General features: G+C 40.2%; 9 protein-coding genes across 15 annotated transcripts; 5 read left to right on the top strand and 4 right to left on the bottom strand.

Annotated features, from left to right (window-relative positions):
- The first annotated feature begins 1,080 nt into the window (after positions 1-1,080).
- Positions 1,081-15,939, top strand: zdhhc1 (zinc finger DHHC-type containing 1). Of its 4 annotated transcripts, none has more exons than XM_067492536.1 (11): positions 1,081-1,661; positions 2,442-2,712; positions 2,929-3,104; positions 8,756-8,857; positions 9,147-9,271; positions 9,535-9,690; positions 9,969-10,087; positions 10,459-10,547; positions 12,026-12,146; positions 12,552-12,636; positions 13,588-15,939. In XM_067492536.1, the coding sequence occupies exons 2-11, from the start codon at positions 2,497-2,499 to the stop codon at positions 14,085-14,087; spliced, it is 1,689 nt and encodes a 562-aa protein (XP_067348637.1). In that variant the 5' UTR covers positions 1,081-1,661; positions 2,442-2,496; the 3' UTR covers positions 14,088-15,939. The 4 variants fall into 4 exon arrangements, with proteins under 4 accessions (XP_067348637.1, XP_067348661.1, XP_067348653.1 ...); XM_067492560.1 differs by having other exon boundaries at positions 8,759-8,857; XM_067492552.1 differs by having other exon boundaries at positions 2,445-2,712.
- A 4,108-nt stretch (positions 15,940-20,047) lies between these two features.
- tppp3 (tubulin polymerization-promoting protein family member 3) lies at positions 20,048-31,504 on the top strand. Its single transcript, XM_067492571.1, has 4 exons — positions 20,048-20,192; positions 25,560-25,760; positions 27,599-27,752; positions 30,237-31,504. Exons 2-4 carry the CDS (start codon positions 25,573-25,575, stop codon positions 30,429-30,431), a joined length of 537 nt encoding a protein of 178 aa, XP_067348672.1. The 5' UTR covers positions 20,048-20,192; positions 25,560-25,572; the 3' UTR covers positions 30,432-31,504.
- Positions 31,505-47,147: 15,643 nt separating this feature from the next.
- LOC137108504 (transient receptor potential cation channel subfamily M member 1-like) lies at positions 47,148-74,414 on the bottom strand. The gene is made up of 30 exons (XM_067493183.1): positions 74,244-74,414; positions 73,034-73,096; positions 68,372-68,377; positions 66,266-66,342; positions 65,877-66,069; positions 63,747-63,960; positions 63,403-63,527; positions 62,254-62,425; positions 61,087-61,261; positions 58,603-58,726; positions 56,993-57,065; positions 56,740-56,840; positions 56,048-56,206; positions 55,805-55,939; positions 55,038-55,088; positions 54,181-54,321; positions 53,985-54,014; positions 53,617-53,909; positions 52,749-52,977; positions 52,413-52,541; positions 52,195-52,332; positions 51,323-51,451; positions 50,953-51,204; positions 50,695-50,869; positions 50,430-50,450; positions 49,583-49,727; positions 49,223-49,425; positions 49,016-49,148; positions 48,506-48,867; positions 47,148-48,391 (listed from the first exon to the last, which is right to left on the bottom strand). Exons 1-30 carry the CDS (start codon positions 74,412-74,414, stop codon positions 47,934-47,936), a joined length of 4,677 nt encoding a protein of 1,558 aa, XP_067349284.1. The 3' UTR covers positions 47,148-47,933.
- A 1,633-nt stretch (positions 74,415-76,047) lies between these two features.
- On the bottom strand, positions 76,048-90,423 carry galr1b (galanin receptor 1b). The gene is made up of 3 exons (XM_067492582.1): positions 89,546-90,423; positions 84,093-84,158; positions 76,048-76,962 (listed from the first exon to the last, which is right to left on the bottom strand). Exons 1-3 carry the CDS (start codon positions 90,248-90,250, stop codon positions 76,645-76,647), a joined length of 1,089 nt encoding a protein of 362 aa, XP_067348683.1. The 5' UTR covers positions 90,251-90,423; the 3' UTR covers positions 76,048-76,644.
- A 16,994-nt stretch (positions 90,424-107,417) lies between these two features.
- On the top strand, positions 107,418-110,414 carry LOC137108227 (chymotrypsin B-like). Its single transcript, XM_067492592.1, has 7 exons — positions 107,418-107,575; positions 108,340-108,443; positions 108,528-108,607; positions 108,807-108,888; positions 108,983-109,163; positions 109,858-109,991; positions 110,158-110,414. The coding sequence occupies exons 1-7, from the start codon at positions 107,524-107,526 to the stop codon at positions 110,317-110,319; spliced, it is 795 nt and encodes a 264-aa protein (XP_067348693.1). The 5' UTR covers positions 107,418-107,523; the 3' UTR covers positions 110,320-110,414.
- A 4,740-nt stretch (positions 110,415-115,154) lies between these two features.
- Positions 115,155-119,105, bottom strand: LOC137108238 (chymotrypsin A-like). Its single transcript, XM_067492602.1, has 7 exons — positions 118,953-119,105; positions 117,712-117,815; positions 117,561-117,640; positions 116,205-116,283; positions 115,942-116,122; positions 115,451-115,584; positions 115,155-115,355 (listed from the first exon to the last, which is right to left on the bottom strand). The coding sequence occupies exons 1-7, from the start codon at positions 119,002-119,004 to the stop codon at positions 115,194-115,196; spliced, it is 792 nt and encodes a 263-aa protein (XP_067348703.1). The 5' UTR covers positions 119,005-119,105; the 3' UTR covers positions 115,155-115,193.
- Positions 119,106-124,946: 5,841 nt separating this feature from the next.
- agrp (agouti related neuropeptide) lies at positions 124,947-127,351 on the bottom strand. Its single transcript, XM_067493357.1, has 4 exons — positions 127,274-127,351; positions 126,535-126,746; positions 125,309-125,406; positions 124,947-125,225 (listed from the first exon to the last, which is right to left on the bottom strand). The coding sequence occupies exons 2-4, from the start codon at positions 126,671-126,673 to the stop codon at positions 125,034-125,036; spliced, it is 429 nt and encodes a 142-aa protein (XP_067349458.1). The 5' UTR covers positions 126,674-126,746; positions 127,274-127,351; the 3' UTR covers positions 124,947-125,033.
- A 4,217-nt stretch (positions 127,352-131,568) lies between these two features.
- On the top strand, positions 131,569-205,574 carry vps13c (vacuolar protein sorting 13 homolog C). 2 transcript variants are annotated; one of them, XM_067492615.1, is made up of 87 exons: positions 131,569-131,917; positions 133,233-133,276; positions 135,013-135,055; positions 135,600-135,695; positions 137,279-137,380; positions 139,660-139,722; positions 141,927-141,998; positions 142,510-142,619; positions 142,855-142,914; positions 142,986-143,045; positions 143,131-143,211; positions 144,517-144,574; positions 144,995-145,122; positions 145,213-145,319; positions 146,058-146,232; positions 146,743-146,805; positions 146,884-147,022; positions 147,106-147,206; positions 147,307-147,449; positions 147,634-147,826; positions 147,957-148,071; positions 149,062-149,198; positions 149,480-149,612; positions 149,718-149,835; positions 150,013-150,148; positions 150,256-150,316; positions 150,436-150,536; positions 150,606-150,759; positions 151,055-151,134; positions 151,354-151,413; positions 157,294-157,444; positions 157,520-157,636; positions 157,725-157,828; positions 157,997-158,164; positions 159,289-159,324; positions 160,926-161,230; positions 162,246-162,390; positions 162,471-162,579; positions 162,718-162,839; positions 162,929-163,082; positions 167,560-167,639; positions 167,743-167,802; positions 168,315-168,477; positions 168,595-168,714; positions 168,796-168,899; positions 169,224-169,391; positions 169,672-169,976; positions 170,260-170,407; positions 171,479-171,617; positions 171,955-172,076; positions 172,192-172,358; positions 172,569-172,822; positions 172,946-173,172; positions 173,561-173,653; positions 173,833-174,066; positions 174,147-174,278; positions 174,562-174,651; positions 179,327-179,482; positions 179,743-180,007; positions 180,112-180,272; positions 180,371-180,492; positions 180,746-181,043; positions 181,217-181,606; positions 182,040-182,144; positions 182,356-182,511; positions 184,168-184,293; positions 184,393-184,526; positions 187,409-187,535; positions 190,020-190,255; positions 190,835-190,979; positions 191,089-191,229; positions 191,311-191,392; positions 191,655-191,724; positions 192,257-192,368; positions 192,447-192,560; positions 192,826-192,956; positions 193,144-193,225; positions 193,759-193,872; positions 194,336-194,411; positions 194,596-194,759; positions 194,844-194,925; positions 195,173-195,296; positions 198,051-198,165; positions 200,034-200,122; positions 200,194-200,317; positions 203,442-203,519; positions 203,630-205,574. In XM_067492615.1, exons 1-87 carry the CDS (start codon positions 131,818-131,820, stop codon positions 203,729-203,731), a joined length of 11,271 nt encoding a protein of 3,756 aa, XP_067348716.1. In that variant the 5' UTR covers positions 131,569-131,817; the 3' UTR covers positions 203,732-205,574. The 2 variants fall into 2 exon arrangements, with proteins under 2 accessions (XP_067348716.1, XP_067348723.1); XM_067492622.1 differs by having other exon boundaries at positions 131,571-131,917; positions 194,844-194,889.
- Positions 205,575-213,118: 7,544 nt separating this feature from the next.
- On the top strand, positions 213,119-243,004 carry LOC137108253 (EMILIN-1-A-like). 3 transcript variants are annotated; one of them, XM_067492633.1, is made up of 14 exons: positions 213,120-213,555; positions 221,743-221,868; positions 222,812-223,038; positions 224,184-224,434; positions 227,032-227,205; positions 228,634-229,362; positions 230,947-231,280; positions 231,605-231,838; positions 231,929-232,177; positions 233,332-233,523; positions 235,503-235,619; positions 239,924-239,941; positions 240,373-240,507; positions 240,647-243,004. In XM_067492633.1, the coding sequence occupies exons 1-14, from the start codon at positions 213,425-213,427 to the stop codon at positions 240,967-240,969; spliced, it is 3,240 nt and encodes a 1,079-aa protein (XP_067348734.1). In that variant the 5' UTR covers positions 213,120-213,424; the 3' UTR covers positions 240,970-243,004. The 3 variants fall into 3 exon arrangements, with proteins under 3 accessions (XP_067348743.1, XP_067348752.1, XP_067348734.1); XM_067492642.1 differs by lacking the exon at positions 239,924-239,941 and having other exon boundaries at positions 213,119-213,555; XM_067492651.1 differs by lacking the exon at positions 227,032-227,205 and having other exon boundaries at positions 213,119-213,555.
- The last annotated feature ends 15,854 nt before the right edge of the window (positions 243,005-258,858 follow it).

The raw sequence follows: 258,858 nt of genomic DNA on the forward strand, positions 1-258,858 counted from the left end.
TTTAGTCACAGGTGGATAATAATAACCTTGATACCTTGAACCTTGAAATAATTAATTCATTTTTTATTAAGGTACAGTACATGTTTAAAGTTTCCACTTTAGCATCCATCATCCACAAAGCATGCATGCCCAGTGCTCTGTTTTTCTGCTACTGTTGAAGGAATTTCTTAGATAGTAATTACAAAATCTAAGGGGCACCCATTCAAAATAACAGCTGATCCAGGTACCAAGTCAGCAAGGATTTTTATTGTTGACACAATAGAAGATTGTTTAGAATAACCACCTTTGAGGAACACCTTCAGTGGGAAGGAACCACAATACACCATGGGTATTTGTACCTTGGTGGATGTAGCTCAGGTGGTAAGGCAGTTGTCCACAGACCACAGGGTCAGTGGTTCAGTCTCCATGGTTATGTGAGCACCTTGCATGTCAGCCACCGCCATTGGTGTGTGTAAGTGTGTGTGTGAATGGGCAAATGAGAAGCTACATAGTAAAGTGCTTTCAAAAAAGCACTATATAAGCCATTTACCATACCTGCACAGTATGAGCGGTGCAGGTGAAGCCTATTACATTGAAGCCACTGAAACAAAATAAAGACATAAAAGGGGACCATATTGGTGTGTGGAGAATAAATGTGACATTGTTAAGACGATGAAAGCACTATATAAACTCCTTTCATTTATACTGTTTGAGAATAAACTGTAAATATTAACTTGAAGCAGTGTATCACTTATTTAAATTTCTGTAGATTACTGTGAGGAGTGTTGTACTAGAATGAAAGATGAGAACTACCAAATGCTTCTGGTCCATGACATGTATTAGTTTCCGCTTAGAGCTGTGGGTCTGCCACCCCTTGCTGGACATTGCAAAAATAACACAGCACCACAGTGTAATGACTGCTCTCAGTTCAGTTTTTAATGTTACTTATCAAGCTGACCGTGGGTCTCCCGCCCCCTGCTGGACATTACTTTGTAACACACCACTACAGTCGGAAAACTGCTCTCAGATCTGTTAAAATGACAACAGACTGGAGGAGGGGCTACGCTCCCTCTAACCAATAAGAACAGATTTGGAGCGTTACCAAGGAAACAGCGTACGGCGCTTTAATGGTGGTAGGCGGCAGCGGTAGTAGCCGCAGCAGCAGCAATGTAAATAAGAATAATAATGCTTATAGACTAACATCCTACGTTTGTTAAGCACCGATGAATCATCGGTGTCCGTTAATTATTTAAAATGATTTTCCAGGATAAAATTTAAACGCTACGGCTGCCGTCTAATTCACGGCCGCGGGCACCGCCTCACCGTCACCAACGAGTGTAGTTGTGGTTAGCACATTAGCACGGTAGCAGTCAATAGTTAATTCACCGCGTTGATCTAAATATTATCCCGGTAAGGTGTTAAACCGCGGGGGCTCAGCGCGGCTATGTAGACGGCTATCAGGAAGCTAGCTTCCCAGTCTGTAGCCGGCATGGATGTGAGTTAACTGCTGGACTGGGACGCTCTGACATTGGTCTGTGGTGTCTGGCCGAGTCGAGCGGTTCTCTCCAGCGGTAGCCTGGTCCCTCCGTCCGAGAACACGCTGGCCTGCACGCCTTCAGTCAGGCCCGGACCGTGGAATGAAATGAAGCGTACCGGAGGGCCCGTTAACCAGCGCTAACCAAGTGAGCTCCTCTCTTATTGTTTTTTCACCCCAGTTGTCTTTGTCGTATTTACATTTGTAGATATGAACATTGTCACTGGATTTCTAGAGATACGACAGAGCTGCAGCTCACACTGATTTAGTTTACATTAAAGACATAAGCAGACGCAACCGTAATGGTTTCTGTGGGGGAGCGAAGGTGTTACAACAAAAATAACCAGAATGTAAATTAGACTACAAAAATTATGTTAAAGGATATGTAAAATAAATTATAACCAGATCTCTGGGCTCTGCCTAGTTGTTAGTTGGTTTATTTATAAATTCATTATCTGTTCATTATTCAATGAGGAAAAAAAAAATCTATTTTCATTTATGTTCTCCTGAGAAATGCTATGAATAAGATAATCCGGGCTGTGGGCTGATTGTGGACAGTAAATTTATTTTGGAAAATGATCTTTTCTCTAACTGGTAAATGTCTGACAGTTGCTGTTGATACAGATAATCTCTTAAATCATGATAAATAAAACTTGATAATGTGTTGCTAAGTGTCAGTGTTCTCCAGTGTATCCTTATATTTTCAGTTTTTTCTGCGTTTTTTCATGCTTTGATACTGAAAATCTTTAAATTTGGATTAATCCAGAAAACAAGCAGCAAATAAAGTGATAATGAAAGTAATCGTAATATGAGATATTTCACTAATTGATAGAAGTATCGGTTCTTCACTGAATCTGCACCTACGGAGCTGTGCAATAATTAAACTGTGACACAGTTCGACAACCGTTTCGTTTCTTTACTCTTGCAGCAGCTCTGGCGAGGAAGACCATGCTCTCTAACTGAAAGCTCTGACTCTGTGCAGGATGGATTTATGCGGTAGAAACCCGAACCGCACGGCACCGGTTGGTGATAGCCCACATCAAGCGGATGTGCCACTCTGCTCTCGAAACAATGGTTGGAGTTGGCCTCCCCACCCCTTTCAGCTGCTGGCCTGGCTGCTCTACATTTACTTTGCTATCACTGGCTTTGGTGTATTCATTCCCCTGCTGCCAGCTCACTGGATCCCTGCAGGATATATCGTATCCTTACGTCACTACTGACAGTTTTACAATGATTATATTATGAATCTTTATGTTATCAGGTATATAAAGTAGTATTGCAAGATTTACCAGTAAACAGCTGAGAGCAGACCTGAAGGTTCTGGAGAATTAGAATTATGTAATTTCTGCTGTAAGTCCATTTGATTTGGTCGTTGGCTCACATGATCCAGTCCAGAGTCCTGATCTGTGTGTCAGTGCACTGGCATCATGTTCTTGTGTCACTTGTGTGTCCACGTGATGGCTGTGTCCATCGACCCAGGCGACTACAACGTCAGAACTAAGAGCAACAAGGGTCCAGTCCCCGTGTTCGACCGCTCTAAACATGCACATGTGATAGAGAACTGCCACTGCTACCTGTGCCAGGTGGATGTGTGAGTATCACAAGAGATAAAGCTCTGAATGTGTCACATGTTCTACATGTCTGCTGCTGTTTGAGTCAGACTTTCTTACAGAGGAACCAGAACCCTAAAAAAATATGTCTGATTCCCGTTAAAATATGAGCGGATGGCAGAGTAGTGACCATCCAATTGTGTTCTTGTACCTGAGTGTACCTGTGACGTCATGTTTCTCAGTGGACAGAGTCTTTGCAGGCTTCAGTTCCTCATGGTTTACATCTTCCCAGTCACTGTGTTAACCTGCTCAGCAGTTAAAGTTTCAACAATATTTATTTGATCACCTGCTGATTTTGTAAGTTTGCCAACTGCCAAAGAAATGAAGGGTCTCTAATTTTTTTATAGGTTACATCGAAAGTATAGAGACTGAGTATCACCCAAAAATACATGATACAAATGTTAGAAACTGAGATGCATTTCAGTGAGTAAAATAAGTATTTGATCCCCTACCAGCCAACAAAAAGTCTGGCTCCCACAGACTAGGTATGTCCTTATGTGGTACACTGATTAGTGCTGTCAATTTAAGAAGATGCTCCTAACAACTAGTTATTTATAAATGAGCGTATGTGTATAAAAGACACCTGCCCATAGAATCTCTATCTTCCATTCAAACATCAACACTATGGGCAAGACCAAAGAGCTGTCAAAGGAAGTCAGGAACAAGATTGTAGACCTACACCTGGCTGGAATACCATCAGCAAGAAGTTTGGTGAGAAGGAGACAACTGTTGGAGCGACGTACAGGCCAACTTCGCCACATTGAGGGGCCAATGGATGGGGCCATGTATTGTAAAATCTTGGATGAGAAACTCCCTCCCTCTGCCAGGACACTGAAGATGGGTCGTGCATGGCTTTTCCAGCATGATAATGACACAAAACATACCGCCAAGGCAACAAAGGGGCTGCTCGAGAAGAAGCACATTAAGATAATGGAGGGGTCTAGCAAGTCTCCAGACCTTAATCCTATACAAAATCTATGGAGGGAACTGAAACTTCAAGTTGCCAAGTGACAGCCCAAAAACCTTAAGTTTTTAGAGTAGATCTGTAGAGAAGAGTGGACCAAAATCCCTCCTGAGATGTGTGCAACCCTGGTAACAAAGTACAAGAAACATCTTCCCTCTGCGCTTGCTAACAAGGGTTTTTCCTACCAGTACTCATGTGTCAAGTAGTGTTTTGCTTCGGGATCAAATACTTATTTTACTTGCTGAAATGGATCTGAATTCTGTCTTTATACTTCAAAATAAAGCTATAGTTAAAAATTATAGACCCTTTATTTCTTGGGTCTATAACTCACCCTGATTGTGGAGTTATATTGCTACTTTCAATCTTCTTCTTCTTTTCCTTTCGGCTGCTCCCTTTCAGGGGTCGCCACAGCGAATCATGTGCCTCCATCTAACTCTATCCTCTGCATCCTCTTCACTCACACCAACTAACTTCATGTCCTCCCTCACTACATCCATAAATCTCCTCTTTGGTCTTTCTCTAGACCTCCTGCCTGGCAGCTCCAACCTCAGCATCCTTCTACCGATATATTCACAGTTTCTCCTCTGAACATGTCCAAACCACCTCAATCTGGCCTCTCTGACTTTATCTCCAAAACATCTAACATGAGCTGTCCCTCTGATGTACTCATTCCTGATCCTGTCCATCCTCGTCACTCCCAAAGAAAACCTCAACATCTTAAGCTCTGCTACCTCCAGCTCTGCCTCCTGTCTTTTCTTCAGTGCCACTGTCTCTAAGCCGAACAACATTGCTGGTCTCACCACCGTCTTGAACATCTTTCCTTTCATTCTCGCTGATACTCTTTTATCACACAACACACCTGACACTTTTCTCCACCCGTTCCAACCTGCCTGCACTCGCCTCTTCACCTCTTTTCCACACTCACCGTTGCTCTGAACCGTTGACCCTAAGTACTTAAAGTCCTGCACCTTCTTCACCTCTGCTCCCTGTAACCTCACCATTCCACCTGGGTCCCTCTCATTGACACACATGTATTCTGTCTTGCTGCGGCTAAGCTTCATTCCTCTGTTTTCCAGAGCAGACCTCCACCTCTCTAGATTTTCCTCCACCTGCTCCCTGCTCTCACTACAAATAACAATGTCATCTGCAAACATCATAGTCCAGGGAGATTCTTGTCTAACCTCATCTGTCAGTCTGTCCATCACCAGAGCAAACAAGAAGGGGCTCAAAGCCGATCCTTGATGCAGACCCACCTCCACCTTAAACTCCTCTGTCACACCTACAGCACACCTCACCACTGTCTTACAGCTCTCATACATGTCCTGCACCACTCTAACATACTTCTCTGCCACTCCAGACGTCCTCATACAATACCACAGCTCCTCTCTCGGCACCCTGTCATACGCTTTTTCTAAATCTACGAAGACACAATGCAACTCCCTATGACCCTCTCTGTACTTCTCCATCAGCGTCCTCAAAGCAAATACTGCATCTGTTGTACTCTTTCTAGGCATGAAACCATATTGCTGCTCACAAATGCTCACCTCTGCCCTTAGCCGAGCTTCCACTACTCTTTCCCACAACTTCATTGTGTGACTCTTCAGCTTTATTCCTCTGTAGTTGCCACAGCTCTGCACATCTCCCTTGTTCTTAAAAATTGGTACCAGTACACTTTTCCTCCAGTCCTCTGGCATCCTCTCACTCTCCAAGATCTTGTTAAACAAACTAGTCAAAAACTCTACTGCCACCTCTCCTAGACACTTCCATACCTCCACAGGTATGTCATCAGGACCAACTGCTTTTCCGCTCTTCATCATCTTTAATGTCCTCCTCACTTCACTCTTACTAATCTTTGCTACTTCCTGCTCCACACCAGTCACCTCTTCTACTCTTCGTTCCCTTTCATTTTCTTCGTTCATCAACTCTTCAAAGTACTCCTTCCATCTTCCCATCACACTCCTGGCACCTGTCAATACATTTCCATCCTTATCTTTAATCACCCTAACCTGCTGCACATCCTTTCTATCTCTTTGTCTGGCCAACCTGTACAAATCCACCTCTCCCTCTTTAGTGTCCAACCTAGCATACAAGTCCTCATATGCTCTTTGTTTGGCCTTTGCCACCTCTATCTTCACCTTACGCTGTATCTCCCTGTACTCCTGTCTACTCTCTTCAGTCCTCTGTGTCCCACTTCTTCTTAGCTAACCTCTTTCTCTGTATACACTCCTGAACTTCCTCGTTCCACCACCAAGTCTCCTTGTCCGCTTTCCTCTTTCCAGATGACACACCGAGTACCCTCCTACCTGTCTCCCTGATCAAATTAGCTGTAGTAGTCCAGTCATCTGGAAGCACCTCCAAACCACCCAGAGTCTGTCTCAGCAAATCCCTGAAAACTAAACGACATTCTTCCTTTTTCAACTTCCACCACTTCGTCCTCTGCTCTGCCTTAGTCCTCCTTATCTTCCTCACCACCAGCATCATTTTACACACCACCATCCTGTGTTGTCTGGCTACACTCTCCCCTACCAATGCTTTACAGTCACTGATCTCTTTCAGATTACAACGTCTACACAAGATGTAGTCTACCTGAGTGCTTCTCCCTCCGCTCTTGTACGTCACCCTATGTTCCTGCCTCTTCTGAAAGAAAGTGTTTACTACAGCCATTTCCATCCTCTTTGCAAAGTCAACCACCATCTGACCTTCTGCGTTCCTGTCCTGAACACCAAACCTGCCCATAACAGTCTCATCACCTCTGTTCCCTTCACCTACATGCCCATTGAAATCTGCACCAATGACAACTCTCTCACCTCTGGAGATGCTCTGCATCACTTCATCTAACTCACTCCAGAATTTCTCCTTCTCTTCTAACTCACATCCTACCTGTGGGGCATAACCACTCACAACATTGAACATCACGCCTTCAACTTCCAGCTTCAGACTCATCAACCTGTCTGATACTCTTTTCACCTCTAGAACATTCCTCACAAAATCCTCTTTCAATATAACTCCTACTCCATTTCTCTTTCTATCTGACCCATGGTAAAACAACTTAAACCCTGCTCCTAAGCTTCTAGCCTTGCTGCCTTTCCACCTGGTCTCCTGGACACACAGTATGTCCACCTTCCTTCTCTGAATGTTGGTACTATGACAGGGAAGGCTAGGGAGTTGATCGACATGATGCAAAGTCCCTACTGTCAGTCCTACATTCTTAGCTTTCCTCTTCTCTCTCTGCCTACGAACACACCTTCCTCCTCTTCTTCTTCGTCTTCGACCAACAGTAGTCCAATTTCCACCGGTACCCTGTAGGTCAACAGCACCGGTGGCGGTCGTTGTTAACCCGGGCCCCGACCGATCCGGTATGGAAGTCTTTGTCACGATTCGCATGTTTGATTTGGCATGTGTTTTACGTCGGATGCCCTTCCTGCCACAACCCTCTGCATTTATCCAGACTTGGAACTGGCACAAGAAGACACTGGCTTGTGCCCCCTTGCGGTTGCATTATATATTGCTACTTTCAATAAAACGTGTTTTAAGTCCCAAGACTCATCTCTCCATGTGATGTATAGGCAGAGAAATCCATGTTCTACAGAAAAACTCTACCTCATCCCCTATGTGGATTTCAGTAACTCAGTGAAGTTATTGGCCCTTTTTAAAAAGTTAATTTAATTTTTCTATTAATAATTACATTTTTCAATTATTAAATTTTTAGGGGCATAGTGGTGGTAACACTAAACTTACTACTACTGCTACTTCCAATTTATATATATATATATATATATACACACACACATATACATATATACATTGTACATATACAATTTTTTTTTATGCCGGATGCCCGTCCTGACAACCCTCCCCAATTTCTACCGGGCTTGGACCGGCACTGCACAGCTGGGGTGGGGAATGCTGTTAGGGGCTCAGTGTCTTGCCCAGAGACACGACATATAGCCAGGGTTCGGGATCGAACCACTGACCCTGTGGTCCGTGGACGACTGCCTTTACCAACTGATCTACAGCCGCCCCCTGCTACTTCTAATTACAATAACGAATAATAATGTAAAAAACAATTTTGCTTTTTTCAAATAAATAAATGTAAAAAGAAATCTTGATTTATCATGAAATTGCTGTTAATTTTAAAAATGTTCTCTGTGAGCATTTGACATGTTTAATGCAGCCTCGCCTAAATTAAAAAATGTGCTCAGTGAAGCAGGAGCTCTAATGTAAATCACTGTGATTCTATGTAAACCAGGTCAGTGGGCTGGTTTCTCTCAGGATTCCTCAGAGGAGCAGCCACTCGAACCCAACAGCGTGGTTTCTTCACAGTACAACGAGTTTCGGCAGAGTTATTGAATAAAATAAATCCATGAATAAATTATCAGCTTCGATTTTATCTTCAGCTCCAAAGATGTGTGAAGTTCTCTGGAAACTGCTTTTTAAACAACATCTCTGGTTCTGATTCTGTGTTTAACTCCTGTTGCTTTTTAAACGTCCTCACATAGAGGTTATTCTATACGCTAGGGAATCAGAGTAGTTTGTGATTTTCTCTGTAATTTTATGTGATCATCAAATAATATTTTATTAAATAATGTTAAATGTAAATACTAAAGTGCAACTATCTATTTCAACCACAAGTATATTTGTGGTACAGTGTGTGTTGTCTTGTTCCAGGAGCCCGGAATCGAAGCACTGCAAGGCCTGTAACAAGTGTGTGGAGAACTTTGACCATCATTGTCGCTGGCTCAACAACTGTGTGGGCAGGAGGAACTACAAGTCAGTTTCTGCAAATACTTTACTGTACATGCTGTGGTACACATTATTTGGCGTATGAAAATTATATAATTATTATATGATAAAACATTTAATGTGTTGGTTCAGTCTAGTTTGTTCAGTCTGTTCTCACGGCAAGCAGGAGATGACTCTCAGAAATCTGTTCCTCCAACTGAATGTTTTCCATCATATAGAACGCATACACTAACCCCCAACACCCCCCACTTAAACTGTGTAAAAGACTAAAAACTGATTCTCTTGTGTACTCAGCAGTATTTTGTGTACCCCCCAGGTTATTTCTGCAAAGCGTAGTCTCAGCTCTGTTGGGGGTCTGTCTGGTTCTGGTTGTGTCCTCCTACATCTTCATCGAGTTTTTTCTGGACCCATCCCAACTGCGTACTGATAAACACTTTCTGGGTAAAATATGACCCTGCAACATGTATGTTTTTGTGTTTGTGTTGCTAGGTTACAGCAGGAGATGGTTCTGAGATTAAAATGTATTGAACATGAAATTTTCTGAGAAACATCCTAATGATGAGAGAATGTCTGATTGATCCTCAGTCCACCTGAAACCACAGTTAACGTGTGTGTGTGTGTGTGTGTGTGTGTGTGTGTGTGTGTGTGTGTGTGTGTGTGTGTGTGTGTGTGTGTGTGTGTGTGTGTGTTTGTTTGTTTTGCAGTGAGGAACGACACAGCTGTGTGGTTTGTGTTCCTGCCTGTGGCTCCTCTCAGGTCAGCAGCAGCAGTGATTCCTGCTCTGGCTGCTATCACCATTGCTCTGGCTCTGTTGTCATCTGTGCTACTCTGTCACCTGCTCTGCTTCCACATCTACCTTAGTAAGACATGCACATCTGTTTGTGTATTTATCTGTCTGCCTGCTCAATGGTCTCCCTGTTTTATTCTCACATCTAACAATAAAAAAGATTAAATATAAATGCAATGTAAAACACATGATGTTCAGGAATCTGAATATGTAAAACAAGATTTAGTGTTTTCACATCAAGGGAGATGACAGATTATTTTGAGATTGTGGACCCTAAACAGGTCTAACTCTTGTACTTAATACAGTACTTTTTATACTAGTACTAATATACAATATCTAAATGTGTTGCAGTGTGGAACAGACTAAGTACGTACGAATATATTGTGCGGCAGCGTCATCGTCATGACAGAGACCCCAGGAAACCAGGACCAGGATCAGGGAAGGAGACAGCAGCTCCTTCCATTATCAAGGTAACCACACACCTCAGGTCAGGGGGTTTGGGGGGTCTAGTGATCAATATAGGTGATTGACTAATGGATTGGTTGACTGATCACTTGGGCCAATCTCTAAAATACCGTTGTCTTTGCTAAAAATGTCTGCAGACACATCTGCAGCCCACACTGCCATAATTTCACTTATGTATGTCACTCAAAATTAGAGCACACTTGTGTCTAAAGTTATTTGGGAATTGCATGTGTGGCGGTGTTGTGGCTGCAGAAAATACATTAGGGATACAGTCACTTGATCGGCTCAATCCAACACTAAGGGCTGGGAGCCACGCTGGCTCTGATTCAGGAAGGGATATTAAATAATTTTTCTGTCCTGCGTTGTCCCCGCTCAGGATGTGAACTACTCAGGGAAACTGGGTTACACCAACCCCCAGCTGGACGTGCAGGAACCCCCAACTGTGTCTGTTAGAAGGGAGGCAGAGTAAGTCCTGGTTCTGTTAACACCTCATCAGAACTAAACCAAGGTCCCTGCAGAGGTCCAGGTCAGGCTCCCAATCTGACTAGATCCTGACACATCTCTGTAAACATTTCCTAACACAATGAGGCTGGACCTGTTGCCATGGAGACAGCTTTCGTTGGAGAAAACAATGTGTGCAGAAAGAGATTCTTTGGCTGTGACTTCTAGGAAGCAAACAGGGAGAGTACTCTGTGTATAAATAACTTTTGCTGTACACAGATTCAGACTCTCAGTTGAGTTTTCTTCATTAAAGCAACAGATTTTACTCAAAAAACACTAGAAAAGTGTGGGACAAGTGCTTGATTAAAACAATAACAAAACAAAACATTTAATTCTGAAATATTCTAGTATTGATATATGAACCAAAACTAAAATAATGTTTGTAATGGTCAACGTGAAACTGCAGACCAACAAATTCATATCATTCTGGTATATGACTAAATGTAAATGTAAATGTAAATTCTGGGCTCAGCAGGATTTCAATGTAGATCATCTCTCTGCTGTGATAATTCAGCTATAGAAATGGTTTGTTAATGAAGTTTCTGTTGCTGAGCCACCTGTTCCTCACACTCCTCACACAAGGACAAATTCATGGAACCTGTTGTTGTGTGATGACCACAGTGATTTATGATGTAAAATAACAGCAGCTACAGTCTACACGTGTTTAGTCAGAGTGAGACAGTCTCAAGGCTGTAATGGTCATTACAAATGGAGACACGTGATCCCCTATGGCTGGTATTGTGTGTTGGTGGGGCTGGGGTCAGTTCAGGTGAATTGAATTTGTTATAACGATTTGGATAAAAAGGTAATTCTGAGTTAATTATGAAGCTGCTATTTTGACAGTTTAGTCCATATTCTGCACTTTACTAAGTTTTCTATTCAGAAACAACAGTTATTCCCTTTGCTGAATGAAAAAAAAACAACGTTTCAGTTCACAAGATTTTGAGTATAGCTTTAAGCTGCATTTCTCTCATGGAGCTGGATGATAATAATGGGATCTAACATCATGTTCCCAGAGTGAGTTATCAGTCATCAGTAACTGTTCTGAAAATGAGACCCAAATCCACAGTCTCATTTTACACCCTCCCTCTACCAATAATCTGCTGCCACCCTGTTACAAAAGCCCCACCTCTCAATAGCAGCTCCCTGATACCTGCAAGTTTAATACACTCTGCAACTGCTTTATGTGCTGACTTTGTGTTAAGAAAGTAACACTGTTTATTTAGACGACAAAGCTACAACTCAGCTGTGCTGCAGGGTCAGGGTCAAAAACCTAAAAGACAAATATGGGGGTATGAACAGAACCATGAATTGGGTAAATTTTCATCAGTCAGTGTGTACCTGTGAAGTGTTAACATGTACAGCCTGAGTCTGTTGGAGCATCACAGGTTAGACAACAGCTGGAAAACACAAGAACTTGTCTATATGTGTCTGTGTGTCAGGTTCTTGGCCAATGGCAAAGTGAGGAGTGTGTCCAGTGCTGATATTGAGGAAGAAACCGTGGCTACTTTGTCTACAGCGCTGAAAGCAGCAGCAGCAGCACATACACAGCGACACACACAGGTAAAATACACACACATGAATCTCACACACTGACCTGTTAAAGCGTCGATACCATTGACCGATTCTGCAGAGGTCAGACTCAGGAACTGATGAGTCGGGCTGATGTGCTCATGTAAACTACTACTACAACTACTAATGAAATAAACAGTGACCTAAATCAATCTGTAAATTTGTTTGTACATTATTGATATTGACTTGTTAAGTCATTTGAATGTTTAAGCACAGGATTATATTACGAGTAAATAAAGCTTTGCAGAAACCCCCTGAGCTTGACACCAACACTGAGTGGGTGGTGCAGGTGGAGCTTTAGACACATAGCAGAGCTCACACTTCATTCCACTAGAGTTTACAGTAAATGTAAGGTGTTCATTGAGACTAAAGCTGTTTCTGTTTGTGTTTTCACAGAAGAAAAAGAAAAAAAAGAAGAAGGTCTGTAAAGTTCCAGCAGAAGTGGAGAGAGAGCACTGCCCAAGTACAGGCCCAGGCCCCGGTACACACTCCAGCACACACTAAAACACAGTAACGCACAGTAAGCAGGTGTTTACCTGACGACTTTCTTATTGCAGATGTCTGAAAACAAGACATACCGCAATGAGTCAGCTTCTTTTCTGTGAAAGTTTAAAGTGAAAATTTCACGAAGCATAGTCTTTATCACATGAAGCAGCTGTGGTGATTTAACCATATAGTTTTAAAGACTTGAGAGAGTTAATCAGTTATTGTGGTGAGAGAGAGAGAGAGACAAATGTGAAAAGATTCTGATTGTTTTCTCGTCTCCCGTCTGTTGCTCTGTTATCACTCAAAGTTCTACATTTCTCTGGTGATGTGTTGCTGTTTTTACCTCAGTTTTTAGGATGTTTAGTCAGATTCAGGATAAAGAATACATTTTACATTTACAATTAGTTATTTTGTTCAGAACAAGGTACAAAGCAGGGAGAAAGTCAGGGAGAGCACAATAAAATACAGTGCTATTCGAAGAAATGTTTCAGCTTCATCAATGGAACAGATCCTGCAGCCTGGCGGATCAGTGGATAGAGCATCAGCATGGGATGCAGAAGTCTCTCTTTAAATCCCAGCCCATGCACCATGTGTCCTTGAGCGAGACAATCTCGCTGGATGTTGCCTGTGGCTGCCCACTGCCCCCGCCAGCAGGATTGTTTAAATAGAGAGAAGGAATTTCTTTGTAATATGTATGTTCAACATGCATATGTACTTAATAACAAACCTTAAATATGTTAATTGGCTGCAGCTGAAACCATTAAACTAATTTGTGTGTAATAAAATCAGTTTTCAGATGTGACATGGCTTTGGTTCAGACTCGTAGAAGCTGAAACACACAAAACTTTATGAACAGCTGGGACTTGATTCTCTGCTTCCTCTGAAATGATCTGATCTGCCGTTACTTTACTGTTAACTAAACAAACCTTTGTGTCTCAACCTGCAGCGGAGCCCACAAATGGGTCCCTGAGTCAGCAACTCCCTTTCCCAGCATTCCCCCTAAGGGCCTCCCTGCCCCCCCTGGTCCCCACCCCGGGCCAAGTCCAGGCTGCCGGACCTCCCGCTGAGTACCACTCGGACTCTGCAGAGTCCCTGGAGGAGATCCCGGTGGCACTAGCCAAACTGTGCTCTTTGTCCTCAGCTGCTGGGGATGTGTCATCCCACAGAGCCACCCCTGTGTTCCCCCAACCCTCCCCCCAGCCCAGGACTAACAGGAAGTCCTCCTCCCTTACAAATAAGAGTGCAGTGGAGCTGAGGTTTGAGATGGCCTCCACCCAACCTCCCACTGTGTTTGTCAGCCGGGCAAGCGGGGAGGCCGCGAAACCAAGAGAGGAGGCCCTCAGTCTGGGCAGGAGGACCATCTCCAGACCCTGCTCCAGGTCCGGGTCCAGACCAGCGTCTCGTGCATCACTGGGTTCAAATACAGCCTCCTGGATGGAGTGGTGACCTGAGACCCTAGGAACTTTCAGACACATTGTGCTGCATCTCTGCAGCTGCACAACTATTTTCGGTCTCTATTTTAGTTTTTCTATCAGATTTTATTGGTTTAGTTTTTTCATTTTATGCAAATGGGTGAAATCCTCCCTGTCACAGTTGTTACACTTGAAAGAATTCAGTTTGTCACCGAGCCTATAAACCTGGACCCCCCTCTATGATAAACTCTTCCTGTTGTCTCCCAGTTAGCAGCTGGACAGACACTAGAAGGGATTATTTCAATCATGCTAATGCTAATGCTAACAGCAGCTTGTGGAGCTCAACCAGTATAAATTAAATTACTACAACATGAAAAACTTTATACAGAAACAGAAAACATAATAATTAAAACTCACTACATTTAATTTTATTTTTTACACTTTGACCTGCATTCATAGCTTTAATTCCTCTTTCATCTTGTAGGCATTTATGTAGCCCCCACACCCATCTGGACCCATTTCTTTGTACGTGGCTTAACAGATCCAAGATCAACATAACGCTGGACGTTCTAATCCTGGATCAGGTTAGCTGGTTATGTCAGAGTAGAAAAGCTGGAATTTATCATCTGAGAAGTTCTTGTGGTACATCGACTCTAGAAACCTTAATGAGCAGGTTTCCCATTGGCTACATATTAATGATGAAAGAGAGAGGGGAAAAAAAGCAAGTTGACAGCACATTTTTAAGAGTGGCTATGAAGAATTTAAAGATGCTGCAAAAATACACAAAGACAGGGAAAAATTAATCTAATGGCACCACAATAGCATGTCCACTGATCTGATGATGAATCTTTATAGAACCTGAGTACAGGTGAAAGTAAAGTTACAAGAATATTCTTCAAACTGGTGCCTGTGTTTGACTCCTGTACTAACATTAATGTAGGAGACTTTACTGCAGATAAATCCGTTTAAAAATTGACACTTTTATTATCTGATCACCTTTCTAATGCACACGTACAAAAAGTGGTGAATGGCAGACTTCTGTTGGTGACAGATTAACCTGTTTAATTAGACCCACATACTGTTGAATGGCACAGAACAGTTTTTAAATTTTAACGCATAACTTTTTATCATCGTCCTGATTTCCGTGGTTTGCTCATAGGGAAACAGCACATCCATAGTCGGACAATCTACTGCTCCAACCCTGTTGAAATCTAAGAGTTAATCATGTTTCCACTGACTAAGCCTGAGAACAAACCAGCTCCTTAGTAGTTCTGAGATTGTTGATCTGTTGCTGGGACAATTAGCTTGACATGAAGAACCAAACAGATCCAGGATCAACAAAATTTCTGACTAACCTGTTAATCCACGTATGAAGAATAGGGCTTTAAACAACATAAACACAGGTAAATGTTTAATTTTTTGTCTCTATATAATACATACATATAATACATATAATACTGTGGGTTCAGACATGACAACATTTAACCTAAAATTGTCCCCCAGCTCAGTGCTTCACTATGCTTTGTTTCCTTCTGCTCCTTGTTGAACACAGATCAGTCAAAAACACAAGTTTAGGAGCGTGAACGTACTGAGACAAATCATCCTGTCGCTAATGTCTCAGCGTTTTTCTACAGGAAAACTGTTGTTTATACGCTTTGTTTTCAGTTCTGATGAAACAAACCAGAATTATCAAGCTCATCATTGACGTTTAGAAGAGCTTCCCATTTCTTTAAGCTAACTGCTTCAGTCTGCAGCTACAGGTTTAGTTTCAGTTATAGAAATATAGGATTTATCAAAATGTTACACTGAGGTGCTGCAGATGTTTCCTCTGAGAAGTTTTTTCTCTGCTGATATTTGCCTGTTTAACAATAAATGGTGAAATCTCATCGGATCGGTATCGTCTGTTTTTGTCCAAATGTCAATGCTGAGCCTTACTGTCAGTAACCTCTGCAGTGTAAGAATCGTGTTATTGCTCTTCTGAAAAATTAGTCCTAAAAGTGCTGCTTCAGGACCTGGAATGTGAGACCTGCTTCGGCCTGAAACATGCTTTATACAGCAGCTTTGAGATGCAGAAAGTCTTACCTCACCTGTGGCTGTGGTTCCATGTGTGAAAAGGAAAAAAAAACTGCAGTTGCAGTTTGAAACAAGGTTTAGTTTGAGTCGCATCTTCCTGAACTGTGTTGACTCTTCATTCAGACAGAAACTGTTCTGTTCCAGCTGCAGCAGGTTCCTCCACAGAGGCCATGGTTGCTTTTTGCTGCCTTTCTGGGACTATCTGCTCATTGACACTGGTCGTATCTCAGGCAGCACACTGGATTTTGATAGATGGTCTCATGAAGCTGGTTCACTGAACTCTTTTCTTCTGACTTCAGAGTTTGTACATGTAACAAAATAACATTGCCGATTTTCAGCTTCTCCCTTCAGGTCTTTGTTCTTTTTATCCGGGCCCCCGGCTTCCTACCGCAACCCCTCCATTTTATACTTCTCCATTTTATCCAGGCTTGGGACTGGCACCAAGGTGGATCATGGTGGTTATGCTGGGCCACACCTGGTGGAGTGGGATTCAAACCCACGACCTTCTGCTTCTCAACCCAATGCTCTACCACTGAGTCACAAGGCCCCTTTTAGTTTGTACATGTGATAGACAAATTGTTAATTAGAAGCAACAAAACAACAGATGGTATTTTTAATGTAATGAACAATAAAGCTGAGTTTCTTTGTCCTGCAGGTAAAGTCAGCAGGATGGTGAACATGGGTCACATAATAATCGAGCTCTGTGGTTCAGACGATCAGAGATAATAATTGTTAGGAGCTGTTCAGTGTTGGACTCTGCAGATTTAATGAGGAAAAGGCAGCAGGTCACACAAGGTCCACATGAAGATAAAACTCAAACAGAAATGGTTGCAGGGTGAATTTGGTTTTTCCAAACTGTATTTGTGATTGGGCCGCAGCAGTCGACAGTCTCAGTGATGAGGAGTTTGTTTTCTCTGCTGCTGAATTAAATCCAGCTGCCGCTGATTCATGAATTCAGGAAACCATCTCCTCTCTGTCCACAGTGATGACAGCAGCTGGTTTTCACTGGTTTCTACATAAAACACCACCTCATTGTACCGGGATGAGCCCTGAAGTGACAGTAAACATTAATCAGGTTTTTCATCAGTGATCAGGAGCAGCTCAGGCTTTTATTTTGACAGGCTGATAACATCTGTATGTGTGTGTGTGACATACCTCCGCTCCTTGCCACTCCTTTTTGATTGATGCTGTTATGGTGTTGTCGTTGTTTGTTTCCAGGGCAACCCCTCTTCACATCGTGGAGCGATGAGGACACACACACATACAGGGATGTTCGTGTGAGCTACCACAGCTTTATATTGGTTTCCACTGAGCAGCCAAATTGGGGGAGAAAAAAATGATGATCCATGTTTTTACTGTTCGGCTTCATAAACTAAACTATAAAACCAAAAAATGTCTCCGCCTATGCAACAAGATCAGCCACAACATTAATACCACCCTGTGTGTAAATGTGTGAATGTAGTGGTGAACAGAACAGAACATCTCTGCAGCTGAGATGTTCTGTTCTGATTCCTGTTCACTATTAGCATTCAGTTTTAATGTGTCTTCTGTTTAACAAGCTACAGGCATTGAAGTGAAATTCACATTTACTACATTTCCTGTGACTATGGTGGTTGTGGGTTTTGTCTGTTATGTTATTCTCTTACTGTAAAAGATTGCGGCCTTTAAAAGTCAGTTTGTGATTGGATGCTGACAGGAGATGCACCACACACATGCATTGCCACACACAGAAACTGGAGCAACAAAGGTTTTTGTTGACTGTGGTTAGCCTGCAGTCGTATCTTTATCGTCAGCGTTTTATGGCAGACTGATGCCATTATGATGCTGAGACCAGGACTCTGTGGAGGCTAACAGACTCCTTTTCATTCTGGCCTCTAAATGTAGTTCTTTTTTATTCTGGCTTGGACGTCTGGGCTCATTGTCAAGGTGCAGAGTAAGCGCTCATTATGTTGCTTTGCTCAGAGCCACAGGTTCATGAACTGTGCAGGGATAATATTCAGCAGTAACATGCTAATAGCACGTTCAGCTCATCAATCACCTGTTCATACATCTGTGTGTAGCTGTGATTTCTGTAGCTGTCATAATTGTGTGTGCTGCATCCCCATGTTCACACTGTGTGATCCTCTCCGTCTGTCTGCAGTTGAAAAGCAGGTAAACAAGAACAGTGGAACTATGCAGGGTGAAGGTCAAAGGTTGAGGCTTTCAGGCTATTTCCAGAGTGAAAATAACAACAAATTGGTTGAAGAGCCTCTGAAGCTACTGTCAGTGATGTGACCTGCTGCCTGCAGGCCGTCATGGTCCCTGGAAACTCCCCCACCCTAAACAACGTGATGTCATCCTGAAGTCTTCCCACCATGACAGCTGCTTCCTGCTGACATCACTGTGACATGAGGTAATTTCCTGCTGCACACAGACTAATGCAGACAATTCTCTTACTGTAGTTGTCAAGACTCCTAATGATATAATGCATTCTCTACCCCCAAATGAGATAAAAATATGCAACAACTATATATAGTTGTTTATATAATATATACAGTAACACAAAACACCCAAACACCCTCTGGAACACAATATTAGGCACTAAACTCAGAGACAGGGGCCACTGTGTCCACTTGTGCCATCATCTTCAAAGAGGGATTAAACATGTAAACTACTGTGAACAGTCAAGTGGTTTGCAATTTAATTTAACTTTTGCTGATTGTATCTGTGTTCACTTTTAGTGCAGAACTATTATAAGTGTATTTATTTATTGTACATGTGCTTTTACTGTAGTATTTGTCGTATTTGAAACATGTCCCTTCCACTGGCTAAAGCTAAGATCAAACTCATTTTCTTCCCATGAAGAAAAGTTTCCTGTTTCTGCATCAAAGTATGAATTTGTTTGGTCCCTGACACCTACTGACCTTGTCTGACAGGATTCCACCTGGCAAACTGAGTGCTGTTGTCATGACAACGGAAACACAAAACACCACAACATGTGAAACAGCTGAAATAAGTTGAGGAGAGTCATGAAGATGCCAGTTAACCACTTAATTCCCTGAGCACATATCTGTCCTTTGACCCTAAAGTAAATTTTGATCCTGAGTTTGATTTAGTTTTAGGATGAAAATGTTCGTGAGTTTTGAATCAACAAAAAAGTGTCTGCTTTTCCTAAATGCTTCATCTGTACAGTTTTCTATATTCTTTGTTCACTTAGTCATGAAAAAAAATTGTGTTTATTACTTACTTTTACTAAGTAGCTTTTTTTTTTAGAGTAAGTCCTGTTGTTACAGTTTTTGTCCAAAAATAAAAACCTGTTGGTTGTATTTGCTGCAGCTTCCTCAAACTAAACTCTGAACACCTCCATGGTCGACACATGAAGCAACAGAGCTGCTCAAATATTAAAGCAGTCCATGTAGTAACTTAAAGCTGATCCGCAGCTGAACTATTGATAGCAGCCCCCCCCCCCCCCCCACACACACACACACACACACACAGCAGCTCATTGACTCATTTCAACAACAAATACTGTAAATATATATCAACTTGTTGGCACATTCAGAGTATCAGAGCTGATTAAGTTACAAATACAAACAGATGGCGGCCCCCAGTGAAGCAGTGATCTCTGCTGCTTTTTTTTATTCCATAGTTTTTTTATTGCGTATTCTGTTGTGTTTCCTACCTCGTCCATAAGAAACTTTGGATCCAGCCTATATCAGACCCCGACCCCCTGTTACTGTTTCACTTCATCTGGAAACACTTTTATATCTGGTTAAACTGATTAAACTGGTTAAACTGGATAGTTAGTTTCAGAATCTGTTTTGCAAAAGAACCATTAAAGTTCGGACACTTTGACCTCTGACCTCTGAGAGTTGAGGACCGTGAACACCCCAGTGGAGGACCAACACTCCCTCACTCCCCCCTCCCTCTCTCTTTGTTTAACTGCCCTCCTCTGATGTGGGACAGGATGTCACCATGACGACCGGGTAAACAGATGATAACAACCCGCAGCAGTTTAGAGCTGGTTTGAATCCTGTGAGCGGCAGAACAGAGAGGAGAAACGAAGGAGAAGACTGAGGACAGACAGGTAGGACACTGATAAAGACTGATGTAAGCTCAGTGTTGCAGCAGGCGATCCGCTATACCAACTGATTCTGGGGTTTTAAGTGAAAGGATTTTTGTTAAAACCTGTTTGGTTTGGCTGCAGTAAGACAGATTTACAGGAGGACGAGTGAAGACATTCTGTTCAGATTATAAGAATGAAACTACGTTTATATAACACTTTACTGCAGCAGTGGTCTTTTTTACCAAAGCATCTATATAGATTCATGATTAAGAATATTTACTTCATGCATTAAACTTAGAAGCTGCACACGGTTCATCTGATAATTTATAACTGTAGTTTAAAATCTCAGATAATGAAGATTCCTGAGGTTATGACAAATGTCTTGTCTGTTGACCTAAAATTACATATTTGTTAAATTGATGAACCCAGTGGATCATTATTTCAGTTGTGGACTAAATAATAATCATTTCTCATAAGTTACTGTACAGAGTTGGTTTATAGGCATCAGGGGACAAAGTGTATAAATCAAAAATATAACTGATTAAATGCTTAACAGTATGTTTTCTGTGTTCTGTTTGTTTGTTTGGCTGTAAATGAGCTCAGTGAGACACACACACACACACACACACACAGGCAAGAGGAAAAGGATAGAGATGGTTTTATTAATCAGGTTTTTCTGGATAAAATTGGACTGTATTGATCTCAGTGGGTGAAGTTCAGGTGTCAGCAGTTAAGCAGAATTGACGGTAAAATACCAAGAAAACAAGAGATTCAGAATAAAGTGAAGTGTGGAGGAGCATTCAGACAGCTGTAAGGTGACAGTAAAGTTACAGGTGAATCAATCTGTGTTTAGTTTGCAATCAGTTTTTTTTTGTAAGCATTCACAGTAGGTGTTATCTAATCTTTATTATTATTATTATTATTATTATTATTATTATTATTATGACTTCCGGGTTCATGTATGTGGCTTTTTAAATATCCTTTATATCTTTTAAGATATTTATACTTTTGCAAACAAACCCACCTCCCCCCTCTCCTTCTTCGTCCAACGGTAGCCCAATTTCCACTGGCACACTGGGTCAACAGCACCGGTGGCGGCCGTTGTTAACCAGGGCCTTGCTTTGATTACATCATCACTGTCGTTTCATAAGTTCCTTTGAGATTTATTCTTTTGAAGTTTTTTAAGTCTAACTGGCTTTGAAGTTTGCCTAACAGTATATAATGAAGCGAAATTACGTTTCAGCTATTTCAGCAAAAACAGCTATATTAGCTTAGGTCTGATACTTGGACCTACTGAGATTTCAACTTTAACATGATGTTTTGGTCATAGTAGTTTATAAATTCTACTTTTTTTCAAGTGTTTGACTTTAACTTTGCACTCAGCTATTAAATTTCCATAGGTTCCAGGATTTTTTTGCTACTTTGTCATATTAAATCTAGTGGAGGTGAAACACCTTCAATTCTGCTTTTTTCCTACTTTTTTCAAATAGTTTTACATTTTTATAGTACACTTTTCAGCTGTTTTAGCAAAAGCAAAACTTTCAGCTATTTTTAAATAGTTCAGCTTCAATTCAGCTTTCAGCAAAAGCAAATATTTCAGCTCTTTCAGCTTTTTCTGGAAAAGCTTTTTCTTGTTATTCTAATGGTCATTAATGATGTTTGTAGATGGACGAGATGATGGATGTCGTTTATTCATGTGTGACTGACTCAAGTCATTTGGTCACAGGATCAGTTTTTCTCTGACAACGACTAGTTCACAGAAACTAGGATCTTGTATAAAATCTGCTGCAGTTCAGGGTTAGAACATCATGTGAACCACACAGTCAAAATAAGTCTTGTTGCTGCACCTGCAGACATGTCCCTTATGTTGTGCATTTGGCTTTCTTCTTCACTTTGTCTTTGGTGTCAAGACTACAGTCCACTTTAGACACAGAGACTTCAAACTTTACTAACACAAAAGTACTGTCCTGTTTTTAGAGTTCTTGTATCAGCTCCTAAATTCTCTAGTAGAACCTGTGGCCAGTTGAATGTCACATTATTTGTTGTCCAGATCCAGAGAGGAGGAGGAAGGCTGTTTGTGTATTTTCTTCAATTCAACTTTAATTATATAGCTACAATTCACAACAAAGTAATCTCAAGGCACGTTACAGAATAAGTCAAGACTTGGGTGTGGGGGGGTTGCATATTCAGAAACGGTCTGATCTTTCTGATGCTTTAGAAGGAAAATGTGCTGTTTAAGAGATAGGGGAGATGTGGTCAGCAAAGCTCATTTGGTCGTCAGACTTGATCTCTGAAGATCTTAATTCGATTCTGTGTTGTACAAAAGGTTTTGGTGGAAAGAGCAGAACACAATACTAGAACTTAAGAAATTAAAGTGAGTTAAAGATATTTTTTTCTCATAAAAGGAGAGAAAAATGTATGATGAGACAGTGGATTCAACTGTAGGAAAGGACAGGAAGAGCTGTGTGTCATCAGCATAGCAATGAGTGTGTGATGATAGAACCATGTGATTAACATGTGAAGAGGTAATTTTGAGGAAGTAGATAAAAACCGTTTAGGGACTGTCACATTTCCCAGTAAAACATCAAGCAGACAAACAGCCAACACAGGCTGGCAACTGTTTTGTAAGTTTATTATGCACAAAGCAGGCTTATTTTATACACAGATAAATTGAATATGATGGTAAAACTAAAGGTGTGGTCAGGATTTATTCAGGGTGAAAACATCCAGGAAAATCAGTTCAATAAGCAAACAGAACTAAGTAGTAGGCAAGAAAAAGCTGAAGACTGTCCAACAAAAGTAAGCGGCTTATAACACAGGACAAATACCCAGGACCTGTGGGAGAAAATGTCTGGACCTCAGAGGCCAGAATCATAGCAAAATCCTGGAAACTGTAGAAAAGTGATAGCTGAGTGCAAAGTTAAAGCCAAACAACTGAAGAAAAGTAGAATTTCTAAAATACTATGACTAAAACATGTTACAGTTAAAATCTCAGTAGGTCGAAGTATCAGATATAAGCTGATATAAACTGATTTTCCTGAATTAGCTGAAAAGAAATTATGCTTCCTTAGAATAGTGGTTGTGCAAACGTCAAAGCCAGTTACACTTTAAAACCTCAAAGGCAGTAATTTTGAAAACAAGTATAATAATATATTATTATACTTGTTTTCAAAATTACTGCAAATATACAAATATATAAAATTACTGCCTATATATCTATAGATCTATCTATATATCTATAGATCTATCTATATATCTATAGATCTATCTATCTATATATATATATATATATATATATATATATAATAACAAAGATTAGAATAACATATATTGTGAAGCATTCACAGTAGACTAGCAAAGAGAAGTGAAAGTGAGTGGCTTTTGATACAGGGGAGACTAATCACAAACAGAACTCAGGTGTGTGTGGATACGAGCACAGGCAGCAGGTGGCTGGGTGTGTGTGCAGAGAACCACAAAGAAAACAGTCCAAATAAAAGATCTTAACAGGGATCAAGCCTGTGTTAGCATGTGTAATTATCTTGGATATCATTCTGTAACTTCTCAGTCATCAGGGGAAACTGACAGTTGGATGTCTTATGCAGGAACACTGAAATGTGGTCAGGAGGAACCAGGAATTAAACCACTAGCCCTGTGGTTCATGGACAACTGGTCCAGCATCTGACCCACACCTGCTTTCGATCAAGTTGTTGGCTGTGACACCGGAGTGTTTGCATCATAGTTAATTTAAAGAAAGTTGGAAATGAGAAGCACAAGAACAAAGTCTGACATGTAAACAACAGAATACTGAGATACTGTTTAACAGAGCAGTCTGATGGGGTTCTTCTGGAGTCATTTACATGTGATTGATTCATTAAGGGGGATACAGTCCTTGTAGCTTAATCAACATGGGTCCTGCTGCCTCGAGATGCGGTAGGGATTTGATAATCTCCACAGACACAACGTCTGAAGTTACTTTTCAGTATTTCACTTTGTTACTCTAACCTTAACCAAGTGCTTGTGAAGGATTAAACACCACAAACTGAACAACCATAAACAGTTTAATGTCTCTACAGTCAGACAAACTATTCTTTAGGATCAGATAGCATAGTAGAAAAGAAATTCCTTACAAACGCAGATTATCCTGTTTGCAGTTTGCGTGTATAGCGATATATATATATATATATATATATATATATATATATATATATATATATATATATTTATATATATATATAAATATCAGTTTATTTCTGGAAAAAAAACTCTTAACCCTAAAATTCAATAATTCGTGTTGTTGTTACAGCTCCTCCTGTTCCTCCAACCAGCATTTTCAGTAGCTAGTGATAGAGTTGGACACCCTCACATCTTTATCAAGTCTCACTGTTTGTTTTCTAACTTGTTCATTCATGTTGCGTATATAAAACCAAGACCAAAACCGAGAGCTGTGGTGAATATAACCTGCACAACTATCTCTTTCAGTACATCACAAAGTTTAGACCCTTCAGAGTCATTCACTCTCCACATGTTGGTGAGAAGTTTTAAGTTTTAAGCATCGAGAAGAAAACAGCAGCCACTGAAGAAAGACACTTTTACAATTCTGTCATCATGCCTGTGCTTGGGCAGAAACCCAGAGACTCTGTAACCATGACAACCAGTGTTAGGATCACATCAGCGCTTGTGTAAACACGTGTGAAACCAGAGTGAGGTCATGTCTCACACACCGACACACTCAGCACTCAATGTTTCGACCATTTTTGCTGCTGCCTGACAAAATCTGCGTTGATCCAAACTTTTATTCATATGAAGACAAAGCCAGAAAACAGAGGACTTCAGGAGCCTGGTCAAACTACAGCATCTAGACAGTAACAGATATTCAGCAGGCCAAAGACAAAAGTTCCTCACTGAATTCTACCACAGCACATGTTGATATGATTAGTGACTTCCACTTCCTGAGGATATCATTATCTCTGAAGTCCATCCAACATAAACCTCCATAAATCCACCAAGAAACCAGAGGAAACAGCGGCTACAGAACTTCAATCACAATCCTGATTTGTTTTCCAGAATTACACTAATCCAGTGACAGTTGCTTGTACTGCAAACAGCAGCTGATCAATGAGGATTCAAATACTTTAATGGAGACCTGGATCTAAAACAGGATAAAAGAAACAGCAGAACCCACCAGTGGCTCACATCACAACAGCGGCACAATGAATCACCTTTTACAGGGTCTGGCTCTGTGGATCATATATGACGGGTCTGAAAGATAACAAAACTGCTGATTTGAGTGGTTTTCACCAGCACCAGCTTGTTTTATATGATTTGTTTTCCTTCCTGCTTTTCTTGAGGTCACAATTAATTTCAATTCTGAATCTTTTTGTGTTGCAGAGATTTTCCCATCATGGCAGAGAGTACAGACATGGATCAGCTCCTAATAGCCTTTAAGAAGTTTGCTGTTCATGGAGACACGAAGGCAACTGGGAAGGAGCTGAATGGGAAGAACTGGGCCAAACTGTGCAAAGACTGCAAGATTATCGATGGCAAGAACATCAGTGGCACCGATGTGGACATCGTCTTCTCCAAAGTCAAGTGAGTCTGCAGACTGTTTTTGTGGCCTGTAGAGCTGCTGATGTAACACCACATGTTTATTGCTTATGATTGTAGTCTATATTCACTCTTCTATGTCTTTGTGGATCAGCGTAGCCTGTGGTGGTGATCACAATGAATACTGGAGCTGCAATTTGACACCTTACAGAAGCGTGGTTATGGGGAAACAGGTGTTTCTTGTTAAGGCGTCCATACAAGTTCTTGGAGAAATTAATATAAACTTGAACTACTTTTCGATTTCCATAGGGAAATTGTTTTTGGACAATTGCCCACAGATTATAGTGCTACTATGGGGGTTTCATCATCCTGTACAAAGACACTTTGACATGTATCTAGGGGGCATCAACAATTGACAACTGCCCTGCCACAGAGCAAGACACCTTCATCAGGATTACTGCTGTTTAAAATGTGCAAATATACTTAATCATAACCGAGAGTCCTCTGGAGCGTTATGCGTCATAATTCCAAACTCATTTCTAGATGGCACAAATCTGGCCTCCAGTACTACTGCAAGGAACCTTGGAGTTATTTTTGACCAGGATTTGTCCCTTACCTCACATATAAAACAAATCTCTAGAACAGCCTTCAATCACCTACGGAACATTGCCAAAATTAGGGGCATCCTGTCTCAAAGTGATGCCGAAAAACTAGTCCATGCATTTGTTACTTCAAGTTTGGACTACTATAATTCACTACTTTCAGGATGTCCTAATAACTCATTAAAAAGCCTGCAATTAATCCACGGTCAGGTTCCATCATATATAGAAGACCTCATAGCACCATATCATCTGAGTAGACCACTTCGATCTCAGAATGGAGACCTACTTGTGGTTCCCAGAATTACCAAAGGTAGAATGGGAGGCAGAGCCTTTAACTATCACGCTCCTCTCCTTTGGAACCAGCTCCCAGTTCAGATTCAGAAAGCAGACACCCTCTCTACTTTTAACTCTAGGCTTAAAATTTTCCTCTTTAATAAAGCTTATAGTTAGCTATAGTTATGCTGCTATAGGCTTAGACTGCTGGGGGGACCCACCCCCCAGTTATACTGAACTGCTTTCCTCCTCTTGTCCCTCTCCTCTCACCCCACAATTGTTAGCACTTTGACATTAAATTTGTTTCTTCTTTCTCCTGTAGTTGTCTTTCTCCTTCTCTGTCTCCCTCTCTCTGTCCCTTTCTGCAGGTGTCCTTGGCTTTGAAGCTTTGTGTTTTCTAGTGTGCGGCTACTGGTCCTACCAACCTGCCCGATTTTTGGTGTTGCTTTTGTTGCTCTTTTCTTTTCTCTCCACTTTGCACTCACCCCAACCGGTCAAGGCAGATGGTCGCCCACCCTTAACTCGGTTCTGCTGGTGGTTTCTTCTGTTAAAGGGAGATTTTCCTCTCTACTGTTGCCTATGGCTTGCTCAAGGGGGAATTGTTGGGTTCCCTCTATACATCTTTATAGTCTTGACTATATTCTGTAAAGTGCCTTGAGATGACTTTGTTGTGAATTGGCGCTTTATAAATGAAGTTGCATTAAATTTAATTTTATAAACTTAATTTACATAATAACAGTTGCAAATAGTCCTTTGGCAGAAGCTTTTGTTCAAAGCAACTTACACCAGGGGTTCAGTATCTTCCCCAATTAATGAGGATGCTGTAATTAGAGAATGAATACTCCAAGAAACTGAGCCACAGCTCCATAATAAGACAATTAATCTTTATTTTATAAAACTGATAATAATAAAATATTTATCAGTTGCAGCTGCTTCCTAGGGTTGTAGAGTAAGCATTAATCACACTTTGGTATTCTGAACTCTCTATCTCTTGTTGTTTTTGTATAGACAGAAGACATCCAGGGTCATCATGTATGAAGAGTTTCAGAAGGCCCTGGAGGAGTTGGCTCCAAAGAGGTTCAAAGATCAACGTAAAGAGGAGGCACTGCAGTCCATCTACAGACTGGTGGAAGGCAAAGAGCCTACCAACATCGGAGTGACAGTGAGATGAAAAACTTTGTATTGTATATAAATGTATTGTGTTTATTGTACAGCCATGATGTGGATTGATCAACTGACATGGATGAGTTTTCCTGCTCAGCACTGTTATAGCTCACACTCAACACATTACCACACACAGCTGCCACTAAATTGATGCTGTTACTTACCAACGCAGTTCACTGTGAGCCAGTGTCGGGCCTTCGAGGAGTACGACATATGTAATGTAATGTAACCTTTATTTATATAGAGCTTGACAACAATCAGGCGTTAACCTATGCACTTTATGAAACATTTTCTTTTTTTTGTTTTCAGCTTATCCTGTGAGTTCATTCGCCATAGCAGATCATTTGTCCACATGTTGATATGGCACAGTTTTGAAGCAACCATCCCCAATTTTATACCGGGCTTGGGATCGGCACTGCGGGGCTGGGGATGGGAATGGGCTGTTGGGGGTCAGTGTCTTGCCTGGGAACACTTCGTCGTGTGGTCGGGAAGAGTAAAAACATGAAACGTTACAAACAGAACAATAACATAGAACAAAAACAGCAACAGTCTAAGATCACTTACTAAGAATCAAATGCCTGCTTGAACAAGGGAATCTTTAGTTTGGCTTACGTCCACAGCAAAGGCCCTGTCATTCTTTGACCTAGATCTGGGCACAGCTAGAAAGTACTGATGAGTTGATCTGAGATTGCCATATGAATAGTAACCAGATCAGCCAAGTAAGAAGGTGCCAGACCATTTAGGGCTTTAAAAGTTAGTAATAATATATTTACATTGATCCTGAAGTGAATAGTAAGCCAATAATGAGAACGCAACACGGGGGTTATGTGGTCACGCTTAGAGTGCATATGCCGCGGCATTCTGCTGCAACTGTAGCTGCTGCAGAATTGACTGGTTAACACCAAAATATAGCGCATTACAATAGTCAAACTTCTAAGAGCAATATTACAGGGTTTCCATTTTTTCAAAGCAATGAAAAGAGAGATTTGAAAAGAGAGATTGTGTTTGCTTACAATAGACCTTGTAGGTAGCATGTACAAAAAAAACAAGATAGGACCCAAAGTGGAACCCTGAAGGACCCCACAAGACAAATTAAAAGTAGCAATTGACACCTCACCAGATTTTTATCAAAAAGGTTTGACCCGACAGGTAAGATTTAAACCAAATTGCTGTACCACAGATCCCCAACAAATTATCAAGATGAGAGATAGGTATCTCATTGACCACAGAGTAAAATGTAGCTGTCCGACCAAACAGAATGATGACAAATCAATAATAGGTATCCAATTCCAGCAAAATGTCATTGAGTATCCTCACCAAAGCAGTTTCTGTACTCTTTCTGTAGATCTAAAACCAGTCTGAAATTTTTCATAAATACCATTAAAATAAAAAGAAAAACACATTTGTAACTGATTAAAAAAATGTTCTCTAAAACTTTGGATGAAATGTCCTGAATTTGAAATTTATTTTTTCTTTTGGCTTTGTGGTGCATTCAAATGTCACTTGTCAGCCAAGATAAAGCTGATGCCAGCAAAGCAGCTGGCCTTCGTTACTGTGATGTGGTGTAATGGGTCATCTGCAGCTCAAACAGCAGCTCAGTGGCACATCACCCTTAACTCTTTTTTATGTATCATTGTTCAGCTGCAGAAAAGTCCAGACGTGCTCCACAGACAAACCTCTCACTTTTTCTTTCACGTTTCAGGTGTAAGACAATCATAGCCCATGCATTAGCGCTCATCAGATCCCTGCTGCACATTAGAACAGTTTAATATTAATTCTTGAAGTCATCAGAGTCTTACCCTAGAGCCAAGGCAGTTTGGATCCTTTGCAGTTCATTAAATACATCTCAGTCAACAGATTGGATCCAATAATTACAAATGTGACTGATTTTAAAAATGATAATCACTCATCAAAAAAGAGAAACTGCACCCACAGAATGGAAGAAAACAGTGTCAGTCTGTAGTCTTGTCTGTACTTGTGTAAATGACCAGGGAAGTTTCCCAATAACAGTTCATAAGACAGTTTAGAGCATTTCTATGGTCAAAGCAGTGAGTTCACATTAAAATCTTGACATATCCTTTACTTAAGTCATGCTTTATTAAAATATACTATGCATTACAAAGTGTGGTTAACAACAAAAAAGTTTTAGTCTTTTAGCTGTTTACTGAGAAAAAGATCAAGTACAGTAAACTGTCTCCATCTTTATAAGTTAGGTTGCTTAGACTTTGACATCAACATGTTCGTGCTGAGAACTGAGAATGGAGGATACATGAGCTGGGCCCATACATGAGCTGGGCCCATACATGAGCTGGACCCATACATGAGCTGGGCCCATACATGAGCGCAGTTATTTGTAAAACATTCAACCCTTTCTTTTTTTAACTTCATTGTTTCTGCAGTTACTTCTCTACCTTGTAGGGGGCACCCATGTACTTACTTACTTAACTTAACCTTAATTTCTTGCCTTCTGTGTTTCCATCAGAAAGTGTCAAAGACGGCAACAGTGGACCGACTCACAGACACGTCCCGTTACACTGGAACTCACAAGGAGCGTTTTGACGATAGTGGGAAGGGCAAAGGTCGGGAGGGTCGCGAGGAGATTGTGGAAAACACGGGCTATGTGGGGGGGTACAAGGATGCTGGAACATATGACACCAAGGTGAAGGGAGAGAAATAACTAAATGGAAACCATTGCCCTCTGTTGGGAGCTCACAGAAAGTACAGCTCCATAAGCACTTAGTCTGGACCAGACCTTTGACCCCTTAAGAAGTGGTGGGGTAATTAAGCATATAGAGCTCAGCTGTTTTTCTGATTTGTCTGTGGTAAAAAAAAATAAAGGAAGTCACAAGTGTTTCTCATTAATCTGGAAGTTGTAAACTTGTTAACACCAAAATAAACACCTGGTTATAACCCATTATAATAGGAGAAAAAAATAAACCCACCTGGACAGAAAAAATCCGTAAAAACTTGTTAAAGTACTGCTGTAATCTCAGTTACAGGTAGGTCCTGCTCTTTTCTCTTTTGTCCTATTATTTGTCCATTAACAGTAAGTTCCTATTTCCAGTGTGGCAATAAATGTACAGACAACTGTCACTGGATTAGTGGTATACTGAAGAAAAATATTGGATGATATTCTGTTTCCTCACTGACAGATAAACAATGTCCTCAGGAAGAGGAAATCACGCTGAATCATATCAACTTATGTTTCTGTCTTCACGCTTGTCTTGATGATGAGAAACCACATTCTACTCACAGAATATTTGATGCATTTGTGTCTGTCTTTTGTCTTTGTCCTGCTGAATGTCAAGTGTAATAACCCTATCACTTCTCCACAGTTAAAATGGACATAAAAGGTTAAACACAACAAAGACTTCATGCCCACCTCTGCCCTGTGATTTTCTTACTGTCTGAACGGAGCTTTAATTTGCTAAGTTCCTTTTAAAAGGATTTAACTGCTAAGGAATGTCTTCTCTTCTTAATGTATTAGTAGAATGAAATTTTAATCCAAAACTTTCTCATAGCTCAGTCTCTGCTCTGAAGACATTTTGGGGTTTATCTCTAATTGCACCATCTTTTCGATCCATGTTGACGTAACTGAAACTGAGTCCAGCATTCTGACACCTGAGGCCACAATGAAATGTTTTTCTTTGTAATATATACATTTTGCAGCTTTCTGCAATATAACCAACATAAACGTGTCAATCCTAAACTCTGCTTGAAGTTGATTTTAATAAATAAAGTCTAAAGAAATGTTTTTTGTTCTGGTCTGTTTCCATAGTTCGATCTTTTGTTGGATCTCAAGAACTGAGTTGCAGTTTCTGTTTGAAATGGGTATAGATACAATGTTCTTGTTTCTCTGCTTTTGAGCTGTTGGGGAATAATAGTGGTGATATAAAGTAATGCATCAGTATCTCCATGGTGATATATTTGAACACCCAGAGACTCCAATAAGGCCAGATATTCTGAGTAATCTCAAAAACAATGCTGGGTATTATGAAAAAACGGGCCAGTTGGTACATACCACAATTCACTTATAGTGAGGTCACATTTGTAAACTTCTCCCTGTGTGATACGGCAGGTTTGTGCTATTGAACATGTTCTACAGTAAAAACTCTAGATGACACTGTTCACCTTTTTATGACACTTTCCAGCTCTGTCACTGGAAATACAAAAAAACTGTCAGGTTAAACCATTTTGTCTCCACGTCAATAAAGGCAGAAAAACATTAGTACTTTTATTCCATATTGAATATTGTATAACTTTTTTCATTCCATTATTAAATTTTATTATGATTCAATGATGTAGTTGAGTTTTTTTGTTACACCATGAAGCTTAAGTCTCCACTGTATGTTTGTATTTTAAGCCTAAAGTAAGTACACAGCACACCTGTATCAGATCAGGGGCTGTCTGTCCTCCACTGAGGGCATATTGAAGTGGTCAGTTTGAGGAGAGAGATGACATAAACCATTCAGGTGTTTTAGCCAATTACAGACCAATATCTAATCCCTTTATTTCTAAAATAATTGAAAAAGTAGTTGCAAACAGTAGTTGCATTTGATACCATTGATCACAAAATTTTATAACAGAGTGTAACATGAAATTGGGATTGAAGGAACTGCACTACGTTGGTTTAAATCTTAACTGATAGTAATGTTTTCATTTTAATGATGAATTCTCCATGCACACTAAGGTTAGCTATGGATTTCCACAAGGCTCTGTGTTAGGACCAATACTTTTTACTTTATAAAAGTCTCCTTTAGGCAACATTATTAGAAAACACTCCATAAATTTCCACTGCTAATCTGATGATACCCAGCTATATTTATCTATGGAACCAGATGAAATCAATCAATTAATAAAGTTTCAAGCCTACAAGACATAAAGCCCTGGTTGTCCCACAATTTTTTACTGTTAAACTCAGACAAAATTGAAGTCATAGTATTTGGGCCCAAAAATCTCAAATATGATGTCGAACAATATTATTATTCTAGATGGCGTAAGTCTGGCCTCCAGTACTACCGCAAGAAACCTTGGAGTTATTTTTGACCAGGATTTGTCCTTTACCTCACATATAAAACAAATCTCTAGAACAGCCTTCATCCACCTACAGAACATTGCCAAAATTAGGAGCCTCCTGTCTCAAAGTGATGCCGAAAAACTGGTCCATGCATTTGTTACCTCTAGGCTGGACTTCTGTAATTCCCTACTTTCAGGATGCCCCAGTAATTCCCTAAAGAGCCTGCAATTAATCCAAAATGCTGACCGGAACTAGCAAGAGAGATCATATTTCACCTTCAATAGCTTCTCTCCATTGCCTTCCCATTAAATCTAGAATAGAATTTAAAACCCTGCTTCTTACATATAAAGCTCTGAATGGTCAAGCTCCATCTTATATAGAAGACCTTAAAGCACCATATCATCCCAGTAGACCACTTCGATCTCAGAATGCAGGCCTACTTGTGGTTCCCAGAATTTCCAAAGGTAGAATGGGAGGTAGAGCCTTTAGCTATCAAGCTCCTCTCCTGTCAAACCAGCTCCCAGTTTAGATTCGGGAAGCAGACACCCTCTCTACTTTTAAGTCTATGCTTAAAACCTTCCTCTTTAATAAAGCATATAGTTAGTTATAGTTATGTTGCTATAGGCTTAGACTGCTGGGGGACCCACCTCCGCAATGCACTGAGCTCCTTTCCTCCTCTTGACCCTCTCTCCTCTCCTCTCCTCTCACCCCACAATTGTCACCACTGTATGTCATTAACTGTGTTCTCTCCCGTAGTTGTCTTTGTCCTTCTCTGTCCTCCTCTCTCTGTCCCTTTATGCAGGTATCCATGGCTTTGAAGCTGTGTGTTTTCTAGTGTATGGCTACTGGTCCTACCAACCTGCCCGATTTTTTGTTGTTGCTTTTGTTGCTCTTTTTCTTTTCTCTCTTAACTTTCCACTCACCCCGACCGGTCAAGGCAGATGGCCGTCCACCATGGCCTGGTTCTGCTGGAGGTTTCTTCCGTTAAAGGGAGTTTTTCTTCTCCACTGTTGCCTATGGCTTGCTCCAAGGGGAATTGTTGGGTTCTCTCTAATCATCTTTATAATCTTGACTTTATTCTGTAAACTGCCCTGAGATGACTTTATTGTAATTTGGCGCTATATAAATAAAGTTGAATTGAATTGAATTGGTTGTATGTCTGTGTATGTCTGAGTATCTCTGTTATGGCCCTGAGATCGACTGGAAACCCGACCTGGGTGGACCCTGCCTCTTGCCCTATAACAGCTGGCATAAGGGCTTCAGCCCCACACGTCCCTAAACAGGATAAGCGGTTACAGATAATGGATGGATTTGTGTTGAATGCTCTGTATTAAGTATGCTCCCCATAACTAGTGATGCTGGTAGAAGTAGTAAAACTCAAACTGCTCGACCCCCTTGTCTGTGGGCATATAAAATCATTTAAAAATTACAATGGACAAGTTTTGAAGATCTTGTAACCATGACGAGCACTGTGTTGTGAGCTCTTTTGGTAGTGGCTTGCACTAACCCATCTTGTTCTACCAAAATTATTTTAATATCTGCTTTTCATAGCTTTTCATTAAGAGTGACAAAACCCCATTGCATTTTATGCCATGACCTCAGACCTTGCAGTCTGCTGACTTCTGGTTTGCCTTATTCACCCTGTGTGTGAATGTGGAGGTCCTGTGTCTCTCTTCCTACTGCTTTTCTCCAACTACATCCACCGTCTTCATTACTCACCTGTTGCACAAGACCCTTCTTCCCCTTCTTCTGAGTTTTCTATTGTGTTAGGTATATCAGGTTTATGTTTCAAGATACTTTGTCCATCTTTGTTCACAGCCACCATTCAATCCCAGTTTTGATCAGCCCTAGTTTTTTTCTGTCCAGTTTTAGGTTTTTTCTCTGCTGTTAGTTTTACCCTCAGCTTGAAAGGGTTTTTGGTTACTTCTTTGCTACTTCAGTCAGTTACGTTGGTCCTTAGATCATTATGCTAAACCTCTGTCCTATATCACCTTTGATTATGTTGTAAGTCTGCTAGGTTATTACCCTCTGAAGTTGTGTTATTGCATTATTCTAGGCCCTTTCTAGAAAAAGCTTTGGCATTCTTCTATTCTCTGTAGGCACTTCTGGACGCATTTGTTTATTTACAATAAAGCCTTTCTGTTCACTTTAAACTCAGTTGTTTGTGTATTCACCCTAAAAATCTGAGCGACCAGAGAAACCTGTGGAACAGGGATCGGGAAACTATTGTCAGGATCTCTCTGCACTTCCTGTCTGTGGACTTTTGTGGTCCTTCTCCCTACTTCCTTGGTTGCCTTGGTTCTTTTCCCCAGCTTTGCTTTCGTTTGTCCCCTGATGGTTTGCACCTGTTCCCTCCTCTATTTAAGTTCAGTCTTCCCCTCACTCCCCTGCCAGATCCTCGTCGTCGTCAACGTGGTCACTGCTATCGTGGTTCCTGTGTGTTTCATGAACTTTTTCATTCGGGACTCTTGTTGCTCTTGCACTTTTGTTTTCTGGACCCTGTGCAGCTTTTCCCTTTGGTCTGAGGTTTGGGGTTTGATTTGTTTCTTAGTGTTTTTCCCGTTGGTTCATTGTTTTAGTAGCTTATTTACATTCCCGTGTCCTGTTTAGTTTGACATGTTCCTTTTTTATTAGTTTTCTTGTGGTGTCCCATGTGTTCATTCTAGTCCTGTAGTCATTGTTATTCATGTCTCATTGGTTAATTCTGTCTCTCCTGTTTAGTAGTTATTGTTCTCCGTGCCTAGTTGTTTAGTTTCTCTCCTGTTTTAATAGCTTTTGTTATCTGAGGTTGATGTGCTTAGTTTTCTCTGTTTACCAGTTTTCTTAGACTTCCCCGTATGGTTATTTAAGTTATTAGATTTTCTGGTCTTGTTTATTTTCGAGTCTTGTGTTTATTTTGGCCAATTAAGTTCTTCTCTTGCTGTAGATGTTTGTTTCTGTTGTCTTTTACTTTCCCTTAAGTTAACTCCCCTGGTGTACTGGTCCGGTGGTTAGTCGTCTTAGTCTGTATTCTGTTCTGACTCTAGTTTCTAATATCCTTCTGTTAGGAGCAAGTGCTGTTCACCATTTAAGTTTCTGTCAATAAAAGCCCTTTTGGTACAGCATCCCTTGCACTGTCTCCTCTCTTGGGTCCGTCCTCTAACCAAAACCCTGACAACTATGGCTTGCGAGCCAGATGTGGCTCTTGATTTAAATCTTAGCTGACATTTCTTCAGGACAAGCACCAAACTAGGACAGGAGATATACTCAACAAGTAAGTACTGTTTGTTGGTTTCAGTCGTCCTACTAGAAGACAACATGTTTTTCACCCGCGCACACTCACCCAGACCACTTCGTAAACAGCCTCTTTTTCACTTGCCCTGTGGAACTGCCGGTCTACAGTGAACAAGGCCGACTTCATTCCAGCTTTCGCTACATAGTCAGCTGTTCACCTGCTTGCACTTACAGAAACCTGGATCATGCCACAGAACACGGCCACCCCAGCTGTACTCTCCGCTGATATTTTATTCTCCCACACTCCTCGCTCATCAGGTCGGGGGGTGGGACTGGTCTTCTCATTAATGATACGTGGAAGTTTTCCTCGATCTCATCCTCACCCGGAACTGCGCCACAGACAACATCTTGGTCACTCCTCTCCATGTATCGGATCATTTCTTCATTCAACTCAGTCTTTATCCCTAGAACTTTGCAATCTCCCACCACACTTGTAACATTGCGGTCTCTAAACCTGGATCGATTCTCCTCGCTCGTCTCCACAGCTCTGCCCCCAACACAGGACCTCTCCATCCTCGATGCAGATGCAGCCACAGACAGCCTCTGCAGTACACTTTCATCGTGTCTGGATTGCCTCTGTCCCATGTCTTCGAGACCCGCTCGTCTATCACCTTCTAATCTGTGGCTCACTGACTGGATCCGTGAACAACGCACCATGCTAAGGAGTGCTGAGAGGAAGTGGTGGAAATCCAAGACTCCATCTGCCCTTGTTGAGTATCAGGATCTGCTTGGACCTTTTTCTCACAGTGTCACCAGGGCAAAGATCGATTACTACCAGGATAAGTTCAGCAACACCTCGGACACCAGAAAGCTGTTCTCCACTTTTAAATCACTCATCTACCCACCTTCACCTCCGCCATCTACCTCTCTCACTGCTGACGACTTTGCCAACTTCTTTACCAACAAGGTGGCAGCCATCACCTCATAATTTTCTCCTCCAGATGATGATATCTGTCTAACTTCTTCCAACACCACATTGCTTTCATCATTTGCAATTCTGACTGAGGATGACTTATCCACCCTCCTCCTCTCTAACCATCCGACCACCTGCAATCCCTTCCACTCTTCTTCAAGCAGTTGCACCCGCAGATTTACTCTCTACAACATCAGGAAGATCAGACCCTACATCACGGAATATACAATCCAACCCATTGTACAGGCGCTGGTCATATCAAGTCAAGTCAAGTGGCTTTTATTGTCATTTTTACTATACACAGTGGTACACAGTACACAGTAGAAACGAGATAACGTTCCTCCAAGAACCAAGGTGCTACAAACAACACAAGCTATGTAAAGTGCATCGAGTGCAACCAAGTGCAAACAGTGCAGACGAAAAACAGTACAGACAGATAGTGTAGACAGACAACACAAGTAACACAGGACAGGACACAAAACCCAAGACATTGCTGACCAGTAAACCTACTGTATACTATTTTACAATACAGTACAGTACAGTCAAGTGTGCTAAGGGTGTAAAAAAGAGCAGCATGTAAACAGTATAGTGCATTTAAATGTCCAGCATGTAAACAGTGCAATTGCATTGGAATGTGCAAAAACACCGCAGGTAAACAGTGTAGTGCGGTAAATGTAGAATGATAAAAGTAAATAAATAATAAATAAGTGGTAGTGGAATGAGATGAGTAGTGATTGATGAGAATGTGCTGAGTTCGGTTTGTAGTGTGTTTAAGTTCCATTTCAGTTCTGTGTGTTGAGGAGCCTGATGGCTTGCGGGAAAAAAACTGTTGCATAGTCTGGATGTGGTGGCCCGAATGCTTTGGAACCTCTTTCCTGATGGCAGGAGTGTGAAGAGTGTGTGTGATGGGTGTGTGTGGTCGTCCACAATGCTGTTGGCTTTGCGGATGCATCGTGTTGTGTAAATGTGCATAATAGAGGGCAGAGAGACTCCGATGATCTTCTCAGCTGTCCTCACTATCCTCTGTAGGGTCTTGCGATCCGCGACGGTGCAGTTCCCAAACCAGGCAGTGATGCAGCTGCTCAGGATGCTCTCAATGGCCCCTCTGTAGAAGATGGTAAGGATGGGGGGAGGGAGATGGGCTTTCCTCAGCCTTCTCAGGAAGTAAAGACGCTGCTGGGCTTTCTTGGTGATGGAGCTGGTGTTGACTGACCAGGTGAGGTTGTTCGCCAGATGAACACCAAGGAATTTGGTGCTCTTGACTATCTCCACTGAGGATCCATCGATGATCAATGGAGAATGGTCGCTCTATGCTCTCCTGAAGTCCACAACCATCAATTTAGTTTTGTCAACGTTCAGAGACATCTTGGAATCATATTTTGTCTTGATTACTGCAACACTTTGTTGATGGGGTTATCGGTATCCACAATCAAACCCTTGCAGATGATCCAAAACGCAGCAGCACACCTCATTTTTAATCAGCCAAAAAAGAACCATGTCACACCACTCTTTAGATCTCTACACTGGCTTCCTGTAGCTGCTTGTATCAGGTTCAAAGCTCTGTCTCTTGCTCACAGGGTGGTTAACTCAACAGCTACTGCTTACCTCAACTCACTCATTCAAGTCTACAATCCTTCCTGCCTGCTGAGGTCTGCCAACGAACCCCGTCTGGTGGTCCCAGCACTGCACAGAAGACTCCAAACAAAACTTTTTAGCGCAATGATCCCACGATGGTGGAATGAGCTACCAAACTCTGCGCGCTCAACACTCTCCCAATATTCAAAAAACTGCTGAAAACAGAACTCTTCCGCATCTTCTTATGCACTTAAATCTCTTTAAAAAAAAAAAAAAATCCTTTCTGCACTTTCACGCACTTGCATCTCATGAACTGTGAACACTTTTCTGAAAGGACTTTGCTTTGACGTTTTCTCCTTAACTTAGATTTTTGCTGCCTTCTACCTCACTTGTAAGTCGCTTTGGATAAAAGCGTCTGCTAAATGACTAAATGTAAATGTAAAATGTAACATGGTAAGTAATGAATAATTCCACTGTGTTGGGCGGTTGTAGCTCAGTTTGTAAAGGCAGTCATCCATGGACCACAGGGTCAGTGGTTCGATCCCTGCTCCCGGGCTACATGTAAAAGTGTCCTTGGGCAAGACAATGAACCTCCAAGTTGCTCCCGGTGGGTCAGGTGAGCACCCTACATGGCAGCCACTGCCATGGGTGAATGGGAATCAACATTATAAAGCGCTTTGGATAAAAGCGCTATATAAGTGACCATTTACCGCTGACATTTTAAAGTAAAAGAGTACAGAAATTGTAGTGTTAAAAATAACTTTCAAAATTACAAAACAAAATTCCAATGAATTTCAATCCATATATTCATTTTCTACAGCACCTGTTCAGGGTTATGGTTGCCTGGAGCCAATCCCAGCTCTCCTTCGGGGTACGGGAGGGTCCTACACCAAAGCTGTATTTTTATTGGCTAGTGCGGTAGCCTGCATGGGTCGTTGTGAAGTCAAGAAGTAACTTCCCTATTTTTAATCAAATAGTCAGCTAGCTATTTTATGCAGAGCAAACCCTTTAGACGAAGAAGATGGGAAAAAGAAAAAATGATGACGAGTACCGTACATTTAAGCATGAATGGACAGAGGAATTCACCTTTGTGGAGAGAGCATGTTCTGAGCTGTGTCTAATATGCACTGATAAAACTTCATCGATGAAACGGTCAATTGCCATATGTATGGCTCTATGTATGCATATGAGCAGTCGTTCTCACGTCTAAAAAACATGAAGGCCAACTTACGATCACGTTAAATGGCTAAAAGCCTAAGTGCCTGCATGAAGCCTTACCTCACCACGTATCAACCAGACTACAAAGCCATCAGCAAAACCATGCAGCACCATAAGTTGCATTAATGGTAAGAAGTATTTTATTTATTACTGATTAGCTTCACTATAACAATGCTATTAAAAAGAATAAATTCAAACTTATTATACTCTAAAATTGTTGATATTACTTAAAAATGTATAGATTTAGTTGTATTCAGTGTTAAAAAAAATATTGTATGGCTCTCACGGAAATACATTTTAAAATATGTGGCTTTCATGGCTCTCTCAGCCAAAAAGTTTCCCGACACCTGCTGTAGAATAAATGAAACCTTTACTGGAGTTTCCATTTTATCAAGTAAATGTAATTCCCTTTTATCCCTGTCAGTGTTTCTGTGAGCTACCAAAACGAGACATCAAACTCTGCACGCTCAGCAACCTCACTCATAATATTCAACAAACTACTGAAAACAGAACTTTCTGCTCTTTCTTGTACTTGCCTCTCATGAAATGTAAACACTTTTCTGATAGGGCTTTGCTTTGATGTTCTCTCCATGACTTAGATTTTTGCTGTCTTGTACCTCACTTCTAACTCGCTTTGGATAAAAGCATCTGCTAAATGACTAAATGTAACTGTAAATGTTTTGTTGTTTCTTTTTGTTGCTCTGTTCTTTTCTCTCTCTCCTTTCCACTCACCCCAACCGGTCGAGGCAGATGGCCGTCCACCCTGAGCCTGGTTCTGCTGGAGGTTTCTTCCGTTAAAGGGAGTTTTTCCTCTCCACTGTTGCCTATGGCTTGCTCCAGGGGGAATTGTTGGGTTCTTTTTATACATCTTTATAATCTTGACTTTATTCTGTAAAGTGCCCTGAGATGACTTTGTTGTGAATTGGCGCTATATAAATAAAGTTGAATTGAATTGAATTGAATTAAATGTAAATCTGATTAAAACAGTTTGCAATCCCGTCCTCTGCCGGGACTCGGATTCTTTTGTTGTTGGACTACTGTTGCTTATCATCTTTCTCTCTGAAATATTCCTCTACACACTGCTTCTCAAACTCATGCAGACTCTTCCGCTCGTCTGGACTCCAGTTCTGAGGAAACAAACATAGTGTTGAACTGATGCAGACTGAGAGCACAAGCATGTCGGACTATCTGTGATTCTTACGTCCTCTCTCACGCTCGTCCTGCTCTCCTTCCTGTCTCCATCTACAGTGGCAGGACACCCTCTTCAAGATGATGTAGATGTGGGACAAGATGATGAGCTGGGGTGGGGGGATGGGACGGTCGTGGAAGGTCATGATCAGCTGATAACGCTGGAACTTCCACACGTGGTTGGAGATAGACTTCACCTCAAATAAGGTATTACTCCCATCCAGTTAATCACGGACACAAGGCGATCTCTTGTCACAGGCATTTATTTCCAAAGATGTTCATTATGCCGTGAGAACTAAATAAAGTTCAAATATAAATAAAACACAAATATATATTACAATCTTTTCTTTGACATAAACAGAAAATAAAATACAACACAAATAGCTTAATAAACTTATTTCAAACTGTACAATATCACTGTATAAGGATTATTCTTAAATAAAATATAGGTAAATAACAGTTGTTATGTTACTTTACATGTCGTATCGCTAATTAAACCAAGTTGGTAACAGTCTGTACAATATAAACAATCACAAGCTTCACATACCTCATTGGCCGCATTAACATACGGGGAGAATATAACTTCAGCTTAACAAGTCTTGCTCTGTCTCAGACCTTGGAAACATTTTACAGCAACGTAACTCCAAACATTATCTTCGGCTGAACACGACAACTCGGCATCACACGTGTAGCATAATGATGTCGACTCAATAATAACCTGTCTTTACCTGGACTGGCGAACATTGGTTCCGCTTGGGAAACACTTTACAAATGACTTAAGAACAAAAACAAATATATTCTTAATCATATAAATTCCTCTTTTTAGGTACAAATTATATGTAATCCTAACTAAAACAATTACATAAACTTAAACATTATACCTGCTTCTAACAGCAGTTACATAAGGTGTTTCTGTAGTGAGTAGGAGGAGGCAGGTTTGAGATTGTCTCACTAAAAGACTTTTAAATATAATTAATTTATGACTCTCTAAAGAAGAAATGTGAAGAGTCTCTTAACTTTAAACTAAAATGAAGGTGTTTGACAGTTCTGAGCACTGACTTGAAGACAGCAATGAGCAGGGTGACAAGCAGGATATTGGCTACCAACAGGTAACAGGCGATGATGGCCGGAGGAAGCCAAGCTCTAGGGATTCAGGGAGGAAGTTTCTTTCCATAACATACATGTTGGCTCCACACGGAGCTGAGACACACATACAAACATGCTCTGAATAACTTCAAACCCAAATGTTAAAAACTGAAAAAAACTATCTCACTGAGCTAACTTCAGGGGGCGGCTGTAGCTCAGTTGGTAAATTCAATTCAATTCAATTCAACTTTATTTATATAGCGCCAATTCACAACAAAGTCATCTCAGGGCACTTTACAAAATAAAGTAAACATTATAAAGAGAACCCAACAATTCCTCCTGGAGCAAGCAATAGGCAACAGTGGAGAGGAAAAACTCCCTTTAACAGAAGAAACCTCCAGCAGAACCAGGCTCAGGGTGGACAGCCATCTGCCTCAACCGGTTGGGGTGAGTGGAAAGGGGAGAGAGAAAAGAACAGAGCAACTAAAAGCAACAACAAAATATCGGGCAGATTGGTAGGACCACTGGCTGCATGCTGGAAAGCCAGGGACACCTGCAGAAAGGGACAGAGAGAGGGGGACAGAGAAGGACAAAGACAACTACGGGAGACAACACACAGAGTTAATGACATACAGTGGTGACATTTGCGGGGTGAGAGGAGAGGAGCTCAGTGCATTGGGGGGTGGGTCCCCCAGCAGTCTAAGCCTATGGCAGCATAACTATAACTAACTATATGCTTTATTAAAGAGGAAGGTTTTAAGCCTAGACTTAAAAGTAGAGAGGGTGTCTGCTTCCCGAATCTGAACTGGGAGCTGGTTCCACAAGAGGAGCTTGATAGCTAAAGGCTCTACCTCCCATTCTACTTTTGGAAATTCTGGGAACCAAAAGTAGGCCTGCATTCTGAGATCGAAGTGGTCTACTGGGATGATATGGTGCTATGAGATCTTCTATATATGATGGAGCCTGACCATTCAGAGCTTAATATGTAAGAAGCAGGGTTTTAAATTCTATTCTAGATTTAATGGGAAGCCAATGGAGAGAAGCTAGTGAAATATGATCTCTCTTGCTAGTTCCAGTCAGCACTCTTGCTGCAGCATTTTGGATTAATTGCAGGCTCTTTAGGGAGTTACTGGGGCATCCTGAAAGTAGGGAATTACAGTAGTCCAACCTAGAGGTAACAAATGCATGGACCAGTTTTTTGGCATCACTTTGTGACAGGATGCTCCTAATTTTGCCAATGTTCCGTAGGTGGAAGAAGGCTGTTCTAGATATTTGTTTTATATGTGAGTTAAAGGACAAATCCTGATCAAAAATAACTCTAAGGTTCCTTGCAGTAGTACTGGGGGCCAGACTTATGCCATCTAGAGTAACAATATGGTTGGACATCATATCTCTGAGATTTTTGGGCCCAAATACTGTGACTTCAGTTTTTTCTGAGTTTAAAAGTAAAAAATTGTGGGACATCCAGACCTTTATGTCTTGTAAGTGGTCATTCACAGACCACAGGGTCAGTGATTAGATCCCCGGTCCCAGTTATATGTCAAATTGTCTCTCAGCTAGACACTGAACCCCTAACAGCCCATTCACATCTCCAGCTCTGCAGTGCCGGTCCAGAAGAAATTGAGGAGGGTTACGTCAGGAAGGGCAGCCAGTGTAAAAACTGTGCCAAATCAACATGACAATGATTCCCTGATCCACTCTCTGTGTTTTTGGAGTGATTTTTAGTTTTTATACCCCGCATTCTCTAATGTAGTTTATTTCTCATGCCTATTATTTCTAATTTCTTTTGTTTTGTTCCCCTTGTCTACCCCATCTCAGTTTCTGTATAATTGTGCACATGGGTGAGCTGTCTCAGTTTCATCAGCCCCGATTCTCTGTTATATTTTAGATTTTGGTATTTTAGTTTCTTCTTAAATTCCCTGGTTTATATGCTTAGTTTGTGTTTTTACATTCACTATTATTCGGCCTAGCCTCTGTTTAGATTTGTTATTTTAGCGTGTCCAAAATAGATGAAGAGGACTACGACTTTATTCTCAAAAGGAGATTTTATTATTTTAGTTCAATCCTGGTTACAAATAATCTAAATAAGAATAATATGAACACATGCCAAAATATAATCGTAGAAACACAGAGTGTCAGGGCACAAAGTCTGACATCTGACTCTCCCTAGACCCCACATTCTATAGTCAGTCTGTTTTACTGTGCTGCAGCTTCCTCTGCTAGTGTCTCTTTCAACGTTTTCTTCCTAATGTGGAGATTTACACGTTGAGGCTGGTTCCTGTTCTTCAGCTACCCCCTGCTCTTCCGACTGCAAAATAACTCACATACATTCTTCACCCATGTCTCACACACACACACTCACTATGCTCAGTTTTACCATTGCTTGTAAAATTTTCTAGTCATGCTATGTTCTTTGCACTTGTCTTACATATAATAACACGTTTCAAAACTCTGACAATAATGTGCAAAAATACTCATACTCAATCATTATTAAAAGTCTGCAGAAGCATTATGTTTCATATTTCCAAACTGTTTTATAAACTTAATTTACATAACAGTTGCAAATACTTTAGCAGATGCTTCTGTCCAAAAAACTTACACCAGGGGTTCAGTGTCTTCCCCAAGTACTGAGGACTCTTTAATTATGAGAATGGCTGCTCCACCAACTGAGCCACAGCTCCATAATATTAAGACAATTTATCTACCTTCTTTAATTTGTAAATCTGATCATAATCAAATATTCATCAGTTGCAGCTGCTTCCTAGGGTTGTAGAGTAAGCATTAATCACAGTTTGGTATTCTGAACTCTCTATGTCTTTTGTTTGTGTATAGACCAAAGACATTTAAGGTCTTCATGTATGAAGAGTTTCAGAAGGCCCTGGAGGAGTGGGTTTCAAAGAGGTTAAAAGATCAAAGTAAAGAGGAGGCACTGCAGTCAATCTACAGACTGGTGGAAGGCAAAGAGCCCACCAAGGTCAGAGTGACAGTCAGATGAGAAGCTTTTATCTCAAAAATGTATTGTGTTTGTTGTACAGCCATGATGTGAGTTGATCAACTGACGTGGATGAGTTTTCCTGCACAGCACTGTTTTAGCTCACACCTCAACACGTTACCACACACAGCTGACATTAAATTGGGGCCCTGAATTACCAGTGCAGTTCACTGTAAGCCAATGTCGGGCCTTCGAGGAGTCAGACATTTGTAATGTAATGTAAGCTTTATTTGTATAGAGCTTGACAACAATCAGGGATTAACCTAAGCACTTTACAAAAACATAAAATGTTAAAATAAAAAAAATAGAACAATTACATAAAACAAAAACAACAGTCTAACATCACTTATTAAGTATCAAATGCCTGCTTAAACAAGTGAGTCTTCAGTTTGGCTTACACCCACAGCAAAGGCCCTGTCATGGTTTGACCTAGATCTGGGCACAGCTACAAAGTACTGATGAGTTGATCTGAGATTGCGATTTCTCACATAATTAGTAACCAGATCAGCAAAGTAAAAAGGTGGTCACGCTTAGACGTGTTAGTCAGTGCACATGCCGCAGCATTTTGCACCAACTGTACCTGCTGCAGAATTGACTGGTTAACACCAAAATATAGCGCATTACAATAGTCAAGCCTAGAGGGAATAGAGCCGTACAGAGCACAGTCGGAGAAAACTGTTTTTACAGGTCACAGAGCTAATTTGTTTATTGAATCGAAGCTCACTGTCAAAAAGAACACCTATGTTTCTGACCACAGTGTTAACACTGGAAGATAAATTTGCAAGATCAATATTACAGGGGTTCCATTTTTTCATAGAATTGAAAAGAGAGATTTGAAAAGAAAGATTGTGTTTGCTAACAATAGACCCTGTTGGTAACATGTACAAAAAAACAAAAAACAAAACGGGATAGGACCCAAAGTGGAACCATGGACCCCACAAGACAAATTAGCAGTAGCAGATGACACCTCACCACATTTTATCAAAAAGATTTGACGTGACAGGTAAGATTTAAACCAAAGTGCTGTACCACAGATACACACCCAATTATCAAGACATTAAAATGTCACTTCTCAACCAAGATAAAGCTGATGCCAGCAAAGCAGCTAGTCTTTGTTGCTGTGATGAGGTGTGATGGATGATCTGCAGCTCAAACAGCAGCTCAGTGGCACATTACCCTTGGCTCTTTTTTATGTATTTACATTTCATTTACATTTACATTTAGTCATTTAGCAGACGCTTCTATCCAAAGTGATTTACAAGTGAGGTACAAGGTGGCAAAAATCTAAGTCATGGAGAAAACATTAAACCAAAGTCCTATCAGAAAATTGTTTTACATTTCATACAATGCAAGGGCAAGAATGAGCAGAAAGGATATTCTTTTTTTTAGATAGAATAGATTTAAGTGCATCTGTAGATCCGTAAAAGTTCTGTTTTTAGCAGTTTTTTTATATTCAGAGTGAGCATGCAGACTTTGGTAGCTCGTTCCACCTTCGTGGGATCATTGCACTGAAGAGTTTTGCTTGGTGTCTTCTGTGCGGTACTGGAACCACCAGACGTCGTTTGTTGGCAGACCGTAGCGGATGGGAAGGATTGTAGACCTGAATGAAGGAGTTGAGGTAAGCAGGAGCTGTTGAGGTGATCACCCTGTAGACAAGAGACTTTGAACCTGATGAGCTTTGAACCTGATGAGAGCAGCTACAGGAAGCCAGTGTAGAGATCTGAAGAGTGGTGTGACATGAGTCCTTTTTGGCTGATTAAAAATGAGGCGTGCTGCTGCATTTTGTATCATGTATCATAGTTCAAATGCAGAAAACAACTCCAGAGCTGCTCCACAGTCAAACATCTTACTTATTCTCTCATGTTTTAGGTGCTGACACTAGGTGCTGCACACATTAGAACAGTTATTAAACTGCTGTAATGTGTGCAGGGTCTGAATAAAATCATAAGGTCATCACAGTCTGAGCCAAGAGCCAAGGCGGTTTGGACCCTTTCCAGTTCATTAAATACACCTCAGTCAACAGATTGGATCCAATAAATACAAATGGGACTGATTTTAAAAATTATAATTACTGCACCTACAGAATGGAAAAGGAGTATTCATGTTTACATGGAGAACCCTTCTCTCCACAGGCTTCAGGCACAACCTGCCTCTTTGTATACATAGTTTATATTTGTTGTTTGTCACACCTTTGCATTCTAACTCTATATTCTAGATTATGTGTTTGCACCTGACATCAAGATATATTCCTAGTACTGTTAAGTGTTCCTAACTGTGGCAATAAACAGTTTTCTGATTTTGATTCTTATTCTGATCAAGATCATTTCACCCATCATCGAATAGGGCCATACTTAACGACTCCCATCTTAAGGGTTAAGGGGATTAGGATCGTAATCGTTACATCTTGACAACTCTACCGTGTTCCCACCGCCCACCATAACTAGCCTATTCAGGCCGGGGCAAAACAGAGGCTACTCTGGAGGATATAACCAGGTTACCCAGCCACTTTATTCAGACTGAGGAAGCTGCTTGGATAATAACCAAACATTTTTAACCAAGGAAAAGAAATCCAGTTGACGTGATTCAAACTTCGGATATACTGCATCTGTTCTCACTGTTTTATGACATTTTAAAGACAAATTTAAGTCACCAGTTAATCAAGACAACCTGAGATTAATTATTAATGAGGTATTACGTCCATTCGTTTTATAAATATCTTTGACATTTTTCTTTCCACACTGAATCAAATTTCAGCAGATTCCTTTAGTTGAGGGTCATTATTTGTGGTGCAGACACCAAACAATGAGAAAAAACTCTATAACTTCTGTGAAAATTTATGTGGACATTCTTCACTTTTCAGTTTTTTTGTTTCATATACAGTTTTAATAAAAGAAACTTTGTTCTCAGTTCTTCAGGATCAGTAGTCATAGGACTGGACATCTTGATCCATATCCTCCCCCAGCTCCCTGCTAAATGCAGACACCAAGTCTCTGACGCTGCCAGACAAGCGAGGCGGACACTCCTTGCTCTGCTTTGTCCTCATTTTCCTCGGGTTGGTGTTAACACTCTTGGAGCGCAGCGTTGGGTACATCCTATCTTCCCCCACCAGCGGTGGCTCTGAGGCCTCCACCCATTTGTCAATAATTTGGTTATTTTCAGCCGTCCCACTTCCCTGCTCCTGTGTGACCTTTGACAGCTCTACTTGATTTTCACCAGCTTCGACTAAGTCAGCGTCCATCTGGTCAGCCTGAGGTAGGGGTCGCAGGGGGTGTGAGGGTCTCAGGTAGGGGTCACAGGGGGAGATCAGGATGTCAACATTGGACAGAGACGGAGTTGTGTCCTTTAGTCCTCTCAACTCCAGAGTGGAGCCAATCTCTGAAACCCGAAAGATAAAACTGTGACTTAACATTGTTTCACATGTAAAAGGGAAGTTCTGTTCCTGCCCCTGCTGCAGACTGGTCACATGTTGTGTCATGTGAGTGATCCTACCTGTGGTGTTTCCTCCCTGTTTTTCTGGACTCAGCTGGACCCTCCTGTAAATTCCCTCCGTGTCTCCAGACACAGAGTTTCTATCTTCATGGTCAATCCGGTACTGGTACACACTGTACCCTTCAGCGCTGTTGATGCTGCTGCGTCGCATCAGAGCAGCCGACTCGCAGACTGATGATCCTCTCGAGTACGTTCTGACGAGCTCGGCCCGGTCGACACCTGCCAACTTCTCCAGGGCATTCATCATCCGAGTGGAGTACTCCTCTAACTGAGCTAGGCGGAGGTCCACCGTTTGCAGTGATGCCTTCATTGAGTGCTCCCTCTCATTCACCTCCTCCAGACGCATGGACATGTTCTCGACCCTGACCACACAGAGAAAAAGGGCTCACTTTATTAGGTACACCTGTCCAAACAACAGTCCTGCAGCAAACCCTCATCCAAGATCTGATTAATATTGTTGCAGTGTTTTCACTGTGTTTAACATTGACACAGATCGAGCCTGGTCCTGACCTTTGTGCCGTGACTCGGATTCTTTCGTTGTTGGACGACTGTTGCTCATCATTTTTCTCTCTGAAATATTCCTCCACACACTGCTCCTCGAACTCATGCAGATTCTTCAGCTCGTCTGGACTCAGCACCAGCTCTGAGGAAATAAACATTTTGTCAAACTGATGCAGACTGAGAGCACGAACATGTCTGAATATCTGTGATTCTTACGGAGTCCTCTCTCACGCTCGTCCTGTTCTCCTTCCTGTCTCCGTCTACAGTAACAGCACAGCCTCTTCAAGATGATGTAGATGTGGGGGAAGATGATAAGGGGGGGTGGCAGGATGGGACGGTCGTGGAAGGTCATGATCAGCTGATAACGCTGGAACTTCCACACTTGGTTGGAGATAGACTTCACCTCAAAGAAGGTGTTGCTGTGTTGAGCAGAAGGAGGTAGGTTTGAGATTGTCTCACTAAAAGACTTTTAAATATAATTAATTTAACGTCTGACTCTCTACAGAAGAATCTTTCTTTCACATCCTTTAATTTTAGAAACCAAAATGAAGGTGTTTGACAGTTCTGATCACTGACTTGAAAACAGCGATGAGCAGGTTGACCAGCAAGATGTTGGCGACCAGCAGGTAACAGGCCATGATGGCCGGAGTGAGCCAAGCTCCAGGGATACAGGGAGGAAGTTTCTTTCCATCTTCATCATACATGTTGTCTCCACACGGAGCTGAGACACACACACACATGATCTGAATAACTTCACACCCAAATGTTAAAAACTGAAATTGGTAAGGGAGGTATTCAAATTAAATTAATATAAAAATTATTGGTGTAATTTTCTCAAACAGCTCCTTGTTTTAATTTCTTCATCTTCATTCTTCTTACCTTGCTTTTATTATACACATTTTAAAAAACTGAACTGTTTGCAAAGCAGTGCCACGTTAGTCTCAAAGGTCTTGTTTTTATTGTTTTTACTGTTTTAATGTGTTTATATTTTGAGTTTCTACCAAAACATTATTTTGGGAGAGTACAGATCTGAATTAAATTAAATGGACAAAGAGGATGGTGTTGCTCAAATTTGTAGTTACACTTTTGTTTGACAACCTTTCTTATTGGTGTATTTCTTATTTTAAAAATTGCAAACAGAATAGATAGCAGCTAATTTAACTTTAGTCCCATACAAGTTGATTATCTTGTTGATAATTCTGCAACCTCACTGAGTACGATACTTGATACTGTTACCTCTTTAAAAAAGAAACCAGTGAATAAGAGGAGACGACCTCTGTGATACAATTCACAAACCTTCAGCTTAAAGCAGGTTCACAAAAGTTAGAGTTATTTTTGACCAGCCTCAAATTATGTCTTATGACTGACTCCATTTACAACCCACAGTTGAGTATAGAAATGTTGATGTGTCTGAAATACTTACGATTGATTTCCATCGCATAAACTGTCCGTTAACAGTCAAAGAGACAGAAAATGAAAAATAACAACAAAAAAAAACATGATTGTCATTAGTAAGTGAAGAGAAAAAAGATGTATTCACTCCAAAAGTACAGTTTGCAAGAAAATATTTAAATCTAAAAAGGAGATGACAAAAGGGGAAATTCTCTACTGGGTTAGGGTAGTGGGTGAGGATAGAGGATGAGAACAACAGGTGACTGATTGAGTCTTACTATGAATTTGAGTCTTACGGTCTATGGAGTCAGCAAACACCTCTCCGTATATCATCCAATATGGCATGTAGAAGATATTACGAGCCAAACGCCATGTCGGCTCCTCATCTGGATGGAGGATTGCCTGACGAGCGACGCCAAAGCTCATTAGCACCACTAGCATGATGACCACGAAGTACAGCATGTCGATCATCTGGAGACACATGGGGGATGATCTGAGCTATAATTCACATTTAACTTTAAAATGTTCCGTGATTTCACCACAGGACATCGTACCATCTTCCCAATCATCATGACATAGGGTCCCAGGTACTTGTTGACTCCGAAGATGTCGAGGACTCGGATGTACCAGAAGATGATATCAACACAATAGATGACACGTCCATAGCCCATGTAGGGCTCATTCTCCAGGCGCAGCAGTAAACCAAAAAGAAAGACAGAGATGGCTGCCACATCTGTGATGTTCCAGTAATCCTCTAACCACACAATAATCTTCTGCTTCAGCTTCCCTGGCTCTGACATAAGAATCTGACAAAAACATAGAGGCAGGTCCTGGTCAAGACACTAAAACACAAACATAATTTAGAGCAGTTGTCTCAAAATGGCGACTCACACTAACTAGTTAAGACACCTCAGGTGTCTTTACCTGTCTGACTTTCTCCACTCCAAGAGTGATGATGTAAGAGATAACAATCCACTCCTGCAGAGATGGCCATCGCTCCATCTTTACCAGGATGATGTAGTTATACAACATCAAGTACACCAGGTACAAGATCTTACAGTTAGAGAGACAGAAGGTTACCAGCTGCTTTAACCAAAAAATAAACATTTTATAGTCATGTAGTCAGTCCGAAATCAAAGACTGACAGGAGGACAGAGTTACATTAAGATGTGAAAGTGGACATAAATGGACTAATGTTGATGTTTTTTACTGCCACAGACAAAAAGACTAGGAACACTGTGGTGATACTGCAGCAAATGTGTCTCTACCCCATTCATCTTCAGCTCACCATTAGGACAAAATTAATACATGGAACTATGACAAATTCATAATTTTGGAAATTAAAATTTTAATAATAATTAAGTTTAATAATTTTGTTTATAATGACAAATAATGAACCTCCATTCAAACTACCAGGGAACCAGCCTGTAGATCACTGTGGACTGATGTCACTGTGGTTCAAATGTCAGGAAAGTGGTTAAGTGATGGTATAAGAGTGGAGATCTAATATAAGTTAAGGTAAGATAAAGTAATTCATTTGTCATTATACATAGAAGGTTTACAATGAAATTACATTGATCAGATGGAGGTGAGGTGCTGCAACAATTGGCCAACCTTACCTGGTCCATAACATGTCCCTTACCATTAGTGGTAAGGGACACCTACACAAACACGGGGAGAACATGCAAACTCCACACAGAAAGGCCCTGTTCGGTCCAGGGATTAAACCTGGGACCTTCTTGCTGTGAGGCAAGAGTGCTAACCACTCTTCCACCGTGCTATGAAAGCTGACTTGCCGTGTTGAACCAGAACTTGGTGAAGGGAGCAGTATAGAACTCGTAGATCTTCCTCCGGATTGGAATCTTCCAGTGTTTCTTCTGGGTGTCTTCTTCATCTCCTTTCTTAGACGTAGTTTCTACATTAGAGGCAGCATCCTGAAACACACTGATAATGACTCAAACTACTTCCAGACAACAAACTCTGTGATACAGGGGCTGCTCCATTCATTTTGTACCTTGCCGGATTTATCTTCATCTTTAGTTTTGCTTTCATTATTCTCTTTGCATGATTGATGTGAAGCTTCATCTCTGAGACGAAAATCCAAGAGAAGGATGGCAGGAGGAAGAATGATTCCCAAAATCACCTGGAGACAGGACAAAAAACGATAGACAAGGACCAAGCAGCAGTATTAATGAATACATCACTCTGTAACTGTGTGGCCAATACCTGAATATTTGTGGTCTGATTCTTTGTCTCATTATATATTTTTTATATTTATTTTAAATGTAGGTCAAATTATTATTATTATTATATTATTATTATATTTCTTTAAATGTTTTCATGTCTCCACCTTAAGGCTATTGCTCTTGCCCATCCTCAGACAGCCCATCCACATGTCAGTCAGCAGCATCTGGCTACAGGTGTGGGCAATGAAGTCTCTGTGTTTGGCAGCTACAGCCAGTTTGAGACAGGTGGAGTTACTCCAGTTCTCCAGTTCGTAGGTCAGCAGCTTCATTGCCACCTGCTCATCGTGTTTGTATGACTGATCCAACAGCTCGTAGGCCAGCTGACCAAACTCCCTGCACAGAAACACCACAGTGAGCCCCCCCACATTGAACAGTGTAAACAATTTCATAGCTATTAAGGTTTTGTTCTGATTGTTTTTGACACAAAACTTTCTAGAAGATCCTGTGGTTTGTCTTGTAGTATCCTGATACATTTGCTGCCTAATTTGTCTTGGACAAGGATGGGATTAGCCTGAAAGTTGTAGCTTTAAACCTTGTGAGCTGGTGTAATTATCTCAACCTTCTCTTTAGAACAGATAAACAGAGCACTGCAGACATTTGGAAATCAGAGAACACCTGAACTGTACAAACTGACTATCTACAGTCCAGTAAGTCACCAGTAAGTCACCAGTCTAAAAGGCTGCGATCCAGTTTTTCTTCTGACAGTTCAGTCGATTCTCCTGAAATAAATGTGAATTGCACCACAAGGGAACCACTCTACTGTCTCAGTTCAACTTCAACAAATTCTTATCAACTTTGGTCTGAATCTGAGAGGAAGCTGACAACTTTAAAACCTGAAGTAGATTAACCTTTGGGTATTTATCTCTTCATCAAAACCTGATAAAAGAGATCAGATTCCAGTCTGAATTTTCCACAGATCTAATGTGATTTCTGCTTTAAACAGAACCTGGTCTCTGGTTCTGCTGAACTTACTTGGAGTTGTTCTCAAGGTCCTGATAGATGTCGTCCACCAGCTCGTTCTGGGATGATTCGTGGGCCATGGCTTTGTAAAGTTTACAGGCCACCAGAGCTTTGGCCATGGCCTCCTCCCCCCGCTGCCACAGGAAAAGTGCCATCTTCTGGCGCTTCATCAGCACCGCCCACACCATCAGCTCATGGAAAGGGTACCGGAACCTCCTGACCTCTGGGTCATCCACATCAATGTCCACCTCCTCCTCCTTCTTCTTGACTCTCTTTCCTTTTCCTTTTGTATGTGGCTCTTCGTCCTGCAGGATCGAGTCAGAAACACATCAGGAAACGTTCTTCTTAGAACTGACAGGAAAAAGTCTAAACAAACTTACCTCCATGCCAAGGAGTTTCAAAGCTTTAGGCTGTAGGAGAGAAGACAACAATGCCAGTTTATATTTTTAGATATATTTAAAGTGTACACAGAACATTTGCAAGGATTAAGAAACAGACCTTCTGATTGTGAAGTTTCTGTTGGCATTAATTCATTTGGCAGTGTGTAGGTCTTTAGGAAGATAGAGGTTCACTCACTCTTTTGAGGCCATACAGGTTGTTGTACAGTGTCCTAAAGCTCTTCCTGGTGTATTTGCAGCGATATGCTCCACCCATTAGGAACTCAACAACTAGTCCAATATCGATAAGAGTGATCTGGTAATCCGGGGGGAGGTTCCCCTGAAACACAAACCCAATTCATTTAATGAGTCTGTTCAGTTTAACAGCAAACATTCAAAATATTTAGTTGGTATTTGTTTTCTTTAACATTTCTTTAACTGAGAGGAAGTACGGATATCATCAACAGTTGGAATGTTTATTTTTACACTTTAACTCTGTTTTTTTCTTGATCATAAAATAATCTTAACTCCATCCAAGTCAAAAGTGCAGTCCGACACAATGTGTTTAAGCTCTTAAAAAACTGCAGTGTGGCTGAACTTAGTCAATGTGCGACTCTTCACAACCCCCCTGTGAAATAGTTAGTGGACTGATAATTTGTAATTGTACACAGCACATATTCACTTATTTTTTCCACCAGCACTGAAAATGTTAAATGGCTGATTCAATAAAGACATCAAGTATTATTACAGTTGGTGTTATTAGCTTCAGCACATTGTGTGCCTGTACTTGGGACTTCATGATGAAGAGCAGATCACAATCTATGATCAATTGATGTAGTAATGATTTTGTCCTGCCATCCTGCACAACCAACTGACTTTTAGGCGCAGAAAATGACTAATTGATTAAATGATTGATTGATTCCAGAGGCAGATGAATATCAGTAAAACTGTCCAGTAGTGTTGATCATGTGTTTACAGCTGTGCAGAGGCATACATCTGCACTGAAGGAATTTCTAAAAAATTTCTATATGACCTGATCAAAGCCACAGCACTCACCTTTTTCACATCTCTGACCATAAAGTGCAGCGTGTTGGCTGGTCCCAACTTCTGCAGGTCAATAGGATGAAAAACAGGAAATAAATCACTAATTGCCTAATGAACAGTGTTGTGTTCAAAGTGTGGAGCTGTCAGCAGAGCAACAACAGATTCAGAGGACAGCTTTTACTTCAACTTGTGTCCCTTCATGAATTCAGTATGTGCACAGTGAAAATAGAATTAGATGGAGCTGGTGACACAGATGACAGCAGAGAGCTTCACTTTAATCTGACAATAATGTGACTCCATGGCTTTTGATTTTAGTGCAGCAGATTAAGATTAGAGACAGCAGCAAGGAAAAGTGGGCCACTGATGGATGTTAAGCTGCAGATCAACATGTCCATGAGAAGACTAGATTAAAGAAAAAGTTTTTGTTTATTTCACCTATTCCATTTTTAATTTTGTTCATTAACGTGACAAAGTGGACAAACACAGCTGTGTGTTAGTGTTCATGTTCCATTTTAAAGGGTGAGGATGGGGTCATCAGAGAGACATGAAATCGCTCAGTACATTTAAAAAACAGTAACATGATTTCAGATCTGACTTGTGAATGGTTCAGGATTCATTGTGTAGATACTATGACTGATTCAGTAAATAAAAAAACAACAACATTTTCTTAGGTTTCTTTCTCAGTAATGGTTTAAACCTTTGAGAAACGGTCTGAGAACCCTGTGATAAAATCAGCAGTATTACTTAAAAAAATATTACAGCTCATAAACTGTTCTCACCGTGTTGTAAAGCTCCTCCAGACGAGGAATTGTAAGGAAGTGATGGATGTTGACGCCATTCTCGATCAGCAGCTTCACAAAGTTAACTCTGTCCAACACCAGAGCGTCCATCATGGCCTGCTCCAGAGAGTTCACCTGTCAACCCCACCATCACATCACATCATCAGCATCATCATCTCCGCTATCTAACTGTCTATCTAACTAACATTTCAGTTAAAATAAAGAGGTGTTTCAGTCTCTTACCCAGCTCAACAACTCCAGTTTCCTGGGGTCCGTCTCCTCAGGCAGTTCAAGTTTAGTTTTGCCTCCTTTTCCTTTCTTCCCTCGGGCTTTTCCTTTTCCTGCTGCTGAGTGTTGGGCTGCTGGGCTTTTAGGACGGTCGGCTGGTAAAGCACTGACAGGCTGCAGAAACATGACGCAACAATGAGCTTGATGAAATGTGATAGCTGACATTAATTTTTTTGTATTGGCTCATTTATCTTCCACTGATGTCGCTCAGAGAAATTCTTCCTGGATCAGTTTATCTACCATGTGTTCACTTACAAAACCTCTCATTAGTTTTCCTACAGTCTCTACTGGTAGAAACGAAACTGTGGTTGTGTTTGGATAATTTCTGCCATGCTTTTAGGTTGAAAATCAGTTTTAACAAAGTGGGCTTCCATTGTATTTAATTAGCCCAATAAAAAATGTTTTCCACCACGGTAGTACAGTTGTAAAGTGGTAAATGTTTGGAAAATGCTCCTCTCCAAACTGGATCTTTATCGCAGTATTTCAAAATCCTCTAAACTGGATGTTGCACAAATATACACAAAGTATTACTACACACATCTTCAATTTCTACTATGAGATAATTTCTCAAACTCTTAGCGGGTCAGAACCATAATGAACCTTAGTGATTCTCCCCAGCAGAATGATCCAATAGACTCTAAACTCACGGGCCAGTGTTGTCCATACACAAAGATCTGACTGTGAGCAATATCCACTCTATTCCAGGCCAGAGCCAGACTCAGCTGATCTGATGCTGATGCATTGGTACCTGTAATTATCCACAAAAACATCAGGTCACACACTCACTTATACAAAGTCTGAAGTACTTGACAATAAACCAGATGCAGAAAAACACATTTAAACATTAAATATGCAAAGTTTGTGTGCAAAACTCGAGGGAAATTAATGTGTGCATGTTACCTTTGAGCAAAGCTGTCAGGATGGACATCTCAATGTCCTGCTGTCCTTCTGAGCCTAACCGGAACACTGTGATCTACACACAACATTTACATTTACATTAAGTCATTTAGCAGACGCTTTTATCCAAAGCGACTTACAAGTGAGGTACAAGGCAAGCAAAAATCTAAGTCAAGGAGAAAACATCAAAGCAAAGTCCTATCAGAAAAGTGTTCACAGTTCACGAGATGCAAGTGCGAGAAAGAGCAGAAAGGATTTTTATTTATTTATTTATTTTTTTTAAAGAAATTCAAGTGCATAGGAAGATGCGGAAGAGTTTTTTTAATTTTGAGATAGAGTCAGCTAAGCGTGCAGAGTTTGGTAGCTCGTTCCACCATCGTGGGATCATTGCGCACACAACAGTGAATCTGTCCCATTAACAGTATCTGATCTCAGCACAGTGAGGACGTCACTGTCCATCATCATCCTCCTGTCCTGTACAGTTTCATCTGGCTGCTCTGAGACACTGCAGTGCTTTGAGCTAAATGATCCTTTTAAAGTCAAGGTAAATATTTTTTGGGATATTTCAGTTTAGATCAGTGACTTAGGGTTACTATCCATGGAGCAGCACTGCTAATGAAGCTTATACAGTAAAAGACAATTTAAGACTCAGTGACAGACAATTTTCTGAGCTCGACGTTTTCACAAATTGTGGTGAATGAACCAGATTCATTTGACATAAATGTTTTAACCTATTTTGGTTTGTGAGCCTTTTCCTGTTCAGTCTGTTCCCGTGATTCCAGCTCAGCCTGTAGAGAATAGTTAAGTCTGACAACAAATTTTGTGATTTTTAAAAACATGTATGACCAGACTGTTGCTGTAGTTGCTGTCAGGAATAACCAGAGGATTGTGGGATTAAGTAAATGTGTGTGTGTGTGTGTGTGTGTGTGTTTGTGTGTGTGTGTGTGTGTGTGTGTGTGTGTGTGTGTGGGGGGGGGGGTAACAGAACAATCTCGGTTAAGTGCTGCAGTTTGAAGTCAAAGGTAAAACCTCCATCATCATGTTAATGTCACGATCAGCTGCTTCTGTTCTGTTGTTATGATCCATGCAAGTTATCCACAGAGAGGTGCAGCAGGACCAGAGGACAGTCCAAATGTCCCCACCAACCCCTCTTCTGAAGCTTAAGATTTGAGTTTTCAAACTAAAATGATGTTGTCTCTTTTTGATAATATTAGACCTCTCATATTTAGTTTGTATATGACATTCAAGCTGATGACATTTTGTCATCAATAATTTAGATTCATAATAATAATCATAATAATGTGTTCAACTGTATAATCAGAGTTTGTCCTAGTGTCTTTGAGTGCGTTGTAACTGGCCCTAATATTTGACAACACAAACGTGTCAGCGATCCACCTGTACACCACAGTAGTCTGGTATCAGCTGGTTAGTGATGATGAGGATGATGATGAGGATGAGGATGTTGATGATGAATAACCGCACATAACAGAACAAGTTGTGAATGATGAGATGTTTTTATTTTTGTACTGATGAAAATTGGATCTGAATGAACACAAAAAAATTAGACAAAACTCCACTTCAATGCCTCCATCATGTCCCACTATCCAGCCTACCAGAGCTTTTTTCTTCATGCACTCCATCACCATGAGGAAGAGCTGCTGCGCATGGCTGCGGCTATAGTTGAAAGTTTTCTGGATGGTGACCAGCAGCTGATCTCTGATGTTCTCATTCACTGACCTGTGCAGAAAAATATACGAAACACTGAAGGTTTTATTTTAATGAGACAGATGTGTCACTCAGAAAAGAGACACAATGATCTGTCCCAAATAGACCTATGGGTCTGATTATTATTATCCAGGTCTGACAAAGGTCACATGTTAGCACCAGGTAGAGGGACCAACACCACCAAACAGATCTGTGCTGCCTCCTCACACCTCCATCCTTCTTGACAGTCACAACCTACCACACATCTGTCTCTGTCTGACTGACCTCAAAGGTCAAAGGTAAGAATCAGGATTTTGTGTTCTGATGGAACAGTTTGAATCCAGGTCTGTCAGATCCTCCAACATCTGTAACATCTGCTCAATTGTTTTAATTGAGGGATACATTCCATGTAAATTTAGCTGTAATCCTGCTGGGTCTGAATGTCTGAAAGTTTAGTTTTCCAGCCTCATGATCATATATCAGTCTACATCAGCTTTGTGGTAACACTGTTCAAACGGCAGTTAAAAAGATAATACAATTATTTGAATAAAACTAGAATAAACAGCAGAAACAGGAAAGTCAAATAATTCTTTACATAAGTATATTGTTTGCTGGATGTCCTAAAAGTGACATATACAGAGTGACTAAGACAGTAACCACAATAAACCCTCAAGCTCCATACATAATAGGAGCTAAATAAGAGCCTTTACCAGTAAAATAAAAATATTTAGAATTAAAATATTTCAAATGCTATAATAGACCCCAACCCATTTCCAAAAAAAATAAATAAAATATGACCTGTGGTTCAGTTTGTACCATTCCAGCTGGACTTCATTCCAGCTTTTGTTACACAGTCACCTGTTCACCTGCTTGCACTTACAGAAACCTTGATCACGCCACAGAACATGGCCACCCCAGCTGCACTCTCCATCAATCTTTCATTCTCTCAAACTCCTTCCTCATCAGGTCGTGGGGGTGAGACTGGACTTCTCATTAATGACACCTGGAAGTTTTCCCAGACAACATCCCTCATCTTACCTGGAACTGCACCACAGACAACATCTTGGTCACTCCTCAGCATTTATTAGATCATTTCTTTATTCAACTCACAGTCTTCATCCCTAGACCTTCGATGCAAATGCAGCCACGGAGAGCCTTCGCAATACACTTTCATCATGTCTGGATAGTCTCTGCCCCATGTCTTCAAGACCCGCTAGTCCCTTAGCTTGTACAGGCGCTAGTCTTATCTTGTCTTGATTACTACAACGGTTTGTTAATGGGGTTATCGAGATCCACAATCAAACCCTTGAAGATTTTCCAAAACGCGGCAGCACATCTCATTTTTAAAAGGACTCATGTCACAACACTCTTCAGATTTCTACACTGGCATGTCGCCTAAGATCCTCAGCAACTTCTACAGCTGCATCATCGAGAGTGTCCTGATCAACTGCATCACTGTGTGGTACAGCAGCACTACTGCCATGGACTGCAAATGGTGAAGACTGCGCAGAAGATCACCAGGACTCCACTGCCCTCTCTGCAGAGCATCTACCACCGCAGAGTCCACAGGAGAGCTGCTTCCATCCTCAAAGACCCCTCCCACCCCCAGCACAGACTGTTCACACTTCTACCCTCAGGACGGAGGTATAGAAGTGTGAAATGCAGGACTTCAAGATTGAAAAACTTTTTCTTCCCCTCTGCCATCACACTCCTAAACAGCTGATAGGAGTTTGCAATCATGGACATAGCTACTTACATGGAAATAACTGTTTACATTGATTTACATTTTTGCTTTTGCACATTCATTATTTCAGAACTGCACTACCTCACTGAGAACTGCACTACCTCATTTTTTATTGCCTTTATTCAGAACTGCACTACCTCACCTTTATTGCCTTTATTGGTCTTGTTTTTTTTGCTCTTATTTTTTTTTATTTGTTTCTATTCTTATTTTACTTTACTGTATGGCATTTATTGTGGATGGCAGAGTAAGAATTTAATTGTACAGGGAAACATGCTTTCCATTTGTGCAGATGACAATAAACACTTTGAATCTTGAATCTTGAATCTGGCTTCCTGTACCTGCTCGCATCAGATTCAAAGCTCTCTCTATCGCCTACAGGGTGATCCCTTTAACAGCTCCTGCTTACCTCAACTCCCTCATTCTCGTCTACAATTTTTCCCGTCTGCTGCGCTCTGCCAATGAACGACGTCTCAGCTAACTGACTAAATGTAAATGTACCAGACTGCAACAAGATACGTTTGGTGACACTGAGATATGTTACCTAATATGAAATTTAATAATAATATATAATATGAAGGTCCTGTTCCTAAGGACCTTCATATTAACCATGAGGACCTGGAGTTAATTTAAGTGTGAGTGAAATCCTCACCCATCCTCCTCACAGTATCTGTGAGCAAAGGAAAGGATGTCAGATGCTCGACCGCTGCCATCACAGACCACCACAGGGACGGGAGGCTCCTCCTTCAGACTTTCCATCACGATAGAGATGACATTAGGGCCCCCCTCCAGGATCAAACACACCACTGGGACCCCCTGACCCAGACCTAACACACATTGAAAAAGAGACATGACCACAGCAACATTAAATGGTCTGGACTTATATAGCGCTCTTCTACCTATTGGCACTCAAAAAACTTAACACTGCTTCTTATTCACCCATTCACACTCACATGTTGGTGTTCAGTGTCTTGCTCAAGGACACTTTGACATGTGACTGTAGGAGCCAGCGATTGAACCAACAACTATGAAACTGGTCTATCTTCCTTCGCCACAGTTGCCCCTAATACCAATACCCCACAAGGATTTAATATCTGACAGAAACTACAGGATCTTTTGCCTTGGGTTATTGCTGTGCAGTGAGAGGTGACAGCTGAGCCTCCCTTTGCTGTCCCTGCCTTACAGACAGCTCCAGGCATAGGATGACAAAGGGAAACCCACAGGCCACATGATTGTCCACATGATTACAGCAGTTAGGACTAGCAGGCTTTGGAAAAGAAGAAGGTCTCTTAAACAAAGTCAGCAGTTCAATCTCAGAGTGCCTTCTGAGAAAAAAGAAGCAGTATTTTCTCTTAACTGATCGGAAAAAGACTGGACAAAAGGGAGACCACATTTTTAGCTAAAAATAGGTTTATTCAATTAATTTATAATATTTTTGAATGTATTTAAAAAAGAGGTTCTCCCTCAGCAATGAGCGTTGTAACTGTATATTGATTGATCAGAAACTTAGTCAGTGCAGGGTTAAATCACTATACCAACTGTCAGCTGGCTTACAGCACTTCAGAGTTTTTCCTGGAGAATGTGAAGTGTCAAAATTAAATTAATACTTCACCTACTGTAACTAGATATAGGAATGACAAATTAGCTCTAGCTGGACACTTTTGTTAAATCTGCTTCCCTACTTATCTGTGAACTAACAAGGATCATGAGTAATGTATCATTATCTCTGGTGGCAAATGTTTTTCTATTTGTCTGTACCTAATAAATCATTAAAAAAGAATAGCATTGATTGGTTGTTGCAGTAGGTCACGTGACTCACGAGTGTTGATTTTCTGCAAAGCGATGTGTTTCTCCAGCTGTCGGCGGAGTCGGACCTCTGCTCCGTACTTCCCAGTGGTGCCGTTATCAGCCAGGATGAAGTGGGAGTGGCTGCTGTTCAGAAGTGACAGCTTACTGAGAGGGTTGGACATGATTTGGTAGGACCGGGTCACCTAAAACACCCATGTAATTAATTCAATCACAAGGGTGTTTTACACACATAAAAATGAGCAAGTCACATGAGTAAAAAAAGGGTTTTTTAAGTTAACACAAAATCCTCACGTCATAGTCAGTAAATGATCTGTTCAGTGAATTTAATGTTTAGTGGTGACACAGGACTTTTCCACGGGAGACTGGGCTTTGACTCCAGTATGCCCTTTATTGATGATTGCTTCACTACATGGTGCACGTAGTTACTATAGTAAGGAAGTATTTGTTTGCTGTTGTCACTGTTTGTACCATTTTTTAAATTGTAATATTTCTTCTAACTGAATTTTACCCTGAGGTTTTTGTGCCTAACCCTAACCATTGTTGTTTTTTAACTTAATGTTACCCTGAAATAGTTTTCCCTGACCCTAATGTAGTTTTCTGTGTATATAAAGCTGTTCTTGTGGTGTCATAAGTTGACACTCCTGCAGCGTCAATACTGGACTCAATTGTTCCCAGGGCATCAAATAGTGGCACTCCTGAAGTACAGTTACTATTAATAGTTACTATTAATAGTACAACTAATAGTAAATAATCTATACTATATGCCAAAGAACACACAATTTGACACCTTAGGAAGCCTTAATATCTGATATTGTGGGATGAAAAACGTGTTGGTCAAAAGAACCTCTCAGAATCGGTGGGAATCACAAGTGCCTACACATGTTACACATTAACAATACTATTAATCAAAACTCTAATGTTAACTTCTATGCAGATGATGCAGTCCTGTGCATCTTAAAGGTAAATGTCTTTAATCTTAAATTTCTTTTAAACTATGCTGTTGAATATGGTTTAATCTGATTAATCTGACTGCTATTTTCTGGTTTTCATTTAATCTGGTTTGGTTTGGTTTAGTCTATTTCAGTTGGGTTTGGTTTGTTTTTTTGGGTTCAGTTTGTCTTTTGACATTTATTGTGTGGTTTAGTCTTGTTTGCCTTACGTCTCTCCCAATCAGATCTTCTTTGTTCTCAATGATCCCCCATGGTGCAATGCCAATAGCGCAGACTTTTCCTCTTGACTTGGACGAATGATCTTTCAGAGCGTCCCCAACGTGACGGATCACTCCTGAAACAACAACAGTAGAAGGTCAGGATCCACTTTATGAAAGTAATATCTTATATAACCTGGCGGTTTTTCTGGTTTGCTATGTTACGTTTAAATTCATCCTCTCATGACAGAAAAAAAATGTATGGAAACACAATTTTCCTTTCAGTCAACAAATAAAAGGTTTGAACTCAGACAGTTTCATGTAACTGATGCTGATGTAAGTCTGAAGTGTTGTACCTGTACTGACTCCTCCAGTGAAGATCCAGGCTCCGGTGGTCACTGCTGCTTTGATCAATCCTTTCCCAAAGACCTGCTTCAGTTTGGGTGGCAGGTCGAAATTCTGCAGGCCTCCATGGACAGAGATAAGCAGTGTGGGGAGCTCCAACTGCCAGTCCTTTACCATCAGGTGGAGCAAGGAGTCTGGTTTGGAGTCATACGAGACCCTAATGTACTGAGGGAGGATGGGATGATGTCAGCGAGAAAAATCTACATGAATTTACTCTTTAAGGCAGCTGTTCCACAGGCCTATAAGGTAGCTGTAATTGAACTGCTACTTAAAAAAAATGTCTTGACCGAGGTGTTTTAGCCAATTACAGACCAATATCTAATCTTCCCTTTATTTCTAAAATCCTTGAAAAGGTAGTTGCAAAACAATTATGTGACCACCTTTTACAGGAATAATTACTCTAAACTCTAAATCCTAACTTTCAGTCAGGATTTAGAGTTCATCATAGTACAGAAACAGCACTATTAAAAGTCTCCAACAATCTTCTCATGGCATCAGATAATGGGCTAGTCATTATTAGAAAAGACTCCATAAATTTTCATTGCTATGCTGATGATACCCAGCTATATCTTCTATGGAACCAGATGAAAAAAATCAGTTAATCAAGCTTCAAGCATGCCTATAAGACATAAAGGCCTGGATGTCCCACAATTTTTTACTTCTAAACTCAGACAAAACTGAAGGGATAGTATTTGGGCCTAAAAATCTAAGAAATATGATGTGCAACTATATCGTTACGCTAGATGGCATAAGTCTGGCCTTCAGTACACCTGCAAGGAACCTTGGAGTTACTTTTGACCAGGATTTGTCCTTTACTTCGTATATAAAATAAATCTCTAGCCTTCTTCCACCTATGGAACATTGCCAAAATTTGGAGCATCCTGTCTCCATGCATTTGTTACTTCTACATTGGACTACTGTAATTCCCTACTTTCAGGATGCCCCAGTAACTCCCTAAAGAACCTGAAATTAATCAAAAATGCTGCAGCAAGAGTGCTGACTGGACTTAGCAAGAAAGACTGTATTTTCTTTCACTAGCTTCTCTCCACTGGCTTCCTATTAAATTTAGAACATAATAAGCCTTTAAAACCCTGCTCCTTACATATAAAGCTCTGAACAGTCAGGTTCCATCATATATAGAAGACCTCATAGCACCATATCATCCCAGTACACCACTTCAATCTCAGAATGCAGGCCTACTTGTGGTTCCCAGAAATTCCAAAGGTAGAATGGGAGGCAGAGCCTTTAGCTATCAAGCTCCTCTCCTGTGGAACCAGTTCCCAGTTCTGATTCGGGAGGCAGACACCCTCTCTACCTTAAGTCTAGGCTCAAAACTTTCCTCTTTGATAAAGCTTATACTTAGTTATAGTCATGCTGCTATAGGCTTAGACTGCTGGGGGACCCACCCCCCAATGCACTGAGCTCTTTTCCTCCCCTTGTCCCTCTCTCCTCTCCTCTCATTTCACATTTCTCATGTCACAACTGTATGACATTATGCATTTTCTCCCGTAGTTGTCTTTGTCCTTCTCTGTCTCCCTTGCTCTGTCCCTTTCTGCAGGTGTCCCCTGGGTTTTGAAGCTGTGTGTCTTCCAGCGTGCGGATACTGGTCCTACCAACCTGCCAGATGTTTTGTTGTAGCATTTGTTGCTCTTTTTCTTGACTCTCCTCACTTTCCATTCACCCCACCCTGTCAAGGCAGATGGCTGCCCACCCTGAGCCTGGTTCTGCTGGAGATTTCTTCCGTTAAAGGGAGTTTTTCCTTTCAACTGTTGCCTAGGGCTTGCTGAAAGGGGAATTTTTGGGTTCTCTCTATACATCTTTATAGTCTTGACTTTATTCTGTAACGTGCCTTGAGATGACTTTGTTGTGAATTGGCGCCATATAAATAATTGAATTGAATTGAATTGAATAAATATAGATTGATCCTGTCTGAAACTGGCTGCAGCTGTAGCTATATTTGAATTTAGTAATTTTTATCCAAAGTGACTACATTTCTTGTCTGACATGTGTTGTGAATTGGTGCTATATAAATAAAGTTTAATTGAATTGAATTCAATTGTTCTCCTCCAGTTTTCTGTTACCACGGCCTTGTTGACGTGTCCTCCTCCCTGGAACTCAATGACTCCATAAGCATCGGTGGGGGAGGTCTGGGTGTGTTTGAAGGCACTCCATCTGTCAGCAGGTTGGACTTCCAGCTGGACCAGTGATACCTCCTCATCTTTGGCCCCTGGAGTGATAGCGATGTGCTGTGTCACCAGCTGACCACAGCTGCACCTGAACAGCAAATATATGTATACAGATATACCATGTCAGTAGAACAGGAAGAAAGAAGATACATAGTTACAGTAATTGAATAAAGATGAAGTTAGTTCAGTAAATTACCAGAGTTACTCTGTACTTCTGTATCATCCAAAACTCCATTCAGAAGCAATTTAAAGTTGACAATATATTTGTGTTGGTGTGTCAGTACCTGCTCGGGTCTTTGGTAGAAATAATCTGGATACAGTCTCTCTTCTGGAAAGTTTTCTCTATCCAAGCTCTCTGAATCTGAGGACAAACCAGTTGTTAACACTAGTGTTTTCAAACCTTTTATATTGGTAAACTAAAGACAAATACACAAAATCTTCACGGACTAATCAGAGAAAGATTTACCTTAAATGTTTTCGTGTGATCATGTCTGAAGATCCTCTATTTTCAGTCATTACTAACAAATGTTCAGTCATGTTTCTATCATTATAAACTTCCCAGTGTGTCAGATTGAATTGTGAAAGAATGTGATGCTGCTAGAGACTATTACTGGTGGAGAACAAACTAATAAATCCTGTTTAACATTAATCTACAAATATCTGAAACTTGTTTAAACTCAGAGAAAGTCTGATGATTAAAATAAGCTGAAGACATGAAAAAATGTTCTTGGTGAGGACACTCTTGCAAAATGGTAAAATAAATTTAAATCAATTCAGGAGCCAATTTTTCAGCCTCAGTATGTACCATACTTGATAGTTTTGCCCCTTTAAGAAAAGAAGCCAGTAAACCAGAGGCGATCTCCATGTTATTGTTTGCAAACAAGCAGCTGAAAACAGGCAACATGAAAGTTAGAAAGTAGGCATTACAGAAATTTAGAAGAATCGCATTTAGCCTGCAGTTTATAAATAAAGTTGAATTGAAATTAAAAAAAATAACTTTGAATGTGTTTGCTTTTACTGTTTATAGTGTTTATTGTTAATCACATGTTCAAATTTGATTCAGTTTCACTTTAATTTGGAACTAAACATGAACATATCCTAATTTTAACACTTAATAGACTAGATAATATATTTTTATACAAATAAGGATGTTCAGCTGTAGCTCAGTTGGTAAGGCAGTTGTCCATCAACCACAGGGTTAGTGGTTTCATCCTGAGTCTCAGCTATATGTGAAAGTGTCTCTGGGCAAGACCCCTAACAGCCCATTCTTATCCCTAGCGGTGCAGTGCCAGTCCAAGCCTGATAGAAATTGGGGAGGGTTGCGTCAGTAAGGGCATCCGATGCAACATCTGTGCCAAATCAAAATGCGGACAATGATCCACTGTGGCGACCCTGAAATTACGGGATAAGCCAAGAGGACAAAAAAAATGTTCAGCTGCAAAAAACAACCACTGAGCTAAAACAATAACCTGTCTGAATGCATCTGGCTAATTACAGGGAGAGGAGAGCTTTCCATTTCTTTATTCATTCAATCCTCTTAATGTCTGTCCTAATCCTGCTGCTGCACAAAGCCATACAGAACCAGCCCTAAAACCTGTCTTTCCTGTGTGCGTTTAAACCCACACACTGCTCATGACTCTGTGTTCTTACTGTATGAACATGAATGTGTGTGTGATTCACTAAAGCACTTTGTCAAATTCCTGCACTCTGGATGATAGAGGATTAATGTTTGAACGTGACATGAGCCTCGTTTTATTGTTTTTCACATGAGTGTAAACCATCACCATCACAAAAGAAAGAAGGCATATCTGGTGTTTCACGCCACCCTACTAACAGCCATAAAAATAAAAGATCACTTTGAAAATATTGTAAATTTTATTTTATAACTTTAGTCTCTACTATGTCCAAATGACAGTAGACAAATTTTGGATTTCTGTGACAGAGCTTAAACATTGAGAGAGCTGATTGTGTAGTTTGTCTTCTTGTTTCTTGTTTGAATGAGCTCAGTTAAAAGACACATAATCACAACAATCAGAAATCAAAAATGATCAAAAGATCAAATACTATGAAGAATTAAACTATGCATGAATAATGACGGAAACAACTACACAGCCACAACAAAACAACAGACAGTAAAATTACCCCATACTCTTAGATTTCTTCATGAACATATGGACCATCCCACTAAAGTTCATTCAGAAGTTCATTTAAAAAGAGAATATCTGAGGTATGTGTCAGATTTTTCATAGATTTCACTTAAACATGGGTCAGGATTGAACAGTGTGGGCTTCATTCTTTCCGCTAGTTCTGTGATCACATGATGTTTTTAAATCCTGAAAACAAGGAAATACTGTCCAGTTTTCTGTCAGACAAATCACTGAGAAACAAACCTTTAAGACGCGTCATCATCATCACTAAAGAAGAATCTCAGTCATCCTTTATACCTGAACACTAAAACGCTTCACCCACTCCTGGAGTGATCTGGACAGAAGACCCAGCACTTCTCTGTGGACTCAGCACCTGAGTTACCTGAAGACTGGATGTCTCACTGTGGAGTCTTGGTGCAGTTCAGCAGATGAGGAGTTGAAGTGATGTAGCTGAGTAGGTTCATATGATGAGCATGTGAGGCAGCAGGACTCTTTGTTGGAGCTGGTCTCATGACTCTGGTCCTGGTTAATCCTTCTAGGAGTCTTATGACCACACAAGCTTTAATGCTAGAGAACTTTCCTCCACAGTGGAGTTGGACTCATCAAATCTGCTCCAAACCTCTATCCTTGTGTCCATAACTGCTGGAAACGGTGTCCTCGTCAGTGTTTTGTTTTAACAGAAAAGTGATCCTCTTTAGTGCCGGTCACATCTTCAGCTTGTTTCCATCTTATTATTAAGATGTAATTTAAAAATTTAACTTTGTATTTGCACAGCTGAATCAGGCATATCTTCAGGAAACTGATTCTTCACATTTGGATCTAGAAAATCAATCTGTCTGAAATATGGAGTAAAAATTTACAATTTCAAAAGGACGTCAGGTGTATGAATTGTTTTTGTCCTTCCTCCTGTTAAATTCAACTGCAGCAACAAAACATATGTTCTAATAAACATTTTTATAAATGACTTGTCCACTTTTGGACCTTAGTTTTCTTTAGTTTTACTTCCTGCTCCATGCTTTTATTTTGTTATCCCTCAGCACCATTTCCCAGTTAGTTTCTTTAGCTTCTTGTTTTTCATTAACCCTGATTGTTTTCACCTGTGCCCCCTTGTACTTATACCCAGCTCTCCCCACTGTTTACTCCTAGATCAGCTCTCCTTCCTCCTCTGTGAACATTCCTGTGTATATTCTATGCTTTTGGACAGGCCCCTTCCATGCCCTACCTGATCCTTGTGTTTGGACTCTCCCACTTACTTTTGGTTTTAGTATTTTGGTTTTGTCTTCAGTTATCTCTGCTAGTTTCTCTGCTAGTTGGTTTTATGTTTGAATATTTGTCTTCTTCTGTCTGTCTGTATTTTATATTCAGTTTGTTCGTGTCTGCCTCCCCTTAGTTACTAAGTTAGTTCCCTTGCACTGTTATTTAGTTTATCTTCCCCCCCCCCCTAGTGTGTTTAAGTTTATATTCTGTTTTTCTTTACTTGGTTATTCCTGCCCTCCTCATGGAGCGATTTTGAGTTATTTGGCCTTTGCTAATAAACCCCCCTTTTACATTTCAAACCTCCCGTTGCTGTCTCCTCTTTTCGAGTCCTATTTAAATTAAATATACACTTAGAAAGTGTGACAGAGCAGCTGAATGTGAGATCAACAATGAATAGAGCGTGACTGAGGCTGAGGGGGGTATATTGATAAGGTTTTAAATGAGATTAACATTGTTCAGGTGAATGGGTGGTTTGCATAATAAGCTGTTTTATCATAGTCTTTTATTTTGGTCACAGACTGGAAATGGGAAGTTTCATTCAGTTTTGATGGAAACGACAAAGACACTGTTTAGGGTTAATTTAACAAAGGTCAAACCTGTTCATATTAATTTAACTTTAAGAAAGATGTTTTGTTTTATTTCTCAACAGAAATGTTAAAATGACAACCTCAGGATTCATTGTGCTCAGATTGTATAAGAGTGGTTCAGGGAATATTTTACTCCAGAGTCCACACCTTAACCCCATTTAGAATCATTGGAGTGGGATGGAGTGGTCCGACTCTCACATCCTCAATATGACATCGTAATAAAAAACGAAAGTAGCTCTGGATAGAAATAAATGTTGTATGAGCTCATCCAAATGTGTAGTGTAACTTGATTGTTTCAATAAAGTTATTTTAAAAATTACTGATGTGTAGTAATTGCTGGTCAGTTTATTAGGATTAGTTTGAGTTTTGTACACTGTTATGACTGTGTTACAAGCTACAGGTGAGCTGATTACTTGAGTTTCTCCACGTACAGTGTTTTTTGTTGTCTTCTGCATGTTAGACCTAGTCAGCAGCCATGGGAGGGAGGTCAGTTGTTATTATTTCACTTATTTCAAGTTGAGGGTTAAACATAGACTGAGTCAAACTATGTCAGTGTATGAATACAAATGTTGGGCTGACGACTGTAGCTCCCTTTGCTTCTTCTTTCATTTGTCTTTCCTCTGGTCCAAGATTTTTCCTGGTCGGATCATTATATAGAAGAGATTTCTGTCTCATCATTTCTGAGTAGAGCAGTAGTTTGTTCAGGGTTTGCAAAAGTACAGCTACCACCACATATTTGTCTGAATAAATAAACAGCTGATTGTGCTTGTGAAGCAAAATCACACGAAGTCAATTAAACAGAACTGGGTCACAAGATCTGAAGAGGAGGAGTTTAAAGCTAAAGGGCAGGGAACTCACACAATGGATTTTTTTTTTTTACTTTTCCCATGCCTTGATATTTTGTTCATATCAAGTTAAATTTTGTATGTAAAAGTTTCACTATAGTGACAGGATACACTTTATAATTCCCTTAAGTTTCAGAGCACTTCATTAATGTCACAATAACATGCAATGCATGCTGTGTTTGCAACTGCTGCCACTACTACTACAAGCTCCTAGCTACGAACTTGATGACTGGCCATTTATCAAAATGCAGTGAACACCAGGAAAACATTACAGTGATGCTGCAGGGATTCTTGTTACATCCACACACTATGATCCACATCAGTATAAATTAGAATGTGGATGTCAATCAACTGGACAGACGGACAGTCAGTAGATTTAACTGAAAAAAACCCAGAACGATGAACAATTAATCTGCTCATAAATACATGATGTCAGGAGGCAGCAAATCCAGCTCTTTTTAAAGGTTGCGGCTATAAATGAAGATATTTGCTACTGGAATAAAAAAAAAAATTTGCCCGCTGACATCCACACTCTTGGTGTGGGCCTAAAGTGTGCACGGAAAATTTTATAAGTGAATTCAAATAAGTATTGCATTGTAAACATTCTGAACAGATATAAGTGAAAAGGTTTAGTTACAGTAGGTTTTTTTTTTTTCTGTTGCTTTTAAGAAAAAAGTGGATCTGCATCATCCTTGAGTCATGTGACCTGCACCTATTTATGACCCCTCGTTGTCGTGACTTTGCTGCATTTATAGCTACAAGTCAACATCTTATCTTTCTGTCCTTTGTCCTCCACACATCCATTTCTCCCTGTCACTCTTTACATCTTACATTTGAAAAACGTGTTGCAAATATTTTGTGATTTGCTGATGGTGTTTACTTAGAAAAGTAATTGGAAGATGTGGTTACTGAATGCCTTTTGTGAAAAAGCAATGGAAAAATATTTACTTTAGTCCATAAATGTTTGTTTCACTGATTGTGTGTAGTACTTGACCAATGCATGTTTGCAATTAAACAAAAAACTGGGTGGAGTGCATTATGTTAAGAAGGGATTCTAATACTTTAGTACTGGTCTGCCTATTCCAAACACCTGATAATATAATGCACTCCAGCATGATTGGAAAAAAGGAAAGAGATGGTAGTCATAACTGAAGGGACTGTACCAGATGGCAACACATCAGATTTTAAAGACTATTAAAAGAACCCTGGGCAAATTATGAAGAGGAAAACTGCAACTGTCAAACAGGTAAAGAGAGTAAGTCCGGAGAAGTCAGCTGAATGGAGAGAACAAAGTCCAGGTGACGAACACCTACAGCCTCCCAGTCATCAGGTACCCCACTCACATAATAAGCTGGACAAAAGAGGAGACAGAGGCCACTGATATCAAGACACGGAGGTTCCTTTCAGACCCTTTGCTCAGTACTTAAAGCAGTTAAAGCACCTTTGGCAGCAGTCACAGCTTTGAATCTTTTTTGGGTGTGACTCAACAAGCTGGACAGATTGATGGGGCCTTTGGATCTAATCCTATTCTCTGATATGAATCTAATGTTTCACATCCTGTATGTGACCACTCACACAAACAGCTGATCAGCATGAGGCGCTCAGTCCTATCTGATCAATGATAGAAACTGTTCAGTTTTTGAAAGATATACTGACCTTTGAGGTCAGGTTGTGGGTTTAATATTAGAGATGTCTCCCCCTACTGTGTCTCAAGAGACTGCAGAGACTCCTGCTGGACACAGTTACTCAATGCTAAGGTCAAGCATGAGAATTTTGTGCAATAAATAATTTGAACAGGTGCTCATTTTAATGGTCAATTTGTCAGTAATTTAAGTGTGTGTGTGAAGGCAGCAATGTCTCTCACACAGTGAAATGAACCACTGACAAGCCCAACAAGTAACTCCAACCTAAACCCCCATTAAGTTGTTTGGCTATTTCCTCTAATATTACACAAACAAGCATCTGTTGAAGTGGAGCCTCTATGGCAACTGAGTTTGTTAATAAAACCCCTCTAACTGGGCCTGGTCCACTGTACCTGTCTTATCCTGGACATTAAATAAACTTTATACACAATAAAACCCTTGCAGATGATCCAAAATGCGGCAGCATGCCTAATTTTTAAACAGCCAAAAAGGACTCATGTCACACCAGATCTCCACACTGGCTTACTGTAGCTGCTTGCCTATACGGTGATCACCTCAACAGCTCCTGCTTACCTCAGCTCCCTCATTAAGGTCTGCAATCCCTCCCGCCCCCTGTGGTCTATCAATGAACAACATCTGGTGGTCCCAGCACAACACAGAAGACATCAAGCAAAACTCTTCATCTAAAGGATCCCACAATGGTGGAATGAGCTACCAAACTCTGCACGCTCAGCAAACTCACTCCCAAAATTTAAAGAACTGCTAAAAACAGAACTCTTCCACATCTTCTTATGCACTTAAATCTATTTTTTTTTTTAAACTAACTTTCTGCTCTTTCTGGCACTTGCATCTCATGAAACATAAACACTTTTCTGATAGGACTTTGCTTGGATGTTTTTCTCCTTGACTTAGATTTTTGCTGTCTCACTTTTAAGTCGCTTTGGATAAAAGCGTAACCGATTGTCTGCTAAATAACTAAATGTAATAAACACTTGTTTATGAAACCATGATGAAAACAATTTGATTAAGTTGAAGGACACAGACAATCAGTTAGGCTTTGAATGAAAACTACAGGGTTAGTAAAAAGATTGTGATTTGAACACTTCACACTGCATATGAAATGCAGGGAAGTCCTGAGTTTTAAATCCTGACCCTCTGCCCCGAATATGGAATTTCTGTGAAGAATTTACTTTGAAATAGTCAAAAACTACTAAATACAGTCCACACTAAACCCAAACGATGGTTCCTGCTGTAGTCTATTTTTCAACATTCAACATTCTTTCAACATTCAGCATAAAACTAAAGTGAATTTTTTAAACCAACATGGACCAGGAAGCTGATACAGGAGCAGATGATCCACACACTATTTTACTTATTGGGTCCTGTGCTGATAATTCTGAAATTAAATAAAAGTATTAAACTTTTTGTATCTGTTTTCCAGTGTGAAAATATGAAACTGCTCCTCTGCTTCACTCATTCAACCCAAAGTTTCTTCTTCTGACTAAACCTGAGACTTTATTTACTAATTTACTGAAGGAATTGGACACACATTGGATGGCCTCTGAATGTCCAATGAGAAGACAGAACAGTGAAATTATAAAGTACCACAGTGCTATTGTCAAGACAGTTTGAGTTAATTTGTTTCAGAATCACCTATAAAAGGGTTTCCTTAAAGTTTCCACTGAAAAATGTTCCAACCACAGAGATGAAGTTTTTATAGCTGCTCTGAGAGTTTGTAGTCCTCAGAGGTCTTAGGTCAGTCTCAACAGAGTCTCTGTCTTACCTTCTGTGATACAGATGACGCGCTGCGCTTGATGGACGAGCGTTTCACTGAACCATTAGTCCCTCGCCTTCCGCTGCTGTCCATGGTGATAAGTTTCAGCTTTTCCCCACCTTCATCATACTGTCTCCTCTTCTGTCCTTCGCTCCTGTTCTCCCACGGTGCTGCATTCATGCATTTATGGCTGCAATGTGGCCAGCAGAGACCACTTTTCCCCTGTAATCAGGATTAGTGGATGCCGCTGAGGACAGAGGGCGGTGCTCGTTAATGGTTGGAGATTTAATAAATGGAGATTGGGGGTAAATCTGCTTCTAAACCACTTTATACACACAGATATTGTTAGTTAGTCCTGATTCACTGATAATGTGCTGATGATGTTGAGGTGAACACACACAAACCTTCCTGTTTTTATTGTTGTGAAGCTTTAAACAAATGGAGCCTGCTTCAGTAGAATCATATTTCAGTTTCAGTTGTAGTTGGAAACCACAACTCACAGCTCCACCTGCTGGTTAGTGGCTCTGAGAACTTCAAATCATTATGGATGAATTAATCACATAATATCCTAGGAACAATCATCACATACCACTCCCCCTCTAACCAGTTAACAGACTGGCTTTGTAAACCTGTGCACTAAACAGGATTAATGCAAAGAATTAGTCAATATTACCCCTAGTACTGTGTTTTTTAGTATTATTTTATTCTATTTGTATAATTTTGTTGATCTGTATGTATGATATTTTATCACACATTAGATTTTAGCCTTGTGTTAATGAACTCTGTGACTCTATTCAACTGTTGTTATTGAGATTATGTCATTTTTATACTATGTGTATGTGTACATACATGTGCACAATAATAATATTGATAGAAATCAGCTTTTTGACTAATAAAATAAATGTAATTACTGTGAAATTATATTGATATTGGTTATTCTGTGATTTATTCTCAGTGTCTCATTTTTAAGTAACTGCCGAAGTTTGGATGTGGAGACAGACTTATACTTTTGTCAAATGCTCATCATGTCCAATAGTCCGATGGTAGGTGACACTGACTACCTGTACCTGTAGTTCTTTCTCCTTCTCTGTCTCCCTCTCTCTGTCCTTTTCTGCAGATGTCCTGTGCTGTGTGTTTTACAGTGTGCAGCTACTGGTCCTACCAGCTTGCCCGATGTTTTGTTGCTTTTTGTTACCCTTTTATTTCTCTCTTCAATTTCCACTCACCCCAACCGATCAAGGCAGATGGGTGCCTGCCCTGAGTCTGGTTCTGCTGGAGGTTTCTTACATTAAATTGAATTTTTTCCTCGCCACTGTTGCCTAGGGCTTTCTCAAGGGGGATTTGTTGGGTTTTCTCTATACAAGTCCATTTTATCCAGTGCTTTGTTTATTTAGAAAATACTTAGTGCTAATTAGGTAGTGTTAATAACATGCTAAGATAATGCTGTAATCTTAGAAAGTACAGTACAGCCTGACAGAGCACTATGTATTACGGTACAGACTGGACCCTGGAGAAAACAAACAACCAGCTCCTTGAGCCCAGACTCAGTCTTCATCTGCATCTAAAAAACAGCTGCTTTATCAGACTGTAAGGAAGACTCTGCCCAGAGGAGTCTCTAACAGAGTATGTGGACTGTCCTGCTGTCTTACTACAGTCTCCTGTAATAAAAGTGGGAGGTGGGTGGTGCAGAGGTGGAGTTCAGTCACATAACTTGGACTAAATTCAGAATCAAGTCATGAAACTTTTGACAGTAATAAGATATAAATAGAAAGTCTCACTTGAGTAGTTTCTGGACAATAACTAATATACAGTGTATAGTTAAAAATAAATTTTTAATGGTAAATAAAATCAACAAGGCCACACTTTTGTTTTCAATAAAATACAAACTGAGCAACTGGAAAAAAAATTTCAAAACTCAACTAAACATGTACATTTGTATTAAAATATATACTTGATTAAAAATGTACACTTTCAAACACCTGAGTATTTTATTACTCTCCAGTAAAAACTGCCAACTCAGGACATATCACAGATTAAAGACATGTCACATTTGTACATGTTTGTAGCGTGAAAGAGAATGAAAGTCTAAAATAAGTTTTAATAATCACAGTGAAATAATCCAGACAGCAGAGAAGGAGACATGCTTCTTGTCTGTAGTGAGTGTGAGGTTTTAATTTCAGCTTGGTTGGCTGTTGTTAACCCACTACCTGATGCAGGTGATGTTTACAACCCAGCTGCAACACAGGACCTGACAACAGGAGTGATTTTTTTAGCTCTGTTGTTATTGAACACAGTTAAACTCAGGCCGAGAAAAGATAGCATCAGCAGCCAATCACATGCTGTCCTGTTGTCATGTGACCTCTGGTCTATTCATATCTCCCTCCTCTTTCCAATAAAGTAATCCCATCCTTTAAATGTTGGTGGTGGAGTGGGTGGTGGAGAAGTTCTCTATACGGAAACGAACTACCTTGCTCTTGGGTGGAGGTGGGTACAGGAAGCTGCAGGTGAAGACCTGCTGACAGGCCTTACGAAAGTTCTCAGACAGGAATGCATAGAGGATGGGGTTAATGCAGGAGTTTCCATAAGACAGGCAGTGGGAGACGATACGAAAGGCAAAAGTGGCATCATTCAGGGGGAAGGTGCCAAACTCCACCCACATGGCGATGATGTGATGGGGCATCCAGCAGATGGTGAAGGCAGTGACAACCAGGAGAACCGTCTGAGCCGTCTGCAGGAAAACAGAGAAAGCTCAGCGTAGAACTAAACCCGCAATGTGTACACACTGCCCAGATACTCCAAAAGTACCCACCACAATTCAAACCTTGACTCATGACCGATGACAGATAATGGTTTACCTCAACAAGCATCAAGGAGTAAAACTCGATTCCTGCAGTGGGTGGTGCTAATCTCTGTTTATAGTGACCGTTTACATGCACCACCAGACTAAACAGATTTCTCCTCCACGTTGAACTTATTTTGAAGCCTGGCTAATAGATTTTAAGTGTATAGTGACAGGAAACGCTGCTTTGGGACTTTTATTTGCATGTTTGTGTTGGAGCAGAGGGACAGGACTGTGGGAGAGAAAAGAGAGACGCACACAGCTGATCCACAACAGTATGGATCTTAAAAATCCACTTGGGAAAGTAACTTATTTAGACTTTTACAAGGGACTTATGTCCATGTAAATGCACTCAGTGATTGTTAGCAATGGTCAAACTCTTTGTGTTCTTTATTTTATGTGGAATGGTATTTATTTCAGATTAGCTCAGATTACTGTGATCACTTCAGTCTGTTATGGAAAGAATGCTCAAAGTTTTAAACTGACCTTTATAACAAATATCCTCCGCATTAAACCAAACATCTGTAAACATCACGTTTCACTGCAGGTTCACAGGTTTGTTGTTAAAATAGCGGACATGTCTGAGTGACATCTATTACAACCCAGTGTGTTGATGGGAGTGGGTTTTCAGAGGCAACTTAAAACATAACTACAGAGTTAACATTTGGCATCAACATGAGTCCAACAGGTCGGGATAAATATCTGGACTGACTTTACAAGTTAAAGAAGCTACATTAATAAACCTACATTGAGGAAAACTATATACACTTTACTACATTGAGGTCTATAAGACCCCAAACATCGCAGGTGAGTCCAGTTTTGACTCTCTGAGGGAGAAAATGTCATCTCCTCTCTGTGACTCAGTTTTTACCTCCTACATTTTTGGAACCATATTCTTTATACGTCAGACTTCAACTTTTAATGTAACAGGATTAAAAGGAGACTCTTCAAACACTCTTTGGATTAAACTCCTACTTAGCAGCAGAACTAAAAGTTCTCACCACTTCAAACTTCTAAAATTCTTCAACCATTGTGTTTATGTCTCTTTATAAAAATATCTCCACACTTTTCAGACGGTAAGTTTGATGTCACCACTTCACAACAAGATCATTTCTTCAGATAAAAGTCCTCCAGCTCCCAGCCACTTTTGACAAACCCTGACCAGGTACTTTTTAGCTTCTACATAAATAAAGTGTGACTGTTCATGTTTCTGACTGTTTCCATGACGACAAATGTCCAGCAAACCAGCCTCCACATGCGCAGGATTTCTAGAGAAGATCCTATGATTTGTACCAGAGGGTAAAGACAAATGAACTATGCAGTTCGGGTTTACCAGTGCATAACAGAGAGAAGAGACACTGGCTGACCTTACACCGCTGAAGAAGCTGTTCCCAGACATGAAAATATCTAAAACATATCAGTAACTCTTTGAAGTAATCGTCATTATTTCTTAAAGGAAAAGTGTTTAAAAATAATATAAGGTCATTCATTTATTCAACAGCCCATTTATGAACATATTAAATCCATCACTCATTATTGTAGTGTGACTATAATCTTTATACAACAAAATATATATAAATATCTGGTCTAATGTCATATGCAAAAGTGTTGGGACAGCAAGGCCATCAGAAGATCAAAAGACGGATATGAGATAAAATCTAAACTCTCACTTTTATTGATGATATTTACATCTAGATATTTTAAACAACAGAAAACATTGCAACTTTTATATCAGATCACCCAAAGTGAGCAATGTGCAAACATGGACTGACAGGTGTTTCACGTTAACCTGTACTGTATGTGTTGTTAAAAGGGATACATCAACATGATTTACATGTTTTCTCATCGTCAGAGAGCTGCATACAGGAGAAAACCAAGTTATTTTGAATCTCATTTTGTGAGAGCTGTGAAAAAACCCAAAAAACAATATATTGTGACATCAGCAACAACGTATCAAGTCCACCATCTAAAGACTTAATGAGCACAAATACAGAGGCTGAACCACATACTATACTGATGGACACCCCTCAGCAGCAGGAAGAATCAGAAACTCAGGTTGGAATTTGTCTAGAGATGAACCACAAAAGATTTATGGGTCAAAACAAACACCTACAAAAGTGATGAGAGGAGCAAAGTGTGGAGGAAAAAGGAATCTGCTTTGATTTACTTTAAAACTGTTTATTTATGAACAATCTGATCCCAAAACTGGTTTGTTCTGTATAAATATATCAAGGAAATAAATGTCCTTTGTTATCTTTTTTTATCTTGATCTCAAATGTCAAATGACATGGACATGGAGTGTAAATACAGTACTTACAGAGGCTGTATGTGTATAGCAATCACTACTATGACTGTGATTAAATGGGTTAATCCCAGACTCAGAATAAAACTCTATACGTGTGTAAAACAAATTGTAAGCTGGATGGAGCACAACTTTAATTACAAAAGGTTTTGTCTGTTGTCACATTGAGCTACTGAGCAAACACTTTAATCCAAAGTGACTATGAGCACCCACAACAACTGGAATTCAGTGTTTTCCCCATGAACACTTGTGGACTGGAAAAGCTCAGGATATAGTAACCTACAAAAAACAGTTTTGGGATCAAGATTCAGTTCTCTGCTGGACTCAAATCACTCCATCCTCCAAAGAAATAAGCAAATTCTTCCCTAAGGAACAGTTCATCGGTCAACACAGAGACCTGAGATTCTGTCTGAAAAAATTTTAAAAATAAATTTTCTGACTAAAATCCAGCCTTAGTGATAACACCAGTTTGTCCATGTGGAAATACAGATGGCACCCAGCCTTTCCCTGATTCCACTGGTATTAGAGTATTCACAGTGAAGATGGTAGCTACTTAGTTATTTTCATTAAATGTGCAGCTTCTCTAACCCTTTGCGGTGAAGTCAGAGACACAGCAAGTTACTGAAGAAGTAAAACACACCACGGCAGAATAATGAAGGTCCACCATGTTTGTCTGCAGTCCCTCCAAAGTAGGGGAGCTGATGGTGACTCCACTGTTCTGTTAAACACTCTCTTGTTTCTGTTGTTCTACCTAATCTTTTGTGTTGTTTCAGGGCTGATCACATTGAGTCAGACAGTCAAACAGAAGTTCAATGTTATAAACTGTGAGGTGTTGTTCCTACAGAGGATGGAGTTGTTCTGTCTGCTGTGACTGAAGCCTTAAACTCAGACTCAGACTGTGAATCTAAATATTTACCCAGCAGACTTTATTCTGCTGCACTGACCCAGGAGCAGCGGTAAACTCATCAGTAATCTGCTGCTGCAGGACGTCTGCTCACTGTCAGTTGCCAGCAAGGGTGGGGCTCGCCTCCACCTCCACCCTCTAACAAACAACAAAACCAGATCCATCAGTCATTTGTGCTAGAACAGAACAGAATTTTATTCACATTAGAATATAAACAGCATATCAAATGTTGAAACTAAGACATTTGACCATTTCATAGAAAATATTAGCTCATTTTGAATTTGATGCCAGCAACACAAAGGGTTGGAACAGAAGGAACAAAAGGCTGGAAAAGTAATTGCCACAAATAGAAGAACATTTGAGAACTAATTATGTTAACTGGCAACAGGGCAGTGACTATACTAGACAACTAGACTGCTCAAGGACGCTTTACCCTTAGTAGATACGTTCGTATTATATATCATTATTCGAGCTTTAGAAACAGGCTATGTACCACAGGCCTATAAGGTAGCTGTAATTAAACCCCTACTTAAAAAAACATCTTAAAAACATCTTAACCCAGATGTTTTAGCCAATTACAGACCAATATCTAATCTTCCCTTTATTTCTAAAATACTTAAAAAAGTAGTTGCAAAACAATTATGTGACCACCTTTACAGGAATAATTTGTATGAAGACTTTCAGTCACGATTTAGAGTTCATCATAGTCGAGAAACAGCACTGGTAAAAGTCACCATCGATCTTCTCTTGGCCTCAGATAATGGGCTAGTCTCTATACTTGTTCTGTTAGATCTTAGTGCTGCATTCGATACCATTGATCACACAATTTTTTTACAGAGACTGGAACATGAAATTGGGATTAAAGGAACTGGACTGGGTTGGTTTAAATATTATCTATCTGATAGATTTCAATTTTTTCATGTTAATGATGAATCCTCCACGCTCTTCCAATATTCAAAAAACTGCTGAAAACATAACTCTTCCGCATCTTCCAATGCAATTAAATATATATTTAAAAAAAAAATCCTTTCTGCTCTTTCTCGCACTTGCATGTCGTGAACTGTGAACACTTTTTTGATAGGACTTTGCTTAGATGTTTTCTCCTTTACTTAGATTTTTACTTGCCTTGTACCTCACTTGAAGTTGCTTTGGATAAAAGGGTCTGCTAAATGACTAAATGTAAATGTATCGTCTATGCACACAAAGTTAGCTATGGAGTTCCACAAGGCTCTGTGTTAGGACCAATACTTTTTACTTTATATATATCTGTTAATGTTTATGCAACATTATGCATTAGGCAACATTATTAGAAAACACTCTAATTTTACTTTGCTATGCTGATGATACCAAGCTACATCTATCTATGGAACCAGATGAAAAAAAAATCAGTTTATCAAGCTTCAAGCATGCCTACAAGACATAAAGGCCTGGACGTCCTACAATTTTTTACCTTGGAGTTATTTTTGACCAGAATTTGTCCTTTACTTCACAAACAAATCAGAACAAATCGCTTGAACAGCCATCTTCCACCTATGGAACATTGCCAAGATTAGGAGCATCCTGTCTCGAAGTAATGCTGAAAAACTAGTCCATGCATTTGTTACTTCTAGGTTGGACTACTGTAATTCCCTACTTTTGGGATGCTTCATTCACTCTCTAAAAAGCCGGCAATGAATCCACAATGCAAGCAAGAGTGCTAACTGGAATTAGTAAGAGAGATTCTATTTCACCTTGACAAGCTTTTCTCCATTGGCTTCCCATAAAATCTAGAATAGAATTTAAAACCCTGCTTCTTACATATAAAGCTCTAAACGGTCAGGCTCCATCATATATAGAAGACATATAGTACCATATCATCCTAGTAGACCACTTCGATCTCAGAATGCAGGCCTACTTGTGGTTCCCAGAATTTCAAAATGTAGAATGGGAGGCAGGGCCTTTAGCTATCAAGATCCTCTCCTGTGGAACCAGCTCCCAGTTCAGATTCAGGAAACAAGCATCCTTTCTACTTTTAAGTCTAGGCTCAAAACCCTCCTCTTTGATAAAGCTTATAGTCAGTTATAGTCATGCTGCTATAGGCTTAGATTGCTGGGCGACCCTGGCTTTGGATTTGTGTGTTTTCCAGTGTGCAGCTTATGGTCCTACCAACTTTCCCATTTATTGTTGTTGCTTTTGTTGCTCTTTTTCTTTTCTCTTTTTCACTTTCCAGTCATCCTCACTGGTCAAGGCAGATGGCTGCCCACCCTGAGCCTGGTTCTGCTGGAGGTTTCCCATGTTAAAGGGAGTTTTTCCTCTCCACTGTTGCCTAGGGCTTGATCAAGAGGGAATTATAGTCTTATAGTCTTATAGTCTTGACACTTGTCTCTTTCAGGGAAGGCCTTGCTTATTTTAGCAAGACAATGCTAAAGCAGAGTCAAAAAATAAGCCCACAGGGATGAGTGATTGGCTGTGCTGCTTGGGTGGCTTACACATCTGGAAAGTCTGTTACTGAGACTCTAGTTTACATTTCTTTTATCTGTTCATTTTCATAAAGAGAGAAGAACATAATTTCATAAGGAACAAAGATACATTCAGCTTCACCAACTCGTAATGGTCTAACTGCAGCACTTTGTCTATTTAATGTGAAAGCAGCATCATCAGCATCAGAGTCAAAGAAGAGGCCCACAGGGATGAGTGATTGGCTGTGCTGGATGTGGGTGTTTCCTGTCATCACCAGATCAATAAAAACACTTCTGATAAATGTTTCAGTCACAGTTGGGACTGGTGGATTTCTTTTTACCCTTATTTCTGTAACTTTCAGTTTTTTTCAGGATGTGATAGTTGGTAATAAAAGTGTGTGACCAAATGTCCAATACGTGAAAGCAGTAAAAACTGCTGTGGATTATACTGTCAACATTGTGCTGCTCTCTTTGTAGATTTTTTTTGTTTTTTGATATGTTCACTCACAATGTCTGTGAATGCCATTTTGGGTCATACTGCATATCTGTGCTCATCCTCCAGTGTTTCTCGGATTCTTTCTGATGGACAATAACACAATGCAGGTTAAAGTGTGTTCTTATAGTCAGTGTGTGAGGAAACAGCTGCTGCTGCTCATTAGTCTGATTACAGCTCATCCCCACAGTCGAACAGCGAACTCCACTGTACATTAGACATTCATTATCAACCACAACACACAAAAATCACAGCTCCACCCAGAAAACAAACCCTCCTGCAGTTTAAACCCTCTCTGTGAATGACACTTGGATGGTACCAGACTCAGGGTCTGTTTGTGATTTAATACTTGCTGAACCAAAACCTGCTCACAGTCCATGTCTCCTGTTGAATATTTGCCTACACTGTGTTGGACTGTTCACCTTGGTTGGCTTTAAAATCTTGCTCTATGCATCATCCTCAATGTTTAAATAAAGAAGAATTCATCAGTTTTCAACATGGACAGAAAATGTAAAGACAAGGACAGCAGACACTTCTCTGAAAATAAAGTTATTTTGTGGCTGCAGCTGCAAGAAAAAAAATTTTAACGATGAAGGGAAAGTGATGAGTGTGAGGTCAGGTCTCGTCGGTCCATGAATCACTCACATGTTCATGAGCATCATATGAACAAGATACTATTAATGATTACAATCGAGACAAAATGACTTTGACTGGCAGCTAATACAGTCGCTAGGATTTATGTTTAGATGTTTTTAGGATGATGTCAAAGCTATGTAACACTATCCAATCGAATAATCCAACTGTTCTAATCTCCATCAGTGAAGCTAAATGACAGAAACAACTGTTGGTGTGAATAAGCAGGACAAACCAGGACAACTGTACCTTTCTTTTGGAGCGCTCAGACTTCTTGGACATGTTCTTCATCTTTTTATGAAGATGAAACAAAACCTGGAGAAACACAAACACAAACAGGATTCCTCATTTTGTCCATGTGACTAAACCAACCATGTTCAAATAGGTGCACCTAAGAAAGAGTTTAAATAACCTGAAATGATATTTGGCAGTTTTAGCTAAAACCAGCAGGAGCTCACAGCGGTGTACCCAATAAGAGCACTGTCACACACAAATTTATTCTGATATTCCCAGTCAGCTGTCAGAAAAACAAACTAAACAAATTAATTTTAAACTGTGAAACTCGTGGCTGGAAAGCTGAGGTCCAGTATGTGGAGGTTGGCTATAGGTTCTTCTGTTGAGTGGGTTCCCTAAAACAGTGTGTAAGGTGAGTGACCAGGGAGAGGACAGGTAAGTGCAGAAAGCGCTCCGTACACTACAACATCTGTTATAATGAATTGGGTTAGTACAGGAGGATTGTTCCCAAATGTCGGAAGCTTCAGGCAGGCTTAAGGCCTGCTGACATGTGGCAGCACAAACTAACTAACATGAGTTATAGAAGAGGTTTGACTGGTTTGTTTGAGTGATTACAAAGTCAAGGTGGATGCCGTTTCCTCACAGTAGTTAGCAGAAGTTTGGCTGAGTCAAACTGAGGACAGTAGAAAAAAGGGTAGAAAGCAGTTTAGTCTGATATGTTGTTTTTAATATTCATGCCCCCATTACAGCCAGTGTGGCTGAACAGAGTTAATAATGACAGATATTTTAGTTACTTTGGGTGCACTAATTGTTTTGTATGTGCTGTCCCTCACATCCATTTAGGAAGGGTTGGGGTTAGAAAATGGCTTGTTTTACACCCTGAAAGGATGTGCCAAAGTAAAGCTACACTTGAACACAGACAGGTCAGCCATCGGTTTAAATAGGAAAGCATCCTAAGTTGTTTCTAACATGAATCTAATCCTACCTGCCTCCGTGTCCATGCTTGTCTTCTGAACTCTACCATTTCTCTATCATTGGTCCTGCTGTGCCTGAAAAACTGCCTTTGTACATTAATAGTGTCTTCTTTGCTCTGAATTTTCTTCATGACCAGCTTCCTCCTGTCAGCAAATGATGCTTTAATCAAACCCATCATGTCCATGCTTCACCTGCACTACACTGTCCCTGTGGCAAGTGCTGCCTGAGCCTGAAAAACTGCTCCTCTCTGGTTCTACTTTCTGCCTACTGATAGAGTCATGTCCAATCTAATGTTAGTACACTTAGACTCCTATGTTAGATTGGTTATATGGAGCTCTGAAATCCTTATTCTATAAACAGGGCTCTTTATTTCATCCACTGCCTGTTGTCTCAGGCCCTGGATCTGTCACGATATGGCCCTCAGTTACACTTCTTTCCTTTGGACTTTTATTTTGTAGCCCTGTCTTCCTGATCCTAGACCTTTCCTTTAACTTTAACGTTCATTATCCCTCATTGTTTGCACCTGTTCCCCTCATTATTAAGGTCCAGCTTTCCCCACAGTTCCCAGCCAGATCCTTGTCTGTCTCCTTGCCAACACACTAAACGTTTGCTTTACCTGACTCAAGTAATCCTGGCTCCCCTTGAATTGGACTCTACCAACTTTTAAGTCCAATTCAATTTGTTAGTGTTTTCTGTGTGTTCATTTTGGTTTAGTAGTTTATGTTCCACTTCCGTGTCTTATTTTGTTTGGTGTGCTTTCAGTTCATTTGTCCCCTTAGTTTTTAGTGTTTGTTGTGTTTCCTGTTTGATAATTTAGGTTTAGTGGGTTGCATTTTGGTGTTTTATAATTTGTCTTATTTTCATTCGGGTTTGTGTTCTAGGTTACTTCACTGAAATCCTTGTTGTATAGTGTTTTCTGTTACCTGTCGATGAAATGAAAAAACAAAAAACAAAAAATCACTCCTAACAGGAGGGTTAGGAGTGATTTTTGTTTTTTCATTGAATTACCTGTGTCTTCTTGTGCCAGTCCCAAGTCTGGATAAATGCAGAGGGTTGTCAGGAAGGGCATCTGACGTAAAACACACGCCAAATTAAACATGCGAATTATGACAATGACTTTCAAGCCAGATCAGTCGGGGCCCGGGGTAACAACGACCGCCACCAGTCCTGTTGACCTACAGGGTACCGGTGGAAACTGGACTACTGTTGGTCGAAGACGAAGAAGAAGAGGAGGGAGGTGTGTTCGTAGGCAGAGTGAGAAGAGGAAAGTTAAGAATGTAGGACTGACAGTAGGGACTATGACAGGGAAGGCTAGAGAGTTGATTGACATGATGCAGAGAAGGAAGGTAGACATACTGTGTGTCCAGGTGAAAAGGTAGCAAGGCTAGAAGCTTAGGAGCAGGGTTCAAGTTGTTCTACCATGGGTCAGATAAGATGAGAAATGGAGTAGGAGTTATCTGGAAAGAGGAGTTTGTGAGGAATGTTCTAGAGGTGAATAGAGTATCAGACAGGTGGATGAGTCTGAAGCTGGAAATTGAAGGGGTGAAGTTCAATGTTGTTAGTGATTATGCCCCACAGGTAGGATGTGAGTTAGAAGAGAAGGAGAAATTCTGGAGTGAGTTAGATGAAGTGATGCAGAGCATCCCCAGAGGTGAGAGAGTGGTAATTAGGGCAGATTTCAATGGACATGTAGGTGAAGGGAATAGAGGTGATGAGAATGTGATGGGTAGGTTTGGTCTTCAGGACAGGAACGCAGAAGGAGAGATGGTGGTAGACTTTGCAAAGAGGATGGAAATAGCTGTAGTGAACAGTTTCTTCCAGAAGAAGAAAAAACATAAGGTGACATATAAGAGCGAAGGTAGAAGCACTTAGGTGGACCACATCTTGTGTAGACGTTGTAATCTGAAAGAGATCAGTGACTGTAAAGTATTGGTAGGGGAGAGTGTAGCCAGACAACACAGATGGTGGTGTGTAAAATTATGCTAGAGGTGAGGAAGATGAAGAGGACAAAGGCAGAGTCGAGAACAAAGTGGTGGAAGTTAAAAAAGGAAGAATGTCGTGTAGTTTTCAGGGAGGAGCTGAGACAGACTCTTGTTGGTTTGGAGGTGCTTCCAGATGACCTGACCACTACAACTAATTTGATCAGGTCATCTGGAAAGAGGAGTGGACAAGGAGACTTGGTGGTGAAACGAGGAAGTTCAGAAGTGTATAAAGGGAAAGAGGTTAGCTAAGAAGTGGGACACTGGGAGAACTGAAGAGAGTAGACAGGAGTACAGGGAGATGCTGCGTAAGGTAAAGGTAGAGGTGGCAAAGGCCAAACAAAGAGCATATGAGGACTTGTATGCTAGGTTGGACACTAAAGAGGAAGAGGTGGATTTGTAAAGGTTGGCCAGACAAAGAGATAGAGATGAGAAGGATGTGCAGCAGATTAGGGCGATTAAAGATATGGCCACACAATTAAGTTTTGGGAAAGAGTAGTGGAAGCTAGGCTAAGGACGGAGGTGAAAATTTGTGAGAAGCAATATGGGTAATGCCTAGAAAGAGTACAACTGATGCAGTATTTGCTTTGAGGATGCTGATGGAGAAGTACAGAGAGGGTCATAGGGAGTTGCATTGTGTCTTTGTAGATTTAGAGAAAGCGTATGACAGTGTGCTGAGAGAGGAGCTGTGGTATTGTATGAGGAAGTCTGGAGTGGCACAGAAGTATGTTAGAGTGGTGCAGGACATGTATGAGAGCTGAAAGACCATGGTGAGGTGTGCTGTAGGTGTGAAAGAGGACTTCAAGGTGGAGGTGGGTCTCCATCAAGGATCGGCTCTGAGCCCCTTCTTGTTTGCTCTGGTGATGGGCAGGACTATGATGTGTGCAGATGACATTGTGATTTGTAGTAAAAGCAGGGAGCAGGTGGAGGAAAATATTGAGAGTTGGAGGTCTCCTCGAAAACAGAGGAATGAAGCTTAGCCGCAGTAAGACAGAACACATGTGTGTCAATCAGAGGGACCCAGGTGGAATGGTGAGGTTACAGGGAGCCATGGTGAAGAAGGTGCATGGCTTTAAGTACTTAGAGTCAACGGTTCAGAACAACGGAAAGTGTGGAAAAGAGGTGAAGAGGCGAGTGCAGGCAGGTTGGAACGAGTCGAGAAATGTTTCAGGTGTATTGTGTGATAAGAGTATCAGCGAGAATGAAAGGTGTTCAAGAGGGTGGTGAGACTGAGGATGTTGTTCGGCTTAGAGACAGTGACACTGAAGAAAGGGAGGCAGGAGCTGAAGGTAGCAGAGCTTAAGATGTTGAGGTTCTCTTTGGGAGAGACGAAGATGGACAGGATCAGGAATTAATACATTGGAGGGAGAGCTCACGTTAGATGTTTTGGTGTTTGCTTGAGTCTGAATTATGTGTTCATGCAGTTTCTCCTCCAGTGTAGGATGGAGAAGCTGCATCCACAGCAAAATATCAACTTTAAAATCCTTTTCCCTAAAGCTTGATCAAATGGAATGTTTACCCAGAACAGGAAGTGATGCCTTTTTACCAAACAATAAATAAATAATTGACAGATAGCACTGATGATGAAACAACAAACAAATAACAATAAACGTTTAGTTTATTTGCAGTAATAATTGTTTTCTACACTAGAAAGTGTTTAGAAAGACAATACATGGAGAATTTTTATTTTTATGTCAAAAAAAAGTTTAAATATGCAGCACGGTTAGTGCTCACCAGACCCATCACAGCTAGAAGATCCCCAGTTTGAATCCAACTGCTGGTTGTGACCTTGTATGTGCAGTTTACATGTTCTCCCCGTGTTTGTGTGGGTTTCCTTCATTTTTCTTCCACAGTCCAAAGACATGCATGCGAACTTCCTTGGTGACTCTAAATTACGTGTGAATGTAAGTGTGAATGGTTGTATCTCTGTGTTGGCCCTGAGACAGACTGGAGACCTGTCCAAGGTGGACTCCACCTCTCAGCCAATGACAGCTGGGATGGACCCTGAACATGACAAGTTGTCGAGATAATAGAAAGATGTATAAAAACTGGTTCAGAACTGTTGCCATGGAGACTGAGCTGAGCAGCTGAGTGTGAAAAAATATATTTGATGATATACTAATGCTAAATATACTAAAATTCTAATACTAATGACTTGTTTATTAAAATTGTACAAAGAAAAAACAGTTTATTGTGTAAACAGAACCTAAAACTAAGATAATGACACACTGTGGCGCAACGTTTTATAATTGAGAAAACCACCAGAAGCAGAAAAACAGGCAAAACTATTCACCAGCTGTTCTGCAGTGACCCACTTTTATCTGAACCTCTACAACCGCCGGATGAGTTTGTCGCAGTTTTATTTTGAAACTTCTCCGCTGGTTTTTACGCACGAGTTTTATGAGCAGCAGGACTTTGAGCGCGCCCTTTGGTCTCTCTGCTCTTGTTATTAATAGGGTTTTTACAGCAGCTGGGAGTCAAACATTATCCCGTTAAACGCTTTTTTGAACTGACCTTGGTGTAGCAGCAGCTAATGAGGAGCAGCGGAAGCAGGTATCCGATCAGCAGGATTGTCACCTTGTAGGTGCACTTAGAAGCTCCTGACCAGTTCTCCCAGCAGAAGGTGCTGTTCGGAGCGTTGGGATGATTGGTGAGGACCTGATGCTGGGCCACCGGTACCGAGCAGACCAAAGACAGAGTCCAAATGACGCAAACCCCGGTCAGTGCGTTTCTGCGGCTCCGAACGCACGGAGACTTCTTAGAGCGCACCACGGCGATGTACCGGTCCACGGACATGGCGACGAGAGTGAAGATGCTGACGAGCATGCTGACGGTGGAGAAGTAGTGTCCGAACCTGCAGAGGAAGGCTCCGAACACCCACTCCGGAAGCGAGTAGATGGTGGCCTGAAACGGGACGCAGAACAGGAGGAAGCTGAGGTCCGCCACGCTCAGGTTCAGGATGAAGATGTTTGTCGTGCTGCCAGAGCGCTTGCCCCCTCCTCCCGCTGCTCCCCCACCGCCTCCTCCTACTCTGTACCTCACCTTACCGATGACCACCATCACCAGAGAGTTCCCCACCACCCCTAGCAGGAAGATCAGCCCGAAGACCGCCGGTACTACCACAGCCTCCGGCCCCGACCCGCCTGCCTCTGCCAGCTCAGAGCGGTTAATGTCCAGTAATCCAGCCCAGCCAGAGGAGTCGTTCCGACCCAGGAGCATGTTGATGCTCCGTGAGGGGAGCTGGGGAGAATAAACCTAAGACACTGACTGAGGGACCAGCTCCATGTGGTGGTGTCCTGCAGAATTAGGCCACCTCCCTAATGTAAAGTGAACGGAGAGTCCAATCCCACCCCCCACCCCTAACTCAAACCTCACAGGCAAACGCAGCGCAAATCGACAGGTAGAAAAACGCAATAGAACAGCGAATCACTTGTGTCCAGCAGCGGATCGAGTCCGGGATCCACACAATGTTGGAAACACGACAAGTTAACACATGCATGGAAAACTGCTTCCTCTCAGAGAATTTCAAATTAAAACCACTTTAACAATGAAACAGGTTTCATCGGGTTTGGAGACTACGCAGGAACCTGTCAGGGGACAGATGATTACCTGTTGTTGACAGGACACATTCAGACTCAGTAAGCAGAAAACTTCAGGATTTGTATTTAGAAAGCTAAAGAACTGATAAACAGCTCAAAGTGCTGAAGCTGATGTTCGCGCACAGACCCCCAGACCTTTTGGATACAAGTTAAAACACATACTGTGGTTGTGGTAAAGAGCAGGTTAAAATCAGTGACTTATGTTGAGGTGTGTGTATCAGGTTGTGTATGTGATAAGACGCAGAGTTGCTCCGTGTTTTATTAAGTTTGTTGCAACTGAAAGGTGAATCACATGCTGGAGATAAAATGAATAATTGACGTTTTTTTCTGTGGTTTAAAAATAAATATGAAAACTGAGCTTAGAGAGGAAGTTCCAGCTTTAGATTTTAGATCCTGGACTTGTGAATGTGTCTAAAGCTAGCAAACACATCAGTGTTGGCTTCTTAATGCAGCTGAAGCATCTCTAGCAGCGATTGTATTCACAGCCTGTATTAGTAACCTGTTATTGCCATGTTCATGCTTTAACATCAATTACAGGGCATAATAAAAAAAATATTACAGGAAGTTCTGTGTGGAAAGGCAGAGCTGCTTCAGTAATTAAACCAAATAAATGTAAGGTCACAGGAATAAGGTGAGAACTCACAGCCTGGATCTGTAGCCAAGTTGAATCAGAAGTGGACCAGTTGGCACCTGTCAGTGAAAACCTCACCACTGATCAGATCCTCACACATGGCTCTGATTGTTCATCAGCTTCGGTTTTCTTCAGTCCAGGTGGCCATTTGACTGCTGAAAGCTGGAGGAAAAAAGAAGTGATGATTGATTTTATGTGTTGACACTGACACTGTCAGGATGTTGACTTGGATAAAACAGTGTCAAAACAGAAGGGGCCGACAGAGTTAATTTCCTGTCTGATGATTTATAATTTCTGAGAAATGACAACAGGTCTCTGCCAGGTGAATTTTGCTGCGAATGTGTTGGTGTGTCTGCACTGTTATCAGCAGGTTCACATCAGGTCAAGCCAACAGCAGAGCTGTAGGTTTTTCTGTTAAATGGTCCAGTTCCAGTCCCAGGATAAAGATCTCAGAAAGGACAATAGAACACTAAAACTGTGATAAACAGGAAAGAAGTTTTCGATTATATTTTGGTTGTTGCTTCCTGTTGCTCTTCTTTTCTTTTATCTCTTCACTCCCCCCAACTGGTCAAAACAGACATCTGCCATCCCTGTGCCTGGTTTTGCTGGAGGTTTCTTTAGTTGAAGGGGGTTTTTCCTCTCTGCTGAAGGGGGATTTGTTGGATTACACTATGTGGATGTGGAACTGATTTTTGTTGCGAATTTGTCCACAAAGGAGGGTAAATGTTGCTGTTGAAGGAAGTTTATTTTCTTTAGGTGTAAAAATGTAAACAACAAAAGTTGAGTCAAGATTTTATTTAGTTTTTCTTTTTTATCAACAGACTTTATCCAGTAAAGACAAGAATGGTGTGTGTCAATCAGGGCCACTATTCACTAAGGAGTCTCAGAGCCATTTCCCACATCCAGCCCCCCCACCTTACAGAAGTATTGACATTGAAACCACAGTGACACACACATATACACACTCACACATACAATCATACACACATACACAGACTATATTAAAGGCAATACTCCTCCCCCCACCAGCTATATGTTGCACTGTAAAACCATGCATCCATTTGTACAGTTTTTATTGTTTTTTATTTTTATTTTTTTGATGACACTGTTTTTTACTGTTAATTTTGCTGCCATGTGTATAAAGGTGCTAAACGAATTTTGGCTGTCTAATGTTGGCTGAGATCTTGTTGGGACAGCAGGAAGTGTAGATTCTGTATGAAGAAAGATGTTTATAACTTTTAATAACATAGAGTTAATTTTAAACAATTTTTTGGACAGAATCAGATTTTTTTTTCTTGTGCAGGGCGCACTTTCTATTTATTTTTTTATTTTTATTTTATTTAACCTTTAACCAGATAAAACCCTCTCATTTACAAGGGTGACCGCGCCAAGAGGTCAGCAGCACACATCATAATAAAGTTAATACAGTTTTAAATACATATTATAAACAGTAAGTTACAACAAACAATAGCAGCTCTGTTTGAAGATTATTCGAAGCAGGTAGGAGGCAAAACTGAATGCTCGCTTCCCTATTTCAGTCCCTATAAATGTCACACAAACGTAAAGCATAAGCTTTTTAAAAGAGAGCATAAATATAACGGAACCAAGCCAAGAAGCGCCTTTATAAATAAGCATCATCCAGTGAGTATACCTTTGTAAGCTCAAAGAAGGTCACTCAACTTTGGCATACAGTTCACAGTAATGTGTTAGGTGTTACACTTTATTACCAGGGAAGATGTGGCTGGTTTAGGTGATTACAATCCCAGATGACACTGGGTGAGACGTGGAGTGCACATGGACAGACACATGGACAGACAGCGACAAACTCTCACTACCTTAAGCTGCACATCTGAATCAAAGAGTTACACGGAACTGACAAAAGAAACATGATGATACGTCTATCTGTCTTTATGATGGAACAAACTCTGCCTACCTGAATTTTCTCTCTATTTAGGACATATTTTCATATCTATTTTTGGGGTGATGGCAGTAACCCTTGTGTGCTTCACCCTAGGGGGGCAGCTTCACCTGGTAAAATTAGGTCATGTTTACATTTGCTACTATTTTTGTAATTTATTCATGGCTCTTTGTTCTGTGAAAATGTTCCTGTTGTGGATTAAACTTCAGTTTCTTTTATTAAAGCAAAAGTCCATAACCTCTTGATGTGCTGTAAAGTCTGTCTGGTAGACAGGTGACCTGTTGTCTCTCAGGTTCAGTAATAACAGGATCAGGAGATGCAGACTAACTGGTTACCATGGAGATGGACCAGAGTGATGCTCTCTGGTCCCAGATGACCTGGAGGGTTAGAACTGAAGAGATTATAAACGTGTTTGTTGTATTCAGAGATTGAAACAGCCATTATTTAAACCAAGAAGCAGAACAAATATCCTGCTCAGGAAAAACATTTGACATCAGCCTAGTATGGAAATAATCACTGTGAAACAAACAGACAAGTTCACACGCTGAAGTGTAACCTTTCTTTAAAAAGACAAAATTTTCATTCATGTTGTTAATAAATGTCAGTTGTGCTTTCTGGAAGTATAAATGTTCTATAGATTGTGACAAGCTAATAAGGAGAAAGAAGAAATGTGGAAAAAAAAACAATGCACATTTCAAACACTAATATTTGGGTTCATTTTACTGGGTTTTGTTTTCCTTAATGTGGATAAAACAAATAAGACCATTATATAAAAGTAGTTTTAAAAAATAAACACATAAAAAAGATGAAGGTTCAATACATATAAATAAATCTGTAACCTTAACCGGTTCAAATACATCAACACAAAAAGTAAAAATAATACATAAACTGACTGGAGGTCGGTGAGTTAGCATCAGTCTATAAATATTTCTTTCTAAAACTCTGTCAACTTATGTAATGGCAATCAAAGCAGTTTGGTTCCTCTTCTGTGTTCTGACAACCATCATATAACCACCAATAGTACCCTGACTGGTGATATTTAAGTTTTCTTTATTTTGTGCTTCTCCCCCCAGCTCTGACATCTGAACGCCTACAAATGACTGACCCATCACATCCTCCACACTAAACATTAGCCGTGAGCATTGTGACTAAGATACAGAGAGCTTCACTGCTGCAGTCTGACAGATATCTGATTCACCCTAGTACAGCTGTGTTTTACCAATTGAATATTATTTTAAATAAATGATTCGACAGTGTGTCACTTCTCATCCATGATGTATGGGGTGTGATATAGACATTGGGACTCATCAGTCATACTGTAGTGCCTTTTCTTAAGAGGTGAGGTCTAATGACACAAAACATTAATACAATCTACTCCAGTATGACTGCACCAAAGCGCCTGTGTTGGAGTAGATTAGACTGTGCAGGTATACCTAATGAACTGACCATTGAACATAGCTGGCCTCACCTCTGTTTGTGGGGATCGGATGAAAGTAGGTTTATCTAATCTCCTACCCTGTTTTCAAAAAACAGCTTTCCCAAATATATGACAATTAAGAAATTGGCTTCCTCGAGACTGTAACCCAGTTTCTTATAACTATGTAAATGCGGTCACATACAGAGCCTCGGTTTGCCTCTTTCTGACAAACACACAAACATAAACACACACACACCTCGCTTCTCTCTCTGTCTCCTCACATGCAACAGATTTTAGTTGTAATCAAGTCTCCCCCTCACATTGTCCACCCCTCCATCCACTCTTTGTCAGGTCCTTGTCAGAAACTCCAGTTCTTCGCTCTGTTCTGGTTTTTTATATCTTGTATAGGTTTCATTCTGTGGTTAATTTGTTAATCTTTCTTCTTCGTTAACTCTTTTTCATGTTCATGTTATCTTTGTTTAGCTCCTGTTTAGATTCTTTAGTTCATGCTCAAGATTACTTCTAGTTTCTTTTGTCTGTCTGAGTGTTAGTTTCTCTGCTTGTTTTTTGTTTTGTTCCTCATTCTCCCATTTTGATCCTCAATGCCTTACATTCATGGATGTGTTGCTTATACCTCACAAATCTCACCAACTGTGAAGAACTTCCTGAAACAGTAGGTCCAAATAAAGCTTCACTAATCATCAATGATGTAAAATCTTCCAACCAATACAAGCCTCAACATGAAGGTTCACTTTACGCTGCCCCAATAATTAAACAGGCTTCGAAGCTGTGTTTTTTTGTACGTATTGCAAATGGTGAAAATACATTTGTGCTGCTTAAATAGTACTGAAACTGTAAGGGTGAACTGCCATTCTGTTTTCTCTTGTTTTGTTGTTTAGTAAATGGTTTAGTTTAGTTTAGTTTATTTCACCTCATGAAAAAAAGCTGGTGCCAAACACCATTTTGTCTTTTTGATCCACTTGTTTTTCGGGTATTAACGTGAGTGTTTTGAGAGCTGCTCTCCACAGTTTTGACCATTTTTAGTTACTTCTGATGATGAATGTTTATTATGTTGGGTTTAGCTTGCGTCCCCTGACATAGCATTTTAAAATGTCTCACTAGGTTTTTTTAGGCCTTTACAAATAAGCCTCCTCCTGCCTCTAATGAAAATAAGGTTTAAACCTTCCCTGTAAGTAAAGGACCTGCTCTGTGCACAATAAGTACTCAGCTGCAAGGAATTTCCCGTGAGACTGTGTGTGCATTTTGTCCACCATAACTTTGACAAGCTGGATTTGTAGCATTACAGTTTACGTTTACATTTACATTTAAATTTAGTCATTTAGCAAAGGCTTTTATCGAAAGCGACTTACAAGTGAGGTACAAAGCAGCAAAAATCTAAGTCAAAGAGAAAACATCAAAGCAAAGCAAAAAACAGTTTAGTGACACATCAACTACAGACCCTTTTTAAGTCTTCTTTTCCTTTCAGTGCTCTCTTTTAGGGGTCGCCACAGCTAATCATGTGCCTCTAACCCTATCCTCTCCATCTTCTTCTCTCGCACCAACTAACTTCATGTCCTCTCTCACTACATACATAAATCTTATCTTTGGTCTTCCTCTAGACCTCCTGGCTGGCAGCTCCAACCTCAGCATCCTTCTAACCAATAAATTTTCGCCTCTTCACCTCTTTTCTTTACTCCGTTTCTCTAAACTCTTGACCCTAAGTACTTAAAGTCCTGTACCATCTTCACCTCTGCTCCCTGTAACCTCACTGTTCCACTTTGGTCCCTCTCATTCACACACATGTATTCTATCTTGCTGCCGCTAAGCTTCATTCCTCTGTTTTCCAGACCCACCTCCACCTTGGACTCCTCTGTTACACCTACAGCACACCTCACGACGGTCTTACAGCTCTCATACATGTCCTGCACCACTCTAACATACTTCTCCACCACTCCAGACTTCCTCATACATTACCAAAGCTCCTCTCTTAGCATCCAGTCATACGCTTTCTTTAAATCTACGAAGACAAAATGCAACTCCCTATGACCTTCCTTGTACTTTTCCATCAGCATCCTCAAAGCAAATACTGCATCTGTTTTTCTCTTTCTAGGAAACCATATTGCTCCTCACAAATGCTCATCTCTGAACTTAGCCTAGCTTCCACTACTCTTTCCCACAACTTTATTGTTTGGCTCATCAGCTTTATTCCCCTGTAGTTGCCACAGCTCTGCACATCTCCCTTGTTCTTAAAAATCGGCACCAGCACACTGCTCCTCCATTCCACGGGCATCCTCTTACTCTCCAAGGTCTTGTGAAAAAAACTAGTCAGAAACTCTACTGTCACCTCTCCTAGACACTTCCATACCTCCACGGTATGTCATCAGGAGCAACTGCCTGTGGTGTGGACTGTATGTCCACAGCACTGTTGGCAGTGGTTGCTTGTTGGGCCATGAACGATCTGGAATGGAAGTCTGATTCGGTGTGTGAGTCATGATTCGTTTACTTTGGCATTTGTTTTACATTGGACGCCGTTCCTGACACAACCCTCTGCATTTATCCAGACTTGGTACTGGCACAAGAAGACACCGGTTTGTCAGACTGTAGCAGACTGTTACTATTTAACTGTGTAAAGACCGGTGAGTCCTGCAGTCCTACCTGCAGTCCACGGAGCGAGGACATTAAAACGCACTCTATTTCTAACTTCCTTTACATCTTCTGTTTCTTTGCTTTGCTTTACATTAACCCTTTCTAATCCGGAAAGCCTTTTTCTTTTTTTTACCATGTGTTTTCAGCAGATCCCTGTTCTTCTCCGCAGACGCCAGACATGGCGCCCTACTAGTAGACAACCTGTGTCCCACCTGCACAATCTCACACTGACCACTTTGTCACCAGCCTCTTTTTCTCTTGCCCTGTGGAACTGCCAGTCAGCAGTGAACAAAGCTGACCTCATTCCAGCTTTTACTGCACAATCATCTGTTCACCTGCTTGTATTTACAGAAACCTGGATAAGACCACAGAACAACGCCACCCCAGCTGCACTCTTCACCAATTTTTCCATCTCTCACACTTCTTGCTCATCTGGTCGGAGGGGGTGGAAGTGGACATCTTGTCGATGACACCTGGAAGTTTTCCAGACAGCACGCTTTAGCAATCTATCATCTCTGGAATATCATGCCATTAGGATTACTGCTCCGATTACAGTCCATGTGATTTTGATATATCGACCACCGGACCAATTCTCTTCGCTGGTCTCAGCAACTCTGCTGCCAACACAGGGTCTCTCCATCCTTGATACAGATGCAGCCAAAGAAAGCCTCTGCAATACACTTTCATCGTGTCTGCATAGTCTCTGCCCCACGTCTTCTAGACCTGCTCGTCTCTCAACTTCTAATCCTTTACTTATCGTCAGGATCTTGAGCAACGCACCACGCTCAGGAGTGCTGAGGTGCTGAAGGGGCGCAAATCCAAGCCTCCATCCACTCTTAGTGATTATTATGATCTACTTAGATCTTTTTCTTACAAAGAACTCATGTCACACCACTCTTCAGATCTACCTGTAGCTGCTCGCAAAAGGTTCTAAGCTCTGTCTCTCACCTACAGGGTGATCACCTCAACAGCTCCTGCTTACCTCAACTCCCTCATCTGATGTTGATGTTTTCTCCTTGACTTAGATTTTTGCTGCCTTGTACCTCACTAATAAGCTGCTTAGGATAAAAGCGTCAGCTAAATGACTAAATGTAAAGGTAACTTTAACTAACCCTCGTGTCTAAACTGACCTACTGTCATGATCTGGACCTTGTTTCCACTTCCTGCCCAGGACTTTTATTTTGTAGCCCCTTTTACCTGCTTCCTGCTATCTTTCCTTGATCATTCTGATAGTTTTCCCCTGTTCCCGGGTTTATTTATACCTAGCCCTCCCCACAGTCCCCTGCCAGATCCTCCGTCTTTTTCCCAGACAGTGCAGCTTGCGCCCTGTTTTACTTGACGTGTGTTTTTGGATTCCTGATTCTTGTTTTTTGAACTCTGTTTTCTGTTCCCGGCCTGAGGTTTGGTTTTGTTCTGATTTTGTTATCTTAGTCACATATCCTAGTGTTCATTTAGTTTTAGTAGTTTATGTTTCACATTCGTGTCCTCCTCTCAGGAGGGATCTTTTGTTATTGAATTTTATTGCCTTAAATAAACCGGGTTATTAGTTTACTCCCACTCATCGTCTCTTCACTTGGGTCTGTCCTGATACACAATTGTGACAGAGGGATCTGGCCAAAAATTTCAGACCCTGAGATATGTGGGGGAAAGACACCATGAGACCGCCTGTTTCTTATCCTGGCCTGGTGGAGCCTCAGAACTGGACTACTCCTCTTACAAAACAAAACCCCAAAACTATTAAATGTGGATTATTAAATATCAGATCTCCCATTTACTAATCTCTGTTAGTAAATGGCTTAATAAGCGATGGCTTAGTGCTTAGTACAAATAAACTGACAGTACTGATTCAGTGCTTAATACAGATAAAGTCATTATAGTGGGTGACTTTAACATTCATGTAGATGCTGACAGTAACTGCCTCAGCACTGCGTTGAATTAATTATTAAATTCAATAGTTTTTTCCCAAAATATAAATAAACCCGCTCACTATTTTAGTCACACTTAGACCTTGTCCTTACATATGGAATTGAACCTGGATAATTTAACAATATTTCCTCACAACTCTCTTCTGCCTGACCATTTTCTAATAACATTTGAATTTACAATAATGGACTATACAGCCGTTAGGGAAAAATTCCGCTATACTAAGTGCTTGAGTATAAAAGCTGTGAACAAATTTAAAGAAAATAATCTTTCATCATTTGCTTCACCATATTTCAATATAATGGAAAGTAGCCACCTTAATGCGCAAGTTTATTACAAGTTTATTGCACAACTTTATTATCTTGTTGATAATTCTGCAGCCTCACTACAAAAAAATACTCGATAGGGTAGCCCGTCTAAAACAGGCGACACAGGCAACACAAAAGTTAGAAAGGAAGTGGTGTTCCAGAAATTTTGAAGAATATCATTTAGCTAGGAAAAACAGTATAAAAATGGACAAAAATCTGATGGCAGAACAGCATATGATTCATCATTAATAGAGGAAAACAAGAACAATTCACCAGATCCTCCCCCCAAATATTACAGATAGATCTTCACGTACAAAATTGCTAGAATCATCAATAGGGCCCCTATCCCTCTTAGACTGCTTTTTACCCATAGATCTCGCTGAGCTAACTTCAATTATTACCTCATCTAAACCAAAAACATAACCTGTCTACTGGACCCTATTCCAACTAGACTGCTAGAGGAAGCTTTGCCCCTAATAGACACGCTCCTATTAGATATCATTAATCTACCTTTAGAAACAGGTTATGTACCACAGACCTATAAGGTAGCTGTAATTAAACCACTACCTAAAAAGCCTTGTCTTGATCCAGGTGTTTTAGCTAATTACAGACCAATATCTAATCTCTATTTTATTTCTAAACTCCTTGAAATAGTATTTGCAAACCAATTAAGTGACCACCTTTACAGGAATAATTTGTATGAAGACTTTCAGTCAGGATTTAGAGTTCATCATAGTACAGAAACAGCACTGGTAAAAGTCACCAACGATCTTCCCATGGCATCAGATAATGGACTAGTCTCTATACTTGTTCTGTTAGATCTTAGTGCTGCATTCGATACCATTGATCGCAACATTTTATTACACAGACTGGAACATGAAATTGGGGCTAAAGGAACTGCACTGGGTTGGTTTAAATCTTATCTTTCTGATAGATTTAAATTTGTTCATGTTAATGATGAATTCTCCATGTACACAAAGGTTAGATATGGAGTTCCACAAGGCTCTGTGTTAGGATCAATACTTTTTATTTTATAAATTTCTCCTTTAGCCAACATTTTCAGAAAACACACCATAAATTTATATTGCTATGCTGACGATACCCTGCTATATTTATCTATGGAACCGGATGAAAGAAATCAGTTAATCAAGCTTCAAAGACATTTTTTACATCTAAACCCAGACAAAACTGAAGTTATAGTATTTGGGCCCAAAAATCTCAGTGTAAAACATTCTTCTTTGATAAAGCTTATAGTTAGTTATAGTTATTCTGCTATATGCTTACCCCACCCCCCAATACACTGAGCTCCTTCCTCCTCTTGTCCCTCTCTCCTCACCCCACAGGTGTCTGCAGGTGTCCCCGGGTTTGAAGCTGTGTGTTGTCCAGTGTACAGTTACTGGGCCTACCAACCTTCCAATGTTTTGTTGTTGCTTTTGTTGCTATGACGTGCCTTGAGATGACTTTGTTGTGAATTGGCGCTATATAAGTAAAGTTAAATTAAATTTAATTGAATTGGTTCCAGCCGTGCTGCCTGGCCCTTAGAGGGCTTATGCCACAGACGCTGGTCTCCTGGCAGACCTCCTGCCCGGCCCCCAAAGGGCTTCAGCCGTCGTCGCCAGCCACCAGCCCGGCCTCCGCGCCGGCCCCCGAAGGTCCCCCACCACAGACGCCAGCATCCACTCTGACCCGCTGATACAAAATTGTGACACCTACCCCATTTTTTTCGTACTGAACTGTAATCAAAGGGCTATCTTTGCATGGGTTAAGAGCAGTTTATGAGTGACTGGCCACCATGTAGTAGTGTAAAAATATATAAAAAACCCCTATAAAAGGGGTGCAAATCTTAACAAACATCTGCCTTTGTACATGGCGGCACTATTTACTGGGTCATCGGAGAGGGTAGGGACAAACGACTTGGGTTGGATGACTTGTTGGCCTAAGTACTGTCACAAACTAGCTAAGGGACTGTGACATGAAGTAAAACGTCACAAAGGTCAGAGGTTTATAAGAAACCAATTCATTCCACCATCACTTATTTATTTATTTATTTATTTTTATTATTCTACACTTACCGCACTACACTGTTTACCTGCCGTTTTTTGCACATTCCACTACAATTACACTGTTTACATGCTGCTTTTTTTGCACCTTTAGCACACTTGTACTGTAAAATACTATACAATAGGTTTACTGGTCGGCACTGTCTTAGGGTCTGTGTCCTGTCCTGTGTGTCCTGCTTGACTTGACTTGAACCAAGCTGAATTCATTGCAGGTAAAGTCAACAGAAGGCCCAAAATTAAAGAAGGGTGTTTTTCAGCTGTTGGATGAGAAACATCAAGTCAGCACAGACCAACAATTCTAGTCTGGAGTTTGAACTCCATCAAAAAAGGTAAGTTTGGTTAGATGGTGGGAAGACTGTGTGTCCTTGTTTGTGCTATTCTGTATGACATTTATCTATCTCCTCCTCAGTTCTGTCCTCTCTCTTACATCTATTTTAAACATTTTAAACACCAAATTTGAGAATTGTCATATGTCGAAATATGCAGATAAAAGTCAGCCTGGTAAACACTGATAAAACGTCATGTTTTTGTGGCAGACAAATGTTTACTTCAGTGCCATGAATCCTTTTAAGGACATGTACTGATTTTAGGTGGGACGTTCCAGGTTTGGTTAGCACTGTAATAACTGGCCAGGCTGTAGAAACAGTGGAGTCTTTGAAATACTTGAACACTGTTATTAACAACAAACTGACATTTGTGCTAGAGTCAAGAGCATATGTTTGGTCTGCGAAAAGCCTTACCGCTGAACACAGCTTTACACATTTCAGGTTGTTAGAACTTTGATGGCATTTTTCTACAGATAATTTATTGAAAGTGTCCTCACATTTTCCTTGATCTGTTGGTTCGATACCCCTCCACCTGTTGTTATACCTGAAGCATATACAGAATAATCATTAACACCCACCTGCCAAAGTCAACATGGTTACTCCTCAGCTGCTGATAATTCAGACTTTCCCAGAAGATTTCACAGTGACATGAGAGATGGAAAATGGATATAATTTAGGTAATTTGATATGAAAGTGATCACCAACGAATTATCACTTTCTTCTAAAGATTCTGTTGCTGTTAAGTGGACTGGTGGCTGAATGTGTAGAGAATCAGGTTGGGATACAGAACTCCCCCAGCTGAATCCCAGTCTCTAAACCTGGTTTGTCCTTGAGGGAGACACTCAGCGGTAGCTCCGTGAGTGCCACCTGTGGTCTCCCACTGTTTCCCTCATGGGTGTACATTAAATGCAGAGAGAGAATTTCATTGTAACATGTTTGTTTAAAAGTATATGTGCTCAATGACGACCATTAAAGGCTTTTAATAAAAAACAAAACTTTTTGTGGAGAAGGGCAGAATTATAATTTGTTTGAGGTGGCTTTTACTGTGCTGTTTGTCCTAATAATGTTGAGAGTCAGTTAATTTGTGTTTTTTATTTTTATTTTGTGTCATTAATGTGTGTTATTTGGCATTTAACATCTTGCTCAGGGGCACTTATGACATCTAATTAATAACTGTAACTGTAATCTGCTGTTTTTCTTGCACATTTTTTAGAACATTTAAAATGCTGTTTTCAATTATCTAAGCACAGCTGAAAATTTATAATTTTATAGAAAACAAAACATTTTTAGTGTTACTAGAAGATGCTAGATTTATTAACCAAAACCAAGTTCCATAAAAAATATGACAGGCAGAGGCCCAAGTTTGACCTTAACTACAGCACTTGGTTAAGGTTTGACAAACATTTAGATTTAATCAATTAACAAATGCTTTTATCCAAAGCTATTTACAAGTAAGTAGCAGACACTAGGGGCAACTTGAGGGTTCAGTGTCCTGCAGGAGGACCAGGATTCAAACCACTGAACCTGTGGTTCGTGGACAACTAACTACCAAATGAGCTACAGCCGCCCCGACTAGACCACAGTCTTTCTCTAACCTTAAATAAATGGTGTAGGAACCTGTAGTAACACTATAACTGGATGTTGTGCTGTAAGATCTAACTTCATTAAAAATTGCATCTTATTCATTATTTTAATAGAAAACATAATTTGGTAGCAATTGTATAACTTCCAAAATTTATTTGCATATTTTAGTTATACAGAAGTAACATTTTTAGGAAAAAGATATATATATATATATATATATATATATATATGTTTGTTTCCTAAAAATGTTACTATGTTATATGTGTATAAAGTCTGTTTACAACACAAACAGCACATTTAAAAAAAAGAGTTGTGTATATGGTACCCAAACTCAAGTTGATCAGAATGTGATCAGAACTTCTGCACATTATTGTGTTGTACATCATCTGTATGTTACCAAAATGGAAGTAAATCTTCTAAAAGTCTTAACACTGTAATTTATTTGACTTTGTATACATATTGATATTACTGAATAGTAGTAGTAGTAGTTATAGTAGTAATTAGTAGTAATATTTGAATTGTTTTTAATTTCTAATAGTGATTAACAATTATTAATTTTTATTTCACTATGACTTGTTTTGTACCTCTAGGACTCCATCTAGATTTTTTGTCAAAGAGCTTCTTGTCAAGCTGCTGCTTAAACTAACAACTAAACCCTGAGTTTTTGCACAAAATACTCAACATTTATATAGAAATGGGTTTTTTTTAGTTTCTGCCATGTGATTGCTGACTGTACACTTTGCTATTATCAGTGTGGTCATGTTACACATTAACACAGCTTGTGACTATTTGTAATGCCTAAATTTTCAATTCAACTTTATTTATATAGCGCCAATTCACAACAAAGTCATCTCAAGGCACTTTAAAGAATAAAGTCAAGACTATAAAGATGTATAGAGAGAACCCACCAATTCCCCGTTGAGCAAGCCCTTGGCAATAGTGGAGAGGAAAAACTCCTTTTAATGGAAGAAACCTCCAGCAGAACCAGGCTCAGGGTGGGCAGCCATCTGCCTTGACCAGTTAGGGTGAATAGAAAGTGACGAGAGAAAAAACAAAACAAAACCAACAACAAAACATTGGCAGGTTGGTAGGACCAGTAGCTGCACACTGGAAAACATGGCTTCAAAGCCTGGGGACATTGGCAGAGAGGGACAGAGAGAGGGAGACAGAGAAGGAGAAAGACAACACACAGAATTAATGTCATACAGTAGTGACAATTGTGGGGTGAGAGGAGAGGAGAGAGGGACAAGAGGACGAAAGGAGCTCAGGTGCATCGGGGGTGGGTGCCCCAGAAGTCTAAGCCTATAGCAGCATAACTATAACTAACTATGTGCTCTATTAAAGATAAAGGTTGTAAGCCTAGACTTAAAAGTAGAGGGGGTGTCTGCTTCCTGGATCTGAACTGGGAGCTGGTTCCACAGGAGAGGAGCTTGATAGTTAAAAGCTCTGCCTCCCATTCTACCTTTGGAAATTCTGGGAACCACAAGTAGGCCTGCATTCTGAGATCGAAGTGGTCTACTGGGATGATATGGTGCTATCTTCTATATAGATCTTAGAGATCTTCTATATATGATGGAGCCTGACCATTCAGAGCTTTATATGTAAGAACCAGGGTTTTAAATTCTATTCTAGATTTAATGATGAGCCAATGGAGAGAAACTAGTGAAGGTGAAATATGATCTCTCTTTTTAGTTCCAGTCAGCACTCTTGCTGCAGCATTTTGGATTAATTGCAGGCTCTTTAGGGAGTTACTGGGGCATCCTGAATGTAGGGAATTACAGTAGTCCAACCTAGTAGTAACAAATGCTTGGACTAGTTTTTCAGCATCACTTTGAGACAGGATGCTCCTAATTTTGGCAATGTTCCGTAGATGGAAGAAGGCTGTTCTAGAGATTTGTTTTATATGTAAGGTAAGTAAAAATCCTGGTCAAAAATAACTCCAAGGTTCCTTGCAGTAGTACTGGAGGCCAGACTTATGACATCTAGAGTAACGATATGGTTGGTCATCCTATTTCTGAGATTTTGGGGCCCAAATACTATGACTTCATTTTGTTTGGGTTTAGATGTCAAAAATTGTGTGACATCCAGGCCTTTATGTCTTGCAGGCATGCTTGAAGCTTGGTTAATTGATTGTTTTCATCTGGTTCATAGATAGATATAGCTGGGTATCATCAGCATAGCAATGGAAATTTATAGGGTGTTTTCTAATAATGTTGTCTTAAGGAGACATATATGAAGTAAACAGTATTGGTCCTACCACAGAGCCTTTTGGAACTCTATAGCTAACCTTCGTGTACATGGAGGATTCATCATTAATTGAAATTGAAGTCTACCAGATAGATAAGATTTAAACCAACCTAATACAGTTCCTTTAATCCCAATTTCATGTTCCAGTCTCTGTAATAAAATGTTGTGATCAATGGTATCGAATGCAGCACTAAGATCTAACAGAAAAAGTATAGAGACTAGCCCATTATCTGATTTTAGAAATAAAGGGGAGATTAGATATTGGTCTGTAATTGCCTAAAACACTGAGTAAGACTGAGTTTTTTAAGTAGTGGTTTAATTACAGCTACCTTGTAGGTCTGTGGTACATAGACTGTTTCTAAAGGTCGATTAATGATATCTAATAGGAGCGTGTCTATTAGGGGCAAAGCTTCCTCCAGCAGTCTAGTTGGAATAGGGTCCACTAGACAGGTTATGTTGTTGGTTTAGATGATAGGAACGTATCTATTAAGATAGATACATTTAGACTGACATATTCTTCCTGCTGCAACCAAGTTTCATTAAGACAAAATAAATCGAATTGTTGATCGCTTATTAAATAAATTACTAACATAGATATAGAAGAGAGAGATCTGATATTTAATAATCTATATTTATTTGTTTTGGGGTTTTGTTCTGTAAGAGGAGTAGTCTTAAGTTTTATTAGTTTATCATGATTAACTCCTTATGCTCGTTTTTAGTTTATGTAATTTAATTAGTTGGGGAATAGAGTCTAGGTATTTACATTTATCTTTAGCCAGGATTTTTAAATATGATTCAACGTTGTCCACTCTTCCCCCAGGAAGACATTTGACTTATTGTGTAAAGTGCCCTGAGATGACTTTGTTGTGAATTGGCGCTATATAAATAAAGTTGAATTGAATTGAATTTGACTTTGGTCACTGGAGTCTCTAACTGCACGTTTATAACTATAGAGCTGCCCATGACCAGAGTTGGTTTCTCAGCAGGTGTGTCGCTGAGTGGGGAACATCGATTTGAAACATGAACCAACTGGTGGTGAACCTCGGGCGTCTATTTAGCATTAGATCTCTTACGAACCATCACCCAGCTGGCCTGGCTTCCTGGCTGTTCAGGAAATGCCGGGGGACAGCTAACGGGGTACGCTAGGTTGGCCCGCACCAGCTACCGGAGCCTGACTAGTTGAATTGTTTTCCACGGTGCGTATTATTCTCCATGGTGCGGAGCTGCACTTCCAATAACGTGAGCCTCACCACCAAAACTGCAAAAATCTTACAAATGTTACAGATCCCATTATCATTAAAGGAGGCAGAAGAAAAACTGAACACGAGACACACCGAGCAAGTGAGAGAAGGAGAGACGGAGGGTGACAGACACACACACACAAAAAACAACTGGACAAGGTTGCAAAAGAGCCACAAATGTCACATGAGTGAGTTACAGGTTTGAAGTTGCTGCAAACAAGAAATTTGTAAAAATGTTTTATTTTATTTTTTTTATGTTAACTACATTTAATTCGTTTGGTCAGTTTTTTTCAGAAGTTTTTTTTTTTCAGAACTTTCTGAATGTCTTTAGTGTAAAGCAAAATCTAATTGGACTTTTTTAGTGTAATGGAAGTTGAGTTTGGGGTGCTGCTGTCATCAACATGTTAGTGTTACCACCAATCAGAGAGCTTCAGGTTGGGGCGTGGGACTCGTGAGAACAGTGATGTCGCTGCAGCTCTCATAACCAGCTGACAGCTGAGCTGGACAAACCACAAGCTGCTCTGATTGGCTGAGCTCCAGCAGGGCTCAGGGATAAAAGAGCAGCTCAGACTCTCAACACGGCATCATCACCATGGACTTCCTGTTGATTGTCTCCTGCTTCACTTTCATCAGCGCCACCTATGGTGAGACACATACACACACACACACACACTCACACTCACACTCACACACACACACACACACACACACACACACACACACACACACTGAGGTGGAAGACTGATTCAGAATCTGGCCAGGGTTAAAACTTATTCAGATTAAGTTTTAGTTCACTCGTTAATTTTGTGTGGATGATAATAAGGTAGCAGAAAAGACAACTTTGGATTCACACTTGGTTCACCAGTAACTTTATCAATCTCTAATTAAATAACAAGAAATAAAACAGTAGCCATAGGAGGACAAACTGCACTTGCTATTGCAAAATGTTTCACATGGATTTGGGAGTTTTCTAATAAATCAGCCTGCAACAGACTATCCTCAAAAATTATTCCAATACTCATTCAGTCAGACAGATTATCATGGCTTTAATTGTGAATTATATGAACATGAATGATTTGAATGTTTAAGTGTCTTTGGGCAAAATGGTGCTATTTACTTGTCAGTCACTTTGGATAAAAGTATCTGTTAAATGTAATTTAAGATCTAACAAAGACTGAAAAATCAGCTGCTGTTCTGTGTCAAACATTCTTATTCACTTTTGATGTATCAAATGTTTACTTAATAAATGACTTAATGACTCAATTTTCAGGTCACAAATGTTACTTGTGCCATGTTGTCAATTACCCAAATGTTTCAGTTCATTTTTCTCAGAAATAAAATCAACACAAAGTTTGAAGTAAAAGCTACTTAGAGCAGCAGTCAGTGACGTTTCCTGTTGTCCTTTCAGGTTGTGGCATCCCCGCTATCCCTCCCCGTGTGACTGGCTACGCCCGTATTGTCAATGGAGAGGAGGCAGTGCCTCACTCCTGGCCCTGGCAGGTGTCTCTGCAGGTAAGACACCTTCTTCTTATTCTTCTTCTCTTTTCCCTTCTCTTCTTCCTGTGTTTTTCAGTGACTGTTTTTTTTTTCTCACAGCAATCCAATGGTTTCCACTTCTGTGGAGGATCTCTGATCAACGAGAACTGGGTGGTGACTGCTGCTCATTGCAATGTCATGTCAGTACAGCACAGCAACACAACCATCACAATTCCTAACACAACACTGTGTGTAGCTCTCTGTAGCATTTGTGGACAGGGAAATAAAATGTCCCCACAGATCTTTTTATTAACGGTTTCAGATATTCCATGTGGAAAATTCACATCTGTGATTTGTGTCAAGTGAACCTTTAAAGCCACGTTTCTTGTTTCCTGTTAGGACCTACCACCGTGTAATTGCAGGCGAACATGATAAGGGGTTTGGCTCCAACGAGGACACCCAGTTGCTGAAGCCTGCTAAGGTGAGAAACAACCATCAAACCATCAGTTTTCAGAATACTTCAACCTTCTACAAGTATCCTCCCTTCATAATCCTCCATCATCCTCCACCTGCAGGTGTTCACCCACCCCAAGTGGAACCCAAGCACCATCAACAACGATATTGCCCTCATCAAGCTGGCCACCCCTGCCCGCCTGAGCACCAACGTGTCCCCAGTCTGCCTCGCTGAGACCACCGACAACTTCCCTGCTGGCATGACCTGTGTCACATCCGGATGGGGTCTGACCCGGTACAATGGTGAGTTCCCCACCACCACCACCATCATGTACCTTCAGGGATGTCACACAGCAGGTGGCTGACCAACTTTAAACCTTAATGCAGTCCTGCGTACAACAGGTTCTAAAACCAAAACCTGCAAAAGTTTAAAGTCATATAAGCAGATTTAGTAACTGATTCAGTACACAACAAAGTAGACACAAAATAATGGAGCCTCCATCAGAAACATAAAACCCATGATCATTTTGTCTTTGATGAATTACTGGTAGAACCATCACGATGTTCCGTGGTTTAAACACTAACTTGTCTGAACTGGATCATCATATGGACGTTACTAATCAGGTGCTGCATCTTGGTAGTTTGTGAACTATAGTACTTTAAGTTATATCCATCAAACACACTGTCCAAACCTTTCACTTGATTAAATCTGAGTTAACTTTCAAACATGGTTATTAAAATGCTTTTTTTTTTAAATTTGATCTCTCGTCTCAATTCATGACATTTCTCAGTGTATTGCAAAGTTAATCAAATACTACATGTCAGAGATGTAGTAACCGAATAAAACTTCATCTCCATAACTGACGTGTGATTTGTTCCTGTTTTTTTTAGTGGTTTAGTTTTTTTTTTTCTCTCCAAATCCATAGTTAGAGGCGGACCTTTACTTTTAAATGTGTAGAGGAAGTCCTGAATGTTGTGAGTTGCATGTCTCCCACAGCTCCCAGTACTCCCAACAAGCTGCAGCAGGCTGCCCTGCCCCTGCTGTCCAACGAGCAGTGTAAGACCCACTGGGGCAGCAACATCTCCGATGTGATGATCTGTGCTGGAGGAGCCGGGGCCACTTCCTGCATGGTGAATCCCTTGTTTACACCTAGCACTTGACTTGGTCTCACTTCTTTAAGTAGTCCCACCTGTCCCACCTGTCCCAACTGTCTAAGTCATACACCAGTAGATAATATTCACATATATATGTGTTTTATAGATTTTACCCCAATATACTTTTATTTGTTGTTTACAGGGAGACTCTGGTGGTCCCCTGGTCTGCGAAAAAGACAATGCCTGGACTCTGGTTGGCATTGTGTCCTGGGGAAGCAGCCGTTGCTCCACGTCCACTCCTGCCGTTTACTCCCGTGTCACTGAGCTCCGCAGCTGGGTTGACCAGATCCTCGCCTCTAATTAAACACTCAGAGACTGAACGACGACTCTGGCCCCCAACCCCCCTGGCTGTTCAAGAACACAGTGTAGACAATGACATGTAATAAAATGTTAACATTAGTGACTGTGCATTGTTGTAGCTTGAATTAGTGTTTTTTAGTGCTCAGCCTTCTCTGTGCACAATTTCAAATGATCCACTGCAGTAAGGAAAGGTTTTATGGGTACACATAGTACTGTTAATGGAGCAACAATACTGTAAATCTTATCTTTTTGGACAAGTGATCGCAGCAACCCTGTCCATCAGGGTTTATGTGAATCCTTGCACAAACTGTACATTTTTGTTGCCACATTTTAGGTTTATAAATATTAATTATTCATTAATAATCGTTTGAGTCAAAGTTTTACATTTCAATTAGTCAATTAGTTTTCCTTTATATTTTTTCATTCACCAAAAAAATAATAAGCCAGGTTCTGAGACAAAACAAGAGCAACAAAAAGCAACAACAAAACGTCGGAGAGGTTGGTAGAACCAGTAGCTACACATTGGAAAACACAAAGCTCCAAACCTGGGGACCCCTGCAGTGAGGGACGGTGAGAGGGAGAGAGAGAGGGAGAAAGACAACTATGGGAGAGAACACAAAGAGTTGTCATGCAGTGTTGACAATTTTGGAGTGAGAGGAGAGAGGGACAAGAGGAGGAAAGGAGTTCAGTGCACTGCGGGGTGGGTCCCCCAGCAGTCTAAGCCCATAGCAGCATGATTATAACTAACTATAAGCTTTATCAAAGAGGAAGGTTTTAAGCCAAGACTTAAAAGTAGAGAGGGTGTCTTAACTGGGAGTTGGTTCCACAGGAGAGGAGCTCGATAGCTAAAGGCTCTGCCTCCCATTCTACCTTTGGAAATTCTGGGAACCACAAGTAAGCCTGCATTCGGAGATCAAAGTGGTCAACTGGGATGATATGGTCCTATGAGGTCTTTTAGATATGATAGAGCTTGACTGTTTACAGCTCTATATGCAAGAAGGGGGGTTCTAAATTCTCTTCTAGATTTACATTTACATTACATTTACATTTAGTCATTTAGCAGATGCTTTTATCCAAAGCTACTGTGTTCACAGTTCACGAGATGCAAGCAAGATTTAATGGGATTTAATGGGAAGCCAATGGAGAGAAGCTAGTGAAAGTAAAATAGGATCTCTCTTGCAATTAGCAAGAGAGATCCTATTTCACTTTCCAGTCAGCACTCTTGCTGCAGCATGTTGGATTATTTGCATTTAGATTAAATGCATGGACTAGTTTTTCCGCATCACTTTGAGACACGATGCTTCTATTTGTTCTGTATTTGGAAGAAGGCTCTTCTAGAGATTTGTTTTATATATGACGTATGGGACAAATCCTGGTCAAAAATAACTCAGAGGTTCTTTGCAGTAGAACTAGATGACAATCTAGATCTAGAGTAATGATATGGTTATGACAGCATATTTCTAAAATTCTTATGCCCAAATACTATGACTTTTTTACTATGACTATTTTGTAAGAATTTAGAAGTAGGAAACTGTGGGACAGCCAATTCAATTCAATTCAATTCAACTTTATTTATATAGCGCCAATTCACAACAAAGTCATCTCAGGGCACTTTACAGAATAAAGTCAAGATTATAAAGATATATAAAGAGAACCCAACAATTCCCCCTGGAGCAAGCCATAGGCAACAGTGGAGAGGAAAAACTCCCTTTAACGGAAGAAACCTCCAGCAGAACCAGGCTCAGGGTGGACGGCCATCTGCCTCGACCGGTTGGGGTGAGTGGAAAGGGGAGAGAGAAAAGAACAGAGCAACAAAAGCAACAACAAAACATCTGGCAGATTGGTAGGATCAGTAGCTTCACGCTGGAAGACACACAGCTTCAAAGCCGGGGGACACCTGCAGAAAGGGACAGAGAGAAGGGGACAGAGGAGGACAAAGACAACTACGGGAGAGAACACACAGAGTTAATGACATACAGTGGTGACAATTGCGGGATGAGAGGAGAGGAGAGATGGTCAAGAGGAGGAAAGGAGTTCAGTGCATTGGGGGGTGGGTCCCCCAGCAGTCTAAGCCTATGGCAGCATAACTATAACTAACTATATGCTTTATTAAAAAGGAAGGTTTTAAGCCTAGACTTAAAAGTAGAGAGAGTGTCTGCTTCCCGAATCTGAACTGGGAGCTGGTTCCACAGGAGAGGAGCTTGATAGCTAAAGGCTCTACCTCCCATTCTACTTTTGGAAATTCTGGGAACCACAAGTAGGCCTGCATTCTGAGAGCAAAGTGGTCTACTGGGATGATATGGTGCTATGAGGTCTTCTAAATATGATGGAGCCTGACCATTCAGAACTTTATATGTAAGAAGCAGGGTTTTAAATTCTATTCTACATTTAATGGGAAGCCAATGGAGAGAAGCTAGTGAAGGTGAAATATGATCTCTCTTGCTAGTTCCAGTCAGCACTCTTGCTGCAGCATTTTGGATTAATTGCAGGCTCTTTAGGGAGTTACTGGGGCATCCTGAAAGTAGGGAATTACAGTAGTCCAACCTAGAGGTAACAAATGCATGGACCAGTTTTTCGGCATCACTTTGAGACAGGATGCTCCTAATTTTGGCAATGTTCCGTAGGTGGAAGAAGGCTGTTCTAGAGATTTGTTTTATATGTGAGTTAAAGGATAGATCCTGATCAAAAATAACTCCAAGGTTCCTTGCAGTAGTACTGGAGGCCAGACTTATGCCATCTAGTGTGACAATATGGTTGGACATCATATCTCTGAGATTTTTGGGCCCAAATACTATGACTTCAGTTTTAGCCAGGCTTTTATGTCTTAGGCACAGGGTTTGAAGCTTGATTAATTGATTTGTTTCATCTGGTTCCATAGATAGACATATATCTGGGTGTCATCGCATAGCAATGGAAATTTATGGAATGTTTTCTAATACTGTTACGTAAATGAGACATATATAAAGTAAAATTAGTGGTCCTAACACAGGACCTTGTGGAACTCCATAGCTAACCTTTGTGTGCGTGGAGGATTCATCATTCACATAAACAAATTGGAATCTATCTGATAGATAAGATTCAAACCAATTTAGTGCAGTTCCTTTAATCCCTATTTCATCTTCCAGTCTCTGCAATAAAATGTTGTGTAAATACTGAAAATCTCACTTGTGTTTCTCCATCAGATAAAATGGCCCAACTAGCCCTAGAATAACTTACCAGAAACAAGAAGCATATAGCATTAGCAGATCTTTGGTCTTGGCTTTGGTGGAGAATTGAAATAAAATGAATAAATGATACATCATGAAATCCAATAGTAATACTAACTTAGATTTTTCAGTTTTCAACAAATGCAGTTCTTACTAGTTTTCTTCAAATTAGAGGTACTTGCAAAGAAAAAAAAAAAACGACTCTGTTTTTGTTTGAGTGAAGCTAAATTAACAATCAAATATAGTAGATATATTTAACCAGTGGGAGGCAGCATATCACACTTTTAGCCGGGTATTAAGAGCAGTGTAAATGTAAAGTAAAGGTCATTAATGGGATCAAAGCATATTTGTGTGATTCATAAACTCAATGCAACTGACCATTGACCTTTTTCTGCTATTATAAAATCCTCTGCTGACATTTGCTAATGACTAAGGGTGTCACAGTCCTGGCTTTTGGACAGTCCTCTTCCATGCCCTACCTGATCCTCATGTTTGGACTCTCTCCCCTTACGTTTTGGTCTGAGGTTTGCTTTCCTGTTTATTTAAGTTTTTTGGTTTTGTCTTTTGTTATTCCTGCTTGTTTGGCTCTGGTTTTATGTTCGAGTATTTATTTGTCTTCTTCAGTCTGTCTGTGCTTTATGTTCAGTTTGTTCGTGTCTGCCTCCACTTAATACTAAGTTAGTTCCCTTGTTTCCCCAGCACTGTTATTTAGTTTATCTTTTCCCCTCAGTGTGTTTAAGTTCATGTTCTATTTTGCTTTGTTTATTACTACGTGTGCTATTCCTGCCCTCCTCACGGAGTCATTTTTGTTTACCCCTTTTCACATTTCAAACCTCCCCTTGTTGTCTACTGTACTAAAATTAAACATATACTCAGAGTGTGACAAAGGGAGGATTACATTTTTGCATTGTTGCACTGTGTACAGTTTACATGAACATTGCACTATGATGGGACTTATGTCAGCACCAGAAATTTACAGCTAATTGACAAAAGAAGCATTCTTAGATAGAGTAGGTGGGAGGGTGGAGGTTTATCTACCTTAGTAGTATAGTATTTAATTGCCTGATATTGTTATATAGTGTAGTACTGTCACAATAGTAATGCGCATTCATTAATGGACATGGTTAACAAATCATGACTAAAGACAATGTAACCACAGTAGAAAGTCTTGTATGACAGAAGTTTGAAATACCAAGTTATACAAGTAACCGTTACTTGAATTTTGGAAGGCAATGAGTTTGCATGGTTTAATCACTAAATCAAGTAAATCAGATTGCTGATAAAATGAATTCAACTCAGATTTTCAATGTTGTAAGAATGTCATGTTAATTGGCCCATCTTAAATACGTGTAAATTAAAAGACGCCAAACGGTACACTCAGGCTTTGTTTAAAATAATTACATTTTTAACTACTATACATTTTACATGTTTTTGTTGGGTTTAAAAATGTAAGTGTACTGCCCTTAATAAGCATTTGTATTTATTAATACAATTGCTATTCCAGTTTACTTTTCTTTCCAAGACAATTGGTTTGCATGTCTTTTTTTAAGTAAGGCTTTCAGAGTTTACAGTGTATCAAAAATTTGGACTTGTCAGGCTGTGCAAATAAATATGACAAGATTAAGACAACAGATCAGAGTTTTGTGTTTTATTGATGATCAGGGCAAGATGCTCAGTTGGCAGCAATGGTCTTGTCTATCCAGGCCCGGAGCTCAGTGACGCGGGCGTACACACCAGGCATTGTGGGAGTACAGGTTCCACTTCCCCAGGACACGATGCCGACCAGAGTCCAGGCTCCAGACTTCTGACAGACCAGAGGGCCACCAGAATCACCCTGAAAACATAACACATTCAGTTAAAGAAGAAACAATATGATGAGGAGAATAACACTTTACATTAGCACAATTTTTTGACGTTGGTAGAACCCACCATGCAGGAGGAGGCTCCAGCAGCTCCGGCACAGATCATCAAACTGGTGATCTTGCTGCCCCAATAAGAACGGCACTGTTCATTGGTAAGCAGGGGGAGGGTGGCCTGCTGCAGCAGTGCAGGGGTGTCAGGAGCTGCAACGCAAGAGTACATCACACATCAAACACATTCATAGTAACACACAGTGTGAGTTTTCTACATCATGTAAACTTACAATAGTCCAAAGACATTTGGCCCATAAAAATATAAAGTGAAATGCAATGAAAACATAAATGTGAACAATTTGAGGTTTGATGAAAACTACACTACACTTTACTTCAAGGTTCAAAACTTTGACACTGACCAGCCAAAGCACCTTCCTACCTGAACTCCCTCATCCCAGTCTACAGTCCATTGCACCGACATCTGGTTGTCCCTTAACCACACAGCAAATAATTTAGGCTAAGAAACTGCACATTCAGCAGCCTCACTCACAAAACTTCTGCTCTCACCATTGTAGCGGGTCAGACCCCAGCCGGAGGTCACACACTTCATTCCTCCAGGGAAGTTGTCTCCAGTCTCAGCCATACACACAGGGGAAACACGCATGTTCATCTGGGCGGGGGTGGCCAGCTTGATGAGCAGGACATCGTTGTTGATGGTGAAGCCGTTGTAGTTGGGGTGTTTGAACACCTGACATGAAATGGCATCATTATCATCAGAGAACATCCAGGAAAACACCACGATGAGACAAAATGCTTTTATTGTTACCCACCTTTCCGACCTGGATGATCTGGATGTCCTCAGCATTGGAGGAGCGGTCGTGTTCCCCAATAATAACACGGTGTGAAGTCCTACAAGAAAAGGATTGAAAACAATCCATCATTTCTAAGCTGAAAGAGCTTTTATCATCTAAATATCATGTGTTCACTGACGAGGTTAACTAGCACATTAAATCTGCTCTTTGGTGTTTGTCAGTTCCCTACATTCCCTAAAGAGCCTGCAATCAATCCAAAATGCTAGAGCATGAGTTCTAACTGGAACTAGCTTGAGAGATCATATTTCACCTTCACTAGCTTCTCTCCATTGGTTTCCCATAAAATCTAGAATAGAATTTAAAACCCTGTTTCTTACATACAAAGCTCAGAATGGTCAGGCTCCATCATATATAGAAGACCTCATAGTACCATATCATCCCAGTAGACCACTTCGATCTCAGTATTCAGGCCTACTTGTGGTTCCCAGAATTTCCAAAGGTAGAATGGGAGGCAGAGCCTTTAGCTATCAAGCTCCTCTCCTGTGGAACCAACTCCCAGTTCAGATTCGGGAAGCAGACACCCTCTCTACTTTTAAGTCTAGGATTAAAACCTTCCTCTTTGATAAAGCTTATACTTAGTTATAGTCATGCGCTGCTATAGGCTTAGACTGCTGGGGGATCCACCCCCCCATGCACTGAGCTCCTTTCCTCCTTTCACCTCACAATTGTCACCACTGTATGATATTAACTGTGTGTTTTCTCCCGTAGTTGTCTTTGTCCTTCTCTGTCTCCCTCGCTCTGTCTCGTTCTGCAGGTGTCCCCGGCTTTGAAGCTGTTTTTTTTCCAGTGTGCAGCTACTGGTCCTACCAACCTGCCCGTTGTTTTGTTGTTGCTTTTCTTGGTCTTTTCCTTTCTCTCTTAACCTTCCACTCTCCACAACCGGTCAAGGCAGATGGCTGTCCACCACGAGCCTGGTTCTGCTGGAGGTTTTATTCATTAAAGGGAGTTTTTCCTCTCCACTGTTTCCTAGGACTGACTCCAGGGGAATTGTTGGGTTCTCTCTATACATCTTTAGAGTCTTGACTTATTCTGTAAAGTGCCTTGAGATAACTTTTTTGTGAATTGGTACTATATATATAAAATTGAACTGAATTGAATTTATCAAGTTTGTGTTACATAAAACTTCAATGACACCATCATACTGCACAATCTCACACTGAAAACGATCTGATATTAAAAAGCCTAAAATCAAATGCTTAGTGAACTTTTTGCTTAAAGACTTTAAACCACTGTGAAATTAAAAATTCACATTAGTCTTTGATAAGCAAAGCTGCTTCAGTTTGAAGAGAAGAAATAAAGATTGAAAACATTTACTTGACATTGCAGTGAGCAGCTGTCACTACCCAGTTCTCATTGACGAGAGAGCCGCCGCAGAAGTGGAAACCAGTGTAATCCTGCAACAAGGAGGACAGTTAGACTGAATACCATCATCTGTGTGTGTGTGTGTTTTTGAGTGTTTATTTACCTGGAGGGACACCTGCCAGGGCCAGGAGTGAGGCACGGCCTCCTCACCGTTCACAATACGAGAGTATCCGGTGATCACAGGAGGGATGGCGGGAGAACCGCAGCCTGGAGACATTATGATAAAAACACAATTTTAACACAGCAGCAGTATTGTTTATTAATTCATTAGTGTAAAGTAATCCAGAAGATTCAATTACAGGAAGGTAAAAGGGAAGAAATATTTAACTTTTAATTTGGATACAAAAAATGTATCTTAAATTTTATTTATCTTATACTTAGATTTTTAAAACTGCAATGTGGTTCAGACCTGATATGAAAATATGTTCACTGACCTTATCACGAATTTGACTACAGGCTGTGTAGTGAAACAGATCTGTGTCCGATTTAGTTAGGTATGTAAATCAGGCCATTATACTGTGTGTTTATTGCATGTTTTAATCACTTCAACATAGGTGAAAAGTTTTGTGTTTCACTTGTTAGAGTTAATATTTATCATACAGAAGGAGGTTTCTATTATTTTATAGATATTCTAAAAGAAATACTGTTTATTTACTGTACATTTTGCTTCAACTCTGCTTTGAATGATGAACTGACAAAGTTATTTAAAAGTCACTTATTTCAATTCTTTCTTATGTGAAGTTCTTGCATATCTGTAAATATAAATAATAAACACCACAGCCCTGTTTACAGAGTTATGCATGATCTTGGATCTGTTGGTTCTTTATATCGAGCTAATTGTCCCAGCAACAGATCCACAATTTCAGAGCTACTAAGGAGCAGGTTTGATCTAAGATGGGCTCTCAGATTTGACCAGAGTTGTAGCAGAAGTTTTCTTCAGACTATGTATGTGCAGTTCCCATATGAGCAAGCCACTGAAACCAGGACAATGATAACAAGTTATGTGTGTTAAAGTATAAAAACTGTTCTGTGCCATTCAACATTATCGTGTTTAATTAAAGCCACATAATCTGTCACCGGCAGAAGTCTGACATTCACCACTTTTTGTGTGTGTGCATTACAAAGTGGTGAACAACAGTACAGATAGTAAAAGTGACACTTTTTAAACTGATTTATCTGCAGTAAAGGCTCCTCCATTAATGTTAGAAAAGAATCTGAAAGTTACAATCCTGCACATTACATTTCTTTAAGATGATTATTAGACTTGGATTAGCTTTCGCATCATGTTAATATTGATTGATATTGATAATATTGTCTGCTTTGATGTTAAAGGGTTTGTCTTACCGTAGGCGGCCCCAGCAAATGCAAGGCAGGAGAGGATCCACAGGAAGGCCATGGCTCAATCATATTGGGTCTAACTAAGCGTGGAGCTTTTATACAGCCTGGGAAAGATTAGATTGGATGGAACTGGAAGGACATGAGTCTGAGGGGACACCTTATCAGAGGGCCATGGAAATGTGGACAGGTGGAGCTGACAGAGAGGAGAGGGGATTATGAACTTCATTTTACATTCATTTTAAATTTGAGATGTTTGTACAGTACCAATCGCTTAGGTGATTTTGTTTTCTTCAATAATTTTACAGCAATATGAACCAAATTAACTTTTAAATTATTAGTTACTCAGAATATTGTTGTTGTTATTCAACAAATGAATGACCTGAATAAGTATTTGAAGCTTCTTTTCAAACACCAGAGACATGTCAGGCTGAGTTGTGGGGAGATGTGTCAAACCACAGATTTCATAGATTCATACTCTTAAAATGGGACTACACCTAAAATATTAAAATAAAATATAACAAAATAAAATCATACTTTTTCAAAACAGATTTTCCAAATTTTCTAAAGACACTAAGCACAACAAGTGGCTAAATTTCTTCTAAAACCTTAGCAAACTTCACTCGGTAATAAATCGTGTTCCTTCATGTTACATACATAGTAAAAGCTAATGTAAACTTAGATTAAACTATATGTTGTAAGATGTGGCTTTTTCAAAACTTGAACTCAGTTTAATATATAAACAGGCCTCTGACTTATCATTCACTGCACTTTGATATTTTGTCCACAGTGTTTCTGGGACCAGTGTGTGTTGAAGGTCATTTGGTTGAAATGTGTGTGTTTCCCAGCAGCACGGTGTTTATTGGCAGCACCAGACGTGGAAATCTGACCTTCACCTGCAGAAAAATCAATAAAACACAGTTAGCACAAGACCTAAAACCTTTAGTCATTTGTCATATTGACAATATGCAATAATGCAGTGTTATGTATCTATTGTTGCTTAATTGTTTAGCAATACATTGCTGAATTTTAATTGATTAAAAATAAATGGCCTTACAGTGCATAATTTACATAATTGTCAGAAAATGTAATTTCTCTATTTTTTATATCGCAGCACAAGATGGTGCCTCATTCTGTTTGACAAGATTCACAATATGTGTTTGTCAAAAAAAAAACTGTCTGTGTGTGCACCCCAATGAATACTGCAGTTTGAGACTGTCCTGTAAAATACACACATAACACAGTCACAAAGGATTTAGACCCAGAAAAGGGTGGATGATGGTTCAACAAACAGAGGAATTTGACTCAGGAAACCACAGTTCCAGTCTAGTGTGAAACAACGGTTTGTTGTAACAAGTGCTGTAAGTCATGTGAAAAACGTTATATGATGACATGTTAACATTAAACCGTGTTTAACTGGTCCCAAAATCTGACCAAATGACGTATTTTTTGGTTTACCACAAAAAATGGCATGAAACCAGCTGCCATTTTAGTGCCACTGTAGGAGATGGCAGTCGCCATTTTGTTGCCTTCCACTAAAAGGAGTTTAGGTTTAACAGACTCCCACCTCTCTGATAGAGGTTTTTTCTACAGTTTTGTGGATCAAATGAGAGGGTAGAGACAAACCACCTGTATGGGCATTAAGGTCGTAGGCCTTGTTGCAGCATTGTCCTTCTGTGTTTGTCCTTTTATCAGAGGCCCGTGTTAAAGAGTTACAACAGCTGCAGTGAGCTGCATGTCCCAGTGTGTTCAACACACACATACACAGAGTTTGTCTGAAGCTGGTCTCTGGTGAAGCTGCAGTTCTTGGGCTGCGACTGGGTAGTTGTTTTCTGATGATTCCAACAGCGTCTGACTGTGTAAATAAGCCCAAACCCTTTTAAGGTATTTTTGAGGTTAGACTTTTGTGTACTGCAGTGCCCCTTCAGCTGGCAGCAGTAGTGACAGAGAAGGGTATTCCCTTCAGAGTTACTAAAGCAAATAAACTTCCCTCATTGCATATACACTGATCGGGCATTACATTATGATGACCTGTACAATCTAATATAATCCAATACCGCAGCTCTACCATGACTTATATTTTACAAGGTTATAATTGCTTCATTTTTAGGTTGAAACTGGCAGAATTCTTCTATATCTTTATTATTGAGGTCAAAGTGGATAGTGGAGTCGTACTGACTGCATTATAAGAAGAGGTGGTTTGAATATTGTGGCGATCTTTTTTCTTTTGTTCTTTCGGCTTATCCTTTGAGTTAAGGGTTGCCACAGTGGATTACTGTCCGCATGTTAATTTAGCACAGTTTTTATACCGCTTGACCTTCCTAACACAACCCTCCCCAATTTCTACTGTGCTTGGACCAGCTCTGAGCAGCTGGGGAGAGGAATGGGCTGTTCAGTAGGGGTTCAGTGTCCTAATGTTTCCAGAGACAATTTGACATATAGCCAGGACAGCATCCCCCCCGTGTGTCATCAGCACTGTGAGGAGGTGAGTTGGTGATTCAGATTCTGCAGAATCTGACACTAATTTAGGCAACAACAAACTCAGTTACTTAAATTTTTTTTTGTAATTTATGGTTTACACTGTGTTGTGTGACTCCCAAACTGAAATCAGAAACTCTTGTTGTGGCTTACAGCATGTTCTCACTTACGTCCTTCACTGGGTCTTTGGCATGTTTGTTTACATGTTATGCTGTCAAAGTTGTAGCGACCACCTATAGACACACCAATGAAGTTTGAAAGTTTGCCAGTTCCTTTTTCTCTGTACTAGTAAATTAGGCTAGAGAATAACTTATGATGATTAGCTTTCTTCTACTTCATGTCTAAAACTGCCAGGTGTAGTGAGAGATTACAACTGTGAGTGTTTAGTTGGCAGCAAGGATCTGGTTGACCCAGCCTCTGAACATAGTAACACTGGCTAAGACATCAGGAATGGATGTGGAGCAACAGCAGCTTCCCCAGGACACCAAGCAGAGTCCAGGCCTTGTCCTTCTGACAGATCAGAGGACCACCAGAGTCAGTCTGAAACACCAAATAAATTAGTAACATTAATAGTAAAAAAAATATATAACGCAACAGCAAAGGGACTGTCAGGGCAAAAATGACAATATCTTGTCTTGGACACCTCAAGTGTAATCAGTAAAGAAGCTTCAACATCCAGGATGTCTTTTAGTGTTTTATTATTTTGAAGAGAGAAATACATTGACAGAGTTTCAATTCTCCATCCTATACAGTTATAAACCTCATACATTAGTTTTACAACCATCTGTTGCTGGGCAGACCATCTTCTACCCTCAGGACTCTGCCCCCGGCCATTTCTCCTTTTATGGAAACCATTTCCCTTTCCAGCACTTTGATAAGCACCTGTGCGCATGGAGTGACTCTGGATCAGAGTCAGTGTGGGATTGTCTGCTGTTAGACAATAACTGACCTTGGAGCAGTTCTGCAAACACTTCAAGACAAAACATATATATGAGACAAAGTTTGAACAACATACAATCTTTTAAACATTCTTCAAAAGTACACTGAGTACAAGTTGCCATTATAACTAGGTAAAATGCTAAGGATTAAATTTTATCATCATTTAATAATACTTGATTTTCCATCGTAAAACACATATGAAATTAAAGATGCGAATCATGACTTTCACACCGAAAATGACTCCCATACCAGATCGGTTGGGGCCCGGGTTAACAACAACCGTCACCGGTGCTGTTGACCTACAGGGTACCGGTGGAAATTGGACTACTGTTGGTCGAAGAAGGAAAGGAGGAAGGTGTATTTGTTGGCAGAGATGAAAGAGGAACTATGTGACTATGGGACTATGACAGGGAAAGCTAGAGAGTTGGTTGACATGATGCAGAGAAGGAAGGTGGATATACTGTGTGTCCAAGAGTCCAGGTGGAAAGGTAGTAAAGATAGAAGCTTAGGAGCAGGGTTCAAGTTGTTCTACCATGGGTCAGATAGGAAGAGAAATCGAAGTCTCTATACCTGTTCTGTTAGATCCTAGTGCTGCATTTGATACCATTGATCACAACATTTTATTACAGAGACTGGAACATGAAATTGGGATTAAAGAAACTGAACTAGGTTGGTTTAAATCTTATCTGTCTGATGGACTTCAATTAGTTCATGTTAATGATGAATCCTCCATGCGCACACAAAGGTTAGCTAAGCAAGTCAAGCACAAAGCTTTGTCTTAGGACCAATACTTTTTACTTTATATATGTCTCCTTTAGTCAGATTTATTAGAAAATGCTTGATAAATTTCCATTGCTATGCTGATGATACCCAGCTATTTCTATCTATGGAACCAGATGAAAAAAATCAGTTAATTAAGCTTCAAGCACGCCTACAAGACATAAAGAAAAACTAGTCCATGGATTTGTTACTTCTAGGCTGGACTAGTCTAATTCCCTACTTTCAGGATGCCCCAGTAACTCCCTAAAGAGCCTACAAGTAATCCAAAATGCTGCAGCAAGAGTGCTGACCGGAACTAGCAAGAGAGACCACATTTCACCTTCACTAGCTTCTCTCCATTGGCTTCCCATAAAATCTAAAATAGAATGTAAAACCCTTCTTACATAGAAAACTTTAAACTGCTCCATCATTTATTGAAGACCTCACAGTCCCATATCATCCCAGTAGACCACTTCGATCTCAGAATGCAGGTCTACTTGTGGTCCCCAGGGTTTCCAAAGTTAGTATGGGAGGCAGAAACTTTAGCTATCAACCTCCTCTCCTGTGGAACCAGCTCCCAATTCAGATTTGAGAAACAGACACCCTCTCTACTTTTAAGTGTGGGCTGAAAACATTCCTTTTTGATAAAGCTTATAGTTAGTTATAGTCATGCGCTGCTATAGACTTAGACTGCTGGGGGAACCATTCCTGATGACTGAGCCCCTTTCCTCCTCTTGTCCCTCTCTCCTCTCCTCTAACCCCACAATTCTCACCACTGAATGACATTAACTCTGTGTGTTCTTCGTCCCATAGTTGTCTGTCTCCTTCTCACTGTCCATTTCTGCAATTGTCCCCGGCTTTGTGCAGCTACTTGTCCTACCAACCTGCCTACCTGTTTTCTTGCTTTTTGTTGCTCTTTTCTTTTCTCTCCACTTTCCAATTACCCCAACTAGTCAAGGCAGATGGCCGCCCACCATGATCCAAGGCTTGCTCAAGGGGCAGTTGTTGGGTTTTCTCCATACATCTCTTTAGCCTTGACTTTATTCTGTAAAGTGCCTTGAGATGACTTTGTTGTGAATTGGCCCTTTATGAATAGAGTTGAATTGAAATGAATTGGAGTCCCATTTAGTTTTACAAAATTTCATAACTTAGCATTCGTAGCTTGACAGTTAGCTTACTCTGACGCAGCTTTCATCAGTTTATTTCATAAAGTATTAGGCTCCTCTTCTAACTTAGTTAGCTAAGTTAACTTTTTAAATGTTAAATGTCAAAGGAAATAAAAGAAAAAACATAATACCACTGGAAGTTCTGTTATACAACTGTCTCTTTACAACAATTACAGCTACACTAGCAGTATTTAGCTAAAACAGTTTATTAATATATTTAATGGTTACTATCTGCTCCACTTACCATTACCTTGCTTTTTTCTTCTCTTCCTCTTTTTCTTCTTTGTTTACACTGAATCACTGGGTTGGGGTCCTCTTAGGGAAGTCTGAGGGAGGTTGTGACATTGCAAACTTTGCAAACAGCCAGTGCTGTACATAGTTTATCTTTTGTCACTCCTGAGGGACACTTGGGCTGAAAAATGTTCAGAGCTTGCAAAGCACTGTTAGGAAACAAGCAGTGGAATCAAACTGTTGCTATCGTGCTCTTCTCACTACTCCACATCTGGGTTAATCAGATAGATGTCAATGTGTGTGTATATTTGTGTCTTTCACTGTTTCAGCTCTGTAATTGAGATTAGATCTGTCCAGGATGTACAACATCTGTCACCTCATGAGACAGTCTTCATAAATAAATGGACATCTTCACATAGATTTTATTACACACAAAGGAAATTTATTACAACATAAAATGCAAAGTCAGTAGCATTTATATTTATGTCTGCACACCTGCTAAAACTGTTCGGTGTTGTCAGGTGCGTCTGAGTGGGCAGGCATGGCCGACACGGCGGCAGTAGCAGATGGCATTGAAGAAGCGACAGTAGCAGGTGTCACAAGGGTCACAGCAGGGCAGAGGGTAACCCAGACACGACTGTTGGTGTGGGATACAGCGACGAGGGGAACGCATGGCCCGACTCTGCAGTTGCACAGCTGCTGATGAGTCCTGGAAAGCAAGGTATGATAAGAAACGTAAGATAACTTCTAACCTGCTAACAGTGATCGGGTTTTGAAATAAACCACAGCCACCTCGTCATAGGATCCAGTGTCCATTAGGAAGTGATCTTCCACTGAGTCAATAGGTAACAGGCTAGGGTCGTGGATGGGGTCAGGAACGTGGCTCCTCTCTGCAGGACACAAGACAGAAAAAAGTTGTCATTCCCTGTCATAGACCAACATCTTTTGGCTCACCTCTACAGCTGAACATGTTCTGCACATTGATTTGGCATGCGTTTTTATGTCAGATGGCCTTCCCGATGCAACTCTCCCATTTTATACAGGCCCGGAGCCCTTTGTGGCTGGGCGGGGCTGGACCTGGTGGGATAGGATTCAGACCCTTGACCTTCTACATCCCAACACGATGCTCTACCACTGACCCACCAGGCCCCCAGTTGTCATTCCCTTTCCTCACCTTATACACTGTTGATATTAGAGACAGGAATATTTAGCTTTATTACTCTGTGGAAATGACAGAGGAATGTCAGAATGCTCTGAGAGGGGAAGCAGAAGGAGCTGCTTTTGTGTTTTGACTTAATAAAATGGTGATAAACTATGAAAAACTTTATCTGTGCTCTTTTTTTGCAAAGCTACATGCACCATAAGCACGTGATGAGGTTTATATCTACTACCTGGCTTTACTGTTGAGTTGCAACCCTGTTTCCTAAAAAATACGTTCATTTGTCACCAAATCTGTTTTTAATCATCTTTAAAAAGTTTGCTGATAACACATTTCGGTCAAAACTGATAGATGATCTAAAAAAACTGACCTGGGCCAGGAGAGAACTATAATTACATTTTTTTTTCCTTTTGTTTGTTTCTTTCAATTGGGTTGTTGGTTCTTAATTTATATTATTAGATGTTTGTTTACGTAAGTTTCAAAAGTTTACTGAATTATTTAAAAGTCAAAACACACATATAAACTCTTCTTGATCCCCAAAAGGTCACCACCTGGATTTAACTAGGCAAAAAGGTCAGAGCCTCCATTGGCTAATTACTGCAGAGACTAATATGTCTCACCTGGCAACAAGTTATTCAGTTCTTACTGATGCAGTAATTAGCTGACGACCTGAATAAACTCAATGACCAGGTTTTTCCTTCAGGCACATTTTAAGATGACATTGGCAGGATTTATCAGGCTCAAATAGTAAAAAAAAGTTGTTCAGGGAGTAGCTTCTGTCACAGAGTTAAATACAAGTCCTGCTGTGGTTTGTCAGTTGACTATGTCTCTGAGCTGAGATTGGAAAGGTGTTACTGACCTATGTCAGACAGGTAGGAGGTGTCAGTGCGGCGTCCATTGGGCAGAGTATCATCAAGCTGGATGTTTCCATGAACCAGTGAAGAAGAGAGATGCAGTAGACTGAAGGAGCAGCAGCATAGCAGCGCAGAGCAAAACATCCTGCAGCTCTCAGAGAAACAACAAGAAGAAGAAGAATCTGTACCTCAACTTCCACAATGCTCAGCTTCTCCACTGAAGAGGAAACAGAAACAAGTTTTGTTTTAATGGGAATCAACCTGAGAGTTCAGTATCTAATTGTCAGTAACAACAAAATTAACTATTTACTAAAGATTGATGTATGTGAAATCTGAATTCTTCTAATTCAGTCTTTTACTCCTTTACATCTACAAAGAAAATGAAAATACTAAACGGAATTAAATAATTGATTCAGATATAGAGACTTTTAGTTAGTTACTTAAACAAGGGTTTATTAAACATGCATTCTATTTCTACATTATCTGTGTATTCCTGGATCAGTCAAAGGAAGATCAGCAGTTCTTTATCTCAACACTTAACTTTTCTACTCTAACAACATTAAATATTATCTTTGCTTCAATTAATCAAACCACTGGTGTTCACACAACACAGATTAAAATTATAAAACGTATATAATGTATATTTGGATTAAACGTTTTTTTCTTTAAATGACTATGACAACAATATATTTTTTTTGTATCTAAGTATAATAAAAGTTAATTCCAGATAAAGGGGGGACTCACCTGTTGCTGTAACGTTTTGCTCTCTCTCTCTCTCTCTGAGGGGACGATGGACATTTAAAGATCCCCGGAGAGGAAGGATGTCACATGACCGCCTGTGGGGTGGGGGTTTATTCACTTTATGAAACATCTGATGGATCCTAAAATTAAAGGGAATTAAAAAGTGTATATGGGGGGGCTGTCGGTGATTATTTTGCCTCTAAGAGCTTCATCACATACAAAACCCAAATAAACTTCAACAGGGAAAAATTAACAACTGAGTGTGCCTTTTTGATTAAATGGGAATCAGTAAAGTTCTTTTTGATATATTGAATTCATAACGTTTTATCGAGGTATTCCTCCTGGTGTTTCCCTTCTGCTTTTCCAATCTCCACAAACAACAGGGTCTGTTGCTTGATGATATCCATGTTGGTTGAAATGTCAGTAATAAAAGGTTTATTCTTTTTTCTCTTCGTCTTTTACAGCAACTCTGGATGTTCACACTTGGACCCACTTCAGACCAGCAGGATACCGTGTTTTTTAAAATTCATGCTGAATTAGCAACAGGAAATACAAACTGAAAGATGAAGAGTATTATGTCGTAAAGTATTTTTAAAATAATTAAAATCATTTTATGAATATTTATGTTATGTTTCTCTGTCAGAGTTATTTAACGTTTGAACCAGGAAATATCCTGTTTCTATTTCTCTTTTTTGATAGGTTTATAATCCATACTCAGTAGAAATTCCTTTCCTCTGTGTGTTTGGTAGAGCTGGGTTTAGTCTCACTAATGATCCTCTCTCTGTGTTTGATTGGGGAACATTAAATCAGCCGCTTCAGCTGCTTAATTCATGTTTGATTCTATTATTCTTGATGTGGAGCTTCATTAAACCCGTCATCTTCCTCATTCTCCTTCTGCAAACATGGCGCAGATTCTCAGAACGTTGAATCTTTGCTGACGTTACTTCTGCAGTCTGCACAAATCAGACATTAGGGGCTGCTGCTGTTTTAATAAGACTGATTATCAGCATCCTATCAGCATCCTGCATCCTGATCAGACCCAACAACAACAACAACCTTAACGCACTTCCTGTTCCATATTGAGGTGTGTTGTAGTGTTTACCAGGTGAGCAGTTGTGCAGGTCACTGTGGAACAGGATCATTGTTAGTGTGTTTTATTATACATTCACCAGCCACTTTATTAGGTCCACCTTGCTATTACTTTGTGGGACCCACTTTTTGGGACCTTAAGTTTTCAGCAAAAATGTGCTGGAAACATTCCTGAGAGATTTTAGTCCATATTGACAACATAACATTGCACAGTTGCTGCAGATTTTTGACCTGCACATTCATGATGGGAATATCCTGTTACACCACATTCTAAAAATTCTCTGTTTAGATGTGGTAACTGTGGAAATGTTTGAAGAAAGCAGTTTGAGATTATAAGTGCAAGAAAGAGCAGAAAGACATGTTTTTTTTTTTTTAAATATAGATTTAAGTGCATAGGAAGGTGTGGAAAAGTTCTGTTTCCAGCTGTTTTTTTTTTATATTGGGAGTGAGTTTGCTGAAGAGTTTGGTAGCTCGCTCTACCTTCGTGGAACTGAGTTACTGTTACCTTTCTATCAGCTCAAACCAGCCCAGCTATTTTCCTCTTTCATTAAAAAGTATTTTTAGCTGCTCAATGCATATTTCTTTCCAAAAAATATGTCACACTCAGAGTCATTTAAATCACCTGTCTTCACCATTCTGATGTTCGGTTTCTGATTCAGTAGGTCATTTGACCACGACTCCATGTCTAAATGCACTGAGATAATGTCAAGTGTTTGGCTGATTAGATTAGCAGCTGTTAAATTGTGTTAACAACATAGTTAAATGGTGCTTTAATATAAAAATATGATCAAGTAATAAATGTTGATGTATCATAGTTTGTATTAATGACTGTATATGTTTTTGCCATAAATACCATAATCAGTATTGTCTAAAATATGTTTTTTCTTAGTTCTTAGTTTTATTTTTATTTTTGTAGATCACCCAAAGTCCATCTCACTATTTAATAAATAACTACAATTTATAAGTATACCACTCATCTGTTTTTTCACAATTCAACAAAGATCCAGAAGAACCTCAGTCTTCATCATATGTCTGCGTTTAAACTCTAAAAATGAGTGAAACAAACAGCGAGGAGCTGAAATTCTGATTTTATAAACACTGAGTCCAGGCGCCCTAGCTGAACCTGACACATGTTTGGAATATCCACCAACCAAAGTAAACAACATGTTTAAAAATGACTGGAATGAGTGAAAATGTTTTCACACAGGGTCTGAGGTCAACCTGCCCATGGTGTATGCAATCGTGTCAGAATGACAAGTGATCTTTATGCAGTAGACATCAGAATAAAGAACTTCTCATTTCTCTAAAAACCTTGATTCCTCTTTTCTCTTGTAATTCAAGAGGAAACATTTTAAGGGGATAGGAGGTACCTTGCTAACCTGGAGACTCTGAGATTCAAACACTGCACTCACACTCAAATCGCCAGTGTACATTTAATGTCAAACTACAACAGAGTCCAGGAAAATTATCTGCCAAACGGTTTAAATTTTCCCACAAACCCCAGAATGGAAACAAGAGGAAGTTAAAATATGCTGTGTGGATATAAATTAAGTTATAAGTTAAGTGGTGCCCACTGCCCCAACCCACAAAGCTAGCAACCATCTGGACCTTTTTCTCACCAAGAACTGCGCCGTGGACATCTAAGTCACTCCTCTGCATTTATTGGATCACTGCTCCTAATCAGCTCTCTAGACCTTCCTAGATGTAGAACATATTCCCACGCAACTTCTAACTTTCCATCACAACTTCAGCTCTTTCAGTCCTGAGCAGTTCTCTTCCTTGTTCTCTCTTTGGTCTGATCTGATTTGTAACCAATGCACCACATTCAGATCTGCTGAGACAAAGTGGCTCAATGCCCCATCTGCTTTGACTGAATATCACAGACTGGTGGGAACCTTTTTCTCACAACATCCCACATTCAAAAACTGAATACTACCAGGACATGGTTAGCACCACCACTGAAACATGGAAGCTGTTCTCCACTTTCAAATCACCCTCTACCCCCTCCATCTCCCCCACCCACCTCTCTCACTGCCAAGGACTTTGACAGCTTCTTTACTAATAGGGTGGGAACCATCTCAGCAGATGGCTTCCACCAAATGGAGACATCCTACATCACTCTCCTTGTTTTCCATTCTGACTGAAGACAACACATCCATCCACAATCTATCCTACCAACTGTCCTCTGGATACTTTACCCTTCTCTCTTGTTCAAGTAACTACTTGCTGGTCCAGACATATTAAATTAGGAGTATTCAATCCACTATTTTCTTTCTCAGAACAACCTCTTTGATGTTAACCAGTCTGGCTTTAAGAGTGGTCACTCCTCAGAAACAGCACGCCTGATGGTGGTTGAATCCCTGTGGGCTGTAAATGTTTTGTCTCATTCTTACATCTTAATCCTACTTGAGCAATCTGCAGCATTTGCTCTGGCCTGACTAGAATAGAACTTCCTGCTGTTTTCTCTCTTCTTTACTGAAATAGTAAAGTTGTGGTAATACTGACACCTGCTGACAACCAACAGAACTGGGACTTTTTCTCCACTAACATGTAGAAAACTCAAAAAAACGTACTTTGATCATTTGACAGATGTTTTCATCAAAAGTGAGTAAGTAAAAGTAAAAGGCCGTGAGAAGAAATGTTTCTGTGTCATGAAATAGAGAAGATAGGACAGGTAGGAACAATTTTTTATTTTATATTTTTTGTGGAATACGGTTAGCTTTTTAATAGTAGGAGTGGGGCTGCTGAGCGTACAGAATTTGCCAGCTTTTATTTCATTTTATTATTGCAACTGTCAATTCAATTCAATTCAATTCAACTTTATTTATATAGCGCCAATTCACAACAAAGTCATCTCAGGGCACTTTAAAGAATAAAGTCAAGATTATAAAGATATATAAAGAGAACCCAACAATTCCCCCTGGAGCAAGCCATAGGCAACAGTGGAGAGGAAAAACTCCCTTTAACGGAAGAAACCTCCAGCAGAACCAGGCTCAGGGTGGACGGCCATCTGCCTCGACCGGTTGGGGTGAGTGGAAAGGGGAGAGAGAAAAGAACAGAGCAACAAAAGCAACAACAAAACATCTGGCAGATTGGTAGGATCAGTAGCTTCACGCTGGAAGACACACAGCTTCAAAGCCGGGGGACACCTGCAGAAAGGGACAGAGAGAGGGGGACAGAGGAGGACAAAGACAACTACGGGAGAGAACACACAGAGTTAATGACATACAGTCAACTGTCAATTTAAGATGAAAGACACACGTTTAATAACACTGAGTCATCGAGCAGCTGACACACCCTCCATCAGCTGATCTTTCTCTCTCTCTCACAAGCGCACAAACACGCAGGCAGCACTAATCAACTTCCACTGTCGATGCCAGAGAGACTCGATCGGTGTCTGTACCGGAAATCAGAGACGGTTCTGACCCGTCTGAGGGTCCAGTCCGTAGGTTTCAATCATGGTCTTCGAATCTCTGGTCAGTGACCTGCTTAACAGGTTCATCGGAGACTACGTGGAAAACCTTGACAAGTCCCAGCTGAAGATCGGGATCTGGGGAGGTGAGTCCCGCAGCTAGCTAGCAACTACCGTCGTGTTACATTGACCAGTCTCCGTTTAGAAAAAACGCAATTTAAAACTTTTAGCCTTATAAACATAGGGTCGTGCCAAAGAACTGGATCTACGTTTAGAGTCGATTCTAAACCACGAAGCAGGTTTTTGTCCCGTGAAATGCAATCTTTAGTCTAGTCCTTGCTCAGTGTTCCCATCTTTATCTCCACCAAAATAAAACTAGATATTAGAGGAAGCCAGTGTGTTTATGTGAATTTTCGCGATTTGAGGGATCGTTGGTGGGTTTCTGTGTTTCCCGAACTGCAAAGCAGCTCACAGACCTCAGAAAGACTTGCAAGTCACTCGTTTTCCTAAGTCATTTCTCCCTGATGAGTCATTGCACTTAAATTCAAACGAGGTGTAAACAAACCGACCCGGAGACACTACTGAATCACTCCTGACTGCACCTGCACAGGTATGTCTGCCTAATTGCAGGTTAATCTGTGAGAACTGGACCAAGCCGGGGGGTCTGACTCCAATTCAGTTAGTTCAGTTTTAACCGCAGCTTATCAGCTCAGCACACACAGAGTTCCTGCATACGCATGACTGTCAGTTTTGTAGCTTCAGGTTTTTTGGTTCAACTTCAAGCTGCTGAATAATTTCTCTGCGTCTGTTCAGGTCCACATTGACTGTTCCACAACGTGGACACCAACATTAAATTATAAACAGTTTTTGAAGGAACTCAGCTGACTGTGTTAACCTCATAATAAAGCTTGATTTGTTTGTTCATCAAATCTACGTTGTGGTTCGAGGGCAAGTAGCCTACTGCATGGCCCTTGATCAAACCGAGGAACCCTACCGCACTGCAGAGAACACAGGCAAACATTGTTGTGTGCCACTTCAATTAGTCTGCACGGTTCTGAGCCTTGTGCTTTGGTGCGTCTGTGTCCCATTGAAGCTATGGCCTCTTTCTATGCCCCTGTGTTGATTTTCAACAACCAATTGTTTTTGTCCTCGCCATATCTTTAGTCCTGTTACCTTAAGGACTTTTTTTAAAAGTCTTTTTTAAAAAGCAAGAGCCACTCATGTCTGTCCAATAAATAATAATAGTATTAATAATAATGATAACAGCATGTTTTAATTGAAGTGATTGAGCACACTTCACCCAATTAAAATCATGTTAATGTGCAGGAAATGAAGATTATAATAGTTGGTTCCATGTTCAAATGGACATGTGACTGGTAGTTTTAGATGCAGGTGAACCTGTTCCAATAAAACCGTAAATCCTGACTACCGAATCTGCTTCCTCTTTGTGCTTCTTTGCAGGAAACGTGGTACTTGAGAACCTGAAGGTGAAGGAAAATGCTCTGGTAAGTCTTGCAGCCTGTGACAGTCTGTCCTTAACCCTAATCCCAGCAGACCTTTTGTTTATATATCTTTAAACAAAGATTTTGAAATTTGATTATGGGTTTGTCTAAAGCTTTTTTTTTTATGTGGATCATGATGTGTGAAGTAGCCGAGGCAGGTTTTCTTAATATCTGTCAGCTCAGACTCGGGTTGTGAAACTCTTTTAGTCCAAACAGGCTTCCTTTCATTAGCAGAAGGCCCCAGGCTCATTATTGCAACTGACACTGTGAGTGGGAGACCTACAAAGGTTGGCAAACTTTAAGAAACGTTTGCTGTCAGCCAAGATGAACAAACAGTGGACTTTAAATGAACAAATCTTGTAGACTGATGAGTCAGAGTTTGAGGTTCTTGAAAATGTATCAGATGCAGAGCTCATGAAAACATGACAGATGTCTGCCTAACACCATTAATGAAGCACGGAGGTGGAATTGCGATGATCCAGGCATACTCTGGCAATGGGAGAGTGGGTGATCTGTATCGTGTGAACTTCAGCCAGCATCGATATTATTCTATGCTGAAGAGGAACGCCATTCATTCCACTCCAGGCAACCACTAGTTTGGGAAATCTAATTTTGCAGCTAGACCATGACCCCAGAGCATTCCTCCTGATTGTGTAGGAATTATCTGGAGAAGAAAGTAGCTGCTGGAATACTCTTCTTGATGGCTTGGGAAGCTCAATCACCAAATCTGAACCCCATCAAGCTGGTGAGAGAGAAGCTGGACTGAACAGTTCTGCAAAATGACTGGGAGGAAATCACACCTGAATATCTGAAAAAACTAATAGTCAGTTATTGCTACAAAGGGCAGTTCTTTGAAAAAAGTAAAGTTTAACATGCAAAGGATATGACCTTTTTTTTCTTTTCTGTGTGTTCTGTCATATATGAAGAACTGTTTAAATTATTAAATAAACCCAACAAAAGTTAATAAAAATACATAGGTGTGTAGGTGTTTTTCAGATTTTATTTAATTTTTTTTTTGGCCAGTTCCGATTGAAAAACCTTCAGACTCTGATGTGATAACTTCAGAAGAAAAGCGATGACCTTTTAATGTTACATTTGTCAGTTTGTGGTTGGGTGTAAATCATTTATGATAAACATCATGTTGAAGCTTGTAAGGAAATGAAAACTCAGGTTCCACTGAGCTATTTAATTTAATTAAGTTTTATCAATAGTTTTTATTTTTCAGTTTGGTGAAAAGATTAAATATTTTTTTCACTGAAATCGAAAACATTACTTTCAACAGCTTGATCAACGCGAGCCCTAAGTGTGGTATTAAAGTGGTTTGATTGTGATGTTGAATTTTTATGAAGTTGTGCTCTCAGACCCACCATATGATCTGTTAAACCCTTAAAGGTGTTAACACTGACTGATGACATGACACTATGATGACTCAGTGAAACAGCAACCAGACTTCCTGTTTTATTGAGTTTATCCTAAGCAACAACAGTTTGTGACAGGCCAAGGCTTTAGGTCAGAGTGAGACCTCAGCTAACTTAAACCTGGTTCTGAACTTTACTGAGTTTACCACCTCAGGCTCTATCCCTCAGAATCAGCAGTTCAGTCCAGTTAGGTGATAGTAAGGATGTTTGATTATAAGGAGACAGGTTCCAGCGACAGAGTTTCCAGCTCCTCTGCAGATGATGATCAGACTTGTTTCTGAAATGATTTAATCCTCTGACCTGTTTCTGTTTGTGTTTCAGAGCGAGTTTAATGTTCCTTTCAGAGTGAAGGCTGGACAGATCGGTGAGTTCTGACACCACATCAATTTATCATCAAATCAAAATCGAAGATGATAACTAACAATGTTTGATGTGTTGATCTTCTGATGCTGTGCTTACTGATCTTTGGATAAACTCATCCAGTTTCCACACAGTGTTGCAGCCATGCTCTGCCCTTTTAGAATCCTGATACAACGCTGAGAAAGCTCCTCTTTGCTCAGAATAACAAACTTAGTTCTGATGTTTCCTACCATGACAATGTTCTGCTGGAACCTAAGGCACATCCATATTTCTGGAACTGCCTGCATGTTTTCTGCCTCTCTCTAAAATAACATTTTCTGAATAATATGTGTAATATCAAAGGTGGAATATCAAAGGTGGAAATGATCACCTTTGGAATTCTTCTCTTTCTTTTAGGTTTACCATTATTCCTCACTTTTGTTGTTTTTCTTTGTATCATACAAACAAAAACACTCCAAAAACAGCTGATACAGGACACAGCAGAGCCAGATTTGAACCAAACCACCTGAGACCTGAGTTCTACAAAACCATCCATCTCTGTTTTTCAGGGAAGCTGACATTGAAGATTCCCTGGAAAAACCTGTACAATGATGCAGTGATTGCCACTTTGGACGGTCTGTACCTGCTCGTTGTCCCTGGAACCAGTAAGTGATTCTTTAGTGGACTGTTTGTTTTTTGGGTTCCAGGTGGTACTGAAAATAACACAGAACACATATCTGATGTGTTCTATGTTATTTTCAGTAACAATAACCTTTTACACACTGACCATGAGGGACTAATGCAAACTGTAACTCCCATGGTTCCAAGGCCTCCTTGATCTACGTGACAAAAGCCATTCCACCATGTGGTTCCAGCAGTTTTTTGAAAATTGGGAGTGCAGAGTTTGGTAGCTCGTTCCACCATTGTGGGATCATTGCGGTGAAGAGTTTTGCTTGGTGTCTTCTGTGCGGTGCTGGGACCATCAGACATCGTTCGTTGGCAGATAGCAGCGGGCAGGAAGGATTGTAGACTTGAATGAGTGAGTTGAGGTAAGTAGGAGCTGTTGAGTCAACATTTAAGCAAGAGACACAGCTTTGAACCTGATGCAAGCAGCTACAGGAACCCAGTGCAAAGATCTGAGGAGCGGTGTGACATGGGTCCTTTTTTGCAGATTAAAGATAAAGGCGAGCTGCTGCGTTTTGGATCATCTGCAAGGGTTTGATTGTGGATATCGGTAACCCCATTAACAAAGCGTTGCAGTAATAAAGACGAGATATGACCAGCGGTTTTACAATGAGTTGGGTTGTATATCCCGTGAGGTAGGGTCTGATCTTTCTGATGTAGAGGGCAAATCTGTATGCACTAGAGACTGAGGACATGTGGTCCTTAAAGCTCATTTGGTGGTCGATGATGATCCCAAGATTTCTGGCCGACTTAGTGGGGACAATCACTGTAGCTCCATTGTTAATGCTGTTGTTGTGTTGTGTTAAAGGTCTGGCTGGGAAAACCAGGTCTTCGGTCTTGGAGAGGTTGAGCTGAAGATGTCTTTCTCTCATCCAGGCAGAGATGTCTTAGAGACAGGCAGAAAAGCGTGATGAGACAATGGAGTTGTCTGGTGGAAAGCACAGGAAGAGCTGTGTGTTATTAGCATAGTAGTGATAGGAAAGACCACGTAAGTGAATGATTGAATCCAGGGATGCAGTATAGACGGAAAAAAGAAGAGGAACAAGAACTGAATCCTGCGGCACACTGGTAGAGAGGCTATGAGAGTGAGAAACATGCACCCGCCAGGATACCTTGAAGGTTCATCCCGATAGGTAAGTACAAAGCCATGGTAGAGCTGATCCAGAGATGCCTAAGTCAGAGAGTGTGGAGAAGAGGATCTGATGGATGAAGACGGATGAAGCTGAAGATAGATCAAGTAGGATTATGGAAGAAGACTGACCTGTGGCTTTTGCAGCTCGAAGAGTTTCCACTACAGTCAGAGTGCGGTTTCTGTGGAGTGACCCCTCTTGAAGCCAGAAGAATTGACATCAAGGAAGTTGTTTGAGTAGAAAAAGATGAATGTGAATAGTGCAGAACAGGAAAAGAAATGTCAAATCATTTGCTAGATGTTGGGAAATAACTCTTCTAGGGACACTGTCTTAGCTGCAGCATTAGGACCAACAGTTGTTCCAGGTGTGTACCTGAAGTGTAGCAGGTGTTGGAATTTAAAAACTCTTTTGTTTGATTTTATGTTTTTTTTCAGCAGTAAAATATGATGCAGCGAAGGAGGAGCGTTACCAGCAGGAGGCAAAGCAAAGGGAGCTACAACGCATTGAAGAGGCGCTACAGATGGCTGTACGGAGAGGTGAGTCAGCTGAGCACTGACCTTTGTTCTGTAACTAAGCCGGTAACACCTGAGAAGTCATCCGATGGTGTGTGGTTATACTGCTGTTACTGATCTCTATCTGAAACCTTCTCTTAACATGAATCACCATGGGTGTCCCTGACCAAGAACTATCATAGTTGATTCATTATGTCTTCCCTTTGTTTTTTTTAATCATTTATCAATTTTTCCACACATTTCTCTTCTTGACTTAAGTGGGATTACCCTCATTTAAATATAGGTGTATATGTATACAGTATTTTTATATGTACACTGGCTGCTTAATTTGGTACACTTCTCCAATCAAATAAGAAAGTATACTTTTACAGGGTCCATAATTTCTCAGTTTTTAAGTTGAATGAAGCAGAAAGGTGATAATTCTGTGGGTTTTTACTGTCGTGCTGAAGTGGCATATATTAAGAGTTGGTTCCAATGTTCTTTGGGTTTTAACTAAGGTGGCCAAATATTAGAACCACCTCTTCAGAAGCTTCTCCACTGTCTCTCCCTCTTCTCATGGTTGCTATTTGGTTAGCGGCGTAGGTGTAGCCTCTGCGGCTCTGAGCCAACCCTGCTGAAGCACTCAAAACTTTTACAAGTCCTCTCCTCCTCAGATGCATCACACATTATCCATCACAACCTTCCAGATTGTAGCTAATCAAACAAATAAAATAAGGCTAATAAGGCTTTCCTAAAGACTAGTGTTTTTTTCATATTAATATCAAAATCAATTAATCAAAATGTTATTTTTAAAGCATCCTTTCTTCATATTAATGCAAATTAAAGTGCTTTACAGAACTGAAAAGTTGAAGAAAGGTGTATCAAACAAATTAGGATAATAATGCCCACAAACTGATAATTAAATTTGACAACAAGGCACACAAAACAAAAGGAATAAGACACAAGTATGAGACTAATGCACACAATAAATAGAATAAATAAAAAAAAAGAGTGAAAAATTCTAATCAATGAAAAATTCTAAGAATATAATTAAAATTTTATTAAAATATAGATAAAACATATAGCACACATAAAATACTTTAACCAAAAGGCAGACCAAAATGGTGGGTTTTAAGTTTTTAAAGTTTTAACTTTTAAAGATATCACCACTTTCTGTGTAGAGATTGATTAGAAACTAAATAGGTGAATACTTAGACCAAAATATGCGATATATGATCAATATATGTAGAAAACAAGCAACCAAACAATCAGACATTCAGCACCCTCATATAGCTGGAATGGAGTAATCGTTGCTTGATTAGAACGTTTAGCAATGAGTTAACTGAAATTGGCAGTTGAATCAAGCTCCTTAGATGGAATCAGGTATTCTACTCCTTCATAACACACAAGAAAACACTGAGTACAGGTAACACAAGAGCCTCCAAAGAACTGCAGAGGAGTTCAGTGGTTTTACTGGAAACCACTCTAAACCAGCTTCTTTTACAGTTATCATGTGTTAAATTTAAGGACCCCATCAGTGATTATAAAAGATATACCTTGTAAGCATACAATTGACTAGGCCTTTTTTGTGCTGTCTTAACTAATCTGAACTCAGATGACTGCATATCATGAACAATAAATACATTTTGTTTAAGTTTAAAATAAACCAGAAAATGAGTGGTCGGTAGAAAACAACCCAGTGGCATCAGCGAACAAAAGAACATTACAGTGTTGATTGAAAATAACATATCAGTTCAGGGGGCACAGACTTAACAACTGAATTATGAATATGTTTTGGACATGATCACTGGTTAAACCAACTGTATTTGGGTTGGTGCCAGTCTGACTTAGTGCTAGTGTGCAGTGAAAACATTCGGCAGGGAAACTCATTGCATTTGAGCTGCGTACAGTGCCTATTAATCTGTTTTTGCTTTACGTTTTCACTAAGATTTGGTTTCTTTTTTTATATTTATTACTTACTGACCGACATTGATGACCAATGTGTGACTAGACCAGTGTGTGCGTTTGTGTTACCATTCACAGGTGTGTACTCCGTCAAACTGTTTCTGACTGTGACAGTTTGTGGAAACACTTAAAAGATTAGTGTAAGGAATAAGTCATCGTGCTTATTCATATGTGTGGCTCACTTCATTGAAAATGTAGTTGTTCTCAAAAGCGGAACTGTGATTACAGACAGGTGTGTTTACATCTGTTCCACGTGTTGCTCACGTCTTTGAAGCATTTACACTGTGACAATGAATGATTTGAATGAATGAGTGAGTAAATTGAAATGTCTGTCCTGTTCATGCTGCGTTTGCTGTCAGCGTCTCACAGCGGAGACCTGCTGTTCAGCCTGGAGAGTGTTGTTTACCAGGAGCCTCACAGCGGTAACACACTTACACACAGACACACACTTATACAATTTAACATCAACAGTCAGACCTGATCTTTGGACTGACCCTGGATCGGTTTATTAGACACACACATCTGCAAGATTCCAATGTCTCCATCCAGACTTGGAAATGTGCTTACGGATGGAAAAAATAATCTATTTAGGTTTCGGTGTTTAGGCTTGAACACGTATTAATAGAACATAATTATTTTACTTTAAAAGTTTTAAAATTTGTCCCATTTGGGGGGTGGGGAGTATTTTTTTTTAGGAAGCAGATTTAACAAACCCTGATTTAAAACATAAACTCAGAGTTTTTAGTTTTAGAAACGCTGATGAGAGTCAGTTGAGTCACTTCACAGTTTGTTCAGTGCATGCTTTATGGCTATAAAGAGCTTCATCAAAGAAACGAAAATGGTGGTGCTTGAATCAAAGCTCCAGTTATTTTAGTATAATCAAACGGTTAAAATTCCTATGGAAACACATTCAGTTCAGTAAATAACACATTCAGTAAATAACTTGAAACTAATAAAGTTTAAAGTTTTAAGTTTTAATAAAGTTTTTAATATATTAAATTTAAGAACAATGTCCTAGCCAGATTTTTTACAAAATATCAGACATATGTGGATCATATTGATATTTTAAAGTATAGTTAAAGTTAAGTTAAAGTGTTTCATTTACATTTAAGAGATATCTTTAAACTTAAAATCAGTTAGTAAAAGTTGAAAAGCTGAGTTTTATGTTTTTAATTTGAAACTCTTTTCAGAGATAATTGTAGGTTCTTCTTTATTCCTGGAAGAGTAGCCAACAGTTTTGTCATTGTCTGTTTGATACACAACTTGATATATATAAGTGTGACTATTATCAGCCAGACTCATGAATAATGCAAAGGAGATGGTTTGGTTAAAAATGCATTAAGGTTAAAAGTGAGTGTAAAACTTGTATATATTCAAACAGCTTGCTCAACATTTAATGCCTATTCCATTGTGTAGTTTTTCTAAATTTAAACAGAAATTCTTTCAAAACAAGTTCACATTATCTGCAGCATTTGTAAAATGTTTTTATTTAAGTATTAGCTGTTGCATCAACCAGGCTTTTGAAATATTGATAATCTCAAACATATCATAACTATGGTAATGTCAGTGTGATCGAAAGAGAAATAACTTTACTTTTAGTTTAAGGATATTTGATTATCGAGTGAGATGTATTGAAAATGTGAAAAGTTCATACTACAGTGATATTATATCATGAAAATAGAGCATTTAAGTTGATGCATGCAATGGTTTCTTCTTCTCAAACAATTTATTAAAGCAAAAGGTAATAGTGATGGGTATACCACAACAAAAATGTCAATGTCACAATAACTTGTCAGTTGTTAGGTGCGTTGTCTTGGTCTCATGATGTCAAAATGTGAACAGCATGATGAAAAGGGCTGTTTAAATACAATTTATCATTGACAACACAAAACGGTTGATGGTTGTTAGAGAACAGCATGCTATGCAATAAGTACTCAAACACTGAAAAGATGGACATGAAAAGTCAAATGAAGTTCACCTGTAAAGGTTATAGTACATTTTGAAATTTCACCCGAAAGTCAAATATCTCAAAATTTTTGTGAATGTATAAGAATGTGAGTAGAAATCAATTTCTTACACTGATCATTCAGAAAAGCCATAAATGTAAAAACAAGTATTGGGTAACAAACAAACTTCTAAAAATGAATGGCTCTGCTTTGATATAAACTATAGAAAAAGAAGAAATGATACATGAGATAGAGTGGAAACTTTGGGTTTGCTGAAGAAAACCTGCCACCAGAACATTAGGGTACAGAGTAAGTTACTATGGTAAGAGACTCAGAGTTATGGTTATCTTTGTTTCTGAAACTGAACACCTAGAGTTTCCCTCAGGTCAAGATGAACAAACTGATTTTATTTATTTTTTTAAATCCACTTATTGAAAGGCCACCCTGATGATCCAGGCCTAGAATAGTGAGGGATTGGGCCATTAAAAGTGTCAGTGTTGCATCCTTTAAAGTTTAGTTCTGTGGTTGACTGTTCACTTCCTCTAGTTTTGAATCTAAACTCACTACAGTGACCCTAAAATTACCAGAATATCAACCCTGCTGCTGCTTCCTGTTCTTTCTCTGTGTGATTTGGGGCTATTCTGTCTCTAACTGCGTCTCTCTCTTTAACGCTGCCAAAGTCCCGAAAGGACTTAAACTTAAAAAGCACAAAAAAGGCTTGAAGAAGCTGAAGAAACGTGACAACAAAACAGGTGAGTCTTACAGAAATCCAGCTGTTGATTTAATCTATTTCAGACATTAATGTTAATCTGATGTTGATTTAAAGGTTGGACTGAACTTTCAGTGCCTTTACTGCCGGCGAAATATGTTAACAATGAGGAAAAATTTAAATGCACAGACTATTTTACAGAGTTTGCTCACTATTGAAAAAGTGCTGCTGTGGGAATTTTTCAAATGTACCTACTAAGTAAAAAAACTATGAAAAGTTAAACAGTAAATAACAGAAAAAAAATATGAGCGTGAAATTGAGAGATTTGTTTTTACACAAAGAACCAAATATTTTCTGAAAATAAATATCTAGAAGTTCTGAGTTTTTTTTTTTTGTTTTTCTGTCACAAAACTTTAAATGTATCTAAGGCCATTATCTGAGTCTTGGTCCCGCATCCAGACCTGAGTCCTGGTGTAAGGTCCAGGTCTAAGTGTTCATCCAGGGTCAAGATCTGAGTCCTGGTCCCGGGTCTTGATGGTTTTTATTAATTTCAGGGAAACCTTCAGAGGAGAAGAAGGATACTTTTGTGGAGAAACTGGCCACTCAGGTGATCAAAAACCTGCAGGTGAAGATCAGCAGCATCCACCTGCGTTATGAGGATGATGTGAGTACTAATACATATCCTAGTGTAGATTCAGAGTACAACCCAGATTTAAATACAGACCCAGGTTCGGACCCAGGTAAAAGTTCAAGTCCAGACTCTGATCCAGGTTTAAACCCTAGTTTAGACCAATGTTTTTCAGTCAGGTGCCACCTATCAGTCAGTGCTGTGATGCCCAGGTGAGTCCCTTTGACACCAGATGAATTGTCTTGGTCATGTGATTGATGTGTTGTTGCAGGTGTCGGACCCACAGCGCCCCCTGTCTATGGGAGTCACACTGTCAGAGCTCAGCTTGCAGGTAATACAGACACACACAGACACCTGTTTGTGTACCTGTGTAGGTTTTGCTCACCTGTTGTTGTTTTCCAGACGACTGATGAGAACTGGAAGTCCTGTATCCTGGACGAAGCAGCGAAGATCATCTACAAGGTGGAAATTGCTCTGCTCCTGTGTTTGTTGTAGTTTGTCAGATAAGGTATGTAGTATCCTGACCCAATGTGTCTTTGTGTCTCAGCTGGGTCGTCTGGACTGTCTCTGTGCCTACTGGAACGTCAACAGTCAGATCTTCTATCAAGGATACTGGGACGACATTGTGGTGAGTTCCCGCTGGTTCTGGTTCGTATGTCTTTGTTCCTGTAAAAACACCTAAATGATGAAAAAGTAATGCATTATTTTCAAAAATCATATAATTAAAATGTTCATCAGACCTAATTACATGTCTAACATTATCATCACCTATAAAGTGTGAAAATGAATGAGCACTTTACAGATGTCCAATTGTCAGACAGAACCAATGTTTTCAGAGTCAAAGTTAACATTTTATTGTTAATTCTTCTGAATAAAATTGTATTGTTGTGAACAATACCAACTGTGTTTATATTTTCCTTAGCCCCTTTCAAACATGGTGCCTTCATCAAATCTGTTAAACAAACTGCTTTATTATTCAGGTATTGGTGACTTCAGGACTTTCTTTGGACATGTCCACAACCAGACGATATTTGCAATAAAATCCGAGATTATGTAGGTTTTTGCTTTCTTGTTTTGTTTTGTTTTTTTTTTTTGTCATTTTAGATTAAGGTGAAAATTTACCAAGGACTGGTGTGGTACAAAAAATTATCCACTTGACTATAAAGAGTCAGTATTTCAACACTAACTTCCCTAGCATGAATGGCTCAATTTGTTTCTGCTTGGCAAAGGCTCTTTTAACACAGTCTGTAAAAAGTCGGTGATTGAAGATTTAAACCATTTACTATGAGTTCATGTAATCAGTCCTTTTCATCAGTTCTTTGTATTGCACAGTTATCAAGAGTTTTGATCCTTAGATCGAGTGCAGCATTAAATTAATTGGAAGCTTGACTGTATTCTGGTTTGCACATTAGACTGAATAATGACCCTGATGAGTGATTTTCCTTCAATTTAAAAATTATCTGCCATAAACAGACTATGTGGTCCCACCCAAATTTCACCTTATTTTTACACCATTTTATTTTAAAAACTATTTCCTACGTAACTGTGAGTTTGTTCCTTTCTTAATGGCCTTAAATGAAAAGACAGATTGTTAAGAAAATTAAATGTTATTTTGATCATGTGATTTCAGCTGTGCAGTATGGATAACACAAAGGTTTAAATTAGTAAGTTGGCATCTGCCGTGGACACAGAAGATCGAAAAGTAATTATGTTGAATAGGGGAAATAAGGTGTTCTTGGTGGTATATTTAATGTGTTGTTTAATAGAGTGAGCCACATCAAATAGGACACCAAGATTCTTGGCTATTACGCTCAAAGGAATCACACAGTTAGTAAGAGTTCCCATTAATTGTTAAATTTAATGTCCGTGTCAAGCTGGGCCAATGTACTCTATAGTTTACATCAGAAAATCTTGGTTCCTTGTCTCTCTGCAGGAGCAGTTGAAGCATGGGATCAGCAGTAAAGACCAGGAGCTGCCTCATTATCAATACAGTGAGTCCAACGGTGAACAGAGAAAGGTTTAAGTGGTTGATGATGAAAATACTTTTGTCTCATAGCTTAATCTATCGAGCGCCATCTTGAGGGCGAAACAAAAAAAAAACAAAAAAAAAATGACCCAGGTATGAGTCAAACCCAGTTATTTAAAAAGTAACCTCTAAGCTCCTTCTTTTAGGTAAAACAAATGTATATGGTTATTTAGTAGTTAGGTCAATTGTTTCAGGTCCAAATCTTGACAATTTAGTGCAAAGTAGTTGAATTCTGTGACATTTTGTGTTACAAATATGCTGCCCTCTAATGGTTGAAACCCAGTTGCCACAATATAGTTTTGCTAAAATACAAACATTGTGCTGAGCTTAAGGGATGGAGGGTGGGGTCATATGTTGCACTCCCCTCTGATTGGTTTCTTTCTAGTTTTCAGGCCAATTTTTGCTTCAGCAAAAATCTGTATCAACCCAAATGCTGAGCTGGAGCTGAAGAGTCCAAAAGCCAATCTTCACCTGGAGGTTCAGAACATTGCTATAGAGATGACCAAACCACAGGTAGGAAGTAAAGGTGATACAGTCAGTACTTTACCCTCAGTTACCCTCATTGCTATGGTTGTGTTCACTTTTCCTTGTCCCAACCCCCAGTACCTCACCATGGTGGAGCAGCTGGAATCCATTGACCGTATGGTGAAGAACACCCCCTACAGGAAGTTCAGACCCAATGTTCCCGTCCACAAAAACGCCAAAGTCTGGTCTGTGTAACATGACGTCTCCATATGTCAGCTGGTTTATTTTATGCAGGTCTGGAGCTTGTGGCCCCTACCGTCTGCAAGTAGTGTCGCATACAGTCAGAATAAACTGATAAAAGATTAGAAATAATAGATTTCTTTAATCCAATTCATGGACAGAAGCTGGCGTTCTTTATTTAGGACATATGAGTCAGAATAGAAAGTGTTTTCACTGCATGCTTCTTGCTAACAGTTTTAAGTTTTCAGCCATCAGTCTTTAAAAGCACACAAAGTTGGTTATAGTTTAGTTCTTTTACTTTAGTTTTAGATTTAATAACATGGAGTCTTGGGGTTTTACTTGGAGTGGAAATAAGCACATTTTTCTTTAGGGTAAATTCATAAATAATTACAATAGATCAAGTCAATTGTGAAATTAGACTATAGCTCAGTGTATTATGAAACAAAACACTCCACCTAATAAAACCCGGCAACCAGTTCAGATATTGACATGAGATTTGAGCTCAAAGCGGATATGACATAAAATCTACCTTTTACTTACTAATTTTGATGAAACCTAAAATAAAAATTCATATTCAAAATTAACAAAAACAAATCCTGAAAATGTAGACAGCCTGTGATGCATACAGGATGTGAGTTTGACCTGAAAGAGGAAGAAAGGGTTTGTGTCTCATTAAAGACTTTGGTTTAATCCTGTGGATTCTAACAAGTTGGGGGTGTGTTTGTTTTCTGTGCCTCTGTCAGGTGGAGGTACAGTTTCAAAAGCATCCTGGAGGTCCACATTAGGCACTGCAGTCGCATGTGGTCCTGGTCTAACATCAAACAGCACAGAGAGACCCAGAGAGCCTACAAAGCTGCCTACAAGACCAAACTAGTGTCCCACAGCAAGCCAAGCCCAGACACTGAGCAACACATCCAGGTGAAGGTGTTCTCCACATTAAAGCCAGCATCAACATAAGGTCAAGTCTGCATTAAGTGTCAGACTCAACTGGTTCTTAAGTAACTGTGGAGGGTGCACATAAAGGGTGTTGCTCCTGAGTTGTAAAAATTAGTTAAGTGACTGAAAACTAAAAAGTAGGTACAGTAAATCGTATGGCATGGAACACGTCCTAATTGGCTACTGGCTGCAGTATTTGTGGAATGTTTTCACATACCATGTTTTAACCCCAATGCAGGTGACAGGGGCAACACAACAGTTGCCCTTTATTGTTGCTAGTTCTTTAATGTCACCTTGACGTGTCTTTGCCCCAAAAGACATAAATAGTCTAAAAAGTAAATCACACAATAAATATAAGGTCCAGATCTGAAAATAAAACTTCTGACTACAGTAAATTAAGGTTCCATCCATTTAGCTCAGCTCCACTTTCACTCTTATTATGTTTTAGCAATAGATATATTTTCAGGTGTGACTAACGATTGTTTCCTGCAGGATCTGGAAAAAGTTCTGGACGTGTTCAGCATTACCTTAGCCCGACAGCAGGCCCAGATGGAGGTAAACATGAAGCTTACACATTTAGTGTAATTGTAGAGCATTCTAACACCTAGTCCTCTGTTTCTCTTCCTCGTCCAGGTGATCCGGTCAGGACAGAAGGTGATGGGCAAGAAGGCGGTGGCGGGGCAAAAGCCGGGAGGAGGAGGTTTCTTCAGCAGCTTTTTTGGGAAAAAAAAGAAGGAGGAGCAAGAGTTGGAAGTGAGCAGGGACAAGGAGAGTAAGTGAATGATTGATCGTCAGACCATAGTGGAGATTCATTAGTTTTACCTCAAAATCTCTAACCTCTGCTGTGGTTCTCAGGTTTAGGTCTTGATGAGCTCATGACACCTGAGGAGAAAGAAAAGCTTTACACTGCCATTGGCTACAGTGGCAGCTCTCACAACTTGGCTTTACCCAAACAGGTAGCTAAACCTGGTCCATAGAATCAAGAGGGTCATGTTCTGACCTGTTTTCCAGCTCCACTTTCAATACAAACGTGTCTTCTTTCTTGGTGTGTTTTAGTATGTAGCTGTGGTAGTCACCTTCCAGCTCTTAAAAGCCTCAGTGACAGTCCGAGAGCAACCGGACCTCCCAGAAACTCTTAAGATTCAGATGATTGACCTCAGCACAAAAATATCTCAGAGACCTGGAGCTCAGGCCATCAGGTGAGTGTTAAAGCTCTACCTCTGGAGTCTGATAAAGAGCTAAAAGATGTGATTTTCTTCTGATGTGGGAGAAAACAAACAGATCTGTTATTGACTAATGGTAATCTAATTTTACAAAGGACAGTCAGAAGTAAAACAAAACTTAGATAACATACTTGATGTGAACATGTCGGTCCCCCTGCAGGGTGGAGGCAGCGCTGCAGCACTGGTACGTTACCGGTTTACAGCAGCAGGGAGCAATACCATCACTCATTGCCTCTGTGGGAGACTCTTCATCATCTCTTCTCAGAATTGTGTTTGAGTTAAACCCAGAAGAAAGCACAGCAGACCAGCTGCTCAGGGTCCACTCTCAGCCTGTTGAAATCATCTATGATGCGGTAAAACACCTGCTTTACATCAGATCTATGCTGAGACCAAATGTTCTAAATCCACCACCAAAAACAAATTATAAAATGTGAGCGCAGGTTGGTTATTTTTATCTTTCCTCTCTGTCTGTCCGTTCTGCAGCTGACAGTGAACAGTTTGGCTGAGTTCTTTCAGTCTGGAAAAGGCGTAGACCTGGAGGTCCTGACCTTGGCCACGCTATCCAAACTTGAGGAGATTAAACAGAAAACTGCCTCAGGTCACTTTCATAAATACGTTAATACAGTAAAACAGGTTTTCATTCATGTTTCCGAGAGTATATATCCTTATAATTCTAGTGATATGTTATATGTAATATACTAATATTATACTACATATTAATTTAATATTATTATACTGTTACTTTAGTATTATTAAAATACTCATTTATTATTTTATTATTAAAGTCCTAATAATACTGTATATGCTATTCTGCTCTACCTCACTGTTACTGTTGTATTATTACATCTTGCTAACATTATACTACTATATTTTTTACATTTTATACTGTTTTCAGTCAAACGTTAGTACTTTCACTACTGTAATTTCCTTCAGTATTTCAAAGTGAATACACTGTACCGCCACAGAGCAAGAAGCTATAATTACTACTACTGTATGATGATACAACTGTTCTGTCTTGAGTGAATAATTTCATATATTACATTACATTTTATGTAATTCATCTCAACCAGTCAAAGCAAATGGTTGAGCCTGGTTGTGCTGGAGGTTTTTCTCCACCGTTGGCTTAGTACTGCTTGAAGGAGATACGTACTCGCTGTTTTCTGACTCGAGATGATTCTGATCAAGATGATCAAGATGATTTTTGTTGTTATTGTTCAGGAAACCAGAGCTTCCCCTTTAGTTTGTATATATTTGTTTATGGGCCAGACTTAATACTGATCATTTTAAACCAGTTAAGTCAAAAAATATGCTTAGACTTGAAAGCTCCAGGTACAGATCCGTTGTTTTTAGAGTTCATCCAAAATGGAAAAATGTCCTCACACAGCCACCATACAGAGGACAATTTTCTTGTGATGGATGATTATTGCAGCCACAGGTGGCCATGGCTGTGGTTTGGGCACTGCTGGATTCTCAGTTGACTCGGTGGAAGACAGACTAGTCCTCGTGACTTGAGATGACTCTGGTGTGAATTGGCACTATATAAATACATTTGAATTGTCAGAACTCTAATCGGTTCTGGTCTCTGCAGGTTTGTCCCACATTATTGAGACCAGAAAGGTCTTGAACCTGAGGATTGACTTAAAGCCATCCTACCTACTGATACCAAAGTCAGGCTTTTACAGCAGCACATCAGACCTCCTCATCGTGGACTTTGGTAGCTTACAGGTCAGTTCCCTTATCATCAGACCTGCTCTTCAGTTCACACACATAACCACATATTTTTTTTCTGTTGAGTCTAACGTTTAGATGTTTTGTGTTTTTATCTTCAGTTTTTCAATTTTTGATTTTTAATAATTGATTAGATTGATTTTAAATTACTGGAGTCAAATTTAAGACAACAGACCTAACAGTTTAGGACTGTTAGGATACTATAGACTTCTGTTAAGGTGTTGCAGACACAGCTGTATGTGTTCACTTTGTGTTGTTTTATGCTCATGTGTTTGAAGTTAAACAGTGTCGAGCAAAGCGTCCTTAGTTCATCGCCATCCTCCTACTCTTCACTGGAGGAAATCATGGATCGAGCCTACGAGAGGTACAACCTAGAGCTGAGACGAGTCCAGGTGCTCTATGCCAAGTCAGGTACACAAACAAATCAAAGACACTTCCACTGCCACACCAAAACTACACAATATTACAAACAACTTGCAGAAAATTCATATTAAGTCAGCTGTAAACTGGATCCAGGTGAGGCCTGGAAGTTGGCTCGGCAGCAGGGTTCTTCAGTCCAACATATCCTCCAGCCAATGGACTTCACCCTCCACTTGGCCAAGTGTATGGTGGAGAAGGACGCCAGGATGCCCAAGTAAGACTCAACTGTACACACAGGTGTAGTCTTTCTGGTGATTCACCACAGCCCCATTCTTGTTACGTGCAGATTCAAGATCAAATTGTTATGTTAAATCATCAACTAAATGATCCACCAATTTTTGTAATCCACATATGAACAACTGGGCCTGGAACACAAGTCTTTGTGTTTCAGGTTTAAAGTGTCTGGAGAGCTGCCACTGCTGCATATAAAGATCTCAGACCTGAAGATCCAGAACATTCTTGATCTGGTCGAAGGTATCCCCCTTCCCAGTGTGGGCTCTTCCACCCCCTCCACCCCCACAGAGAAGGTATATGTGGTTTTACTGCAAATAAAGATTTATAATGAGTGACAGGAAGTCAACAAAAACAAGTTCAGACAAAATGTGACCATATTTTGGGATGCTCCCTGCTTTAGGTGCTGTCAAAGGTCAAACCACTTAGCCTTCACACCGCCCTCTTGGAGACCATGGAAACAGGTCACAGGCCCCTCCCCCATATATATGTTTTTTTTTACAACAAACAAACAAAACCACATGTTTTTTACTATTTCACAATTTTTAATTTTTATAGTTATCTTTCCTTGTGCTGCTGTCAGATTCAGATGAAGACACTAGTGAGAAGTCGACAGATGAGGAACGTCAGCTCATGGCTCTGGAGGAACTCACCAACATTTACTTTAAGTTCGAAGTCAAAGAGGTTAGTTTGTTTTCATATCTCAGATCAGCTTGTATCTACAGCACTGATCAGTGACTTTGTTGTGTTCAGGTGCTACTGGAACTGGCTCAGCAGGTGGACCAGGAGAAGACCTTCCTGTCTTTCAGCATCTGTGAGCTTGGAGCTGAAGGGAAGAGCCGCAGTTTTGACCTGAGTGTCACCTCCTACCTGCGTAGACTTGCACTCGACTACTGCGATGTACCAGGTAATGTATGCAGATGGCCTGAAAGCAGAAGATGTTGCAGAGAAGATGTTTTCATTGTCAGGGATGCCTAAACTTTTGCATACAACTGTAAAACCCAAATACCAAATGAGAAGATGATTTTTCAGTAAAAGAGCAATTTTCAAAAATTACAACGATCCAAATACACTCCAAACATCACAGTGTTTTATTTGGTGAAATAATAAAACAGGTTAACACAATGGACATTCTACTTGTAAAGTTTAACAGGTTGTTTCTGTTTGGTGAATTAAAATATGTTTCTAAATCTGTGCTTCAGCTGGCAGAAATCATCCTCTCCACCTGATAAGGTCCTCTGAACAGCAAGGCTGCAACCTGCTGAAGGTGGAGTTCATCAAGGTGAGCACATTCACTTGTTCAGAGACACAAAGATGGAGCTCAGGTGGATCCCTGATAATGTAATACATGTCTTATTCAGACTGTTAAGTTGTTCCTCTCAGCAACTTTGACAAGAGCCAACTAAGGTCTGTCACTCCAGAAGAAAGACAGCACCACAATATCCCAACAAACACTCATAATACTGATCCCAGTTGTGTGTTTGTGTCTGTGATCTTACAGGCCGACCCCAGTGGCCCCAGCTTCCAGACTCTGTTTGACAACACTGAGCAAATACTGAAGGTGGGTGGAAAGGGGATATGAGCTACGTTTCTTTGAGCTCAGGTCAGGACTTCTGCACTGCTGCTCTGGTCCTTTACTTTACTCTACTTTATTTATTTATTTGAACAGGGACAATGCGCATTGATCACCATTTCTGTAAATATGCCAGTTTTAGCTGTTTAACCCATTTAAAAGTGTAGTCCCTGTGAAAGGTGTTAAATGCCAATAAAATACAATAATGACATAAAATAAAATAGAACATAACAAAACACAAACTAGAAAAAGCACCGCAAATTATTTAGTGCTGAAAGGATTTTCCAAGCAAAGCTGAAATAAGCTGATCTTGAAAAAAATTATCAAAATGACTTTTATTTTGAAAGTGTGTTTCCTGCCTGTGTGTGTGTGTCATGTGGGTCAAAAATCTTTCAGGTAAAGTGTTTGGACACAGCTCTGAGGCTGTTCACATAGTTTGGGGCATTTCTCAAAACAGAGTACACCAAGTCCAAATTTGGGAGTGGCGAATCCAAGGACGGGATTATTTACAATTGGTGCAGCAGTGTTCTTGGTGACACCTGCAGCTTAGCTCAGTGCTGATGATTGCACATAAACACAACTGTACAGTTGTTGATGTACAGTGACAAAATAATTTCAAGCATTACAAAAACTGTCTTTTTCTGAAAAGAAAAAAATAACGATGATTGTGATAAAGAATAAACTTCTAGGCTGTATGTAGGCCTGTATAATAGAAACAATGCAATTTACATGGCACTACTTACAGTACGTTTTCATTCATATAACCCTATATTTGCATGTATATATTTGTCCAATATCCTATACAATCTTAAAAATGTCCTTAAAGCTGCAACATAGTTAAAGATATTTTTGTCTTCCAAAGTGAAAGATATACATAAAAATACTACTGACAACATGGCTAATGGTAAAACTACCACAGTTTACTGAGATGTGTCTGTTGTCCCCCAGGATGACCACGGATGTTATCTGGTCAGATATCCTATCAGAACCTGGGCTGCAGCCTGCTGACATGACTGCTGTCTCATCTAAATGAATGTTTTTCTCAGTGCTAAAAACATCCGATCAGATTTACAAATACAAACGGACCACAAATTATAAATTGAAAGGAGTTCTTTCTTGCATGAAAAAAAATATTAAAACTTGATAAAGTGTTGAAACAGCAATACTAGGATGAATTTTAATCAGCTCTGAGCTTAGCTTAAACTCTCCTCCAAGGTCCTTGGTTGTGCGTGCAAGGCATTCTGGCTACTGCAAGTCCATACAAGTCTGCTCCAAAAGAAAAAGATAAAAGAGGCGTAGCAAGAACACTTCCAGGTCTCTGATCTCTACTTGGTTAGATGTGAACTTTGAACTGGAGCAGTACTTAGGCTTTGACTAATGACAGTTCACAAGTCTGCGATAATTCAATTCAATTCAACTTTATTTATATAGCGCCAATTCACAACAAAGTAATCTCAGGGCACAGAATAAAGAATAAAGTCAAGATTATAAACATGCATAGAGAGAACCCAACAATTCCCCCTAGAGCAAGCCATAGGCAACAGTGGAGAGGGAAAAACTCCCTTTAACGGAAGAAACCTCCAGCAGAACCAGGCTCAGGGTGGATGAGCCATCTGCCTTGACTGGTTGGGGTGAGTGGAAAGGGGAGAGAGAAAAGAACAGAGCAACAAAAAGCAACAACAAAACATCGGGCAGATTTGTAGCACCATTAGCTGCACGCTGGAAGACACACAGCTTCAAGCCGGGGACACCTGCAGAAAGGGGCAGAGAGAGGGGGACAGAGAAGGACAAAGACAGCTACGGGAGAGAACACACAAAGTTAATGACATACAGTGGTGACAATTGCGGGGTGAGAGGAGAGAGTGTCAAGAGGAGGAAAGGAGCTCAGTGCATCGGGGGGAAAAATTGGGGGACATCCAGGCTTTTATGTCTTGTAGGCATGCTTGAAGCTTTATTAACTGATTATTTTCATCTAGTTCCATAGATAAATATAGCTGGGTATCATCAGCATAGCAGCGGAAATTTATGGAGTGCTTTCTAATAATGTTGCCTAAAGGAGACATACATATATATAAAGTAAAAAGTATTGGTCCTAACACAGAGCCTTGTGGAACTCCATAGCTAAACTTTGTGTGCATTGAGGATTCATCATTAACATGAACAAATTGAAATCTATCAGATAAGATTTAAACCAACCAAGTGCAGTTCCTTTAACCCCAATTTTATGTTCCAGTCTCTGTAATAAAATGTTGTGATCAATTGTATCGAATGTAGCACTAAGAGCTAACAGAACAAGTGTAGAGATGAGCTCATTATCTGAGGCCATGAAAGGATTGTTGGTGACTTTTTTTTTTTACCAGTGCTGTTTCTGTACTGTGATGAACTCTAAATCCTGACTGAAAGTCTTCATACAAATTATTCCTATGAAGGTGATCACATAATTGTTTTGCAAGTACTTTTTCAATTATTTTAGAAATAAAGGGGAGATTAGATATTGGTCTGTAATTGGCTAAAACACCTGGGTCAAGACAGGGTTTTTTAAGTCGTGGTTTAATTACAGCTACCTTAAAGGCCTGTGGTACATAGCCTGCTTCTAAAGCTAGATTGATGATATCTAATATGAACGTATCTATTAAGGGTAAAGCTTCCTTGAGCAGCTTAGTTGGAATAGGGTCTACCAGACAGGCAAAATGCCTCGGAAAATGTGAAAAAGTATTAGTCCTATTAACAAAATTAAAACCGAGAGCAGCAGAAGACTTGACTGAAGACAGTGAAAAATTACGCAATTATGCAAGCATATACAGGATAAGACATATATAATATAAACATGTCCCTGTACATAACAATGTCGAACAGAAAATCAAATAACTACTGTAAGTTGGGAGAACTATGCTAAGGTGAGCGCTAACAAAGAGTTATGTTCCCTGACCTGATTATTTTTTAAATGTGTTTGAAATGCCTATTTTAGAGATGCATATGTGTCCAAAGTTCGAATATGTGGTAGTATGGTATTCCACAAATTAGCAGCTAAGAAAGCTGACTGGCCAAATTAACTTTTCTTTATCGAAATAACAAAATTACCAGCTGTTGCCAATCAATGCTGATGAAAACAAAGAGAAAACAACAGTTTGTCTCTGTGAGGTCTGTTGGTCCATCAGGACTTAATGTTAGCAATAATGCACAGCTGGTCTCCGTCTTTTCCTTAATTAATATTTTTTTAATTGTTTTATCATATTACGGTCTTGTGAAAGCTCTACCCTCTTGAATCATTTTGAGAGAGTTATTTTTTGAGAGAGAGTTTTTTGAGAGAGTTATTTTTTTATTTTATTGTGGTTTTTTTTTTTTTGTTATTGCTGGGACCCAATTTTTTAAAAATTTTCTGTGTGCAGCAGCTCTATGAAGCTGTTTTCTTTCTTAACACTCCGCTGATCGCACTGCAGCCAGCCGGCACAGTGGATTTACCTTCATCCCACACTTTAAACACCCTCTGGATCCAGGGAAGGAAAAAAATGGCATAGAGGGAGCAAAGACAGTCAAATGTGCAGGAAAAAAGTGAGAAAATTCAAACATGCGAGTTCAAGCTCTGATAATGTACAGTGCATGGTCGTAAGTTTTAAAAGATGGATGAACTCATCGCTTTGGTTAGGATGGAGAACATCTTTTATGAGTACAGTCTGATATATTTTACAGAGAGAAGGCTGCACAGTGGCATCCCCATCTCCAGTGAAATAGTTCAAGCAATTCTTTCAAGCTAGCCTTAATAGAAACCTTAAGGATATTTCTGCACATGGAAAAGTCTGTTGGTCATACAAAGTTTTCTTGCCTTCAATAGGAACACGGTTCAATTCAATTCAATTCAATTTTATTTATATAGCGCCAATTTACAAAGTCATCTCAAGGCACTTTACAGAATAAAGTCCAGGCTACACAAGTATGTAGAAGCAACCCAACAAATCCCCCTTGAGCAAGCCCTAGGCAACAGTGGAGAGGGAAAAACTCCCTTTAACGGGAGAAACCTCCAGCAGAACCAGGCTCAGGGTGGGCGGCCATTTGCCTTGACCGGTTGGGGTGAGTGGAAAGAGGAGAGAGAAAAGAACAGAGCAACGCAAAGCAACAACAAAACGACAAGAAAAGCAACAACAAAAAGCAACAACAAAGCATTGTACAGGTTAGGGTTAGGGTTAGTAACCCTAGGTTTGTAAGAAACAAGGGCCACGCTGTATAGCCTTTGTACAAAACAAATTCACTTCAAAATTCACCTGAGAGTCCTACAGTTTATAAGCAAAATCAAATATCAAAGTTACAGTGTTTTGTAGGAAAATTAAACTTAGTCGCGATAGTCTATTGACTTCTGTTGTGTAAGGACAATATAGTCATGTTCAGTTTGTTGTTCTATTGACTGACTTCTTTCACATGTCCTAAATGGAGTGAAGTTGAAAGCAAATGTTTACTTTGCTGATACAAACAGCATACCTAACAGCATTATTAACCTAACAGTTCAACGTTTGAGGTTTTGGGATAAAAATATTTGATAAAACATTGCTAGTCTGCATCTGGATTATGTTTGTGAATGTGTGATTAACTCCAGTTTTTCTTCAGTTGTCATCCACGACATAGATTTGTTCCTGCCAACATGGATGTTGTTTGCTATCTTCATTGTTCTGAAAGAAACAAATCTTTTCCTGCTTCTTTCAGGGTATGTCTAATAGTGAAAAAAATGGACAGAATATATATGAGGAGTCTATTTCTCAGAGAACAATGCTGTGATTAAGTCTGAAGGCTATAACATCAACAACTAATATCTGCTAATGAAGAGAAAGTGGAGAGAAAAATACGGTCTTTGTTTTTTTTTTCCATAATTTTGTAGAAACATATGTTAGTGTATGTCAGGTGGGTACAGATTCTAGTAACCAAGAGAGAGGGGGATACTAGTTAATATATGTATTTGCATTTTACTTCAATTAATTTTCCTCATTCTGCCTTTTTCATATGTGGCTCATGTGTCATACCATGTAATAACCTTAAATTCAAAATCCGTCACATAAACTTTGATGTTAGTCCACTGTTCCATGGCCAGTGCGGAATTTGCATTGCTCCTCCTTGATAAGAGGTTTGTCATTTAAAGCCTCCTTTCCAGCACCCTGGCATAGGCTTTTCCAGTGGGGCTGAGCAGTGTGGTACTCCAATAATTGGAGCACACCTTCCAGTCCCCCTTTTTAAAAATGGGGACCACCACTCTGTTTGCCAGTCCAAAGGTACTTTACCCATATTTCATGTGACACTGAACAGGCACCAGTACCTGTCTGCGTCTTGAGGAGACCCCCAGGCCAAGCATGCCTGAAAGGGATCTTCCTTCAGCCTGATGGCCATCCTTAGCGCTTTAGTTACTGCCACGACAGACACCAATTACCTTTTGGCCATAACTAAGAGTAGCCTCTTCCACAATAAAGGCTTTATGGAATATTATAGAATATTCAAGCTACACTGGGGGATCTCACACTGCTACCTGTTAGAATTGAGCAGGATACTGAATCCTGCGGTGAGTTTCCTACTTTACTTCTATCTCTACCGACGTAGAATCTGGCAGATAAAAATACAATTATTAAAATATTTAGCTTTGATGGGGATTGAAGTGAACAGGATCTCATTTTTTTTTAATTCCGAAATCAAAGGAGTGTTTCCTGCTGTGGAGAGAGTCTATTGGCTTCGTCAATTTGCTTAAAAAATGAGAACTGCTGAATGTCTAAAGATCTGCAAAATGAGTAATTCTGTTACTCATGATGAACTCTTGGGACATGTTTAACATTATTCTTCTTTTCCGCTGACTGTCTGGAACTCTCAGGTTTCTCAGCTGTTTATCTATTACAGGTGGAGTTTTCCTCTCTGGACTTCCTCCTTCACACTAAAGCCCTGCTGTCAACAATCAACTACCTGACCAGCACCCTGCCATCACGACTCACCGCTGCCCAAGACCGAGATATAAAAAAGCAGGTGGAGAAGACTAGGGAGGGCCGGACAGGTGAGTATATATCATCAAAGGTTCTTCAGGCTTCTTTTATGTTCTGGTTCTGACAGGAAGTTGTTTCCTCTGCAGCATCTAAAGGAGCTAAAAACTGTGACATCTTCAACTTCAAACTATTTGCTGTGTTGGGCTGCTTCCATGTGGAAGTGTGTGACGACTGCTGCAGCATCGCAGACATCAGAGTCCAAGGTCAAGATAAGTTAACATGAACAGAGATTTCAGTCTTAGCAGAGTGAATGTTCATGAAGCTTGTGACCTGTAAACTTTGTCTCTGCAGGAATTGATGCATCAGTGATGATGCAGGCGAAGGAGACTGGTATATTTGCTCGGCTCAGAGACATTTTGATCACGGACATCAATCCCCACACCATCCACAGAAAGGTTTGTGTTTCCGCTCAGTTGTCAATATTACACTGGCCAATTTATTTTGCTCGTAATATTGCTAGCATTATCCTTTCTAATAAACAGAACATCTGCATGGTTGCTAACTTAATTTCTTTGATGTTTTGTCTGAATCCAATCAGTGAAATTAATGTGATGTTTTTGCAGGCCGTGTCCATCGTGGGTGAGGAGGTGTTCAGCTTTAAACTATCCTTGTTTCCAGAAGCAACAGAGGGAGGAAGCTGCAGTGACATGTCAAAAGTGGACGGGAAGGTCACGATGCGTCTGGGCTGCATCCAGATTGTCTACCTGCACAAGTTCTTCATGTCACTGCTGGTCAGTTAATTACATTCATATTAGTAATTGACTAAACATTGGAGATTCCGTATTCACATAATAATGTTGTGGCTGATCAGTGTCCTTAATTATATTCAAACATTTAGGTTACATGACCAGTTATTATATGCTATGCTGTATGTAATGGTTTCTGTTTTCATTTGCACCAGTTCTGGCTTAACGGCACATATTGCTTTAAATCTATAATTTTATTTTTGTACCTGGTAAATCTTGTTTTTTTTCCCAGATGTTTGTTTATTCAGTCTCTTCATTTAAATGTAACATTACTATTACATGATCTCGTATTACCTTTCATATTTTATTACCTAATTGTAAATTCTCCCACAATGGTGTAATAATATTTATAATAATTTATTTACTGTAGTTACAGTTGATGATTTACAGTGAGACTGTTCTCAAAAAAGAGAATAAGCTAAAATAGGACATAAGAAGGTCTCGAAGGGTTCTGTCAACAGTGTTTTGAAAATTGGCAATGTGTCTGAGCAGGCAGACTTTGGTAGCTTGTTCCACCATTGTGGGACCACTGAGCTTAACAGTTTGTTTTGGGGTCTTTTGCTGTGTGGTGCAGAAACCATGAGATGCCGTTTGTTGTGAGAGCACAGTGGGTGGGAAGAGCTGTAGGCCTGGATTAGGGAGTTCAAATAGGGAGGTGCTGTTGAGTCAATCACTGTAGGTGAGAGTCTGAGCTATGAACCTGATGAAGGCAGTACAGAGATCTGAACAGTGGTGTGATATGTGTTTTGGATCATCTGGAGGTTTTGATTGTGTTGCTATTAACCCTGTCAGAATGACATTGCAGTAGTAGTAGTAGAGGTGAGATGACCAGTGCCTGCACTAATTAGGTAGCATATTAAGAAAAGTAGAAGGAAAAAATGCATAGGATGATGACAAGGAAGGTGAAATGTCTAAAATGTAAAATAATATGCAGGACAAATTCTAAATGTTTCTAAATTTTGTTTTGGGGGGGGAAAAAAATCACTGTTGGAGAATTTACAGCTGTTAAACTCCTAAAATCAAGGTTCCTTAATGTTTGTAGCTGTTGGATGTTCTGTCACTTTCTTGTCTCATGTTTCTCATCTTGTTGATGTGTTTTGTTCTTTCAGGCTTCTTTTAGCTTTCAATATACATCTACAGATAAGGTACAGCTTCTAGCATGCAGCTCTGAACGGCATCAGACCTTCTGCTTTAGCTTCACTGCCCGTCAGTTAAATATCATCTGGTTAAAAGTTATTGGCAAGATTCTGTCTCTGAACAGTTTAACCCTGGTACTCGACTCCACGGCTAGTTTTTAGCTGTAGACGAGGGTTAACCTGAGTGAGAGTGGACTCAGTGTGACAATGTTAAAACCACATATAAGAAAAAATTAGGAAAAGATCAGAGCAGCTTAGAGATTTGCAAAAAACGTGAAAATCTCGATTCAGTTTTTATTTTTTCCCCCGTATGTAACAGGATGGTGACTACATTTATTAAAAACCAAACTTCACAGTTATTCTTTTCATTGGGCTAATTTAACTCACAAACACATTTCTTATTCATTGATGCTAAATCCAAGTGTTAAAAGCATGCTACAACTCTCTGTCCACTCTTATCTAGAAAAAAATAACCTGATGTTTCATGTACATATGGCTTTATTTTTGGCCTTTTTAGAATCTATTTTCATTTTTTATAGAGGCCTTGAATATATTTGGGTGATCTATTTACTTTTTGCTAAATCAGTTATCTGGATATTTTTTAGTAGTATTCACTGTCCACTGCCATTTATATTTCTAAGTATAGACATATAAGCCCCCCTGTGAATTTCACAGACATTTTTGTGACTACTGTGGCGTAAAATGCCTGATTTCATGACATCGAATCTAAATTTTATAAAAAGATGCGTTTTTCTGTTTTTGTAATGTTTTAAATTGCAATGTCATACAGAACTTATTAAGCATTGGTTGAAATAATTGTAGTGATCATAACATTGCGTATTCCTGGAGGAACTGATAAAGGTTCTTTCCCCATTACAGACTTTCTTGTAAATCTGCTATATACAGAATCACCCTCTGGCAACATGCTTTCTTCTGTTATTTGCACCATTGCCTTTTAAATCTTCAAACAAAACAGATTTCCACATATTTGCCAAAATGCCATCAGAATGCCTGGTTAACGCAAAATTACTATAAGTTAGAATAAGATAAGTCTGTAAAACCTTAGAAAACCGCAAAAACATTAACCCCACTCATCTGAGACTGGGAGAACGTCAAAACAAATGCTCTGAATGTTTGTAGGTTGAGTATCATTGAGGGGATGAAGGAATGTTTTTCATGTACATTTAATTAGTAATCAATTTCTCCATATATGCTATGCAACTCATTAAGCTGCCATTACACAATCCCTCACTCATGTGACCTCACTTCCCTCCTTGAAAGTGGTTTTGAACTTTATGTACATTCCTGTTTCATAAACTTAAAATGTCATTATAGGAACTTTTGAGACCTACAATATCAGGAATATTGTTCTCAAAAGACTTGAGTCATATTTTTAAAAATTTTTTCATTACATTTTTTTCCATGTATAAATACAGAAAACTAACTGTTATCCAGTTTTTTAATGAGAAATAAATCTGAGGACAGGATATAATTCTTATAGTTTTGTGAAACAGAAATAAATCAATGCACTTGCACTGACTGCTCCTTCGTGACATCTGTGTAAATCAAAGTTGTTTGTTGTCTCATGCCTGATTTATCTTCTTTTTTAGATGTTTGTCGACAAATTCCAGATGGCTAAAGAAGCTCTGAGCGCTGCCACAGCTCAGGCTGCAGAGAAGGCGGCGTCCAGCGTACGAGACTTTGCCCAGAAGACTTTCCGTCTGTCCATGGACATCAAACTGAAGGCTCCACTCATCATCATCCCCCAGTCCTCCACCTCCCAAAATGTCCTGTTGGTGGATCTGGGTCTGATCACAGTTGGAAACAGTTTCTCTCTGTTGCCTGCTGAAGGTTTGCTTCTGCCAGTGGTGGTGGAGAAGATGGATGTCAAGCTGACACAGCTGAAGCTCTCGAGGTAATTACCAAAAAGGCTATGAATAAATTCACAAGATCACTGTAGACATGAGCAGGGATAATTCTGAAACTTTTGTTGGCCCAAAATCAATGATGAACTGTGAAAATCAAACTCACATTGTTTCAGAACATTTCAGGCCAACACAACAAAATTTCAGCATGAGTTCTTTTTCTGTCAAGTTCTGCTTTGGTCAAGTTCAACCTCTGAATTTGTATTCTGACAGAACTGAGCTTTAAGTAGACAGAGAGTCTGTATCTAAAATGTGAGAAGCTGTTACAGGTTTTTATGGTAAATGTCCTCTTTTACTAAAGCTTTACAAGTACATGGTTTACTCGCAGTCAGGATACTGAGGGTCATTTGATTAATACAAACTTCTTTACTTAGGTCAGAAACTCACTCCCAACCTTGAGCCAAACCAAACACTGTTTTCCGGCAGACCTGTGCAGAAGAGTCTAAACACATACAACTACTGCTTCATATAAACCATATGCTGGAAAAGAATTAAAGTAAATTTAAAATTGCATATGAAAAAATAAAAAAAAATTAAAAGGCAGAACAAAATGGTTATACAGGGGGCAGCAATGGAACAAAACATCTATCACTTCTACATTTAGAGGGAAAAATTGCAATGGAACAACTTTACAATTAACATTTATATATAGGTGTGGTTACTATTTGGGCAATATTATTATTTGGTTATTTGGAGTGTGGTGCAGGAAGGTAGAGCGGTCATCCACCAGTCCTGCAGTTGGGTTTGATACCCGGCTCCTCCGGTCACATGTCGAAGTTGCCTTGAGCAATACACACTGCATAGCAGCTCCCCCATCAGTGTGTAAGTGTCTCTGTGATTGTGAGTGTGAATGGGTGAATTAGAAGCAGTGTAAAGCGCTTTGATTACCAATAGGTTAAAAAAAAAAATCACTGTATCAGTTAAGACCATTTAGCCATAAACCAACAAAACTTTGTAGCAGAAAAAACACAAAGCTGAGTACATGTTAATGAATTATACTTTCAGAACTACAGTAAAGCGAGATGCCCAGCCAGATATTGAAATCGTACAGCCAGTCAATTTAGAGCTGTTCATTACCAGAAACCTGGCTGCTTCCTGGTTCAACAAGATCCCTGGAGTCCACATCCAGGGAGTCCTCCAATCCCTCAACGTAGGTCTCATATGTACGATTTTTAAAACAGAGTTTAAACTGTTGTCCATAGTTCATTCAGTCCATTGTTTGTCCATTAGATGAATCTGGGTGAGGAAGATCTAAGTATACTGATGAAGATCCTGGTAGAGAATATTGCAGAGGGAAGTAAAGACCTCAGCATGAATGTCACTAAAAAGGTGGCTCAAGGTAGGCTAACACTTAACACACGTTGAGAAATGAGCAATGATAAGTTCTGCTGTGTGACTGTACCTGGTAAATATGAGCTTCGTGGAACAACCAGAGAGTTAAAGAAATGCGTTTTTCATGGCTAATTTGTCTCTTCAGAGAAGACAGAGCTGCAGATGGAGCTAGTGCCAATCCACACAGGTTCCAACAGTGTTATGATCACCAACAATGGAGCTTTGACTGAAAACATCAATGTTCTTCTGAGCTTTGAAATCAAGGAGGTATGACCTTCTCCAAAAGAAACTGAGGTCACAGAAACATACAAAAATCTGAAGGTTCAAAGGTGATTCTTACCTGTTTCCTCTTCAAGGTGCTGCTGACCCTCAACAAGCCAAGGGGGACAGATTCAGCTTTCCTGGTCTTTCACGTTGCTCAACTGGGCATCGATACTGAACTCAGGAAGTATGACATGTGCGCCACAACGTACATCAAGAAGATTACCATGAAGTGCCTGGAGTTCAAAGGTCAGAACCTCACAGGAAACTAGGGTTTAGTGATTTTAGGGTTTAGTTTTAGCTAATAGTGCTTTTTTTTGTGTCCTGTAGTGTTTCTGTGTTGCTCTGTTAGTTTCCTTTGGTGTTTCGTCAGTGTTGTTCTAGTTTCAAGTATATGCGTACTATATAAGCCTTCCAAGTGTCTTACTTTTTCACTGTGGTATGCTTGTTGTAAATAATCTTTCTGCTTTTGGTCTCTCTTCTCCAAGCTTTGCTCTCTTGGTTCACAAGCTTCTCGTTTGTGATTCTAAAGCCTCCATTTTGCAGTTAAAATTTTTGGCTTGTGGTTCAAGTGACAATACATTTGCAGTGCTGTGGGGTAAGAATATGCCTCTATTAGCCAACTGAGGCTGGAGTGACAGCTATGACAAGCCAGGGCCTTTGGCCGGAGCTGTCTGATCTCTGTCGTTTTTTATTCATCCATGTTCCAGGGCATCAGACCCAGACCAACACAGACTCCAATAACATTAATGAGCAAACTGAAATATAGCAAGGTTAACATATTTTCAGGTGGGTTTACACAGAAAACCTAACTGAGGAGAAAAGGAACCCCTTTTTGTATTTGTCAGCTATGCATTAAAGTGTGTACTGTCATGCTACACAGCTAGGAGTTAGCAACAGCCACAATAGAAGACAGCTTTGTTTATTGTCTTCTATTTTGGATTGGACCTACCTTCACCACTGGTGTTGTTAATTCTTAATTCTTAGTGATCATTCTGACAGATCAGACGGACAGATGGCATTTTTAATGGTCCAAAATAAGAGTAGGCACTAAAAGTAAATAAGAAGGAAAAGGATTTCTCCATTTGCTGTTCACAAGCCCTGCTAGTGTCAGCTGCAGAGACCATCTTTCCCTGCTTCTAGCTCATTATTGGAACAAACTAAATGGATAAATTAAATTGTAAATGGTCTGCACTTATATAGCGCTTTTCTACCTATTGGAACTCAAAGCGCTTTACACTGCTTCTTATTCACCCATTCACACTCACAATCACACACACTCTCATACACCGATGGGGGAGCTGCTATGCAGCTGACCAAAGCTTACCGGGAGCAACTAAGTTGGGGTTCAGTGTCTTGTTCAAGGACACATGTGACCGGAGGAGCTGGGGATTGAACCAACAACTGCGAGATTGGTGGACAACCGCTCTACCTTCCTGTGCCACAGTCATAAAGTGAACCTTGCTCTGCTGTCATGCCAACAGGCAACAGCTGATTCTGTGGAGCCACAAGGGATAGTGTAAACAGTGAAGTCATTGCTTATGTCAGTGGTATAGGGTAGGCCAAAGAGAGGCTTACTACTGAGAGCATTTCTCAGTGTGGCGCTATGTAGAACATTTGTCCTATTCCAAGCAGCCAACAGAAATTTGGTCAGTATTGAGCTATAAACAGCCAACAGACAGACTGTCTTTTACTATTGTGCTATTGTGTGGTTGGGACAGCAACATACATTGTTGATTATGGAACATCCTCTCTGGTGTGGGTGTTTTTTCATGCCTGCACACTAAGAACATTTGTTTCCCTCTTTTGTTACAGGAATAAAGCATGTGGGTAATCCTTTCTCTGTGGCTCTCTGTGCTCCCTGAAGTGGCTCACACTGCATAAGGGATGACTTTTCAGCCTTAAAATCATAGCTTTGCTTCTTAATATTCAGGAAGAGCTTACTTTCTCCTGAACTGCACTGCATCCTCTATTCTCCTGCAGATGAGGATGACAGTTTAAAAGGTCCAGGCTCCGTCTTCCTCCACAAGCAATCAAATGCACCAATATGGGTGTCCACATTGCAGGTAGACTTTGAGCCTGCCCTCAGTACATGAGGTTGAGACTACATATTTCTGTCACAATAAGCGGGAAGTTAAATACTGCAGGGTATTGAACATGTGAAATTTTATATTTACATGTCAAGCCCCAACAGCTTTGGGTATGTCAGTCTAATATTGAAGTACTAGAGAAGGTTGACAAGTTTTCCCTTCATCCATTCCCAGGTTGATAGTCATGTTATTCACCTAGGGTCCTGGCTGTTAAAGAGTCATGTGATTCTGCCTGTGGTAGCGCCTTGGATGTTCTCAATCATGTATGGAATTGATTATTAAATGTTGTATGGTTCCATGTGAAGCCCCCTGTTTGGTTTCTCAGTGATTTAGGCCTAGATACAGCTAAAGACAGCATTTCCCTGGGGCTGACAACCAGGGTCATGGTGAAGTTGCACAGCTATATGGATGGATTGTCACATAATTCACTTGTGATAATAAACTACTGGAGTCACAAAAACTTCCCAGAGGTGGCGCTTGTTTTCCTGAATGAGAGTGTTGAACTGTCCCTGTTACCACTGCCATCTAACATTCGCAGTAATTGTCCCTGCTTGGAGGGAACTCTACCCTAGTGTAGCTAGGCTTGGTCCCATGGGATTAGAAGTCCGTATGCGGTGTGTTGCCTGGAAGCTGTAATACCAAGTGCACACAAGCCCATCTGACCATTTATGCTCCAGCCCTACCCACATCAATGCATATAACATTGTGTGTGATTTGCAGCTATTTAATTGCAAGCATGGGATCCCCACACAGCCAATTCCAGCAACCCCCATCAACCCTCCCCCATTTCTAAATACCAGGCTGTCAGGACTTATAGTGAGGAACTGTTTTCTGTTATGAAATGTATTAAATATAAATACATTAATCAGTTTGTTCTTTCCTGACTTCTTTCGGTATTGGGTAGAGGCCAATGAAGTGGCCACTAAGTTAACACAGATATACAAACTCTGGTCACTCACAAACTAAGTAGACCTAATAAAACATGTTTAATTAAAATTTGGCATGGTTTTTTGTTTATAAATAAATGTCCACAGCTATGCATCAGCATTAATAGAAGTGGATTGTTGTCTTTAAAGAAGCAGTGATCTGATTCAAAATGAGCTCTGTTGTATAACACTGCAGCCTCTTTGATAATACCACTTTCAAAATAATGTATGTCTGTAATTACCTCAAAATTGACTGTGGGCACCACTTAGAAACCAGGTTATTAGAAATCTGCATGTACATGCAGATGTTCATGCAGATTTCTCGTGAGGTTTTGGCTGCCTTGTACCTCTCTTGTAATTCACTTTAGATAAAAGCGACTGACAAATGACTAAATGTAAAATACTGCTTTCTGACCTTTTTTGAGGTTTTTTATTGGGATCGTGTCTGCACAGTGGAGAGGCAGGCAGCACTTCGTAGAGAGGAAAAGATGGGAGACACTTATAGTCTACAGCAAAAACTGGACAGACTTTGATTTCAAAACAAGGTAGCATCACCCTGGTAACAATCTCTCCCTAATTCAGCATTTTGCGTAATTACTTGTCCTGTCTTCAGCTTTTCATTATGCTCATGCCTGCTTGAGAAAGCTGATTAGAAACTGGCTTATGCATATACATGGGAGATAAATCTGCATTGTCGAGGAGAAAACTATCAGGTTTCCTTAACCCCTTACCCCTATTTGCAAAACCAGCTCTCCCTTTTGCGTGAAAGTTAAGAAATCAGCCTTCTTCAGAATGGCAATTGTAACCTTGTTACTTGAAAACTTTGGCTGGCCTAGTGCTCCAGTGCTGTTAGTTTATCCATAAATGGCTAAACACTTGGTAAGTAGTGACATAAAAATAAATAGACCTGGCCAATTTTACTGTATCAAATAATCGTATTAATCTTTTTTTTTTTCACTCTTCAGCAACATAAACACAAAAAAGAAAGTCAGAATGCAGTGTTTTCTGTCGCTATACATTTGATGAGCTGTGCTTCCAACATTGAGTAATTATTTTAATAAATTATATTAGGAAAGGAGTCCAGGTAGGTCTAATACAGTAATATGCTTAATTCAAGCACTCAACATTAAGGACAAGACCATCATAGTGCCTGAGGTTTATGTGCAACATAGATGGAAAAAAATATGATGTGTCTTAGGAGCATACTGCTCCTGCTGTCCATTAGATTGTTTAGTCTAATGATGTTATGGGTAATGAAGTTGTCTTACTCATAGTTAATGTTGTATAAGTCTGTTGGACCATGTTAAATTATTAGAAAATCAGTTGCCCCCTTCTACAGACCTGAAACTTTTGCAAGTGATGTACTATTATGGGGCCTTAGCAGAGTGCATCAGTGCATGCAAGCTCTCAGCTTGGCCTTTAGCCTGTGAGGGATGTCATTTGAAGTATTGCCTGCTCCTTCCAATCTTCCATCTGCTTTTACATACATCAGGTAATAGGTGGTGCTTAGCTGATTGTAAGCTGAGCACCAGCTATACCTATAGGCCTCTTTTTTAATGGGGGTTCCTTTGTGTTTCTTTGGTGTCCTTTGATATCTCCGTGGGGTCCTGTAGTGTTCCTATAGTGGTGATTAGAGAGGAAGCAGCATGTGAGATTTACAGACATGTCAACATTAACAAAGTGATTTTTGTTTGTTTTTCTCTTTTTCAGACTTGAGCGGTGAACCACTGTGTCTTATCAGCTCATCGGTGGATTCTGGAGCTGAACTGCTCAAAGTGCAGTATGTCAAGGTGAAGAAATTACTGATTCACATTATATCTGATCACCTGTTGAAATACAGGTGTAACAGTTATCATTTGTAATCAGTCTAAACATCATGTTTGCTGTTCTCAGGCTGACCGCTCAGGACCCAACTTCTCAACTGTCTACAAGAACATAGAGCAGATGATCGATGTGAGTGACACATTCACCTGAAGATGATTGAGTGACATGTTGTTGAAGCAGTACACAGTTTGTAGCCAACGTAAATTTTAGGCAAAATTTATTCGAGGTTAGTATTTCCTAAACATTTCATTAAATTTTATTGGAAATAATTAGAACCAGTCTACAGAGTTGTGTCCTGAATATTAGGGATGTCATGATTCAATAAAGTTGGACAATTCTGTGTTCAAATTAGTCACCCACATGACTTGTGTAAATGTAAACATAAGTCGTCATTGCTGCAAAAATAAACGTAAGCATACAGCCCTGCCCTCACTTTACTAACTTTCCATGCTAGTGTCTTATAGTATGACAAAGAAGCCTTGGTGTCATGCGCCATTTATTTTTTTACTTCTGGGATATGACCACCCAGAATATCTTTATAGTAAGCTTGAATCATCAGGGCTAATCTGCATTATCCAAATACTACAGTGGGAAATTGCACCTGTAAATGAAAGTGAAGATTGCTCTCTTTCTGTAACCAGGTGACCTTCACCTCACTTGACTTTATGCTCCACACCGAGGCTCTGCTTTCAGCGATAAACTTCTTGTCGGCAGCCCTGTCATCTGGCAGCGTGCTAGATGACATGCATACAGAAAAGGAGATCAAATTGAAAACAGAGGAAACGACATTGCCTGCCAAATCCAGTCAGTACAACACACAGATATAGGCCGTACAAATATAATGAACTTAAAATGTATATTTTAAAACGCTTTATGTACTACAGCTCTGTCCTTTTATTGGTTGTTTTTTTTTCCTGTTAGCTGCCCTTGTGATGCCTGTGGACAGAGAGGTCATTGACCTGAAGGTGACCATGACATTGGGAGCTTTCAACGTCCTGGTGTGCGACCAGAGCTGCAACATGGCTGACATTAAAATCCAAGGTTCGGAATCACAGCTGAGGTTTTAACTGTTGTCTTTCCCAAACACCATCCCTAATTCAAAATATTTGTTGTGTCCTTCAGGTGTTAATGGCTCATTGCTGATGCAAGGACCACAAACTCATATATCAGCACGCCTACGAGATTTTATTGTTCTGAATGTTGACCCCAAAAGCATCCACAAGAAGGTCAGTCAGTGTTTCTACTGGGTTATTGCTGATTAGATCGGATTAGATCACTGATTAGATGAAGATTAAATTTAATCTATAATTTATCATTTTTGTCTCTGTCAACGAACATAGACTGTCAACAGACTACAGTGGGCATTCTCACACTATGCTGGAACAGAGCACCTTAGAAAATGATCATAATTTTTTTTAAGTTTAGTTTACCCCATGCCCCAAGTGTCTGCAAAATGTCTGGAAAAAAGTCCAGCACTCATTTGCTACTTGGACCAACTCCTTTGATCTGGTGTGAAGGTCATTAATTACCTAATCTTTTCTGTCCTTCAGGCCATTTCCATAGTGGGTGATGAAGTGTTCAGCTTCATCATGAGTCTGACTCCTAATGCCACAGAGGGCACCGGCTACACTGACACTTCAAAAACTGACGGCAGAGTAAAATTGAATGTAGGCTGTATCCAGGTGGTTTACCTGCACAAGTTTGTCATGTCTCTGCTGGTGAGTTTCCCAGTAGCTCTTTGCTGAAAGATAAATGTAATGTCATTTTAGTTTTTACTCAGTTTTTGTTACTTGGTCAGGGATATTGCAGATTTTGTATTTTTAGAATTATGGCAATTTCTGTCAATTACAGAACATATTACAAATGTTAAGTCTTGTTAAGTCATATACACATTTATTGTCTTGTGAAAATTAACAATTTCCTCACTTTTAATATTTTTATTATTACAAGATGTACATTCATTATAAACAAATTTCCTCTTTATTTAATGAAATTCAGAACTTCACCAACAACTTCCAGATGGCCAAAGAAGCTGTGAGCGCTGCCACAGCTCAGGCTGCAGAGAAGGCAGCATCCAGTGTTCGAGACTTTGCCCAGAAGAGTTTCCGTCTGTCCATGGATGTCAAACTGAAGGCTCCTCTCATAATAATCCCTCAGTCCTCTACCTCCAATGATGCAGTGGTGATAGATCTGGGTCTGATCACAGTGGGAAACAGCTTCTCTCTGCTGCCTGTCAATGAATGCCCACTTCCGGCCATTATTGACAACATGGACATCCAATTGACACAGCTCAAACTCTCTAGGTTGAGTGAACAGAGCCTCACAGATCTAATGTTGAAACAGCAGAAAGAACTCAACATGTTGTCAGGACTACATTAAGATTAACAAGATCATATACTTTCAAGTTTTTTATTTTCTATGTATACCTGCACAAGTAAAGGTCAGAACGTAGAATTCTTCCATAATGGTCTAGTCATGCTTATCCTTATAATGGAAAGAGGCTGGTTCATTGTATTAATAAACCTTTCATATTATTGTTAATCAAATATACATTTAGATATAAAGCCTTGTTTCCTCATCCACTAGGACCTGTATGGACCTGGGCTTGGAACAACCCAGCAGCGAGCTGCTGGAACCAGTCAACCTGCATCTGAACATCAAGAGGAACCTTGCAGCTTCCTGGTACAAGAAGATGGCTGCTGTGGAGATTGATGGAGATCTGAAGCCCATGAAGGTAGGAAGAGGAATAGTAGTTAAACTGAGCTACTCTTGAGAAGAAAAATAAATTTACATTTAGTCGTTAGGCAAATCCCCTTGTTCAAAGCAACTTGCAAGTGAGGTACAAGGTGCCCTAGAGGCATGCAGAGATGTAAAGCTCAGTTGGTTGTTGATGATGATGTAGCACACTGGTAGAGAGGCTATGAGAGTTAGAAGCATGCCTCCACCAGGATACCCTGAAGGTTTGTCCCGATAAGTAAGACCGAACCCAGGCTACAGGTGATCCAGAGACGCCCAAGTCAGCGAGTACAGGCAAGAGGATATGATGGGTCATAGTATCAAAGGATGTAGATAGATTGTTTAGGGCTAATATAGAACACTGACCTGTGGCTTTTGCAGCCCACAGAGATTTCACAACCATCAGGAGTATTTAGTGTTTCTGTGGAGTGACCACTCTTAAAGACTTTAACATTTGAGTACATCAGGTCCAGTGTCTTCTCCCCCCTGAAGTCCATATTTGTATTATTCACAAGTAGCAGCTCATCCATTTTACTGGGCAGGGAGAGCAGAATAGCCAGGTGAACTGATGGGAGCGCTGTGAGAAATCCAAGCTGCCACACCTTCACAAGCACACCAGCATGCTTAGAGACACCTAATACACAGAAAATACATAAAAATAGACAAAGTCCTAGAGAGGACCAAGGCTTATTAAATGACAATCATGAGGAGATCAAAGGAAATGAGTTGATCTTCCAATTCTAAACCATGTATATCCTTCAGCGAGAAATGAATTTATCTCTTATTGTTTCACTCCCAGTCAAAATCCTAGCCACCAAAGGTACAGTTTCTAACTCACCAGAGAAAACTGAATTGAATTAAGGTCTGTAGTCATCTGACATGTAAGTGTTTAGACATTCCCACCAGGACTTGTTTGTGCTAGGCTAAAAGTTTCCCCTTCCATCCAGATGTCTTAGTGCTAAGCTAGGCTGTACTGTATCAAACTGATGTTCACTTGGAAAAGCTAGAAAAAAAAGAGGGTTTATCAGAATTTAATTGACAGCAGATCATGGTCTGGTGGTGTTTGCAGGTGGAGCTGAGTCAGGAAGATCTGAAAGTGGTGCTGAGGATCCTAACAGAGAATCTGGGAGAGGCTGGATGTGTGGAGTCCACTGCACCGAGGCAGGAGGCCAGTCTGCAGCTTCGAGCAGTTGCAAACCCCCTAAAAGGTCTGACTTACACAATCAATCAATCAATCAATTCATATATATCTGTGTATGTATGTGTATGTGTGTATATATCTATCTATCTATCTATCTATCTATTTATCTATCTCTATATCTATATATATATCTCTATATCTATATATATATCTATATATCTATATATATAGATATATATAGATAGATAGATATAGAGATAGATAGATAGATAGGTAGGTGTGTGTGTTTATGTATGTAGGGGAAACACTGAGTTTAGTCCCACCACTGATAAATTGTGTTTAAACCTGTGTTTAATGTTTTGTTTTGTTTTTCTTGAGTCTTGATCTGGATCTTACCTGTTTAGATGATGTTAGAAAACCAGCTGTAAGCAATGAGGAAGAGGAGGATGAACCTCTGGAGACTGTAAGGTTTAACTTCAACATTGAGTCTCTTGGTCTCGTTCTGTACGACCATGACCCCAAGCAGGTCAGTCACATGGATGAATCGGGTCTAGCTGGTTCAGGATCCACTGGTTTAGTGTTAGCTTGTCCAGGGTCAGCTGTTGGATCTTGTGTCTAATTGTTTATTGTGATTCCTGCAGCTCCTGGGACTTCAGCACCAGGAGAACCTGAGACTGGGTGAATTTGTGCTTCACCTGCTGAAGACTTCAGGGAGGATTCTAAGCAATGGCAGCATGGAGGTGACCACCATTCTGACCAACTGCACACTTGATGACTTGAGAACAAGGATTGAGAGGGTGACATCACGGTAATGATCACAAGTGTTTGTTAAACAGTGAGTTAAGAGTTTTTAGTTTCTACGAAAGACGTCTTATCCTGCCTTTGGGTACATCTCAAGTCTCATATGTAATTGTTATGCAACAAAAGACAGATTTTAGATATTTTATTGTTAATCAGTGACTCCACCTGTCTTAACTATGTTTAACTGTTAATTGTTGTCTTTCCTTTTTTGCTGCAGAATGGTTGGGCGTAGAAGCGAGGAGAGCTCAAAGGCGATGATTGAGGTCATATATCGACAGAACAATGCAGAACGGGAGGTGGTGGCCATCCTGCAAGAACTCTATTTGTGTGCCAGCGTGGAGTTTCTGATGGCCGTGATGGATTTTTTCCTGCAGGCTCTGCCACAGAGTACAGGTCCAGGCACCTCCTCTGTACCAAGTGAAAGGCTGCAGTTGAAGCAGGCCACTGAACTGCGAACCAACACCAAGACTGGTAACACAAAGGCAGGGGAGGGGTCTATCTACATGTACAAAACAGGAATATAAAAAAATTGGAGGGAAAAAAATATCAACAAAAGTTTGTTTAAGTTTCTGGGTTTTGCTTTGTCCTCTGCAGCCTCCACAGTGAGGACTCATCTCCGGGCAGTGATTGTCGATCCAGAGGTTGTGTTTGTGGCCAGCCTGATGAAGGCCAATGCCCCCGCCCTCTTGGCTTCCTTTCAGTGTGACTTCAACCTGCAGGCCGAGGAAGATGGGACCCAGAACATGAGAGCAAACTTGAGAGACCTCAAGGTCCTTGCCTGCCCCTTCATCCGAAACAAGGAGGACAAGACCATCACCACCGTAAGATACCAGGATGCGGGGGGCTAGAGAGGGAGCTAGAGTTCATATTAGTTTCTGCGCTATTTAAGTGCAGACCAGTCAGAGAGGCCAGATTGAGGTGGTTTGGACATGTTCAGAGGAGAGACTGTGAATATATCGGTAGAAGGATGCAGAGGTTAGACCTGCCAGGCAAGAGGTCTACAGGAAGACCAAAGAGGAGATTTTTGGATGTAGTGAGAGAGGACATAAAGTTAGTTGATATGAGAGAAGAGGATGCAGAGGATAGGGTTAGATGGAGGGAGATGATTCACTGTGGAGATCCCTGTGTCACTCAATTCTTTAGACCCTGAGAAAAATAAAATAATGAATTAATAACGTGACAAACTGCAGACTCCTTACTTTGTCCCAGGTGTTACGACCCTGCTCTGTTACCTTGAAAACCAGATCCCACCCCAACCAACCACTGAGTGGCTCTGTGATGGTAGAGGAAGTCGTCGTCAAGGTACAAGAATCATTTCAAGTCTTTTTCAATGTTTAGTGTCAATTTGGGTCATTTGGTCAAACTGAATGTATTGCAAACTAATTGTTAGTAGTAAAGTCCTAGCCTGCATTTAGAAAACTACCGTAACAAAAGTTCTAGGTGGTCAAACAACTCATCGTAAGTGTGTTATTGTCCTGCAGATCTCGCCATTCATCCTTAACACATTGATGACGATAACAGCTGCCATGACTGCAAAGCAACATGATGAGCAGAATCTGGGGATAAAGCCAGATGTCAGCAGCCTGTGGTCAGTCATGAACATCTATGGTTGTAACTACTGGTTCCTGGGAGTGGACCAGGCTGTCGAGGTCACAGAGAGCTTCAGGGAACAAGATGGATGCCACGAGGGTGAGAGCTTCAACGCTGAGGTCAAGGTACTACTTGTAATATCCTTGAAAGTTTATTCTGACACTTTGTTCAGAACTGATTCTAGTTAAGTGTTTTCCGCTCCCAGGTGGTCCAGGTCACTTTGGAGTCTGGATTGGGTCATCGAACTGTTCCTCTGCTTCTGGCTGAGTCCTCATTCAATGGATCAGCCAAAAACTGGTCGTCTCTGCTACAGCTGAGAGCGGAAATGACACTGGAGGTAAGAACTGCTCCTTCACACCTGAACGTGATATTGTCCATTGCAACTGAACGTGAACCTGTTCTGCAAAGCTAATCCTGACTTTAAACTAGAACTTGAACCTGTCCTTCACAGTTAAACCTTGTCCTGTCCTTCACAGATAAACCTGAACACCTGATCTTTATCCTAATTCTGTTTTTTACACCTGAAACTGATCCTGTCCTTTACACCTGCACTTGAACATGTCCTTCACACCTATGTATTGCAAAAGTTCAGTGATTTAAGATGTATCATGTTTCTGCAGGTGAACTACTTTAATGAGACACATGCAGTGTGGGAACCCCTGATCGAACAAGTTGACAGCGGCAGACGCAGATGGTTCCTGGAGCTTGAGGTAAAAAATTGTTGCCAGGGCAATCTGACAAATATCATTTGATGGCATAACATCTACTTTAAAATAATGCTCTACTGTTTATTACACTGAGTTGCAATTAATCCTTTTTGGCAGTATTTTTATTTATTTTTTATTTTATATTTTTTTTGTCATTTTGTCATCGAGACTTTGCTTCTTCAGCATGACGTGGATGCTTTAAGTTCTAGGTTTAAACCTTCCTCTTTGATAAAGCTTATAGTTCGTTATAGTTATCCTGCCATAGGTTTTGACTGATGGGGGACCCACCCCCCAATATGCTGGGCTCCTTTCCTCCGCTTGACCCTCTCTCCTCTTACTCCACCATTGTCACCACTGCATGACCAATTGAAATCTATCGGATAGATAAGATTTAAACCAACCTAGTGCAGTTCCTTTAATCCCAATTTCATGTTCCAGTCTCTGTAATAAAACTTTGTGATCAATGGAATCGAATGCAGCACTAAGATATAACAGAACAAGTATAGAGACTAGCCCGTTATGTGATGCCAAGAGAAGATTGTTGGTGACATTTACCAGTGCTGTTTCTGTACTATGATGAACTTTAAATCCTGACTGAAAGTCTTCATACAAATTATTCCTGTAAAGGTGGTCGCATAATTGTTTTGCAACTACTTTTTCGAAGATTTTAGAAATAAAGGGGAGATTAGATATTGGTCTGTAAATTGCTAAAACTACTTGGTCAAGACATTGAAGACTTTTATGTAGTGGTTTAATTACAGCTACCTTATAGGCCTGTGTTACATACCCTGTTTCTAAAGATAGATTGATGATATCTAATACAAACGTATCTTTTAAGGGTAAAGCTTCCTTGAGCAGTCTAGTTGAAATAGGGTCTACCAGACAGGTTGTTTGTTTAGATGAGGTAATAATCTAAGTTAGCTTAGCGAGATCTATCTGTAAAAAGCAGTCTAAGAGGGAATGGGGCTTTATGGATGATTCTAGCACTGTTGTATATGAAGATCTATCTGTAATATTTGGGGTGAGGATCTGGTGAATTCTTTCTCTAATAGCTACAATTTTATTCATAAATAAAGTCATGAAGTCATTGCTGCTTAGAGTAATACTCTCTAGAGGGAATACTAGGCTCAACAGAACTATAGCTCTTAGTCAGCCTGGCTACAGTGCTGAACAGAAACTGGGGGTTGTTCTTTTTTCTTCTATAATTGATGAATAATAGGTTGTTCTGGCATCACGGAGAGCTTTTTTGTAAATTTTTAAACTGTTTTTCCAGGCTAAATGAGATTCTTCTCATTTTTTGGAACGCCACTTCCTTTCAAACTTTTGTGTTACCTGTTTTAAGTTGCGTGTTTGCGAACTATGCCACGGAGATTGCCTCTTCTGGTTTACCATCTTTTTTTTCAGAGGGGCAACACGATCAAGTATTGTACATAGTGAGGCTGCAGAATTGTCAACAAGATAATCAACTTGTGCAGGAGTAACATTAAGGTGGCTACTTTCCATTGTATTGACATATGGTGAAGCAAATGATGATAGAATAATTTTTTTACGTTTGTTTACAGCTTTTTCACTTAAGCACCTGCTATAGTGGAATTTTCCCTAACTACTGTATAGTCCATTATTGTAAATTCAAATGTTATTAGAAAATGGTCAGACAGAAGAGAGTTGTGAAGAAATATTGTTAAATTATCTGCTTCAATTCCATACGTAAGGACAAAGTCTAATGTGTGACTAAAACAGTGAGTGGGTTTATTTACATTTTGGGAAAAAACAATTGAATCTAATAACGATTTAAACGCAGTGTTGAGGCAGTTACTGTCAGCATCTTCATAAATGTTAAAGTCACCCACTATAACGACTTTATCTGTACTAAGCACTAAATCAGATAGAAAATCAGAAAATTCAATCAAAAACTCAAAAACTGAATGAGGGACTGGAGGATAGTACACAATACCAAATAATAGTGGTTTTTGAGTTTTCCAGTTTGGGTGTCAAAGGCTAAGAGTAAGGCTCTCAAATGAGTTGTTTAGGTCTGCTAGATAACTATGTTTAGGTCTAGGGTTTATTGGTAAGCTAGAGTGGAAGATTGCTGCTTCACCTCCACCTCAGCCTGTGCTTCTAGGAACATGATAATTAATATGAATTGGGGGGGTTGACTCATTTAGACTGACATATTCTGACATATATGGGGCGACTGTGGCGCAGGAAGGTAGAGCAGTTGTCCACCAATCTCACAGTTGTTGGTTCAATCCCCAGCTCCTCGGGTCACATGTCGAAGTGTCCTTGAGCAAGACACTGAACCCCAGCTTAGTTGCTCCCAGTGAGTGTTGGCCAGCTGCATAGCAGCTCCCCCATCACTGTATGTGTGTGTGTGATTGTGAGTGTGAATGGGTAAATAAGAAGCAGTGAAAATCGCTTTGGGTGCCAATAGGTAGAAAAGCGCATAAGTGCAGACCATTTATCATATTCTTCCTGCTGCAACCAAGTTTCAGTAAGACAAAATAAATCAAACTGATGATCGCTTATTAAGTCATTTACTAACAGAGATTTAGAACAGAGAGATCTGATATTTAATAATCCACATTAAATAGTTTTGGGGTTTTGTTCTGTAAGAGGAGTAGTCTTTCTTCTATTAGGTTATCATGATTAACTCCTTATGGTCGTTTTTGGTTTATGTAATTTAGTTGTTCGGGGAACAGACACAGTCTCTATAGGTATTTGGGAGTTGTCAGGGGGGCCGTTGGTTGTAAGGAAGCTCCAGAGAGGTGTCTGCATCTCTGCCTCCTAGGCTCAACCCTGGACTGTCATACTTTGGTTGTCTAATAAAGCCATAATTCTTGATAAGAAAGTTGCACCATCTAAAGTAGGATGGATGCCATCTCTCCTAATCAGCCTAAGTGTTCCCCAAAATCGTTTCCAATTGTCTATGTAGCCCATGTCATTTGCTGGACACCACCTAGACGGCCAGCGTTGGAATGACGACATGCTGCCTTACATGTCATCACTGGTCAGATTTGGCAGGGGTCCAGAGAAAACTACGGAGTCCGACATTATTTTGACATTATTTATAAGTTACACACCTATTCAACATTCATTTTAGTGACCCCCGATTTGCGTAATCGGGCGTCATTTTCTCACGTGTGAATAATGATCTCACTGTATTTTCGTTTATCTTTTGCCAGGAGTTTTAAATATGATTCAACGTTGTCCTCTCTGGCCCCAGGAAGACATTTGACTATGGCCACTGGACTCTGTAACTTCACGTTTCCAACTATAAAGCTGCCAATGACCAGAGTTGGTTTCTCAGCGGGTGTGTCGCTGAGTGGGGAAAATTGATTAGAAACGTGAACCAACTGGTGGTAATCGTCTTGTGTCTGTTTAGCATTAGATCGCTTATGAACCGTCACCCAGCCTGGCTTCCGGGCTGCTCAGGATCTGCCGGGGGACAACTAACAGAGGCTACGCTAGGTCGGCCCGCACCAGCTACCGGGGCCTGACTAGCTGGATTATTACTTATTACAGATACCATTATCACTAAAGGAGGCAGAGGAAAAAACTGAACATGAGACACACCGAACAAGTGAGAGAAGGAAAGACAGAGGAGACAGAGAAACCGTTGCTAACAGATACCTGCTAAGCTAGCGAAGCTAAAATAGATAAAATGTGGAACTAATAAATAGCTGGTTATGTTTTACAAAAGCAGGTGCTTGTGTAATACAAGTGTACGTCACGACTCAAGTAATAATTATTGTGTGGTGAAATCACTTGTTTAAGTAAAATAAAAGCTGCAATTAATCAGTAAACAGTCCTTTATTAGAAACCCAAGAGTGTGCAGAAACAGGAAGTGACGCAATACGCTGACAGCATGATTCTGCAGGTGAATTCAGAATTGACGTATTTACATTTAGTAATTGAGCAGATGCTTTTCTTTAAAGCGATTTACGAGTGAGGTACAAGACAAGCAAAAATCTAAGTCAAGGAGAAAACATCAAGGCAAAGTCCTAAGTGCAAGTGTTGAGCTGAAGATATCTCTCTCTTATCCAAAGAGAGATTTTGGAGAGACAGGCAGATAAAAGACCTGCGGCTTTTGCAGCTCAAAGAGATTTCACAACAGTCAGCAGTTCCATTTCTGTGGAGTGACCCCTCTTGAAGCCAGACTGGTTCACATCGAGGAAGTCAGAGAGTTGATTGAAGACTGCTCGTTCTATGGTCTTTGCCAGATATGGAAGTAGAGACAGGTCAATAATTCTCCATAAGTGAGAGGTCAAGGGAAGGCTTCTTAAGCAGTGGGGTAATCTGGGCCTGCTTGAATGAAATTGGATGAAGTGCCTGTTGTGAAAGATGTCTTGATGATTTGTAATAGTTGGCATCAGTGCAGGTGAAACTGCTTGAAGGACAGTGGAAGGGATTGGATCCAGAGAGCAGCTCGTTGTAGCTACGTTGTCCTCAGTCAGAGTTGAAAATGAGAGCGATGCAGTGTTTGAAGAAGTTAGAAGGATGTCAACACAAACAAACCAAGTGAAAGTGATACAAACTGCTTTATTCAGAGGAGACTGATGATTGGGTGATCAAGCTTAAGAAAAATGTATTTATATCAAATTATATGAAGTTTTCTTTTCACTTGGAGGAACAAAGTGTCTGTCTTTGTCCAAATAAATGCATTTGTTTGCTTCTGCAGATGAAGAACAACCCAGTCCAGGATAAGAGTCCTGTACATGGAGACGACTTTGTAATTCTTCCTGAACCTTGCACGGCCATAAACATCTGTTCCAAAGACACTATGAACATTACCATCTCCCAAAACACCCTTACGGTCTTCCATAACCTTGCTAAGGTATAATTCATCCTAACACTTTGTGTGTCATTGAAATATGTTGATGCATCACTAATAAACTTCAGCTACCTACCTGCTATTGGAGATTAAAGATGACTTATTCTAAGCTCACATACTGGTTTTCTGAAACCAGAACCAGGAAAGCTCAGATTTAACAGAAAGAGATTTAATTAATAACTGTGTGCATTAAATCCTTGCTGTTGAATAAAATAAAGATGGCAGAACATTATCAACTTAGTTCATTGCTGTGTTTTGATCAGGCGTTCTCCGAGGGCACGGCTTCTACCTATGACTGCTCTTTGGAAGAGAAGGCCCCCTTCACCATCAAGAATTATCTGGGTGTCCCCCTTATTGTGCAGTACAGCTCTAACCTGAGGCCAGTGGGTTTCCTGGCACAAGACAAATTGCAGGAGCTGTTGGAGGGACAGAGCATGGACTTGGAGCACTCAGTTTTTGAACGGTCATTACAAGGCAAACTATCAGCTCTACAGCGGCAGGAGAGCTGCTTGTTTACCCTCACCATTGGTCAGAATCCCTGCCTCTCACTCTGTGCTTGTGTTCACACTGTTTCCTTATGCAATATGTGTCAGATACAGTGTATGGATGAAGATTTGTCTTTGACCCTGCAGTTCCATCTGGATACAGTGAGATTTCAAACATTGCCGTGGACAAACCAGGTCGTCGGCTCTATAACATCCGTAGTCCAATGCAGCAGGAGGCAGTTTCTGTGCTGCTGCAGATTGATGCTAGTCAGGGCAATAAGGTCATCACCGTCCGCTCTCCATTGCAGGTCTGAAGCTCAAACACTAAACAGTCTGAGAGTGTAAATATGGTAAGCAATCAACAGCCAGATGGCTTAATTTTTTTACTTGTCGATTCTGTTTATAGATTAGAAACCACTTCTCTGCAGCATTCACCATTCTGAAGTACTGTTCAACATCCCGGACTCTGCAGTGCGTTGGACAAGCTGAACCAGAGACAGAATTTCATGTCACCTTAGAAACATACAGGTACATGCTCAGACTGGAGGTATGAGGAGTACTTGTCTGTAAGTTGAGGTGGTGTTAGGCTCCATCTCTCTAATTTAAATGTGCTTGCTCACACTTAATTCCAACCAGACAACAAAAATCACTGTTTAGTTTGCACTTCCCTGGTAAGTGACTTATTACAGTGTGCCAAGAACCACATGTCCAAATTTTAGTTTCTGACAAAGAACCAGTGTTTTGTGCAGGTGTTTTAGTTTTGTCTATGTGTGCTGTCCAGATGTCAGCTGTTTGTTTGTCCAGCTGGGGGTCTGGAGGGTCAGTACAGTCCTTCTTCCACCTGTGTGGCTTGGAAGGAACAAGTGCATCGCAGTTCAGAGGTGTGTTCAGTGCTGCAGTGTCCGGCAACAGACAGCAGCCTGCTACCAATGATGATCAGCACACTGGCCGTTCCTGATGATCTGCGACACATCAGCAGCCATGGAGAGCAGGACTGGGACCCTGCCTATGTCATCCACCTTTACCCCATGGCCACGCTACGAAACCTGCTTCCCTACACTATCCGCTACCTAATGGAGGTACAGCATCTTCTGTCAAAAAAAGCAAAAATAAAAGTTTAAATTCAGATTTTTTTTTGCATCATGTGAAGCTTATTAAGAGAAATAACTTGTAAATCCTTTATTTAGCCTTAGCTGATAAAATGTAATATAACCTGGTCTAACTGGTTTTGGTTCGATCTGGTTTTCCTCAGAGTTCAGCAGACTCCTGTGAGCTTCCTGAAGGCAGCACCACAGACCTTCTTAATGCTCGTGTCTCAGGTGAGATCATGTCATTGGTGCTAATGAGGTATCAAGGTCGTGACTGGCATGGACACATTCGCATCCAACAAGAGATGCCTGAGTTCTTCCCCATATGTCTTACTTGTGACTCGGACACCAGCTTGACTGTGGACCTAAGTGTGCACGTGACAAAGATGGCAAGCCGCCTGCTATTGTCACTTTTCTGCCCGTACTGGATCATCAACAAGACATCCCGAGTGCTACAGTACAGAGCTGAAGACATCAGCGTCAAACACCCGGCCGACTACCGAGATATCATCCTGTTCTCATTCAGGAGGAAAACCTTGTTCGTCAAAAACAAGGTGAAACAGGTTCAGGGTCTCACTAACAGGTTTTCAGCTACAGTGGTCTACATCACTCAACAACTATAACTTTAGGTTACATAGACTCACTTAGAAAACTCACTGTTTTCTAAGTTGTGAGTTTAAACACATTTTGTGTTAATTCTGTTTCAGAAGTTTTGTGTTTGCTCTGCATCGAATAACCGTTTTAGGGCAAAACATCAAAGTCACTTTTTTTTTTTTGGTTCAGTATTGTAGACTCAAGCAATTGAGTCTCAGTTTGATGTTTTGTCTTAAAACGGTCATTCGGAGCCCAGTACGCAAATAAAATAAACACAAAACTTAAAAAACTTCACACACCTTATGTCAAATTTGTTTATTTTAAAATATTTTGAAATTGGTATTGTGTTTGAGTCGGACTGTGATGAGTCATTCTGACTGTTATTGTTTGCAGCTTCAGCTCTGCATTTCCACAAGCTCCTGGTCTGAAGGTTTCTCTCTGGACACTGTGGGAAGTTACGGCTGTGTTTGCTGTCCTGCTAACAACATGGACTTCTTGGTAATTAAAAACCTAACTCACTCGTCTCGTTTTAATTAAAGGGGGTTCTCAAAATAATCCTAAATGTAAGCCTCTGCACGACTATGTTATAAACCATAAAACCTTAAATAAACATAAAGAGTTGCTGAAATCATATCAGTTTATGAAGTCAAGAAGATTATCAGTTAATATATTTAAATTTTTAGCTTCACAAATGTCTGATTTGGCCCAGGTGGGAGTGAGCATCCAGATGAGCAGTTTTAACCTTACGAGGATTGTCACAATGAGTCCTTTCTACACGCTGGTCAACAAGTCCATGTATGAGCTGGAGGTGGGGGAAGTCACCGGTCAGACATCCACCAGGTGGCACTACATCTCCTCTGCTGAGGTAAGTTCACATGTCACAGAGTCAGACATTATGAATCTCTGATTGGATGGCCTAACTGTCTGCTCAGAGATTTGTTGCTGGACAGCTGTGGAGAACTCAAGCATTTATATCAGTTGCTGCTGAGGGTCATGGGTATTGTCATTTTTAGAGGCTTAAGACAGACCAGGTTTCTGGACTGACCATCCCCAGTCTGATTCAGTGCCCCAGTGTCCTCTGAGTCTGAATTTAGAAACTGTTCCAAATTCTTTCAGCTACCTGTGAACTCGCTAGGCTTTGGTCTGTGTTGGACAGGGGTCTCAAACTCACGGCCCTTGAGAGGATATTTTGTGGCTCACAGGACGATATGAAAGTTTAATGTGAATGTGAGTTTTATATGAATGCCAGAACTCTACCAAGTTGTGTGCGGAAGGTTTTTTGTGCAAGCTGGAGCTGAATGAACCTATGAATAACAGTGGAGTATATGGCTCCTGGGGGCAGGCTAACAGCCGGGCTTGATGCAAGCAGAGAAACATTGCACGACTATGGAGGCGCCCGTGTAACATCACATAACCCTTATAAAATTACTACTTCTTAGTGTGTTTGAAATGAGCATGTTTGACTTCGAGCTGGAGGAAGTCAATGTTACCGCCGTTAACAACCAACGCCGATGTTCCGTTGACGATGTCACCGAAGAGAGTGGACCTTCGATGGGGCCACTCAGCCAGCTCCCGCCCGTCGTCCTGTTTCGGAGTCAGGCTGGAGCCTCATCGGGGGCTTACCCACCTCAGTTATATAGTCAACGGAACATCTCTAGGATGGCTGGCTAAGACGTACTGCTCAATCCATGGGGTTATTATAGAAAATAAAAGTCAATAAATAACGCCTCCGTGACTGCATCCATTGTTTTATATAATAAATAAATAATGGTGTCCCACTATCCCAGCTGATAATGAACAGCCCAGTAGCATTTTTTCCGCTCACTGTCTTGGTTCTTTCTACCATCTACAAATGTTATGATGTTCATATCATGAAAGACATGACCCCTTCTCCTTTAATGTGCAAGATGCCCCTCCTGTGCTTCAAATGGAGCTCACTGACCTGCAGTGCAACTCTGACCTCCAAGCCAAGTTCAGGGAAGTGAGTGGAAAAACAGACAAGTTTGGACATTTTTGAGAGAACTGACCCGCGGCTTCCCTGAGCTTTCCAGAATGTTCAAGTGGACCATATGCTTTTTAGCGAGCACATATTTGTGTGAAAAGGTTTTCTCTACCTTTTACTTTAATAAGTCCAACTACAGGTCCAGACATACTGACGATCATCTTCAAGCCATACTGAGGGTCTGTACTGTTTACTCCCTCAAGCCAAATGTGGCAAGCCATGTTCAGAAGAACTGTTCATGTTCATGTTCAGAAGAACCCATTGAAGTTAAAGAACTGTTATTAATGACATTTGAGAAGATTCAATTTTTTTTAACAAAGCTTATTTTGTGGAATACCTAATGTGGCGAAGCCTCACCCAGACTCTGCCTCCTGTGGCCACCATGTAATTTGAGTTTGAGACCCCTGGTGTAGGACAAACAGTTTTTGTGTGTTTCCTGACATGAACGTTTGTTGAATTGGTTGTTTATCTAACCCCATTATGTTGTCATTATGAAGCTGTTTTGCTGTTGTGTTACAGTGCCTTCCTCTGTGGCCAGAGAACAGCTCAGGGAAGTTGTGTGTCCGTGTGGTTGGATCGGAATCCACCTCCAAGTTCTTCTTCTTTAACCGGCAGGACAGCGGTACCCTGCTAGGCCTCGACATGGTCAGGGTCTCTGGTGGAGTAAAGACATCTGCTACTTTACTCTGAGGCTTCAGAGCGGTTTACCTGTGTGTGTGTGTGTGTGTGTGTGTGTGTTTTCAGTGCGGTGGGATCATCGTGGACGTCAACATCTCAGATCACTCCACCATTATTAGGTTCAGTGACTATTATGAAGGAGCAGCTCCTGCCCTGCTGGTGAACCACACACCCTGGGCTGAAATCAGCTACAGACAGAGGTCAGCACTAATACACAGGTTTCTGTAAACCTGGGTAGAAACCACATTTTAAAACATGCAGCTCATTAGTATCTATCTGCAATGTTTTGCTCATTATTTATTGTGTAACATATTTTGTCTGCCAGTGTGTTGTGAATGACTTGACTAACAGCTATATATACGTGTGTGTGTGTGTGTGTGTGTGTATATATATATATATATATATATATATATATATATATGCACATATATGCACAGCTTAAAACAGGCAACACGAAAGTTAGAGAGGAAGTGGTGTTCCACTAATTTAGAAGAATCCCGGTTAGCCTGGAAAAACAGTTTAAAAACATACAAAAAAGCTCTCCGTGATGCCAGAACAGCATATTATTCCGCATTAATAGAGGAAAACAAGAACAACCCCCGGTTTCTGTTCAGCACTGTAGCCAGGCTGACTAAGAGCCATAGTTCTGTTGAGCCTAGTATTCCCTTAACTTTGATCAGCAATGACTTTATGACTTTCTTTACTAGTAAAATTGTAGCCATTAGGGAAAAGATTCACCAGATCCTCCCTACAAATATTACGGCTAGATCTTCATGTACAACAGCTATAGAATCCTCAATAAGGCCCCAATCCATCTTAGACTGTTTTTCACCCATAGATCTCACTGAGCTAAGTTCAACTATCGCCTCCTCAAAACTAACAACATGTCTTTTAGACCCTGTTCCAACCAAATTGCTTAAAGATGTTCTACCTTTAATAGACACTTTCATATTAGATTTGATTAACCTATCTTTAGAAACTGGCTATGTACCAAAGGCTTATAAAGTTGCTGTAATCAAACCATAACTTAAAAAACCTTGTCTTGATCCAGGTGATTTAGCCAACTATAAACCAATATCAAATCTCCCGTTTATTTCTAAAATCCTTGAAAAAGTAGTTGCAAAACAATTATGTGATCACCTTTACAGGAATAATTTGTATGAAGACTTTCAGTCAGGATTTAGAGCTCATCACAGTACAGAAACAGCACTGGTAAAAGTCTCCAATGATCTTCTCCTGGCTTCAGATAATGGACTTGTGTCTGTACTCGTCTTACTAGACCTTAGTGCCGCATTTGACACCATTGACCACAACATTTTATTACAGAGACTAGAACATGGATTTGGGATTAAAGGAACCACATTACATTGGTTTAAATCTTATCTGTCAGACAGATTCCAACTTGTTCATGTTAATGATGACTCTTCTTTATGCACCAAAGTCAGCTATGGAGTTCCACAGGGCTCTGTGTTAGGACCAATACTTTTTAATCTGTACATGTCACCTTTAGGCAAAATTATTAGGAAACATTCCATAAACTTCCACTGCTATGCAGATGATACCCAGCTCTATTTATCTGTGAAACCAGAAGATACTAACCAATTAGTCAAACTTGAAGCATGTCTAAAAGACATAAAGACCTGGATGTCCTACAATTTCCTACTTCTAAATTCAGACAAAACTGAAATCATCCTCTTTGGGCCTAAAAACATGAGAAATATGCTGTCTAACAATATAGTTACTTTAGATGACATAACTTTGGCCTCTAGTACTACGGTGAGGAACCTTGGAGTTATCTTTGACCAAGATTTGGCGTTTACGTCACATATAAGACAAATCTCTAGAACAGCCTTCTTCCACCTACGGAACATTGCTAAAATTAGAAGCATCCTGTCTCTAAGTGATGCCGAAAAACTGGTCCATGCATTTGTTACTTCTAGGTTGGACTAGTGTAATTCCCTACTTCTGGGGTGTCCTAATAACTCTCTAAAAAGCCTTCAATTAATCCAAAATGCTGCAGTAAGAGTGCTGACTGGATTAGGAAAGAGAGATCATATTTCACCTTCACTAGCTTCTCTTCATTGGCTTCCCATAAAATTTAGAATAGAGTTCAAAACCCTCCTTCTTACATATAAAGCTCTTAATGGTCAAGCTCCATCATATTTAAATATCTCATAGTCCTGTATCGCCCGATTAGACCACTTCGATCCCAAATACCTACTTGTGGTTCCCAGAGTTTGCAAAAGTAGAATGGGAGGCAGAGCCTTTAGCTATCAAGCTCCTCTCCTATGGAACCAGCTTCCAATCCAAATTCGGGGAGCAGACACCCTCTCTAGTTTTAAGACTAGGCTTAAAACTTTCCTTTTTGATAAAGCTTATAGTTAAAAATCCTCACTCAACCCTAACTAGCTTTTCTCTATACATTTATTTGTCACCACTGTATGCCATTAATTCTGTGTCCTACAACCTGTACAATGCTTTGTTGTTGCTTTTTTGTTGTTGCTTTTTGTTGTTGTTTTGTTGTTGCTTTTCGTTGCTCTTTTCTTTTCTTTCTCCACTTTCCACTCACCCCAACCGGTCAAGGCAGATGGCCGCCCACCCTGAGCCTGGTTCTGCTGGAGGTTTCTCCCATTAAAGGGAGTTTTTCTTCTCCACTGTTGCCTAGGGCTTGCTCAAGGGGGATTTGTTGGGTTACTTCTACATACTTGTGTAGTCTGGACTTTATTCTGTAAAGTGCCTTGAGATGACTTTGTCGTAAATTGGCGCTATATAAATAAAGTTGAATTGAATTGAATTGAATTATGTATGTATGTATATGTATATGTATATATATATATATATATATATATATACACATACAGGCTGCAACATAACAAATTTGAAAAAAGTAAAGGGGGCCTGAAAACTTTCTAAATGCACCGCTGGTTACATATGTGTATGTGTGAAGATATTTAATGAATCATTAATGTGAAAACACTATTTAAGCTGTATGATTCACCCTTTTATTCTGGAGAAATTTTGAAATTTGTTTTTTAGATATTCTGTTGATTTAAGGGAAACCTAATAACCTTCTGTCTCTCAGAGGCTCAGCAGCAGTTCATGAGCTGAAACCTGGTGAGGCTCGGCTGTTCACGTGGGACGATCCGGCAGGCGTCAGGACACTCAGCTGGAGCTGCAGGGAGCATTCAGGAGAACTGGACCTTCTTAAGGTCTGAGAGCAAAACAAAACTGTACACATAATTATTTTTATTTTGTTTTATTTTAAATGATTATAGGTAATAGTAGTAAAATTGTTTTTCCTCTGACTTTTGGTTTCACTGCACATTTCTGTCTGTTGTAGTCTCAGCTCAGAGAAAAATCTCAGACACAGTCCACTTCCTGCTGAGCAGACAGACTCATTTAGCAACTGGTAGATATAGTGGAGCATTTAGGAATTAAAGAACAGGTATTTCCTTTAAGAGGTGGTGCAGAACCAGAGCTAAAACAAAAGGAATGTTGGACATAAATTCTGTTAATCTGGAAGTGCTGAATGTATAAATAAGAAACTGCTTTATAGGACAAAACTTGTCAGATATTAACCGTGAAGTTTAGTTCCTCATGAGGTGTCATTTGTAAGGTCCATTTCACTACCTTTCTGGGTAAACTTTGTCTTTGTAGCTGAACAAACCCTATTAAATCAATTAAATTAAATGTTATTTATTAAATGCCAATTAACAACAAAATTATTCCAAGGTTTGTTATGTTAAAAAGTCAAGACAATATAGATTTATTTAGAAAACCCAACAAAAGCCCCATGAGCAACATGAGCCAACAGTGAAGAAGAAAAAGAATAAGGCTAAGGGTGGACGGTCATCTGCCTTGACCAGTTGTGGAAAGTGGAGAGAGAAAAGAAAAGGGCAACAAGAAGCAATAACATAACATTGGGTAGGCTGGTTGGATCAGCTGTACTCTGGAAAACACACAGTTCCAAAGCTGGGGACACCTACAGAAAGGGACAGATAGAGCGAGACAGAGAAAGAGAGACAGACAACTGCAGGAGAAAAAAGAAAGAGTTAATGTCATCTAATGGTATGGTATATACAGCTATTCTCAAGTAGCAATAGCTAATATGAGCCATGCCTAACACACAAGAGATCTCAGAATGCCTATGATCAAGAATTTACAATTGGGAGGAGTTAAATGATAATCTCAGAGACGTTAGATATTCATCAGTCCGCAGCTCAAGGCTTGAAGGATTTATTGTAATTGGTTAACATTTCTGTTCTCGAGTCAACCTACTCAAAATAGTGAAAAAGGCATGGTTTTCATGATAGGCCAAACTTGCATTGGAATCTTGAAATTCATCTAACTGTCTGGAGGGGTCATATGTGATAATGCAAAATGTATGAGTGAGACGCTCCAAAGATTGTAAATTCAAATTATATTAAAAATGGTCAGACAAATGAGAATTATGATGAAATACAGTTACATTTTCATTTATGATGCCATATGTCAGATCAAAGTCTAGGGTGAGTTTCAAATATTGAGTGGGTTTATGTACATTTAGAGAAAAATAATTAAATAATGAGTTAGGTGCAGTGTTGAGTAATAACTTAAAACTAAATAAAATAGAAAGTCTGAAAATCCAGTCTATTGAGGTTTCCAGTTTGGATGTGAGAGGCTCAAAGTAAGGTTGTCAAATGAGTTATAACTGTGTTTAGGTGTGTGGTTGATGTATAAACTTGAGTGGAAGTTTATAACAGCACCTAGCAGCACCTCACCTCTGCTGCAGGGAAGTTTAAGTAAGACAAAATAAATGAATTTGATGTAGAGTTATTTACAAACAGATTTAGACCAGAGTGATGTGATATTTAATATATCAAATCAGCTCGCTAACCACAAAATTTGGCAGAGTTTATTAGACAACCTAAAGCATGACAAACAAGTAATATTTATTAGGGGAGACAGGGAAGACTTTCCCAACAGCTAAGTGCTAAGCTAGTGGACAAAAGATTGCAGGTTAAATTTGGAATTTTTTTGTTAGCTAGATATTTTAGAATACCAGTTGCTTTAGTTATAAAAGCTTATCATTCAAATTAAACATTATTCATTGTACAGATAAACTATGTATATAAGAAAGGAGTAACAACTGTTTTGTGAACAGTTTTGAGCAACAACACAAGACAGTGCATTGGAACAAGAAGTGAGGCCTAACACAAGATTCAATGAGTCAATGCTCCACAAACAACAGGGTCAGCTGTTTGACTCCCGCTTCCTGCTGGGTACATAGGTCCATGGGCAAGACATTGAGACCCAAGTTGCCCCTCGTGCGTGCTACTAGCTTTGGATTAAAGTGTCTGCTAAATGACTAAGTGTAATTGTAATCCAAAATGATAACAAAGTACTGAGTACGCAACCCAAGGAATAACTACCGCTCCTCTTTTAGTGGGACAACCATTTCATTTTGATCTGTCTGTTGGATGTAGAAATGCATAACTTTTACCTAATATTATAGTCATAGCTGTAAACCTCACAATATACCAGATTTACAGCTCCAATGCCCCCTACAGATTCAAACTGATCCTCATCATATATTTCTAGAGCTCATGTTGCATGTTTGGTGGACATCTGCATCTGGGGATGGAAGTATATATTTGTGGTATTGGGCCCTCAGACGGAGTAAAACAATTGACGGTCAGTCTGTTTTCATTCAGGATGAGGTTGGGCAGTTCCCCCAGGACAACCTTTCTCAGGTCCACTGGGTCTCCTTCCTGGATGGACGCCAGCGTGTGCTACTGTTCACAGAGGATGTCGCTGTAGTGACAAAGGCTCGGCAGGCGGAGGAGCTTGAACAGTTTCAGCAAGAAGTGAAGGTGTCACTGCAAAACCTGGGACTGTCCTTGATCAATAACAGCAGCCGGCAGGAGATTGCTTACATTGGCATCAGAAGGTAAACACATGGCTAGGTAAAAACATCACCAGGCAAAGAATAGCATTATACCTGAGAGAGTGAGAGCACAATCTGGGAAGTACGCAAGACCTCACACAGTAGGGGAGATCCACTAATGTTGATCTAAATGTGAAATATGTTGTAAAGTATGGTTTCATAGCCAAATGTGTATTATATTCAACATTGTTATGATGAAAAGATTGCATCAACTAAATTATTAATAATTGTTAGTTTTGTCAACATCGGATGCTTATTATCATGTACAACAGCACAGCTGCTGTAGGAGGTCCTTGTGTTCACAGTTCACCCCCTCTAATCACTCATCATCTTTATCCATCTCTCTTTTTTACCCCTTCCCATACCTTCACTATGAGAAAAACACACAATCACACACACATACACGCACACACACACACACTCTACATACACAACCCCATACATGCGCACTGTGTTTTAGGTTGGGTAATTAATGACTTGTCTCCCATGAACTGTGCTGTTTTCATTTTTTTTTTTTTTTTTTTGTTGTTGTTGTTTTTAATAAAAATAGGTAAACTGCTCTGGTTTATGTCTGTATTACAGCTCAGGTGTGGTTTGGGAGATGAAGCCAAAGAACCGCTGGAAGCCTTTCAGTCAGAAAAACATAAACCTGTTGGAGAAGACTTTCCAGGATCAGCAGAGCAGGAAGATTCCAGGGGGCTGGATCAAACTGGAGACCAACCTGGAGGTCAGAGATTCACATGTCCATTAACCGCCCGACCCCCCACCCACCAGACTAAACCCCACACATTAACAAACGTTCCAGGTGTTCCAGTCTGTGTTTTCCCTCGTCACAGGTGAACCTCAGTGGCGCCACCATGATGATGCGTCAGCCATTTTCCTGCCAGGTGAGGAGGAACTTTCTGGCAGGGATCCAGGTGGAATTTAAACAATCACTGCACCAGCGCAGCCTGAGAGCACAACTACATTGGCTGCAGGTAAATCTCCACATGTACAAACACGCTAACCTTTCCAAACACAAATCTGTATGACTGACATGCTCCACTGTATCTCTCCAGGTGGACAACCAGCTGCCAGGTGCAATCTTTCCCATCATCTTCCATCCAGTTCCTCCTCCAAAATCAATCGCTCTGGACTCAGGTGGATCCTCTTAGTTACCTGTTTCACCTCAGGAGACTCTGTCTGTTCTTTGTTTTTACCCCAAACTAAAACACACCAACTGAGCTAATGTTATACAGCTGCAGCATTTACCACTCTGAAGATCAGTCTCGCTGCAATGAATATTTATTAAACACGTCAGAGAATAAAACTTGTTACTTTACCCAAACAACTCAAACACATAATGAATAGAAAATGTTTTTGATAACTTCCTGTTGATTAACTCTGAGGTCTTCTTTCACAGAACCGAAGCCATTCATCGATGTGTCCATTATCACTAGGTTCAATCAGCACAGCAACATCATGCAGTTCAAGTGAGTTTTGACCAATTTACTACGATGGTAAACCATGGTGATAAACTAGATCAACACAATAGTAAAGCAGTTCAACACGTGGTAATCCAGTTTAACACTAGGTGAACAGAGAAATTGAACCTTTGAAACACAAAATTCTGGAACTATACCTATATTTTGATGTTCACCATCACTGATGAAACAGACCCTAAAAACCTACATGTTCTAGTAGAAACAAGTGTCTGAGGTGTATACTCTCATCCTGCTGATCCACACTCAGCTGTAACCTATCGCAGTTCTCACTGGAAGTTCTAGTTTGATGGAACAAACACAACGCCAAAAAATACAGTCGTACCTGTTTACCCGTGGGACCTACCCATTTTACTACGTCTTCTTGGCTGTACCTTTGCATCATCGTGTGATGTCAGGTTTGTTGCTGGTAGGCCCACAATGAACTTAAAGTGATCATTGTGGAATGCTTCTGACCCATGTCTGTGTCTGAAGACCTGAATTCTGTAAACCTGTGACTCACGAGAACTTGTGTGAACTTCAGGTACTTCATGGCTCTGGTTCAGGAGATGGCGGTGAAGATCGATCAGGGATTTCTGGGAGCCATCTCTGCTCTGTATACAGCTCCTGCCAACCCCTGTTCTGACAGACAAAAGGTAGGGCAAAGCAAAAAGTTGAGAGTTCAACTCCCTGACTCACTGTAACACAGTTAACACAAGGTACTTGTGTTTTAGTCTCATCTGATAGAGAGAGATCTGCAACTACTGCAGGCCGAGCTGATGGAGGCATCTCTCAACGATACGTCCGGACTCAGCTTTTTCGAACATTTCCACATTTCACCCATTAAGGTAAAAACCCACGGTCTAGTCCTGTGGTTTTGTAAATCCTCCACCCATTCACTCTGCCTCCACCGATCTTGAATACTTGTTGTTATAAACTGTTTCTCCTGATCAAATGTCAGAGTAGAAAACATCCAGCTGCATCATGTCAGTTTTAAGCTGACATGATGCAGACATCACTCTAGAAGATCAACTCAGGTCAATGTCAGAGTCTAATTCTCCCAGTTAAGCTGATATGGGCCAAAACAAACCTGAACCTTGTGTTGTCTTTCAGCTTCATCTCAGTTTGTCTCTGGGCTCCAGTGGTGAGGACTACGCTCAAGGTGAAGCAGTTGTTCAGTCACTCAACCTGCTGTTGAAAAGTATCGGAGCCACGCTAACCGATGTTGATGACCTCATCTTCAAGTGAGAAACTTTTGAGAATCTCACGTTTTTGTTAATAAAGATGCTGCAAAGGTCTCAGACACAACAGTTAAGCTATCACCACAGGAAGAGTAAACATTTCTTATTTGCTCTTTGAAAGTAAAAGTTTTTAATTTCTGGTCTGGTGTTGAGTTTGCCGTGTTTGATGTTGGGTCTCTGTAACTGTCAGACTGGCCTTCTTCGAGGTGAAGTACCAGTTTTACCGCAGAGAGAAGCTGATGTGGGCCGTGATCAAACACTACAGTGAACAGGTAACAGCATTACAGGTGTTCAGTCAGAGACAGGATGGATTCTTTTAGATTCCTGAAGACCTTTCTCTTCAACAAGTCCTCCTTAGTACTTTTACTGTTGGATCATGAATTAATTTAATAGTTGTTTTAATCTGAGTAATCTCTGCGGCTCAACTGCAGAGATGTGTATGCTTCCCAGTGTTCACTTCCCTGCTGATTTCAGGGTGGACCCTGTCTTAGTGTTTGTTAGGTGGGGACCAAGAGTTGGTGTTTTTCTTTGTGGTCCTGGGCCAGACCTTCTGTTTGAGAGCACTGTGAAGTATCCACATCCTCATACAGTAACTTTTATAATTCAGAGAATGCATCTGAATTGTTGCTAACCATCAGCCTTATCATACTAAATGAATCGTGTCAGACAGTAGGAAGGAAGTGATCCTGCAGTGGGAAAAAGTACTGAAGAATTGAAGAATTGGATCTGATGTGCTCAATCTCCTGCACGCAGGAAAAACAAAAGAAGTAATTTGTCCTCAGAACGTGATTTTATTTTTGTTCAGTTCTTGAAGCAGATGTACGTTCTTGTTCTGGGTCTTGATGTACTGGGGAACCCGTTTGGTCTGATCCGAGGTCTGTCTGAAGGGGTGGAAGCCTTCTTCTATGAACCTTTTCAGGTAACACATTTAGGCTGAACCCAAACCCAAAAGCATCTTCAAATGTCGATTATTGGAACCTGCAGGATTTTATATACTTATAAATATTTCTGTTGTAGAAAATATTGTTTAAATATGACATTGCAATTAACATTTGAAATGTATTTGCATTACATACTGCGTACAGAGAGACACTCACATTTGTGCTTGAAAGTTTGTAAATTTTTCTTTTATTTCTGCCTAAATGTGACCTGAAATATGATCAAATATGATACAAATTGATAAATGGAACCCAATCAAACAAATGAGCTATAAAAAATATTTATTACCATTGGATAGTATTTTGACCTGCAAGTCACAATACATGCATTATCCCCGATGTTCTTTACACACATTCTGCCGAAGCTTTGCAACATTCACATTACACGAAGGGAAACCAGAGAAAGCATGTCTGTGTCCTCTAATTAATGTTTTTGTTTGTCAGGGAGCTGTTCAGGGTCCAGAGGAGTTTGGTGAGGGTTTTGTCATTGGAGTCCGCAGCCTGTTGGGTCACACAGTTGGTAAGGATCTGTGAGAAAAACTGATTAAAGATCAAAAGCCCCAGAGTAAAAGAAAATATTTACCTGCTGCTTCTGTTCAAATTTTTCTTATCTGATGTATAACTGTAGCAGACAGATTTTATAATCAGTGGACAGATTGATGAGTTTTGTCAGCTGACTGTTTCCTTTTCCTGGTGTCCTGCAGGGGGCGCTGCAGGTATGGTCTCCAGGATCACTGGTTCGGTAGGTAAAGGCCTGGCAGCCATCACCATGGATAAAGAGTACCAACAGAAACGACGAGAGGAGATGAACCGTCCCCCTAGAGATTTTGGCGAGAGTCTGGCTAAAGGAGGAAAAGGGCTGCTGAAGGTGCAGTGACCAGTTTTTAAGACAGTCAGACATATACAGGCTGATTAATGGGATGAAGCTCAGTAACTGTTTGTGTCTTTGCAGGGAGTTGTCGGTGGAGTCACGGGCATCGTCACAAAACCTGTGGAGGGTGGGTGTCTCTGCTGCTGGCCATACATGTCTTCAGGTCTTTATAGACACGGTCAAAAATAGAGACCGTTGTTTGGTCTCTATTGGGTTTGGTTGTTTGTATGACTGGGACTATTTGAAAAGGTATTTGTATACAGTGGAGTCAGTTCACTGTGGTCTCTATCTCTCTATCCTGTCCCTGTCTTCCTGTATCTCTTGCTGTCCCTGTCCTCCTGCCTTTCTCTGTCGTCCTTTCTGTCTTTCACTCTCTCTCTTTATCTCTCTTTTGCTGTCTCTGTGCTCAGGGGCAAAGAAGGAAGGGGCAGCAGGTTTCTTTAAAGGCATCGGTAAAGGTCTGGTGGGGGTGGTTGCCCGGCCGACAGGTGGCATCGTGGACATGGCCAGCAGTACCTTCCAGGGCATCCAAAGGTACAGTCCACAATGTAACACTTTAATTGTTTTAGTTTCCTTTAATCACAGTTTGTTCACAGTAGTTTATGAATTTCCCGTTGTCCTGTTTGTTATGTCCTCTGTTCTTCTTCTCACTAATTTTCAGTCTCTGCTTTGTTTTCTGTCTCATGTTGCTGTTGCTGGGAGTTTTTTTCTTTGTTTCTTATCATTTTGTGAGTATTTTACATGAAACAGAATAAAGCTTATCTCCTTTAACCACTTACATCATCAGAGTTAAATTAGTCTTCTGCTGCTCGAGGAGGTGTTAGGGTGGTTGAGTACTGTGTTAAAGGAGTTGAGCTTTAGTGTTCAGCATTGTGTTTGCATGTTGTCATCATGCAGCAGATGGATGGTAAGTTGCTGCATCGTGTCAATATAAAAGCTTTATTCATTCTCAACTGATTCATACTCATCTTCCACCACTAACATTAGTACTAGCCCTCCCCCTCTATGAGATGATTATCTTCATAACATAGCACCTGTCAAGGGGTGAGATATATTGGTCAGCGGGGACATCTTAACATATTACGTTCAGAAGAATTTTTTCTAATTGGGTACACAGAAGGAACTTCTAATTACCTTTAAGAATCCCATCTTTTCTTACTTCAACCTAGCTTTTCTCAGGAAATCCTAAAATGCTCTGTGCAACATTGTTTTTGTTTTTTTTAACATTTTATGTGTTACAGCAATCATCCAGGTCATGGTTATCCCAAAAGTGCTGTTGACATTACAGTGAGTTCTCCTATTGAAAACATTATGTAAAGAGCAGCCATGTAATAGCTTTCGCCACCTTGATTAAATTGTGTGACATTTGGCTGTGTTGACAAAAATGTCAATTTGCACAAAAACAAACTCCTAAAAAAACAAATAAACAAAAATAAAAAACAAAGCACATTTGTCATCAGCTGCACCATAACCAAGAGCCCCATGTCACTGCAGCGTCTCCAGAGCTCAGCTAACTGCGGATTCATACGTGATCATGACCTTTTTAACAAACAAGTTGTCATCAAGCACATTGCTAGTCACCAAAATGCAGCTATCAGTGAATTAGTTTTGCCATTTGACATTTTGGCGATAGCACAAAACAGATAAAAGAGCAGCCACAACCTACAGAATAAACTCTTTGTGGTGGAGTTATAGGACAGCTTAAAGTTTATCTTAGAATTCATTCCACTTTTTGCAGCTGTGTAGTCTCCATTCAACTTCATCCAAGTCGGCTATGTTTGTCTTTTAATGCTTGGTGGTTGAGTGGATTTAAGTTTACAGGGAGAAGAAAAAAAGGTTGATTGTAAAAATTCATAATTTTATTGATACAGTATCTTCTCTAGTCTCTCAGTCTGACTCGTCCGCATCCCTGGTCCCCCACAGGCTGAAGTTTGAATATGACACACGGTCAGCATCTTGTTGTTGATAAGTGCTGTTACCCAGAGGCATCACTCAAACAGGCCTTGGTTACAGATGCATCACAGAGAAAACTGCAACATTTTAACATATTTTGTAAGACTACAAAATGAAGAAACTGTGGCATTAGCTATAAATACTATTTATAAAATACAATAATAATACTAGCATTGACTAGTATTTCTGCTCGATATGTGTAAATGTATAAATGCAAATGTAAATTATAATATAGTTATATAATAATTTACATTTTTATATAAATATAAAAATATTTATACTGAATGCATATGGGCTAAGCCGTAAAAATGCAATATTAATGTCCTTATTTAGAAGTAAAATGTCAATATGTATTTAAAACTGAGAAACAGTGTGAAACTTTTTATGTTAATGTTGAGCCACTGAAAAAGCTTTAAACAAACTAATGTAAATACTACATGTATTTAATTACTTCACCATAAACATTTATTTAATGGTAAAAAGTCTGGACTTATATAGCGCCTTTTTACCTTACTGGTGCGATTAATATAATATAGTGTACTTTATGCAGTAAAGGGGGCCTGGTGGCTTAATGGGCATAGCATAGTTGGGATGCAGAAGGCTGTAGGTTCGGATCCCACCCCACCAGGTGTGACCCCACACAGTCATGAAGGGCTTGGTGCTGGTCCCAAATCCTGATAAAATGCGAGGATATCTGCAAGAAGGGCATGCAATGTAAAAAAAAAAACAAAAAAACAAAACAACAACAAACATTTAAACACAGTATTTCAGTAAATTGGTAAGAACTTTGACAACATGCTGTGTCTTCAAACCATTTCTCAACAACCTTAGTAGCCTTCATCCTCCTCCTCCGCCTCGTCCTCCTCTGTATGGAGGGTGTATTTGTCATGTGTCTCTTCATGATAACCTGTGTAATGTTACTGTTTCATGCTGTCACTGTAGAGGTCATGAAAGGTGAGGAATGCACCTATATAAAGATTTATCTGCATTGTTTGCATCAGACTAAACCTGCGTTATTGTGAATGTGATTCATATTTGATCTCAAACAGTTCATTTATTTAGATCCTGAACCCTAAGGCAACATGTTTAAATCAGTGTGAGAGAAACAGATGTTTCTGGTCTAACTCTTCATGTTTCTGTCATCAGCACATTGCTACTTTAACTTAATCAACTTATTCATCTTTGACTGGAAAAACTCAGTTTCCGTTTGAAATTATTCATATTGTTTAAAGAGATTTAATGTGATGGCTGGTTACACCACAGACCTTTAATTGAACCAGAACAATTTACTGTGACTCAGACTGTGAACTGTGAACTCTGGTTGTTTTGTTTTAGGGTGGCAGAGGCCACAGAGGAGGTGACTAAACTTCGTCCAGCCCGTCTGATTAGGGAGGATGGCATCATCCGACCGTATGACCTGACCGAGTCACAGGGTTTTGACCTTTTCCAGGTTTGATCACTTCTGAAAACCTGTTTTTCTAAATAGTTAATTTGGTTTCAGCTGTCGTCCCTTTTGTGTTCAGTTTTATTCAGACAGAACACAACCTGCACTAAAAACACCTGTCACCATATTTTTAACAGAACAGAACAGAAACTAAAACAAAAGAAACCAATTCAGTCCAACATGAACAACACGAAAACACAAAATCCTGACTCCCTCTATCTGTGTTCTGTTGTTTCTTTTAGAGAGATTACCTACAATATTTTTACCTTTTATCTATTTGGTAACACCCCTGCACACTTTAAGTCACAAGATGATAATTTTTTACCTGTTTCAATATTTAAATAGTTTCTCAAAATTAGAGTAAGCTGCACTAGTTTGTTGCTGCAGCATCACATTAAATAAACAGTGTCAGGGAACCATTGTGTTTTAATTTAAAATTTAATCAGTGTGTGGATTTTTCATTTTAAAAATTGCCCTTTTTTCTAGATTCTTTTTCTCTTTTACCATGTCCTTCTCTTCTCTTGTCGTCTTCTCCTTTTGTTTGTCTTTCATGCAGCCGGAGGAGGAATAAAAGAGGGTTTGATTAAATCATTCAAGAGCTTTTAATACACAAACTATTAACTATAAACTACACTTACTGTCACCAGTTAAATTTTCATGATTCTGTTTCTACATTAATTTATAAATACTGTGATTAGAAATATCCACCTGTGAACATCCTGCTGAGATTGATCCGGTTCCTATGCATGCCAAAAACTAATCTTTCTGAGCTCAGACATTTTAACTCTGCTGTTTTATTGCTTTTTTCTAGATAAAACATTTGCTTATGCTTATATATGCTTATAATTAACTTTTAATTCTGTTTATAACCATTTATAATAACCATAAGTTTGTATAATAGTTTTTTCTTTAGAGCCATTTATAATTTTGTCATTGGTAATTAAGTTACTAGAAAATTAATCAATGTGTTTTCAGTTTTCTCTTGTAGATCTTAGAAATATTTTTGTAAACAATTATAGCATCAGTCATTCTGAACTTGTATATGAATATTTATGTTTGTAATCAAATATTCTTTGGATGATTAAATCTGATATTCTGCAGCACTGTCAGCATGACCTCTGCCCCCTTACCTTGTTGTCTTTGTGTTACACTTTAAGGTTTGTGTCTGTGATGTTTCTGTTTAAATCTTAGTTTTAATAAAACTGCTCTCCCAACTCACACTTTCTGTCTTAGTTCTCCAAAATATTTTTGTTCATATGTCAGATAAATATGGCCTGGGGGGCATCTACAGGAAGACACTGAATATTGTGCCCACAAAACAGATAAATGTAAAATATTATAACTGTGAGCCAAAGAGACAAAAACTAGTTTCTATGCCTAAGTACAGAGTTTTTAAAAATCTTCAAACTCATTAATGTGTGACTTAAACTGGGCAGACTTGTCCTGAGTTAAACCACAAGTACGCATGGAATGAATTTGTTCCGTCACTTCATCAACATTATGACCTGTGCAGTTTCCATAGTTGGTTTTGGTGTGAAAACCAGCTGTAACATCAGATGGACTGTACCAGTGAGACAGTGAAAATTAAAGACAATATTGTGGTTAAACTTTTAGTAACACGTGTGGCTGAAAACAATAGATCACTAGGTTTAAAAAATAAGACAAAGGAAGAAGTACTAAGTGTGAGCTATGGCTAAATCAATATTCAAACAGAACCTAGATGGATGGAAAGAAAACTGCATTTCACAACCCAGCATGGGCTCAAACATCACCTGTTTTATCTTATATAGATGTATGTTATGTAGCTGATGCTAATGTGAGGCTGAATAAACTCAACATAAGGACAAATGGAAAGTGTGTGTTTGTTCTTCCAGCGTTCAGAGCTGAAACTGGAGGGTGAAGTATTCAGAGATCACTGTATGTATCCTGGACACAGAAAGACCACCATACTCATCACTAACAGGTACACACCCTCACAAATCTCCTAATATTAAACTACTGTGTATATCATTTATTGTTTAAACTTTGTTGTAGGAGGGTCATGTGTGTGAAGGAGATTGACTTTGTGGGTCATTTCAACAAAGAGTGGGAGTGTTTGTTCGAGAACTTCTATCGTCCTCCAGCTGTGACCGGATCTGTACTGAAGATCTACTGCAAGGTACCGAGATGGGCCTAAAATAAACCAAAGTTAAACCTGAGATAATCCTGAGGTAAAACTGAGATTAACCTGAAATAAATCCAATGCTATTAGTGCTGTTCCAAAATAGTAATACAATAGCTTTATTTATAAAGCACTTAATCAAACAAAGTACAAAGTACTGTACAGTAAAAGGGGAAAAATATATAAACAAATAAATGAAATCAGGTTGTATAAAATCAAAGCCAAGCAGAAACTAAAAATACTTCAAGTGGTATAGATAGATATTTATACTAAAACAAGGAAACAGTTTCAGGAAAGGCAATTTGATAAAAATGCATTTTCAGACAAGACTTAAAAGATGACACTAACCCTCAGGCAGGTCATTCCACAGTTTTGGAGCCATAAAATACTATATCCCCCTTGATTTTTAACTAAGTTGGAACAGACAACTATCCACAGTCTGATAATCTTAAGTCTCGTAATGGCACCTATGGAATTGACAGAAATGTAGGATGCATCTAAAACCTGGAGTGCTTTATAAGTAATCAGTAAAATCTTAAAATATATCCTAGGATGAACAGGGAGCCAATGTAGAGAAGCAAGACAAGGAGTAATGTGGCTGAACTTCCTGGTTCTAGTCAGGAGCCTAGCGGCTGACTATGGACTATGGCTGTTACTGAGCCTGGCTATGGTGCTTAAAAGAAAAAATGGGGGTTGTTCTTGTTTTCCTCTATTATTGATGAATAATATGGTGTTATGGCATCACAGAGAACTTTTTTGTCCATTTTTACACTGTTTTCCAGGCTAAATGAGAGTCTTCGAAATTTCTGGAATGGCACTTCCTTTCTAACTTTTGTGTTGCTGGTTTAAAGTTGCGTGTTTTCGAATTATACCATGGAGATTACCTCCTCTGGTTTACCGCCTTGTTTTCAGAGGCGCAACACTATTGGCTGTTGTACGTAGTGAGGGTGCAGAATTGTCAACAAGATAATCAAGTTGTCCAGGAGTAACATTAAGGTGGCTACTTTCCATTGTATTGACATATGGTGAAGCAATTGATGAAAGAATCGTTTGTTTAAATTTGTTTACAGCTTTTTCACTTAAGCATCTGCTTTAGTGGAATTTTTTCTTTTATTGTAAATTCAAATGTTATTAGAAAATGGTAAGTCAGAAGAGAGTTGTAAGGAAATATTGTTAAATTATCCGTTTCAATGCCATACGTAAGGACAAGGTCTAAGGTTTGACTATAACAGTGAGTGGGTTTATTTACATTTTGGGAAAAACCAGTTGAATCTAATAATGAATTAAACACAGTGTTGAGGCAGTTATTGTCAGCATCTACGTGAATTTTAGTCACCCACTATAATGACTTTATCTGTACCAAGCACTAAATCAGATAGAAAATATGAAAATTCAAAACTCTGAATAAGGGACTGGAGGATAGTATGCATTAACTAATAGAAGTGGTGTTTGACATACTGATATGTTATTCCTGCTGCAACCAAGTTTCAGTAAGACGAATAAATCGTATTGGTAAGACAGCTGCTCCATCTAAAGTAGGCTCAACCCTGGACTGTCATACTTTGGTTGTCTAATAAAGCCATAATTCTTGATAAGAAAGTTGCACCATCTAAAGTAGGATGGATGTCATCTCTACTAATCAGCATTTACATTTACATTTAGTCATTTAGCAGACGCTTTTATCCAAAGCGACTTACAAGTGAGGTACAAGGCAAGCAAAAATCTCACTTATGAAGTCAAGGAGAAAACATCAAAGCAAAGTCCTATAAGAAAAGTGTTCACTGTTCACGAGATGCAAGTGAGAGAAAGAGCAGAAAGGATTTTTTATTTTTCATTATTATTTTTTTAAGAGATTTAAGTGCATAGGAAGAGTTCTGTTTTCAGCAGTTCAACTCACTTGAATAAGTGAGTTGAGGTAAGCGGGAGCTGTCGAGTTAACCCCCCTGTGAGCAAGAGAGAGGGCTTTGAACCTGATGCGAGCAGCTACAGGAAGCCAGTGTAGAGATCTAAAAAGTGGTGTGACATGCGTCTTTTTTGGCTGATTAAAAATTAGGCTAGCCGCTGCATTTTGGATCATCTGCAAGGGTTTTATTGTGAATACCTATAACCCCATCAACAAAGCGTTCCAGTATTCAAGACGAGATGTGACAATGAGCCTAGGTCTTCCCTAGGCTCCCCAGCCTAGGTTTTCCCCAAAACCCCTTGGCAGGGGTCCAGAGAAAACTACGGAGTCCGACATTATTTTGGCAAAGTTACACACCTATTCAACATTCATTTTAGTGACCCCCGATTTGCGTAATTGGGCGTCATTTACTCCCGTGTTAATAATAATCTTACTGTATTTACATTTATCTTAAGCCAGGAGTTTAAAATATGATTCAACGTCGCCCTCTCTGGCCCCAGGAAGACATTTGACTATGGCCATTAGAGTCTCTAACTTCACGTATCTGACTACAGAGCTGCCGATGACCATAGTTGGATTCTCAGCAGGTGCATCGCTGAGTAAGGAAAATTAATTTGAAACGTGGACTAACTGGTGATGAACCTCGGGCATCTATTTAGCATCGACATCGACATGTGACCGGAGGAGCCAGGGATCGAACCAACGACAGCGAGATTGGTGGATGACCGATCTACCTTCCTGCGCCACAGTCGCCCCAAATGAATGAGTAGCAGTATAAAGTGCTATAATAAAGAGTAACAATAGGGAGAAAAGCACTATATAAGTGTAGACCATTTATTTTAGAGGTCCAGTACGAGTACATACAGTGAGGGTAAAAAGAACCAGATATACTGTTACTAACAGTTAAACATGAGATAAACCTGAAATAACCCAAAGGAAACTCTGAAATAAACCTGAGGTAAACATAAAACATAACTGAAATTAATCTGTGATAAGGTCAAGGTACATGTGTCAAATCTGAAATAATCTCAAAAGTTTTTAAATAAACCTGAAAGATGTGGTGATACTAAAACAAAGATTTTATTAATCATTTATTTTAAATCATGTTAAATATTTTCACTTGATTTGCCAGTTTTCTAACTCTAATGTAAAATCATGTAATCGCAGATGTTTTTATGACTTTAGAAATTTTCTCCTCCTTTTTTTCTTGTGCTTCAGGAGCAGCATGTGCTGAGGCTGAATCGCAGTGACGAGTCAGTGAGAACTGTTCAGCTCCTGGATACACACACTGCTCAGGTACTGTGTGTGTGTGTGTGTGTGTGTGTGTGTGTGTGTGTGTGTGTGTGTGTGTGTGTGTGTGTGTGTGTGTGGCCCGTCTCTCACCTGGTTGCCATGGTTACCTACAGATGCTGCAGATGGCCATATCAGAGGCTCAGGTGTGTCAGCAGCAGCATCACATGGTCAAACAAAAGTCCCAGCGTTTCCTAAAACTCAACACCCAACAGTGATATCACTTCCTGTCTGCAGCTGTTTTTTTCTTGACACATGGAACTGTTCCTTTTAGAAATAAAATCAGAATGGACGCTGCTGGAAGCATTTGTCCAATCACAGGAAGTTGCCAATTTAATTTAAAGAAATAAAGCACACTCATTAGGGGGCTTTTACTCTGACGGTTTGAGTCCCACTAAAAGCCTAATGTCAAAGTGAATTATGTGATCGTAGTTTATGTTCACTTTTCTAATAAATCTGCAGCTTCTGTTAGTTAAGACGATAATAGTAATTTATGTCTCTCCAGAGTTAATTTTAATGTACTTTTATTTTTATTTAGATCATTTAACTTTGGGGATTGTGGGTAATGTGGACCCTGCTGTTTGAGTATAGGCTGCAGGTTTAGATGAAGCCATGAAAACATGTAACATTGAAACAATATTTAGGAAGTCAATGTGTCATTGATGTCTTTGTTCAAGTCTGATATAAACATGATGCTGAAGAAATGTCACATTTATTTCTGTCTTTGTTTTTGTTTTGTTGACATCTGTCAGGAAACCACATCTAAAATAAACCTGAAAAATTAAAGAGCAGATTGTAAAAATTAGCTTTAATCGCATCTTGATGTTTTTTTAACAATGACTAAGACCAGTGGTTAAATTGTGATTTGTGAGGTAAAGATGCCCTCCATTATTTCACTCTCACAAAACTTTATTAATTCCAGAAGAAAACGGCTTTGCCTTGTTAGAGTTGCTCTCTCCTTGGAAAGAAAAGAACCACATTTAGAAGAACTATACTGTACCAACACACAGCAAAAACCTTCACATCCATCAATAAGAACAAAGAAAATCAAAGAGGTTAACAATAACTATAACCTCTAGCCTGCTACAATCCTAACAAGAAAAGCAGTACTTAAAAGAAATATTCACAATGAGAAAAATACCAGAAAATGGAAATTACTTTAGAACAAAAGATTAAAAAAACTCAGTAACATACTCAAAACAACCCAAGTGAACAAGCACAAAATAAACTAAACTAACTTTAAATATAAAAGTATTAATTGTTAAAAAAAACAATTCCCTATTTAACAGATAAAATACAAACAATTTCCATTCAGTAAAGAAAAAGGGAAGTCTGCCAAATCAGCCAATGTGTAAAAAGGAAAAGCAACTATCCCATCCATACTAAATTCTACAGGTGAAATTGTCTAATATCTATGAAAGGGTTATGTTTTTCAAAGCTTTTACAGTAATCTGTTCATATCGAAAATCAGACATAGAAACCTTTCTAAACAACCTAAACTACTCAATATTTCAAAACAATACAACAAAACAATAAAACAACATGTTGGCTTCACCCCTTTTAGAAACACCTTTGGCAAATTGTATCACCATACAGAGGAACCACAGCATTCACAGCTACCTCCACAACACAAGCCAGATAATACATCCTGGTCTTGAGAGCTTAAGGCACTGCAATTTGATAAAAAGAAAAAAAAAAGCTAATTAAGAAAACTACATAAAGCCAATGTTTAAAATCATTGCCCAGAATACATAGTTAAATTTTATTGTTACTTTTTTTCACATTGTTTCTTTGATTTTGTTTCAAGACTATAAAAAATTGTTTTATGGATTAGCAAAAGTGGGAAGTCTTGTTTCTTCTTTTCTAGGATATTTCTCTTTTGTACTACTTTATACTTTGACTTCAGTAAAGTTCAATGTTGTAATAACTGATGTTATTTTGCAGAAATAGTAGTTTTCTGTTTATTAGATTTGATCATAGAACATAAAAAATGGGTGATAAAACATGTTTTTCAGAAAAAAAGTTCTGTAAAATGTCCAAAATAAAAGCAGATGCCAGATGTTTCCTGTCTGGTTTGTTGTCATGGCAAAACACCAGCTGGGGTCCTCTTGTTAGCCTTTGACCCCGAGACACTGAGTAAAGTTTCCATTTTCTTTTGTTTTCCAGATGAAGCTTCAGGGAAAACCAAATGCTCTCTATGTCAGACAAACATGATAAGAATATAAAAGCATTCATATATTTTATCATGTATCCAATAATAGTACACCAGTTTGTTTGTTTGTAGACAAATTAAAAAAAAGACTATTGAGTCTTCAGGAAACCTCAGCTTCAAATCACAAGAATTACTGTCAATCCTTAATGACTGGAAGCTGTGGTGGTCTGAAGGTAGGAGAAGCAAGCCCGTGAGCAGAAAGTTGTTGGTTCTATTCCCTGAACTGTATGACTGAACCTGGACGGGACAAGTATTCCCTGGTGGTTTGTATGCTACAGTATATTAATAATGTTTTTTGTCATCTAATAATAGTCATTCTGTGTGACAAGTGCTGAAAAATACAACGGATGCGTCCTGTGTTTAGGGGAACACACATTGAGCATAAATAAGTTCACCTTTAAACATTTGGACTAATAAAACATCTGTCAGATTATTTCAGGCTGAAAGCTGCAGACAACAAAAAGTTTAACAGGTCATCAGTCAGCTTGTAAACCGCCCGTCATCCTGTCTCCATGCAAACACTGATTGATCATTTCCACCACAACAGTTGGATGAGCTCCTGTTCCTGTACAGCTGAGAATGTGTAGTTTTTATAAATTTTCTTTCAGTTTCTCGGGAAGCTTGTGATGAATGAAGTCGGTCAGACCTGTCGCATGGCAGACAAAGTTTAAGGTGTGAACCCAGTTTCCTCCAACAGACCTGCAGGTTGCTGAATTTGTCTGTCTAAAATATAAAAATATATATAATTCTTTGTGAAACAAGTCTAAACAACATTTTAGGATTAAAATCATTGTTTGAACATTTCTCTGACACATCCTGTTGACCTTAAACATAGTTACTCAAGCATCAACTGGATGTATTTCCTTATACTTACTTATACCTAAAATTCTGCAGCTTCGTTTGTTATGTATCATTAAAATCTTTTAAAAGTTCTTATTTTGGGACACTGAGATGTTTGCTGATCTGCTCAGGCTTCAGTGTCTTTACAGGTGTAATCAAATGTTAGTGATGTTTGTTTTCTTGTGCTGTTGTTCAGGTTTACATGTGACTCTCAGTTTCTGTCATGAGTTTGACCACAGGAATTTCAGAATTTAAATTATTGTAGTGTCAGTAAAGGTAACAGTGTGATCACTGTGACAGTGTCACTGATCTTGTTTGTGACAAGATCTTCTCTGTTTTTTGCAGATAATTTGGTTCTGTCTGCTTCATCACACAGTGCATGCTAAACATGCACTGTTATGCCACTGTTTTAGGGGAACCTAGGCATAACACCCTGTGCTCCCCCACTCTTTCATTCCCAAGCAAAAACCGGCAAGTACAAGTCTTCCAAAAACGAAATGTAGCAATTTAATACTTTCAGAGGTCAGCAATGCCAAAAAACAACAAAAAACCCTAACAAAAACCCCACCTTACCTTAACAACCCAAATACACAAAATAAAAGACAGGATTCAATTCAATTCAATTCAACTTTATTTATATAGTGCCAATTCAAAAAAAAATCTCAAGGTACTTTACAGAATTAAGTCAAGACTTGTAAATGTAGTAGTAATGGTCTGTATTTTAGCGCTTTTATCCAATGCAAGGTGCTCATCTGACCCACCGGGAGCAACTTGGGGTTCAGTGTCTTGCTCAAGAACACTTCGCAATGTAGCTGGGAGCGGGGATCGAGCCACTGACCCTCTGGTCCATGGACGACTGCCTTACCAACTGAGCTACAGCTGCCCCCGGTTGTAGACTATAAAGATGTACAGTATTGTTCAAAATAATAGCAGTACAATGTGACTAACCAGAAAAATCCAGGTTGTTTGTGTATTTTTTTATTGCTACGTGGCAAGCAAGTTACCAGTAGGTGCAGTACATTCTCAGAAAACAAACAAGACCCAAACTACTAAAAACCTGGATTATTCTGGTTAGTCACATTGTACTGCTATTATTTTGAACAATACTGTATAGAGAGAACCCAACAATTCCCCCTTGAGCAAGCCCTAGGCAACAGTGGAGAGGAAAAACTCGCTTTAACGGAAGAAACCTCCAGCAGAACCAAGCTCAGGGTGGGCGGCTATCTGCCTTGACCGGTTGGGGTGAGTGGAAAGTGAAGAGAGAAAAGAAAAGGAGCGACAACAATAGGGTCAAGAGGAGGGGGGTCCCCCAGCAGCCTATAGCATAACTATAACTAAGTATAAGCTTTATCAAAAAGGAAGGTTTTGAGCCTAAACTTAAAAGTAGAGAGGGTGTCTGCTTCCCGAATCGGAACCGGGAGCTATTTCCACAGGAAAGGAACTTGATAGCTAAAGGCTCTGCCTCCCACTCTACCTTTGGAAATTCTGGGAACCACAAGAAGTCCTGCATTTTGAGATCGAAGTGGTCTACTGGGATGATGTGGTGTTATGAGGTCGTCTATATATGATGGAGCCTGACCGTTCAGAGGTTTATATGTAAGAAGCAGGGTTTTAAATTCTACTCTAAATTTAATGGGAAGCCAATGGAGGGAAGCTAGTGAAGGTGAAATATAATCTCTCTTGCTAGTTCCAGTCAGCACTCTTGCTGCAGCATTTTGGATTAATTGCAGGCTCTTTAGGGGGTTACTGGGGCATCCTAAAAGTGTGTATACCCTAGGCTCGTAACCTGAAACAGGAGAAAGATTAGTTAAATAAAAGGGGTTCTCACTCCTACTGAGTCTACCTGGTGCTCAAAATTTACAGTGAATTTACAGAGTCAGAAACAGACACCGAGACTTTGCAACTGAGTGTGAATCAGATGGGATTTACGCACCTCCAAGTCTGAAGCCATGGTTGTCTGCTGGAAAACGATGGATTGCCCCCTTTGAGTTAGGAGTGATTCACTGCCTCAAATGAAGTTACTTTAAGTATCTTGAGGCTTTGTTCATGAGTGAGGGTAAAATGGATCATGAAATTGACAGCTGGATTGGTGCAGCATCAGCAATAATGCAGATGTTGCACCAAACTGTTGAGCTGAAGAGAAGCTAATTAAGGCAAGCCTCTTAATTTACCAGTCAGTCTATGTTGCTACTCTCACCTATGGTCATGAGCTCTGGGTAATGACTAAAATAATAAGATTGTGATTGCAAGCGCTGGAAATGAGTTTCCTTCATAGATTGGCCACGCACAGCCTTAGAGAAAGGGTGCAGAGCTTGAGTATCCAGACTCTGCTTGAAGTAGAACAGCTGCATTGAGGTGGGTTGGACATCTATAAGAATGCTTCCTGGGCGCCTCCCATTGGATGTCTTCCATGTATGCTCAGTTGGTAGGACACACCAAGATCCAGTTCTGATGACAGTTTTCAGTCTGACTTATTTGTTACAATGAGACATAAAATCTTTCAGGAAAGAGAAAAGGAGAAACTGGTGACAGACTGTGACACAACAATGACAAATAACTGTTTATTTAACACTGGTGTTAGCCTGTTACCTGTTAGCATGTTAGCTGTTAGCTCCTGGTGATGTCTTTGTGTGTGTGTTTAAGGCTACAGAGAATTTATAATGTGGTGAAAACAGTCAGGCTGTGTGTGGTGGTGGTGGTGGTGGTGGTGGTGGTGATAATGACTTCCAGCTGCCTCAGGCTAAACACAGGACAATGTTTGATTTCTACACAAACCTTAACAGAAAACAACAATAAGGGGACATCGAATCATTGCATTTTAACTTTTTGAAGTTAAGCTTTATATATAAAATAAGCACAATATATGAACAAACCATGTTGAATTTAGCAGAGGTCAATATGAACTCAGTCTGTCCAATGTTAAAATGCGGTTCCCATCATGCTTTGTGTAAATATACAGCATGAATTGACAGGAACAGTTTAAAGTTATACAATGAAAATAAAATATCAGTCAAATATATGAAATCATTACAAGAGGCAACAAAATCAAAATTAGAAAACATTTGAGTTTGGTTTGTTCATGTTTTCGTGTGATGCTGTCTAATTGGGTCTTAGTGTTGATATTTAGGAGGATGAAGACTAAGTGGGTAACTTGGTCTTTGCTGGGTTCCAAGTCACTTAGTGCCTCAGTGTCTCTGTTTGTCAGGAATGTATTGAACCTGAAGCTGCAGATTTTCCTCAGGGAAAAGAAACGTTCCTGAAGGAAGTTAAATAAACACGGGTTGGATGGGGGGGTGGAGTGTAGCAGGGGTGTTAACTAGGCCCCTAGCTATGCTCCTTTAGCGTAGTGCCGTGCAGCAGACTCAGACTAAATATGAAGCTGTTTCTGTTTAAAGGTGATCAGCTTGAACTGCATCGACCTCTAGAAACTGCACTTATGCCACAAACCCAGACTAAAACCTACAGGAAGACCATTACAGGTCCTCAGACAAAGAGTTAGAGTTAAACAGCAGCAGAGTCACGTGGTATGAATCTGTCTTTGCTGGTCCTGGTCTGACCCAGGTGGTTGCTGGATAGGGGGTTGGTTCAGGTTTCTGTCGTCACCACAGCTGAACATGTTCTTGTCAGATCCTCCTCCTGATGATAGTCATGCAGAGCCTGAAATTCATGATTCCTGACCCACTTTCCTCCGGCTCACATTTCTAAACACTCCTGCAAACGCTGATATCAGACTGAACCCATGTTTATTGTAGTACAGAATCCAAACAGCTGATTCTGAATCAGAGCAAGAATGCAGATTTCTGTCAGACCATAAGTCTTTGTTAGAGTTTCACTACAAGCAGGGCAGAAATATCTGCAATTCATGTTTTCAAAGTTCAAGCAGACCCAAAGTAAGGCATTTATTCTGAAGGAGAACAGGAAGTCATAAGTAACCTGACATGTTTTTACTCTTTCTTCTGGTTTTTTATTACTCAGCTTCTCAGTCACCCGAATCAAATTGTTGATTGGTGTCAGAAAACAGGAATTGACCTATTTTTCAGATTCACTGAGAGGTCACCACTCTCCGATCCCATTCAGACCCAGAAGCTGCTCGGTACAACACAGTCTGATCTGCAGCTCCACTGCAGCAGGTGCAGTTATAGGCTGAGGGAGGGAGGAAGTGGAGGAAGGATGAGGAAGGAAGCAGTGCTGCTTTTTCCACCCAGATTTTAATGTGCTGGACCAGGGATTGAACCAGCAAACTTACTGTGAGAAGCTTTGTTTTTTAACATGCTTCCTTAATTATTCCCTTTATAAGCTTTGAACTCACTAATAGAGGTCAGGAGAACACCCTCTGGATTTCTAAGATTTTACAGCTGCACTTAGAAACAGATTTGTAATGTCCAGCTACAACAATAATGTTGCTGTGTGTGTTTTGTTATTGCTTCCTAAGTACCCTAACCCTGCCAGCTGATCACTTGCAGGCTGGAGGGGTTGAGAGAGCGGGTTTTTACCTGAATTACATTTACATTTACATTCAGTCATTTAGCAGACGCTTTTATCCACTTACAAGTGAGGTACAAGGCAGCAAAAATCTAAGTCAAGGAGAAAACAATTAACAAAATAGAATTTCATCATATGGTTGCGGTGGTTTTAAAATTTCATTGTTTGTTTTATTTCTTATAGCAGTTTTTACCAATGCAGCCTCAGAAGAATAAAAGCAGCATTTTCTAATTTTCACAGCTGATGATCAGTTACCACATTTGATTGCATCTCTACTACTATAAGGTCTCTCTCAGTTCACCTGTCTGAATTTAATGAGTTTTAAATGTGACACCTGCTGGATGTGACAGTTTTCAGGCACTGTTCTGACTGTTGCTTGTGATCTAACAGGCTGTGATCCAGTGTTCTGTTGAACTATGTTACCTCAAGATAAGCTACATGCGTGTATAGAAAGTCAAAGTCCTCCCTTCCCCTGACTCTGACATCACAGGCAAGTGCAGCACATGTCAGTTGGTAGCAGAATTTGATAGAACATTGTCTCAGTCTTAGCTCTGATGTCATTATCCACATATTTTCATTATCCACATATTTTTCAAGAAGCTCAGATGTGATGTGCTTTTCTGTTTTTGAGCAAATTAGGGATTTTTTAACTAATCAAAGGTTTGTGGTTCAGGTAAATGTTTTAAATCAAGTCTTTAATCAGAGAAAACCTTTTCCTTCATCTTACATTTTTATTAGTTTGATTTTAACAGATTCTAATGAGCATTTACAGAGCATTGAAAATGTGAAGGAAATCAAAGAGTAAAAATGTCCTTAGTGAAACTCTACAGTGAGAATGTTTGTTTCATTAGATACACTGTGTCATACTGCTCATGTTAAACATTATTTGTTTAACATGTACATGTTGTGTTGCAGATTTATGATGTTTTTGTGTGTCTCACCTGAGGCTCCATGTCTGGAATGTGTGTAATACAAAAGCTCAATTTAATATGAGCCATAAAACAGAAAACAGTGGTTAAAGTGAGTGAAGAAGTCTGGGTGGTCTGTCTCCACCCCAGGGAGTGGGAAGCCGGGGGGGTTCACCACACAAAGTATGAGATCTGAAAAACTTTGAAACTGAAAAAGTTTTGTTTTGTTTTGTTTTTTTGTTTGTTTGTTTTTTGTTAAGAGAAGAAATGTCCGAATTTGGTGTTGACTTGTCTGATGTTTCTGCTTTATGGTCTGGGGGGTTGAGCTGGACCCTTTACATGTAGCTGAGAGAAGAATGCTGTCTAAACTCCTGTCAGTTCTGGACACTGTCTCCCACCCAATACAAAGTGCACTGACTGGACAGTGGAGCAGGTTTAGACACACTGATTTCTACCAAGCTCCACAGCAGAGCCTTTATCCCAGTGGTCAATAAACCAACAAACATTCCAACAAACCATTAGACCAACAAACTTTCTGTGAGAAGCTTTTTTTAACAACCTTCCCTGGTAACTTGACTTATACTGGACAATAATGTTTTAACGTCACATTTATCATCATTCTTAAAAGTTTCATTATTTATTCTCAAATCCAACGTCTGAGCATCATTATTATTTATGTCATTCTGTCATCACTGCTTCATGTAAAGCTCTTTGTTTTTATTAACAGTTGTAGAAGTTTTTAGTTTTTGTGTTGGTGCATGTCGGCATCTAGTTGTGGCTCTGTCTAAAATACTGACATATCAAAAAAGTTTTTAGTTCAGAATTTTGTCTCAGAATCAGGAAAATCAAACACAACCATGTTCTTAATGAGACAAACACTGTTTTATTAAAGACTCGTACTATAACAGACTATATAACGTACTATAATGGACTCGTGTTATAAACTGTACCTTTTAACCAGAATCCGAACCAGAACCAATTTTTTATTTAACTTATCTGTCGCAATTAAAACACTAAAAGAGAAGCTATTTATTTCTTGTAATTATCAGAAAACCGTCCGAACCGGCCCAGTCCGGCTTTCAGGTGTGGGTGCGGAGCCGCACGTGTCTGGTTTCTCCTCCGGGGAGGGCGGGGACAGTTCGGGGGGCGGTGATGATGAAGAGGAGGAGCAGCTGGTCTCGGTTCAGTCTGTCGCAACGTTTTCCTCTTGTCTTTGTTTCCAGGAAAGGTTCTGATGAACGAACAGTGACCGCAGCGAACCGGATCAAGACTCGCAGGATCCGCAGCACCGACAGCACCAGGATTAGACGTATGAGTATCAGAGCAGATCGGACCCTGCATCAGGTCTGGTTTTGATCATGTGGGACTGACAGACTTCGTAAAAACTTTGTTGTCTCCATGGAGACGGGAGTTTTTTTCCCCACTCTGACCGAGTTCTGATAAACTTATTCATCGACTATTGATCAGCGATGGTAGCGCGATTCTTTCTGCTGCTGCTGGCGTTCTGCGGACATGCCAAGAGCGCGTTCCCGCTGCGACCCTCCTACAGCCTATACGCGAGCGGGCACGCGCACGGAGCCCGCGCCGCTAGCAGACACAGGTAAGATGACACGTGCACGGAAAGGATGATGATGATGAAGGTGGGGGTGAGGGGGAGGGATGAAGAAAGAAATTATGGTGACGTCAGGGTGTGTGCGTGAGTGCGTGCGTGCAGCAGATGTTTTATTGTGAAAGAGTGGACGGGAAGCAGCAGCTGTGACGATATCAACTCTCTCCTCCCAGCTGTGTTTCCATGGTAACGATAATAGTTTATGTTTGGTTCATTTAAACCATCATAAGCTGAAGTTTCTTTCACTGATGACATATCTTCTCTGTGTGAGGAGTAAGAGTGATGAAAAGCCTGGAATTTTTCTGACAAGGACTAAGAGAAACGTCACATTTAATCCCATTTCCATTATGTTCTGCTGTCTCTGTAGAATCAGCTCAGAATCACTAAAACTTAACTAAACTTGAGTTTAATTATTTTAGGTAAAATCTGAGCTGGTGAGACCAGGGGCAGATGTGTTTGGGGGGCATATAATTTATCTCGGTAAAATGACTCATGAGCCACATTAAAGACGATGAAAAGGTGAGAGGTAAGGATGATTGATATGTGTGTCTAGACTGAGACGGGATGAGGGCAGTTCGCACAGCAGCACTGTTATGTTACTAGATGACTTTGAAGCCAAATTAGCAGAACCACAAATTAAGAATTTAATGAGATGAACTCATGTTGTATGGGGTGAAATGTAACTCTGTAATCACACAAAGACAACACTATAAGTGTACAAACATTAAATAATTTTGCACAGACTGTAAAATAGATCAGAATCACTTTGAGAAAAGTATTTGATAAAAAAAATCTTCTGCTGTTTTTTTGATGAAACTGTTCAGAGCACCGTTTCTGTCATACACAATGCATGTCTGACTGAGATGTTGAATTATAGTCAGGCGTTTTATTTAGATTTAAGTTTATATACACTTACACATAAATGTATATATGCATTCTCTCTCTCTCTCTCTCTCTCTCTCTCTCTCTCTCTCTCTCTCTCTCTCTCTCTCTCTCTCTCTCTCTCTCTCTCTCTCTCTCTCTCTCTCTCTCTCTCTCTCTCTCTCTCTCTCTCTCTCTCTCTCTCTCTCTCTCTCTCTCTCTCTCTCTCTCTCTCTCTCTCTCTCTCTCTCTCAGTCACTCAGTCACTCAGTCACTCACTTACTCACACACACACACACACACACAGACACATATACAGTTATCACACATTATCATTTGACAATGTTTAGACCCAAAAGCATGATGGTAGAAGCTGCCTTTCTCACTCATAGTACTCAGACAGCTGAATTAAAAATTGGCCAAATTAATTAAATACATCAATTCTACCTCCCCCCCCTGTATTTTCCTGTATTTGCCCAAATTAGTTCTCTGACAATCAATACAAATACAATACTCCTACAGCTGTCCATTAAAGATCACTTTCACTTCTTTTGGTTTCGGTTTGGATAGTTCATGTACATAAATGCCATTAAATGTCTGTCTGATTTCCCAATATTAAAATATCTCTCTACTTCCAGCTGAAAAAGGCCTCCAGATGACATCACTTGAAAGGAACCTTCAGTTTAGTTTACTATGTCATTTGTAATCATGGTCAACTGCAGCATGCTGCAGATTTTATATGAGTCTGTGGTAGCCAGTTCCATCTTCTATGAAGGTGGCAGACAGTAACAGAATGGACAAACTAATCAGAAAGCCTGGATTTGTTCTGGGGAGAAGCTAGACAATCTGCATGCTGTGGCTGACAAATAATTTGATACAGTGAAGTCAGAGGAAAGTTTAAAAGCATTATTGCACATTTACACCCTAAATTAAGCCAAAGAAAGCAAGTTGACCATCGGTCAGGTCGCTCTTTAAGGGAGACTGAAACAGCTGTTTTTAGACCAGTGATTATGTCAATAGAAGTCAGTAGAGTTTGTCAGACTTTAAAAAAGTTTAGAGAGTTTGAAGCAAAACAGCTGTGTAGGATCATCAGTTTAAAAGCAGCTGCAGACAGATGTTTGGTTTCAGCTTCATACTGAAGATTCCGGTCTGAGTTGCATCTCTGGACATGCCCAAAGTCAACTTGAGGGGGGGGTGGGGGACATCCTGCTGCACATTTCATATTTTGATTCCAGACCTGATCCCACTGTGAACAAGGAAGCTGACGTAGTTCATAAACACCACAGCCAAATTGAAAGCCCAGACAGTAATTGAAGTAGGCTAAAAAAAGCTGGACCAAGCCATTGACCCCTGCCACACATTTAGAGATGGGATCTCCATGTAGTTTGTCACCCAGGACATGGTACAGGTGGACAAATACAGGCTACAGTCTGAGGGGCCTAAGGCCAGAGTGTGAACAGACAGAAGAGCTTCCACTTAGCAACATTCAGGCTGGTTACAGACAACATAAATACCCCCCACCCCTGACTGTCACAGAATATGTGAACACCCCCACCCACCCACACCCTCCTTGTCTTCTCCTTGTGCAATCATCTACACTTGTGCGACACTATTGTTTTCATCATTAACAGATTTTTGTTCTTTTTAAACCGCTGAACCCTGAAGTCTCATCTTATCTCGTGTAATGTTTATCAAGGTAGATTCATCACATTTACCCTTTAACTTCAGTTGAAGGTCAGGTGTAGACCTCCATGGCATAAATAAAAAACACTAACAGAAACTGAACTAGAAGAAAACCTAATTGAAAGAGAAGATGATTTGTTAAAGATTTGTCTTGTGGCATCTTGGTTGTAAAAATTTACCAAGAACTGCATGAACATAAGATGTAATCGTGTCAGCCCCTGATATCAGATCGGCAGAAACTCCTCTGTGTGTTTAATGAAACATTATTTATTTAGTTGATTGCTTTTATGAAGCACATTGATGCAATCAGAGATAAATGTTCATTTGTTGCTCAAAGTGGAACAGCTTTACATCATGTCATCACAGCATCTAAAGAGGATATTTTCTTTGAATTTGTACTAAAATTCTTTCTTCTGACAGTGTCAGACTCCTCAGAAAAGTGAGTAATTTCTTGTCCTCCTGGCGATAACCCAGCTCTGAAGTCATCAACAAAAAACTAAACAAACGCCCAAATGACTCATTTCCTGTTCGAATCCTGCAGCCTGAAAATCTCAAGTTTTCTGTATGGATTCTTGTTTACAGTGAATATCATTAGAAATGTTTTTTTCCCAAACATTATTAATATTACTGCAGATTTCGGCACTGTGGTTGGCTGCCTTTTTTCCTCGTTTCCAACACAGCTACAAGTGGCAGAGGCTGGTGCATCAATAGAAAAGAAGGCATGACTTCACTTCTGGAGTGGTTTAATAACATAGTTTCTATCATCTGTAGTTGAGAAACTTGCTCCTCTCTGTCAGACACCTGGAGGTCAAAGGTGACTGGTGAACATTAGGTGTCACTGTTAACGAACAGAGGACTTGTTCTTTTCCTTTTGAGGGTTCCCTTTCAGGGGTCACCACAGCAAATCCTCTGCCTCCACCTAACCCTATCCTTTTCTCTCACAGCAACTAACTATCTCACTACACGGAAAGACTTCTTCTTATAGGACTTTGGTTTGATGATTTCTCCTTGATTTAGATTTGTGCTGCCTTGTACTTAACTTGTAAGTGCTTTGGATAAAAGTGTCTGCTAAATTACTAAATATAACTGTAAATGCACATTTCTGGGTGCTGAGCCTTCCAGATGGGTGTCAAAGGTCACAAGTCTATTCTGGAGACCAGGGGTCCAGGTGCTGGAGGGTAAATGGGAACTCTCTGGGGCTGCTATGATGTACAGGTCAGGAGTGTGCAGAGTTAACTCTTTAGAGGGAGTAACACTGCTGTCTGGTTAAGCGAAAACAAACCCAGTACCTGCTATCATTATAAAATGTGATTTACTCAGGAACTTAGAGGTGCAGTGTTTCACTCTAGCTTTGACAAAACCTATGCAGGTGTTTCCCGGGACCAGTGGGACCATAGGATCTCCTACTAATAAAATGCCCGAACCTCCTCAACTGACTCCCTTCAACGCTAAAGGGGCAGCGACTTTACTCCAAACTACCCTCGGATGTCAGACCGTCAGAACTCCGCACCCTATTTTTAAGGCGGAGCCCAGCTACCCTTCACAGGAAACTCATTTCGTTTACTTGTAATTGGGATCGTATTCTTTCGGTCATAACCCAAAGCTCATGACCGTAGGTGAGGGTTGGAAAGTAGATTGACTGGTAAATTGAGAGCTTGTACATTATGCCCAAATCAATACATACATTCTTAGTTTGAGTTGGTTTTAATATAAGATTGGATTATTGGCATCTTTCATTATCATTCATCCACCATAAGACCAACTATGTCAAGGTATTACAGCATTAGAGGAGGTATTAGATTGTTTCCAAAGTGTTGGGATCCTCTTTTGACTAAAGAACATATCAAAATTGGAATTTGAAAAGTAAACAAGTTGCTCAGCACAGTTTCTCAGTGTTAGGCTGGTAATCAAAACAAAGACTTGTTCAAGCTTTGCAATACATAAGCCAACAACCTGATGCTGTGATGTTACATACACACACACTCATGGATATGGATCTTGGTAATATTGGACTTTTGGGGCTAAGACATGAATCACTGACCCTGCAATTAGTGAACAACTGCTCTACCTTTTGAGTTATAGCTTCTGCTGTATGTGTAGTTTTTACCCAGTATGTATAATTTTAAGCCTGTGTTGAATGTCAGAATGCCCCAGATAAATAAAAGCTTTTGCACCAAATTCTAGAATATCCTTACAGAGATCATTCTGCCTCAGTCAAAACTATTTAAAGTCCAGGGTTACCACGATAGTCAAGTATGTAATGAGTGTATGTCAATTTCCGCCAGCAACTGTGGTTGTCAGTTAATAATAGGTCTAATCTATTAATCTTATATTATGTTAATGTGTTTTAATCCTACCCAAGTTCCAAATGATGTGGGATGATGTGTAAAACATAGAAAAACAGAATGCAATGATTTGCATATCTCATCAACCCATAATTTATTCACAATAGAACATAAACAACATATCAGATGTTGAAACTGAGAAAGTTTAAAATTTCATGGAATATATTGGATCATTTTGAATTTGATGGAATCAACACATCTCAATAAAGTTGGAACAGATTGAGGTTTACCATTGTATTGCATCCCCTCTTCTTTTCTGTAAATCTGTAAATGTCTGGGAAGTGAGGAAACCAGTTGCTGGAGTTTTAGAGAGGAACCTTGGAGTTATTTTTGACCAGGATTTATTTGTCCTTTACCTCACATACAAAACCAATCTCTAGAACAGCCTTCTTCCACCTACAGAACATTACCAAAATTAGGAGCATCCTGTCTCAAAATGATGTTGAAAAACTAGTCCATGCATTTGTTACTTCTAGGTTGGACTACTGTAATTCCCTACTTTCGGGATGCCCCAGTAATTCCCTAAAAAGCTGGCAATTAATCCACAATGCTGCAGAAAGAGTGCTGACTGGAATTAGCAAGAGAGATAATATTTCATCTTCATAAGCTTCTCTCCATTGGCTTACCATAAAACCTAGAATAGAATTTAAAACCCAGCTTCTTACATATAAAGCTCTGAACCGTCAAGTTCCATCATAATATAGAAGACCTAGTACCACATTGATCTCATAATGCAGGCTCACTTGTGGTTCCCAGAATTTCCAAAGGTAGAATGGGAGGCAGATCCTTTAGCTATCAAGCTCTTCTCCTGTGGAACAAGCTCCCAGTTCAGATTCGGGAATCAGACACCCTCTCTAATTTTAAGTACTAGGCTCAAAACCTTCCTCTTTGATAAAGCTTATAGTAAGTTATAGTTATGCTGCTATAGGCTTAGACTTCCGGGGGGACCCGATGCACTGAGCTCCTTTACTTCTCCTGTCCCTCTCTCCTTTCCTCCTCAACATTTTGAATTAGTCACCAACGATCTTCACTTGGCTTAAGATAATAGGCTAGTCTCTATCCTCTTGTCCCTCTCTCCTATCTTCTCACCCCTCAATTTTCACCACTGTATTACATTAACTCTGTGTAGTTGTCTTTCTCCTTTTCTGTCTCCCTCTCTGTCCCTTTCTACAGGTGTCCTTGGTTTTGGAGCTGTGTACTACTGGTCCTACCAAGCTGCCCAATGTTTTGTTGTTGCTTTAGTTGCTCTTTTCTTTTCTCACTCCACTTTCCACTCAACCCAACCGGTCAAGGCAGATGGCCGCCCATCCTGAGCCTGGTTCTGCTTAAGTTTTCTACTGTTAAAGGGAGTTTTCCCTCCCCACTGTTGCCTAGGGCTTGCTCCAAGGGGAATTGTTGGGTTCTCTCTATACTTCTGTAAAGTGCCTTGAGATGACTTTGTTGTGAATTGGTGCTATATAAATATAGTTGAATTGAACTGAATTAAATGTTGTCCTATTCTTGTCTGATGCAACAATCCTGGGCCTTTGTTTTCGGATTTTTCCTTTTACGATGTGCCCAATGTTTTCTATTGGTGAAAAGTCTGGAATGCAGGCAGGCCAGTTCAGCACCTGGACTCTTGTCCTGTGAAGCCATGCTGTTGTGATGCAGTATGTTGTGATGCATGATTCAGTATGTGGTTCAGTCTTGCTAAAATATGCAAGGCCTTCCCTGAAAAAGACATTGTCTGGATGGGAGCATATGTTGCTCAAAAATCTCTATGTACTTTTCAGCATTGACTGTGCCTTTCCAAATGTGTGAGCTGCCCACACCATAGGCACTAATGCACCGCCATACCATCAAGCTTTTGAACTGTCTGCTGATAACAAGACAGATCCTCCCTCTCCTCTTTAGTCCTCAGGACACAACATCCATCGTTCCAAAAAACAGAAACAGAACATTTTTCCATTTTGCCTCAGACCATTTAAAATTAGTTTTGGCCCAGAGAACATGACGGCATTTTTGGATTATGTTCATATATGGCTTTTCTTTGCATGATACAGCTTTCATTTACATTTGAGGATTGCACAATGAACTTTGTTAACAGACAATGATTTCTGGAAGTGTTCCTAAGCCCATGCAGTGATGTCAAGTACAGAATCATGGATGTTTTTAATGAAATGCTGCTTGAGGGCTCAAAAATCACATGCATCAAGTTTTGACCTTTTTTGGCCTATGCCCTTGCACACAGAGAATCCTTCTATTTCTTGGAATCTTTTGATGATATTATATGCTGTAGATGGTGGGATGTTGTTTGAAATTTCACAGTGAGGAACATTTTTCTGTAATTGTTCACAATTTTTAGATGCAGTTTGTCAAAGATTGGTGAACCTCTGCCCATCTTTACATTTGAGAGTCTCTGCCTCTCTGAAATGCTCCTGTTATAACCAGTCATGTTACTGACCTGTTGACAATTAATGTAATTAGTTGTCAAATGCTCCTCCATTTGTTTTTAAGTTGCATCAGTTTGTTTTCCAGCCTATTGCCCCCTTTCCAACTTTTTTAGAAAATTAGCAAATATTTTCCATCAAATGGTAAAATGTTTAAACAGTTTTAACATTTAGTATGTTCTTTATGTTCTATTGTGAATAAAATATGGGTTGATGAGATTTGAAAATCATTGCATTCTGATTTTATTTATGTTTTACACACTTTTTTTTTAAAATGGAGTTGCAATTCTTCTGCCTTCTCTTCTCTGTGCTTTACTCTGACTATTTAACTGTAGAAAAAAAAAATAAAAATGCGGATTTCAATTGACTACATGAGCTCCCAGAACCAAACAACAGATGTTAATGTGCATCCCTTTAAGTCAAACAGTAGAAGCTTTTTTAAAGACGAAAAATTCCTCCTTGTTTTTGTGGATTCCACAGACAATTAATCAATTAGATTTCTACACAAATGGCCACAGATTTTGTGCTGCTAATCCAACACGGCCAATAGAGACGCACATTCATCACCACCACACACTGAACATTCACACAAAACTCACATGAAAACTGAGGTGTGCTAGGACTCAAACCAAACTCCGAGAAACTAAACTATGCATATGGAAATGGTAAAATAAAAGGATTTAATAATCAACAATGTCATTTGTTTCTAAAGACACGTCTCATCAGAGATTATCAGAGTTTAACAAACACACACAAATTTCTCATGTTTGTGTGTAGCAGCATGTCTGATTTAGTGTTTTGTGTTTTTCATGTCCTGAGATTCCAATAAATATCTGTGTGTGTGTCTGTATATGTGACAGGAACTGGTGTGCATTTATTGTCACAAAGACTGTGAGCTGTGTCGTTGAGGATGGAGTAGAAACCTACGTGAAGCCTGATTATCATCCATGCAGCTGGGGTAGCGGACAGTGCAGCAGGGTGGTGGTGTGAGTATGCACACACACACACACACACACACACACACAGAAAACTTACAGATTAAAAACAAAACAAATTTAAATTTGTTTCTAACATATGTTGAACTTAAAGTTTCACTGTTTAACTTGCTTTTAACTTTTCTTCTTGTTAATTGCTTGACATACACTGTAGGTGTTTATGGAAGAATTGATTAGGTGGAGATATATTGGCTATTTTATATTCTATTTTCTTATTATTTTATATTATTTATGCTTTACCATTCCTGAAAACTGTGAGCTGAACCAAATACAGGCAGGTTATATTGTGTCATATTTAGCAATGTTAGTACTTTTAATGCAACATATTTTTATACTCAATCCATAGCAGAATTTTTGTTTGGGATCAATCATCTTTTACTTTCAGTTTTTATACATTTTCAGATTATCTGATTTACTGAGAGCTCCTGTAAGTCATATCTGTGGAAACACTAACTCATGCTCCTTCTGCAAATCTGAGATCAGAGAGAAATTCTCTGATCAGCAGGAAACTGTATAGAGGCCATTAGTATTATAGAGGTTATTTGTTTTAGTACAGATAACAGTTTTAGTACACACAATACAATGTGTAGTATATCAGTATCAGTATATTGAATACCTGAGTTAATAGTTTGAGGCTGTGATAGAGGAGGTCCTACACAGAGCTTTTGCATGTCACAATGTCACATGATGACATGTATGATGGGGGTGTGCCTTGTGGGGGCTACTGGCTCTGATTGGACTGTTCAGGAATTATCAGTCAGATGCAGAAGGATGTTTCATGTCAGGATTCATCACTGTTTTTACTCTCATCCTAACATTAAATACTAACTTTTGTACTGGTCCTTGGTGTCTGAAGTGCCTTAAGATGATTTTTGTTGTGAACTGGTATAAATAATTGTATAAATAAAACTGAATTGAACTGGTTTCTCTGCAGTTATCGGACCTACATGAGGCCACGGTACAAAGTGGCCTACAAAATGGTGACAGAAATGGAGTGGAAGTGTTGCCATGGTTACAGTGGAGAGGACTGTGCAGATGCTCCAGCTGGTGGGGCAGAGGCCCCCATATCCATCACCAAACCCCAGCCCGGACAGGGAGGAGGGACAACCTATGGACAGCGAGGGGGTGGTTCTGGATCAGGACAGAGTGGAGGACACAGTGGTGAGCAGATTCTTATTTCCTTTATTATCATAAAACTTTAGAAAGGTCTAAACTGATTTAATTCAAAAGGTGAAAAATTAAAGACAAATGTCTGTTCCCCCTGTCCTCAGGTAGTGTATTATACTGGAAAAGGGACTGAATCCTTTGGTTACCCAAACAGAACTTTGAGTTTTGAACAAAACACATCAGACTATCACATAGATATCAGTCATCTGTTAAACCTAAACAGTAAATTACACTGAAATACATCTTTTTATATCATTTACATTTTGTCATTTGACAGATGCTTTTATCCAAAGCAAAGTCAAGGAGAAAACATTAGAACAAAGTGTTATGAGAAGAAATGTTTCTGTTTTGTGACATGCAAGGGAAAGATAGGACAGAATTTTGTATGTGAGGTGAAGAAGTGCATGTGAAATGGAAGAGTTCAACAGTTTTTTGTTTATTGAGTGTGAGGTAGCTTGTTCCACCATCATGTGACCACTGAGCTGAAGAGTTTTTCTTTGGATCTTTTACTGTGTGTTAAAGGGATCACGGAGCCTAACCATTAAAGGTTTTTTATGTAATGACAAAGGTTTAAAATAGTATTTGAGATTTTATGAGAAGCCAGTGAAGAGAATCTAATAATGGAGAAGTATGAGCTCTCTTGCCAATTCCAATCAATACTCTTCATCCAAACTTTTAACAAAGTTGAAGGCGAAGGCAGAGGAGTGATTTGAAGTGGACAAAAGCTTCCGGGTAAAGTACTGGTGGACTATGTATTGAAGGCAAAGATGAAATCAGCCTAATTGACTGCAGGCTGACAGTTTCACAGAACTAAAGAAAAATTGGTATAAGTGCTCTTGCTGAGGGTGTGTAGGTGGGGAGTTCTCAGAAGTTGAAAGAGACAGAGCAAGTACAAAAACATATAAATAAAGTGTCCTGGTGGACTAATAATTATTATTTCTATTACAAGCAGGCTAAACACAAGGGCAGACAATCCAACCTAACAGATGCTTTGAATATATTGCCAAATGCTGCAGCTAAACCTGCCCACTTATTGAAACCAAACTAAGTATTAAACCTGCAGTAAGGAACAGAAGTAAAGCTTCATTAAAAGCTGAGCTGCGTCATATGTGAAGCTCTAAAACTTCCCTTTCTTCCAGGACAAGTTGAGCCAGAGAAAATGAAGCAGATGGAGGAAAAGATCCAGACTCTGACTAAGAATCTCCAGGACTTGCAGTCCACTCTGAGCATCTTAAATGATCGTCTCCAGCAGGAGGTTAACAAACCTGGCTTCAGTGGAGGAGCTTCCTCCTCAGGAGGAAAAAACCCTGCTGATGCAGCTCAGCCTGAAATTAAAGAGACAATTCACAGCATTCAGACCAAACTAGACCAACTGGACAACCGCACACGGGTGAGTCATGGTAATCTATTTTGTAACTGTGACAACTCACTATCATTCCTACTGACATCAAGACTTCAGCTGAACTTCACAGTTGGATCATGGAAAACAGGTCGATAATAGCTGGATCACAGCTATTAAAAAGCTGAACAATGGCTGGATTACGATTGGATAACAGCCATGATCATAGCCAGATCATGGCTGCATGACAACCGGCTTAGTGCATCCTGCAGTGTCTGCTATGACTTTTCTCAAATATGTTAATAAAAATAAAGTTTTGTAAATTGTAAAAAGTGTAGCATATCAGAGTAACTGAATATATTTAATATTGATTTACACATTAAACGTGTTGTGTATGAAAACTGGTTTGACAAGGAGCCCAGTGTAAATGAATACCAATATGAAAATTTTAAAAATGTGTCGATGATTGGCCCTAATCTTGGGGCTGCCCTGATCTGTTGAGAGCACAGATAGCTTTCTTCCTATTGGAGTTGTTGGTCAGGTGAGTCTAAATGTCTTTACTAAGTAAAATGGGTAGACCACCAGACTAAAAATATTGCATATCTAATTCAATAATGGCCAGAAGGACAATGCTGAACACAATGAGGAGGAAGAATCACCTGAAGAAGAGGATTCAGGGTCAGAGTGGAGGAAAATAATGAGGTGAAAGATCCAACTTACAGAGCACATGCTATTTCTTCCTCTGAAGAAGCCCCCACATTGCCTGGAAGAAAGCTATGAAGTCAAGGAAAATAATTAACATGAGGATGAGGTAGAATCTGAAGCTTAGATGGAAGAAGTGTCAGAAGTGGAGGACTGCACATATGATGAAGAGCAAGAACCAACTGATGAGGGAAAATTTGAGAAAGAAGACCTAGCTGAGATAGAAGAATATTTCCATTCAAAGGATGGAACATTGATCTGGTCTTCCATCCCTCAAAGTGACTGACAACGCTTGTTGGCAGCAGAGAGACAGCCACCATCGTCCAACCGCATATGCAAGTTCCACTTTTGACCTGTTTCTGCCCAACCCTATTAAAGAAGTAGTGCTGAACATGAAAAACAAAAAGAGGTGAAGTGTGTATGGCAACACGTGGAGAAATATAGATCAAATTTATCTGCAGGCATATGTGGGTCAGTTGATTCTTGCTGGCGTGTACCGATCCAGTAAAGAAGCTACAGCTAGTTTATATCATGCCAAGTCTGGTAGGGCAATTTTCTGTGCTACCATGACACTCAAGATATTTCACAAAATCTCGAGTGATTCGATTGAAGTTGTTATTAAAGATGTAAGACAAATTTGGGTAAAGTTTTAACTTTAAGTTCTTTAAATAACAGTCAAACCAAACGGGTTTCAATCAATTTTGACCCCAAAGGACAACCGATGCGATTATGTGCTGCCATTAAAACAATTCAAATGATTCAAAAACAGCATGCTCACTAAATTTTGACATATACCACTCTGTAATAAGTCAAACAGTAAGATAATAAAAATTAAAAATAATTATTTCATTTTATTTTCAATCAAAAATGGTATAATTTCATGTAAACACGGTCTGTTGCCCCTAAATTAAAAAAAAAGGAAACATTTGTGGTAATGGGTTAGGCTGAAGTAAGACTAAAGGTGTAACACAGAATTATTTGAAATTTATAACATATGCGTTGAATAACCCTCAAACCAGACGGAGTCATTTTTGACCCCAGAGGAGAAAAGATGTATGGCAATCGGGAGGAAATTATGAGAGTTGAACTAAAGGTTTTGATAATATTAAAGGAGGGCACCCTGCCACTTGAGTTTACCAGTGCCCAGGTTGCACAGAAAGGTGGTGGTGGTGTAGCCTTAATGTTTAGGTGTGTCTTTTAATGGTCTGTACTTTTCTACCTTATTGGTACACAAATTGTTTTACACTGCTTCTCATTCTCACAGACACACACACACACACACACACACACACACAAACACACAAACACACACTGATGGGGGAGCTGCTGCAGCTGACCTGCACTCACAGGAAGCTACTAAGTTGGACTTGAGTGTCTTGCTCAAAGACAATTCCATATGTGACAGGAGGAGCCAGGGATTTAAACTTCTCATATCCTAATCCCATCTTTTTGAAAAGAAGTAATGTATCACATGTTTAAACATGATGCAGTTAAATAATGCAGTGCATACAGAGCTAATTACTAGCACTCACAAGGTTCAAACATATGCAGGCATCACAATTCAATAGTTTGTTTCATATTTGCTCAAAGCTAAATTTCCCAATGTGGATTTGAAATAGTTAGCAAGAGGGAGCTGTTTAACAGCAGTATGAATACTGACTAAACAGAAAGGTTTGAATGATGTTCAGATTGTGGAGGTGATCCAGGTTTATCTAAATGTTTGCAGGAATTGATTTATTAGAATGAAGATGGAACATATAATAAAACTTAAACTGTGTTTTTGTTTTTTAATGTGGGTTACATAAGGGCTGGTGGTTCACCAAAATCTGATTAAGGGAGAAAACCTCCACCAAATGTCATATTTGTACAGAACTAGCAGTACATTGGAATGAGCAGAAATCGTTTATGGAGTTTTCTTTTATAATCTGAAGTGTCTCCTTGAACAGGCTCACGATAAAACCCTGGTCAGCATTAACAACCACCTAATGAATGGGAAAAATAATGACTTGAATGGAGGTCTGTCAGGAGATGGACTGAGTGGGGGGATACTAAACTCCCTGAAGGAGGAGATCCTGAGGGAGCTGGAGAGGAGAGTATCGCTGTCCTGCTCCTCCTGTCAGGTAACGGGAATCCGGAATAACATGAACGCTGTAGTTAGCTTTAAATACTAATAACATTTCTTGCACATCATGGTTGGGTAATTGGTTATCCAAGTAAAATATATCTAGTTCAGTGTGATAAAGAGAATAGTTTAATGCTTCTGACTAAGACTCTTGGTCAGTGAAACAGCTTTTCACAGCGTTTGTGAATGTTTTCTAACTGGAACTTTCATAATTACAGTCTTTTTATACTGACTTTAATTTAATTCAATTCAGCTTCATTTATATAGCGCCAATTTACAGCAACGTCATCAAGGCACCTTACAGAATAAAGTCAAGATTATAAAGATGTATAGAGAAAACCCAACAATTGTGACAATTGACAATTGTGGGGTGAGAGGAGAGGAGAGAGGGACAGAGGATAGAGACTAGACTATTACCTGAAGCCAAGAGAAGATCGTTGGTGACTAATTCAAAATGTTATGCAATAGTCCCCTGACTGCTATGGTGTAAGAACTGGGTTCCTTCATGTTAAGTTGTGAATAGAACTGACTGGGAAGTGAATTTGTATTTTGCAGATTCAATAACTAAGCATTTTTGCACTTAGAGGTTTTGGAATAGTCTACATTTGGATTATAGTTGTGTGCATGTGATTCACTCCAGCGTTTCTTTAGTTTTTCTTTAGTTTCCACCTAGACAACATATATTTGTTTCTGCCAACATGTTTGCTTTTTTATCTTGTTTGTTCTGAAGAAAACAAGCAATTGGTAAAAGTGTTCCACATTTGCCTCTGAGAGACCCTGAAGGGAGCATGTTGTGGTGAACAGTGATTGCAAATGGGCATAAACACAGTGTTTGCAGACTGTTACTTATATTTATCAGAGGACAATGATGTGAGAAAAAGGCAAGGCTGTAAAATAACTCTAGTGAACTAGTAACAACTTACAAGGGGTAAGTGGACATAAATAACTAGTCTATGTTTTTTTCCCTTAGCTTTGTAGAAACAATTTTAATATATGTCATCTGGGTGCATATATGGTAACCAAGACAAATTGGCATACTGGTTATGCAATAGTATTTGTATTATATTTGGCTTTATTCTGCCACTTTCATCTGTTTCATCTGGTTCATACCAGATTTTAGTTCATGTGTAATTTATTATACAATGTGAAATCCTCCTACAATTCAATGACTCAGAAGTTTGTACTTTGTGTCACCATAAATAAAAAGTCAGTAGATGAAATCACTCCACTGGATCTCACAATTACAGAAAAGAGTGAAATTTGTCCTAAAAGCCCTGTAACATTTTATAGATTCATAATCAATATAACCCTGTGTGACCACTGAAATGTGACCACCATGGACAGCAGGGAAAGCTTTAGCTGCAAGCAGACACAGTTAGAGGCATAAAAGTTAAACTGTTTCATTAATTGTTTCTGTGTTTTTAAGGCTGGTGTGGAGGATCTGCAGAGACAGCAGCAGGAGGACAGAGAGAGGATTCGAGCTCTGGAGAAACGGCTAAATGCCATCGACAATAAGTATCAGCAAAGCCTGGACAGTCTACAGCGAGAAAGGACACATTTCCAAGGATGCTGTGACACTATTAGTGGCCCCCAAAATCAAGATGGGAAGGATACTGTCGTGACAAAGAACTGGCTGGACATTCAGCTGAAGGACCTGGAGCAGAGGGTCAATAATACTGTCCACCAAACCGAGCAGAGTTGCTCTTACTTAGAGAATGACCTAAAAGACTATTTCCAAAAAGAACTGGGGGACCTGAGGACAGTGTTTCTTGACCGGTTTGATGACCAGGCCTTCAGGATTGCAGATGGGGAGCTGGATGTGGGGCTGATGAAGGACAAGGTCAGGGACCTTGACAAAAGACTAATGAAAATGGACAACAATACTTCCCTTATAAACCAGAGGCTGGAGGAGTGCAGCTGTGGAGGGTCTGAAGGAGAAGGAAGAGGAGGTGACCGTAGTGATGGGTGGGCACCAGCAGAAGGAGGAACTACAGGAGGAGGAAGCAGAGGAGGCATATCTGGTGTAGTAGTAGAAAGGGAAAATGCAACACAGAAATCACTGGAATGGAGAGTGGTGGCCAATGAGGATCAGATTCAACACTTTAACACACGACTCAAAGATCTGTCAGTGTCTGGTGACTCTCTGCAAGACAAGGTGAGTAGAATATCTTTAGACTGCTGTCTCACAGGGTTAGGGTTAGGTTCATAGCAGCATATAACTAATCTATAACTAATAGATCTTTTACGACTTTTACAACTACACTGCCTGGCCAAAAAAAAAGTAATAAACTGGACTGAGTAAATAGTTAAGAGCCCTGCATTGGATAATTACAGCAAAGTATTCAGCCCTAACTTATCCACTGACTACCTGACTACCTGAATCTACTAAAAAATCAGGTTTTTCCATCAGTGGGCATATTTCAAGAGGACCATCCTTGGACTCATCGAGTTTAAATTATGAAAGACTTAAAAGAATTGAATTGTTTCATACGGTAGATAAATACAGCTGGCTTTCATCTTCATATCAAAATGAATGTAAGTAGTTTCCTAAGAAGGTTGCTTAAAGGAATGTATATAACATGAAAAGTATCAGTCCTGTCCAGAGCTGGCTCTAGCCATTTTTGTGTCCTAGGTGAGATTGTGGTTTGGCACCCCTACACACGTAAACACCACCCCCAACATTAATAGCTGTATGACAGACCATAAAGGTTTAATTTTTGTTCAAAGACATCAACACATAAATAAAAATACAAATACACTAAAATAACATAAGGCCAGAATTCCTGTTCAGGTTTTGTGTAAATATGTAAAAAAGTTCTGACAGCTCTCACAATATAAATGCAATACGAAACTGTGCATTATAGTATAAAAATGAAATCCCAGTGACAGCAATTTTCTTTTTACGTTTCTTTTTTTTTTTTTGACAACATAAATGGAAATGGTACTATGGTCAGTGAATACGTTGTACTTGTATTTGGTAAACAATGGGCTTTATAGAAGCAGAATGTCCAACAACACAACATAAAACAGTAAAGTCTCTGAAAGCTATTAATTAAAATTTTACATGTGTGGACTTCATGCGGCAAAGGCATCTATGGTATCATCAAATGATACCTGCCTAGAAACCTCATGAAAGCCGCACCTGAGGGCTTGGACAGACTTTTCATGATGACAACATCAATGTGAAAAATAAGATAAGATTAGAAAAGATTAGATAAGAAAACATCACATTGATCCCACAGCGGGGAAATTCACTCATCAATCAGCTCACAGGAACCGTATAAAGTGCAAAAAGCATATTTTTAAAAGTATAAATGAACACTTATAAATTATACATTTATAAATAAACACAAAGCCAAGAGAATGTACAGTAATCAAACATAGTGGTGCATCTTCCCCAGGTGGGGTGAGTATTGTCTGTCCATTGGTTAAGATCATATAACCTCCTCAGAAATAAAATGACTGGAATGAGGAACTTGCTAGGTTTTAATAGCTCAACTCTGTGGCTGCATCCTGGAATCCTGGGGTAAATGAAGTTGATGAAGCAATAGTTAAAGTAAGGCCTTTAGATCTATGTGGAAGTCTAAATAGGTCCTATATGATTTGGAGCTTCTGTACATGTAGAGCAGTTGTGGAGATGATCTGATGAACTTTTGCAAGTAAACTGGTAGCTATTAGAGAAAAAAGTCACAAAGCAATTGAAAACATTTTATCCATAAACATGTGATCCAATATCCAGGTTTTGGACCTGAGCCACGACATCCGTAAGATCAAATCTTTGACTGGCGATCACGGCGAACACTTCAACCGAATTGTTACTCAGATGGAGCTGTTAAGTCAGGACTGCGAGCTATGCGGGAAGGTGGAGGATGAGCTAAAGAGACTAAAGAATCATTCCCAGGATTCACTTGCGCACATGCAGAGACACATCAACAGTCTCCAGGTCAGACTGGACTCAGAGAAAGACCATTGCTTCCAGATCTGTTCAAACCTGCAGGATGAAGTTCACCTGATGCGAGACGACATCAGGAGGTGCACCAGTCAATGTAAGACAACGCTGGAGACACCAACAGGTCAGATCAACTACCCAACTAATTGTTTATCAACACCACTCATCTCCCCTGCCATCCATACTGAATTATTTAGGCTATTTGCACAAAACCAGATATGGTTATTTAATAATAATAATGGTAATTGATAAAATAATTGTTGTTTTCTTGTTGACAATTGTATTTTCTTGTTTAGAAAATAGTCATATCTAAATAAATAAAAACATTGTAGAAAAGTAGTTTTATCTGTAGTTTGTGAGGACACTATGACAAATGTCCTGATGTGACCGACCTGTTTGTTTTGAACTTATGTTTCTTAGATAATAAAACCATGCAAACCCCCAACAGGTGGAGGTCCTGGTGACACTGGAGGTAGTGGGACCAGTGGACGTGGGCCTGGGTTGGATGCTGAAAAGCCTTTAGACGGCCACAGTGTTATCGGAGGCTCCATAAACAACAACCAGCTGAAGACACTGCAGGGTGAACTATCTGAGGTCATCCTCACATTTACCTCGATCAATGACACCCTAAAGGGGCTTGAACACACAGTGCAGAAACACAGCAGTGTTATCACCGACCTTGGTGGGTCTAAGTAATTATTTCAGACTCTCAGTGTTTATTACTGCACCTTTCACAGCTGGTTTTCACTCATTTATTATATGACCTCACCAGGAAACACCAAGGATAAGCTCATCTCTGAGCTAGACAAAATCCAACAAGAGGTGTCGGAGCACATTGAAGAGAGCCGGGACCGTTTGGACAGGATGGACCAAGATGTCCGGCGGTTCGAGAGCACAATGATGGTGGAGATGGGAGACTGTAAGCGGTCTGGAGATGGGCTGGAGAAGAGGCTTTCAAAGCTGGAGGGGGTCTGTGGGACGCTGGATGGTGTCTCTGATTCTATACAGAAAATCAAAGAAGGTACATTTAAAGTTCCTTGTGTTCTTTTACTTTTAGAGGTTTTCATGTTTTATATACTTTTAGCTCTGGGCTGTCAAAGTAAACATAATAATAATAATGCATTATTATGCATTATTAAACGCTGCTTCTTACATATAAAGCTATGAATGGTCAGGCTCCATCATATATAAAAGACCTCATAGTTCCATATCATTCCAGTAGACCACTTTGATCTCAGAATGCAGGCCTACTTGTGGTTCCCAGAATTTCCAAAGGTAGAATGGGAGGTACAGCCTTTAGCTATCAAGCTCCTCTCTTGTGAAACCAGCTCCCAGTTCATGTTTGGAAGCAGACACCCTCTCTACTTTTAAGTGTAGGCTTAAAACCTTCCTCTTTAATGAAGCAGCACCCTGAGCTTGGTTCTGCTGGAGGTTTCTTCCATTAAAGGGAGTTTTTCCTCTCCACTGTTGCATATAGCTTGCTCTAGGGGGAATAGTTGGGTTCTCTCTATACATCTTTACAGAAAAAAAATCAAGATTATAAAATGCCCTGAGATTACTTTGTTGTGAATTGGCGCTAAATAAATAAAGTTGAATTGAATTGAATTGAAATCGAATTGATTTCTATATTCTTAAACTTCACACACTGATTAATACCAGGACTATTTTAAAATACATTTTTTTATTTTGATTTTTTAGATTATACATTTAAATCAATGATGACACTCACCATATGTGAATTTGTTGTAGAAATGAATTATGAAAGTTCATCATCAGTACCATGTGTCCAGTACTATGTTCATAGACTTTTAAAACTTGAACAATGTCCTTTTTAAAGGACTTTTTAAAACACAGACTGACTAAGTTGGTCATTATTTGCAGTCAGGACTCTGCAACAAGCCGACTCGACTAAGATTTGAAATAAAACAAACCTGGGATTTATTTATTTATTTATCCATGATCCACATGGCAACTCATGGGAATCGTGAAGCTCTCTGATTGGATGATACTGGCACAAATGCTTTCTGGAATTTGTACTTACTCTCCCCAAGTAAAGTGTAGACCCTGGTCATCTGAAGTCTAAGAGCACATAAGCAAAAGCAAAATGTGCTCTGTCCTATGTTATGTTTGTCCCATGTTTTAATTTGGCCCTTTTTCTGATGTTTCTGTGTACAGGACTGAATCAACATGTGTCAAGTTTGTGGACATGTGTTTCTGGTCTGAATGACTCTGTCATCAATCATGGAGGAATTCTGGATTTTATTCAGAAAAATCAGGATGACATTCACAGCAGGATGAAGAACCTGAATTCCAGCCTGAACCAGGTCCTTAAAGACCCTAAGAGTTTTCCTGAGCATGACCTGATAGGTAAGCTATACTCTGTTTCTATTTTTATCTACTCTTTTTTTCTCAAAGAATGTCTTCGACCACTGAACATGGTTAAGAAGATTGTGTATTCCAGCATACCTGGGACTGTGTTGTATTTGTGTGTTGAGTGATTCAAAGAACCTTGATGGACAGCAATAATCATATCTACATCAGCTCGCCTGGTCTGGTTAAACCAAGACACTTTTACTTTTTACTGTAACCATACTGGGGAAGGGAGTTCATAGTGAGCATTTGGTGGCTAGGCCTGGAGCCATGGGGCTAGGGCAGACACCACATAAAACACATGGGACACACGGTGGCACCACTGACTTGGGGAATCTATAGTTCTATTGGGACCATTAGATGGCCATTGATTGAGACCACTGCAGAAGGTGAATGGGAGTAAAAGCCTTTCTGATCTGAACCCACCTGATTCTTTGATATTGGACTTGTGTGCTTTTGATCATAAGTGTACTTTTAAAGTCCTGCACCTTCTTCACCTCTGCTCCCTGTAACCTCACCGTTCCACTTGGGTCCCTCTCATTGCTCCCTGCTCTCACTCCAAATAACAATGTCATCTGCAAACATCATAGTCCATGGAGATTCCTGTCTAACGTCATCTGTCAGCCTGTCCATCACCAGAGCAAACAAGAAGGGGCTCAGAGCTGATCCTTGATGCAGACCCACCTCCACCTTGAACTCCTCTGTCGCAGCTACAACAAACCACACCATGGTTCTACAGCTGTCATACATGTCCTGCACCACTCTAACATACTTCTCTGCCACTCCAGACTTCCTCATAAAATACCACAGCTCCTCTCTCGGCACCCTGTCATCAATTTTCTCTAAATCTACAAACACACAATGCAACTCTCTATGACCTTCTCTGTACATCTCCATCAGCATCCTCAAAGCAAATACTGCATCTGTTGTACTCTTTCTAGGCATGAAACCACATTGCTGCTCACAAATGCTCACCTCTGCCCTTAGCCTAGCTTCCAGTACTCTTTCCCACAGCTTTATTGTATGGCTCATCAGCTTTATTCCTCTGTAGTTGCCACAGCTCTGCACATCTCCCGTGTTCTTAAAAATGGGCACCAGTGGACATCTCCTCAATTCCTCAGGCATCCTCTCACTCTCCAAAATCTAGTTAAACAATCTATTCAGAAACTCTACTGCCACTTCCCCTAAACACTTCCATACCTCCACAGGTATGTCATCAGGACCAACTGCCTTTCCACTCTTCATCCTCTTCAACGTCCTCCTCACTTCACTCTTACTAATCTTTGCTACTTCCTGCTCCACCCTAGTCAACTCTTCTACTCTTCGTTCCCTTTCCTTTTTCTCGTTCATCATCTCTTCAAAGTACTCCTTCCATCTTCCCATCACACTCCTGGCACCTGTCAATACATATCCATCCTTATTTTTAATCACCCTAACGTGCTGCACATCCCATCTCTATCTCTTTGTATGGCCAACCTGTACAAATCCACCTCTCCCTCTTTATTGTCCCCAACCCTTCACCTTACACTACATCTCCCTGTACTCCTGTCTAGTCAGTCCTCTCAATGTCCCACTTCTTCCTAGCTAAACTCTTTCACTCTATACACTCCTGAACTTCCTCGTTCCACCACCAAGTGTCCTTGTCCATTTTCCTCTTTCAGAAGACACACCGAGTATAGTCCTACCTGTCACCCTGATCACATTAGCTGTATGGTCCAGTCATCTGGAAGCACCACCAGACCACCCAGAGCCTGTCTCAGCTCCTCCCTAAAAACTACACAACATTCTTCCTTTTACAACTTCCACCCCTTCAACCTCTGCTCTGCCTTTGTCCTCTTCATCTTCCTCATCCCCAGAGTCGTTTTACACACCACCATCCTGTATTGTATAAATTCAGGCGATGTTGTGTCCATAAAGTAATAATGTCAATTTGTATATATAAAACAGTATAATTATCTATTTCATATCATGCACAGGTGTCCCTGGACCCCCAGGAGAAAGAGGCTTCAATGGTATGCCAGGGCCTCAGGGGCCACCTGGACCCCCTGGACCCCCTGGAAGACCAGGAGAAAGTGGATTCCGAGGTCTGCCTGGTACGTATGATATATTCATATTGTATATGGTGGGAGATAATGAAAGCACAAAAGGACAAATGCAACGGCAAAGGGACACAAGCCAGTGTCTTCTTGTGCCAGTTCCAAATCTGGATAAATTCAGAGGGTTGTGTCATGAAGGGCATCTGATGTAAAACACAAGCCAAATTAAAAATGCGAATCATGACTTTCACGGCGAAAATTCAATTCAATTCAATTCAACTTTATTTATATAGCGGCAATTCACAACAAAGTCATCTCAGGGCACTTTACAGAATAAAGTCAAGATTATAAAGATGTATAAAGAGAACCCAGCAATTCCCCCTGGAGCAAGCCATAGGCAACAGTGGAGAAGAAAAACTCCCTTGACTTCCATGCCGGATCGGTCGGGCCCGAGTGCCAGTTGGACTACTGTTGGTCAAAGAAGGAGAGTAGGAAGGCGTGTTCGAAGGCAGAGAGAGAAGACGAAAGCTAAGAATGTAGGACTGACAGTAGGGACTTTTACCATGGGTCAGATAGGAGGAGAAATGGAGTAGGATTTATTCTGAAAGAGGAGTTTGTGAGGAATGTTCTAGAGGTTACAATAGTATCAGACAGGTTGATGAGTCTGAAGCTGGAAATTAAAGGAGTAATGCTTAATGTAGTTAGTGGTTATGCCCCACAGGTAGGATGACAAACTACACCACTACAGCTAATGTGATTAGGGCGACAGGTAGGAGGGTATTTGGTGTATTATCGGGAAAGAGTAAAGCGGACAAGGAGAGTTGGTGGTGTAACGAGAAAGTTCAGGAGTGTATACATAGAAAGAGGTTAGGTAAGAAGAAGTGGGACACCGAGAGGACTGAAGAGAGTAGACAGGAGTACAGAGAGATGCAGCATAAGCTGAAGGTAGAGGTGGCAAAGGCCAAACAAAGAGCATGTGTGGACTTGTATGCTAGGTTGGACACTGAAGAGGGAGAGGTGGATTTGTACAGGTTGGCAAGACAACAAACTAGAGATGGGAAGGATGTGCAGCATGTTAGGGTGATTAAAGATAAGGATGGATACGTATTGACAGGTGCCAGGAGTGTGATGGGAAGCTGGAAGGAGTACTTTGAAGAGTTGATGAATGAGGAAAATGGAAATGGAACAAAGAGTAGAAGAGTTGACTAATGTGGAGCAGGAAGTAGCAAAGATTAGTAAGAGTGAAGTGAGGAGGACTGTAGAGGTGAACTTACTGGAATCTGACGCTCCTGATGCTTCAGGACATACTTTACTCTGGAGATCGTTGTTAGACAAACATTGAACATTTATTGTACTTGCTTCTCAACTTAGTCGATGACAGATCAATTGTACATACAAATTTAAGCACAGTAATCTCACAAGCACGTTCACTGGCAGTTTCATCAAAAAAGTTTCTCAAGGTATGTCTGAACTCACAGCACTCGCAGAACTCTGTAAGAAACCGTGTGCCTCTATAGCTACACAGAGAACCTTTTTCTTCTACCTTGTTGCGGTCCACACCTTTCTTGTAGTCAGTTCCTCTGCTCCAGTTGCTTTGTCACGTCTGCACCCTTCAGTAGCTGAGCTGAACTCTCTTGCTTTCTTGTAGTCAGTTCCTCTGCTTCAGCTACTGTGTCATGTCTGCACCCTTCAGTAGCTGAGCTGAACAGCCCTCTCTTTAACAAACCCTTAGCATTGCATTGTTGCCTTGACCACTGGTCAACGAGCTTAAAGGTAAACTACAAAGGCAGCCATCAAAAGCAAACTATCCATATGACATCACTAATGATATCATCAGTACACAGACACATCACAAACACACATTACATAAAACAATTACATTACACACAGACACATATTACATAAAACAAATAACTAAACTGTGGACCCTTGATTGGCTAATTGGGTGAAGAGGATGAAGAGTGGAAAGGCAGTTGGTCCTGAATAGTTTGTTTACAAAAGATCTTGGAGAGTGGGAGAATGCCAGAGGAATGAAGGAGATGTGTACTGGTGCCCATTTTTTTAGAACAAGGGAGATGTGCAGAGCTGTGCCAACTACAGAGGAATAAAGCTGATGAGCCATAAAATGACGTTGTGGGAAAGAGTAGTGGAAGCTAGGCTAAGGGAAAAGGTGAGCTTTTGTGAGCAGCAATATGGTTTCATGCCTAGAAAGAGTACAACAGAAGGTCATAGAGAGTTGCATTGTGTGTTCATAGATTTAGAGAAAGCGTTCAACAGGTTGCCAAGAGAGGAGCTTTGGTATTGTATGAGGAAATCTGGAGTGGCAGAGAGGTATGTTAGTGGTGCAGGACATGTATGAGAGCTGTAAGACCGTGGTGAGGTGTGCTGTAGCTCAAGGTGGAGGTGGGTCTACATCAAGGATAGGCTCTGAGCCCCTTCTTGTTTGCTTTGGGATAGACAGGCTGACAGATGAGGTTAGACAGGAATATCCATGGACTATGATTTTTGCATATGACATTGTGTTTTATAGTGAGAGCAGGGAGGAGAAGGAAGAAAATCTAGAGAGGTGGAGGTCTGCTCTGGAAAACAGAGGAATGAAGCTTAGCCACAGTAAGACAGAATACATGTGTGTCAATGAGAGGGACCCAGGTGGAACGGTGAGGTTACAGGGAGCAGAGGTTAAGAATGTGCAGGACTTTAAGTACTTAGGGTGAACGGTGCAGAGTAATTGAAAGTGTGGAAAAGAGGTGAAGAGGCGATTGCAAGCAGGTTGGAACGGGTGGAGAAAAGTGTCAGGTGTGTTGTGTGATAAAAGAGTATCAGCAAGAATGAAAGGAAAGGTGTTCAAGACGGTGGTAAGATCAGCGATGTTGTACGGTTTAGTGAGAGTGGCACTGAAGAAAAGACAGGAGGCAGAGGAAGGTTTTAAGCCTTGACTTAAAAGTATAGAGGGTGTCTGCTTCCCAAATCTAAACTACGAGGTGGATCCACAGGAGAAGAGACAGGAAACACTGCTGGAGGTAGCAGAGCTTAAGATGTTGAGGTTCTCTTTGGGAGTGACGAGGAAGGATAGGATTAGGAATGAGGAAATCTGAGAGACAGCTCATGTTAGATGTTTTGGGCATAAAGTCAGAGAGGCCAGATTGAGGTGGTTTGGACATGTATAGAGGAGAAATGGTGAATATATTCATAAAAGGATGCTGGGCTTGCAGCTGACAGGCAAGAGGTCTAGAGGAAGACTAAAGAGGACATTTATGGATGTAGTGAGAGAGGACATGACATGTGTGACAGAAGATGATGCAGAGGATAGAGTTAGATCATGGCACGTAATTCGCTGTAGTGACCCCTGAAAAGGAACAGTTCTAACCACATGGAGGTAAAATGAATGAGCGGTCAGTGGGGTCCCCCACTATCTAAAGCTTGTTTTACACATGAACCCAGGACAATATCGGGAATTCAGCCTCGGACATTGTCTGAAGTTCTGTTTCACATATGTAACTCACATCTGGAGAAAGTCCAGAGAAGTGATCTAATGTGAAAAACCACTTGATTGCAGTGAGCAGTCAGCACACAGGAGGCAAAACATGGCAGATGACTTAGATAGTGGGATACAGTGTTTTGATTACAGCACATTAGGGCACTGTGTATAGAAAAAAAAATTCTGTCACTCTAGTACAACGGCAATCGAGTGATTGTCACATACATCTCCTCCAGCAACAGTGGAGAGGAAAAACTCCCTTTAACGGAAGAAACCTACAGCAGAACCAGGCTCAGGGTGGATGGCCATCTGCCTTGACCGTTTGGGGTGGTGAGTGGAAAATGAAGAGAGAAAAGAACAGAGCAAAAAAAAGCAACAACAAAACATCGGGCAGGTTGGTAGGACCAGTGGCTGCACACTGGAAGACAAACAGCTTCAAAGCCAGGGACATCTGCAGAAAGGGACAGAGAGAGGGGGACAGAGAAGGAAAAAGACAACTACGGGAGAAAACACACAGAGTTAATGACATGCAGTTGTGACAATTGCGGGGTGAGAAGAGAGGGAGGGTCAAGAGGAGGAAAGGTAGAAGCTAGAAGCTGGTTCCACAGAAGAGCTTGATGGCTAAATAGTCTGCCTCCCATGCCACTATGGGAAAATCTAGTAGACCAGCACTCTGAGATTGCAGTGGGCTACTGCGATAATATGGTCCTATGAGCTTTTGTAAAATGGCTCTGTAAATAGTAATGATGGTTTTGAATTCTATTTTAGGTTTTATAATAAGATAACGAAGGCAATGAAAGATGATCCCTCTTGATACCTGTTTTTTTTATTTACAAAAATGTATTATTTTTATTTTTCTAATAGCTTTTCTGGTTTCTTATAGGTCCCAAAGGTGAAACAGGTATGTACTGTTTTAAAGAACAGGATTTGTAACAGAAATTGCAGATTACAGTTCACTTTGAGCAACTTTAAATGTGATTTTTGGTGATTCCTGAGGCAACAGTGGCTCAGAAGGTAGAGTAGTTGTCCACCGATCCCAGGATTGTTTGTTCGATTCCCAGCGACCTCCCATCCAGTGCTTGCCTTGAGCGAGACACTGAACCCCAACTTAGTTACCCCTACTGAGTGCAGGCCAACTGCACAGCAGCTCCCCCGACGGTTTGTCTGTATGTGTATCTGTGTGCGCGCACCCATATGGGTGAATAAGAAGCAGTGTAAAGTGCTTTGGCTACTGATAAGGTAAAAAGCAATGCAGACCATGTATCATTTTGTTAGAGCTGTATCAGTATGCAGCACTTCGGTGGTATTAACCTTTGATATGTGGGTTCTCAGGTCTGCCAGGTGCTGATGCTCATGTGCCGAGACTCTCATTCTCTTCTGCCCTTACTGTTCCTATGGAGAGAGCAGGGACCATCATCTTTGACAAGGTCTTTGTTAACAAAGGAGACTTCTACGACCCACGAACAGGCAAATATTTTGTATATTAATGATTTTCTTTTCAATGATTTTATTTTATCACCTTAAGCTATTCTAATTGAAATTAAACAAATCACAAGTAATTGCTTGTAGCAATTGTGAGGTCACTCTGTCAATGTGTCTCTTTTAGGTATCTTCACTGCTCCTGTAGATGGACATTACTTCTTCAGTGCCATCCTGACAGGCCATAAGAATGAGAAGATAGAGGCAGTTCTGTCTAAGTCTAACTATGGCATGGCCCGTGTGGACTCTGGAGGCTACCAGCCTGAAGGCCTCGAGAACAACCCTGTGGCTGAGGCTAAAACCACTCCTGGCTCTTTGGCCGTCTTCAACATCATCATGCCTCTGCAAGCTCGAGACACGGTGTGCATTGACCTGGTAATGGGCAAACTGGCCCACTCCGTGGAGCCCCTCACCATCTTCAGCGGCATGCTGCTCTATGAAGACATGTGACGGGTTCATCCTGACATGACAAACCAATCAGAAGGTGATGTCTTCCTCCTTGTTTAGGAGGATGACAGCACATCTTAAACAAAAACCAGGCTTTGTTATAATTCTATAAAGTCTTTGTGTTAATGTGTGGATAACAGCAAGAGGCAATTTACTGTCTGACTGCTATAGTTCAACCAGATATTCAAAAGTGGTTATATTATCAAACATCTGAGCACCAGTGAACCAGGATCAACTGATTCCTGACAGACCTGCTTCCTGCTGCTGCTTCGAGCTTTTAAATTACTTTTTGAAAGCAATAGTCTGTACTAACGATTGCCCCCTCTAAAGGCTGCAGACTTTATTACAGCCACAATATAAAAACACTGTGTTGATGTAATCCTTTGGGCCCTTATTTTTCTTCAACAAGTCACAATCTAAATGCAAGACATCTTTCATCCATACTGTGAACAGCTGAGCCAAGCCAGTTGCAACCATGTGCTATGTGAAAGACAGAAGGAATGCGTTATTGGGAGGAATGTATTGAGCAAGTGGAGTCAGAGAGGGAGTCACTAATGGACAATTACACCAGTTCCTCAATGGCAGCAAGTGACAGAAATGGAATGATGGCTTGAAGAAAACGTTTATCTCTATGAGCAATAGGAACGTCTAAAGAGAAGCTAAATACACAACACTCCAATTACCAATAAGTCACAATGTGCTGTCAAAGATGGAATTACCATGTGGCTAGTCTGTATTGGTACAGCAGCAGCTAAACAATTGGGAGCTGTACAAACTGTGATGGATAGCCTACAATGCAGTTATGTCGTAGGAAAATTAATGTACACTTTTCTCGTGCTCTATATATGCTAAAACAGCCATTTATATCTTAAATAAACAGATGACTACAAAATACTTTTACTTCAAAATACAATAGATTTAATAAATAAAACCCTTCTAAAAGGGTTGTGCCAGCAAATTCAAGATTTTGGAGAGATAGCATGGAGTTGATTATTCTAGTGAGCTTGTAACCACTCAAACTATTGAGGTGATCCTTCCTTTGCAAAGACTACCAGTGTATTTTAGTTATTTGTTGTAACAGATTGAGTTCAGCTAATCACTGCACCTTGATTCGGACTGTTATTGGTCCTGTTGGATTTATATAAATAATCAATGAAGTCACGCTCTGTTGCCAAAATTGCACACAGCTCAGACCAACAGTACAAGATGGTCTAAGCTGCTTACTCAACACCAACAGCAGTAATGCTATTTGTATTAAACTGTGGGTAATAGGATTAAGTATTGGTCATTTGTTTCTTTTTTCACCCCAGTAAATATTAATTAATTCATGAAAAAGTTGAATGACCTTTGTTTAGATTTTAATAATTGAGATTATTAAAAATGTGTATAATAGTAAAAGGCATAGTCACCAATATAAAGCCATTGTCTTAGAATTTGACTCTAATAGACCAATGTTAAGGACCAGGCCAGAAATACTCAGAAATGTCTTACTGCCACAAAAACCTAATAAAATAGGTAGTGCAAGTAGTGCAAAGTAAGAAAAAGTTAGAACACCAAACTGTGGACCACCTTCAGAAGTTAATACTTTGTAGAACCACCATTTAATTTACAGGTTATATCCGTTTGGAAACTTCTCAACCAATTTCGGTGTATTTTTGGCAGTATGGTGAACATGGGAATAACATGGGACTAACAGTAAACAACACATTATTTTTTCATGTTAATGAAAATGAAAAGTAGATCACTGATATTTTTTACTTACTTTTGGACAATACTGCAACTGTGTGACTCCATCAATGACAAGACTTTTAAGTAGACATTAAGCGTGAGTGAGTTTGTACAATCTTGACTTGGACTTGATGCTCATCACTTCCTGAATATGATGTGAGCATGAGTGATAAATTTCCATTTTTACATATGAGAATGAGGATTTTTTTTAAAACTGAGACTACCTACAGTTGTCTTGTATAACTGTATATTTGACACTTTTGTATTGATGAACAATTTTTACTTTTCATTAAAGACATGTCAAACAAAATTTTTTGTTTAACAAAATTAATTATTCTCGGTGGAAGAAAGGTAGCAAACATATCTGAAACATGTGATCCCTTTCTGTGCGTATGATGGAGCACATTAAGCTAGAGTTCAAGGCCAGGCATTACTTTGTGTTTCCCTGAACATTTCCTCCTGCTCTCAGCAGCTGACACAGATGGAATATAAACAAAATAAATTACTGTGTTCCTCAATTGTGTTGTCAGTTTTAGTGTGCATATTGCTTTCAGCAGTCTTTCTATTGACAATGACAGGACATCAGTTCAGGCATGTAGAGCAGATCCTGACGTTGTTGCATTCCTCTGCATATTACTTGAAGTTGCTTAACAATGCACCTCAGGACATGACAAAAAGTATTTTACTTGTCTATTAATCTAAACAGCACTAAGGTGACAGTTGAGATGAAAGTTGCCTTCAATATTTGTACATTAAGTTGAACAATTGTTATCTAACACTACTTTTTAATATAGCATAATTCAGAACAAAATTATTTAAAAGCACTTTACAAAATAAAGATATATTCACTTATGGAGGAAGGAACAGACAAAACTATGGACAGGTTTTAGGGCCTATACCTGCACATGGGAAAAACACTTTGAAGCTAGAAATACATGCAGGAAGTTACAATACTATAGAAAATGCAGGTTGATATTTCACCTAAAAGGTTTTTCTTAAAAGTCAAACAGGTTAGACAGCTTTAGCTGTTTTTGACTCAATCTGTAAAGCATAGAACTATTAGGAAACCCCCTAACCCACAATCGAATTTCTGCACAGCCCTAAATGATAACAACATTTAAGGAGTACATGAATCCTGTGTGTTAAAAATGAATTTGAGCAACAGACCACGGCACAGCTTGTTTTCTCTGCATATAGACCCTAAGTTCTCTCCAATTGTGAACCTTTAGGCCACAAGAATTACTTTCTTAGGGTTAGATTTAGGGGAAATTAATCTTGATGACTCCACTTCATCCAATGTAGCAGGCCTTGTAGCAGGTCAGTTGCTTCATTGTGGATTGCTCTGAATAATTTTACCAACAATAAAGAGAGTTTAGTAACCAAAAGAAGTATTTTGGTGTCTAACCCATGTTTGAGATCTAAGTAGGTTTAATATAATTTTAGTTGCCAGGCTATCTTCAGAGCTGCTCAGTCACTTTGAACTCGATTTTAGATGCTGGTATGGACTTAGACTCTCCTTTTCCTTTCGGGGGTTCCCTTTTAGGGGTCACCACAGTGAATCATTTGCCTCTATCTAACTCCATCTCTCCATCTCCTCTGCATGCTCTTCTCTCGAACTAACTTCATGTCCTCTCTCACTACATCCATAAATCTGTTTTTTGGTCTTCCTCTAGACCTCCTGCCTGGTTGCTGCAACCTCAGCATCCTTCTACTAATATATTCAGTCTCTCCTCTGAACATGTCCAAACCACCTCAATCTGGCCTCTCTGACGTTATGTTCAAAACAACTAACATGAGCTGTCCCCCAGATGTCCTCATTCCTGATCCTATCCATTCTCGTCCCTCCCAAAGAGAACCTCAACATCTTAAGCTCTGCTACCTCCAGCTTTTTTTCAGAATAAAGCTGAGACTATAAATATGTATAGAGAGAACACAACAATTCCCCCTGTAGCAAGCCCTAGGCAACATTGGAGAGAAAAAACTCCCTTTGATGGAAGAAACCTCAAGCAGAATTAGGCTACAGGTGGGCGGCCATCTGCCTTGACCAGTTGAGGTGAGGTGAAAGTGGAGAGAAAAGAAAAGAGCAACAAAAGCAACAACAAAACATTGGGCAGGTTGGTAGGGCCAGTAGCTGCACACATATATCAGTCATATATAGGCTTAGACTGCTGGGGGACCCACCCCCCGATGCACTGAGCTCGTTTCCTCCTCTTGACCCTCTCTCCTCTCCTCTCCCCCCACAATTGTCACCACTGTATGACATTAACTCTGTGTTTTCTCCCGCAGTTGTCTTCTCCTTCTCTCTATCCCTTTCTGCAGGTGTCCCCGGCTTTGAAGCTGTGTATTATCTAGTGTGATGGATGTCTGAATGTGTCTCTTTCTCAGTCGGATGTGATTGTTCACTGTGCTGCTGAGAGACGTCCAGATGTTGTGGTGCAATACACGGAAGCAGCTGTTAATCACAATGTACATGCCATGAGCATGCTTGCCAAGGAGGCAGATCGGTGTTCACGTGTTGTTCTCATGTTCATATCATATACATGTATATATCATGTATGATGATTATGAAGTGTCTCTAACAGCTGTGTGTGGAGCTCTGTTGATTTACATCAGCACTGACAACTTGCTTGGTGGGAGGAATCCCATGTATGGAGAAGACAACAGCCTCAACCCTCTAAACATTTACGGTCACAGTAAACTGGAGGGAGAGAGGGAGACACTGAGACATTGTCCACGTATCTGTTTGTCTGCCAGAGAGAAAAGAAGGCATGGGGACACTCTTGATGTATCTGTCATTCTTTCCACCTATCTGTAGGTGCGGTGGTGCTGCGAGTGTCCGTGCTATTTGTGGAGGTAGAGTCAGTGATGGAGAGTGCAGTGACTTCACTGTGGGCAAAGGTAGAGGCATCAGAGAGCTGCATCACTGCCAGCAGAGGTTCCCCACAGATGCCCGGGAGGTTGCTACTGTCTGCAGGAAGCTTGCAGAGAGAGCGAGACAAGTAAGACACTGAGATGACTGTCGGAGAGAAACTGCCTGTTTCAGGACCTGTGTTTTTCTTCTCCGGGCTGTTTGCCCACCTTTCTGTTTCTTCAGGATCCGTCTATTAATGGAATCTTTCATTTCTCGGGTAAAGAGCAAATGACCAAATATGAGATGGAAGATGCCATAGTTCAGGCCTTCAACCTGCCATCCAACAACCCCATTCCTGTAGGTGTCAGTCAGTACTTGAATCTGTACACTACTCTACCTTAATCAGTAATGTGAACATTTATTCATCAGCAGCAACAAATGTTTTATTCATTCTGCAGTCAGTACTGAATAATCAGCAAAGTATCTGATACTTTTACCAGCATATTACAACCATCTCTCTACTGTAAATGTATGTTTGTTTCCTTATAACGTGAACCGGTGATGTTTCAGCCAATCCAGATGTTAAAAAAATGTTCCATTAATTGTTAATAAATGTTAAACTTTAACCATAATGCCGAGAAAAGATAAAACCAAAATCTTAACACTGTTGGTACTTTGTTTTTTTTTTTTATCTTAAAAAGAGATAAAACAGCAGTTAAACAGTAGTGCAAATGATAATAGTTTCAACACCTGATAAATTCTCTGTACCTTTTCTTAAAGAAACAGTACCAATACTTGGCATGTTTTGATAGTCCTTAGAACTATAAGTGGAAGTTTCCCCTTTCACTTGTCTCCCTATTACAAGAAGTATGAACTGTAATAGTTCTTGGAATACATTTTTAAGGAACCCTTTTATCCCCTTTTTCAGAGTATGTACTTTCTTAGCTGAACAGGAACCGTGGTCATATGTTTAAGCTTATCATCTGAAATCTGAACCACTGCAGCAAAAGAGCAGGCTTAAATATGTATTTATCAACTTTGGGCCGTTGCTGTATAAATTTGATGCTTTATCATGTTGATAAATTCCCCATTTAGATTTGAGGTATTTCTTAATTATAACGTAAATTATATATTTGATTCGGGTGTCTGAATGTAGATCTCTATTAGGTGACACTACAGTGATCTCATCAGTCATATAGCCAGGTGTCTGACAGTGAGCACCTGGTGTCAGCATTCACCTGAGGAGGTGAACAGCCTTATTTCAGCAAACTGTGTGTTAATTTTCCAATGGTTCATGTTCATAGCATATCATGTTCATTTTTAACAGCTGTTGACAGAGTAGGAATGTGTGTTACTGCCATTGGTCTGAAGAAAAAGTTGAAAAAAAAGATTTTATAGGATAACAGAGAACCAGAAGCTGAGTTTTTTTCGGCCTTTTATTTCGGCCTTTCGGCTTATCCCATGAGTTCAGGGTCGCCACAGCGGATCATTGTTTGAATGTTGAGTTGGCAATTTTTACACTTTACACAGGACGCCCTTCCTGATGCAACCCTCCCCAATTTCTACCGGGCTTGAACAGGCACTGCACAGCTGGGGATGGGAATGGGCTGTTAGGGGTTCAGGGTCTTGCCCAGAGACACTACGACATATATCCGGGACCGGGGATTGAACCACTGAGCCTGTGGTCGGTGGTCGACTGGCTTACCAATTCAGCTACAACCGCCCCCAGAGAACCAGAAGCTGAGTAGTAGTAGTTCTGGGAAAAGCTCCCAAGTGGCTAATTCAATACTATACAGCGTTTTGGACAAAAAGTCCCTTTTTTCTATTAAACAGTGTATTTTCTCGGTGGTACACAATATCTTTCTCAGTGGCATTTTCCTTGATTCTCCTTGATATGTCTTGTCTTTAAAACAGGTCATATTATCCTTGGTATGCCTTGTGTTTGAAACAGAACTGGTTGTTGTAGAGGCAACTGTGGCTCAGGAGGTAGTGCAGTCATCCCAGTCATACCAGTCACAGTGTTGTTAGTTGTATTCTTATCTCTTCCTTTCACATGTCAAAATGTCTGAGCAAGACCCTAAACTCCATGTTGCTCCTGTTGGTTCATGCCATGTGCATAGCATCTCCCTAAATGTGTTTAAGTGTATGTGAATGGATAAATGGGAAGCATTGTAAATGGCTTTGTAAGGTAAACAATTAAGGGTCATAAGGGCCAGCAGTGGCTCAGTTGGTAACGTGGAGGCCTACACAGGTTTGAGCCCCGTTCTTCCCAACATCATGTCGAAGTTTTCCTGGGCATGACCTGAAACCCCTAATGGTCCAAGCCAGCCACGCAGTGCTGGTCCCAAGCCCAGTAGAAATTTGGGAAGATCTGGTGTAAAAACTATGCCAATTTAACATGCGGACTAATAATCTGCTGTGGCTACCCTGAACTTAAGGCATAAGCTGAAAGGACAAAAAAAAAAAAGGTAACAACAGACCGTTTAGCATTTAGCATTATCCTTGGTATGCTTTCTCTTTAAAACGGGTACTTGACAATGATTTGGTTTAAATCTACCACCTAACCTTGAGTTATACTGTATGTGTTGCGATTTATGTCTGGTTCCTAAACCTTGACGTATTCACCACTGTTACAAGTGCAGTGTATTTTAGCATTATTGTTGTACTGAAGGCGCCAAATTACATTTGCAGCAGACACTGGTTTGTATGTCTTCTCAAATATTAGTATTAACAAGTATTTCTGTTTCTAAAATGTAAGATAAAATGCGATTATTGTATGAATACTCCTGTTTCTCTGCAGCTCAAAAAGTAGCTGGTCATGGCTGCAATATTTGCAGATGTTTCTACTATGGATATGATTTACTTTACTAATACTGCTCCTGTTCTCCGGCTTATGTAGTAGAAGGCAATGACTAAAGTATCTGTAGTACTTACATTGTGTCTCTCCTATAGCTGACGGAGCAGCCTGTGGCTGCAGCTCCTCGACCTGTCAGCGCACAGTTAAGCCGTTCTCGTCTGGAGCTGCAGAACCTGAGTGTAGAACCGAGACCATTCACTGTAGCCATCACTGACTTCCTATGGCCTTTTACACCAGACAAACGCTGGGGAAAGACTTTCTTTCACTGAAAGAGAGACAAATGGGTGCAGCGAGGTAGATAGGTGGAAATAGACCATGTTCTTTTGAGACAGAGACAGACATATTTAATAGGTATTTAAAATATAAATGTATTTTTCTACCCTGAGTTGTGTGGGCAGGTTGTATGGATCAGGTTATCATGATATCATAATAACTTGGTGGTTCTATATTTCTGTAAAAACAGTGACTTCAATTTGTTAGTGTGAACAAACTGGAAACAACTGGTAAATAAACAATGTACCTTAATAAATACAGAATTAAGCCTGTACCCTGAAGTCCACACTAAATCCTATCATTCCTTTTCTACCAGTTCCAGGTAATTTAAATAAATGAAGTTATTTGTGATATGAATCAAAGAATCAGTCAGTCTAAACATATGTCTTGCTGTTTAAGACTAAAATTAAATTAAAGTTGTGCGTTTTCTTATAGACAAGAATTGTTGGTTCCTTGTTTCAGGACACTGTTTAAAAGTCTATAAAGGAAATGTGGCTCTGCTGTGTTTCTACTGTGATTGTACTGTGCTTATTCTGTGTTTGGTGTTGGCGGAACATTAAACTTGCTGTTCAAAAAATCTGATCTTAGAGATTTCCTTCACAATATGTCTGATTATCATCCCAGTAGACCACTTCGCTCTCAGAATGCAGGCCTACTTGTGGTTCCCAGAATTTCCAAAAGTAGAATGGGAGGTAGAGCCTTTAGCTATCAAGCTCCTCTCCTGTGGAACCAGCTCCCAGTTCAGATTCGGGAAGCAGACACCCTCTCTACTTTTAAGTCTAGGCTTAAAACCTTCCTTTTTAATAAAGCATATAGTTAGTTATAGTTATGCTGCCATAGGCTTAGACTGCTGGGGGACCCACCCCCCAATGCACTGAGCTCCTTTCCTCCTCTTGACCATCTCTCCTCTCCTCTCATCCAGCAATTGTCACCACTGTATGTCATTAACTCTGTGTGTTCTCTCCCGTAGTTGTCTTTGTCCTCCTCTGTCCCCCTCTCTCTGTCCCTTTCTGCAGGTGTCCCCCGGCTTTGAAGCTGTGTGTCTTTCAGCGTGAAGCTACTGATCCTACCAATCTGCCCGATGTTTTGTTGTTGCTTTTGTTGCTCTGTTCTTTTCTCTCTCCCCTTTCCACTCACCCCAACCGGTCGAGGCAGATGGCCGTCCACCCTGAGCCTGGTTCTGCTGGAGGTTTCTTCCGTTAAAGGGAGTTTTTCCTCTCCACTGTTGCCTATGGATTGCTCCAGGGGGAATTGTTGGGTTCTCTTTATATATCTTTATAATCTTGACTTTATTCTGTAAAGTGCCCTGAGATGACTTTGTTGTGAATTGGCGCTATATAAATAAAGTTGAATTGAAAAAGTTGAACTACTCTTGAAAACCAGTTTCCATCCAAAACACACTCTTGCTGGACTGGTTAAATCACTCAGATTCCACAGAATCTGCACACAGAAAGAGGACTTTACTCAAGCCACACAAACCTTGTTCTCTGCTTTGAGGAAGAAAGGTTATGCATGATCCTGCTTCAGAACATCATTTAAAACCTTCCTAGACCTCAAGCCTCGATTAGACACAAAAATATTACCCTAGGTCACCAAATACTCTTCATTCTCAGTGAAATTCATCAAAGCAGTTAAACACAATTATCAGAACTTGTTTGAAGCAGCCAACCTGCTACATTGTGACAGGTTTATTATGGCCTTCCATAAAAATAACAGCCTACAAGACCATTTGGTCGAGGCTAAACTACAAGCACTACAAACGCCAAAGTCCAAAGGACAAAAGGAATTTTTTCAGCACCAAACCTGGGTGCAAAAAAAATACAATAAGAATGTTTTCTGGACCTACCAAAGAGGAAGTCCACGCACTAAAAATTGTGTGTACCTAATCACATGCAAAGAATGCAACCTACAATAGATAGGGGACAAAGGCAGCGCTGTGCTGTTACGGTTCACACAACATAGACACAATACTTTGAAAAACAAAGAGAGTCACACTCCTTTGGTCCGACAGTTCAAGCCACAGTTTTGCAATGTAATCCAAGATAGACGGGCGCACAGCGACAGACAGCAGAAAGATTAAGAAACATGGATTAAAAAACTGGGCACGTTACAACCTGATGGACTGAATGAGAGATGGTGTTGAGCTTGTTGGATATGTTGATGGCCAGTGCATTCAATTTTGCCGCTGATTCTCAGCCTCATTCAGTCTCATTCAGTGGGTTAGGGTTAGGGGGTTAGGGTTAGGGTTAGGGTTAGGGTTAGGTGAAATGAATTTATCTCGATGACTCTCCCCGCTTCGTCCGTCGACTGGGCGGTTTGGAGTAGAGAGTCAAAGGCATGGCACGGGCCGACGCTTGTCACTCTGGTTCCCTGATACTGTGTGCTGTCTTCCTAATGAGAAGATGACATTGTGTCCTTGATTTTTGGTAGATTTTTTGATGTGTTTTTTGTGGGAGTGGTCAAGTCTCCAATGCAGTTTTTGATGAAGTTTCACTGGTTCCCAAGTCGATGTTTGCAGGCTGGTCAGTAACGGGGGTTTGAAGAGCAGTTGTCCAATCGTTGATGAGACTCTCCAGATGTAAGACAGCCCCCAGGAGACCCTGAGACAGCTGTGTTGTTTTGGAGTCAGATAGACTTTGAGTTGAATAATTTTTTTGGGGTTGAGATTAACATTAAAGACAGCCCCCAGGAGGCCCTGAGACAGCTGTGCTGTTTTTTTAGTCAACTACATTAGCTTGTTTTGAAATTAACATTAAGCACAGCCCCCAGGAGGCCCTGAGACAGCCATGCTGTTTTGGAGTCAAATAGACTTGGAGTTGACTACATTAACTTGTGCTGGCATTAACATTATACACAGCCCCCAGGAGGCCCTGAGACAGCTGTGTTGTTTTGGAATCATATAGACTTTGAGTTGAATCATTTTCTTGTTTTGAGACTGGCATAAAAGACGGTATAGAGGAGGTCCTGAGACAGTCGTGTGTTGAGCTGGTAGACGTTCGGATGCCTCTGATGGGAGGAGGATTGTCCGTCCAGTGTTTCTGTCAGCGCTGAGTGTGTTCCAACTGGTTGGGATTAGGCGTGAAGACGGAGAGGTTAGGGTTAGGGGACGATTAGGGTCAGCGACATCAGGTCTAGTTGGGGTTTAGGCAACAGTTTCAGAGTCTTTAGGGTTAGGCATTGGTTTCGAGTGGTTAGGTTTAGGAAACAATTAGGGTTAGCGGCATCAGAGCTAACTGGAGTTTAAGCAATAGTTCCAGAGTCTGGTTAGGGTTAGGCACTAGGTTCGACTGGGGTTAGGGTTAGGGTTAGGCGTTAGGGTTAGGGTTAGGGTTAGGGTTAGGAAATCAAAGGAAAATATAACTCTGCCGCTGGGAACCAGCGGCAAAATTAATGCACAGGCCATCAACACATCCAACCAGCTCAGCACCATCTCTCATTCAGTCCACCAGGTTGAATCGTTCCCAATTTCTTAATCCATGCTCTTTCTGCTTTCTGTCGCTGTGAGCGCGTCCATCTTGGATTACATTGTAAAATTGTGGCTTGAACTGAATGCCAGCCATGTAATAAAAAATGTCGGACCAATGGAGTGTGACTCTCTTTGTTTTTCAAAATATTGTGTCTATGTTGTGTGAATCGTATAAGCACAGTGTTGCCTGTTTCCCCTACATATTGTAGGCTGCATTCTTTGCATGTAATTAGGTAAACACAATTTTTTGTGCGTGGACTTCCTCTTTGATAGGTCCAGAAAACACTGTTGTTGTATTTGTTTTGCACCCAGGTTTGGTGCTGAAAAAATTCTTTGTGTCCTTTGGACTTTGGGGTGTGTAGTGCTTGTAGTTTTGCCTTGACCAAATGGTCTTGTAGGCTGCTATTTTTACGGAAGGCCGCAATAAGCCTGTGACCTTGTAGTAGGTTAGCTGCTTCAATCAGGTTCTGATAATTGTATTTGATTGCTCTGATGAATTTCACTGAGAATGAAGAGTATTTGGTGACCAAGGGTAATATTTTGGTGTCTAATCTAGGTTTGAGGTCTAGGAAGGTTTTAAATGATTTTCTGAGGAAGGATCGTGCGTAGCCTCTCTTCTTTAGGGCAGAGAATAAGGTTTTTGTGGCTTGAGTAAAGTCCTCTTTCTGCGTGCAGATTCTGTGGAATCTGAGTAATTGGGATTTAACCAGCCCGGCAAAAGTGTGTTTTGGATGGAAACTGGTTTTGAAGAGTAGTGCATGTGTGTCTGTGTCCTTGAAGAATACTTTTATGTCTAATTGGTTGGTTTGTGTGAAATTTTTCCCTTTAAATGTGGTTGTGTCCAGAAAGTCGATTGATCTGTTGTTGGTAGTGGATTTTAACTGTATGGAAGAATTGTGGTTGTTCAGAGTAGCCAAAAACAATTCAAAGTCTGGCCCAGAGTGCGTCCAGACCCCCCATATATCATCCAAATATCTATAATAATGCAGAGGTTTCTTGGGGCAGGAGGCAAGAGCTGCCGTTTCCCATTCTGCCATGAATATGTTTGCATAGGCCGGGGCAAACTTTTTGCCCATGGCAGTGCCCTTGGTTTGTAGGAAGTATTCGCCATTGAATTCAAAATCATTTCTCCTTAGATTAATTTCTAGGAGCTGAAGCAACTCTCTATCTGGTCTTCTCCTGTCAGGATATTTTTGGAAGACATTTTTGACAGCCTGTATGCCTTCTTGGATGTCAATATTGGTGTAGAGACTATCAATGTCCATTGTAAACAAAATAGCATCCAGAGGGATGCGGAGCTGCTTTGTTTTCTCCACAAAATCATAGGTGTCTTTGATATAGCTGTTGTGTCTGACAGATAGTGGGTTCAGGAAGTAGTCCAGGTATTCAGCTGTGAAGTAGGTTTCACTGTTGCAGTCGGAGACTATGGGTCTGCCGGGGGGAATCTCATATGGTTTGCTCCATTTAGCAGGGTCTTTATGGATTTTGGGCAGCATGTAAAAGAGTCTGGCCCTTGGCTCTTGGTCACCTAAGAGGTAGGTTTTCTGCTTGGCATTGATGAATCTTTTGTCATGCAATGACTGAACTATTTTCTCCACCATAGGAATGGTGTCGGGGTAGATGGGACTTTGTAGCACTGAGTAATAATTTTGGTCATGGAGTTGTCTATAGCCCTCCCACAAGTACTGTTGTCTGTCCATGATAACCACTACATTGCCTTTGTCGGCCGGTTTGATGACAATCTGTTTATTCCTACTCAGTTCTCGGAGGGCTACAGCCTCGTCTATGGTGAGGTTGTGCCTCTCTTGGATGAACCGGGAAGTGGACTGAAAACTTTTGATGTCCCGTTCTATCAGTGTGATTAATTCAGTCGGCAGTGTATTGTTAGGAGGAGTCCAGTCTGATTTTGGAGTAAAAGGGAGAGGTTGAGAGTCTGGTGTGTTTTTGTAGTGTGTAGCCAATTTTAACCTTCTGTGGTATTGTTGTAGGTCCCATCTAATCTGTTGCAATTGGTTTTTATTAATACCCATGGTGGGGATAAATGAAAGCCCTTTGCTAAGCAGAGCAAGCTGAGGCTCTGTGAGTTTGAAATTTTTGGCCAAAACAATGACATTTTTGTTCCCCTCCTGTACGCACAGGCTTACGGGGATGACTAGTTTACCGACTTGCACCAGTGTTCCAGCATGCGTGCAGCTGTCCCTCTGGTCCAGTGTACTTTGTCATCTTCTGTTTCAAATGTGTCCATGGGAAGTTCTGGTATATATTTGTAGTTTCGGAGAATGTGTGCGTTGAGTGAAAGGAGATTGCTCTGCTCTCTGTGAGGGAGAGTTCTGTCATAATTGATTTCAGGGATCCAGATTTCAGCGTGTGGAAATCTGTTTGTGGCTGCCCTGACAGCTGATTGCAGCTGTTTGATGGTGGTCCCCTTCACATGTTGACCCCTGTTATTGAGGCCGAATGACAAAATGACCTTCTCCACTGCGGTGGAGACAGTCGCCTTGGTCAAGATGACCTCAGCGTGCCTAAATGTCGCCCCGGGGTAACTGTCGATCTGCAGGTCAGGCACCTGAAAAGGTGGGAACCTGCTCACATTAGAGTCCCCCATAATGAGCCATTTCTTTCCCACACTGAGCCCCCAGTCCTGCAGCTTTTTGGTTGTCTGAAGGTGTCTGGTGGGTCTGCGTGTGGGAGTTTGGGATGTGCTCGGTGCTTGGCTTTGTGGGCTGTTTGTCAAAGTCGTTGCTGGGATGTCGCTCAACTTTAGCTGCGATTGTATCGCTGACTGGAGCCTAGTGATTCTGCGTGGGGTGAGCGTGGTGTATCTGCTGTGGAACTCGGGCGGGTAGGTGTGTGTGCCAGCCTCAGAGCCTATGTGCTCCTCCAGTTCCTCAATTGTAAGATCTAAGATTGAGTCGTTTTCAGTGACCACACAAGGATTTGGAGTTGTTAGTTGAGTTGAGGCTCGTTTAGGCCTTTGAGGTTTGGGAGGGGGCCCCGCATCTGTGTGAGTCACCATTGGAGGAGGAGGCGTAGTGTGGGTCAGAGTGGGTGAATTTTCCCTTTCTTCCTGTCTGAATGGGGACCAGTCTGAAGCCTGATCTGTCATAGTAGCTACTGTCTTAGTTTCCTCCGTGTGTATGTGGGGCCTCACAGGTTGTTGCGGTGTGTAGGTCTGTGTGTCTGTTGTCTGTGTGTCTGTTGTGTGCGTGCTTGTGTGTAACCGAATGTGGACCTGTGCTGTTGTGGTCTCTGAGTGAGCCCCTCGGCTGGCCAAGCAAAGGGCCTGTGTTGCATTGCCTCGGTGGGGCGTGTCAGTTGTAGCTACAGAAAAGTCGACTAGGGGGTGTGTAGGTGGTGGCAGTCTAGCGACGAGAGTTGCTTCCGCGTGGTCGATCGTGTCATTGCTGAGCCGTCGGCCTAGATATTTTCTGGCCCATGCTTTGGCAATCTGAAAGGGGTCTCTCCAGTCATGAGTGGACATTTTGGTCAGTTTGTCCACCTCTGTGTCCAGTGTTTGTTCATAATGATTGCGCAGTATTAGCATTGTGGTGTAGGCCCAGTTTTTGGCATTCCCAACTATTAGAGTCTGTGTGTTTGTGTTGGGAATTGCTGGTTTGATTATGGTAGATAGGTGGTGTGTGAGTCGGGTGATAGTGGGTGGTTGGTCTTCAGAGGAGACATTGTTCAAGTGATGGATTATCTTGATGACCTTATATATGATCCTCACTTTAATGGCAAAATCAGGGTCCTCTGATCTTTGTACATTCCCCTGTTTTTGTTTGGATGTGTGTGTCTGTCTGCTGCTTGGTGTACTGTGTAATTGTTTTCTGCGCACGGCAGAGTATGGTCCTCTCTGGATCCTGGGATCAAAAAATTGTGGCTCATGGCCCTGTTGTCGAAGTGGTCTGTTTTGAGAGCTCTTTCTCTCGTTTGTGGCTCTACCAAAGCGAAGCACAGACGCGTACGAACGCCCAGGGTTGGGGTGTCTGCTACGGTCGTGACTGAGAGGTGGCTGGTAAGATGGGTCAGCGAAGGGAGCAACACGCCTGCGCCCTCGGCTATAGCTGACCACATTCCAACCCCCATCATCTCTCTGCCTTGTCATGGTGAGCTCGTGAGTCTGACAACACAAACAAGCAATGAGTTTCTTATTTATATATTTATTTGTTTTTAATTCTTGTATTATTTATGAATTAGTTGTTCATAGATATATCTATGAGTTATTTATTCTTTGTATATTTATTAATGAATATATGTTCTTTATTAAGCTATGCAATATAAAATGATGTGTTGTCTGCTATTTATTAGAATTTTATGTATTTATATCCGTTTATCCTTTTAGCTTGCTAGTGTAAATGATTGAACAAGCCTTGTTGCAACGTTTCGGTTCTTAAAAGAACCTTCTTCAGGCTGGCTTGTTCTGGAAGGTGAAATTGAAAGTGCCAGTAGGCAATCTAATATAGTCTCTGTGAGGAGGTGTTCTCTGTCTGCAATCCCAGGGGAAAGTGAGGAGTGGAGCAGTGCCCTCCCTTTATACTGAGTGAAGTTCGTGGGAGGAGCCTGCATCTGGGAAAGAGAAAACACTGTTCTTCACTAACATTCCTCTTTTTCTGGTATTTAATCCAGTATGTTGTTTGTTTTTTGTTTTTTCTCTTTTTTTGAATGTTTTTAATTAAAGAGTTTTACACTTGTGTGGCTGTTGCTGGGTTTTTATTCACTTTGATGGTCGTATTACCTGGATTTTAATCATCCAATAGTATTGTGAACTGTGTTGCTTGAATTTTGTTTTTAGGATTGTGTTTTGTGTATTTTTGTCTTCCAGGTTTGGTAAGTATGAACTTTGTTTTTGTGGTTTGTGTATTTATATCAGGTTTTGGTAAGTATGAACTTTGTTGTTATGGGTGATGTTGTTTTTAAGATTGTGTTTTGTGTATTTTTGTCTTCCAGGTTTGGTAAGTATGAACTTTGTTTTTGTATTTTGTATATTTTTTTCAGGTTTAGGTAAATATGAACTTTGTTTTTATGGGTGATGTTGTTTTTAGGATTGTGTTTTGTGTATTATTTACCAAGTTTTGGTAAGTATGAACTGTAGTTGTATGGGTGATGTGTGGTTTATTATAGCTAATGCTCCTATGTTGCCTATGAAATGTGGTGTTGTGTATCCGAATAGGACACTGTGTGCCTCCTGTGTGTTTATTCAAAATTATTTGGCAAGTTGTTCATGAAGATATTTTTGTAATTCCGTTATTGTGGCTTTGGAGCCTTTTCTGCAATGTTTTGTTCAAATTATTTTGAGGAGCGTAGGTTAGGATTAGGCACCGACTCAAATCCGTAAGGGTTAGGATAGGTCATTGAGGTCAAGGCCAGCCATCCTATGCGAACCCAGTTGCGGGTTAGGCAAGTACTTCGAATACGGTTAGGGTTAGGATAAGCAACTCAGGGTAGGGCTTAAGCTAGAGAGAGGTGTTAGGATTAGGCACAAATTGTGAGTAACCAAGTTAGGGTTGGGCAAAAATTCGGATGCGGTTAGGGTTAGGATAAGTCATTCAGGGTAGGGCATTAGATTGAGAGAAGGGTTAGGGGTTAGGGTTAGGGTTAGGGTTGGGATTCGGTTAGGGTTAGGCACCAATTGGGATTCGGGTTAGAGTTAGGCACCCATTGGGATTCGGTAAGGGTTAGGCACCCATTGGAATTCGGTTAGGGTTAGGCACCCATTGGAATTCGGTTAGGGTTAGGGTTAGGTGAAATGAATTTATCTCGATGACTCTCCCCGCTTCGTCCGTCGACTGGGCGGTTTGGAGTAGAGAGTCAAAGGCATGGCACGGGCCGACGCTTGTCACTCTGGTTAGGGTTAGGGTTAGGGGGTTAGGGTTAGGGTTAGGGTTAGGGTTAGGGTTAGGGTTAGGGGAAATGAATTTATCTCGATGACTCTCCCCGCTTCGTCCGTCGACTGGGCGGTTTGGAGTAGAGAGTCAAAGGCATGGCACGGGCCGACGCTTGTCACTCTGGTTCCCTGATACTGTGTGCTGTCTTCCTAATGAGAAGATGACATTGTGTCCTTGATTTTTGGTAGATTTTTTGATGTGTTTTTTGTGGGAGTGGTCAAGTCTCCGATGCAGTTTTTGATGAAGTTTCACTGGTTCCCAAGTCGATGTTTGCAGGCTGGTCAGTAACGGGGGTTTGAAGAGCAGTTGTCCAATCGTTGATGAGACTCTTCAGATTTAAGACAGCCCCCAGGAGACCCTGAGACAGCTGTATGGAGAGACACTTACCTTTGAGTTGAGTAGATTTTTTGGGGGATTTTTTGTGTTGAAGCTAAGTTTAAAGACAGCCCCCAGGAGGCCCTGAGACAGCTGTGTTGTTTTGGAGTCAGATAGACTTTGAGTTGAATAGTTTTTTTGGGTTGAGATTAACATTAAAGACAGCCCCCAGGAGGCCCTGAGACAGCTGTGCTGTTTTTTTAGTCAACTACATTAGCTTGTGTTGAAATTAACATGAAGCACAGCCCCCAGGAGGCCCTGAGACAGCCATGCTGTTTTGGAGTCAAATAGACTTGGAGTTGACTACATTAACTTGTGCTGGCATTAACATTATACACAGCCCCCAGGAGGCCCTGAGACAGCTGTGTTGTTTTGGAACCATATAGACTTTTGAGTTGAATCATTTTCTTGTTTTGAGACTGGCATAAAAGACAGTATAGAGGAGGTCCTGAGACAG

Source organism: Channa argus, chromosome 2 (assembly GCF_033026475.1).
Source record: "Channa argus isolate prfri chromosome 2, Channa argus male v1.0, whole genome shotgun sequence".
Classification (NCBI taxonomy): domain Eukaryota; kingdom Metazoa; phylum Chordata; class Actinopteri; order Anabantiformes; family Channidae; genus Channa; species Channa argus.

What these genes read in the sequence shown, in the direction of transcription:
- zdhhc1 (XM_067492536.1), top strand. Translation starts at nt 2,497, where the DNA reads ATGGATTTATGCGGTAGAAACCCGAACCGCACGGCACCGGTTGGTGAT. An exon ending in TACTGATAAACACTTTCTGG is followed by an intron (nt 9,272 to 9,534) that starts GTAAAATATGAC and finishes TTTGTTTTGCAG; the next exon opens with TGAGGAACGACACAGCTGTG. An exon ending in CAGCTCCTTCCATTATCAAG is followed by an intron (nt 10,088 to 10,458) that starts GTAACCACACAC and finishes GTCCCCGCTCAG; the next exon opens with GATGTGAACTACTCAGGGAA.
- tppp3 (XM_067492571.1), top strand. Translation starts at nt 25,573, where the DNA reads ATGGCAGAGAGTACAGACATGGATCAGCTCCTAATAGCCTTTAAGAAG. An exon ending in ATCGTCTTCTCCAAAGTCAA is followed by an intron (nt 25,761 to 27,598) that starts GTGAGTCTGCAG and finishes GTTTTTGTATAG; the next exon opens with ACAGAAGACATCCAGGGTCA. An exon ending in CTACCAACATCGGAGTGACA is followed by an intron (nt 27,753 to 30,236) that starts GTGAGATGAAAA and finishes TGTTTCCATCAG; the next exon opens with AAAGTGTCAAAGACGGCAAC.
- LOC137108504 (XM_067493183.1), bottom strand. Translation starts at nt 74,414, where the DNA reads ATGAATGCAGCACCGTGGGAGAACAGGAGCGAAGGACAGAAGAGGAGA. An exon ending in CCTGACAGCTTTGCTCAAAG is followed by an intron (nt 56,841 to 56,992) that starts GTAACATGCACA and finishes GGATAATTACAG; the next exon opens with GTACCAATGCATCAGCATCA. An exon ending in AACTGGAGTTGTTGAGCTGG is followed by an intron (nt 55,940 to 56,047) that starts GTAAGAGACTGA and finishes TGGGGTTGACAG; the next exon opens with GTGAACTCTCTGGAGCAGGC.
- galr1b (XM_067492582.1), bottom strand. Translation starts at nt 90,250, where the DNA reads ATGCTCCTGGGTCGGAACGACTCCTCTGGCTGGGCTGGATTACTGGAC. An exon ending in TTAGCTGCTGCTACACCAAG is followed by an intron (nt 84,159 to 89,545) that starts GTCAGTTCAAAA and finishes GTGTTTCTCCAG; the next exon opens with GTTTTGTTTCATCTTCATAA. An exon ending in CTGAGCGCTCCAAAAGAAAG is followed by an intron (nt 76,963 to 84,092) that starts GTACAGTTGTCC and finishes GTTTTCCTGCAG; the next exon opens with ACGGCTCAGACGGTTCTCCT.
- LOC137108227 (XM_067492592.1), top strand. Translation starts at nt 107,524, where the DNA reads ATGGACTTCCTGTTGATTGTCTCCTGCTTCACTTTCATCAGCGCCACC. An exon ending in TTTCATCAGCGCCACCTATG is followed by an intron (nt 107,576 to 108,339) that starts GTGAGACACATA and finishes TTGTCCTTTCAG; the next exon opens with GTTGTGGCATCCCCGCTATC. An exon ending in CCTGGCAGGTGTCTCTGCAG is followed by an intron (nt 108,444 to 108,527) that starts GTAAGACACCTT and finishes TTTTTCTCACAG; the next exon opens with CAATCCAATGGTTTCCACTT.
- LOC137108238 (XM_067492602.1), bottom strand. Translation starts at nt 119,004, where the DNA reads ATGGCCTTCCTGTGGATCCTCTCCTGCCTTGCATTTGCTGGGGCCGCC. An exon ending in CCTGGCAGGTGTCCCTCCAG is followed by an intron (nt 117,641 to 117,711) that starts GTAAATAAACAC and finishes TCCTTGTTGCAG; the next exon opens with GATTACACTGGTTTCCACTT. An exon ending in GCTGCTCACTGCAATGTCAA is followed by an intron (nt 116,284 to 117,560) that starts GTAAATGTTTTC and finishes CTTTTCTTGTAG; the next exon opens with GACTTCACACCGTGTTATTA.
- agrp (XM_067493357.1), bottom strand. Translation starts at nt 126,673, where the DNA reads ATGTTTTGCTCTGCGCTGCTATGCTGCTGCTCCTTCAGTCTACTGCAT. An exon ending in CTCCTACCTGTCTGACATAG is followed by an intron (nt 125,407 to 126,534) that starts GTCAGTAACACC and finishes TGTGTCCTGCAG; the next exon opens with AGAGGAGCCACGTTCCTGAC. An exon ending in ACACTGGATCCTATGACGAG is followed by an intron (nt 125,226 to 125,308) that starts GTGGCTGTGGTT and finishes CTTGCTTTCCAG; the next exon opens with GACTCATCAGCAGCTGTGCA.
- vps13c (XM_067492615.1), top strand. Translation starts at nt 131,818, where the DNA reads ATGGTCTTCGAATCTCTGGTCAGTGACCTGCTTAACAGGTTCATCGGA. An exon ending in AGTTGCAAACCCCCTAAAAG is followed by an intron (nt 171,618 to 171,954) that starts GTCTGACTTACA and finishes TTACCTGTTTAG; the next exon opens with ATGATGTTAGAAAACCAGCT. An exon ending in GTCACCTTAGAAACATACAG is followed by an intron (nt 180,493 to 180,745) that starts GTACATGCTCAG and finishes TGTGCTGTCCAG; the next exon opens with ATGTCAGCTGTTTGTTTGTC.
- LOC137108253 (XM_067492633.1), top strand. Translation starts at nt 213,425, where the DNA reads ATGGTAGCGCGATTCTTTCTGCTGCTGCTGGCGTTCTGCGGACATGCC. An exon ending in ACAGAGTGGAGGACACAGTG is followed by an intron (nt 223,039 to 224,183) that starts GTGAGCAGATTC and finishes CCTTTCTTCCAG; the next exon opens with GACAAGTTGAGCCAGAGAAA. An exon ending in TATACAGAAAATCAAAGAAG is followed by an intron (nt 232,178 to 233,331) that starts GTACATTTAAAG and finishes TTCTGTGTACAG; the next exon opens with GACTGAATCAACATGTGTCA.